At 38.1% G+C, this 232109-nt stretch overlaps 4 protein-coding genes across 4 annotated transcripts; 2 read left to right on the forward strand and 2 right to left on the reverse strand.

The window, feature by feature from the left end:
* Nucleotides 1-8905: 8905 nt before the first annotated feature.
* LOC306844455 (protein kinase C alpha type) lies at nucleotides 8906-163608 on the forward strand. The gene is made up of 17 exons (XM_079376606.1): nucleotides 8906-9284; nucleotides 10066-10097; nucleotides 61347-61429; nucleotides 120809-120920; nucleotides 121133-121261; nucleotides 135202-135358; nucleotides 137204-137338; nucleotides 137757-137850; nucleotides 142495-142635; nucleotides 143263-143436; nucleotides 144749-144840; nucleotides 144960-145022; nucleotides 145957-146095; nucleotides 149306-149386; nucleotides 149993-150100; nucleotides 157270-157410; nucleotides 160238-163608. The coding sequence occupies exons 1-17, from the start codon at nucleotides 9115-9117 to the stop codon at nucleotides 160400-160402; spliced, it is 2016 nt and encodes a 671-aa protein (XP_079232732.1). The 5' UTR covers nucleotides 8906-9114; the 3' UTR covers nucleotides 160403-163608.
* Nucleotides 163609-165643: 2035 nt separating this feature from the next.
* On the forward strand, nucleotides 165644-197826 carry LOC306844994 (voltage-dependent calcium channel gamma-5 subunit-like). Its single transcript, XM_079377473.1, has 7 exons — nucleotides 165644-165852; nucleotides 180443-180682; nucleotides 183452-183493; nucleotides 184686-184772; nucleotides 185519-185659; nucleotides 193589-193734; nucleotides 196501-197826. Exons 2-7 carry the CDS (start codon nucleotides 180487-180489, stop codon nucleotides 196756-196758), a joined length of 870 nt encoding a protein of 289 aa, XP_079233599.1. The 5' UTR covers nucleotides 165644-165852; nucleotides 180443-180486; the 3' UTR covers nucleotides 196759-197826.
* A 6560-nt stretch (nucleotides 197827-204386) lies between these two features.
* Nucleotides 204387-214226, reverse strand: LOC306845132 (voltage-dependent calcium channel gamma-1 subunit-like). The gene is made up of 4 exons (XM_079377733.1): nucleotides 213792-214226; nucleotides 206598-206672; nucleotides 206248-206385; nucleotides 204387-205988 (listed from the first exon to the last, which is right to left on the reverse strand). Exons 1-4 carry the CDS (start codon nucleotides 214024-214026, stop codon nucleotides 205759-205761), a joined length of 678 nt encoding a protein of 225 aa, XP_079233859.1. The 5' UTR covers nucleotides 214027-214226; the 3' UTR covers nucleotides 204387-205758.
* A 7789-nt stretch (nucleotides 214227-222015) lies between these two features.
* Nucleotides 222016-224839, reverse strand: cacng4a (calcium channel, voltage-dependent, gamma subunit 4a; the record flags this gene model as incomplete). The annotated part of the gene is made up of 4 exons (XM_079377826.1): nucleotides 222016-222548; nucleotides 223079-223219; nucleotides 223405-223488; nucleotides 224614-224839. The coding sequence occupies 4 exons, from the start codon at nucleotides 224837-224839 to the stop codon at nucleotides 222016-222018; spliced, it is 984 nt and encodes a 327-aa protein (XP_079233952.1).
* Nucleotides 224840-232109: the final 7270 nt, after the last annotated feature.

Here is a 232109-nt window from a genome sequence, read left to right on the forward strand (position 1 = left end):
GTTTAACATCTGGGCAGGATCAACAGAGGAGGAAGGGCCAGAGTTGGGACCAGAGAGTCCATCCAGCCTGAATGGCCGTGGCGGGCATTGACTCAACATGAATCCTAACAGAAAGTTGGCTATCCTCACCCTAATGCTTAAGGGTAGGTTTACATGACAACAATGTACTAAAAACTGAAATGTTTTTCCTTTACGTTTTTGAAATTTTTTGCATACAGACAACAACGTTGTATCATTTCCAAAACACTTTTTGCTTTTTCAGTCCCTCAAATCACCGTTGTCGCGTAAATAAATGACCAAAATACATAAACAGATTTCAAATTTAAGTTGAAAATATCATATAAATGCCCCCCTTACAACACTCTGAAGTTACTTCTGGAATACTTGATTTTTAGTGCTAGGTTTTGGCATTTGGCCATCAGATATTTGTTAATATTTGCTATCACCTACGGCAATGCTGTAAATCAGAGTGCCCTTCTGAGTAACTGAAACCAGCACTGCTTTCCTTTGTCTTGTTTCAGAGATGGTCTTGTTATGGGGAGATACCTACCTCCGTGGCTCTACTACTAGAGAAAACATACTGACCTTGGATCACATGTGCCTTGATGTGACTGACGTTTTAATTACACATTTTAAATAGCAAATAAACATATTAAACATATTAAAATATAACCCAGAGTGGATCTAGCGATTATCGTCAATTTGATTTCACAGATACTATTTAAACTAAACTGAGCTAGACAATGACATCACTGAATTCAATAATGAAATACCTTTAACTGAAAATTGAGTGTTTAATCTTATTATTAAACATTACTGACACTCTATCCTCCAATTTGATACTGTTAAGTGCTTTGACACAATCTGTATTGTTAAAAGCGCTATATAAATAAAGGTGACATCTTAACCCTTTTTGGGCCAGTGCCCCTCTACTCATTATCCAGGTTCCTTATTTCCCAAAAAACAAGAAAGCCGTGTGAACAGAAATTACATACAAATGTTGTTAGAAATATGACATTCAAACTTTAATTAGGTACCTTATTACAAACAGCAGCCAATCAGCAAACATAAGCATTTTTATTAATTATTTCAACAAGGAAAGAAAAACTGAAGTACTTATCTTAAATGTCTGGTTTGTTTAGCAATATCAGTTATTTCTGTGAAAACAGCTTCATATGTATCAGTATATTAAATCTGTGAAACATCTGCACGCTGAGTCGCTGTTAGTAAACACAAGTAATAAACGGTTCTATTTCTGATGTACTCCACATGCTGGTAACAGAACAAATGTTTTGGAAAGTTTGCTTTGACACGTCCAGTGTAGACATGGTATTACATTGTTGCAAACTATATTCTTCTGCAAGCAGTTACAAAGTTTCAGCTCATCGTCAATCTTTAGTGTGTAAACTCGCCCACTGACCTCTCGTTGGTGTAAAATGGATGGGCACATTCTGCAATCTACTAGTATGCCAGCATGAGCCATCACTTAACAGAAATGTGGCGGATCCTAGCTGACGGACCACTTGGTGAGGTTCAGACCAAAACGATGCTATTTTACTGCTATGGTGAGGTCTGCGGACTCGCACCCAGTCCAGTACCTTGATGTTAGTATGCCTGACCTCGTGTCTCTTATCGAAGTTATGCTTCATTTGTCCCTGGCTTGTAGTTACAGCCACTTTTACTTCTGCTTGGGGGCCAGTTACTACTGTTGCCGACAAGCCCCGTTCTCTGAGGCTCACTTCGCCAAGAAGCACAGTACATATCCTAAAAGCTGTTTGGCCTGCTGATACATGTCTGATTTTAGTGCAGTCATTAGAGGCTGATGGTTGTCGCTTCTGTGATACTTGTTGTGTAGCAGGTGATGATCGGCATACTTTAGCGAAGTGATTTTTTTAAGGCAGTTCCTGCATGTCTGTCCCCCCGTGCAGGACAATTTTGGGCCCTGCAGTACTGTGAGCTAGAGCCACAGTTGCTGCAGAAAAGTAAACCTCTACGACTTCCCTGCGGCTGTGTAAGCTGCACTGGAAAACATGCTTCTTTAGTGTCTATTTATCTGAAGGAAATGGACCCTAGTGCGTGAGACAGACAGATCGCATTTGCTGCATGGGCGCATCCACCAGGGGGCGCGCATCAATGAGAAACGTGGAGCATTCAGTGGCTGCCTCTCTATGCACGAACGCTGCTGACGTATTTCCGGTAGAATCTCAGTCAGCCTATTTACTTCCGCATAGCGCATTCTATAGCGAAGGATACCGGCAAAACTATTTCATAACATTCATTTGACAGCGATTTATAATTTAAGTATTAAATATAGTATTATATAGTTATATATTATAGTAATGGCTTGCAGAAAGTTTAAATATCAACGGCGGGAAGACAGTAGTTCGGCTGAACATTGTTGTGTCCCGTTATGTGAAGCCTCCTCAAAGTTCAACTCTGTACTGAGTTTCCACACTTTTCCCGTGGACGAAGAAACACGTAGAAAGTGGATTCACAACATTCGATGTGAGAGATTTAACATCACATCTCATACAAGGGTCTGCAGTCGCCACTTTATTTGTGATGATTTGATCGAGCCATTGACCCCTAAAGCGCGTCGCTTGCTGAGGAAAGGGGCAGTACCCACCTTATTCCAGTGGAACGGCTACTCCGTTGCTGAACCAAGGCGCACCGGGGTATGGCAAAAAAGGGAGGTTGACTCTCAAGTGGATGAGGATCCCGTGCCGATTGGTGCCCAGCATCTGGAACATGATTATTGTTCAGTTCCAGAACCCGCGGCAGTTGATAAGGCACTGGATCAGACTGAAGATCTCCGTAAGGAGGTGGAGCGACTAAGGAGACAGGTGGAGGAGTTGTCGGTCAGTCAAAGATTTTGTTTGGGACGATTTGCGGCTTCTGACGATGATATAAGGTTCTACACAAGGTACGATTTAAAACCCTTACGTACTGCATAAGATACTGTGTGTGTGTGTGTGTATGCTTAACGAATTTATTATAGACCACTTGTCATAATGAAGAGTAAACACAAATATTTTAGGAATCTGTCAAAAACGTGTTTTAAACTAAAAATGTTATTGTCTATTTTCATTTATTAGGCAAACTGAAACAACTAGTCTTGATTCACACATAGTAGCCAAAAAAAAAACAGATTTTATTTTTATTTTGTATGGTCTCCTTTCTCCTCGATAGCAGCTTGCATTCTTGCTGGCATTGTTTTTGAGTACTGATAATATATATATATATATATATATATATATAACACACACACACACACACACACACACACACACATATATATATATATATATATATATATATATATATATTATTTGATTATATTTTTAAATTTAATATTTAGAATTGTTGTAGGTAATTCATTTCAGTTTGTAATTTATGTACATTTATAACATGTCCTACATCTACTTTAGGTTCGGAACTTACAGCCATTTAATGGCTTTCTGGAAACTCATTGAACCTGCATCCCACAACATGATTCGTGTGTCCAGAGTAAGAGCAACTACAATGAGGCGTGACGTTGGAACAACAAGCAGTGGATGGGTAAATAAAGAAATAGAAGAACAAAACTTAATTCTATATTTTCAGTGGAAGCCTAGCCCGCACATTATATGCACATAATTGGAAACCTTGTTGTTTTTACAGGGTCAGTCCCTGCAGCCCATTGATGAGTTCTTCCTCTTCATGGTCCACCTCTCAGTTGGCCTAACACAGAGGGATCTTGCCCACAGATTCAACATCCATCAGTCCACAGTTAGCCGAATTATTACAACCTGGGCCAATTTTTTGTACACTGTTCTTGGGTCTGTCCGCATCTGGATGTCTGAGGAGGCAATCAAGGCTCATCTACCCAATGAGTTCCAGGACTACCCAGACACACAAGTGGTGATTGACTGCACAGAATTGCGTTGCCAAACTCCATCCTCACTTCTGCTTCAAAGTGAAGTCTTTTCCACTTACAAGTCCCACTGCACCTTCAAGGGATTAATCGGCATGGCACCACATGGCGCAGTCACCTTTGTCTCATCCCTGTATGCAGGTTCTGTCAGTGATAAGGAACTTTTTAAGCAGTCTGGGATTGTGTCTCTGTTGAAACCTGGTATGGCAATAATGGTTGACAAAGGGTTTCTTGTTGATGACTGTGTGCCATGCAAAGTCTATAGACCTGCTTACCTGTCGAAGAGGGAACAGATGTCGGCTGATGAGGTGAGGGAGACACAGTCCATTGCTCGGCTGAGGGTCCACGTTGAGCGTCTCATCCGCAGGGTGAAGCAACACAAGCTGTTTGACACAGTCATCCCTCTTTCTATTACAGGGAGCATCAACCAGCTATACACTGTTGCTTGCCTCCTTGTAAATTACCAGAATGGCCCATTAGTGAAAGCTTGGGCAAAGGATTAAAGACAAGAAAACATTTGTTGGAGATTGATTTTAGATTTATTTTTGTAATAAATAATATAAACATGTATATAAATTATTTTATACAATGTTGGCTGCACTGCAGTACTGTAAACATGTAAATATATATAACTTTATACATTTGCACTGCAGTAATGTAAACATGTAAATATATATAACTTTATACATTTGCACTGCATTAATGTAAACATGTAAATATATATAACTTTATACATTTGCACTGCAGTAATGTAAACATGTAAATATATAAATAACTTTAAACATTTGCACTGCAGTAATGTAAATATGTAAATATAAATAACTTTGATACAGTGTTAAACATTTCCTGTACAGTGATGTTGTGTAAATACAATATTAAATGATTATTTGTCTTGTGTTTTTTTTGTTTGTTTGTTTGTGTGTTTTCTATACCTGTAGGCATCTTGGCAGGTAAAAGTAAAAAAAGAAATGGTCAGCTTTCTCTCGAATGGTCTGAAATACTTTGATGTCTTTGTAGATGCGCTGGACCATCATGTCATCCTGTGCATAAATGACAATCACACCAGTCCAATCCTGAGATCAGCATTTGTCCCTGAACCTGCCAATAGTAGGCATGCTGTTCTTTCAGTTCTGGTGTGCCATTGTGAAATTTAAGGTAAGGACAGTCTACGTAACTTTGTACATTTGGACATTTGATCTCCAAAAGGCCAAAAACATGATGCTCTTTAGGGTCAAAAATAATCCCGTCAGGAGAAGCCCCCAGCCAAGGTGCATCGGGATGAATCATAAATCCACAAGGATAATAGTTTACTTCTTGCAGGAGACAGTATTCCTCAACTGCAGCAGATTCCATTTGCAGTCCTCTTTTCATGTGTGCTGTCTGGCGAGTTCCTTTGTACACTCTTTCAGCCAGGTGTTCAGCTGAGCTCTGGCCACGCACATGACAAACCTCCCTAAAACGAGATGATGTTACCCTTGGTTTTCTGACAGAATGCCAATCAAGGGATGCACTTTGGTCTTTGGTGGCTGTCTCGATATTGTGAGCCATTTCCAAAGTCACCTCCAATGACCTCATGTGTAATTGTTCATGTTTGCTGTGGACAAACAAGCAGACAGATGTGTCAAGGCTGTAACCATGAAGTGGCAAAGGTGGTGGTGCTGGGGCATCAGGATGTGTACTAATGTTGCGAGTTGTTGCTGGTGGCTGTTGGTATGATAGCACGCTTCCAGCTTGAACTTTGCCAAAGGCAGAATCCACCAAAGAATCCTCACTGGAAATCCCAATTGTGGTGATCAAAGGGGCTGTAGCACTGGCGAAGTCCTTGTAAACCTCTGCCACTTGCAGGACTGACAGGTCAGGCAGCTCACTGGTGACACCCTTGTAAAGGGTACTCCTAAAATGGAATAAAAATGTTCATCAAAAGGTAAATTCCTTAGTTCATAATCTGTTGTCTAATCGTTCATATTTTTTATTTCATACATATTCATCTTTTTTTGTTGTTGTTGTATGAATTTGAAAAAACTACAATGAAGAATTGAAGTGTCTCACCTTAATCCCTCAGCAAGTTTCCTTTCTTTGGGTCTTGCAGACAGAAGCACCATTTTATTGACAGGACCAGGCTTGATTCCCTAGGGATACACAAGAGACATGTTAATAATAAAAATAATAATAATAATAATAATAATATGATTATTACAAAAAATATTTTACAATAATAATATTCTTATATTCTTTCTATAGTAGGTCAATTCAGCAGTCAAATATTTCTGAATAATGGCCACTGTTCACAGAAATTACCAAGAAATTATCAAGAAAAATTATGTACCCTAAAGAGCAGTGTTTGTATTATCTTTTAATAATACTCTTTACAACTTAGTAAATACAATTTTAAATTCAAAACATGTTTATTGTATTTAATAATTAATTTACTGCATTATCCATAACTTACCTTTAAATATATCATTTTTATAAGCAATCGATTTAAACTCACCATTGTCCTTGGTTTGTGCCAGCTTTGCTCAGCTTCAGTGCAGCTGCGAACTGGAGGAACTGCACTAAGGCCAAGCTGTGAGTAGTGTGCTGCCTGGTAGAGTAGTGCAACAATGTGGTTGCACACTGCTGTGCCAGCAACACAGGAACAACTGCTTTGAGAGAGTATTACAGGACGAGAGTCCTTTAATACAATCTGTGAAGATAATTGAATTAAACAAGATGGCAAGAATTAGCAATTAATATTATTTATAAATAGACTTTAAATATAGCCATATACTGTAATTACTATCATCCATACATTCCATTACATTTTACCTATGCCTATCTTTTGACAGATGTAGAACCAACAATTAATATTATTATTATTATTTTAATTAGAGATGCACCGATTACAATTTTCTTCGGATTCTGTTTTTTTTTCTGAAATTGAGCTATGGAGCTGTTACCATTCAAATGAAATCAGTATCAACAAACTCCATCTTTCCACTGCAGCTGCAAAGCTGCATCTTAAGTGGCATTAAATGTATTTGCTCAAACTGCTTGATGAAGCTGAGGTGGCATAAATTAATTTACACTGCAAAATTTAAAATGCATAAATAATGTTATAAGATACATTTTATTTTACAAATATTTTATAGATAAAATATTTTTAAACATACAAATAGGAAATATTGAAAAAAAATGCAATGATAATTTTAAATGAAAATAAAATAAAGTGAAACCAAACCAGTAGGTGGCAGCAAATGGCTGTTTGAATACGTGAGTTCAACAGATTTGTTCAAACAGCTGATTCATTCAGAAACGAGGCAAGCAACTGTGTTTATGAATGGATTACTGAATCATTGACTCACTTGATTTGTTAAAAATCGTGGATTCATTCAGTAACTAAAAAAAACCCCTGTGTTGCTCGGAGACACAAAACAGTTCTGCTGTGGCAAGGCAGGCTGCACAAGCAATATCTGGCACAACACAGGTCGATCGGTGCATCTCTATTTAAAACGTTAACTTTGCTTAGCTAAAGTCTTGATCGTGTCCTCCTACTCTCAAACTATGCAGCTTCTCTGACTTCCTCATCGACCTGAAACATGTCGCCCTCACGCAGATCTCTCCTGTCACCTTATCCTTACTAGAAACTGAGATATTACTTACAGTTAGTAACGTTAATAAAGTAAAATCCAAAATGTATATTAATTAAAAAATATCACATAAGATGCAAACAATGTACATAAAATGTAACTAGATAGATATATAAACAAATAAACACAAATAATGCAAAGACATATATGAACTGTGAGAAACGGAGACAGCTAGAATCGATATTCGTATAACATTATAGCATGAGAATACTCACCCTCAAAATTGTCGATATAACTCGAAATATATAATTTGAAGCCCTTCTCTTTCTTACTGTTGGGTGTAACAGCTGATTGCCTCACAATACGATTAACATCATTAACCGTTATCCGGGGAAGCTCCTGTAAACAGCGAATGTAGTGTGTCATCCTCTCCTGCGCCATCTTCACACAGTTATCGCCAATAGGGAAAACGGCTTCCGGTGCTGCACCGGATGTAACTGAGCGGACTGAGACCAAACGCGGAAGTGTTCGTGCATAGAGTCTATTGCATGAGCGTGCCATGTCTCGCAGATTAGTTACACAGTTTAGCATGGACTCACCCGGACGCTGCAGCCGTTTGCGTAACTTGTATCGGTTAGTGAAAAGAGCTATTTGGCGGTTGTTGTTGTTGTTAATATTTGTTTGTGATTAACTAATAAACAAAAAGTTTGTATTGACTTTTAACCAGTAGGCTATAACAAAAATGTTTGAAAAACATTGTCTGTGTCCCTCAGAGCGATTATTGACAATAGCGGTCAATAAAACTGAATTTGAATCATAACATCTGAATTTTAATTACTTTTGAATTATAATTAGTAGGAAAACTTGCACAACAAATATTATTTATCTCACAGTCATTGATTTCTTCATGTTTATTCTCAACTTTTACCATAATCCTTATGGCAATGACATTAAGAAGCCATACCCAATATAAAAATACAGAAAAATAAAACTGAAAAAAAAAGTGTTTTCCCCTATTTCATAGATTACACAATAGCCCGATCTCTGTCAAATGCTCTGTCATTTAAAATAGTGGTGTTGTACCCTTTAGCTATAGCTTTGCTTTTTACTAAGCCTTTTACTTGTGGTGGTCTATCAGCATAGTCTTTCTGTATGAGGCAAGGATGTCTTGCGCAGGGAAATTAAGAATTGAGACGGGGGACATCGTGGCAAAGACCATTCTCCACAGTACAACATTATTGAGCAGAGGTATGGAATAGCTCGGAATCAACAGGTATGAAAAAAATGAAGATCTGAAAATCTTGTGGATTTCTCACAGAAACTTGCAGACAGGTTTCTTGACCGCCGGATGACGCTCACTGCACGAGACTCATGATCCAGTGGCGCGCGTTATTATCCACTCCCAGCAGAAGGACACTTCAGTGACGTCACCTCGAGCGAGAAGGAAGCGGAGCGCTCGCGCTGGAAGCTGTCACACAGTAGTTGTGGTGAAAGCAAGAGAAAGGCTTTCCGCACGCGCGCACACAACTGTTGCTCTACACGGACAAACGGCAAGGCAGAAAATCAACGTTCTACTTATCTGACAGCAACTTCCACATACTCTGCGGGGAATTAATCTCTCCTGTTTCTGCAATGGCTGATGTCATACAAAGCAACGAGCAATCCTCATCTGACATTGTCAATCGATTCGCCCGTAAAGGTGCTTTGAGGCAGAAAAACGTCCATGAAGTGAAAAACCACAAATTTATTGCGAGGTTTTTCAAGCAGCCGACTTTCTGCAGTCACTGCACTGACTTTATTTGGTGAGTAGATCATTTTACACACTAATTATTGCAATATCGGTATAAGTTTAAACATTATTACAGTGCTACTGTAGATCTGGCAGCTGGCCTGTTACCAGGGGTACACCTAGGAACAAACACTCATTTAAGCGTTTAAGAAACTCACTGTTTCCACTTTAGCTGTGTTCAGAACGCACATGAATAAACACGTTTAGAGTTTGCTGGACTGTCACACAGAACTGCTTTAACTTGCTTTCGTAATAGAAATGTCGTTTGTTTTTGGACAGAACTAAGTTTCAGACTACTGCCGTATTCTGCATGCCTCACGTTTACTGGGGTTGCTTGCCATGATTTGGGCGTGATCAGTTTGTCCAGGCTTACAGTGTGGCATTCAGCTGCTCAGTCAAGTCATTGCTTCACACTTGTTGGTAGTTTATTTAGTAACTTATAAAAGTTAAAATAGGAATTAGGGGCTCAGATGTGAAAAATAATTAACACAGCATTTTTGCATTCAGTATTAATAATATAATTTTAAATTTATTTACGAAAATGCATGTGTGGTCTGCTTTAATGATTAAATGTATAGCTCACTGAAAAAGTCACTGTGAAAGCACATGATCTTTTATCGTTTCCCTTTATGTGCATTGATACAAATCAAACATTAGATGCCATAGCTGTCCATGTACTTTTTAATTAAGGGATTGCTTTTTCAGTGGAAGACAATTGATAGCTAAAAGCCCATTAAAGGATTTAGAGAGGCAGATCTCTAATGCATTGTTTTTCTTTCTCTCCTCTTCATCAGGGGGTTTGGAAAGCAAGGATTTCAGTGTCAAGGTAAGCAGTCATAGATGGATTTGCATGTCCTGCTTATTCTCTGAACAGTCACTTGTATTGGTCCTAACTTAAGGAGATGATGCCGTGGTCCTCAACACAAGACATCATCTTGAAATATTTCCTTTCCACACATGATCAACTCAGTTGAATGCCCCAGAACAAGCAAATGTTGAAGATTGTAGTAGTCAGTAGTCACTGTTTTTGGTGATTGAGGCCTAAATTAGCAGGAAAAAATGTGAGAAATAATGTCTGTCATAAGCATCCCTTAGCTGTCCTTGAGTTAAATGACTCTTGTCTTAAAGACAGAAACCCAATATCTGTTTGGTACCTCAATGAAAAGCCTCTCACACAGAGGGGCGGTTCATCTACAGAAGCTACTTACAGGAATATGAACCATCCATTTGTGTAACATGCTCTTTTAAATTGAATAGAATTTTTTTTTTTTTAATTTGGAATTTTTTGCCCACATTTGCTGTTGCTTTGCAGAATTTTCACAATCAGTTTATATATATATATATATATATATATATATATATATATATATATATATACACACATATATTTTTATATTATATATATATATATATATATTTATTTTTATTTTTTTCACAGTGCTACTGGACACATGCAGTGTGGTCACACGCATTACGTTTCCAATGTTTGAATCACAAAACATTTACTTCATTTGTGAATAGACATATTCACTGTATACTCACTACCTAGCCTTCTGTTTGAATCAATATTAAGGCCAAAACATGAGGAAAAAATTCTGAAAGTCTATTGATTTTCATTCAATATACTTAAGTCAGAGTTTTACTCAACTGATAATGACCCATTTGTCATAAGATAAGATCTGATAATGCAAATTATTGATGCAAATGATAAGGATAAGAATGAGATTATTATGAGTGTATTACTCTTCTCTTGGGCCAGGTGCTGTCAGCAACCTAAGTTGCCAGTCCCTTGATAATTCTGGTGCTTTGGTTTTAGCTATCACTAGATGTGTGGAGTATTATCCTCAGGAGTCTACATTTCACCTGAAAGCTGAGCTTTTAACATGAGCTCATCAGCTGTGGTTCAGCTGCCAATACTTGCTTGGCAAAACAAATTTTGATTCCAGCACCCTGGCCCTGCAGGTCTCTTTTCACATTGTTTAAATTATCAGTGTGAGTATCACTGTCGGTATTAGTGCCAAAAATTTAGCACCAGAACTTAAAATGCATAGAATAACATGTGCATCCTTCTGCTACGGATACATTGCAAGAGACAGAAAAAACATGGGCTGCTCATTTAAGGCAATTTTTTGACTTAAACATACCAAAATAACAAATATATTTTCCGTTCTTGCAGGGCATCAGCCCCAGTTGTCCAGCATTAATAGTGGTTCTGCAGAATATGCAGATCCATATGAACTATATATCAGTCTTCATTTTTAAGTAAACTCAAGAGCTGTTCCTACACCCAGATGCAGCATAAAGCTTTCATACAAAAAAAGAAATGAAATCTGGTGTCAAAAACACATTTGCAACTAATATCCTTGGTAAAAAGATAAATTGGACAAAGACCTCTGAGTTCTGACGGTTTCTTCATATTGATTACAACATTGCACTAAAGAAGCTTTCATTGAAAAGCTGCTCTGCTTGTGGTGTTCTGCAGAGGTAAACTGAAAGCAAAGAAAGCTTCAAGATCAAGGTGGAAAACGTACCAGGTTACGTATGTAATCCAGGTTCCCTGAAGGGAACTTCGAGCTGCGTCAAAACGCATATGGACACTCTGAATATCGTCTACAACAAGTCCAATAGAAGGGCGAGGCGTCACGGGCGGGGTGACATCATGGCCAGGAAGTATATAAGCACGTGAGGCAGAGCCCGCGTCAGCTTCATGTCATGAAGCAAGCGCTGGCAGGGATGCTGGAAGTATGGCTTCGAGACGCAGCTCTCGTTCCCTTCAGGGAACCTGGGTTACATACGTAACTTGGTACGTTCCCTTCCAGGAATTTCGAGCTGCGTCAAAACGCATATGGGAACGCTATACCAACGCCGCCAGACTGACAAGTCCTTGCCTGATGTCAGGCCAAGAGGACAGAGGAGCCTGGAGTGGCTCGGATGTCGAGGTCGTAAAACCTGGAGAATGTCAGGGGCGTGGACCACCCAGCAGCGTCGCAGATGTCCTGTATCGGTACACCTGTCCAGAAAGGCCTTGGAGGCCGCCATTCCTCTGGTTGAGTGCACTCTGACTCCCACGGATGGGCAAGCCCAGAGGCCTCGTAAGCAAGATTGACAGCATCCACCATCACTTACTAAGAGTGGGCTACCTAGCCCTTACCCTCTTAGACGGACCAAGGCACTCGAGCAGTTGGTCCGACTTCCTCCACAGAGCAGCTCTGTGGATGTACGTGCCCAGTGCTCACACTGGACACATACGGTTGTGCTTCTCCTGGCCGAAGGGAGGAGGACAGAGGCCTGGAGTACGACCGGCTGTGGTATGACCGTTAGAGCCTTCGGTACGTACACCATTTTTCAGGGGAGGGGTAGAGAAAGACTTTCGCCGAACCGGGCGCACAGTCAACATCGAAGGGGCCGCAGACAGGGCCTGAAGGTGACCACCCTCCTCAGAGAATGATGGCTAACCAGAAGACGGTCTTGGAGGTGAGGAGTCTATCTGTTATCTCCTCGACATGCTCAAAGGTGCTCACACCGAGCCTCGGAACCGCAGCCAGGTCCCATGTGGGGACGTGATCGTACAGGAGGCCTCAGCCTCCGCGCACCGGAGGAAACATGTAACTAGGGGGTATCTGCCCACTGACTGGCCACCGATAAGGGCATGGTATGACTAATAGCTGCCACGTAGACCTTAGTAGTGGAGTGGGTTAACCCTGCGGAGAAACGGGCCTGCAGGAACTCCAGAACTGCACTAACTGGGCAGTTGACTGGGTCAAGGTGGCGGTCTCTGCACTTCAACGTACAGTTTCCTCGTGGAGGGAGCTCTGGATTGAAGGAGGGTCTCGACAACCTCAGTCGATAGACCGGAAGCTATGAGTTGCGCCTGCTCAGAGGCCAAACCCACAGCTTCCATAGCTCCGGGCGAGGGTGCACAATGGTGCCCCCGGCCTGTGAGAGGAGATCTCTCCTGATCGGTACCGGCCACGGGGTGCCGTCAAGGAGAGAAATCAGGTCCGAGAACCAAACTCGGCCCGGCCAGAACGGTGCTACTAACAGTAGACTGACCGCCTCCCAGCACACTCTCGCCAGAACTCCCGGGAGCAGAGAACGTCTGCTCCTACATTGAGATGCCCAGGAATGTGCACAGCTCTCAGAGATCGGAGCTGGCCCTGGGACCACACAAGGGTCTGGTGTACCAACTTCTACAAGGGGCGCGACCGCAGACCTCCTTGGTGGTTGATGTAAGAGACCACTGCCGTGCTGTTGGTGCGGACCAGCACGTGGTGATCTCTCAGGTCCGGGAAGAAGTGCTTGAGCGCACGGAACACAGCTAGGATTACTAGCTGGTTGACATGCCACGTCAAGTGGCAACCACTCCACAGACCGCGGACAGGGTGGCCACTCATGACCGCACCCCAACCGGTGAGGGAGACGTCCGTCGCTAAGGAAATACGGCGACAAGGAGCTCCCGGCACCAGGCACTAGGACAAGAACCAAGGTTTCCTCCACAAGTCTAAGGCACGGTTTCTCCATACAATGGCATGATCCTTGACAATGCGAAGACCCCCTTGGTCTTGAGCCACCACTGTAGGGGCCTCATGTACAGCAGGCCAGAAGGAATCACGCTGGACGCAGCTGCCATGAGCCCGAGCAGTCTCTGAAACTGCTTGTCAGTGAATGGCGCACTCTCTCGACTGCCGTGACGATTGACTGGATCTGAGCAGGGGATAACCGCGCCTGCGTCGTGGTCGAATCCCACACCACGCCTAGATAAGTGGTTCTCTGAACTGGAGAAAGCACACTCTTCTTGGCGTTTAGTCTTAATCCCAGATCTTTCATGTGGGCGAGAACGAAATCTCAATGCCGAACCGCCAACCGGTCTGATTGAGCGAGAATCAACCAATTGTCGATAAAATTGAGTATGCGGATGCCCTGCAGTCGCAACGGGACCAGTGCCGCATCCACACACTTGGTGAAAGTGCGGGGTGAGAGTGCTAGGCCGAAGGGAAGAACCCGATACTGACACGCTTTGCCCCCAAAAGCGAACCTCAGGAACTCACTGTGAGAGGGAAAGATGGGTACATGGGACAAACGTCCTAGAGGTCTGTCGTGACAAATCAGTCCTTGGTCCCGATTTGGAACACGATCTGTGAGCATCTTGAACTTCAGCTTTCTGGCTGAGAGGTTCCGAAACTCAAAACCAGTATGGGCCTCAGCCCCCCATCCTTCCTTGGAACAATGAATTACCGGCTATAGCAGCCGGAATGAGTCTCATGAGGAGGAACCACTCGATGGCTTCCTTCCTCAGCAAAATATCGACTTCCTGTTCCAGAACCAGAGCCTGCTCGGGGCGGACCGTAGTCACACAAACCCCGTTGAATAGCGGCGGTGGCCCATCGAACTGGATGGAATAACCACGCTCTACTGTCTGCAGGACAACTCCCGCACATTACCATAATAATGAGAGGCGGGAATGAGCGGGCGGGATGAAAAAGGTTAGCCCACGATCTCGACACCTCGATGTGGAGATCGGGGAAAACGAGAGGCTCCTACATAGAGGTGGCCGCGCGCGCAGAAAACGCTCATCGAGTAAACTATCGCATGGCACAGGAAGTTTGGCCACTGCCCGTGTAACCACCTCTAAAAACTGGGGCGGAGGCGGCGAACCCTCGTGAACGCTCGTCACATCAACCTCCTCGGAGGAAGAAAGACGCAGCGTCAAGCCCTCGTCTCGGGGGGAAGAGACCGCTTCCAAACGAGAGACGGGGCGCCAGATCTGGCGGATACCAGATCAGCCTGCGAGCCCCGCGAGCCCTTCGTGTGCGGAGTGTGCGCAGCGAGAGCCGCTCACAGCGCACCCAGACAGACCACGCACAGACTATGTGTGTCCTCCCCAGTAATAAAGCGAGGGCAAGGACTAGCACACAATCTGAAGCGCGATCCGAAATCGCCCCCTGTTTTAGTCTTGGCTTTGGCATGTCTAGACTCTTTCTCAGACAAACAACAGTAAATAAGACTCACAAAACAGATATGGACTGACAATACACAGAGCGCTTGCTGAATGACAAAAAGCTGACGCGGGCTTTGCCTCACGTGCTTATATACTTCCTGGCCGTGACGTCACCCCGCCCGTGACGCCTCGCCCTTCTATTGGACTTGTTGTAGACGATATTCAGAGCGTCGGTTACGCTGATGGCGTTCCCATATGCGTTTTGACGCAGCTCGAAGTTCCTGGAAGTGAACCGATTTGTTCCAACTCACTACTTACTAGTACTTGATATTGTTAGCAGGCATCTTTTTTTCAATCCCTCCATCTCTTTTTCTTTCTTTTTCGCTGTCATTTAACAGAACTTCACTGAAAAGGATTAACACACACACTGTAAATGTATGCAGTGTATGAGGTCTACGTTTTATGAATTCCATGAACAATGTAGATTCTGTTTTGTAGGTCTGGTTTGGGAATAGCTTTTGTCTGCATCTTGGAGGGAGACCTTGTTTGCGCTCTCATTTTATCACGTTCATGGCAGTTGCTGGTTAGGGTGAATGCCAAATAAGTGTCCAAGATAAAGAAAATAAAAATATCCTTGTAGAAATGTAGTTTAAAATGCATGTTCTAAGTTCCTATTTTTTTCCTATGTTAGTTTCATATGGTTTTGAAAACACTATTGTGTTATGAACATCAATTAAAAAGTTATTTTCCACACAACGGGATAACTTGTGTATCAAGTATACACCCTTTAAATATATATTTAAAAACTTTTTAAATATATTTTTGAGTATATGTACATTACATATGTCATGAATTATGTAAAGAATAATTGATGACGGGCCATTGAATTATTAGAAAATAATGCACACCCAAGGTGGTGCTGCTGTTACACCTCGGGTGTTATTTTCCGGTCAGGGTTCAGAAACTAATTTCAACTATACTTCCAAAACATAATTTTAGACCTAGTAATGGAGGATTGAGCAGTTGATAGCAGATCTAATGCAGTTATTAATTCAAATTCAGTTATTAGAGACAGAGACAGAGAATCACAAGTTATTGTGTGTTTTCATGTAATAACTTGTGTAATTCATCTGACTCACTGTGATTTCAAATATTATTTTTAGTAGTCGCCTTCTTTTCAGATAGTTAGTCATTAAATCCTTGGCTCCATAAACACTGCAGGTGTCACAATGGTCACAGATATGGAGGTGTACCTTCACCAAGCTGAGTGTTCACCAAAAAAAAAAAAAAAAATCTTGCTCACAGATAAATGAATGTGTGAGTGGGTGAGTTGTATAGTTTGTAATTAGTCCATCTATGTCCCCCAGCCTGACCTATTATAGGCCAATTTCCAGAATGTTCACAAAAATGGACAGCCAAATAAGACAGTTGCAGGAAAGTGGAGTCATTGCTTCCTCTCATGTGACTTTTCCCTAGTTATCCACAATTACCCCCATCAAACTCATGTCATGCCATGCTACTGGGGCACTTTTAGAACTTACAGAGTTGAAGGGAGATAAGAAAGATTCTTGCTTCCGTCTGAAACGTTACCCGCCTGTGTCACTGTTTGATTGAAAGTGTTACCTTAAACAAATGAGTGATTTATGTGATCTCATAATTTGAGCCAGCACTGGGACTGACACAGTTCTACTCTGCATGACTGCTGCAGTAACTGCTTTCCCTGTATCTATTTCATATCTGTTTTATGTTTTAAATGTGCATTGCATTCAGCACTGTACACTTGGATTTCTATTCTATAGTCATGTGCATGTGCTCTTTAAAACTTTCATTTTGGGAGCAGTTTTTATATATATATATATATATATATATATATATATATATATATATATATATATATATATATATATATATATATATATATATAATAAGGATGTTGCTTAAATTGTTGCCACTTTGGTGATCTTGCTCTGCGTAGCTGGGTTTCCATCTAAACATGAAGCCAATCTTTTTCAAAGTTCGCAAAGGAAAAAAAAAGCGTATTAGTTGCATTTCCATCAAGTTGTTTGAGTGGATGACAGTGGTATTAGTATCCTTGTACCCAACTGTAAATAAAAATGAATTAGTGGAAACAGCCAATATGTCACAAAGGTTTAATGTTCGCTTTGTCAGAGTTTATTCGTATTCGTATTAACTCTTTTCCATGCAAGTCAAAAGCCACTTAAAGCAAGCGTAAAAACTTTTTTCTTTGAAATTTGTCATTTCCATCACTCGTTTCTGATGTGATACTTAAAAATGTGCATAAAAACAGGGGGATGGAAACATAGCTAGTTACATTGAAAATAACGTTAGATTTGTTTGGTACTTGAATATGCTTTTCAGCCTAGCAGGTTAAACTGCTGAATTTAGTGATATAATTTAAATGATGTCCTTCAGAATTGACATGTGATGATTTTCCATGCAGTATGTCCAATCCCTGCAGTAAAATCGCTTACCATTTACCAAAGTAGTAGAATTGAACAGGAGTGTCATTACCAATTTTGGATTATATTTCCAAGACGTGCCACAAAGAGGGAAGTAATCAGCTGGAAAAATGTATAAAGTCTCAATGAGAGATAAAGAGAAGACCATTGTCATACAGTGCCGTGTGGACCCCCCCGAAAAAAACCCTAAGAGATACATTAAGTTTAAGTACAAAAATACATGTTGGAGTGTTTTAATAACCTCTGCAGATGTCCAGATCCTTGATCATTGTTAAGAGCACTTTAATGCAGCCATGCATGAGGTGAGCTGCCCTCAGGCTTTTCATTTTAAATCTATATTGTTTGTTCCCTTTAGCATAAGTACACTCTTTTTTTTTTTTGTTAGAAAATGTATTGTAAGATTGTGACAGCAATTATGTGGAAAATATCAGAGTACATTGTGGCAAAGCTTCGAGGAAATCCGGATTCTAAATTCTGGATTCTGGTTAGTTGTTTGTGCACACAATAGGGAAAGACATTTTATTAATATTGGCTGGAAGGGGGGGGGGGGGGGGGGGGGGGGGGGGAGTTTATAATGCACTCTTTTTTTTTTTAAGAGTGCATTATAAAGGTACCTTTTTACTCAATACTACATTTAGTAAAAAGGCATATCATGCACGATCAGTGCCTGAAGGTATTGCCAGTGTTGGCAAAGTGTCACGTGGAAGGGGGCCTGTGACGACATGGGTCTTTCATGCTGTTACATTTACATTCAATCCTAGAGGCATGTTTTTTTAGTCTAACAGTGTTCGGCAAACAGTAGTTCAGCAAAAATGTTAAATTCCATCATTTACTCAATGTTATATCATTCTAAACTGGCACAACTTTTTTCTGTAGAACAGACAAGGCACTATTTATCCAAGCCTTCAAAAATGAAGGTAAAAACTTGGTACTTTGTTTAATTTCAGTAGAGACAGAACTTGAACAAGCAAAAAGGGTACACAGGCAGTATATTTAAATTCTAATTCAAAAGCTGAGGGTAAATATCCATTTTATCTTTGCAACACGGAAGTAAGCTGTTTTCTGTGAATGTGTGAGACTTTTGATTCATTAGCTGCTACAAATAGCTGCAAGAATAACAAAGTGCAGTAAGGGTTGAGGTTAATCTCTAGACCAATATGGTTGAAGGAGGAAATAAGGTGTTACTTTGTCCCAAATTCTGTTTTCCAAATATTTTAGCTTTAAGGTTTAAATTTTATCATCAAAAAGAATGTCTAATCTATTTAATTTGAGTTAAATCAAAATATTTATTATATTTTAACTATTAGCAATTAACTATTTACTTTAAATTTCAACTTTGTATTTAATTAAATTAAATTAATATATTAATTTGCAACATAACATTGCATTATTTTAATCGAATAAAGTGCTTCAGTACAGAGCTTGGTGCATGACTAGATTTTTTCATGTGCATTGACAGCTTTGTCATCTGTTCATGCCTAGTTCATATCTTTAACCCAATCCTTTCTGAGAGCTTGTGCTTTTTGGATGATGGATGTATGTGGGATGATCCTGTCATCTGTACCACCCCTACACCTTCTGAAAAGCAGAGCACTAAATGAGAAATCACCAGGAGCGACAGACCATCACATTTTAGATTCTGATATGGACATTTCACTCTAATGGATACTCTCTTTGTGGGGGGATAAAAGGTATAAACTGTGCTTAAAAGATCAGTGGATTATGTGATTATCCCAAAAAGAGCTTTTGTCATGAAGTTCATAAGCTGTATATTATTTTGAAAGACCGTCATAAAAAAGTTATTATCATTAAACTGCACTCAGCACTAGATGTAATTTGCAATATTGCATTTTTCATTTGTAGCTAGTCAGATAGATTGAAAGAAACAGAAACATACTTGAAATCATCCACGCATTTTTGTATCTGTGAGAAAATGTTAGTGTCAATTCGTTAAAAAAGTCAATTCGTTTTTGAAAAAGTTTTATTCAAATGAATGATTTGGCTTGCCTAAAGCAGCAAATGTTGATCTTAAAGGTCAACATACATTTGATAATTATTAGCCAAAGGACTACAGAGGACTCCTGAACTGGTCTTGTGATAGGACAAAAACCCTAGGACTAGTACATAGAAGCAGCACAAAATCCAGTATGACAAAAGACTGGTGTAAATGACACATGGTTTTGTAGGGCCCTATCAGGTGAAATAAAAACTTGTCTCTGGGTAAAATTAGAGCTGTTCACAACAACGGAAGTCAGTACCACTTAAAATGAATCGACTCTCTTCAAGTCTTATATCAAACGCTGCTGAAAATAAAACAAAACTCAATGTAAATATAGCCTACCTAAACAGGACAGCAAATGAAATTCTGTGATTCTGTGTTGGGTCATTGGAGCGCTACAGCAACAGCATTATAGTGCACAATCTGTAGAAAAGCGTTGTAATATTCGCAGCGGCTGTACAGTCATTCATTCTTCACTTCTGCAGTGGGACTATCACGAAGAGCTAAGGATTAGCATTCCAGATATTTACATTGGTGCTATTGAGTTATCCAGTGAGGAAGTGATATTTAGATGCGAGTGTGAAAGGGGGGGTGGGCGGGTTTGGGTGTTTCAGGGAAAGCCGCATTATAAATGCACAGATCAAGCAAAGCTCTGCATTAGTGTATATTACTGGTGCGTTTGCCTGTGCAAACACATTAGCCGTGTAATGCTTCCGTAATTGTGTGTGTGTGTGTATGTGTGTGTGTGTGTGTATATGTATGTATGTATGTATGTGTATATATAATTGTTTTGGATAATATTATTTGATGGGGAAACGGATTCTTGTCTTTTGAAGGGGAGAGAGAGGTGGTTGGTGGGTTTTTGATGGGAGATAGATAACAACATGGTAGTAATTCAACAAATGGAGAGATGAAGGCTTTTGGCTTCCTATTAAAGCAGATCATGAAAGCAAATGTGCTCATGCACTTCTGCTGAACTGCAACATTATACTTCCACTGTTCATATTTCTTTGCACGATCAGTTACGAAACAGGCATCCCTTTTTCTCTCTGGCCCCTTTTACACCTGACATTAAGATGTGTTTGACTTGATCCAATCACAAGTGTTCAAGCAAAACACATTACATTATTGACATTAATTATTATGTTTGAGTGTTTAGATAAGAAATTTTTACTAGTCAACACTGGTGACATTAAAAGACAAAACAACTTATAATAGCCTTGAGCTATCCAGCGTTGTGTTTCCCATACAATGACGTAATTTGCAGCTTAATAGTACAATGCATTGTTGGAAAAAATTTACTAGCTAGTCACAACTGTTTCCTGAAATAGAAGTATTTTTTGTCGCACATTCGTTGTTGGAAACACTCTGGTTTAACAGTACAGAACTGTTGTTAATGACATCACACAGGTATTGGAGTAATAACTTCTGCTTATAATTGGTTTGATATTGAATTACTAGCAGGTTATTGCTGTAATTAAGGAGGACTACTTTGATGTTTTTGTTCTCTATTGTTTTGAATTATTTACAGTTGTTTGGTTTCACGACGGGTTTCCCCAGAGTCTTCTTCATTTACATGTGCTCACTCTTCTTTTCATTCTATTGAGAAACTTGAAGGTGTACAATTATATTGGTGTGTACATGGAAATATCTCTGGAATGAAAGATATAGATTGTTCTGCTTGTTAAAGTCCACTTCATGCTATCAAGAATCTGTGCTTCTAACTACAGGTCAAGAGCTGTTCCAACCACATTACTTTGTGATGCTATTTGCAAATGTTGGAAGTTGGAACTATGGTTTCAAAACTCGCAGCCATAGTTGGTCAACAGTGCTTTTGGGAAACACACCCCAAGTTGATTCTCATGTCCTGGCATGCACAGAGTTTATGTTTAATGATTTTGCAGATGATGGAGAGACAGCTGCTGTATGCTCAGAAAATTACAAGAGACATATTAGAAAAAGAGGTCTTTTTAAACAAGCGGCCTCGAGACAATGGAAATTTATTTTGTTCTGGGCTCATAATCATAAATTTGGTGTGTTAACAGGAGACAAAAGCTTAGGTTGCTATAGTGACTCTCAGGACAGTCTTTGTAAGCGTAGTCAGATGGGAGGTCCATTGAAACAAAGCTCTACTGCATAGCATAGCAGTACCAAATGTATACTATCTGAAACAGTGTGGTGCTAGAATGTTAAAGGGACTTAACACTGTTGGGTAAAACTTCAGGGCTCCAGAAAAGTAAATAAATAAATCCGTAAAGACTAGGGGGGCCATTAGCTCCTAAAAAATTAAGACTTTCTAGTAGACTAGTTCACTTAAACAGACTAGGGTTTTTGTAGTTGTATTTGGTATAAGTTTGTTCTAATTTGATTCATCCTACACTGAAAAAAAAAATGGTGCTGGATTTGCAAACCAAAGAGAACATAGACGGAGCTGAGGAATTGAAAAAAAAGAAAGTGACCATGCAAGTGGCTAGACGAGTAAATCTTGGTTTGGCTTTTACTTGATGGTGAGAGCTTTGTAAAATTATAGGCTGCAGTACAGATGCCAAGCTGGCCTTTGCTGCTGCTAGACTAGTAAATAATATCAGCTGAATGTATTGTGTTTTTGCATTTGAAGTTCTGCTGACTGTAAGTAACTTTGCAAGTTCAAGTTGAGCTTTATTGTCATTCCGCTACATACAGGGACATACAGTGGAACGAAATGTCGTGCCTCGCAGGACCACGGTGCTACATAAATACAGACATACAACAATGAAGTAAAAAAACACTTTAAACCTATAAACCTATAAAAAACACTATAAACCTATACACCTATACACTATAAACCTATACACAACTAACCTACTGACAGATTTGAACTATAAGTATAATATATATAAATATTTACCCTATACAAACTAAAAAAAAAAAAAAAAGATAAAAAATGCAAACTATACGAATGCTTCACATAAATAATGTACATGTGCAAAGAGAAACATTTTGAGTCAAGCGGCTGGGTGGGGAACAGTGCAGGATGATTTGTAGTGCATGAGCATGTAAACATACATATATTGCGGAGTCTTTTGTGGGATTGTGTACACGCAGCAGTGTGTGTAAAGTGTCTAGTGCACATAGAGGAGAGTTGCGGTCAGCAGCACTGCAGTTCCCGTACCAGACAGTGATGCAGCTGGTCAGCACACTCTCAATGGTGCCCCTGTAGAATGTGGTGAGGATGGGTGGAGGGAGACTTGCTCTTTTCAGCCGGCGGAGAAAGTGTAGGCGCTGTTGTGCCTTTTTGGAGAGTGACATGGTGTTGGTGGTCCAGGTGAGATCCTCTGTGATGTGCACCCCCAGGAATTTAGTGCTGCTGACTCTCCACAGTCGAGCTGTCGATGGTCAGTGGGGGTGGTCAACGGAGTTTGACTTGATGATGTGGCAAACTTGATGATGTGGTTGTAGCTGAACTTGGCAGTGCAGTCGTGGGTCAGCAGCGTGAAGAGCAGCGGGCTGAGCACACAGCCTTGTGGGGCACCTGTGCTCAGTGTGGTAGTGCTCGAGGTGTTGTGGCCGACACAGACTGACTGAGGTCTTCCGGTTAGAAAGTCCAGGATCCAATTACAAAGGGAATTGTTAAGGCCCAGCAGGTTTAGTTTATTTATGAGCTGTTGTGGGATTATTGTGTTGAATGCCGAGCTGAAGTCAATGAACAGCATTCTAACATAGGAGTCTTTATTTCCTAGGTGGGTAAGAGCCAGGTGGAAGGTGGAGGAAATTGCATTGTCTGTAGAGTGGTTTCGACGGTATGCAAACTGGAGCGGGTCGAGTGTGTTGGGGAGGCTGGTTTTGATGTTGTGCATGATTAACCTCTAAAAGCACTTCATCATGATTGGAGTCAGTGCTATGGGACGGTAGTCATTTAGATAGGACACATGTGATTTCTTTGTTACCGGTATGATTGTTGTGGATTTGAGATGTGGGGATGACTGCCTGGCTCAGCGAGGTGTTGAAGATATCTGTAAGCACTTCTGTCAGCTGTGCAGCACAGTCTCTCAGAACACAGCCAGGTATGTTGTCAGGACCCGCAGCCTTGCGTGGGTTAATCCTAGACAGGGTCTTCCTTACGTCGGCTGGAGACAGACAGAGCGCCCGGTCGTTGGGAGGTGTGGGCAGTTTTTGTGCAGGTGTGTCATTCTGCATTTCAAACCGTGAATAAAAGTGGTTGAGTGCATCGGGGAGGGATGTGTCATCATCACAGGCCTGTGGCGGGGGCTTGTAGTCAGTGATGGTCAGATGGAAGTATATGTCACCTTATTCTACTAAATCTAACCCTAACCAAACAGTCAACTTATATTCTAATACTCTAATGGGAGTTAGTTGACATGCAGTTTCAAAGTTACTTACATACACAGTAGTCAACAGAATGTCCTAAAGGGGACCATCAAAATAAAGTGTAACCACACAAGGTCATATGAAGTCATATCGAGTCATAGTAAACAGACTAATGAATGCGTTGCACTCAAGTACGGGTGGCATAAATTTCTTCATCATATGAAAGCATGCTTTGTGCACATTTACAAGTCTGAACTTGCAGTCTGTACATGTGCCTAGAACAGGGCTGTCCAAACTCGGTCCTGGAAGGCCGGTGTCCTGCAGAGTTTAGCTCCAACTTGCCTCAACACACCTGCATGGAAGTTTCTAGTATGCCTAGTAAGAGCTTGATTGGCTGCTTCAGGTGTGTTTAATTAGGGTTGGAGCTAAACTCTGCAGAACACCGGCGCTCCAGGACCGAGTTTGGACAGCCCTGGACTATACTATTTGGCAGGTTTCACAAACCTTAAGTACACATCACATTAAAATTTTCTAGTTTATATGGATTCGGACATGAAAAATGTCTTGCAGCTGGGAAAGGGTGTCAGTTGTCAGATATTCACTGAATGAGCCAGATTTAAACTGCTAACTTATAAGCAAGTATAAGCCTGTTTTGTCCATCTTTTTGACTGACTCACCTAAATGAACCAATTCATAAGAGCATTGTTGCATAAACATCTCACATTGTATTTTTGCGTGTGGTAAACATTGGTGCTAACTCTTAAAGGGGACCTATTATGCTCTTTTACAACGTCTTGATTTTGTTTTGGGGGTGTACTAGAACAAGCTTGGTGGTTTGAAAAACACATTATTTTTTACATAATTTACATTATTACAATAGCTTTCTCCCCAGCCTGGCACAAATGGCTCGATAAGTTCCGAGTTTGATGAAGGCCCGCCTTCGGAAAAACGAAATGTGTTGTGATTGGTTTGCTGTCTCAGTGCGCTGTGATTGGCGAACAGTTGCCAAAGCAGCAAGTTCCGTCTGATCCATTATAGTTAAGGATGGTTCCAGTATTGCCATATTAATTTGAGCCGGATTCAGACCCCGAGAGAATTGAACAAGAGGATCACGCAGAACCTTTGCATGCACGGATATTGCAAGACATATTAGAGTGGTATTGTTCTTTTGTTTTTCTTTGGCTAAATCACATTTTAGATAGGATGTCAACAACCGCTTAAAAAGAACTGCATTTACTATGTACAGATAAGTGCAATGGTAATATGTATTATGTTTATTGTTCTTGCCTATACCACAGTGTTTCCCACAGAAGTAGCCTTCACTATTTGTGGTGGCATATACATTCATATTCATTCTCTGCCAGCGGGAGGCGCTGTTGGAGTGGTAGAGATCAAGGTTTCTCTGGTAACTAGGGCTGGGTATCGTTCAAAAATTTTCGATATCGATACTGATACCTTGAGTTCGATACCGGTTCCTGAACGGTACTTTTTTCGATACCAGTTTTATAAAATCAGTTTTAATAAGATTACATTATCTCAAAAAAATATTTTTTTTAGCTTGTTGATATTTATACAGACTCAAAGCCTCATCTCCTGAGCCACTGCACAAAGGAACAAAATATATCCGACACAATAAATACATAATTTTAATAAAGTTCAAATAGTTTTCAGTTTACACATCTGTTAGGCTACGTTTACATTAGTGCATGTTCATTTTAAAACACATAGCTCAGACAGAATCATCATTTCTAGGTTGTTAAAGACTTCAAGAAATTTAAAATCTTCATCCACTTTCATAAGTGGGTGTTTTATTTTCTTTCACCATATGTTTTATTGTTATTAAATTCTGGTGTAGTATGTCTAATTATTTGAATGCATAAAAACAACTTAGTTTATTTCAATTTATTCTTAAAATAGCCTTATGAAATGTTTTATTTTTCCTCAGAAATTCTGTGTTCTGTATCTGGTTTTCAAATGAAGACATAAAACATTAATTTAATTTATCTTTAAATTATTGAAAATCAAAGTTTATTTATTTTGGCAAACAAAGGGGGGTTACTATTAAAATTAAAACATGGAATAACTGTTGTGATCATTACTAAAAAAAAAAAAAGTTTTAATAATTTTAATAGTAGCCTAGTAGTAGCAGTATGTACTGTCTGCTGAACAATATTAATACCGTTAATATTAAAACCAAACTTTTATTTTGACGGGTTGCCTGGAATACCTTTACAGTTCTGTGTGTATATGAGATGAGTTAGTTTTACTCGAATCAAAAGGTAAAATGCTCATGAAGTGACTTTCAGAGCAGGTCTGGAGATGTTGTTCATGTCCTCATTTAGTTAGGCGGCGGACACTGAAATGACCGCGAACGTCACGCGAGCTTCAGTCTGTGTATAATAAACAAACCGCGCGATTTAAAGAGCTGACTGCTCCGTGCGCTTTCGAAACGCTCTCGTGGAGGTCAAACACTGATCAATCTGCACGTCGCCGTTTCTAGTCAAACACATCTAGTGCTACAGGCTTATTGGCTCACTGATGGTGATGAGATTAACCCCTTAGGTATCGAAATTTGGTACCGAACGACAAGACGTTTTTCGATACTCGGTGGTATCGAGGCAATTCGGTCGGTGCCTAAAAAGTATCGAACTCGATACCCAGCCCTACTGGTAACGGCTGTACACAAAGCACAGGGATTAAAGATCTCCGTCGCTACGACGGATTTCCGTTAATTGCAACGAGTCTATGACGGATTTCCGTCAATTGCAGGGTTCCGCCTGTCCTTAATGTCTTAAATTCACTTTTCACCATTTTAAGTCCGTAAATAGGCTTACATTTCTCAAATAGTGTAATAAATGTCTTAATTTCAGTTCTTAAATTAAGGAAAGATGAGGTGTATTCAGCCTGCTGAGGGGGATGTGATCAAAGCCTGGAGTGGAGTGAAAGCATGTTCCTCTCGAAGCGTTCTGTAATCACTCCGCTCTGGATCCACTCCGGGTTTTCTTTTCCCGCTCATGGAAAAAGTGCTCCGTGTGTTCAATCCATTTTAAAAGTTATTCTAATGTGTTTATTTTTTGCATGTCAGGCTACAGCTGAGGTAGAACTGAGCAATTCCAGCGTTATGGACGTGACATTCGCAGTCAAAACCTGAAATATAAATTCTCATAAATTGTATTCTTTACCAATATATTGAACCATCTCTTTATATTTTTCTAAACCCCTTAAAATTTAGTCCAGATATCAGAAAAGTATCAGTCTATAAACCTGTTTTATATTTTAAATGAGGGAAATACACATGCGTTACAGACGTGACAAAAAAAGACACGAGTTTCTGGGAGACAACATATTTTAGACTTTCTGTGAATTACAATACACAAACCAGAAGCAACAATATCTGCAGAATGGAGAAGGGTTGGCCATTTATAAAACCTAAAATATCAATTTTGTTTAAGTTTTCGTTTTTGGATCAATTTTGTTTTCGTTTTTTCGTTTTTGTCAGAGGAAAAATCAATGTAACATTTTGCCGTCTCCATAGTTTCCATAGTCGAAAATAAATTAATTCCATAAATTAAGTCCGTAATGGAGAGATGTAACGGACGCGACATCTCTCCATTACGGACTTAATTTATGGAATTAATTTATTTCCGACTATGGAAACGCGTATAAAATGCTTTAAAAACTTTAACGGAAACTTCTAGAGGGTGTTTAGTAGGGCTGCCCCCCACTAAGGATTTTTCTAGTTAACTAGTCGTTCGTTTAAGTCATTATTTAACTAATCACACATTAATATTAAGTCAATAGACCTATAATCCATAGGCTATTCCGCTCAAGCACACGCGTACAGTTTTTAATTGATTCATTTAACAGTATACATTTCAAGCTATAGCTGTTTCTCTTGTAGCCTATGTGAGAGAGTTTTGTATTATTTTTTGAGACGCGCTTCAGTTCAGTGACAGACGGCAAAAAGCATATCCTGTTTGTTTTCATTATTTTACAAAATCAGGTTTTTTTTTTTTTTTTTTTTGTCATTATGAATTTACATAAAATCAGTTTCGAGCTGATTTTTATTTGTTTCATTATCAGGAAAAAGTGCAAGTGATTGCACGGGCGCCTGCCTCCCTGTCATGCATGCTCATTGATATTCCGCACAAACACTTAAATATGGGCCAAAAATGTAGCACATTTATATAGGTTAAAGCTAGAGTTTGGAATCACATTAACACTTTAACCTTCAACCCCATTTAGGGCCTCGCAGGTGAAAATAACCTACCTGAATTAAAATGGTAACAGTTTGTGACAAAGTGTGCTTACACAAACAAATTAGGTATCTTTGGAAAGAAGAGACTCTGGGCTTTACTATCTATCATCCAGAGTTGATAATGCTCAAAAAGATAAAAAGTTATAGACACTGACGTGCCTTGAAAAATATTTTTCCACACTGAATGTTTTTTTATTTCATATACAAATACATGAAATAAGTCCTGGAGCAATCCAGAAAAGTAATGGATCGAAAGCCATGTGTCTCATCAGTTCATATTTCAAATTTGAAGAAGATACCATGAAAAATGAGATTCCTGCAATATTTTTTCTGAAACTATTTATAGTCCCCCCACCCCCCTGTTTGAGGAAAAATAACCACCAAATGGATTGCAGAATTATACAAGCTATTTTAGTCATTATACATGTTCCTGCATAGTTTTTCAATTATAAAATAATAGACAGATTTATTTGAGCACTAAAAAATACAAAAATAATTATTTGAGTAATAAAAAAGGAAAAAAAATAGAAAAAAATGCTTTGTATATAGTATGTATACTGAAGTATTCTTCGTTATTCGTTATTACAATGATAAATATCACTGCCAGACGTGAAGTGATATTGCCAGACATGGTCATAGAGTCAGTAAACACACGCTGATGTGCTTCCATTCAGATTATAATCAAACAGATGGGCCATATAATCAATAATAGCTGATCAATGAATCACAATGATAGCCGTCATAGAGTCGCTAATAAACACGCTGATGTGCGTCCATACAGATTATAATCATGCAGACACGGCCACATTCCCCACACAATACACACACACACATATAAAAAATGTAGAAGAAAAAAAAAACAGTTTTTTATGGATAAAGCAGATCGCTAAGTTATGCCCCGCTCAGATGACAGCGTGCGTCACAGAAGCGTCACTGCCGGCAGGAGGGAGCGCCAAATTCAAATAATCTATATTCCGCTTTTCTGAGACTTTTTTTTCCGTAGACGGTCTCATTATGTTTGTAAGACCGTATTCTACAAAATCGTTTTGTTTTTTTACCACCAAGACGCTGTTTTTGAGCGTAATTTATTCCATAACGGACGCGAACAATAACTCTCTGAAGAAATGAAACGTAAACAAAGGAATATTCATCCTTATTACAACGTTATTGTTTCGCTGGACTAAAAGTGCTCGCTGGGATGTTTTTCTGTGGACCCTTACCTCTCTAACTAAACTGGGATTTCAGCAGTGGACGCGTTTGTGGCTCGTTATTACAATGATAAAGGTACGTACGGCTTTTTTACTCTGCGTGTTTGGATGTGTACTGCTTACACAAATGTAGCAAATTTGTGCCACTCATTCCTTATAAGCTTTCCATCGAAAAACAGCGATCTGTCGTCGATGCTTGAGGCTTAGACCCTCAGAATGATATAGAGTTTGACAAGATTAACTTTGTCCCGTTTCATTTATTCTATTAGAAAACAATGACACATGCAAACAAAGAGCGTTCAGTGCGAGGTCGCTCTGGTGCAGGCTAACAGGTTAAAATAAATCTTCGCCAATCTACATCTGAGACAGATGCAGTTCTAACCTGCAAAGAAGGCTATTTGACATTTTAAAATGATCTAACAGACCAACGCGGCTCCAATTCGTTGATCAGTTGTTGATCGATTAAAAGGATGCCGCTGAAAAAAAATGTTTTAATGACTTGCTTATGCATTAACCTGTTAGCCTGCACCAGAGCGACCTCGCACTGAACGCTCTTTGTTTGCATGTGTCATTGTTTTCTAATAGAATAAATGAAACGGGACAAAGTTAATCTTAACTAAGATAAAATACAGGTTAATTAAAATATGCTTAACATATAATAGGCCCGCCTGCTGTACAAATATTTATGAAATAGACTGAGAATAAAACTGCAGATTCACGTTTTGCATCTGCATAAAGTGAATTAATTTAATATGCAATGATATGACATTGAACCAAACAAGATATGTAATGAAAAAAAAATTATTTAGACAATAAAATAAAATAAATAATAATAAAAAAAAGATATAGGCCTAACCGCATGCTCACAGAACACACACAATCTTGCGCATGAATGCAGCGCAGCTAGCAAACAAGTGTTATTTGAAACACATAAAATGTTTAAATAAGATAATATTGACAATGAAAATTAGGCCTATATGATATTTAAAAAAATAATAGTTTTGGCGATTTGTCATCGGCTATACAGTCCGGCCTGTGCATATTTATATGCAAATGCTTAGGCTATCTTCGCGAAGTTCTCGCAGAGAATGCGATTTCTAAAAATGTTATTAAAATGGATTTCTTTATAAAATGTTATACGGTAAGCCTGAAACAGCAGTATAGCTTTATTAGTCATCAGCAACGAGGTAAACATGCGCGCCGGTATGCTATGAAGCATCCGTAGACTACAATAGATTTACAATGCACAAACCAAGCAACAATATCTGCCGAATGGAGAAGGGTTGGTCATTCACAAAGCATAAAATATCAATTTTTGTGTTCAAGCACACGCATAAAGTTTGCCACAAAGCACAGGCGATAGCCTAATGATTCTGAAAAAAATGAGACATTTTAATTATTTAATATACCGAACACGCAAAATCTTGCTCTCTGCATGAATGCAACGCAGATAGCGACACAAGTTTGTTTGAAACACATGAAAAGTTTAAATAAGATAATAATGTTAACAATGAACTTTATATGACATTTAAAATAGTTTTGGCGATTTTTCCTTCAGTCCGCCTGTGCATTCTGACCCAAACAGCAAAGCAGTCTAAATCTCTGCGATGTTCTCGTTAAATATGCCATTTCTGAAATATTACAATGAATGAATTTCTAAAAAGTTATGATATGAAAAGCCTGAAACCGTTCACAACAGTGTAGCCATGCACAGGCTTTCAGTCATGAGCAACGGTAAACATGCATGCCAGTATGCATCTGATTTAATATGCAGCGTCCGTAACGCATTATTATGTTTGATAAGAGCCAATAATGGAGATGAGCTTTTGATCATAATTAGCATGGCCATAAGTTGGCTTTGTACAGAAAGTTTCAAGTTAATTGCATTAATAATTACTATATGAAATAAACCTAATCTTTAAAACGTTACGGACGTGACACAGCGCTGAAGCGTCCTGACGTCATAAATCTAGCCCTTATAAATCCAAAAATCATTGTTGTTTAGACAAAGTGAGTGTATTTACTTTTCAGACAGGACTCCATCTTTCTACAAAATACTTACTGCTGACATACATTTAAAAATGGGCAGTCTTTGATATCTCATTTCAAAATATGAAATACAGTCGAATGAAAATGTATTTTTACTAGGCCTATAGGTCCACCCCTCATATGTGGTGGATACACATAGCGATTTCCTTCAAATTTCTATTAAAGCACGTCAATGCAGTAAAATACAGACCTAAACACACAACTTAAAGGTTTTGTTCTTTTGGTAAAAACTTAATTTTTTCATGGTAAGGTTGACATTTGCATGAAGTTAAAACATCTTCCACGCTATTGGTCTCGACTATTTAAATAAAGTGTTGGTTAAAGGAATATGACTTCTGCCTGAAAAAAAATTTCAGTCAGAAGAATTTTTTTCACTTTAATCCCTGAAAGCAGCGCTCCGCTCACAAATGCTGCTTTATCAGACATTACATGCAGCATGAAATTTTCTGACATCCAAAATTTTTATTCCTTCAGAAATACAGTTATATGAAAACTCCTGCACCGGGTTTCGATTTTGAAACGTGCAGTGCTCATGTTTATTCAATGAAGTGAAAGCCTTTTGGAAAATCTATTTGTAGCAGTCAGTTTTGATATTGTGGTGGGCCGCCACAAATAAATCAATGTTTGGGAAACACTGTAGTCTCATAATTGAAGTGTAAATTCTGCAGATTACATCATTGTCCAGTGAAGTGAAGTGAAGTGACATTCAGCCAAGTATGGTGACCCATACTCGGAATTCGTGCTCTGCATTTAACCCATCCAACGTGCACACACACAGCAGTGAACACACACACACCGTGAACATACACCCGGAGCAGTGGGCAGCCATTTTATGCTGCAGTGCCCGGGGAGCAGTTGCTCAAGGTGCCTTGCTCAAGGGCACCTCAGTCGTGGTATTGAGGGTGGAGAGAGCGCTGGACTTTCACTCCCCCCACCTACAATTCCTGCCGGCCGGAGACTCGAACCCGCAACCTTTGGATCACGAGTCCAACTCTCTAACCATTAGGCCACGACTTCCCCGGTATTCCCCAGTATTATATTGTCAGCAATTTATAAAAATGTTCTCATAATTGTAACATACATATTTACATAAATAATTATTCAGGTGCATGTGTAATAACTTGCTATAGCAGCTAAATGCTACAGCAGCACTTCGTCGTCATCGTCTTGTCTGATGCACTTAACCAAGCGTTCTAACCACCACCTCGCCCCTCCCCAACCATTTGAATTTCCGTAGGTGGGATTTATTTTAATGATATTCTAATGGGCCGCTTTGCGACATTACAAAACCCGGAAAACAACGCTGTAGTCCTAACGAGCCGTTCGTTTTAGTTCTTGAAAAGGTACGAAGTATCTTCCTTTGAAGTGGACTTCGAGATTTGTAAAGTTGTAGATCTTTTTTTTATGCCCAAAAATATGCACTACACGCTGACTAAAATTCAAAAAGTGAAAAAGTATAATAGGATATCTGATAATAGTTAACAATATCTGATATCTGTCCTGACTGTCACATAGTTATTTATGTATTATTATTAAATTTTTTTTTTATTTTTTTTTTTTTTGCCACAATTGCTAGCAGCACAGTCTGGAGCCCAAACCCCTTCTTTACAGATGGCAAGCCAAGTGTAATTTCCCTTACCAATCTGAAAATATGAAATATTATGAAACAGAACTATGCATTCCAGCCAGTAAAATACATGTTGAAAATCAAATGCATTTTAGGGGAGATTTTCATTAGGTGAATTCATTAGGTCATTAGTCTGGTATCTATTCCAGACTAATGAACTAATGAATCTCAGCATGCTGTACCTCTCTTTTGATCTCACTGCAGCCTTTTCCCAGAGGTGTGTCAGCTAATATGAGCTGAACTGGCCATATTCTCATGCTTTACCCGTTGACTGCAGTGTTAAATCTATGTTGCCTCTGCTGAATCTTCAGCAACATAGCAAAATAGATCATTTTTTACCTTGGTTGTGAAGCTGTTAGTGAATCAACATCTGACTGCATGTTTACGTTGTTTTTGTATTTTATGTATTTGTATTTTTTATTTTAATCTGTATTGAAATTATGTTTTCTTTCAGCATAATTTGTAATTTATTGCCATGGCATATTGTTAAAGATACACATTGGCCGCAATATATATTCTAATAAATGCTGGAATTTTCTTAATGTCTAATACTGTATATATACACAGTTGAGTGCATATGTTTGTATACTATTTTTAGAATCTGCAAGAAGTTTATAATTAAAAAAGAAAAGAGGTTATAAAAATTACATTTTGGTTTTTATTACTGCTCAGAATGACATCAGCATGAAACGGAAATGGCAGTTGTCTTTTCTTCTTTATTGTAACACAAATCTGGCTTCTCGGATGAGAAAAAAAAGTAAGATGAGTCTTTAATTTGTCCATTAGGAATTGATTGGATCATTGTTGTTTGCCAATTGCTGCAATCTCATGTAAGTGATGGGTTGCTGGAGGGGAGGGCTTATTGACCAGTCCTCGCGCCCGTGCACATGACATCACAGAAAAAAATGTCATTGTAAGGGGGAGGGGAAGTTAAAGTTTTTGATTACAGAGATGAAGTCACATGAATTAAATAAATTAATGAATAAATAAATAATAATAATCATGTGCCCAGATAAATAATTTATAATGAACTCAGCAATATTCCATAAAAATTGGAAGTGTCAATTTTGATTTCATGGTGACTTATCCAAGATAATGTAAACTTGCAAACAGAAGTGTCTCAGGTTGCTTCTGAAGGGCAGTACTAAACGAATAAAAATGTTATTGTTTATATTTGTATAAATGTTTCACTCTCATATATTCAGTATGAATTGCAGAAATTAATTTAAGTGACCATTTTTAGGGGGGAACCTAAATATTTTACTCCTCTTAACACTTCAACTGAGGGCCATAATGTGCTATGATGGGGAGTGTGGTATTTTATGGCTCATTCTTTATTAAGAGTAATCACAGCTCTGGTTGTCCAGACAGCACTGCAGCTCAAATGTGGCCCATGAGGTTGATGAAGGATAGGCAATCACTCTGCAGTCATCTAAATTACCATGGCTGAGGTGATTTATTTACCTTGAGATGAATTTAACTCCACTCTCCTGCGATACAAATAAACTAGCATTTGAATTTATTCTGTACTTTCTAAAGTCCCGCAAGTAAACTAGTAGAATGCACTTTCACAGCAGCTTCATAGCAGCACATAGGGCTGTGCAATTAATTGAATTTGATTATCATGTGCATCTAGTCAGTAAAACCATTTGAAAAGCAGGTGATGGCGATTTACTGCCAATCACTGAACTGGCTTTACTGACGAGATGTGCATGATAATCGAATTCACAGCCCTAGCAGCACATTCACTTCCGCTCAGCTTCATACCTTTGTTTCTCTTCATTTGACATATATGGTTTTGGTTTTGGCTTATCTGAAGGACATCACTGGACCCTCACTGGACCCCCTGCAGTTTGCCTACAGAGTAAACAGGTCTGTGGATGATGCAGTCAACATGGGACTGCACTTCATCCTGCAGCATCTGGACAGACCAGGGACTTATGTGAGGATCTTTTTTGTGGATTTCAGCTCTGCTTTTAACACCATCATCACGGACACCCTTCAGAATAAACTGTCACAGCTCTCCGTCCCCATCTCCGTCTGTCAGTGGATCAACAGCTTCCTGACAGACAGGCAGCAGTTAGTAAAGCTTGGTAAATTCACATCCAACACCCGCACCATCAGCACTGGAGCTCCTCAGGTATGGTGACGAGTCTACTTACAGACAGGAGGTCAAGGAGCTGGCTGTATGGTGCAGTCTTAACAACCTAGAGCTGAACACGCTCAAAACTGTGGAGATGATCGTGGACTTCAGGAGAAACCCCCCTGCTCGCCCCCCACTCACCATCATGAACAGCACTGTGACTGCAGTGGAGTCATTCAGATTCCTGGGCACCACAATTTCTCAGGACCTGAAGTGGGACATTCACATTGACTCTATTGTCAAAAAGGCCCAGCAGAGGTTGTACTTCCTTCGCCAGCTGAGGAAGTTCGATCTGCCACAGCTGCTGAAACAGTTCTACTCTGCCATCACTGAATCCATACTCTGCACTTCAATAACTGTCTGGTTCAGCTCAGCTACCAAATCTGACTTCAGAAGACTACGGAGGGTAGTCGGACTGCTGAGCGAATCATGTACTCATCCAGAGTGAGCAAAAGCCTGGTAAAATCACTCTGGACTCCTCACATCCAGCACACTCCGTCTTTGAACTGTTGCCATCTGGTCGACGCTACAGAGCTCTGAGCACCAGAACGACTAGACACAGAAACAGTTACTTCCCTCAGGCAATCCATCTCATTAACACTTGACAATAAACGCGGAACACACAGCTCTATTATTTATTCACCACACATTTTATTTTATTTTTTCATTTCAAATTGCACATATCAGACCTGTACACACTAGGGCTGGGCGATATGACAATATTATCGTATATCGACAATGTCTTGTAAGTATCGCGATGTCGATGTCAACAGTCAGGTAAAAGGCGATTATCGAGAAAAAAAAAGACGAATGATAAACCTAGTAAATTGCAAACACAAAAAATTATAATTTTACATGACCCCATAGTCACCATACAGGTCTTTTTGCATGCAAGAATTAAATAATTTAGTAGGAGGGTTGGGAATCGAAAAGCTATTCCAATTTATGAAATCAGATCAGATGGAAGGTCAGGAACCAAATTACCTGATATAAAATTAAATTTCGATTCTGCTTCTCGATTTCTGTATGCGCATTTATTGTGATTTCAAAGGATTCAACTACAAGAAGACAAAGAAATAGAACTGGCTTCTGCACTCGGGCGCTGTTTTCCGTGCTGCACGCACGCACGCGCACACACATACACACACACACACACACGCCGCCTCTTATATACACGAACACTGGACTCAGCTCTCTTTCGCACATTCTTACACATTTTAATGGACAAATACACACAGAATGATATCAAAATATCCCATAAATACAATCGGTTATGTCTTAAGTGAACTTAAAGAGTTGAGAAAGAATACAAGGGTGCATTGGATCCGTGCATTGACAGCAGCCGCAGCCGCCAGTCATTAATGTTAATCAAAGAACAAAAGAAAAGAAAATCCCTCACTGATCTTGACTGAATCACTTTTGTACCCTTGGTTTATATTTTATTTGTCGTTTTTCAGCGCTGCCTACCATAATGGCAACGTGCATCTGTGTATGCGATTTTGGAGATGCGTTCCAATCCTATTTATCCTTATTTAGGGTATAGACCTATTCTATTTTGATCTGCAGTTTAATAAAAGTTAAACAGAAAAAAGAAAAATAGTAGCACTGCATGTGTTTCTGAATATTTATTTAAACGATGTATAACGATGAAAAACCACAAACATGACGTTATAATTAAAATACGCAAATTCCTTCACAACGCACATTTTTACAGATTTTTTTTAAACGGTGTATACAGTATAATTAAGCTGAGATATAGCACTTTAAATTCTTAATTCACTTTATAGTTTTGTTGCAAACAGATTAAGGCATTATAGTTCTAGCCTAGGCCTATCTCAGCATGCATGCGTTCGGAGTTTCGGCAGCCCAACACTGAAAATTATATTGTGGGCATTGTATTTTGAATAATAAAACAAAAATTATAAAAATTAAAATACAAAAATGAAATTTAAAAATTACCCCGCTTCTAAATAAAAAGTAGTTATTTTTATTTCGTTAAAAACGGGCCAAAAGAGACCTCTGAACTAGGCTACCGGAAAAGAAAAAAAACCCTCAACGTTTTTGCTCAGAATTCGTTTTTAATCCCTGCATGATTTTAGTCATACATGATAAATATCAAACAGCCTACCTTATAGCTTGACTACAAGTTTTAAAACAACGCTACAATTGTTGTATTCAAGGACATTATACTTACCATCATGAAATATCTACACAGTGCCAAAAAGAAAGAGAGACATCGGAAAATAGGCATATTTTATTCAAGAGATTAAATTAATGAATGAATGGAGGCATTTATTAATGACATCAACATGCATTTATCATGTCCAACTTCACCACGATGAACTTAAAATTGGGTTCTATTATTTTTCCTCAACAGTTCTCCTCAAAAGACAAAATTCTTTTCAAACTTGATAAGAACAGAATGGAAATTATTAGCAACACCAATATAACAGTAAAGCTAATGTTTTCTGTTAGTTTAAACACAAACTATGAAAAAGTAAAAACGAAACTTTAATGTGGCAATAATTAAGACCAAACTGAACTGAACTGTGTTTATGGTGCATGTCGGCAATGTTGTCTCGGCTGGGGCGGGGCGTGGTGGAGGTGGAGCTTGGGTAGACGATATTATCGGATATCGCGATATTTTTTACGGCGATTATCGATAATATATTTTTGACATATCGCCCAGCCCTAGTACACACATAATTGTCTATATTATATATTGTGTTTTTGCTGTTTTGTACATTGCCTATTTGGATATTTGTGCATTATTCTTTTATTATCTGTGTCCTGTCCTGTTGCTGTCTTTCTGTTGCACTGTGGAGCTTCTGTCACTAAAGCTCATTCGGATTCTGATATATTCATATTGTAGACGCTTTTATCCAAAGCAGCTTACAAATGAAGTTTGTTTTTGTGGATGTGTGCACACATTTTGTGTTTGTGTGCTGTAGCAGTGTAGTAATGTTATTTCTGTCAGGACCACTATCCTCAATGACTGACAATTAGCATACAGTTTGGATTGGTGGTATGGTTCTGTTCTGGGCAAGAACTCTCTGCTCATCCATGCAGCCTAGCATGGATAAGAGCAGGGAGAGCAGCAATAACCCCCCAAGGTAAACAGAACAAAACCAACATAATTGTATTGCAGATATCATTCAAATTCAATAATTTAATGTAACATTTTAGAAATGGATTCAAATGAGAATCAGAAGGCTGAATCCTGACTGACAAGAGGAGGAGTAGGGGATGGAGGAGGGTCACTAGCTATTGAGCAACGAGAAAGCTGGTGATAATACTGAAGGACCTTATATATGAGTGCTGTTATAGGCGTTGTGTCCCTATAGGTAGACGTTAGGGCTGTGCAATTCATCGAAAAACAATTTCGATTTCGGCCTCCAACGATTATGAAAATACAAATAATTGAGATAAAATGATTACTGCACCTCATTCCCCCCCTTTCCAGCGATGCGCTTTCGCTCCTCCATAAAAGCCCAATTTCACATGCAAATCAGTAAAATCATGTTACGTGACTTTTGCAAAATGGGATGTGGTTGATTTACTGAAGTATATTTGATTCATTCATGTTTTTAAAAGCGCTAAATAGAACTTACTCTGTTCCTCAGGAGGATACGGAACACGGACATGTATATTCAACTTTAGGGCAAGCTAGGGGTGTGCGATATGACGATTTTTGATCGTGGACGATAAAAATGTCTCCACGATCTGCTTTTGAAGAAATATCGTAGTATCGCACTACCGCGCACATTGTCAAATACAGTTCTGGCGCCGCCGTCTCTATGTACTGTACAACACGACATACAGCAGTAGAGTTACTCAGACAGGACACTGCACTTATTCGCGATCGCAAAAGTACATTATTTGCATACAAGCCTTGCTGGTTAAATGTTTAATTCGCTTAATTCTGACGGGCTCCTTTTCTGAGCGCATACACCGGAAGCACGCGCACTAAAACGCCTGTCTAACAGCGCCTGATTACTCAACTAAGTTATATTTTGCGCTAATACTGTCAAAACACACAAGGTTTACATACAGACTGAGTTGGTTATCTCTAAAATGAAAGTAAATAGTTAAGAGAGAAACGGATGAGTGCCTGTACTGTATATTAGATGCGTGCAGCTCTTAAAGGGACAGGACACTAAACATGCTGTCGACTGTCATTAAAGGGATAGTTCACCCTAAAATTGAATTTCTGTCATTATTTACTCAGTGGAAAACCAAACAGTTGCTGGTCCACATTGACTTTGATAGCAGGAAAGAAAAATCCTATGGAAGTCACTGAGGACCAGCAACTGTTTGGTTTTCCACCTTCTTCAAAATAGCATTTATAAATGTTCAGCAGAAGAAAGAAACTCATTCCGGTTTAAAACAACTTTTGAGTAAATGATGATATAAAAATACAACATTATGACAGAATTGACAGACAGATGACAGAATATTAATTTGTGGGGGAACTATTCATTTAACGTTAACAAAACAACAAAAACGCAAAGAGAAAAATCACTCACTATTCTTGACTGAAAAACTTTAATACAGTTGCTTTAGGAATCAGTCTATCTAGTGTTTTATTTTTATATTTGTTCATTCAATTTCATTGAATGCTCTGCTAAATACACCTATTGTACCTGGAAATAAAGCACTGTTTGTTTTATTTGTATATTATGTGTATTTGTAATGTGTATCTTTGTTCTTATTTTTTAATAAGAAAAATAAAATAATGACAAAGATTTTTTATCTTCACCCACTTTGGCCTAAATATCTGCCATGCATCTTTGTCTTTCTAGTTTGGCTGTAATGCTCAGACAACTTGTAAAACCAAAATAGTAAAACTAACAAAGAATCGGGATAAAAATCGTGAATCGTGATATTTCTATAAAAAATCGTGATATGATATTTTTCCCATATCGCCCACCCCTAGGGCAAGCTATGCGCGTAAACGGTCAAATAAATGCAAACGTGTCAAAATGCTGCACTTAGTGATTATTCACGTAAATCTGTGTGCTTAAGATTAATCAAACAAAAATACAAATTCAAAATCACACACTGCTCTTGGGTGAAGGACTTTTGTAGTTTTAATAAGAAACAAAGAAAGTTTAATTCTTACAGTGAAGACTATGCTCTTTTATTTTACATTTGATTATTCATTTATGTTAACTGAATACTTGAGACTTGCATAAAAAAAACTTAAAGCACAGTTTGTTTCAATTGTATCTTTTTATTCTATTCCATTTGTCCTTTGCTTTTTTATTACTGATAGTTAATTTATTTTCAATAATTTTGAGGACGTTTGTGTTTGTTACTAATTTCAGTTACCCTAATACTCTGCTGTGGTATTGAGAATTGTGAAATTCGTTGGTCTCTAAAATGTAGATGTCATAGCAATCTTATTTACAGAAAATATATTTAATATATATCACTATCTTTAAATTAATAACTCACATAAAGTTTTGGTCATATGGCCCATTCATAATCGTGTTAAATAATCATGATTACAATATTGACCAAAATAATCGTGATTATGATTTTTGCCATAATCAAGCAGCCCTATTAGATGTGGATTAGCTGATGCGAGCTTGACTAATGTGACCTGCCAGAACTAACGCTATGCTTGATATCTGTCAGGACCACTATCGTCAATGACTGACAACAATTAGCATACAGTTTGGATTGGAAGTATGGTTCTGTTCTGGGCAAGAACTCCCTGCACATCCATGCAGCCTAGCATGGATAAGAGCAGGGAGAGCAGCAATAACCCCCCAAAACAAAACCAAATGCCATATCCCCCAACACAAAATAGCAGTAAAAATCTCAAAGCCTTAAAGGTGGGGTAAGCAATTTATGGAAGCCAATGTTGATATTTGTAATCGCCAAAACAAACACGCCCCTACCCCAAAAGGGTCTCACTCCTATTTTGATAGCTCCGCCCCATACATACATAGCCTACACAACCCAGGCAATGATTAGTTCTGTGAAACAAAGCAAAACCAATGTTACACCGTGTCTACACTGGATGCGAGCAGCGCGACAAAATACTATAGAAGTCATTATAATCAGTGATGCTCCTTGAGTTCTCTCCAGTGCTGGAAAACTGATCTGATATTTACACGGGTCCTACTTCTTGCCTTATCATTCCGCAATGATATTACGCAGTGCCTGAAACTAGTCCCCAGCTATATCATAACTAGTTACATAGCTGGGGACTACTTTCAGGCACTGAGTAATATCATTGTGCCTGCTGCACCAATGGTACGGCAGTAAAGTTCCTTGATTATTACGCCGGAATGAGAGTATAGTTCCTAGCAATATCGGCCTACAAAATCGCAGCTTTTCATTTTCCTTCAGTCTTAGAACACGATGTAACTATCAGAATCAGAATCAGGGGGCGTATTACAGAAAGATCCTAATTTTAAAATCTTATCTTATCTGTTTGGTAACCATGGTAATTTCAGTTAGGACCACATTTAGGGCAAAAGCTATTACAGAACAGCATTTCCTAAGTGCGTTATCTTATCTTAACTACAGATAGGAAAGGGTTATTACAGAAACCTCCTAACTTGACAAAAAATCCTAAAAACTGTCTTAACTTAGGACAACCCCAGAGCTGTCCTAACTTCAAAATTATTTGAAAGCTAACGGAAAAAACGCTTACAACTGTGCTGTTTGACAATGGTATTACATTTATTAATAGTTGAAAATGAAGAACGAAGATGTTTAATGGTAGAAAGTCTCTTGGAGGACCCTGAAGATGTGTTATATTTTGATGACAAAACACTTATTAGTAATTACAGACTGCCGCACAACATATTACAGTTAGCACAGGAACTGCAACCAGCATTATAGAGACCAACAAAAGTGTCACGGAGCATTACTGGTTGTAGTGCAAGTCACTAATGCCTTACGTTTTTTTTTTTTTTGCAAGTGAAGTAGCTTTTGTTTAGCTCATCAGCAGTGTTGGTTTCTTGGTAACAGACCTGAGAGTGGATTGTCGAGCTTGATTATGCCATTTAAGATTTCCTAACTAGAGATAAGATACTAGTTTGTAAGATAGGATAAGAATCCCAAATCAAGTTAAGATTTGCTTCTGTAATACGAATTTGCGAAAAATCCTAATTTAACATATCATATCTTAAGTTAAGACCTAAGATAAGAAACTTTCTGTAATACGCCCCCTGAATTAGCTTTATTGCCAGGTATGTTTGCACATATGAGGAATTTGTTTTACAGAAGAGCAGTGCTACCGCCAGACCCGGAGATCGGCTGAATGGATTCAAAAACGGTAAAACTCAACTGTTTAACTCTTTGGGAGTTGTAAAATGAGCCTATTTTTAAAAAAAGTGGAGTGTTCCTTTAATACACAATACAACAGTTTGTGCAGGGCAGTGCCTATTATATCAAGCGAAAAAAAAAATATTGAGAAACATTATCAGCTTTGCCCTTTGGCGGTAATACGGTTTTAGAATTTTTTTTAGGGCAAGTCGTTTTGGAGTTATTGCCGTTTATTGCTAAATGTGTGAGGAATATCAAACACAAACAAACTTAACCCTAACCCAAACTTAACCCTTAACCCCCACTACTTTACCCTACGAAAGCATGTGTTCAAGTCTTGCCAATTCCGAGCCGATCCTTTTATTGCCAGCGGCACAGGCAATGACGTCACAGCCGTAAACACGTCGTTTCGCGTGAGAATGATTCTAATTTCACTCGACATAGCAGTTGATTTAAAAGTCATAAGCAGAAATTACAAATTCCAAAATGCGCAAATTTACCATGAATGTTCAGACACTTCCTAGTTTAGTTTTCAGTTTTTGATCTCTCTCTCTCTCACACACACACACATACATACAAATAAATAAATAAACACAATAGGGATTTGATTTGAGTGGTTTGCTAATACTGTATTACACACCAGGCTCCAGCTTATTGTTTTCACTGTTTACTGTTCACTCATATTACAACTACTGCCCATTTACACTTTCAAAAACAGGATAACTACATATCTCTGAGCAAACATTATACCATATTACATGCTAGTTGAAGTAGCTGTTAATGTGGTCAGGATACCACTAATACAGGAATCCGTTCAATAAAGAAAAACAACAGTTAATTTGTTATATCATTCCATTACAGTCTAGATGTTTATTATATTCATTCATCCTCTCTCTGACAGCAGGTTAGGCTTACTGTGGAAAGCAGCCCTTCTCCCTCCCTCCCTATGTAATTCGCACAGCAGAGACAGACATGGCTCATTTTCTCTCTCTTGCACAGTAGCTATGAGCACAGTATGGTTGGTTACTTGTAGCTCATTGTAATTACTGTAGGTTTTCCAGGTTTTCCATGAGGTTGGCCATGATACCTTTATTGTCTTGGTCATGAGCATGCTCTCAAGGCTAAAGGGAATCATCCCACCTGCATGAACTGTTTAACCTTATAAACTCATAGGGACGCTTGCTGGGGCTTCTTTGGGAACAAATGACATAGTAGTCCTCTCCCTCAACTTAGCTGACATAAGTCTTTGCTGCAAATGTACAGGCTCAAGAGATTGAGGATCTGACAGCTAAAATGAACGCAAATGCTGGCCCCATGGCCCATGATCTCATCTGTGGAGTCTGATCTTGAGGGCCAGCTATCTTAAGCAAGGCCCTGCTAACTGAGAGCTGATCTGGCTGAGAGGTGGGAGGGGCAAGATCGGAACATGCCTTATCAGATGTACTGGATGTAAATAACCCATATGATTCCTATGAATGAAATACAAACACACAATCGACTACTGAAAAAAAAAACGGGGTGAGGGTGACTGAGCTTTCAGACCCCAGTTGTTTTTGAAAGGACTGTCAAATCTCTGAATATACTTCTGTGACAAAGCATGCAAGTACTCTCTCTAGCTTTGATAAAGCAGATACTGGAGCGCATAATTATTTTGTTGCTTCTCTCCTCTCTTCCCTCCTCTCCTTTGTTCATGGGCACATGCTCATCATAAACCACCATGGTATATCTCTAGAATTCAAGACCTTAATATCAATACAAGATTCTAACAGTGTAGGCTGTCATAGCTACGATATCTGTCTGCTCTCTGCTGTAGACCAGCCAATTACTGCATTAATAACACCCCCAATGTTCCTCTTAGAGAAATATGACTATCCAAGAAGTGCAGGATAGTGGATTACATGCTAGTAGAGATGGGCGATCTTCCCAAAATATCATATCATGATCTTATAACACAAAATCACGATCCACGATCTGAATTGCGATCTTCTCAATGCTGAAACAAGCCTAAATGGTGAGTTTAAAAACTTTAAAACACTGCATAGTCTTCACTGTATACATTAATCACACATTTATTCTTATTAAAGCTGCTGAAGTTATTCAGTCAAGAGAGTGATTTTCTGTCTTTTTGTTTGATTGACATTAATGACATAGAAAGCACACCTCTTTAAAAGAAAGGAACTGAATGCAACACAATGATCAATTATATCAAAATCAAAACTAAACTGAAACTTACATTTGATTCATCGCACAGCCCTACTGCTAACTTATGTTGAATTGTTTTTCAATTCACAGTTACACTTGATAGAGATGCCTGATATAATCTCCACTTGAGCTACTTAAAATAGTGGGCAATGGATTCTCATGAAAGCAAACACAAGAGGGACAGGAACTGAGAGGCTTCCTCCCTGTGCCTACTATGGGAACAGAAGGTCTAGCTACATTATAGTTCAGAAGACTTTTGACAAATGTAATGACCATAGTCCTGGTGACCTGACATACGGTAGCCTGATAGCAGACATTTCAGAGGCAAGCCAAATCTGACAGGCATGTGCAAAATTAATGTTTATGGCCTCAGTCAGACTATTTGTACTATTTGTATATTTACTATTTGTGGAGCCCAGACAATTTTCACTTTTCCTTAGCTCTCATTGCAGCCTGGAAAGTTTATCTACTGACCTATGGGTGATTTCAACCATGTGTCTGGGGTTTCGCTTTTAGTTTACAAGCAGACTTCATCTTTACAGGGAAATATTCAGAGACCTGCCAGACACAGTGGAAAATGTTGTAAAAAGTGATTCTGATGCTCCTCTCAGTGGAAACAATCTTCAAAGGTTCTGGACAACTGCTGATATGTGTACAGTTTGGACAGGACCCTTTTCTATTCTAACATGTCAATGTCTCTGTGTATAAGGCACAGTTAAAAAAGACATGATTGATTCAGTCAGCGTGGAAGAACTTGACTGGTCTGCAGAAAGCCAAGTCCTGATCCCAGCTGAACACCTCTGGTGTGACTTTAAATGCAGACCTTGAGCCAAAAACTCATCACCAAACACCAATGACTTGTACATAAGAGTACTGTAATTTTAGACACGTCCAAAACTGTTGCAACAGAGATGATAATACAATTTTTAAATACATGAATTATATTTCCATCTTTGTTGCCACAGTTTTGTTAGTTCCTTTTTCTGTTCTAAAGAAGGGGGTGTCCCAACACTTATAGTCCTTATAGTGTCTATACAAGTCATTGGTGTTTGGTGATGAGTTTTTGGCTCAAGGTCTGCATATAAAGTCACACCAGAGGTGTTCAGCTGGGATCAGGACTTGGCTTTCTGCATAGAAATTACTAAAGTAGTCAAACATGTTCATTAGAAGGGGTGACCCAATACCTTTGGCAATATAGTGTAGCTCTGGTGATAAAACACAATCAGTCACTAATAATTAAATAGTCAGTAGATCTACAGTAGAATTTTAGCAATCCCAAGCCAGGCAGGTTTTTGAAAATGAGACTCAACTCAATATAATTTATTGTGATATCACTTTCTCAGAACTTTTCTTTAGTTTAGTTTCAGACTTACATTTGCCTGTTTAAGCATGTTTACATGTGTGGTTGAGGATGCACCTTAGATTCTGCTTATGTCACCAAAATCTTCTTGCTGTAAAAGTGCCATATAGTGGAGGTGGAGGTGGAGACTTCACCTAGAGGTGGTCCAATTAATTTGTTATCATACTATATAGAACTTTAAACCTCAGAGAGATACCAACCTAGGAGTTGGAGAAGGTTCTGGACGCTCTGCTAGATGGACCTGCTTGAGTAGTTGGAAGTGACCCAAATAAACAGACAGAACTCAACTGAGTGCTGACCTCCAGTTAAGCCAGTCACAGTTTGAAAATAGCGGAGCGTAATTTGATGATTACGGTATGTCTTTATGGGAGCTAAGTGATACTCGTGAGCTGGGAATTGTGGGATTGATAGTGAAGCAAAGCAAGCGGTAAGAGTGTCAGAATGAAATTCTCTTCGTAATGCTCCAGCATATTCTGCGTTTGCACTTTTGGATGAGTCCCAGTTCATGGTCTGTTGTGATCTCACTCTCTCTCCCACTTTGATTCCTCGCTGTTCTCTGTGCTGTTCTGTATGAATAAAGGCAAAAAAATGACAAATTTTTTTTTAAAGATATTATCTAATCATTTTGCACCACTATTTTCATCCAAGCTGACATGACTGTGTAATTTGGAACCACGACTGACTTGATCAGAGTTGTTTTAGATTGCATGTTTAATATGCAGTCAAGTTAAAAATAGTCCTTTAAAAAATGTTTTTAACAGGTCTATGCTTTGATCAGATGGGTAAAGTTTAAATACAGATGAGAGGATGTGTCATAAGTAACTTTGGCCTGACCTCAAGGTCAATAAAGGTCGAGGAACACCGTTCGCTCTTTTTCAGAGAATCATGGATAATCACCAAAAATCCTTCTTAAACAAACCTGTCCCTTTCGTAAAGAGGAAACATTTTCAAATTGGAGTTATGATTAAACCGTGTCATTCATTGTTAATCCAGGAAGGATGAAATGTTTAGTCAGTGTAAGGGCAGTTAGCTTTTAACTGCTTCTACTGTCTAAATTAATGTGATTGAAAGTGTTTTGTATTAGTTTTGTAACTTTGTAACCTGTCTAACCTTCTCTCTGGTTATCAATATTTTTATACATATTTTGGTCTAATGATCTTAAAAACAAATAGCAGTTGCATTGCAGTTACTGCTGTTGCTGTAAGTAACATTCAGAAAATGAAAGTATGAATCTGATTGCTCTAGTCCTGAGAAGAGATATTTTATTGCTTCTGGAGACTTTAGCCCAGGGTGGAGGTGGCTAGTACCGATCCTCTGATAAGATACAGCTTTAGGACAGTAGGGGATGGATCGCAGTGACACCAATTGTTTATTTAGAGAAGACACTTTTTTCAACAGACTTTTTGTATATAATGTGACTGTTGTTTAGGCGTTCTAAGGCATTTCTTGTAGGCGTTCTGTTATTGTTAAACTTTGTGCTTTTACCAGTTTTTATACATTTTAGAATATCAGATTTGATTAGTAAACAAACAGCGGAACAGTTGAAATGTTTATCTTCAAAAACAAAAGTTTTTTTTTAAATATATGTGTTTGCGTTGGTCTGTTCTATCTTCCACAGAACAGTTTTTTGGAAAGATACATTTTGAAAAATATTGTCACTGCTCTTCTCTATAAAATATTTAATGTAGATTGAATGACAACAGTACAAGAAAAATCAGGCTATAAGTCTAATGCATTATATGCAAATCTTAATAGTTAGGAACTGAGCACACTACACCCCACCCCCACCATGAAAATAACAACTTTTTTTGTCTGTTTCTGACACAAGCGTCACAAGACTTGGAATATTGTGCACGAGGTATAAGGTCTACTTTAAAGGAGTTCAACAGCTTAATAGTTCATTTGTCGTTATAACCTTAATCATTCTCAAACACACCACATATGAGAACATTTCGTATTACAATACGACGTCATTTGATAACTTGCTGTGGATTTTGAATGTGTGATTCTGTATAACAGAATCAGAACAGTACATCTAAATCGCTTTGTGCAGGAAATTAAACGGATTACCATGATTTGATGGAAAATTGTTGTCGTCATTTCCATTTTTTTAATACAGACTATTATGTTAATACTAAGGTAATGATGATTCTGTATAATAAGATTTATTTTTGTATAAAAGGTTGCTCGGAAGCTTCTATTTGTGTCTGATAAAAGGATGGTTGTCTCATTTACAAGTGATTTAGAAATGTTTGTCAAAGGCTGGTCATCTGTGGAAATGACACTGTCACATGTGTTGTGTTTAGTTTGCAACACTAAGGCAGATATTGCGTTTTTCTTTTTTTCCCTCCACTGTTACTGGATAAAAATTGTAATTGAGTAATAAAATGGGTTTTCTCAGTGGAAACAGCTTTGCCATGTGTAATTTAGAGAGATACCAAAATAATTATGGTATAGGATATTGAAACTGTGATGTATATTAGTAAATCATTACACAGCACTGTCTGGTGGTAGGATTGTAAATAGCAAGAGTTCACTCAATAACATTTTTTCAATAACATCTTGAGCGGTGGTGGGCTGGAAGAAATATGGTGAAATGCCACTTCTCAATACTCCCTTCCATTCACACAATGAGTTAGTGTCTCCAATAACACTTAGTTGCTGATAGCAGTGCATTTTCTCAGAGTCAGAGCGTTGCAGTAAGCATAGTGTTTTCTACTCTTTCGGGTAAAATTGTAATGCCACCAGTTACAGTTCACAGCATCTTAATTTTGTTAGATTTTCACACACTTTCTAACCATACTCCAGCAGACACAAGTGACTGAAACCGTAGTAAAGAAAGGTCCAGAAAAAGACCTGACACACCAAATGTGAAGCAGCTCAAGACAGAAGAAACGAAAGTGGAAAAGATAACAATGTTTTCAGCCTGTGGGATTAGCTAAAGTGGCATTATTAAGCGCTTTATTCTAAACACAAATAATCTTAAACACACAGACATATGTTCTAAATTACTGTATGACACTTTTGAATGGTCTGCTTTATCTTTCTAGCTCCACAATGCAGCTATTGTAGTCAAGTTGAGTGGTTTTTATTGTCATTTTCCTCCTTGTGGGGGAGAAAATGAAACAATCTCTCCTGAGATGCAGTGCAGAAACATTAGCCCAGAAATTAATGTTTTGTCATCATTTACTCACCCTCAAGTTGTTTTAAACCCGGTTGAGTTTCTTTTTTCATCTGAACATAAAAATAAGATCTTTTGAGGAATGCGTATGAAGCGATGAAGAATAAACAATCCCTGTAATATATAGGGGCAATGACTTTTTTAAAATCCATTTAGGCTAAGTTTTTCATGTTTTCTTATAGATACTTTGGGTTTTCTGCCAAACACACACAGACGATCTTTAATGCCCCCGTGAAGTAGTTTGTTTAGCACAGTTTTTTCAGTGTGTGTGTTGATGTATTTCTAATTGAATTTTAGTTTATGCCAAAGCCACACCTGATACCTTGTGACAGCCACCAATTGTAAAAAAAGAAAAAAAAAGTCAGATAGTATGCGAAACTTTAACATTTGTGTACAAGTAACTGTTTCCACAGTAAAACAGAGATAATGTTTAAAATGGTGGTGAAGTGTAGTTTGAAATGCTTGTAATTTATGTTGGTGCATGGCTCCAGTGTTCTCCTCAGTGCCATTTATAACACTGAGGTTGTCAACCTGTTTGCGATATTTGACCTCCTCCATAGCGATCCTTTGTAAAATTCAAAAGGGTCTTATACGTTTTTAAAATCCTTTTATTTTTTGAATGTTTATTTGTACATTATTGTGATGCATTGCATTATATGTTTTGCCCCCCACAATGAAAAGTACAGAGCTTTAATCATAAATCTAAATATTTATCTTCCATAGACATTTTTTGGGAGATATACAGTGACAATTTAGGCTATGTATGCATTCTATGTTAGTAGTCTGCAGTTATAAAGATCTCTTTGATTTACATTACAAGCTATTAAACTTTCGTCTGACGTTTTGGTCATATAAATATAAGCTACTGAATCAAATTGAATGTTTTTGCTGTCAACTGTTACTTGTTTTTCTCTTTAGAGTAGGAGCTCTATTCTCCTATATCGTACTATATGAGCCATACAAATCAATATCAAATGTGATATTCAACAAAATACATGTATGCATTTTTTTTTCACATTTCAAGAACATAGGATCATATTGACGTGTTAATAATTTGTCTCCTCTTTGTTAATTTTAGCCCCTCTGTGGCCCCTCCTTTTGAACATTTCCACTATTGCCACTGCTTGAATGGAGTATTGGTGTGTGTCTGTGTGTGTGTGTGTGTGTGTGTGTGTGTGTTTCTGTGTGCATGTTTATGTGGTTTATGAGGACACAAATTTGTATAATGACATGGGTATGACAGAGGTATTACAATATGAAGGTGGTTTATGAGGACACTGCCTATGTCCCCGTAATTCAAAAGGCTTAAAAAAACATACTAAATGGTGTATTTTTGAAAATCTAAAAATGCACAAAGTCTCCTGTGAGGGCTAAGTTTAGGTGTAGGGTTGGTGTAGGGCAATAGCACACACAGTTTGTTCAGTATAAAAACCATTACGCCTATGGAGAGTCCCCATAAACCACAAAAACCAACATGTGTGTGTGTGTGTGAGTGAGAGTGAGAGAGAGAGAGAGAGAGAGAGAGAGGGGTTCATTGAATGCGTGTTGATAAATGGTGTCAGGCGTGTTAATCTCTCCTGTTAAGCTTATACAGCTGAATGGATTTGAGGAGTGCCAGAGCTCACAGTCCAGCTTTACACTGCAGTTATAGGAGCACTGGAGAGACTATGCAAGTCCAAGAACAATCATGCACTTACTCTTTAATTATCCTCCAACTTTGTTTGAATAGTGCTAACACTAAAAACTGCTGAGCCCTAAAAAATGCATGAAATTTGAAAACAATCTGTACATTGAAAACAATGGCATAAAGACTTCCGATATGCTATATCTAAAACTTTGTGCTAGTGTTAGCGATATGGATTATGCAGAAGTTATTAGTTCCCTGTGAAAATTGTAACAAGCAGTCTATGTAGTAACACTTTATATAGTAATAAAGTACTTTTAAACCATTTGCAAATTTTTAGTCTGTAGGTAATTCATAGTTTATAAATTGTAGTCCTTACATTGTTAATACAATAATAGGCTATGAACAAATAGTGAGTTCTTCATTAATTATCACTGTAATTTACAAATTATCATTGATTTAATTAGCTTATATGTAAAGAATTAGATAAGTGTTTTTATACTTTGTTTTTTACTCATTGTATCCTAACCCTAACTGGTGTATTTAAACATGTTGTCATAAGCATTTGTTTGTATTAGATAATGTACGTTTACTTACATTTGCAGAGACATGAAAACATACAATATTTATGTTTTTAATTACTGTGTCACTGTACACTGTAAATACACTATATAAAATGTATAAATAGCAGGGCTCGCAAAATTTTTAAATCCCTGGTAGCCCTTCGGGCAGGTACTCTTCAGATTTTGGTAGCCCGAAAATTAATTTAACTGGCCCAAATAAAATAAAGACCATAAATGTCAATCAAAAACATTTTCAATACACAAATATCAATGAATACTAAGGAAAGAGTTTTATTTTACTATTTACAAGGTATCTGCAGAATTCTTAAAAATCTATTTAAGGCAATTTGAAAAATTATTTCTTATACCATTTAACGTATTTAAAACTGTTTAAGCTTAAAAATTCTTCAGTTTAGTTGTATCAAATTTAAGGACCCGTGGGAGCAATGTTCCCTCAAATTTTTTTTCTTGCTGAGCAAAACTTTTCTCTATCGGGCGGACATTTCGGGCACCTAAGCAAAAGCATTCTTTATACCAGACCTGTACAGCACGCACACAAAAAAGTGTGTAACTTTTAACTTTAATGTGCTATTTATATTTGATTTGACCCTTGATGTAACTAAATGATGTACATTTTAGGTTACCTGAGAAAATATTTTTACTGTACAATACACTGCAGTTCAAAAGTTTGGATCAATAAAGTTTTTTAAAGAAGTTTCTTATGCTCATCAAGGCTGTATCTATTTGATAAAAAAATACTGAATATTATTTCACAAAATTTAAAATAAATGTTTTCTATTTTAATATACTTTCAAATGTAATTAATTCCTGTGAAGCAAAGTGTCACATGATCCTTTAGAAATCATTCTAATATGCAGATTTTTAATCAATGTTGGAAACAGTTGTACTGCTTTTTTATTTTATTTTATTTTTTATACTGTATTTTTTGGGACCTGTGATATTTTAAAAAAATAAAAAGTTAAAAAGAACAGTGTTTAGTCAAAATAGAGATTTTTTGTTACAATATAAACTATTCAAAAGTTTGGGGTCAGAATTTTTTTTTTTCTTTTTTAAAGATACTTCAATAAACTTTCAATAAAGTTCAATAAACTTTATTCAGCAAGGATGTGTTAAATGGATAAAATTTAGGGATGCACGATATTTATCGGACCGATAAATTATCAACCGATATGAGAGAAAATGACGTAATTTTTATTGCTCCGATAAATAAATGAAATCCGATAACTAGATCTGATAAAGTATGCTTGCTGGTAAATCAATCAATTAGTCTGATTTATCTGAGATTCATCTTCTTTCCGAGTGCAAGTGATTGCAAAATGAAATCTGATTGCAGAATGAAATCTGATCTGTGATGCGCGACTGTCGTTCGTTCACAAAAATGAACCGAAATACATGCCTCACAGACATGATAAATATATCTAAAGAAAGCTTTAAATTGCTACTTAACGAAATAAACAAAAACGAAAACAAAAACTATTTAATACAATCGTTATCCGTGAAGATGCACTTCTCTCTAAAGGCGTGTCTAACGAGGAAATGGCGAATCCTTACTATTTTCCCCCAGACACATTCATGGTAATTACTTTTGCTGGGGCTTTTTCTTTATTGCGTGTATTTGAAGCAGAACTCTTCATCTGCGCTGACGGCTCACTGCTGCTGCAGAACACTAAACACCGTCGAGTCGCTCTTGACAGTCGCGGCAACACGGACTCATGTTGTATCCACCAGCGTGGCAATTTTTTTTCATCAATAATTGATGGATGTCTAAAATATAAAGATAAGGAGAAGCCTAAAACAGGCCCGAGGCCCGGCTCGCGTCTGAACTATGACGTGAATATTGGCCCGAAGCCCGGCCCTAGGGACATAAAAAAGTAGGAGCCCGACTTTAAATTAAATTTAAAATAATAATAATAATAATTGGTTGCTAAAAGTGTGTTGTAATGCAAGCGTTACTGAACATGTACCGAGTAAAATATTACTGAAAATTTATTAGTAATGCCTTACACTACTGCATTACAGCAAAAAGTAATACATTACTGTAATGCATTACTTTTGTAACGCCTTACTCCCAACACTGCTTAAAGACTATATAACTTTCTCATCCTTGTGCACTAAAAACGTTGAATAGATGCATTTCTTTATGCATGAAATATTTGAATATAAACTTGTTGTTAATTGCAGATAAACCATAGTTCTGTCATAATTCTGTTAAACCATTTCTGTTACAAAGTATTGTGGTGGCTTACACAAAAAATAAAAAACATTTGAAGATTCAGGACTGATGTTTGCTATAGTTAGGCCAGAGCTACTAAAATATCAGTTTAATCAGTGAATCTTAGATTTTGTATTCTCGTGGGTGCACAAACTGCAGATTATATGAAAATTATAATATAAAAATATGAACTTATCGGTATCGGTACCGGCCATGAGAAGGACTTATTTATCGGTTATCGGTATCGGTTACATTTTTCCATATCGTGCATCCCTAATAAAATTGATTTTAAAGACTTCTATTGTTGGAAAATATTTATATTTTGAATAAATGCTGTTCTTTTAAACTTTTTATTAATCAAACAATCAAAGAAAAAAGTAACACAGGTTCCAAAAAAATATTAAGCAGTTTTCAACACTGATAATAAATCAGCATATTAGAATGATTTCTGAAGGATCATGGGACACTGCTGGCGTAATGATGCTGAAAATACAGCTTTGATCACAGGAATAAACACTATTTTAAAGTATAGGTATTCAAATAGGAAACCAATATTAGAAATCGCAATAATATTTCACTATATCACTGTTTTTTCTGTATTTTTGAAATGAATACAGCCTTAATGAGCAAGAGACTCAAAGTCAAAGACTCAAAAACAAGGTCAATTATTTATCAGGTTTATAATATAGCCCTAACATAATATATTATCAAAACAAGCTATTTAAACTGATAGAATAGAATAGAATAGAATACAAACTGAAGCAAAACTTAAGCTGAGCTCTGTAAGTTAAATATTAAAAAAGTAAACATATGGATTCTTCTATAGCTGTCTAAACATCATGAAGTACAGTTTGTACAATACACTTGTGTGACTGTACATGTTTCAGAGTTTTGTTACTGTTCTTTGCCCATCCTCCGCTATTTCCAGCACTTAATCAAGCCACTCTTCTTTAATACATGAGGACCTTTTATTTCACATGTCATTGCGTTTGCGTTGGCTCTCGTGTTGAGCGCACCGCAAACATTGAAGTATTCAGTTTCTACAGCGACTCATTTGGTGCATATCGTTCTGTTTCTATGAAACCTGTAAAGCGCATTCAACCGGTTCTAACTCTGTCGTGACTGCAGCTCTACAGCGGTTTGCCCGAGCATTGCTATTCTTTCCCTTTTACTGGCGGCATTCAATCAAATGGCTTCCCAACTCATTTTTGTGTGCACGAGGCACACTATTTCTTAGGGAACACTGCGTGGAAGCCCTGTATTTAAGGTAGCCCGTCGGGCAGGGATACATTTTGGTAACCCGACTGGAAAACACAATAGCCCCGGGACATCGGGCTAGCGATTTTGCGAGCCCTGAATTGTTAATAAAAATATTAGGCCTAATTAATAGTAAAGAAATGTAGTTTGTGAAGTGAAATAATGGATGTTTAATTTGCTTAATCTATGTGTAAACATTTTAGGAATACTCACTAGCAATGCAAATCATAAAGGTAGGTTACTGCCTTTTATTTAGTATTTTCCATTACCAGCTCTAAAGTAAAAACTATTTACTTCTAATAAACCATTAACAACTACAGTTTAAAAACTGTACATACCGGAGTTTGGTTAAAAAAAAAGTTAAAAAAAAAGTTGTTACCAAAGGATAATAAAACATTATCTAATGCTTTACATATAAGCTAATTAAACAATGATTTGTTAACTGAAGCAAATATGAATAAAGAATAATTCTGAAGGGGGCTTGAAGTAAAGATTGTTAAATGTGCACTCAGAACTAATACCTGTAAATATATCACAAGCATTTTTTATGCACATTATTCCATTTCTGGATTTATCACCTACGTCTGATCGTTTTGGCACATAGACACATCTATGCAGATTCCATTTGTACAGTGGTTCAGGGCCACTGTGACAGAGCCAGAGAGCAGCCCACACAACAGGAAACAGAAAATGCGTTAAAGTGTTATTATTCCATTATTGCTTTCATGATGTGTGTTACACGATGCTGATGTAGGAAGGCAGGAAGATGAGGGATTCTGAATAATCAGGTTCTTTAATGGAGTAAACGTATTTAACAACAGGTTAAACAGCATAAACATAACTTGAAGACACGACGAAGACGACTACTGAACTCAAGGCTTATAAAGAACACAAACTAATGAGGAAACAAGATGATTAATACAAGACAGGTGAATGGAATAAACGATGATTAACTAATGACAGGAAACCGGCCAAATAAGGACAAACAGGAACTAAACAGAAACCAAACCGTGACAATGTGGAGGGGAGCAGGACATTTATTTTTATGTTCTGATGTGAATGTGTTTGAGATCAGCTGTGACTTCAAATATGACTATTTGTGTTGTTATTCCCTCAGCTTTTTGACTGCCATAACAGTCATATCAGACAGAGACATCACAGTTATTGTGACACTGATGTCTAATTCGCTGATAGCAATTTTGTAATGCTTAATTTTTTAGATATTCTTATGCAACACCAACTGTAGGGCCTATACTTTCCTCTCTGTGTTGGTGTGCAGCCAATATCTGACATCCATCCATCCATTCTTCAAAATGCTTGTCCTCTGATGCTGGAGTCTGCACAGCGTCTCGGACCATTGGCAGGGAAACACCCTGGACAGATGGCCAGTCTATCACAGGGCTAACACAGACATACACACTTTCACACTCACACCCACGGGCAATTTCAGTGTCTCATTTCACTTGACCTGCATGTCTTTGAATTATGGGGAAACCGTACTGAGGTGACAGTGCTACCCACTGAGCTGCCAGATATCTGCCAGTGTATGTGTCCCTTACATTTCCCTTTTAATGTCTTTTTCACATTTATTTTCTCTTTCAGCTAGGGATGGACGATATTGCAATATATATGCACATTTGCTAATTAATGTTATATATTTATATATATGTTGTCATGTCACTGTTTCTTAAAAAAAAAACAAGAAAAAAAAAACATTTAACAAGTCAACTTAAGTGATTCAAATGAAAACTTTAAACGATTAAAGTTCACCACATGAAAGTAGCCAGCATGGTGTAAATGTAAAACAAATGAACTTGTTAAATATCTTTGCAGATACGAAGGTAAATAAATACAAAAATAAAAACGGGTCTTAAACATATGCCATGTTCAGAATAATATTTTAAATATATTTATATATTAAAAATATATTACAAATATTTCTTAGCCAAAATGTAGATATTCCATTTTAGAGGTCAACTCAAAAAGTCAAGGCAATTCAAATTCAGAATGACTCAATGTATAACATCAGTATTAGGCTATAAGTCAATGTTTTGTAAAATATGAAATGCTTCAAATGCTGTGCATCATCCTGAAACAAGAGCAAGCAGATCATGTATCAATAGCCTAATCATATTTCACAAATCTCGTTTACGTTGTATGCACTTTGTTGTTTATAGGCCAGTTCACACTGCACCAACAGACAAAGACAAATGGAAACAGGCCTGTTCATCAGATCAGAGTGTTAATAAATAGTTTAATTGTACCTGGGCATTTTTTTGTATATTTGATCATGTTGGTGGCATTTTTGCCTCGAGCCCTGGTCTCTACTAATATAGAACCTGTAAGTTTAACTACTTAAAAAAGTGACATTACCAACTCGCTACTGAGAAATGTTGTTTTAATTGTTAAACAATTTTATTGATAAGTCAAAGGTCAGCACTGATAACAAATTTCTGTGTATGTGCGTGCCCCTCCATGTGTGTGTGTGTGTGAGTGAGTGTCTGTATGTGTATGCAGAGACAGAAGAGCAGACAGATCTTTACATAATACAGAGCAGACAGGCTTTACATAATACAATTTAGTAAGAAAACACTCAAATTGTTATTTTTATCCTATTGTTTGTCTTATTTGTTAGCTATTTTTTTAAGTGGCCTTTGAAATAACTGAAATGATTTCATTAAGTGGTATGGAAGTATAATGCGGTCAAAAGATCTGGAACTACTTCATAGCTGTATGTTTACTGAATGATAATTGCACACCCTTAAAATAGCTATCAGCTAATCAAAATCAAACATTCAATTGCCCTGTTGTCATTAAACAATACATTAAATAGAAAGAAGGAGTCTTAAAATATTAAGAACTTACAGTAGTTTTCTGCCCAGTAGATCCAGGGACAGCTTGAATTTTAATGGTTCAAACCCAATAAGGGCATCCAAGTGCAGCTCCTGTCTCTTTGAATGGGGAATCATCAAATTCTACAAAACTGTTCGCAAAGCTTACGATTAAATTTCATATGAAATCACCAATGAAACCTGACAACAACTGTATCATAAGTGTTGTTTATTTTGCTCAAATAGCGTTATAAAAAGCTTATTTTTCAGGCTAGATCAGGCAGTGCGCATGCGCAGTCCCAGGCGCACGTCTCAGAGCGTTGACTGTTTCTATATCAACCGGGATTCTAACGGCAGCTGGAGCTTTACCATTAGTGATTGGCTCTTAGAAGGCGGGGCTTTCGTTCAATCGAGCTGCCACAGGGCTCGCAAAATTTCTAAATCTATGGTAGCCCTTCGGTCAGGTACTCTTCAGATTTTGGTAGCCCGAAAATTAACTTAACTAGCCCAAATAAAAAAGACAATATTTAAATATAAGTCAAATATGCACAAATATCAACCTATACCTATGAAAGAATTTTATTTCACTATTTACAAGGTCTCTGCTGAATTTTTAAAAATCAATTTAAGGCAATTCATGAACCTTTTTGAGAGCTGCACAAGTAAAATGAACACTGTATGAGTGGGGTTGGACAATGTCTATGGTAACATTTTAAGCCATAAATTGACATGAAGTTTTCACTTACAAAAAAAACTGTTTACTACAACTATGTTTGCTGCATAAAAACATGGGTCGATATTCGCATTGATCTAAACATAAGATAGACAAACTGTAAATGCAAATTCACTTTCTGCCACGAGGTGGCGCTTTAGGAGCAAATAGCGGCTTCTCCGGTACGTTAACAGCTGTACACAAAGCAGCACCGCGCTCATATAAGCTGCTTTAAAAGGCATTATAGGCAAGACAGACAATTCCCTTCAGAGACACATTTACATAAAAACATTTGCAAAAAAATTTTGACTTTGAAATGTGCAGCACTCATTTATTCAATGACATCATTGCCTTTTGAAGTTTAATCCAGCTGTATCGCGATTCTTGTCTTTCCGTCACCAACTGTAAAACCTCTTGAAATTAGAATTAAGACTTTTCTTATGCCATTTAATGTATTTAAACCTTTTTATGGCCTTAAATTTTATACAACTAAATTGAGAGTTTTAAGGACCTGCAGAAGCCCTGTATTTAAGGTAGCCTGTCGGGTAGGGCAGTGGTACATTTTGGTAGCCCATATTGAGCGTTGCATTTTTCTCCATTCAAAACTATACAAGTGACACGTCTTGGGTATTCTATAGTCTATAAACCAACCCGATAAGCATAAAGCACTGATTATTTTATTTGTATCTTTGATGTATTGTAGCCTACAGTATTTATTCATTGTATTGCTTATAATTAGCAGAGGTGTCAAGTAACGAAGTACAAATACTTCGTTACCTTACTTAAGTAGAAATTTTGGGTATCTATACTTTACTGGAGTAATTATTTTTCAGCCGACTTTTTACTTCTACTCCTTACATTTTCACGCAATTATCTGTACTTTCTACTCCTTACATTTTAAAAATAGCCTCGTTACTCCTATTTCATTTCGGCTCGTTTTCATTCCGGCTTGTCATCGTCATGGGCGTTGCTAGATCATTTTTAGGGGGGCTTTAGCACCCCTAAATTTCCCCCTAAAAATCTTGCGATTCTTCCCCTTTAAATTTGAAACGGCAGCAGACTTCGGCTCCTCCCCATCTTTCTGCGCGTTCTTCAATCCACAGACTGCGGTGGCGCAGAGGAGAGGACAAGGTGTGTGTTTATCGATAGATTGTTATAATATCTACATCTGTGCAGTTCTTTGTCTTAAATACAGTTTACAAAAAGTCATGGGAGAGCAATCGGTTTCCAATCTTCTGTAAAGTTTTCGCTGCATTCACCACTCATCACACTACAGCTGTTTCCTTCAGCGAAAGCCCTTAACACATTATACGCTTACTTTATAAAACGATCACGTTATTGCTATTTTCATTTGAAAATTTAGCTTTCAATATAGAACTTAATATTACAGTGCATGTGGCATTAACTACCATACAGTTATGCATAGAAGTGATTAAAGACAGTGACAGACAGCACTCAGTCAGTGCACTCATTTTAATTGCATATCAGAGTGATTGACAGAGATTGAAACATTGTGTGTCCTTCTCACAGACTGCTTCAGTTTTGCTGTTTTTTTTTTTATTTTTTATTAACATTTATTCATTTAGCTGACGCTTTTATCCAAAGCGACTTACAATTGCTATATATGTCAGAGGTCGCACGCCTCTGGAGCAACTAGGGGTTAAGTGTCTTGCTCAGGGACACATTGGTGTCTCACAGTGGATTCGAACCCGGGTCTCTCACACCAAAGGCATGTGTCTTATCCACTGCGCCATCACCACCCCCATTGTACTAAAATGCGTTCATTTTCAGTGGGCACATATCCGGCTGAAACAAGTAGCCTAGTGCATCCCACATTTTTCAACATTAACATTTTAATATAACATTATAGTCATTATGGCCTTTAGAAAAATGTTTTTTTTGAGGAGGTGGGGTAGTGCACAATAGGCCCCTGTGCCGCGGCCTAAGCTTTAGTCCTTAATGGCATTTTTTTTCCCCTTCCATTACTTTTACTTTTATACTTCAAGTAGTTTTGAAACCAGTACTTTTACACTTTTACTTGAGTAAAAATCTTGAGTTGATACTTCAACTTCTACAGAAGTCTTTTTAAACCCTAGTATCTATACTTCTACTTGAGTAATGAATGTGAATACTTTTGACACCACTGTATAAATAGTCATTAAGACTGTCTGTCTTCAATAAGCTTGAGACCTTCCTGTTACTTAGTATTTAAATCAGTTAGGCTGTTTGTTTTTGCTGTGAATTAGTATCAAGAATTGTGAAATTTAACAAATTGGTATTATATCTACCCTTTATTCCAGAATCATTATCATTATCAAATATAGTAAATGACTCATATCATGATGTAAGCTTTTAGTCATATTTCCAACATGGGAAACAAACATGAATACAAAGAATACATTTCTAAAGACTTAATAAATAAATATAAGATTTATTTTTTCCATTCATGTATGTCCAGTGGTATTTCTGTGATGTCTTTCTCTCTACAATGGATATAATAGAGCCTTCCAGAATATGTAATCTGTTTATATATAATGCAAACATTTCTCTCTTAGAAATATGATACTGGTATTGATTTCACACTGAGTCAGTCCACTAATTTACACTTGTACATTATTAAATTACTGATTTATTAGCATTATCTTCCTCAGCTCTGCTGCAGTATAAAATACACATATACACACAGAGCAGGAAGAGCAGAACAGAGTTTGTTAATATTTTTTAGGACACTTGGTTTGAACTGTTTGCTCATATTTTTTTTTTATTTACCAGTGTTTTACAGTTATGTAACACATCTCTCTCTTTCTCTCTCTGTCAGTGTGCTGTTTTGTGGTCCATAAACGTTGCCATGAACTTGTCACATTCTCATGCCCTGGAGCTGATAAAGGGCCAGACACAGACGTGAGTATGCAAATACACACACAAACAGTGGATCAATTCAATCTGTTCTTACATCAAACACTTTATTTTAAAAGAATATTAAAGGTTGAAACAACTTTAAGTATGTGACTTTTTTGGTGTTCAGATGCGTTCTCCTATCCCAGTTTGTTGTGCAGGGAAAGGTATAAGTAAACCATTCATAGGTGAGCCGAGAGTGGGCCTGTTTTGTTTTTTTCATCAATCAATGACTGACTGGAGGCTTATTCAGAAAGCTGTGTTTGTTTTTACCGTTCTGCGCAGTGGTGCAGAAATTACGTACTTTAGCTCTCAGTCAACATCTATGACATGCTTTCAGTTAGGGCTGGACAATATGGGCAAAATTTATATCACGATATATTTGTTCATTTCGGTCGATACGATATCATTCCGATATCGATATGAACTCTATTTTAAAAAAGCCTCATAAAAACTGCCAAGAATGGCTGCAACAGATGTCTGTACCTACAAACTTGTGAAAAATAAATTTGCCAAGTCTACGAAACCTCCTCTTATAAAACTATATATTTTATTTTTAAAAATTTAAAAAACCCCGCACAAATAATGTTCACATTTTATTTGTATTTACAAACAAGAAATGTGAAATCACTGTCAAATAAACATCTCAGACTCACCTTAGTAATGTTAATATCTTTAACTTCAAACTATAGGCTAACATACATTACCGGTCAAAAGTTTTTGAACAGTATGATTTTTTTATGTTTTTTTAAAGAATTGTCTTCTGCTCACCAAGCCTGCATTTATTTGATCCAAAATACAGCAAAAACAGTAACATTTTGAAATATTTTTGCCATTTAAAATAACTGTTTTCTATTTTAAAATATTTTCAAATGTACTTTATTCCTGTGATTTCAAAGTTGAATTAGCATAATTACTCCAGTCACATGAGATATCATTCTAATATTCTGATATACTGCTCAAAAAACATTTATTATAATGTTGAAAACAGCTAAGTAGAATTTTTTTAGGTTGATGAATAGAAAGTTCAGAAAAATAGCATTTATCTGAGATCTTTTGTAACATTATAAATGTCTTTATCAATCACTTTTGATAAATTTAAAGCATGCTTGCTAAATAAAAGTATTAATTTCTATCATGTCTTTCCAAAAAAATAAAAATTATACTGACTCCAAGGTTTTGAATGGAATAGTGTATAAATGTAACAAAAGCGTTTTTATTTCAGATAAATGCGGATCTTTGGGGCTTTATATTCAAAGAATCCTGAAAAATATGTACTTAAGTGTTTTAAATATTGCTCATCAGCAAATCAGCATATTAGAGTGATTTCTGAAGGATCATGTGAAACTGAAGACTGGAGTAATGATGCTGAAAATTTAGCTTTGATAACAGGAATAAATTACATTTTAAAATATATTCAAACAGAAAACAGTTATTTTAAATGGCAAAAATCAGGGAGCTGTTATTAATATGTGGGGAGATTTGAGATTACACATACTCTGTGTATACTACAGAGCAGCAATACATTTTACAAGATTAGATATTTGTCAGTGTTACTCAGGATCTGCAAATCATCCATCATCCTATCGGTCATCTCTCCTTACTCTGTTTATGTGGTAAGTGAAGTTTTATGTACTGTAATATAACAGGCAACCGCTAGCAAGTGTCTAACCTTGTCCCTTTAGTGGCTCTGTAGAATGTGTTATTCGTTTTCCGTGCCTTTCCAAATACGGATTCACTATTCAGGCACGTCCCTAATAATAATAGTAATAAGAACATGACGTTGTCAGAACAAAACAGCAACAACAATGGAGGAGGAAAACCAATTACATTTGCCCCATTTTCAGCGAGGACAAGTGTTTGAAAAAATATTCTATTAATTATTGATCTTTTGTTATTATGTGGAAGTTTAAAATATGAAATCTGATTCATTAGGTTAATAGTTAATAGGAAGCACTGATTTCATGAGTCAGGACTACCCGTACTGTAGACTGGTGTGTTTGATGTCCAGTGTGCACAAAAAATGTGATGAAAATTGAATCGTGAATCAATTGATTAAAAACTGAAAAACCGTGAAGCGGTTTTTAATTGAATTGTGACCCCAATAATCGATATGAATCGTGAGGTACCGAAAGATTCCCACCCCTTCTTTTTATTTGTCACGTTTATAAATTCACTGTAAATATTTTTTTTAGTCAAGCAATAATTTAGTGTATTATTCCACCTGCCACAGCACTACTAAGTTCTATTATATGCACTTGGAAACACATAATGTTTCTCTTACATGCAATTCACACTCAAATTATCACTCTAAGTAAACATGCTCTATAATACATGACCATAAACATGCGTACTGGTAAGTGGTGTGTGTGTGAACTCTCTTGACAAGTGGTGTAGTGGTGGAGTAACCAGAGATAATGTCAGAATGTCATTCAAGCTTCTGAGATGCTCCTTTTTATAGAGCACAGCATGGACGAATGTCATACTCTAGCTGAGGAATAAATTCTCAGTGAGAACTGTTTACAAAATCTGCGCATAGATTGGGGTTTGTGTGTAAACAATTTAATCGCATGCTCAATTTCCCAGTGTTTAAACTGTGAACACAGGTTTTGAAGGGCAAAACATGTCCACACGCTCACAGCCTGCTTCTTTGTGATTAGTTGAAACTGTAGGAGTAAAAGTATTGCAAATATCCTTGTATTACTGACCTTGAGAGGTCTCTGCATTTCATCTGTAAATGAATACCCAGCAACACATCTGTCTTGAGTAAAGAGCTGTAATTGGCTGAGGATTTCCTGTTATTACATATACACACATGTTTATACACAGAACAAGCCTGAGGCTTATTCTGACTGGCAAATAATCAAAGCTAAATGCTGTCTTTGTTAGATTAATGCCACTCATTGAAGAAAACTTTTATGAACACAGTCAGTTCATATAAACCCCCACCCCTGATTGTATTGTGATTTGTTTAACATCTCAACAGACTTAAATCGTCACATATTATCATTGATTTTTAACTGGCTCAGGGCGCATCATTACATTCCTAATATTGCAGTACATTATATTGTTTCTACAGATATAATTAACAACTTTAAATGAATATTTTTATATTTCACCAGTTTTAATCAAATGTCATTTGCAATGCTAGTATTGTTGTGGTTGGCTGGACTCATGGCTTATTAAGACTTTTTGCCAAACCATTTACTGTACCACTTGTCATTCAAATAATGTTCTTTTCAACTTTTCAGGCAAATATTCTTTTCACACCTACTGTGGATAGACCATTCACATTCAGTTTCTTGCATTTGGTGTGAATAGGCCTGTAAGTTTTTTGTTTGTTTGTTTTGTTTTATACATGGGTGTTTGTCTACCTGCTTTTAATAAACATATTTTCTTTGTTTGGTTTTTAATTGTATTTATTTATTGTCAGGTTAAATCTGCATTAGACTGTTTTGAGGATGTAATTCATTTAGTAGTTTATTTGCACTTGGAAAGGTTCATATGTCAAGGTTGACAGTTGTTCATTATCATTTCCCTCAGCATTGAGAAATTATCCACAGGCAGTGGAATGGAAATTAAAATCAGATGAAAGTTTCATTGTTTCAGTTGTTGTTTCAGAGTGGAGACAGTTGAAATAAGAAATTATAAATAATAATTATAAGAAATGAAACTATAATTTTCAATTAAAAGTTTCTCTAAATGAGCCAAAAAGGCTATATGCACAGTTGCACACTGAGATCATTCATTCATTCATTCATTCATTCAGGCTGGTTATGCAAGCAGGGCCTCCCAAGTGTTGAAACCTTGTAATGAAACCTCTGCACCCTATAGAGTTATTTTTAACAATAACTTATAAACTTGATGACATACCTGTTGAGCCTCAGGGTTGTTAATTGATAGTAGTTGTTGAAGCCTTCTGTTCACATTATTTAAACGTATTTTTTAAATAATTGTGTTTAACCGCAAAATATGTGCACAAATTGCACACAGGCACTGCGATACGTTTCATGATTTTCTCACTCAACAAAATGAGATTCAATACATTATTAGTGAAAAAGTATCCTTTTATTATTTCTCAGACAAAATGTTAAACATTTCTTTGTGAAACTGAAATATATTTTATGTCAAATAACACACACATGCCTATATATATATATATATATTAGTGCTGTCAAACGATTAATCGTGATTAATCGCATCCAAAATAAAAGTGTATATTTGTTATGTACTATATTTATATATACATAATGAATATACACAGCACACATATATTATGTAAACAAAAACTTTTATTTTGGACGATTAATCACGATTAATCATTCAGTTTGACAGCACTAATATATGTGTATATATATATATATATATATATATATATATATATATATATATATATATATATATATATATATATATATATATATATATATATATATATATATATATATTGTGTGTGTGTGTGTGTGTGTGTGTGTGTGTGTGTGTGTGTGTGTGTGTGTGTGTGTGTATAGATGTGTACAGTTTCTGTGTAATGTAGGTCTACTAATGACTTCTGTGAGGAATTCTCTTCCATCAAGTTGTTTTGTGGTGTTTTTGTGGTTACGTTCTTCCGGCAGCTGCTTCTGCATCCATGGCGCTGTGGATCATTGTTGATTATAAGAATGCTCTCTTTCTCTGTTTTTGTTGTGTGTGTTGCAGGCTTTTCTAATAGAAAATCTCCATGCTTCATTGATTCCATTACAAATCCATTAGCTAGCTCGCTCAGCCCACTGGAGGCCTGATCTTTGGGATGTCCTTAATGCTGAGCATCACTGAGCTAACAGCATACTATCATCTCAAAAACATTGCAAGAAGTAGAGTTTTACAGTTTTATCTGTAACAAATTCTGTTTTCCATTATTTTCTGGATTCCATTTTAATGGTTCCGTTAAATTTCAATAATCAAAAGCATCTCCAATTAATTTATTTTAATTGAAAGTATTTTTCTTTTTTTTTTTCAGTAATAGTGCACATTTACGTTTTTCACCCAAATTAATTCTGGTAAATACTCCTTTAAAAAGTGTTTTTTGATTATAATTTTATTATTAGACTAGAACACGTGGATATGTTGTCATTCTTGCACTGTAATACTGAACTTTGATTTCAGTGATTTGCACTATGAGATTGTACTCTGTTACACTTTACTTTTGCTTTAAAAAAGGATTTCATAGAAATTTGGATTTCATTCGGTTTAATAAAATATCCTTAAGTAAAATTGTTGATTTTTGTGGGAAATTAATTGTTTAGATTAATCGATAAATTAGTCGATAGATTAATCGAAATAAAAATAGTCGTTAGTAGCAGCCCTAGAGTGCGGGAGGGGGAGAGCGATGGACTCACTTTAATCACTTTACCAACTCTAAATTCCTACCATTACAGACAGGGGCACGCCCCGAGTTTTAGCGAATAGGCCAGATATGATGGTCAAAGTAAGTAGGGGGTGAAGTAGTGGAATAGTTAGGTGTTTTGGAAGGTTTTCTTTTTCGCCGCACACTTAGTGCGGAAGAGATTGAGCAAAGCTTGAGAATATTTGTTTTTAAGTTTCTTGTCTTTATTATTATTATTACAATTGTATTTCTTCTTTTTTTTCAACTCCTTATTTTTATTGCTGTGATCAATATTATTATTTTTATGACTATTTTACTTTCTTTCATGTAAAGCACTTTGAATTACCATTGTGTATGAAATGTGCTATATAAATAAACTTGCCTTGCCTAACAGCACAGGCACAAACAGCCTGTCTACTCACAGGCTACTCACAAATAAATTAATTGATTAAGCTACATAAACCTTTGCATTGATGCCCTAAATTTGGGCTTTATTTATCAGAATTTAAGTCTCACAATTGTGACATTTATGCTTTTATTATTATACTTGCATCTCTTTACGTCACTTTTTAATTCATGAGCGCCTGCTCGTCTGGAGACAACATCACTCTTTCCACAGTTAACTTTACAGTGCTTTGAAAACCATTGTTGTAAAAATAAGGAAACACACGGAGTATGCGCATTTCACCAGAGATTTTTACATACACAATACTGAAAATTACAGAGAAATTTCCATATACGCTAAATAAATAAATAAAGATACTCCACTGTAACAGTGCTGTCTCTTCTAGGCCTTCTGAAGTTAATGTTTGCTTGTGCTTGGCTGGCAGATTTGTGGACTTTAGTTTGTTATGTTTGATAAAATCCAAAATGGCGGCGCACACAGTTGCTGCGGCTTAGTGAGGTGGAGCGGCTCTCATGGTGGTGTAAGGAGAATAATCTGCTCCTCAACACCGTAAAGACCAAGGAGCTGATCATTGACTACAGGAGGAAGAAAACGGACATTACTCCACTTTTCATCAGTGGGGACTGTGTAGAGAGGGTAGCTGACTTCCGGTTTCTGGGAGTCCAGTTAGAGGAGGGCCTTACTTGGAGCACAAACACCTCTGAGCTGCTGAAAAAGCCCCAGCAGAGACTGTACTTCCTTAGGGTGCTGAGGAAGAACAACGTTACTCAGAGACTACTGGTGTCCTTCTATCGGTACTCTATAGAGAGCATCCTAACCTACTGCATTGGCGTATGGTTCACCAGCTGTACAGTGGCTCAGAGGAAAGTGCTCCAGAGGGTCATAAACATGGCACAGAAGATCGTAGGCTGCCCTCTCCCAACACTGGAAGATCTACACACTTCACACTGTATTAAGAAAGCCCAAAGCATCCTCAAAGACACATCACACCCTGGACATGATCTGTTTGAACTGTTACCATCAGGGAGACGATACAGGACAATTAGAGCCAGGACAAACAGACTAAAAAACTGTTTTTATCCAACAGCTATAACCACTCTCAATAATCAAAAACACTGTTTTCATGAGATGTGAAAAAAATAGACAGATGGTGAATGTGACTGTGTACAATTTTCTGTACCTTTTTATTTAATTTTTATCTTATGAATGTATGTATGACTACAGTACTCTGACTGGCTGGTACTTTTAAATTTCGTTGTACATGCAAATGGTACAATGACAATAAACTTCTATTCTTCTTCTTCTTTACTGTTAACATGGCAGAAACATGTTCATGATTCAGTTAAAATTTTTCTGACCTGTGTTTTGCATGTGTTAGATTATGATTGCATAAATCCTTTTATTACAGTATCATATTACTGTAACACTTTATAGTTCAAATGCAATAGTTCAAAAACTATTTTACAAATCTATTCAACCCCTCATTATTAAGGGGTTAATTTACTTCAATGAACCCCTTAATAACCATACTTAAATCAGCTCATTGAATTGAGTAATATTTAAATAATGTACACATGAATGAATTCTAATGATTCATGTGAATAAAAAAAAAAATGAATGAGGAGTGTAAACTTTCAAAACGGTATTTATTTATTTAAAAAATATGGTCATGTAATCATTTATAGGCCTAAAAAGGCTGATTCAAACCAAATCAATCAAATTATAAAATGATTCAATTTTATTCAACTCAATGTTATGAGTTTGTCTGTCCTTCTCCCTCTCCAATCACAACTCACGCCCTCACCTGGCTTCACTTAATCATTGATTGATCACACCTGCACGTCACTGGATCCTGATCACCATCCACTACAAAGGCACACACCTCACAACACCTAATTTTCCGGTCTCGTTTCTACGAAGTGGACTGCTCTTGATATCTCAGCAACTTATCTACTACAAACCCGATTCCAAAAAAGTTGGGACACTGTACAAATTGTGAATAAAAACAGAATGCAATGATGTGGAAGTTTCAAATTTCAATATTTTATTCAGAATACAACATAGATGACATATCAAATGTTTAAACTGAGAAAATGTATAATTTTAAGGGAAAAATAAGTTTATTTTAAATTTCATGGCATCAACACATCTCAAAAAAGTTGGGACAAGGCCATGTTTACCACTGTGTGGCATCCCCTCTTCTTTTTATAACAGTCTGCAAACGTCTGGGGACTGAGGAGACAAGTTGCTCAAGTTTAGGAATAGGAATGTTGTCCCATTCTTGTCTAATACAGGCTTCTAGTTGCTCAACTGTCTTAGGTCTTCTTTGTCGCATCTTCCTCTTTATGATGCGCCAAATGTTTTCTATGGGTGAAAGATCTGGACTGCAGGCTGGCCATTTCAGTACCCGGATCCTCCTCCTACGCAGCCATGATGTTGTAATTGATGCAGTATGTGGTCTGGCATTGTCATGTTGGAAAATGCAAGGTCTTCCCTGAAAGAGACAACGTCTGGATGGGAGCATATGTTGTTCTAGAACTTGGATATACCTTTCAGCATTGATGGTGCCTTTCCAGATGTGTAAGCTGCCCATGCCACACGCAGTCATGCAACCCCATACCATCAGAGATGCAGGCTTCTGAACTGAGCGCTGATAACAACTTGGGTTGTCCTTGTCCTCTTTAGTCCGGATGACATGGCGTCCCAATTTTCCAAAAAGAACTTCAAATTTTGATTCGTCTGACCACAGAACAGTTTTCCACTTTGCCACAGTCCATTTTAAATAAGCCTTGGCCCAGAGAAAACGCCTGCGCTTCTGGATCATGTTTAGATATGGCTTCTTTTTTGACCTATAGAGTTTTAGCCGGCAACGGCGAATGGCACGGTGGATTGTGTTCACCGACAATGTTTTCTGGAAGTATTCCTGAGCCCATGTTGTGATTTCAATTACAGTACAGGGCTTGACGCTTACCTTTTCCCCAAGGAGCACATGTGCTCCTAAGTCAAAAAATTTAGGAGCGCGTTAAAAAAATTTAGGGGCGCAATGCAAATTTTTCAAATTAGGTGTTTTAGCTTAATAAGGGGATACAAAGAGACATTTACAAGCACAATTATTTAATTTATCAGAATACAGAAAGTACACAAGGTTTGTAAATAATTTTACTATTAATGCTATTTTGTAATTAGTTATAATCCTATTAAACTGTGTCGGTATAAAATTTTCACAATAATCATTGAAGCTTTTGTCACGGTATATGTTTTTGTTTTTAAATCACAATATATAATTTCTAAGTGAAAAAAAGTGTTGTCCTCCTAACAGGTTAAATAACTTTATTAAAGATAATTTACTAAAATACTTTTATAAAAATACATAAAATATAAAGTAAACAAGTGTTTCAAGATTAGAGTGCAAAAGATTGTTCAAATGAACGAAAGAACAATAGGTAAGTAAGTCCCATTTGTTAACATTAATTAAAGCAGGTTAACATTAACTAAAAATGTGCAATAGCTAATTGTTGCAGTAGTTAATATTCTTTGTTAATGTTGATTAATAAAAAATACAACTATGTTAGTTAATGTTAGCTCCATTGAATTATATTAAGACAACTTTTGATTTTATAATGTATTATTAAAAGTTGAAATTAAGATAGCATTATTAATAAATGCAGGCATTGTTTTTTTCATGTTAACTAATGGAACTTGTGCTACTGAACAATAATAACGAATCAGTCGTTGATATATAGATAGGCCCACTCTATTATAGATCAGTGGATGGGCCATGTTTTAGGTTAGAAAAAATGTTTGAAAATAAATAGCTCATTAAGTCTTTAAGTAAGAATTATTTGATGCTATTGTGAAGACTAAAGCGAATATAAATATCTAAATGACTGTGAGTGTGAAACATTATTTACACAGTTTTAGGAAAGTAGCGCAGCTGATTTGTTTACTGGGTTACCGGGGTAACGCCAGCGGCAGCGCCCTCTAGTGGCGAATGTGCGTCATTCAGCGCGTCTTCACTTTAACTCGCTCCGCTTTTCTTCTCATCTGTGCTCATTTAAATTAAACCGTTGCCTTTTTAAAGTTCTAAAGTAATCATATGAGGCTGCATCGCAATGTTTCCATAAATAAACAGAATAAATTAATACGTTTGTTATAGGCTACTGTATAAGTTAGGCTGTTTTGTATTTTGTTTTGTATTCGCACTTGTGCTCCTAAATACATTTTCCAGTTCGCACACATCTATTTTTAGTTGCAAATGCGAGCGAAATGCTCGCACTGTCGAGCCCTGCAGTAGCATTCCTGTATGTGATGCAGTGCCGTCTAAGGGCCCGAAGATCACGGGCATCCAGTATGGTTTTCCGGCCTTGACCCTTACGCACAGAGATTGTTCCAGATTCTCTGAATCTTTGGATGATATTATGCACTGTAGATGATGATAACTTCAAACTCTTTGCAATTTTTCTCTGAGAAACTCCTTTCTGATATTGCTCCACTATTTTTCGCCGCAGCATTGGGGGAATTGGTGATCCTCTTGCCATCTTGACTTCTGAGAGACACTGCCACTCTGAGAGGCTCTTTTTATACCCAATCATGTTGCCAATTGACCTAATAAGTTGCAAATTGGTCCTCCAGCTGTTCCTTATATGTACATTTAACTTTTCCGGCCTTTTATTGCTACCTGTCCCAACTTTTTTGGAATGTGTAGCTCTCATGAAATCCAAAATGAGCCAATATTTGGCATGACATTTCAAAATGTCTCACTTTCAACATTTGATATGTTATCTATATTCTATTGTGAACAAAATATAAGTTTATGAGATTTTGTAAATTATTGCATTCCTTTTTTATTCGTAATTTGTACAGTGTCCCAACTTTTTTGGAATCGAGTTTGTACTTACCTCCTTGTATACTTACCTCCTGTGTTCTCTCCAGCGTTGTCTCCTGTGTTCCACAGTCTGTCTGCTCCAGTGATCTGTTCCAGAAGTCTGCTACTCAGCCTGTGTGAGGTGTGTGTTCTCATCCTCGTTCCAAGTCATCCTGTCAAGACAAAATCTCATATCATAATCTCATCAACGTCAACTGGATATCATACTCACCTTTTTCAGTCACCATTGCTCAGCTGCTCCTAAAATAAATACCTGTTGTTAATCTGATTCTCTGTCTGAGTCTGCTTCTGTAACAGAATACCGGACCCTAACCGAACACACCAGCATGGACACCATCTCCTCACATCCAGAAAACGCAATTCTCTCCATAACCCAAGGTGGCTGCCCCATAGAGAGTTATGTTGAAGAGTTCCTCCAGCTCACCCACCAGGTGTATTGGAATGATTATTCATTGAAGATTATCTTCTGGAGTGGTCTAAATAATTGCCTGTTTCTCCTCGCACCACCTGCTACAATCCCAGGCTCTCTGGCGCAATACATAGACTAAGTGCTGATCCTCGCGGGTTCATCATTTACTATGGAGGATGTTCCTGCAAGCCTGCCGCCGCCCGCGGCGAAGTCGATGTCCCCGCTGTCCGTGACGAAGCCTATGCCGCCACCGCCCACGGGGAAGCTAAGCCTGCCGTTCGCGGGTGAATCAAAGCCGCCGTTCGCAGCCCCCGCAAGTCAGCCGCCCGTGGTCAACCCAAGCCTGCCGGCAGAGAGTATGGCAAGCCCGCCGGTTCCTGCCATAGAGCTCATCAACATGGCGATACCCGCTGAGTTTTCAGCTCCGGTCCTCTCCAAACCAGTGCCTGTTCCTCGCAAGTGCCCTCCTATCAATCCGCTGGTCCCGTCCAGCCCTCCTTTGTCTCCTGTGTCTCCTCTGGTCCTGTCCAGCTCTCTAGTGCCTGTTCCTAGTCAGAGGTCTCCTGTGCCTGTTCCTAGTCAAAGGTCTCCTGTGCCTGTTCCTAGTCAGAGGTCTCCTGTGCCTGCTCCCTGTCAGTTCCTTCCCGAGCGCCCCCAAGAACCCGCGCTTCCCGAGCGCCCCCAAGTGCTCGCTCCTCCAGAACGCCCCATAGAGCTCGCTCCTCCTGAGCAGCTCCCAGAGGGGAACTTCCCCAAGACTTTTTTTGGGGGGGGGGGCTATATACCCCTGGCCTGGATAACCATAGTGGCCATGGGGAAGGCTGAAATAAATAGTCCCGCCAGGGCTTCCCGAACCTCCAGACTCGCCATGGCCTCCCGAGTCGCCTATTCCGCCATGGCCTCCCGAGTCGCCTATTCCGCCATGGCCTCCCGAGTCTCCTATTCCGCCATGGCTCCCCGAGTCTCCAGTCCCGCCATGGCCGCCGGAGTCCCCTGACCCACTCTGGAGGCTTCCCCAGTGTCCCTGCCCTGCACCAGCCTCCAGGGCGCCCACCCCCCCTCCCCGGTGTTACTATTATGACACGGGACGCGCCTTCCGGGAGGGGGAGGTAATGTTACGAGTTTGTCTGTCCTTCTCCCTCTCCAATCACAACGCACGCCCTCACCTGGCTCCACCTAATCATTGATTAAACACACCTGCACGTCATTGGATCCTCATCACCATCCACTACAAAGGCACACACCTCACAACACCTTGTTGTCTGGTCTCGTTTCTACGAAGTGGACTGCTCTTGATATCTCAGCGACTTATCTACTACTTTGCTCCTTGTATACTTGCCTCCTGTGTTCTCTCCAGCTTTGTGTCTCCTGTGTTCCACAGTCTGTCTGCTTCAGTGATCTGTTCCAGAAGTCTGCTACTCAGCCTGTGTGAGGTGTGTGTTCTCATCCTCGTTCCAAGTCATCCTGTCAAGACAAAGATCTCATATCATAATCTCATCAACGTCAACTGGATATCATACTCCCCTTTTTCAGTCACCATTGCTCAGCTGCTCCTAAAATAAATACCTGTTGTTAATCTCATTCTCTGTGTGAGTCTGCTTCTGTAACAGTTGTCAATTAGTCCTCATGCAAATAATGGGAGGGAAAATTGTTTTGGAATAAAAGTGTTTTGGGGTAGTAGGGTGCATTTCCAGTCGCAGTCCTGAAAGCCAATGTCAAAGCCTTAAATTTGATGTTGGCAGCTACAACCAGTTGAGTAAGACTAATAAGGGGGTGCGACATTGGCTGCCCTGGGTGCAAGGCTGGCCAATAGAGCATTGCAGTATTCCAGTCCTGCAGTTGCTGTGAAACATGCTCACACAAGATTGGTCTGATATTCCTGATGATCAACATCAGGAATATCAGACCAATCTTGTGTGAGCATGTTTCACAGCAACTGTAGATGTGGGTAGTAAAGCTCAGCTGAAATATATTGTGAAATACCGTGCCCGAATTGATATACTGTTAATTACATAAAACTTTGTTGTTCCTTGATCAGTATATTTGTGTGATAGTTTTGTGTAGTTATATGCTCTCACTCTTCTCGTATGATAAAGTACGTTAAACAAAAATCAGAATTTAAATTTATAAAACAGCATTATAAAAACCAGTGTCTTGGTTTATTTTATGATTAATGACAGGTTGACTATACGTGATCCCTGTATATATATATATATATATATATATATATATATATATATATATATATATATATATATATATAGGGCTGGGTATCAAGTTTTATACTTTTAAGCACGAACAAATTGCCTTGATACTATTGAGTGTTGAAAAATGTTGTTCAGTACCACATTTCTGTAAAAACGTCAACAAGCAAATTTTTTTAAGGTACAATAATTGAAGTCAAGGTATTGGTATCAGTAACAATCAAAATATTTTGTACAGTACCCTATATGTGTCATGTTTCTGTACACCTCCAAGTTCCAGTCTCACAATATTTTTATTATGAGATGTATTTCAGTCTCATCCCTCAAAAGTACATTTACAACCCCCCACCCCCGTCATTATTTTTTATAATGAAATAAACCTTGACTTAAACCGTGACTTGAAATTACTCTTTGCCATTTTTTTACATTTACTTTGCTCCTATATAAGCAAAAAAAAAGTCAGTTGAGATATAAGCATTCCAAAACAGGCTTCCTGTTTCTGTCTGCTAGCATACAAATTACAGTACTTGAAATTTGACACCACATCTCAGTCTTTATAAAAGGAGAGTTTTTCTAATTTTTGACTAGAGATTTCATGTGATAGTTTTGTTCAGAGGCATTTTTGAATTCCCAGGTGACAGTAAATGCCTGGGGCAGCAAAAGCAGTTTTTGGATGACTTATGCAGTTAAATATAGAACACCTTTGACATGCTTTTATAAATTTTACATCTGATAAGATGGTGTCACATTATATTTATCTGTATTTATTCACAAGAAAAAGACGCCTCCAAAAGTCTGACATTAGTCTACTCTCTCATTTGCCGCTTGTTGTCATTTGGTCATATGTACCTTGTTAAATCCTGTCAGACCTTGCACCAGTGTTTTGCACTGGAGGGGATTGTGCAAAGTTGCTAATGAGGCCTTAGCAATCTTTGCATATTCTCAAGTCTTGCCAGGTAGAGAGAGAAAGTGGTTACCAGAACAGATCCTTTGAGCAGGCACCCAATGGTAAGTCGTTTTGACTTTTATTCATTCTCAGGATATGAATTATTGATATCAACAATTAAATTTTTACTAGTTAAAATGTTCATTCTTGATATAAGGAATTACATTTCTACTAGTAACAATGGCTATTTTTGATATCAGCAATTACATTTCCACTAGTGACAATGTTAATTCTTCATATCAACAATTAAATTTTCACTAGTTAAAATGCTAATTCTTGATATCAAAAATTAAATTGTTGATATCTGTAATTGTATTTTCACTAGTTAAATGTCACCATAGGCTACCATTCAAAATCAATTGTTGATATCAAGAATTAATTTCTTACTAGTTGAAATTCCAATTTAACATATCTTACTAGTAAAAATGTCTATTCTTGATATCAACAATTAAATTCTTGATATCAAAAATGTAATTATTGATATCAACAATTTAATTGTCACTAGTGACAATGTTCATTTCTGATATCTGAAAATGTATTTCTGATATCAACAATTGGGAGGGTAATTTCTGATATCAACAATTTAATTCTTGATATCAACAATTTAATTCTTGATATCAACAATTTAATTCTTGATATCAGAAATTAACATTGTCACTAGTGACAATTAAGTTGTTGATATCAACAATTTAGTTCTTGATATCAAGAATAGACATTTTTACTAGTAAGAATTGTATTTCTGATATGTGAAATTGGAATTTCAACTAGTAAGAAATTAATTCTTGATATCAACAATTGATTTTGAATGGTAGCCTATGGTGACATTTAACTAGTGAAAATACAATTTAATTATTGATATAAACAATTTAATTCTTGATATCAAGAATTAGCATTTTAACTAGTGAAAATTGAATTGTTGATATGAAGAATTAACATTGTTACTAGTGGAAATGTATTGCCTGATATCAAAAATAGCCATTGTTACTAGTAGAAATATAATTCCTGATATCAAGAATTAACATTTTAACTAGTAAAAATTGAATTGTTGATATCAAGAATTCATATCCTGAGAATGAATAAAAGTCAAAACGGCTTGCCATAGGCACCCTGCTCTGATTACCACAGAAGTGACCAGAGGAGCTGTCCTGACAAAGATTTTAATCAGTAAATCTGCTTTCCAGTTTGTGGTGAAGCCATAAATTTCCCTACTAAATCCCATGCCTTTTTTGTTTACTGGAACAAATTTAAATGCAGGTCAACTCTGACTGGGTGAATTTGAAATTGTGTGGAACTATAGCTTTAGCATAGTTCAAAGTTCACTGTAGAGTTGTTTTGGTGTGGCTATGAATGTGAGCTTTGGAAATGGGCCAGGCAATTATAGCGTGTTTGGGTGGCACCCCCTAGTTAGCTTGACACTCCATGTGAAAGAGATGTTAATTGGGCCTATAAATAAAACATAGAAATGACAAGCCTGGTACCCACCTGCTCAAAAGAGCACCAGAAACACCTGGTCAGTCAAAGATAAGGAATAACGGTGGAAGAAGCCGAAGACAGAAAAATTATGTTAGGAGGAGGGAAGGATGAAGCAATGAGAGGGAGTGTAAAGCATGAGTTATGAATGTTGTATGAATAAACATAGCTAGAGTTATTTAATACCACCTGCTATGAGTTGACTTTTAAAAGGTCAGGCTGAGCCAAGCCAAATTCCACACTCACATTTACATCTGCTCACCTGATGACAAGCTTATGACAATGAGTGTCTTATGCAGCAGTGGACAATAATAATAATTTACATTTTACTCTGAAGAAATTAACACCCGGTAAGAGATACAATAGTGAAGTCTTATTTCTGAAAGAGACCATTGTTGTCAATCGCAAAATTGCACTGAATGATTCTAAATCTGCTGTAATAGGGCAAGCTGTTTACATCCGTTTTTATCCACCAGGGGATCTCAACAAAATTCAAAGGAGGCACAGAATTATTGTTAAAATGATTCATGTGAATGTTATTAATAATGTGTTAAAACACTCAAACTTAATTAAAATGCTAAAAAAAGACATGAAATCATTTTTCCCTGAATAACTATTGTTTTTACTGATGAACATAGTTCTTGAAACTTGTGAAATCACGAAATGAATTGTGGTTAATTAATTTACCTACATCGATACGCCCATGGTTTGTTAATAATAATGTACTGTATAGGGGATTCAGAAAGATTAAGACTCACTGGTTGAAATTGGAGATATGTCTCCATTTGTGCATCTCCAAGTCTATAGATAGATATTATCTATATTGATATTGTGGCGGGAGGAGCCAATGACAGACACAGTGGGTGTGGCGTCAAGCCTCGGAGAGGTTTTTATTAAACAATAAAAAGGAAAATAAAGTGTCCAAGGGGAAAAGTGTCCAAATAAACGGGGAATCTGGTGTCCTCGTTGTGCCGCGGGGCTAGTGAAGGAGGGTAGTGTTCGTCAGGGAAGGGGCGGAGTCCGGTGGCCGCACGCGCTCCCCTCTCGGGGCCGGGAGCGAGTGGCGGCGGCGTCTCTTGCGCGGCTTCGTCCATCTCCTGGGTTCCCGGCGCTTCTGGGGGATTCGGCGGCCCGGCATCCTGGCCCGTCAGCCGCCTAACGGGTGCGGCAGTCCTCCTCGACGCTCCCTTCCCGGACCCACGAGGACACCAGCGTGCATGCACGGGGAAGAGACCGGTCTCCCGAGGAGAGGCGCTTGGCGTTTAAACGGCGGCGGTGATGAGGCTCTATTCACATCAGGTGCGCCTCATCACACGCCGCCAGCCCTAGGTGTTCAGCGCCCCTCCTCTCTCACACACCCACTCCCGTCGGGAGCCCGGTGAAGGGCGGCGAATACGGGACGGGGTGGTGATGATTGACAGGGGGGAGGCAGCCGACTCGTCACAATATGTATGGAGTACTTTTACTGAAGTAAATTTCATTAGGTTGTATACGTACTTTAACTTATTTGTACTCTGTCCAACACTTGTCTGAGACAGAAGAATTTGTCTTAAACTCTTAATTAAATCCTATTCTTTCAAGTTCTTCCTTAAATAGATTTAAATGTTTGTGGTAAGATATTTACATTTTGAAATTTGTATGTCATTGCATCTGTTGCTTTTCAGTAAAACCATCGGCAATCGGTCATTTAGATTTTTTTCTGTCTGAAGTTGTTTTTTTCTGTAATGTCTGGGATTCTGAAAAGGGTTTTTGAGACCAAGAGATCTTCAAGCTATAATCGCTTCTTTCAGGATGTGGCCTTATTGGAGTGAGATTTGATTGGCTGTTGCCGTGGGAGCTGGGAGACTCATTGCGGTGGGTTACTAGCAGCAGGAAGTGATTGGTTGGTAGGCGCGGTTGTAGGAGGTGAATGGTTTCCATCTACCAAATGTCAGTATTTAGAAGAAGAGACTGAGTGTTGACAACTGGGAGTCTCCGTTGCGCACTTTATAACACCAGAGTGATTCTAGCACTGAAGACTGATATAATGTATCCATTACCCCCAAGCTATGATTCTAAGAAACTTGCAAATGCACTAAGATGTTGTAAAATCAAATATAATGAGTAATTTTCCAAAACTGGTATTACAACATCTCTCCTTGTGCTCTCTCCTTTTCTTTCTCACAAACAGGCAGAAGGACATACTGACAGTGGCATTCTCTGCTATCATCATATCTTCCGTCTTCATTACATGCTATGTTACATTTACTGTAAACTGGGTGATCTGAATGTGTTATTGCCTCACTATCCTCTTACCCATAATTGTTTCTCCCTAATTACTCAGTTTACTCATTGTAAGGCTCTTATGCCCTTATTGCACAGAATGTACATTCTGCATTATCTCTGCCGATCCATTTTTTTTTTTTGTGCATTTGCACATAATAATATCTGTATAATAATATAATAGCACATAATAATATCCTTAAGATTGTTTGCATATAAATAAAGCTTTGCACTCTTAACAGGGTAGTTATAGTTAAGTGACTTTTGTGTGATGGAGTTGACGTAGATGATGAGGTGATGATTATCAATGAAGACTACAGTGGCTAATGTATACAAAGGGATGTGGCCTTTTTGTATTGGATTGCCAGTACAGTTTTCCTCCACTAAAAAAAACCCCAAAAACAATTAACAAAGCAATAAAAAACGGAATAAATAGACACATCACTTAGGTGTATGAATAAATGGGAATGTTCACTGAGGTGTGTGAATAAATGATATTTTACTGAATTGTTTAATATGAAAATAGATGTTAGGGTAATATGCATGATTAAACATGCTCCAAAAGTATCCTTTAGCATCTTTTTACTGTTATTAAGATTAGGGGTCGTCATTTTTCAAATACTGGCATTGGCCGATAAGTTATTCTGTTTGGCCAATGTATTTGAGGCAGGACTTTTATTTTGACGGCATTTCCCTCTTATTCGCTGTTGTTGTTTAACAGTTCTGTCTATTAAGTCTTGCAGTGTAAGTGCAAGTGACTTGCTTTTGTTATGTTACCTGTAATTAGGGCCCAAGCCAGTAAGGCGCAGGGCCCTATTGTTCTTCTAAGGATTATTAGGGCCCAAGCCAGTAAGGCGCAGGGCCCTATTGTTCTTCTAAGGATTATTATTTTTAGGGCCCAAGCCAGTAAGGCGCAGGGCCCTATTGTTCTTCTAAGGATTATTAGGGCCCAAGCCAGTAAGGCGCAGGGCCCTATTGTTCTTCTAAGGATTATTATTTTTTTTTTTTTTTTTTTTTTTTTATTTCAATCATCCGGGCACTTTTGGGGGCCTTAACGTGCCCGAAAACTCTTGAAAATTGGCACGCACATTGGAACCTGCGGCCATTAGGACGCCGCTGAGGCTGGGACCCGGGCGTGGCACAGGGGCTCTACGGCGCCCCCTGGAAAATTGTCAGAAAACTTGATGTATAGCTCACACATACTTGCACGTATTCATATGAAACTCGGTACACATATAGAACTCATTGAGCCGAACAACTTCCGTGCAGCATGTCTTAGGCTCCGCCCAACAGGAAGTCGGCTATTCAGGGCTGTTTAAAAAGCACATGCTCTGGAATTTGATATACTCCTCTGAGGATTTCCATACGATTGCCACCAAACTCGGTGAACATGATCTCAAGACATTGGGGACGCTAAATTGCGAAGATATTTTTGATATGTCGAACGGTTTGCCCGTGGCGAGGCGATGAAGTTATGGCGAAAAATGAGACCCAGGAAATGCCTAATAACGTCCACATACATTGTATGATGTAGATCAAACTTCAGTGATTTGTTCGTTGTATGATGCCGATCGGATAGATGTGACTATTATGACTGAAAGTTATAGCGCCACCAACTGGCTGCAGGAAGTGTGTCGTTTTCAAAATGCTTTGAATTCAGCATCTTATTTTTACTCGATTTGCTTCAAACTTCACCAGAATAATGTCAAAACACGGCCGATGTAAAACTGTGAAGGGAATATTGATATCTAAAATTGTGTTGCCATGGCAACGTGTCAAAGTTGAAAATTCGTTTCTGGTGATTTTGAGGCAGATAACATGTTTAGAATGTCATGAAACTCAACACACATATCCATTTTAATGATAGTTAGAAACTGGAAAAAGCTCATAAACGGGCGTGGAAGAGACACTCTATAGCGCCACCTTTTGTCAAAAATGGGGGGGTTAGTTTTAGCTACAGACACCAAACTCGGTACATAAATTGTTCTTATTAATCCGGACAACTTTCTAATTTACAGTCATTAGCTACGACCAACAGGACGTCGGCTATATTTATTTTAATGTGGGTTTTTTTTTTAAACGGGCTGTAAACAAATTCATACTCCTCCAAACAGAAACACGGAAATCACACCAAACATTTTTTCTCATGATGCCAAAATACTGATGATGCTAAATTGCGGACGGATTTAGGATATCTTGAACGATGATTTAATGGAAATTTATTAAAGTTACAGAAAAAAGAGAACTTTTTTTTTTTTATCTTTTAAGAGCAGCTTCCAAACACTTCATAAAAAATTACATACACAGAACAATACAGTCTGAGGATATGTGATTAATTTCATGAATTTACAATACACTATGGAGAGGAGAAAATTTAAAAACTATCAGAGATCTCCTGTCACTGCTTCTAATGTGTGCGGTGGGTGACTGGGTGGGTGACTGACTGTGTGAGTTCAGTGAGTGTGGAGGGGGAGAGAGAGAGAGAGAGAGAAAGAGAGAGAGAGAGAGAGAGAGAGAGAGGGTCTGTTTAAACTTCTCAATAAAATCCTTAAAAAATGCTTATAAAGCATTAAAGGTTTTGATAACACTTTATAATTAAGTCTCAATTGTTAACAGTAGGGAATGCATTAATTAACATGAACTAACAATGAAAAATATATATTTTACAGCATGTTAATTCTTCATTGATAGTATGAACTTACAACGAACTAACAATGAACAAAATATTTTTAATATTAGAAAAATAGTCATGTTCAAAAGATAAAACTTTAAAATTTAATAATATATTAACACATTTTGGAATTGATTTTGATCAACATTAAATGGTATATATTTATTAATGATGTAAATTAACAACAGTTAAATAATGTTGTTTTTTAACATTGGTTAATTCACAAATAACATTAAATATTAACAATATATTTTTTACTTTATTCATTTGTGTTAGAAAAAATTATTCATGTTAGTTAATGGAAAAATAAATCATTAAAAAATGCTTATAAATCATTAAAACCTTTGGTAACTATAATAATTTCTCATTTGTTAGCATTAGTAAATGCATTAACTAACATGAACTACCAATGAAAAATATATTTTCACAGAATTTAAAGATTTATATGTTGTTCTGTATGTGTTTCACAGAGTTGATGGTTTGGATTAACCCTTTAATTGCCGTATCCCTTAAAACCAAACTGCCAGAGGGTTACTGTGATGCTTGTGCTCGCTGGGCACCGTTTTATCGATGCCACCGGGGTGGCGTATGCTGACGGCTTGGGCCCGTCATCGCTGCTCGCAGCTATATTTTTTTTTTTTTTTTTTTTTTTTTTTTTTTTTATTTCAATCATCCGGGCACTTTTGGGGGCCTTAACGTGCCCGAAAACTCTCGAAAATTGGCACGCACATTGGAACCTGCGGCCATTAGGACGCCGCTGAGGCTGGGACCCGGGCGTGGCACAGGGGCTCTACGGCGCCCCCTGGAAAATTGTCAGAAAACTTGATGTATAGCTCACACATACTTGCACGTATTCATATGAAACTCGGTACACATATAGAACTCATTGAGCTGAACAACTTTCACGCAGCATGTCTTAGGCTCCGCCCAACAGGAAGTCGGCTATTCAGGGCTGTTTAAAAAGCGCATGCTCTGGAATTTGATATACTCCTCTGAGGATTTCCATACGATTGCCACCAAACTCGGTGAACATGATCTCAGGACATTGGGGACGCTAAATTGCGAAGATATTTTTGATATGTCGAACAGTTTGCCCGTGGCGAGGCGATGAAGTTATGGCGAAAAATGAGACCCAGGAAATGCCTAATAACGTCCACATACATTGTATGATGTAGATCAAACTTCAGTGATTTGTTCTTTGTATGATGCCGATCGGATAGATGTGACTATTATGACTGAAAGTTATAGCGCCACCAACTGGCTGCAGGAAGTGTGTCGTTTTCAAAATGCTTTGAATTCAGCATCTTATTTTTACTCGATTTGCTTCAAACTTCACCAGAATAATGTCAAAACACGGCCGATGTAAAACTGTGAAGGGAAGATTGATATCTAAAATTATGTTGCCATGGCAACGTGTCAAAGTTGAAAATTCGTTTCTGGTGATTTTGAGGCAGATAACATGTTTAGAATGTCATGAAACTCAACACACATATGAGTATTAATGATAGTTAGACACTGGAAAAAGCTCATATACGGGCGTGGAAGAGGCACTCTATAGCGCCACCTTTTGTCAAAAATGAGGGGGTTAGTTTTAGCTACAGACCCCAAACTCGGTACATAAATTGTTCTAATTAATCCGGACAACTTTCTAATTTACAGTCATTAGCTACGACCAACAGGAAGTCGGCTATATTTATTTTAATGTGGGTTTTTTTTAAAAACGGGCTGTAAACAAATTAATACTCCTCCAAGCAGAAACACGGAAATCACACCAAACATTTTTTATCATGATGCCAAAATACTGAAGATGCTAAATTGCGGACGGATTTAGGATATCTTGAACGATGATTTAATGGCAATTTATTAAAGTTACAGTAAAAAAGATCATTTCTTTTTTTTTTTAATCTTTTTAAGAGCAGCTTCCAAACACTTCATAAAAAATTACATACACAGAACAATACAGTCTGAGGATATGTGATTAATTTTATGAATTTACAATACACTATGCAGAGGAGAAAATTTGAAAACTATCAGAGAGTTAGACTTAGACTGCTTCTGAGTGAGAGATCCCTGTCAGCCTGCAGCTGAGTGAGGGGTGGGGGTGGGGTGGGGTGTGAGTGACTGTGTGAGTGACTGTGTGGATTGAGCCAGTGGGTGAGAGAGAGAAAGAGAGAGAGAGGGTCTGTTTTTTTAAATCTTTAAAAAATGCTTATAAATCATTAAAGATTTTGATAACACTTTATAATAAGGTCTCAATTCTTAACATTAGGAAATGCATTAATTAACGTGAACTAACAATGAAAAATATATTTTTACAGCATGTTAATTCTTCCATGATAGTATGAACTAACAAAGAACAATTTTTTTAAAGCATTTATTAATCTTTTTAATGTTAGAAAATTAGTCATGTTCAAAAGATAAACTTTAAAATGTAATAATATATAAACACATTTTGGAATTAATATTGATCAACATTAAATGGTATATAATTATTAATGATTATATATATATATATATATATATATATATATATAATGATAGCTACAGACACCAAACTCGGTACATAAATTGTTCTTATTAATCCGGACAACTTTCTAATTTACAGTCATTAGCTACGACCAACAGGAAATCGGCTATTTTTTTTTTTTATGTGTTTTTTTTTTTTTTAAACGGGCTGTAAACAAATTCATACTCCTTCAAGCAGAAACCAAAAATTCACACCAAACATTTTTTCACATGCTTCCAAGATACTGAAGATGCTACATTGCGGACTGATTTAGGATATCTTGAACGGTGATTTAATGGCAATTTATTAAAGTTACAGTAAAAAAGAACACTTTTTTTTTTATCTTTAAAGAGCAGCTTCCAAACACTTCATAAAAAATTACATACACAGAACAAGACAGTCTGAGATATGTGATTAATTTCATGAATTTACAATACACTATGGAGAGCAGAAAATTAAAACTATCAGAGTTCTCCTGTCTCTGTGCTTCTAATGTGTGCGGTGGGTGACTGACTGTGTGAGTTCAGTGAGTGTGGAGGGGGAGAGAGAGAGAGAGAGAAGAGAGAGAGAGGGTCTGTTTAAACTTCTCAATAAAATCCTTAAAAAATGCTTATAAAGCATTAAAGGTTTTGATAACACTTTATAATTAAGTCTCTTTTGTTAACAGTAGGGAATGCATTAATTAACATGAACTAACAATGAAAAATATATTTTTTACAGCATGTTAATTCTTCATTGATAGTATGAACTTACAATGAACTTACAATGAACAAAATATTTTTAATATTAGAAAAATAGTCATGTTCAAAAGATAAAACTTTAAAATGTAATAATATATTAACACATTTTGGAATTGATTTTGATAAACATTAAATGGTATATATTTATTAATGATGTAAATTAACAACAGTTAAATAATGTTGTTTTTAACATTGGTTAATTCACAAATAACATTAAATATTAACAATATATGTTTTACTTTATTCATTTGTGTTAGAATAAATTATTCATGTTAGTTAATGGAAAAATAAATCATTAAAAAATGCTTATAAATCATTAAAACCTTTGGTAACTATAATAATTTCTCATTTGTTAGCATTAGTAAATGCATTAACTAACATCAACTACCAATGAAAAATATATTTTCACAGAATTTAAAGTTTTATATGTTGTTCTGTGTGTGTGTGTTTCACAGAGTTGATGGTTTGGAATAACCCTTTAATTGCCGTATCCCTTAAAACCAAACTGCCAGAGGGTTACTGTGATGCTTGTGCTCGCTGGGCACCGTTTTATCGATGCCACCGGGATGGCGTATGCTGACGGCTTGGGCCCGTCATCGCTGCTCGCAGCTATATTTAGGGCCCAAGCCAGTAAGGCGCAGGGCCCTATTGTTCCCCTAAGGATTATTATTTTTTTTTATTTTTTTTTTTTATTTTTTTTTTTTTTATTTCAATCATCCGGGCACTTTTGGGGGCCTTAACGTGCCCGAAAACTCTCGAAAATTGGCACGCACGTTGGAACCTGCGGCCATTAGGACGCCGCTGAGGCTGGGACCCGGGCGTGGCACAGGGGCTCTACGGCGCCCCCTGGAAAATTGTCAGAAAACTTGATGTATAGCTCACACATACTTGCACGTATTCATATGAAACTCGGTACACATATAGAACTCATTGAGCTGAACAACTTTCACGCAGCATGTCTTAGGCTCCGCCCAACAGGAAGTCGGCTATTCAGGGCTGTTTAAAAAGCGCATGCTCTGGAATTTGATATACTCCTCTGAGGATTTCCATACGATTGCCACCAAACTCGGTGAACATGATCTCAGGACATTGGGGACGCTAAATTGCGAAGATATTTTTGATATGTCGAACGGTTTGCCCGTGGCGAGGCGATGAAGTTATGGCGAAAAATGAGACCCAGGAAATGCCTAATAACGTCCACATACATTGTATGATGTAGATCAAACTTCAGTGATTTGTTCTTTGTATGATGCCGATCGGATAGATGTGACTATTATGACTGAAAGTTATAGCGCCACCAACTGGCTGCAGGAAGTGTGTCGTTTTCAAAATGCTTTGAATTCAGCATCTTATTTTTACTCGATTTGCTTCAAACTTCACCAGAATAATGTCAAAACACGGCCGATGTAAAACTGTGAAAGGAATATTGATATCTAAAATTATGTTACCATGGCAACGTGTCAAAGTTGAAAATTCGTTTCTGGTGATTTTGAGGCAGATAACATGTTTAGAATGTCATGAAACTCAACACACATATCAGTATTAATGATAGTTAGACACTGGAAAAAGCTCATAAACGGGCGTGGAAGAGGCACTCTATAGCGCCACCTTTTGTCAAAAATGGGGGGGTTAGTTTTAGCTACAGACCCCAAACTCGGTACATAAATTGTTCTTATTAATCCGGACAACTTTCTAATTTACAGTCATTAGCTACGACCAACAGGAAGTCGGCTATATTTATTTTAATGTGGGTTTTTTAAAAAAACGGGCTGTAAACAAATTAATACTCCTCCAAGCAGAAACACGGAAATCACACCAAACATTTTTTATCATGATGCCAAAATACTGAAGATGCTAAATTGCGGACGGATTTAGGATATCTTGAACGATGATTTAATGGCAATTTATTAAAGTTACAGTAAAAAATAGATTTTTTTTTTTTTTTATCTTTTAAGAGCAGCTTCCAAACACTTCATAAAAAATTACATACACAGAACAATACAGTGTGAGGATATGTGATTAATTTCATGAATTTACAATACACTATGCAGAGGAGAAAATTAAAAAACTATCAGAGAGTTGATATACTGCTTCTGAGTGAGAGCTCCTGTCACTGCAGCTGAGTGAGGGGTGGGGGTGGGGTGGGGTGTGAGTGACTGTGTGAGTGACTGTGTGGATTGAGCCAGTGGGTGAGAGAGAGAAAGAGAGAGAGAGAGGGTCTGTTTTTTTAAATCTTTAAAAAATGCTTATAAATCATTAAAGATTTTGATAACACTTTATAATAAGGTCTCAATTCTTAACATTAGGAAATGCATTAATTAACGTGAACTAACAATGAAAAATATATTTTTACAGCATGTTAATTCTTCCATGATAGTATGAACTAACAAAGAAAAAATTTTTTAAAAGCATTTATTAATCTTTTTAATGTTAGAAAAATAATCATGTTCAAAAGATAAACTTTAAAATGTAATAATATATTAACACATTTTGGAATTAATATTGATCAACATTAAATGGTATATAATTATTAATGATTATATATATAATGATAGCTACAGACACCAAACTCGGTACATAAATTGTTCATATTAAGCCGGACAACTTTCTAATTTACAGTCATTAGCTACGACCAACAGGAAATCGGCTATTTTTTTTTTAATGTTTTTTTTTTTTTTTTTTTTTTAAAGGGCTGTAAACAAATTCATACTCCTCAAAGCAAAAACACGGAAATCACACCAAACATTTTTTCTCATGATGCCAAAATACTGAAGATGCTAAATTGCGGACGGATTTAGGATATCTTGAACGATGATTTAATGGCAATTTATTAAAGTTACAGTAAAAAAGAGAAAACTTTTTTTTTTTTTTTTATCTTTTAAGAACAGCTTCCAACCACTTTATAAAAAATTACATATACAGAACAATACAGTCTGAGGATATGTGATTAATTTCATGAATTTGCAATACACTATGCAGAGGAGAAAATTTAAAAACTATCAGAGAGCTGTTTCAATGCATCTGAGTGAGAGCTCCTGTCACTGCATCTGAGTGAGGGGTGGGGTGGGGTGGGCTGTGAGTGACTGTGTGAGTGACTGTGTGGATTGAGGAGCTGGGTGAGAGAGAGAAAGAGAGAGAGAGGGTCTGTTTTTTAAAATCTTAAAAAAATGCTTATAAATCATTAAAGATTTTGATAACACTTTATAATAAGGTCTCATTTCTTAACATTAGGAAATGCATTAATTAACGTGAACTAACAATGAAAAATATATTTTTTACAGCATGTTAATTCTTCATTGATAGTATGAACTTACAATGAACTAGCAATGAACAAAATATTTTTAATATTAGAAAAATAGTCATGTTCAAAAAATAAAACTTTAAAATTTAAAAATATATTAACACATTTTGGAATTGATTTTGATCAACATTAAATGGTATATATTTATTAATGATGTTAACTAACAACAGTTAAATAATGTTTTTTAACATTGGTTAATTCACAAATAACATTAAATATTAACAATATATTTTTTACTTTATTCATTTGTGTTAGAAAAAATTATTCATGTTAGTTAATGGAAAAATAAATCATTAAAAAATTCTTATAAATCATTAAAACCTTTTGGTAACTATAATAATTTCTCATTTGTTAGCATTAGTAAATGCATTAACTAACATGAACTACCAATGAAAAATATATTTTCACAGAATTTAAAGTTTTATATGTTGTTCTGTGTGTGTGTGTGTTTCACAGAGTTGATGGTTTGGATTAACTCTTTAATTGCCGTATCCCTTAAAACCAAACTGCCAGAGGGTTACTGTGATGTGTGTGCTCGCTGGGCACCGTTTTATCGATGCCACCGGGGTGGCGTATGCTGACGGCTTGGGCCCGTCATCGCTGCTTGCAGCTATATTTATTTATTTATTTATTTTTTTTTTTTTTTTTTTTTTTTTTTATTTCAATCATCCGGGCACTTTTGGGGGCCTTAACGTGCCCGAAAACTCTCGAAAATTGGCACGCACATTGGAACCTGCGGCCATTAGGACGCCGCTGAGGCTGGGACCCGGGCGTGGCACAGGGGCTCTACGGCGCCCCCTGGAAAATTGTCAGAAAACTTGATGTATAGCTCACACATACTTGCACGTATTCATATGAAACTCGGTACACATATAGAACTCATTGAGCCGAACAACTTCCGCGCAGCATGTCTTAGGCTCCGCCCAACAGGAAGTCGGCTATTCAGGGCTGTTTAAAAAGCGCATGCTCTGGAATTTGATATACTCCTCTGAGGATTTCCATACGATTGCCACCAAACTCGGTGAACATGATCTCAAGACATTGGGGACGCTAAATTGCGAAGATATTTTTGATATGTCGAACGGTTTGCCCGTGGCGAGGCGATGAAGTTATGGCGAAAAATGAGACCCAGGAAATGCCTAATAACGTCCACATACATTGTATGATGTAGATCAAACTCCAGTGGTTTGTTCGTTGTATGATGCCGATCGGATAGATGTGACTATTATGACTGAAAGTTATAGCGCCACCAACTGGCTGCAGGAAGTGTGTCATTTTCAAAATGCTTTGAATTCAGCATCTTATTTTTACTCGATTTGCTTCAAACTTCACCAGAATAATGTCAAAACACGGCCGATGTAAAACTGTGAAGGGAATATTGATATCTAAAAGTATGTTGCCATGGCAACGTGTCAAAGTTGAAAATTCGTTTCTGGTGATTTTGAGGCAGATAACATGTTTAGAATGTCATGAAACTCAACACACATATGAGTAATAATGATAGTTAGACACTGGAAAAAGCTCATAAACGGGCGTGGAAGAGGCACTCTATAGCGCCACCTTTTGTCAAAAATGGGGGGGTTAGTTTTAGCTACAGACACCAAACTCGGTACATAAATTGTTCTTATTAATCCGGACAACTTTCTAATTTACAGTCATTAGCTACGACCAACAGGAAGTCGGCTATATTTATTTTAATGTGGGTTTTTTTTAAAAACAGGCTGTAAACAAATTAATACTCCTCCAAGCAGAAACACGGAAATCACACCAAACATTTTTTCTCATGATGCCAAAATACTGAAGATGCTAAATTGCGGACGGATTTAGGATATCTTGAAAGATGATTTAATGGCAATTTATTAAAGTTACAGTAAAAAAGAGAATTATTATTATTTTTTTTTCTTTTAAGAGCAGCTTCCAAACACTTCATAAAAAATTACATACACAGAACAATACAGTCTGAGGATATGTGATTAATTTCATGAATTTACAATGCACTATGCTTAGGAGAAAATTAAAAAACTATCAGAAAGCTGTTAAGACTGCTTCTGAGTGAGAGATCCCTGCCAGCCTGCATCTGAGTGAGGGGTGGGGGTGGGGTGGGGTGGGCTGTGAGTGACTGTGTGGATTGAGGCAGTGGGTGAGAGAGAGAAAGAGAGAGAGGGTCTGTTTTTTAAAATCTTAAAAAAAATGCTTATAAATCATTAAAGATTTTGATGACACTTTATAATAAGGTTTCATTTCTTAACATTAGGAAATGCATTATTTAACGTGAACTAACAATGAAAAATATATTTTTACAGCATGTTAATTCTTCCATGATAGTATGAACTAACAAAGAACATTTTTTTTAAAAGCATTTATTAATCTTTTTAATGTTAGAAAAATAGTCATGTTTAAAAGATAAACTTTAAAATTTAATAATATATTAACACATTTTGGAATTAATATTGAACAACATTAAATGGTATATAATTATTAATGATTATATATATATATATAATGATAGCTACAGACACCAAACTCGGTACATAAATTGTTCTTATTAATCCGGACAACTTTCTAATTTACAGTCATTAGCTACGACCAACAGGAAGTCGGCTATATTTATTTTAATGTGGGTTTTTTGTTTTTTTAAACGGGCTGTAAACAAATTCATACTCCTCCAAACAGAAACACGGAAATCACACCAAACATTTTTTATCATGATGCCAAAATACTGAAGATGCTAAATTGCGGACGGATTTAGGATATCTTGAACGGTGTTTTAATGGCAATTTATTAAAGTTACAGAAAAAAGAGAAAACTTTTTTTTTTTATCTTTTAAGAGCAGCTTCCAAACACTTCATAAAAAATTACATACACAGAACAATACAGTCTGAGGATATGTGATTAATTTCATGAATTTACAATACACTATGCTTAGGAGAAAATTTTAAAACTATCAGAAAGCTGTTAGACTGCTGAGTGAGAGCTCTTGCCAGCCTGCATCTGAGTGAGGGGTGGGGTGTGAGTGACTGTGTGAGTGACTGTGTGGATTGAGGCAGTGGGTGAGAGAGAGAAAGAGAGAGAGAGGGTCTGTTTTTTAAAATCTTAAAAAAATGCTTATAAATCATTAAAGATTTTTTATAACACTTTATAATAAGGTCTCATTTCTTAACATTAGGAAATGCATTAATTAACTGAACTAACAATGAAAAATATATTTTTACAGCATGTTAATTCTTCCATGATAGTATGAACTAACAAAGAACTATTTTTTTTAAAGCATTTATTAATCTTTTTAATGTTAGAAAAATAGTCATGTTCAAAAGATAAACTTTAAAATTTAATAATATATTAACACATTTTGGAATTAATATTGATCAACATTAAATGGTATATAATTATTAATGTTTATATATATATATATACTGATAGCTACAGACACCAAACTCGGTACATAAATTGTTCTTATTAAGCCGGACAACTTTCTAATTTACAGTCATTAGCTACGACCAACAGGAAGTCGGCTATATTTATTTTAATGTGGTTTTTTTTTTAAACAGGCTGTAAACAAATTCATACTCCTTCAAGCAGAAACACAGAAATCACACCAAACATTTTTTCTCATGATGCCAAAATACTGAAGATGCTAAATTGTGGATGGATTTAGGATATCTTGAACAGTGTTTTAATGGCAACTTATTAAAGTTACAGTAAAAAAGAGAAAACTTTTTTTCTTTTTCTTTTAAGAGCAGCTTCCAAACACTTCATAAAAAATTACATACACAGAACAAGACAGTCTGAGATATGTGATTAATTTCATGAATTTACAATACACTATGGAGAGGAGAAAATTTAAAACTTATCAGAGATATCCTGTCACTGTGCTTCTAATGTGTGCGGTAGGTGACTGGGTGGGTGACTGACTGTGTGAGTTCAGTGAGTGTGGAGGGGGAGAGAGAGAGAGAGAGAGAGAGAGAGGGTCTGTTTAAACTTCTCAATAAAATCCTTAAAAAATGCTTATAAAGCATTAAAGGTTTTGATAACACTTTATAATTAAGTCTCATTTGTTAACAGTAGGGAATGCATTAATTAACATGAACTAACAATGAAAAATATATTTTTTACAGCATGTTAATTCTTCATTGATAGTATGAACTTACAATGAACTAACAATGAACAAAATATTTGTAATATTAGAAAAATAGTCATGTTCAAAAGATAAAACATTAAAATGTAATAATATATTAACACATTTTGGAATTGATTTTGATAAACATTAAATGGTATATATTTATTAATGATGTAAATTAACAACAGTTAAATAATGTTGTTTTTTAACATTGGTTAATTCACAAATAACATTAAATATTAACAATATATTTTTTACTTTATTCATTTGTGTTAGAAAAAATTATTAATGTTAGTTAATGGAAAAATAAATCATTAAAAAAATGCTTATAAATCATTAAAACCTTTGGTAACTATAATAATTTCTCATTTGTTAGCATTAGTAAATGCATTGACTAACATGAACTACCAATGAAAAATATATTTTCACAGAATTTAAAGTTTTATATGTTGTTCTGTGTGTGTGTGTGTTTCACAGAGTTGATGGTTTGGATTAACCCTTTAATTGCCGTATCCCTTAAAACCAAACTGCCAGAGGGTTACTGTGATGCGTTTGCTCGCTGGGCACTGTTTTATCGATGCCACCGGGGTGGCGTATGCTGACGGCTTGGGCCCGTCATCGCTGCTTGCAGCTATATTTAGGGCCCAAGCCAGTAAGGCGCAGGGCCCTATTGTTCTTCTAAGGATTATTATTTTTTTTTTATTTTTTTTTTTTTTTTTTTTTTTTATTTTTTTTTATTTCAATCATCCGGGCACTTTTGGGGGCCTTAACGTGCCCGAAAACTCTCGAAAATTGGCACGCACATTGGAACCTGCGGCCATTAGGACGCCGCTGAGGCTGGGACCCGGGCGTGGCACAGGGGCTCTACGGCGCCCCCTGGAAAATTGTCAGAAAACTTGATGTATAGCTCACACATACTTGCACGTATTCATATGAAACTCGGTACACATATAGAACTCATTGAGCTGAACAACTTTCACGCAGCATGTCTTAGGCTCCGCCCAACAGGAAGTCGGCTATTCAGGGCTGTTTAAAAAGCGCATGCTCTGGAATTTGATATACTCCTCTGAGGATTTCCATACGATTGCCACCAAACTCGGTGAACATGATCTCAGGACATTGGGGACGCTAAATTGCGAAGATATTTTTGATATGTCGAACGGTTTGCCCGTGGCGAGGCGATGAAGTTATGGCGAAAAATGAGACCCAGGAAATGCCTAATAACGTCCACATACATTGTATGATGTAGATCAAACTTCAGTGATTTGTTCTTTGTATGATGCCGATCGGATAGATGTGACTATTATGACTGAAAGTTATAGCGCCACCAACTGGCTGCAGGAAGTGTGTCGTTTTCAAAATGCTTTGAATTCAGCATCTTATTTTTACTCGATTTGCTTCAAACTTCACCAGAATAATGTCAAAACACGGCCGATGTAAAACTGTGAAGGGAAGATTGATATCTAAAATTATGTTGCCATGGCAACGTGTCAAAGTTGAAAATTCGTTTCTGGTGATTTTGAGGCAGATAACATGTTTAGAATGTCATGAAACTCAACACACATATGAGTATTAATGATAGTTAGACACTGGAAAAAGCTCATATACGGGCGTGGAAGAGCCACTCTATAGCGCCACCTTTTGTCAAAAATGAGGGGGTTAGTTTTAGCTACAGACCCCAAACTCGGTACATAAATTGTTCTAATTAATCCGGACAACTTTCTAATTTACAGTCATTAGCTACGACCAACAGGAAGTCGGCTATATTTATTTTAATGTGGGTTTTTTTTAAAAACGGGCTGTAAACAAATTAATACTCCTCCAAGCAGAAACACGGAAATCACACCAAACATTTTTTATCATGATGCCAAAATACTGAAGATGCTAAATTGCGGACGGATTTAGGATATCTTGAACGATGATTTAATGGCAATTTATTAAAGTTACAGTAAAAAAGATCATTTCTTTTTTTTTTTTAATCTTTTAAGAGCAGCTTCCAAACACTTCATAAAAAATTACATACACAGAACAATACAGTCTGAGGATATGTGATTAATTTTATGAATTTACAATACACTATGCAGAGGAGAAAATTTGAAAACTATCAGAGAGTTAGACTTAGACTGCTTCTGAGTGAGAGATCCCTGTCAGCCTGCAGCTGAGTGAGGGGTGGGGGTGGGGTGGGGTGTGAGTGACTGTGTGAGTGACTGTGTGGATTGAGCCAGTGGGTGAGAGAGAGAAAGAGAGAGAGAGGGTCTGTTTTTTTAAATCTTTAAAAAATGCTTATAAATCATTAAAGATTTTGATAACACTTTATAATAAGGTCTCAATTCTTAACATTAGGAAATGCATTAATTAACGTGAACTAACAATGAAAAATATATTTTTACAGCATGTTAATTCTTCCATGATAGTATGAACTAACAAAGAACAATTTTTTTAAAGCATTTATTAATCTTTTTAATGTTAGAAAATTAGTCATGTTCAAAAGATAAACTTTAAAATGTAATAATATATAAACACATTTTGGAATTAATATTGATCAACATTAAATGGTATATAATTATTAATGATTATATATATATATATATATATATATAATGATAGCTACAGACACCAAACTCGGTACATAAATTGTTCTTATTAATCCGGACAACTTTCTAATTTACAGTCATTAGCTACGACCAACAGGAAATCGGCTATTTTTTTTTTTTATGTGTTTTTTTTTTTTTTAAACGGGCTGTAAACAAATTCATACTCCTTCAAGCAGAAACCAAAAATTCACACCAAACATTTTTTCACATGCTTCCAAGATACTGAAGATGCTACATTGCGGACTGATTTAGGATATCTTGAACGGTGATTTAATGGCAATTTATTAAAGTTACAGTAAAAAAGAACACTTTTTTTTTTTATCTTTAAAGAGCAGCTTCCAAACACTTCATAAAAAATTACATACACAGAACAAGACAGTCTGAGATATGTGATTAATTTCATGAATTTACAATACACTATGGAGAGCAGAAAATTAAAACTATCAGAGTTCTCCTGTCTCTGTGCTTCTAATGTGTGCGGTGGGTGACTGGGTGGGTGACTGACTGTGTGAGTTCAGTGAGTGTGGAGGGGGAGAGAGAGAGAGAGAGAGAGAGAGAGAGAGAGAGGGTCTGTTTAAACTTCTCAATAAAATCCTTAAAAAATGCTTATAAAGCATTAAAGGTTTTGATAACACTTTATAATTAAGTCTCTTTTGTTAACAGTAGGGAATGCATTAATTAACATGAACTAACAATGAAAAATATATTTTTTACAGCATGTTAATTCTTCATTGATAGTATGAACTTACAATGAACTTACAATGAACAAAATATTTTTAATATTAGAAAAATAGTCATGTTCAAAAGATAAAACTTTAAAATGTAATAATATATTAACACATTTTGGAATTGATTTTGATAAACATTAAATGGTATATATTTATTAATGATGTAAATTAACAACAGTTAAATAATGTTGTTTTTAACATTGGTTAATTCACAAATAACATTAAATATTAACAATATATGTTTTACTTTATTCATTTGTGTTAGAATAAATTATTCATGTTAGTTAATGGAAAAATAAATCATTAAAAAATGCTTATAAATCATTAAAACCTTTGGTAACTATAATAATTTCTCATTTGTTAGCATTAGTAAATGCATTAACTAACATCAACTACCAATGAAAAATATATTTTCACAGAATTTAAAGTTTTATATGTTGTTCTGTGTGTGTGTGTTTCACAGAGTTGATGGTTTGGAATAACCCTTTAATTGCCGTATCCCTTAAAACCAAACTGCCAGAGGGTTACTGTGATGCTTGTGCTCGCTGGGCACCGTTTTATCGATGCCACCGGGATGGCGTATGCTGACGGCTTGGGCCCGTCATCGCTGCTCGCAGCTATATTTTTTTTTATTTTTTATTTTATTTTTTTTTATTTCAATCATCCGGGCACTTTTGGGGGCCTTAACGTGCCCGAAAACTCTCGAAAATTGGCACGCACATTGGAACCTGCGGCCATTAGGACGCCGCTGAGGCTGGGACCCGGGCGTGGCACAGGGGCTCTACGGCGCCCCCTGGAAAATTGTCAGAAAACACGATGTATAGCTCACACATACTTGCACGTATTCATATGAAACTCGGTACACATATAGAACTCATTGAGCCGAACAACTTCCGCGCAGCATGTCTTAGGCTCCGCCCAACAGGAAGTCGGCTATTCAGGGCTGTTTAAAAAGCGCATGCTCTGGAATTTGATATACTCCTCTGAGGATTTCCATACGATTGCCACCAAACTCGGTGAACATGATCTCAGGACATTGGGGACGCTAAATTGCGAAGATATTTTTGATATGTCGAACGGTTTGCCCGTGGCGAGGCGATGAAGTTATGGCGAAAAATGAGACCCAGGAAATGCCTAATAACGTCCACATACATTGTATGATGTAGATCAAACTTCAGTGATTTGTTCTTTGTATGATGCCGATCGGATAGATGTGACTATTATGACTGAAAGTTATAGCGCCACCAACTGGCTGCAGGAAGTGTGTCGTTTTCAAAATGCTTTGAATTCAGCATCTTATTTTTACTCGATTTGCTTCAAACTTCACCAGAATAATGTCAAAACACGGCCGATGTAAAACTGTGAAGGGAAGATTGATATCTAAAATTATGTTGCCATGGCAACGTGTCAAAGTTGAAAATTCGTTTCTGGTGATTTTGAGGCAGATAACATGTTTAGAATGTCATGAAACTCAACACACATATGAGTATTAATGATAGTTAGACACTGGAAAAAGCTCATATACGGGCGTGGAAGAGGCACTCTATAGCGCCACCTTTTGTCAAAAATGAGGGGGTTAGTTTTAGCTACAGACCCCAAACTCGGTACATAAATTGTTCTAATTAATCCGGACAACTTTCTAATTTACAGTCATTAGCTACGACCAACAGGAAGTCGGCTATATTTATTTTAATGTGGGTTTTTTTTAAAAACGGGCTGTAAACAAATTAATACTCCTCCAAGCAGAAACACGGAAATCACACCAAACATTTTTTATCATGATGCCAAAATACTGAAGATGCTAAATTGCGGACGGATTTAGGATATCTTGAACGATGATTTAATGGCAATTTATTAAAGTTACAGTAAAAAAGATCATTTCTTTTTTTTTTTTATCTTTTAAGAGCAGCTTCCAAACACTTCATAAAAAATTACATACACAGAACAATACAGTCTGAGGATATGTGATTAATTTTATGAATTTACAATACACTATGCAGAGGAGAAAATTTGAAAACTATCAGAGAGTTAGACTTAGACTGCTTCTGAGTGAGAGATCCCTGTCAGCCTGCAGCTGAGTGAGGGGTGGGGGTGGGGTGGGGTGTGAGTGACTGTGTGAGTGACTGTGTGGATTGAGCCAGTGGGTGAGAGAGAGAAAGAGAGAGAGAGGGTCTGTTTTTTTAAATCTTTAAAAAATGCTTATAAATCATTAAAGATTTTGATAACACTTTATAATAAGGTCTCAATTCTTAACATTAGGAAATGCATTAATTAACGTGAACTAACAATGAAAAATATATTTTTACAGCATGTTAATTCTTCCATGATAGTATGAACTAACAAAGAACAATTTTTTTAAAGCATTTATTAATCTTTTTAATGTTAGAAAATTAGTCATGTTCAAAAGATAAACTTTAAAATGTAATAATATATAAACACATTTTGGAATTAATATTGATCAACATTAAATGGTATATAATTATTAATGATTATATATATATATATATATATATATATAATGATAGCTACAGACACCAAACTCGGTACATAAATTGTTCTTATTAATCCGGACAACTTTCTAATTTACAGTCATTAGCTACGACCAACAGGAAATCGGCTATTTTTTTTTTTTATGTGTTTTTTTTTTTTTTAAACGGGCTGTAAACAAATTCATACTCCTTCAAGCAGAAACCAAAAATTCACACCAAACATTTTTTCACATGCTTCCAAGATACTGAAGATGCTACATTGCGGACTGATTTAGGATATCTTGAACGGTGATTTAATGGCAATTTATTAAAGTTACAGTAAAAAAGAACACTTTTTTTTTTTATCTTTAAAGAGCAGCTTCCAAACACTTCATAAAAAATTACATACACAGAACAAGACAGTCTGAGATATGTGATTAATTTCATGAATTTACAATACACTATGGAGAGCAGAAAATTAAAACTATCAGAGTTCTCCTGTCTCTGTGCTTCTAATGTGTGCGGTGGGTGACTGGGTGGGTGACTGACTGTGTGAGTTCAGTGAGTGTGGAGGGGGAGAGAGAGAGAGAGAGAGAGAGAGAGAGGGTCTGTTTAAACTTCTCAATAAAATCCTTAAAAAATGCTTATAAAGCATTAAAGGTTTTGATAACACTTTATAATTAAGTCTCTTTTGTTAACAGTAGGGAATGCATTAATTAACATGAACTAACAATGAAAAATATATTTTTTACAGCATGTTAATTCTTCATTGATAGTATGAACTTACAATGAACTAACAATGAACAAAATATTTTTAATATTAGAAAAATAGTCATGTTCAAAAGATAAAACTTTAAAATGTAATAATATATTAACACATTTTGGAATTGATTTTGATCAACATTAAATGGTATATATTTATTAATGATGTTAACTAACAACAGTTAAATAATGTTGTTTTTTAACATTGGTGAATGCACAAATAACATTAAATATTAACAATATATTTTTTACTTTATTCATTTGTGTTAGAAAAAATTATTCATGTTAGTTAATGGAAAAATAAATCATTAAAACCTTTGGTAACTATAATAATTTCTCATTTGTTAGTATTAGTAAATGCATTAACTAACATCAACTACCAATGAAAAATATATTTTCACAGAATTTAAAGTTTTATATGTTGTTCTGTGTGTGTGTGTTTCACAGAGTTGATGGTTTGGATTAACCCTTTAATTGCCGTATCCCTTAAAACCAAACTGCCAGAGGGTTACTGTGATGCTTGTGCTCGCTGGGCACCGTTTTATCGATGCCACCGGGGTGGTGTATGCTGACGGCTTGGGCCCGTCATCGCTGCTTGCAGCTATATTTAGGGCCCAAGCCAGTAAGGCGCAGGGCCCTATTGTTCTTCTAAGGATTATTATTTTTTTAGGGCCCAAGCCAGTAAGGCGCAGGGCCCTATTGTTCCCCTAAGGATTATTATTTTTTTTTTTTTTTTTTTTTTTTTTTTTTTTTTTATTATTTTTTATTTCGACTATCCGGGTACTTTTGGGGGCCTTAACGTGCCCGAAAACTCTTGAAAATTGGCACACACATTGGAACCTGCGGCCATTAGGACGCCGCTGAGGCTGGGACCCGGGCGTGGCACAGGGGCTCTACGGCGCCCCCTGCAAAATTGTCAGAAAGCTTGATGTATAGCTCACACATACTTGCACGTATTCATATGAAACTCGGTACACATATAGAACTCATTGAGCTGAACAACTTTCACGCAGCATGTCTTAGGCTCCGCCCAACAGGAAGTCGGCTATTCAGGGCTGTTTAAAAAGCGCATGCTCTGGAATTTGATATACTCCTCTGAGGATTTCCATACGATTGCCACCAAACTCGGTGAACATGATCTCAAGACATTGGGGACGCTAAATTGCGAAGATATTTTTGATATGTCGAACGGTTTGCCCGTGGCGAGGCGATGAAGTTATGGCGAAAAATGAGACCCAGGAAATGCGTAATAACGTCCACATACATTGTATGATGCAGATCAAACTTCAGTGATTTGTTCGTTGTATGATGCCGATCGGATAGATGTGACTATTATGACTGAAAGTTATAGCGCCACCAACTGGCTGCAGGAAGTGTGTCGTTTTCAAAATGCTTTGAATTCAGCATCTTCTTTTTACTCGATTTGCTTCAAACTTCACCAGAATAATGTCAAAACACGGCCGATGTAAAACTGTGAAGGGAATATTGATATCTAAAATTATGTTACCATGGCAACGTGTCAAAGTTGAAAATTCGTTTCTGGTGATTTTGAGGCAGATAACATGTTTAGAATGTCATGAAACTCAACACACATATGAGTATTAATGATAGTTAGACACTGGAAAAAGCTCATAAACAGGCGTGGAAGAGGCACTCTATAGCGCCACCTTTTGTCAAAAATGGGGGGGTTAGTTTTAGCTACAGACACCAAACTCGGTACATAAATTGTTCTTATTAATCCGGACAACTTTCTAATTTACAGTCATTAGCTACGACCAACAGGACGTCGGCTATATTTATTTTAATGTGGGGTTTTTTTTAAAACGGGCTGTAAACAAATTCATACTCCTCAAAGCAGAAACACGTAAATCACACCAAACATTTTTTCTCATGATGCCAAAATACTGAAGATGCTAAATTGCGGACGGATTTAGGATATCTTGAACGATGATTTAATGGCAATTTATTAAAGTTACAGTAAAAAAGAGATTTTTTTTTTTTTTTTTATCTTTTAAGAGCAGCTTCCAAACACTTCATAAAAAATTACATACACAGAACAATACAGTCTGACGATATGTGATTAATTTCATGAATTTACAATACACTATGCAGAGGAGAAAATTTAAAAACTATCAGACAGTTGTTACAATGCTTCTATGAGTGAGAGTTCCCTGTCAGCCTGCAGCTGAGTGAGGGGGTGGGGGTGGGGTGGGGTGTGAGTGACTGTGTGGATTGAGGAGCTGGGTGAGAGAGAGAAAGAGAGAGAGGGTCTGTTTTTTTTAAATCTTTAAAAAATGCTTATAAAGCATTAAAGGTTTTCATAACACTTTATAATTAAGTCTCATTTGTTAACAGTAGGGAATGCATTAATTAACATGAACTAACAATGAAAAATATAATTTTTTACAGCATGTTAATTCTTCATTGATAGTATGAACTTACAATGAACTAACAATGAACAAAATATTTTTAATGTTAGAAAAATAGTCATGTTCAAAAGAGAAACTTTAAAATTTAATAATATATTAACACATTTTGGAATTAATATTGATCAACATTAAATGGAATATAATTATTAATGATTATATATATATAATGATAGCTACAGACACCAAACTCGGTACATAAATTGTTCACATTAAGCCGGACAACTTTCTAATTTACAGACATTAGCTACGACCAACAGGAAGTCGGCTTTTTTTTTTTTATGTGTTTTTTTTTTTTCAAAACGGGCTGTAAACAAATTCATACACCTCCAAGCAGAAACCACAAATTCACACCAAACACAGAACAAGACAGTCTGAGGATATGTGATTAATTCCATGAATTTACAGTACACTATGGCGAGAAGAAAATTTTTAAACTTATCAGAGATATCCTGTCACTGTGCTTCTAATGTGTGCGGTAGGTGACTGGGTTAGTGACTGACTGTGAGTTCAGTGAGTGTGGAGGGGGAGAGAGAGAGAGAGAGTCTGTTTAAACTTCTCAATAAAATCCTTAAAAAATGCTTAAAGCATTAAAGGTTTTGATAACACTTTATAATTGAGTCTCATTTGTTAACAGTAGGGAATGCATTAATTAACATGAACTAACAATGAAAAATATATTTTTTAAAGCATGTTAATTCTTCATTGATAGTATGAACTTACAATGAACTAACAATGAACAAAATATTTTTAATATTAGAAAAATAGTCATGTTCAAAAGATAAAACTTTAAAATTTAATATATTAACACATTTTGGAATTGATTTTAAACATTAAAACATTGATTTCAACATTAAATGGTATATATTTATTAATGATGTAAATTAACAACAGTTAAATAATGTTGTTTTTTAACATTGGTTAATTCACAAATAACATTAAATATTAACAATATATTTTTTACTTTATTCATTTGTGTTAGAAAAAATTATTCATTTTAGTTAATGGAAAAATAAATCATTAAAAAATGCTTATAAATCATTGAAACCTTTGGTAACTATAATAATTTCTCATGTGTTAGCATTAGTAAATGCATTAACTAACATCAACTACCAATGAAAAATATATTTTCATAGAATTTAAAGTTTTATATGTTGTTCTGTGTGTGTGTGTTTCACAGAGTTGATGGTTTGGATTAACCCTTTAATTGCCGTATCCCTTAAAACCAAACTGCCAGAGGGTTACTGTGATGCTTGTGCTCGCTGGGCACCGTTTTATCGATGCCACCGGGGTGGCGTATGCTGACGGCTTGGGCCCGTCATCGCTGCTCGCAGCTATATTTTATTTTTATTTTTTTTATTTTTTTCAATCATCCGGGCACTTTTGGGGGCCTTAACGTGCCCGAAAACTCTCGAAAATCGGCACGCACATTGGAACCTGCGGCCATTAGGACGCCGCTGAGGCTGGGACCCGGGCGTGGCACAGGGGCTCTACTGCGCCCCCTGGAAAATTGTCAGAAAACTTGATGTATAGCTCACACATACTTGCACGTATTCATATGAAACTCGGTACACATATAGAACTCATTGAGCTGAACAACTTTCACGCTGCATGTCTTAGGCTCCGCCCAACAGGAAGTCGGCTATTCAGGGCTGTTTAAAAAGCGCATGCTCTGGAATTTGATATACTCCTCTGAGGATTTCCATACGATTGCCACCAAACTAGGTGAACATGATCTCAAGACATTGGGGACGCTAAATTGCGAAGATATTTTTGATATGTCGAACGGTTTGCCCGTGGCGAGGCGATGAAGTTATGGCGAAAAATGAGACCCAGGAAATGCCTAATAACGTCCACATACATTGTATGATGTAGATCAAACTTCAGTGATTTGTTCGTTGTATGATGCCGATCGGATAGATGTGACTATTATGACTGAAAGTTATAGCGCCACCAACTGGCTGCAGGAAGTGTGTCGTTTTCAAAATGCTTTGAATTCAGCATCTTATTTTTACTCGATTTGCTTCAAACTTCACCAGAATAATGTCAAAACACGGCCGATGTAAAACTGTGAAGGGAATATTGATATCTAAAATTATGTTGCCATGGCAACGTGTCAAAGTTGAAAATTCGTTTCTGGTGATTTTGAGGCAGATAACATGTTTAGAATGTCATGAAACTCAACACACATATCAGTATTAATGATAGTTAGACACTGGAAAAAGCTCATAAACGGGCGTGGAAGAGGCACTCTATAGCGCCACCTTTTGTCAAAAATGAGGGGGTTAGTTTTAGCTACAGACCCCAAACTCGGTACATAAATTGTTCTAATTAATCCGGACAACTTTCTAATTTACAGTCATTAGCTACGACCAACAGGAAGTCGGCTATATTTATTTTAATGTGGGTTTTTTTTAAAAACGGGCTGTAAACAAATTAATACTCCTCCAAGCAGAAACACGGAAATCACACCAAACATTTTTTATCATGATGCCAAAATACTGAAGATGCTAAATTGCGGACGGATTTAGGATATCTCGAACGATGATTTAATGGCAATTTATTAAAGTTACAGTAAAAAAGATAATTTATTTATTTTTTTATCTTTTAAGAGCAGCTTCCAAACACTTCATAAAAAATTACATACACAGAACAATACAGTCTGAGGATATGTGATTAATTTCATGAATTTACAATACACTATGCAGAGGAGAAAATTAAAAAACTATCAGAGCTGCTTTTGAGTTAGAGCTCCCTGCCAGCCAGCATCTGAGTGAGAGGTCCTGTCAGCCTGCAGCTGAGTGAGGGGTGGGGAGGGGTGGGGTGTGAGTGACTGTGTGAGTGACTGTGTGGATTGAGGCAGTGGGTGAGAGAGAGAAAGAGAGAGAGGGTCTGTTTTTTAAAATCTTTAAAAAATGCTTATAAATCATTAAAGATTTTGATAACACTTTATAATAAGGTCTCAATTCTTAACATTAGGAAATGCATTAATTAACGTGAACTAACAATGAAAAATATATTTTTACAGCATGTTAATTCTTCCATGATAGTATGAACTAACAAAGAACAATTTTTTTAAAGCATTTATTAATCTTTTTAATGTTAGAAAAATAGTCATGTTCAAAAGATAAACTTTAAAATTTAATAATATATAAACACATTTTGGATTAATATTGATCAACATTAAATGGTATATAATTATAAATGATTATGTATATAATGATAGCTACAGACACCAAACTCGGTACATAAATTGTTCTTATTAATCTGGACAACTTTCTAATTTACAGACATTAGCTACGACCAACAGGAAATCGGCTATTTTTTTTTTTATGTGTTTTTTTTTTTTAAACGGGCTGTAAACAAATTCATACTCCTTCAAGCAGAAACCAAAAATTCACACCAAACATTTTTTCACATGCTTCCAAGATACTGAAGATGCTTCATTGCGGACCGATTTAGGATATCTTGAACGGTGTTTTAATGGCAATTTATTAAAGTTACAGTAAAAAATAACACTTTTTTTTTTTTTATCTTTTAAGAGCAGCTTCCAAACACTTCATAAAAAATTACATACACAGAACAAGACCGTCTGAGGATATGTGATTAATTTCATGAATTTACAATACACTATGGAGAGCAGAAAATTAAAACTATCAGAGATCTCCTGTCACTGCGCTCCTAATGTGTGCGGTGGGTGACTGGGTGGGTGACTGACTGTGTGAGTTCAGTGAGTGTGGAGGGGGAGAGAGAGAGAGAGAGGGGGTCTGTTTAAACTTCTCAATAAAATCCTTAAAAAATGCTTATAAAGCATTAAAGGTTTTGATAACACTTTATAATTAAGTCTCATTTGTTAACAGTAGGGAATGCATTAATTAACATGAACTAACAATGAAAAATATATTTTTTACAGCATGTTAATTCTTCATTGATAGTATGAACTTACAATGAACTAACAATGAACAAAATATTTTTAATATTAGAAAAATAGTCATGTTCAAAAGATAAAACTTTAAAATGTAATAATATATTAACACATTTTGGAATTGATTTTGATCAACATTAAATCGTATATATTTATTAATGATGTTAACTAACAACAGTTAAATAATGTTGTTTTTTAACATTGGTTAATGCACAAATAACATTAAATATTAACAATATATTTTTTACTTTATTCATTTGTGTTAGAAAAAATTATTCATGTTAGTTAATGGAAAAATAAATCATTAAAACCTTTGGTAACTATAATAATTTCTCATTTGTTAGCATTAGTAAATGCATTAACTAACATGAACTACCAATGAAAAATATATTTTCACAGAATTGAAAGTTTTATATGTTGTTCTGTGTGTGTGTGTGTTTCACAGAGTTGATGGTTTGGATTAACCCTTTAATTGCCGTATCCCTTAAAACCAAACTGCCAGAGGGTTACTGTGATGCTTGTGCTCGCTGGGCACCGTTTTATCGATGCCACCGGGGTGGCGTATGCTGACGGCTTGGGCCCGTCATCGCTGCTTGCAGCTATATTATGTTTACTTGTTTTTCGTTTTGTTGCTAACTTTTCATTTGATAGAGTTTACTTAACTGAACAATATTTAAAGGCTACATAATGTTTTAATGTATTACTTATAAGTATTAATAGGATTAATAATTAACACATTTAATTTGTTTAATATTTTTATTTTCCAGTGGGAAAAAAATATTTTAAAATTAAACTGTTAAAATTGATTTTGGTATGGTACTGAAATTGGCACCATGAAATTTTACTGGTATTTACTGACTACTGAAATGTTGGTACTGTGACAACATTAGTCTCTATCGCCCCAGGCTGAAATCTCTGTGGGCCTCCCATGGCTGTAGATCACGGAAATCATTACCACCTTTCCCCGCTTTTCCCCACTTAATGACAGCCCTGAGTATAAGGATGCAGCATAGCAAAGTCTGAATAGCTTTGAAATGCACTCTGTTTTCTTGCAACACACGGCATAGGCCCTTTATCCTCTCACACACACTGGGGCTCTGAATAATGAAATAGCCGCTATACGATGTAAAGGCTATTCAGTGAGGAAGTGGCATCAGTCTAAACGTAGCCATGTGTCACAGTTTGGCTGAACCCAGAGAACGTTCTACCTTATATCACAGGCTACAGCTGCAGCAGGGACTATATTTAGATGCCTTTTCCACACTCACACACACATCTTCCTTGGCTTGCAACGTCTCTGCCTGTACCACCTACAGTGCATCAAGCAGTGTCTGTCACACCCCCCCCCCCCCCCCCTCCCCTCTGTCTGTTGCTAATGTATATGTACTTGTTTGTGTGCACACATGGTAGTGAATGGTTGAAATGAATGACCAAGGTATCAAACACACTGTTTTTCCTTTTTTTCATAAGAGTCAAGTTGATTTTTTTTGGTGTGTATATAATACAGCAGCTTTACATTGATAAAACAGTAAAATTACAGTGTTAATGTTGGAAGATTATGAAACCAATTCAATTTTAAAATGTAAAGTAGCTCTACAGAAGATAATAGTGCCATTATCCAGCTCAAATTAAGTTTAGTAACTGTGTTGCAAAGTTAATACATTATTAAATGAGTTCAGTTCAGCTGTAAGCAGCCCTGCAGAAGGTAGAATACTTATTCGTTTTAGTTCAATAATAGTGTTAATAAATTGGTGTCATTATGCAGTTCAAATTTTGTTCTCAAGAAGAAGAGCACAGACCTTTTTACTCCAAAGTATTACGTCATCAGCTTCTGTAGCATTTGTCCTTGTGATCTAATATTAATCGGGAAAGTGCAATCAACTAATTTACTGTCAGAATATTTGATTCATTGTTTTCAAGAATATTATTTGTTGTCATGAGATTGTACAATGAAGCCATATGCTGCAGGCTTTGTGTTCCTCCTAATTATGTGAAACGCCTCCCAAACTCTTGAAATGTTTTAGTTCACAAAGATATTATAAGCATTTTAACTGCCACACACACCCAAACATACATAATTACAACACACACACACACACACACACACACAATCTTGTACCGGTTGTAAGGGAATAAATCCAGTTTATCCACTGCAATATAGGAACTGAAGTCAGGTTTATAGCTGCCACACCTTGAGTGATGCATTAATAATAAACTACAGAGGATGGAGGGATTGGCTAATTAACACAAGCCTCAAAAGAAATACAGCCCACCCACTCCCCTCCCTTTACCGCTTTGATCTAAAATATATTCAACTGTCACATTATACTCCGTGCTAGCGTCACATCTCAGTTATTGTACCCACACAACTAACAGTCCCTAATAGAGCATTTTGATATTGGCTGACAGGCATTACTAGAGATTCTGGGCTTCTTGTACAGGTCTTTGTTTCAGGCACTCCTTGGAATCCACGTGCAAGTTTTGCAAACACCTGCAAAGTGGGAAAATATAGAACTTATATTTCCAACATATTAATTTGCTTTTTTGCCTTAAAAAGGAACTCATTGTCTTATTGTGTTCACTCCAAAAGCAAATTGCAACTGACAGTTGTATTTCTGCTGCTTCACACATATCAATCATTTTTATGGAGTTGGCCGAGCTGATAATCTGGTCATCATGACAGTGGTTTGTGATGAAGTTAGATTACTTTGTGTCAATTTTGTGAGTTTGTTGGAAAATCATTAAATGACAGGTATGATCACAACAGTGTACAGCCTGCAGCTTGTGATCACATCAGGGTGATTTAAAAATTCAAATCTAAATTTGTGCAATTGTTCATGCTTTTGCTGACCGAGAGAGAGAATTTCCATCCACTGTTTAATCAAAGAGGTACAGGGATGAAAGCTGGTCTTTATTCGGATCTGAACACTGATGCTAATAGTAGCAATCAGTAAAAGTAATTTAATGCACTGAATAAAGATGATTTAGGTAACTAGTCTTTTCTCAGTTCGACAGTCACTCATTCTCATCTCTTCTGGGACAACAAGTGACTGTGGATTAAAACTAAATATTTGCATGAAAAACTGGCACTTCAGTAATGCTTCCATTGCCTTTCCCCCAGTGAGTAGTTTCTAGCCCTCATTCTGATGGTTTTAGGTCTGTTTATTCTGGAGCATTTAGTAAATGACATTGTTTCTTCCCTTGCCGCCTTTGTAGCATGTTCATGTTTTGTAAATTACTAGAAAAAAAACTGTTTTGTACACAAAGATGTCTCTTAACGATCTTAAAGATCTGTCTTAACACAAAGAAAATAATTGGTTATGATTTAAATTATTAATTCATTCATTCTTTCTTTCTGAATGCCACAAACTACTTCATATTTGTCAGCCATTATGTTTTTGATCAATTGCTTCACATGACATTTTACAACCTGAACTAACCTCGCTGAAAAGATCAAATTATCTGATATTTTAATAGACTTGTTGACCTTGTCAAGCAGGGTTAGGGTCTGCAGGTCTGCTTTATAAGATTATCTCTTGCTTTATTTGCATTTCCTGAATTTGTATAATATTAATAAGCAGTAAAGCAGATTTAGGCCTGTGATAGACTGGCCTTCTGTCCAGGATGTTTTCCCCAGCTGTAGTCCAAGACTACAGGGATAGGCTCCAGCATCCTCACCCAGAAAAGTGGTTCTGAGAATTGGTAGATGAATGACTGAACTTTTTTTTCTTTTCTCCACTATCACTATCCACATTTCTCCACATTTCTTGAAAGGATTCCTTTTCAAGAAGTGTATTCTTTAAATTAGTTTTTTCTTCATTTTGATACTTGGAAAACTGTTTCACCCTGACATTTTTAATTTTGAAAATACATTTTAATTCAAGCATAAAAACATGCTAATCATAGAAGAGGTGTATTCAAGTTCGACTATATCAAAGATTAATTACATGGCATAAATATAATGCCAATGTTAAGTGCGCTGTTCATTTTTATTTATATTTTTATAAATTATAATGTATCTATTTTTACCTACCTCACAACTGTCAGCACACCCAAAAAGAGGTGCAAAAAAGGTGTCCCTTTGCGCCCCCTGGCGGATATTTTGTGAATAAGTCTTATTTAGTGAAGTGAAGTGAAGGCAAGTTTGGGACAAAGTTACTTGCAAAGTTTCTCATAGTCAGTATGTTGTATGTTGTAACCCATCAAAATAAAGTGCTAGAAGATATAAAGCAGACAGTCTACTAATACTCTAATGACTGCTAGTTGACATGGAGTTGCAAAGTTACTTACTGTTAGTAGAATGTCTAAAGTGGACTATCAAAATAAAGTGTTACCCAAATGTTTAAATAAAGTAAACCTAGTGCACATTGCACATTCCCAAATGCTTGTTAAATTTGTTGTATTGTTTTGATAATCATACTATATCCTGATTATCATATAGCCCTCTTTATTTATTTATTTACTTTACATTCAATATAATTTAATATTATAGCTTTTCTTCAACTTTTCAACCTCCATTTGAGAAACCTGGATCTAGGCCATTACTGATGACAGAACTTGTACTTTGTATTTTGTCCTCCTGTCTGCAACTTAGATGATGTGGAGAAAGCACATTAGTTTCAGAAGGCATGAGGCTTTCATACTATTAGATTTTAATGGCCATTTTGATTTTAGTGGGATTTTAATGGCCTTATTGGGTCATTTTAATGATTTCCGGAGCAACAAAGATGCAAGTGTTAAATGTTGTAGTAAGCCATTATAGCTAATTATATTTAACCGTCCATGAATTATTCATGCATTTTTAATAATGGATGCTTTTCTGAAGGGAGGGAGTGTCTTTAATGTTTGACTATGGCCAGGCCTCTGAAATAAAACTCATCTTACATTATGTTGGATTAGACCTTGGATTGTCCTTTCATCTTCATAATGTGTTGGGAACAGTGTAAGCAATTATATTAAAACTGATCATTGCTGAGGATTTAAGGCAAACCAAACATTCACTTATTTATCCTCTGTAGAATACATTTTCTGCCTTTGTAAAATATCTGGAAAAAAATCATAGCACTGGGATATTAAAGCAAATGCGTTTGTTTTTGATGAATTCTAAAAGTGAGCCACAATCTTTAATGTGCCACAACTTTTTTCAAGACATTTTACAAAGGTAGACATAATGACAATATGACATATAATTAGTGCTGTCAAACGATTAATCGCGATTAATTGCATCCAAAATAAAGGTTTTTGTTTACACAATATATGAGGGTTTACTGTGTTTATTTAATATGTATATATAAATACAAACACATGCATGTATATATTTAAGAAAAATATGTCATGTTTATATATTAAATATATTTATATATAATATCAAATATAATGATATCAATTTATAAAAATATTAACATGTAAATATTTTCAAAATATATACTGTATGTGTTTGTATTTATATGTCCATAATAAATAAACACAGTACGCATACATATATTATGTAAACAAAAACTTTTATTTTGGATGCGATTAATTGCGATTAATCATTTGACAGCACTACATATAATGCATCATAATTTATGTCCCATTATATAATATGCCATATGGTGTCATTATTTTGTCCTGATTCCCAGATTTCAGTCACTATTATCCTTATTATTGCCAAAGTTATGTAGTCTAACTATGACTAAACTGACTAAATGACATGAATTTCAAGCTGATTTGATTGTTGCATAGTCCCAATTTAATTACTTTCATCTGTTGTATTGTATCTCAAAAGTACAAAAAAGAAAGTAATCCTTAGTCAATAGAAGATTACAAAAACATATGCACACTCCATTTTTTATAGTAAAAAAACTGTATTAATAATAATTTTAGATTAGATTCAACTTTATTGTCATTGCACATGTAAGGTACAGGGCAACGAAATGCAGTTAGCATCTAACCAGAAGTGCAATAAGCAGAGGTACAGGATATACAGTGCCTACAATATGTTACATATGTACAGAATATACAGATAAGGCAGTAGTATTATGGACATAATTTACAATTTTTAAATACTATCAGTATGATATACAGATGGGTGATATGAACATACTATACAGATGGATTGTGCAGTAAATGTATGTACACTATGAGAAAAACTATGAATATAATTACAAATGGATATGAATAAGCTATACATTAAGATATATAAACACTAGTGCAATGAACATTAAAAGTGCATAGAAATAAACATTTCCAGTGCATAGTACTCAGTGTGTGGATGTTTTTTTGTTTTGTTTTTTAACCGATTTAATGATGGGGAGGGGTGAAGAGTTTGTAGTGGTGTGTGAGGGGGGTATAATTGGGCAGAGTTTAGTAGGGAATCAGCTGTAGGGAAAAAGCTGTTCCTGAGTCTGCTTGTCCTTGTTCGGAGGCTCCTGAAGCGCCTCCCAGAGGGCAGTAAGTTAAACAGTCTATGGTCAGGGTGAGATGAGTCCTTAAGAATGCCGCGAGCGCGACGTAAACAGCGTTTTCTCTGGACGTCCTCAATGGCAGGAAGTGGTGTCCCTGTGATGCGTTGGGCGGTTTTCACCACCCTCTGCAGTGCCTTGCGGTCAGCAACTGTGCAGTTCCCATACCAGACTGTGATGCAGTTGGTCAGGATGCTTTCAATCGCACACCGGTAGAAGTTAACCAGGATGGCCGGAGACAGGTGGTTTTTCTTCAGTGTCCTAAGGAAGACGAGGCGTTGGTGAGCCTTCTTGATTAGGCTTGATGTGTTGGTGGTCCAGGTCAGGTCCTCCGAGATGTGGGTTCCCAGGAACTTGAAGCTGGAGACACGTTCAACAACCATCCCGTTAATGTGGATGGGGTCATGCGTTCCACTTTTCTTCTTCCTGAAGTCCACAATAAGTTCCTTTGTCTTGCTGGTGTTGAGGAGCAGGTTATTGTTAGCGCACCATGCAGCCAGGTGCTGTACCTCCTCCCTGTAGGCAGTCTCATCGTTGTCTCTGATGAGGCCAATCACTGTGGTGTCGTCAGCAAACTTGATGATGGAGTTGGATCCATGCATAGGCCTGATAATAATAATGATCGGTTATATCATTATTAATGATATAACATTTTATATCATATTTATATCATTACCTAATAATGATCGGTTACACATTATTTTAAGGTTTCCTTGTTACAGTGCAATTACATTATACAGTACATTTAAATACTGAGTAATATTAATTAACTACATCTACTTACTGGTTAGGGTTAGGATTAGGTTTGGTTTAGGGTTACTTGTAATTAATGTAATTATGCATAATTAATTGTTATTATAATAGTAAGTACATGTAACGTGTAACAAGGACACCTTAAAATAAAGTGTTTCCTAATTTACTCACCTTCATCACTTTCTAAACCTGTATGATTTACATTTAAGTTTACTTACAAATTATTTACAAATTGTAGTCCATTACTGATTCCAAATTATTAAAATGAATGAATGAATGAATGAATTTGGCATTTTATATGGTGCTTTATTGTGTATTGCTGTACACCCAAAGCAAACATGATCTTGTACCAAATTGAGATAAATATGCAAAGAAAAAGAAAATATTCAATTTTTTTGTTACTGACAACATGAGTTACCTCAAACATTACGTCAAGATTTCCCAAACTGGGGTTTATGAAGGAACTGCAGGGGGTATTTGAGTTGTGAAAATAACATCAAACTAAATAAAAGATTTGTTATTTGTTTACCTGCATATCATGTGACAACCAACCAAAGCCAGAGAACGTCTTGGTTACGTATGTAACCCTCGTTCCCTGAAGGAGGGAACGGAGACGTCACGTCGGATGACCAACGAAATTGGGATCTCGCCAGAGAGACCAATCCACTTCGAGTGTAACTAAACGAGCCAATGGACATTGGCATGCGATCATTGCATCTAGCTGCCGCTGATCACCGCGTGAGCATAAGAGGCAGCGGGTGCACCGCATTAATTCATGCTTTCGCTGAGGAGCCGAGCCGGTGATCCGGCAGCTCAGCGGTGGTACAGCGACTGTGGCGACGGGACGTGACGTGACGTCTCCGTTCCCTCCTTCAGGGAACGAGGGTTACATACGTAACCGAGACGTTCCCCTTTCAGTCGGTTCACTTCGAGTCACGTCGGATGACCGACGAAATTGGGATCCCTACCAAAGCGCCACAGAAGCTGCCCCTTCCAGTGCTCTGTGTAGGCCTCCTGATCCTTCCTATAAGGCAGACGATAGGACCGGGCTCTACACAGAGAAGGTCAACTACTGTTGTTCCTTGAGCAACCCACCAGTAGGACTTCGATAACTGGGAAGCGTGCCCTTCCGCTTGGAAGAGGCACACTGCGGAGTCACCTCCTCCCAGAGGGGGTTAAGTGACATTTAGACATGTGAAGTAACCCCATAGGGCCCTATAGCACATGGAAGTCTCTGAGATGGCTTAGGCTGCATCATTAGAGATGGCAGAGCGTGGTCTGCCAGGGGAAACACGGCTCTAATAAGCATACCGTGGGATACACATATGGGATCCCGACAGGGTGTCTCATATGGGCACTAGCCTCACACCAGATTTCAAGAATTCATTGGCTGAAAGGCATGGTGCCGGACGCTCCGCCACGTCCGGACGCCGGAGTGCTGGAGGACTCGACAGGGTTTGCCTGGTTAAGGAACTCTCTGGAGAATTAGGCGTAAGGACGCCGCAAGCCGACTCTGAGCCGGGCCTCTCAGTGCCACTACCCGTTTGAGGTGAGAACACAGGAGGAAACCGGTTCGACACGTAGGCTATAAAACCTAGCGAACGTGTTGGGAGTCGCCCAACCCGCAGCTCTACAGATGTCTGCTAGTGAGGCACCACGAGTCAGCGCCTAGGACGATGCGACACCCCTAGTGGAGTGAGCACGCAACCTGAGCGGGCAGGGCACACCTTGTGCTTCATAGGCCAAGGTGATGGCATCCACTATCCAGTGGGCCATCCTCTGCTTGGAGACAGCCTTCCCCTTCTGCTGTCCTCCGTAACAGACAAAGAGCTGTTCTGAGGTCCTGAAGCTCTGAGTTCTATCCACGTACTGTCGCAGCACGCGTACAGGACAGAGCAAAGCTAGGGCTGGGTCTGCCTCCTCCAGGGGCAGCGCTTGCAAGTTCACTACTTGTACCCTGAAGGGAGTGGTAGGAACCTTAGGCACATAGCCGGGCCGGGGCCTCAGTGTTGCACTGGAGTCAGCTAGCCCAAACTCAAGGCACGATTCGTCAACCAAAAATGCCTGCAGGTCCCCCACCCTCTTGATCAAGCCCAATGCAGTCAGGAGTAGGGTTTTCATAGAGAGAAACTTCAACTCAACTGACTGTAAAGGTTCAAAGGGGACAATTTGTAGGGCTCTTAGCACCAATGCCAAATCCCAAGAGGGTAGGGAGGGAGACCTATGAGGATTTAGCCTCCTGGCCCCCCTAAGAAACCTGCCAACCAGATCGTGCTTCCCCACCGACTTCCCCTCTACGGGGTCGTGGTGAGCGGAAATGGCAGCAACATAAACCTTAAGGGTGGAGGGGGGCAGCCTACGCTCCAACCCTTGTTGCAAAAAGGAAAGCACAGCTCTGATCGAACATTTCCGGTGGTCCTCACGGTGAGAGGAACACCAATCGACGAACAGGTTCCACTTCAGAGCATAGGCCCGTCTTGTGGACGGTGCACGTGCTGAAGCGATAGTGAGTGCTACCTCCTGGGGTAGGTCACCTAGAACCTCCGCGTCCCATCCAGGGACCATACGTGGAGTTTCCACAGGTCCGGACGCGGGTGCCAGAGGGTGCCCCGTCTCTGAGAAAGCAGATCCTTCCTCAGAGGAATCGGCCAGGGAGGGGCTTTTGCGAGGAGCATAAGTTCCGGGAACCAGGTCCTGTTGGGCCAATATGGAGCCACTAACAAGACCTGCTCCTCGTCCTCCCTGATCTTGCACAGTGTCTGTGCTAGTAGGCTCACTGGGGGGAAGGCATATTTGCGCAGGCCCAGGGGCCAGCTGTGTGCCAGTGCATCCGTGCCGAGCGTTGCCTCGGTTAGGGAGTAGAACCACTGGCAGTGGGTGGTTTCCGGAGATGCAAACAGGTCTACCTGAGCAACTCCGAACCGACTCCAAATCAGCTGGACCACCTGGGGATGGAGTCTCCACTCCCCTGGAAGTGCAGCTCGAGACAGCTCGTCGGCTGCCCGATTGAACACTCCTGGGATGTGGATGGCACGAAGGGACCTCAGATGCTTCTGACTCCAGAGGAGGAGGTGGCGGGCGAGTTGTGACATGCGACGGGAGCGTTAACCGCCTTGCCGGTTGATATACGCAACGGTCGCAGTGTTGTCCGTACGGACCAGAACGTCCTTGCCCTGGAGGCGCCCTCTGAGGCGGCCCAAGGCAAGGCGTACTGCCAGCAGCTCGAGGCAATTGATGTGCCAACGCAGTTGGGGACCCGTCCAAACCCCTGACACTGCGTGCCCGTTGTACGTGGCTCCCCAGCCGGTGGCCGAGGCATCTGTGAATACCACAGCATGCCTGGATACCTGCTCCAGGGGCACTCCTGCCCGAAGGAACGAGGGATCTGACCACGGGCTGAAGTTTTTGCGGCAGGCCGGTGTAATCTGAACCCGGTGAGTACCACATTTCCACGCCCACCTCGGGATTCGGCCATGGAGCTAGTGCTGAAGCGGTCTCATATGGAGCAGACCGAGCGGAACTATGGCCGCAGCTGCAGCCATATGCCCCAGGAGCCTCTGAAAGAGTTTCAGTGGGACCGCTGTCCTGCCTGATAAAGTCTTGAGACAGTTCAGCACCGACTGAGCACGTTCCTGGGTGAGGCGTGCTGTCTGATTGACAGAATCCAACTCCATGCCGAGAAAAGAGATCCTCTGCGTTGGCACGAGTTTGCTCTTTTCCCAATTGACCCAAAGGCCCAACTGGCTGAGGTGCCTGAGCACCAGGTCCCTGTGTGCGCACAACTGCTGTCGAGACTGTGCAAGTATGAGCCAGTCGTCGAGATAGTTGAGGATGCGCACACCCCGTTCTCTCAGGGGAACAAGGGCCGCCTCTGCGACTTTGGTGAAGACGCGAGGCGAAAGGGACAGCCCGAAGGGCAGGACCTTGTACTGATATGCCTGACCCTCGAAAGCGAACCGCAGGAATGGCCTGTGTCGCGGAAGAATCGAGACATGAAAGTACGCGTCCTTCAGGTCGATCGCTGCAAACCAATCTAGGGGACGGACGCACCCGAAAATGCGTTTCTGCGTCAACATCTTGAACGGCATCTTGTGAAGTGCACGGTTCAAAACTCGCAGATCCAAGATCGGTCGTAACCCACCGCTTTTCTTGGGCACAATGAAGTAAGGGCTGTAAAACCCCGACCTCATATCGGCTGGAGGGACCGGCTCTATCGCGTCCTTCGCCAGCAGGACTGCGATTTATGCCCACAAGACAGGGGCATCGACGGCCTTGACTGAAGTGAACCGCATGCCCCTGAACTTGGGGGGATGCCGGGCGAACTGAATCGCGTAGCCGAGTCTGATGGTCCGCAGGAGCCACCGAGACGGACTGGGGAGCGCTAGCCAGGCTCCGAGAGACCGTGCCAGAGGGGCCACCGACGTACCCGCGGCGGGGCAGCAAGGTGGAACACAGGGACCCGCCCTGGGGCCTGTGACAGCCGGGGGTGGGGTCTGGGTGTGTAGTGTAACACTCACCTGATTCCTCCTCGTGCGGGAGGAAACTCAGGAACCTGGCTTGAGGCTTGTGACAGCCTGGCGTTTGACGACTTGAAGCGGGGACTCGAGTGCTACCACCCTTACCTGGTTCCACGAATGGGCAGGCGGGGTGCTCTTGGGCAACCACCCGCTGCCTGGCGAGAGAGGAGGAGGGAAGCGATCCCGTGATGCACGGTTCACCACTCTCCTCCTCTTGAGACCCAGAGATTGAGGAAATCGCTCTTTTATTGATGTTTTGGGTACCGCTGGCTGCTGGGCCAGTGGCGGAACACAAACAAAACGAAACAAAAGATTCTCCACCCGGCCCTCCTCCGGGGGAGGGAGTGGTGCGGTCACCATCTCCCGACGAGCAGTCTCCTCCATCTCTGGGTCGCCCATCTCAGGGCCTCTTGCACTTGCGCTTACCGCCAGGTTTGGCGGGGGCCTGGACAGGCTGAGCGTCCTGCCTGCGACCGGCTCCACGACGCTGCCTGGTGGAAGGCTGCTGCGCGGGAGCGGGGGCAGCCGCAGGGGGGCGCCCACAGCGACGAGCAGGCTGAGGGGCTGCAGCCGGGGTGGGAGCAGCAGGTTTCCTCCGGCGCATGATGTGTTTGATCGCCTCAGTCTGCTTCTGTGCTGCCGAGAACTGCTGGGCAAAGCTCTCGACAGCATCGCCGAAGAGGCCGGTCTGTGACACGGGAGCATTCAGGAACTGTACCTTCTCCTGCTCCTTCATGTCAGCGAGACACAGCCAGAGATGGCGCTCCTGGACCACTAGCGTGGACATCGCACGACCCAGAGACTGTGCGGTCACCTTCGTCGCTCGAAGCGCAAGGTCCGTCGCAGCACGCAGCTCATGTAGAACCGCCAGGTCGTGACCACCCTCGTGCAGGTCTTTCAGGGCTTTGGCCCGGTGGACCTGCAGTAACGCCATGTGTGGAGGGCAGAAGCCGCCTCCCCACAGGCTCTATAAGCACTGCCAGTAAACCTGACGAATACTTACAGGCCCGTGAGGGTAGACACGGGTCACCCCGCAGGGTGGTAGCGGCTGTTGAACACAGTTGCATGGCCACAGACCGCTCCACCGAGGGGATGCCCGCGTACCCCAAAGCGGCCCCACCATCGAGGGTGGTAAGGGAGGAGGAGCCACCAGATTTGTTTCGGGCAGTAAAAGGTGCCTTCCACGATCTTGTAAGCTCCTCATGCACTTCCGGAAAGAATGGCACTGGAGGGGGGCGCTGAGAACCAGTGTGACCCCCCCCCAAGAAACCACTCGTCCAACCTCGAAGGATCGGGACGCGGTGGAGGATTCCACACGAGCCCGACATTCTCGGCGGCCCGGGAAAGCATAGCCGGTGCCTGGTGCACCCAGTCCAGCACGCTCCTTCGGCAGCTCCACCGGCTGCGGAGTGTTTGAGGGGTGAGGAGCTCCACTTGGGGATGCCCTCACTGTGATCCTCTAATTACCTCTGACTCCACCCGACGCAGCGTCACCCCGGGTGCGAGGACGAACGCTGGATCAGAGGCAGAGGCAGAGGGACTCCGCCATGTTTGACATAACGGAGTCTATTACGCAACTCCGAGATGGTCATGTCCCCACAAGAAGAACATGAACCATCCACGAAAGCTTCCTCAGCGTGCTGAATGCCCAGGCACGTGAGGCAGCAATCGTGACCATCCTGAGGCGCCAGGAAACGACCACACCCAGAAACGCACGGGTGATAGGACATCTTTAAAAAGACGCGATCACCAGTGTTACTCTTTTAGAGAAATTTGCTCTTTCAGTGCTGAAGCACGCAGGGGAGCTGGCCACCGCACACTCCTAGTGTGACCGTCCTCATGGAAAACGTGACCACCGCTGCTGCGCTGTAACGCCAACTCGCGCTCGCTGTTTCTCACTCGTAGGAAAGATAGCAGCAGTGATGCACCGCCGCTCGGCTCCGAATTAATGCGGTGCACCCGCTGCCTCTTATGCTCACGCGGTGATTAGCGGCAGCTGGATGCAATGATCGCATGCCAATGTCCATTGGCTCGTTTAGTTACACTCGAAGTGGATTGGTCTCTCTGGCGAGATCCCAATTTCGTCGGTCATCCGACGTGACTCGGAGTGACTGACTGAAAGGGGAACTGTGAACATGAAATGTAATACTTAATTATTAACTTAATCTCAGGGGTACTTCAAATATGTATAGTTCAGTCATGAAACTCTAGATGGTGCTGGCTGACAGGTGGTTAACGTAACTGATGATATTCAGAGAGTTAAACGACTTGGCACAAGCTCATTGGTTCATGTTGCATATGCAGCCAATGAGCTTACTGCCTTGTATTTATATACCTGGCTAGTATTCACTTGTGATTTTTGCAGCGTGTTTTCAAAGTTTCTCTGAAACCCTCCACCTTACATAAGAAATAATGTGAATTTGTGCATTTTTATGTATCTGAAAGACAAAAGCCTTCAAAAGACATGCATGGTTAAATAACCTACTGAGTGATAACTCAAATAAATAAGAATGTGTTCATCAGTAGTTGATGCAGTGGTGAAATGCTGAGAAAACACTTTTTGTAATTTCAATGGTCAAATGCCATGTAGCCTCTCAATTTTCTATGTAATTATAGCCTCCTGACTAGTGACTAATCTTTGTGTGAATGCCCACAAAACTGGAAGACTTTCTGAATGTGTATAAAGGGTGGGCTATAATAGAAAATAAAATGTAAAAGATGTAAAAGAAAAATTAGGGCGAATCAACAAATTATGAATAATTTATTGTTATTGTATGACTTATATGTAATCAGTAACAAAATAACTGTCATCTGATTCAGAGTATTTTAAATTGTAATTTAATTTAATTACAAGCACTTTATTTTGGGGTAACACTTTTTTTCAAGGTGTCATTGTTACACATAACGTACTTACTATTATAATAACAATAAATTATGCTTAATTACATGCAAGTAACCCTAAGCCATGCTTATGTGATGCCCCTCTCCAACTTGAGTCTGTTCAACACTGAACATGTCACATTCCAACCTTCCAGCAGATGTTCCAAATCCATTTGTCATGTTGTCAGAAGCAGTGTAGTACATCAAAAATAGAATGGTTTATCTAATTGCGGTTGGTGACTCTGCAGGTATATTTGCTTTTAATACACCACTTAACTCATGTTTGGTGTAGACAGGGTGCAATTCACACATGTATAGAGGCCAGTGTCACAGCATGACACCACAACTTGATGAACTTGGCATCACATGGCATAATGAAGTTAATCACCATGGAATCTATGCGATTTTGACCCAGATTAATTGAATTTTTAACATTATGAATTTTAAAATCTCATGAATCCTTTAAAGAAAAAATATTTAATGTTAAAGAGGCATAGAGAACATTTAGTTGTGCTTTAGTCTGCTGTTCCTGCCTTTTAGTTTTCCTCAGACTCAATCTCCTGACCTGTTCCCTCTCTCTTTCTTTTGAATCATTTCATCTGTGTAGGACCCTAGAAGCAAGCACAAGTTTAAGATCCATACCTATGGCAGTCCCACATTCTGTGACCACTGTGGATCACTTCTGTATGGACTCATACACCAAGGGATGAAATGTGACTGTAAGTACCATACTAAACTATTTTTTGACGAGGGGTGGTTCTAGGATCAGTGGTTATTTGGGATACTTCTATATCAATGTAAAGTATATGGAGTAATCATTTGATTAACTATTGTAATATATGTTAATATTATGTTAAAATATTATGTTTTTCAATAAGTCAAACTGAAATCAGGGATCTCCTGCTTCATGCAAATTTGTGTGCGTTCACAGCCTGTGATATGAACGTCCATAAGCAGTGTGTGATGAATGTGCCAAGCCTTTGTGGAATGGATCACACAGAGAGACGAGGACGTGTTTACTTGAAGATCGAGGTGATAGGAGACAAAATGAATGTCACAGGTGAGTTGACATGTTTTTCGTGACCAATGCTGCAACATTGCAAAACATGTAAATGCTGTTCCATATCTGTTTCCCAAGGTGTCCTTCAGGGTTCTGTATTTGATCCACTGCTCTTTATTTACTGTGTGCATCCACTTAGTCACATCTTTTACCAGCACACCCTCAACTTTCAGGGCTATGCTGATTACAAACAAACGTCAACTTTTTTTAATGTCAACTGGACATTAGTTCCGAACTCTCTGGCCCATTCCTTTCACAATGTTAAGATTTGAAGGACCAGCAAATTCCTCAATGCAGATAAAATATATTGTTAGCCAAATATTTTGTAATGTCTTGAAAATGTCAAATGTACCATGAACTGTCTAATAATGCTGATGGTGTTCAAGTTGACATCTTTGGAATTCTCTCACACAATCTCTCCATGACCTCTTTACCTTTTAAATTCAAAACTCAACTTGAAAATGCATCTCTTTACATTGTGTTACTATGGTTTCTAAATCCAGTTGTACCTGTTCTGTCCCAATACACTTGTATTCTTTTGTTTGTGCATGCTTTGCTTTCTTTATACTTTGTGCTGTTTAGGAATGCACCATAATTTGGTACATCATAAAGATAGCATATAGAAAAGCAAAAATAGAAACCAAATGAGCTGTAACAGTAAAAGATAAAAGAATCATTGACATGGAAAATAATCATATATAATGTAAACATTAATTGTGCACACTATATTACAGTTAAAATAATATATTGCATATTCTCAGTACATTTGCCACAAATGTGCTTGTACTTTATAAAAATCAGTTGAGCGGTTTTTTCAGCATATCATAATTATGTCAAAACATAAAGATCATTACAGAATAATAATTAATAATTTCCTTTTTCCTATTTATAATCAATCTACAATAGTTTATTAAATTTTTAGCTTGAGCCTTATTGTGAAGTCACACCACTTGGAGCAATGTGATGTAATTCATTTAAAATGATTTAAAATTAAAATTCATTCACATATAAATACAACACATTATTAGAGGTTGTGAAAAATTCTACAGGTTGCAACAATGGCCATGCATGGTCATTACATGTATCATAATTACATATAAGCAACATCCACGGCACATATATTAGGGTGACCATATGTGCCATTTTTCCCGGAAGCATCCTGGCCAGGATTTCTATATTGTGTAAAATATCTAGATTTTGGCTTTGTTTGCATGTGCAGACCAATGATGTCGGTGTATGACATCAAAGTACCATGCAGACGGTTCCTTATGCTTTCAAAATGCTCTAGAGGTACTTTGATGTCAAACACTGATCATCTGAGCCGCGCCACTTTAAGTCAAACACACCTAATATGTATGCGTATTTACATTGCTTTGACCGTAGATCCCATCTTCTCATACACCATGATTGGTCCATTATGTACAATGTCTGCATGTTATTGGTCAAACTTCTGTTCGATCATTACCTTCAGCAAGTATGAAAACACGAAAGCCAAAACAAATTCTGGCAAGGATGTGTTGGGGAAAAATCAGAGGCGGACAAAGTACACAACTCAATTACTTGAGTGAAAGTACAGATCCTGCTGGTCAAATATTACTCCATTAAAAAAAACTGTCATAAAAATTGGAAGCTTGGGAGCACAGACTTAAGTTTGGTCTCATTTTAAAGAAAGCCCATGGCAGATTATCATTGAAGTAAAAAAAATAAAAATTAAACCAAAAAATGTTATAGAAGTTTAAGTTTATGAAAATTCTTTATGAACAATATTTTATATAAAATATATATTTTATGTTACGTATTGAACTCTAAGCATGCTAGAAAATCTGTTGTGAAAATTTGTTGTGTTCCAAATTTGAGGTTGATATCTCAAAAAATTAGCTTTCAGTAGAATTCTGTTTGGGTGCAGTACCAAATTTTCCCCATTAGATGCCAGCAAAACTCTGCTGGTGCACACAGTGCTTGGATTTGTGATTTACAATAGAGTTTGTTTAGTTCTCAAATATTACAAGCACACACACACAATTTTTTTTTTATGACACACATACAAACCACAATCTGACATCTATACCAACACACCCACACAATTATAGCTGCATTATTTATCCATTTGGCTCTATAATATGCAGAAGCAAAAAACAGGAATAAAGCAAGTATTTGCTTTATAGACCCTTAATAGACCAAACCTGAAAAAATGGCAACATCTGGTAAAAAATTTTTAAAAAAATTATTTCGAAGCCTTGCTAACAGAATGAAAGCCTGTTAACAAAAATTGCATCATTTTACAGTTATTTACTAATAAACTGAAAATAAAAGAAAGTCACATTTTAGAGAAGGGAAAAAAATCACCCACTGATTTTCAAAGCTGCTAACGACTTTCTACTTTACTCAAGTAAATATACTTAGTTACTGTCCGCCTTTGTAGTCCAGGTGATGTGTGAAAATAATGTTTACTTTTTCATAAAAGCATGAAACTTGGTACACTTGTATAGTCTGTGGACCTAAACATTTTCAGAAATGGAGTCATCGCAAAAACACCTTGTTGGCGACCATTTCACTTTTCGCCATAACCAAATTATGTGTTCCCTGTCGATACTTCACTCGTACTGCGTCGCTAGACGCTATGGGGAAAACTCCTTTCTCTCTGAGGACTGAAGACTTTTTCAATCACGCAGTGTGACTGCACGGCCATTGGTTCGTGCAGTACCACTGACGAGGCATTGGTTCGTTTTTTATTACTGCACGAACCAATGGCCGTGCAGTCACACTGCGTGATTGAAAAAGTCTTCAGCCTATGGCGGCAAAGCCCGCCAGAGCCCGCCAAAAGGGGTCATCTGGCTATATAAGCGGACGCTTCGCCATAGCAAGACAGATCAATTCTCCTTCAGCGATGACTTCTTCGCTGATCCAGGACTCCAAACGCTCGCCGTTGAAATGCCTTGCTGCGGATTGGAAGGCTGCCTTGTTTCCTGATCTTCGCTGATCCAGCCCGCTTCATCGAGCCGCTTCAGCGATCAAAGCAGATGCCAGCTCGTCCCCTGCTGCCATCCGGCGAGCCTTCAAGAAGAGCAAATTTCTTCTAAAAGAGCAATCGCGGCGTTGTTGCAAATGCCGGGCCGTCAGTGCGTCTCGTGCAGACTTTATCTGCACGAAGCCGACGGCCACTCAGAGTGTGTTTCCTGCTTGGGTAACGCCGGCTCAGACCCCGCGTGCCTCGCCCCCGCTATGCAGAGAGGATTCCCCCGTCCTCTTCGAGCATGCGGATCAGCGTCCCTCGGTTGGTGCAAGTGACGTGATCTCGTTCGGTGCTGTTGAGGACGAGCTATTAGATGACAGCATGTCTCTAATAGCGTCTGACGCGGAGGATATATCGGGCTCTACCATCGACCCCGCCCCCTCCTCTTCTGCCGAACCCAGCGAAGCAAAGCCAGGGATGGATGCCGAGCTCTTCCGCATCATCTCTAAGGGCGTTGACGAGCTGGGTAGAAGGAAGTTATACACTTTAATTCGCTCGATGACCCCCGCGGTACAGCGGCAGGGTCTCCACTTTAGTGCCGAGCAATCTACCTCGGCTCACGTTCTGCGAGCCGAGGTAGAGAATTTTCTGGTGAAAGGAGCTATAGAAATAGTTTCCCCAGCTCAGAGCGAGTCAGGCTTCTACAGCCGTTATTTCCTCATCCCCAAAAAGGATGGCGGCCTCCGGCCCATCCTCGATCTCAGATGTCTGAACGGCGCCCTCATGAGACGGCCGTTCAGAATGACTACATTGAAAGAGATCCTCTCGCAAATTCGCCCAGAGGACTGGTTCTTTTCGCTGGATCTGAAAGATGCTTACTTTCACATCCAGATAGCCCCCCATCACAGACGATTCTTGAGATTCGCCTTCGAGGGAGTGGCTTATCAATACACGGTCCTACCCTTTGGGCTGGCTCTAGCTCCCCGCACTTTTACGAAGTGCATAGACACGGCTGTCTCCCCTCTGAGACAGATGGGAATCCGTGTCCTGAATTACCTCGACGACTGGCTCGTTCTGGTGCAGTCGGAGGCAGAGCTGGTAGCCCATAGGTCCCTCCTCCTCAGTCACTTGGAGAACTTGGGACTCAGGATCAATTTAGCCAAGAGCTCCCTGTCCCCCAGCCAACGAACCGCGTTCCTGGGGACGGTTTTCGACTCCGCCCGCATGACGGCAAAAGTCGCGCCAGATCGCACTCCGGCCATATGGCAGCTCACAGCGTCCTTCAAGATTGGAGCCTCCTACCCACTCAAATCGTTTCAAAGGATGCAAGAGGTGTTAGTGAGGCCATCAGGGGGTGCTCACCCTATGGTCTGTGTGGGTCCTAACACCCCAGTATAGTGACAGGGACACTATACTGTAAAAAGCACCGTCTTTCGGATGAGACGTTAAACCGAGGTCCTGACTCTCTGTGGTCACTAAAAATCCCATGGCACTTCTCGTAAAGAGTAGGGGTGTAACCCCGGTGTCCTGGCCAAATTCCCTCCACTGGCCCTTATCAATCATGGCCTCCTAGTAATCCCCATCCACATGATTGGCTCTATCACTCTCTCCTCTCCACCTGTAGCTGGTGTGTGGTGAGCGCACTGGCGCCGTTGTACTGTGGCTGCCGTCGCATCATCCAAGTGGATGCTGCACACAGGTGGTTGTTGAGGAGAGACCCCCACATGATTGTAAAGCGCTTTGGGTGTACGGCAATACACAATAAATGCGCTATATAAATGCATCATTCATTCATTCATTCATTCATTCATGCTGGGCCTCATGGCCTCTGCATCGCCAGTTCTTCGGTTGGGCCTTCTCAAGATTAGACCCCTTCAGTACTGGCTGAAACCTCTAATTTCCGCCTCATGCGTGGCGTCATGGACGCATTCGCGTCAAGGTGAACCGGGCCTGCGTGTCAGCCATGTCCCATGGCTATGTCCCTAAGGCGCTCTACACTCCATTTAGAGCCCAGGTTATTACGCTGTCTGCGCTCCCCTCTTCTGAGGAGGACCGAGAGTTCAACCTTCTTTGCCCGGTCAGGGCATTGAGAATGTACATCGAGTGTTCCGCGCCCCTTAGGCAGACGGAACAACACTTTGTCTGCTTTGGTGGCTGCACCAAGGGGTCTCCGGTCACAAAGCACAGAATATCTCGATGGTTAGTTGACGCTATCGCACTAGCATACATTTCATTGGAGTGAAAGCCCATTCCACTAGAGGCGTGGCCTTTTCTTGGGCATGGTCTAGTGGTGTGTCCATGGCAGACATTTGTGCGGCGGCCGGCTGGGCCTCACCGTCCACATTTGCCAGGTTCTATAACTTGGATGTCCCAGCCCTACAGGCTCGGGTTCTCTCTGCGTAAAGAGCAGGCCACCTCTCTTGGGTTTTCCTATGGCGAAGCGCCCGCTTATATAGCCAGATGACCCGCCCCTTTTGGCGGGCTCTGGCGGACTTTGCCGCCATAGGCTCATGCAATACAACTGACGAGCCATTGGTTCGTTTTTTATTACTGCACGAACCAATGGCCGTGCAGTCACACTGCGTGATTGCATTCCTCAGGAACGTCTTGTAGATTGCAGGATCTCCATTGGGAAGGTCCTATCAGTACCTTTTGTTTCTAGCCCTTTTTGTCTTCAGGTATAAAATTCTATCCCACAGACAGAACATTGGGAGAAGCTAGAATACGTACAAGGGTTAAGATTGTTTGAAGGAATACATACTAACATCGCTATTGAAGAACTGCTACACTACCATCTTCAGTAAATTCTTCTCCCCACAAAAATTTTGGTCAAGCCTATTTAATTTTTTTGTATTAGAGACATCTAGTACGTTGGTGAGCTACCCAAAAGACTGCTCAGCAAAAATCCAGTAAAGATGATGAGACATAGGGCAACTTTCTAGGTTAGAAGGAGTAGTATGCACTGGCCTGTCTAGACAGATATTGTCTTGACTAGGGCTGGGTATCGAGTTCGATACTTTTTAGGCACCGACCGAATTGCCTCGATACCACCGAGTATCGAAAAACGTCTTGTCGTTCGGTACCAAATTTCGATACCTAAGGGGTTAATCTCATTAACGTCAGTGAGCCAATAAGCCTGCAGCACTAGGTGTGTTTGACTAGAAGTGACGAGGTGCTGATTGATCAGTGTTTGACATCCGCGAGAGCAATTCGAAAGCGTACGGAGCAGTCTGCTCTCTATATCGTGCAGTTTCGCTTACTTGACACAGACTGAAGCTCGCGTGACATTTCAGTGTCTGCCGTCTCACTAAATGAGGACATAAACACATGAACAACAGCTCTAGAACTGCTCTGAGAGTCACTTCATGAGCATTTTACCTTTGATTTGAGTAAAACTTGCGTCATATCATATACACACAGAACTGTAAAGGTATTCCTGGAAACCCATCAAAATAAAAGTTCGGATTAACTTGGAAGACACTGCGGCAGAAATAAATTAATATTGTTCAGCAGAGTGTACATACTGCTACTACTAGGCTACTATTAAAATTATTAAAACTCTTATTTTTTAATTAATGATCACACAACATTTCTTCCATGTTTTAATTTTAATAGTAAAATTTTGTTTGCCAAAATAAATAAATAAAGTTTTATTTTCAATAATTTAAAAGAAAAATGAAATTAATGTTTTATGCCTTCATTTGAAAACCAGATACAGAACACAGAAGTTCTGAGGAAAAAGAAAACATTTCATAAGGCTGTTTTAAGAATAAATTTGAATTAAGTAGTTTTTATGCATTCAAATAATTAGACATACTACAAAATAGAATTTAATAACAATAAAACATATTGTGAAAGAAAATAAAACATCCACTTATGAAAGTGGATAAAGATTTTAAATTTCTTGAAGTCTTTAACAACCTAGAATGAATGAAAAGAAATTATGATTCTGTCTGAGCTATGCGTTTTAAAACGAGCACGCACTAGTGTAAACTGAAAACTATTTGAGCTTTATTAAAATTATTTGTACTGATTTATTGTGTTGGCTATATTTTGTTCCTTTGTGCAGTGGCTCAGGAGATGAGTCTTTGAGTCTGTATACATGTCAACAAGCTGAAAAAAATACAACCAAAGTTTTTTGAGATATTGTAAACTGTTTTCATAAAATTGGTATCGAAAAAAGTATCGTTCAGGAACCGGTATCGAACTCAAGGTATCGGTATCGATATCGAACATTTTTGAACGATACCCAGCCCTAGTCTTGACAAGAAGTTAAAGTGGATCATAAAGTGTCAGTTGCTGTATTTACATCCAGAGATGAGAAATGAGTGGGTGAGGGAAGAGAGAATGAGGGGGAAACGTGATTTCTACCGAGGGGAACGCTAGAGCCCTGCATTTCAGCCTGGCCCGACTTTTTTTACACCTCTAGGGCCAGGCTTTGGGCCAATTTTTACGTCATAGTTCAGCCTCGGGCCTGTTTTTAGGCTTCTCCTTATTTTTATATTTTAGACATCCATCAATTAGTGATGAAAAAAATTGCCATGCTGGTGGAAACAACACGAGACCGTGCTACCTTGACTGTCAAGAGCGGCTCGACGGTGTTTAGAGTACCGCAGCAGCATAGAGCATACCTCAGCGCAGATGAAGAGTTCTGCGTTCAAAGGCACGCAAAGCCCCAGCAAAAGTAATTACCATGAATGTGTTGGGGGGAAATAGTAAGGAGATATTTGAATTATTTACTAATAAACTAGTGTCTGTGTCAGTGTCGCCAAAGATGAAGATGTTGATCTTGACTACATCTCCTCATTAGATGCGCCTTTAGAGAGAAGTGCATCTTCACGCATTATAATGAAAGAGTTTTTGTTTTCGATTTGATTTATTTCGTTAAGTAGTAATTTAAAGCTTTCTATAGATATATTTATCATGTCTGTGAGGCATGTATTCGCTGACCTTCGGTTCATTTTTGTGAAGCACTCTTGTTCAAGACGAGACAGCAGAAAGCGCATCATTGTTTTCAGAGACCCAGAGAAAATGACAGAGGTGCAGCAGAAGGTGCAGATAGGACGCAGTTTAGCAAGATTGCGTTGCCGTCTGCGTGTGATGTTAGAGCATTGTTGAGAAAGAACAAGAATGTATTGGAAACATACTACTGCCAGCCTGACTATTACCTCTGAGAGGTAAGGAAAAATACACTTACTATAGGAGGGCCCAAGTGAATATGCTGTCCAGGGGGCCCAGAATCCGTAGCGGTGCCCCTGGTGCTTGTTGTGGTAAGCCATTTGAGATCGAATGAAGCTAGGAGTGAAAGTGGAAGTCTGCAGTATAAGGCTTCTCCAGATGGATTTTGAAGTCACCAAAGACTATAAGTGGACTGCCATCCACAGAGAATGAGGACAGCAGCCCATACAGCTCCTCTAGGTGTCCAGTTAACCAGGAAGGCGATATATTATTACAATATGGAGTTTAACAGGAGCTGTAGCCATAATAGAATGAAAGTCAAAAGAATTTATATTGCATAGGGAAGAGTGGGTTGAGTATTTCCAATCATTAGAAATGAGAAGACCAGAACCCTTCCAACCTGATGGGGGGTTAGAGAAAGGGAAGTTGTTAGAGAGAACAGCAGGGGTTGCGGAGTCTTCTGGACGAATTCAGGTCTCAGTCAAGCCCAAGATATTGAGCGTAGACTGAGAAGCAATGGCCAGAATGAAGTTTGTTGACAGCTGACTGACAATTCCAGAGACCCAGAGAAAATGACAGAGGTGCAGCAGAAGGTGCAGATAGGACGCAGTTTAGCAAGATTGCGTTGCCGTCTGCGTGTGATGTTAGAGCATTGTTGAGAAAGAACAAGAATGTATTGGAAACATACTACTGCCAGCCTGACTATTACCTCTGAGAGGTAAGGAAAAATACACTTACTTTAGATTTTTTTATATCTCTGAAATATTTGATTGTATTCTTGAAAACAGTCATTTATTGTACTATTGAATAAAATGTTAGTTAAGCTGGTGTGTGGTGGGTGTTCTGGTGCAATATGGCTGCGGTCGCATCGTCCAGGTGGATGCTGCACATTGGTGGTGGTTGAGGAGTTTCCCTCTTCCATGTAAAGTTCTTTGAGTACCCAGAAAAGCTTTATATAAATGTAACAAATTAACAATTTATTAATTAAAACAATATTTTATTGTACTATTGAATAAAATATTAGTTAATTATCAAAGAAAGAATAAATTAATAGCATAATATGGACTTTTGTAAATGCTGTAATACTGTGATGCGCAGATACTATGATTTCCTTCTCACATTCTTGATTTCACCATTAACTCTTCACCTGAACAGTTTATGTTGCTGTATATGGTATCGCTGAAATCCTTGACCATCAAAACATAGGGGTAGACATCACCTTTTCTGTGTTATGTTTGATTAAAAAATATGACACAAAATACATAATTAGGTTATGGCGGAAAGTTAAATGGTCGCCATGGCAACCACGAGGTGCTTTTGCGATGGTTCCATTTCTGAAAATGTTTAGGGCCCTAACCTGTACAACTGTACCAAGTTTCATGCTTTTATGAAAAAGTGAACATTTCACCTCAAATTTTGCACAAATCACCTGGACTACTGTGAAAAATTGCACGTATGGTCACAAACGCTGCTACCCTGATACTCTGTGTTGTGTTGTCACCAGTATATTAGCCTTAAAACATTACATTTTGTATGTATAGCATTTGTACAGCTGAGCTGATCCCCTGTATTATAGCATTGCTTTTAGAAGAGCCTGAAGGCCCCAGTCTTCAGATCCACACATTCAGAGTCTGGAGTGCTGGAACTGCACCTGCACAATCAGCCTGATTACAACGTGCCAGCTAACTGCACACACACAGCTGCAGTGTGATTTAGTCTGTGTGACGTTCAATGGTTGAGGAAAAAAATGCCATTAGCAGAATGTCAGACTGATGAGTTCAAGAATAGATCACAGACTGCATTCATACTCATTGTGTGAGTGTGCATGCGTGCACGAGTGCACTAATAGAGGGCTTTGTTTGCTTGTTGGCATACACATATGCTTATGAGTATGTACATGTACATGCATATGTATATGTTTATGTTAATGTAATGATGATGTGGTGAGTTATATCTGTAACAATTTTGTATGCTAAACGTCACATAATTAAACATCTGCTCTATTATATACCATGTAAAGCTTTAGGAGAGGTGAGAAGGAGTGCCCAGATACAGAAACATATTTATACAAGCAGGCCTTGTTGCTGCTTTGACACAGTCTGTATTGTATAAAGCACTATAGAAATAAAGGTGATATGTTTTGCTAGAAATATGTGTGCGTGTGGGTGCTAACTCTTTCTTTGCTTAAGTTTTAATTTTAAGTGTTCACAAGGTCACAAATCACAGTGAAAACATGTATAGTCACCAGTCAAAAAAAATTGAGAATTTATGGATTCATTTTAGAAAAACTGAGGAAATATCTGATTGGGTCAAATGTGGTAACACTTTTCAGTTTTCATTTGCTAGCATTAGTTAAAATGAAATACAAATTAGCAATACTACTTCAGAATTTATTTATCTTAGTTAATGTTAATCTCAACATGTAATAATATATTTTTTAAGATCAAAAGTTGTATCTGTTGAACCTACACCTAAACCTAACCCTACCTCATGTAGTTCCCTTATATTACCTGTAGTTTCTTAGATAGGTACACTGTAAGTACATGTAAGTACACATACTGTAAATTAAAGTGCAACCTTTAACATTAGTTAATGCACTGTGAACTAACCTGAACATCAGCTAATTAACTAACATTAATAAAGATTAATGCTGTAAAAAATATATTGTTCATTGTTAGTTCATGTTAATTAATGCATTACCAGTGTTACCATTAATATTATCAATTCTATTCCAGTATGGCAATGCCACTATACACAGATCAGCCATAATATTAAAACCACTGGCACCACTGATGAAGAGAATAACATTGATTATATTGAATATATCAGATATATTAGGCAGCAAGTGAACAATTCTTGAATTTCATGTGTTGGAAGCAGAAAAATGCAAAAGCAAGACGATCTGAGTGACAAGATAGTGATGGCTAGACGACTGGGTCAAAGCATCTCCAAAATTTCAAATCTTATTGGGTGTTTCCAGTATGTAGTGGTTAGGACCTACCAAAAGTGGTGCAAGGAAGGACAACAGTTAATCTGGCGTCAGGGTAATGGTGTGCCAAAGCTCACTGAGGTCCATATACCGTAGAAATGCTTTAATGATTCTGGTGTGGAAGGAATTGAAATGCCTGAACAAATCCCAGACCTGAAGCCCACTGAACATCTTCTGCATAAATTGGAATGGCAAATGTGAACATCAATGCTTGACCTCACTGATGCTCTTGTTTCTTAATGGCGGCACATCCTTGTTCAACATTTAGCAGAAAGGCTTTCAAGAAGACTGGAAGTTGTTATGAAAGCATGATTGTTTCAATGTTTTTGAAATTAGATTGTGAACAAGACACAAGGTTACAGGGGGGTCAGACACTCTCATTGAGGGATGAGGCCTGGCTCGTTGTTCCAATTTATCTCAAAGGTGCTCAGTAGGGCTTCAGACTAGGGCCAATTAAGTTCGTCCACACTTGACACAGTAATTTTATTTCTACATGAACATTGTTTTAGACACTGGCATTGTCATTTTGTAAAAAGACCCTCCTCAAACTGTTGCATCAAAGTTGGAAGCACAAAATTCTATAAAATGTCATTGTGTGATCTAGCATTAAGATTTGACATCAGTGGAATTACTGAAATAGACTATTATTCAGAAGGGGATGTCCACATACTTTTGGCCATGTTGTGGACTGTACTTTCATGTTCAAGATATCTAATCCATCATGCATCACGCCTCTGAGGGGAAGACCTTAGTGTGCAGTTCTCTTAAGAGAGCTATGAAGTATTTAGTCTTAGAGGAGGACAAATATGCCAGCAATGTTTATTTTGCAGTGGTGGCCCAAGGGAAGAACACAAAGCTTTTTCCCCCTTTTCCTTGATTATCTGTTTGTAGTTTATCATCTTGACCCACCATTTTCAATGTATGTAGAAAAGTCTTTTATGAAGTGAACTCACTTAAAGAGTTATTTAGTATAATTTTGCCAGATAAAGTTTTAGAATTTTTTATCATATGTTAATGTAAAAAATCTTGTGTAATATAACTTGTGTTTGTTTATTTGCTGGTTTTTATTGTATTTGTTATACTTGTATTTTTTTATTGTTTTTGCCATGAAAATAGCCTAAGATGCTAACATGGCATTAAATAAATATATACTACTACTACTACTGACCCTCCATTTTCATACCGTAGTTTCCCCCGAGAGTCTCAGCAGAAGAAAAAAATCTTGATGATAGTTTCAGCTGAAGCATAATATGGACTGAACGTTCTAATTTTGTTTAAACGTCTGACTGAAACTCAATTACTTTTCATGCATCTGCATACTCAGTAACAGTATGTGAATAATTAGTAACTAATAACTAAATTAAATATCACTTTATAAGAACTAATGATGATTTAAGGCATGTACTAATCAAGAACTAACCTTAAGTATGACACAAAAATTAATCTATGAATAATGACTACCTTGACTACAAATTTGTTAATTAATGTTTTAATTCTTTATTCTAAGTTTTCACATAAGAATTCATAGGTATCGTGTTGTAGTTATAGTTCTCGAGTCTACATTGACTTTCACACACCTATGTTTGAGCTGTGCTAGACAAAATATTTCCTGGTCAGATGAAGTTTGTGTTGTGGTTATGGTTTTAGAATGCCACATCCTTGAGGACCATATCTTTACATCCTGTCAGAAGCATATATTGTTGTCAATAGCTATCTTGCTGTTTGTTTTGTTTTTAACTGATTTATTGTTGCTATTATATTTTATTGTTATATTTCCACTCTATTTAGTGTTCCTGGATTTTGAATTTATGGTTTGTGGTATTGTATGTGTAATGTCATAGCAATAAAGTGCTTTTAAATTGAATGAATGAATTTAAAGAGAGAGAGAATCAAACACAGAGACATGTTGGGTCATTAATGTGTAGGGTGCCTCCTATCTGTCAAACAAAAGCAGTTCGGGGACTGAGGTAGTCAGTGTTAATATTTGCATTTTCAGGCAGTGTGTTATCTATGTGAGTTGTAGTCTGGTGATGTCTACTTCACAGACTAAAGTCCTTACACAGATCCTCCATTATTTATTTATTTATTCTTTATATGCATTTTTTTATTTTGTTTTCCATGTTTTCATTGTATTCAGTGATATAAATGTTAGTGACACACCACATGTTTGCATTAGCCTTGTTGGTTGTGACATATTTAGATATTCAAAGTCTAACCTTTCTGTGGGTTTGAGTAAAGGAAATGTGTAGCAGGTCTTTCCGTGTTGTCTTGTGCATTGTGTGTGTGTGTGTGTGTGTGTGTGTGTGTGCGCGCGTTTTTGTGACAAATGACAGTATAAATACAGTTTGTACAGTATAAAAACCATTACGCCTATGTGATGTCCCCACTTTTCACAAAAACAAACGTGTGTGTGTGTGTTTGGTCATGTGTGATTATATAAAGTAGCACTCTAAACCAGACAAACAGTTTTGGAATGCCTTCATATAAGATCAGTTCAACAAAAAGCATTAAAGACCTACATGTGCATTTCTGCTCTTACAGCATGACCCTGATCTGGAGTGTTCTGTACCCTGATTATGATACTTAATCCAGTTGCTAACATTCATAGTCAATTCATATTGCATAGTAATTATCATTTAAAGCCACTTCTTTATTATTATGTCACAGTTCATAGTTTATGTGGAGTTACGTTTCCCTGAGACTTCAGCCTCGTTACCTGCCCTCTATTATTTATCTATGTTTTATTTTATTTTATAAATATATATATTTTTTTATTTTAATGTTCTGATGTCATCTTTTATTTGGCATATTGTGTTGCAGTTGGGGAAGGCAAGAACTTGATTCCAATGGACCCAAATGGATTGTCTGATCCATATGTAAAACTCAAGTTGATTCCAGACCCTAAACATGAGACGAAGCAGAAAACGAAAACCGTCCGTTCTTCCCTGAATCCGACTTGGAACGAGTCATTTACATTGTGAGTCGCAACATTTTAATTTTTTTATTACAGCCTAATATTTAGGATTAAAGTGTCATTTTTGTTAGTTTTACTGTATGTGCATAAGCATTGTATTATTTATTGATTTTTACACAACATGGTACTACTTGCTCTATAAAATATACACTTCCATGCAGGTATACTGTATCATCAGTTTTAATGTATGGCTATTAGATAATGGATTTTCAACTGATGGCACAAACATTTAATACATTTCATTCCAAGGTGGACAAAGCAATTCACACCTTAAAAAGATACCAAACATTCAAAATAAAAATTATTTATATCTTCCTAAAAATCAGACATCAGCTAAAAATGAAGAACATACAGATAAATACGAAAGATTTTTAAAGATGTCACATGGCTATTCATTGGTATAGTGGAGTGAACCTTTCTACAGAGTGACTTCCATAGAGAAGGTCTATGTTCAAATTGATATAAGGTCCTAAATTTAAATCACTGAATATATAATTCTGTGATATGATCTGTACTATATGATGCTATTATAATCCATCCCTCATCCCTACCTTATTAGGTAAAGAATTGGGCTGAATGCTGAGGCTATTTCTATGGTGGGGAAGCAGTCAAAGTGATAGGTGGTGGCAAAGAAAAGCACAGGGACCAGCACCGTTTAGGTGCATACATTCAATCACATCAATTATGCACATCATAAGTGACTGTGAACAGATAATCATAAACACAGCAATTGATACAGTGATGCATCTGTACCGGTGGATGATGACATCGTAAATAAAAATGAAATAATTAAAGGTACACTATCTAACTGTTAGGGCTCTATCGGTTCATAAATAAAACTGCATGCTTCATGCGGAAAAAAACCCCATTGTAGCTGGAGCTCATTCAACCTGTTTATGGATGCGAAGGTCATGCAGGTACTAGGCTTCTCCGGCAGGGATCGTCCCAACAGGTCTACATTTATATTTATATTTATTCATTTGGCAGACGCTTTTAACTAAAGCAACTTACAATTGAGGAATACAACAATCGATTTACCGTAAGATGGAAATAAACATGAGAAGGTTTCAGTCATCGTTCAAATTAGTAAAAGCTAGGTCAGGAAGGGATAAGGATAGTAAGAGAACAGAAAAAGTGAAGGAATAGATATTTTTATGAGGAGGCAGTTATATGCTCACAGAAAAGATGAGTTTTCAGTAGTTTCTTGAAGATTGTGAGGGATTTGGCTGTCCAGATGGAGGTCTAAAATAGTCTGAATATAAACACTTATTAGAGGCTCACCATAGTGATTTAGGATAAGACAAATACACAGTTTGAATTCATAATGTACTCATAATGTATTAATTTTGAAGAAAAAAAAAGTTACCTTTAAAATTCAATAATGAGGAATTATTAATATTTGTGGAAATGTTTGCTTATATTCTATGCTTTAAATGTTTAACCAATGTGTGTCATCGTATGTTCATAATGTGGGCCTAAATCTGCATACATGAAGACAGTTTGAAATCTCGCCCTCTTTTTCTAAAGATGAGACTCATTTAGATGGGAGATCAAGTTCATCTTTTTGAAGTAATTTTTTAGCGAACCTTAAACTTTATTGTAATACCCTTACTATTTTGATGTCTGTAAATAGCTGCTTAGGCTACTCGGTTTATGTTTTCATGTTAATATTTACAATGAAAATTATATATTTAATTTACTGTAAAAAAACATTCTTAGCCTCTCTTGAGTTTTCATCTGAATAATCTGGCCCCTGAGTAGCTGAAAAGCCTTTAGAATATGATGAGGAGAGCACTAATGCAATGCTTCATTCGGGTCCGTGTGTGTGTGTCTGTCTGTATGTTCCAGTAAACTGAGGCCAGCAGATAAGGACCGTCGGCTGTCTGTGGAGGTGTGGGACTGGGACAGAACCACCCGTAATGATTTCATGGGCTCAATGTCGTTTGGTGTGTCTGAGCTCATGAAATCCCCAGTGTGTGGATGGTAAGGATTTGTCTCTTTCTCACTGACCCATGTAAGTATCTGACAGGAAAAAGGTTTGGTCACTTGTTAATTAGTCATTTCCTACTGTTATTAGATACATCTCATTAGTTAAAAACCAACATCAAAGCCATGTAGTGCACTCTATTATAAGCCTTCTGAAGCTAGCTTGTGTGACAGAAAAAGACTAATTTGATGTTGTTGTTCACATAATATTTCCCAAAATTGTACACCACTGTAGCCAATTAAGCAGACATGCTATGGAATATCATTTATTTAATGAAATTATTTGGAGAAAAAATAAATATTGTTTTACAGATTCTGAACAGAATGAATCTTTGGTAAATAAACAGACCTGTAGGGACTTTGCTTTGATGAATACGCAGTCATAAATTGTGCCATCTCTTTACCTGTGATGCAGGTATAAAATGTTAAACCTGGAGGAGGGGGAGTACTACAATGTGCCCATTCCAGATGAAGATGATGAGAATACCGAGTTCCGACAGAAGTTTGAGGTGAGCTATTATCCTTATGTGCAAACCTCACAAACTTCTCTTGTTTTTGTTTAGAAAAGCTATTTTTGACACAAATCAAAAAAGAATTGTGTTTGTGTCAAGAATTCAACCTGAGGCTGAACCAATAATAAATTAGTCCAGGGGCGGTTCTAGGATTTCATCTTTAGGGGGGGTTAGCCCTCAGAGAGACCATTAGATAAAATTATACATATTACCTAAATAAACAGTATTTTACTGTGCTTATGAAAACTAAGTAATTAGACACAATTACCTATTAAAGTTACAGAAGTTACTTAGTGAATGAGTCTCATGTTTTCTTTTGTTTGATTAACATTATTAGCCTAATATAAGAAATGCATGGATCTGTTATACTGACACACATCCGACATTTATATTTATTTAACCGACTGCGTTTACTTGGATACTCGTCAAGACAGCCATAATATTTTGTGTATTTGTTTATTTGCTCGAGAAGACATGAAAGGGAATGACCTGATCTCATGAAAGTGCATTTCAATGGGACGATTTTCTGTTTCTATTTGGTATGCTATTTATATTCAAAAACTGACTTTGGTGTGCATAAGAGACGCAATGGTTAGGTTTAGAGGTGTGGGGAAGGTGAGTATCAAGCACACCATATAGAAACAGAAAATCGTGCCGTGCCATTGAAACGCACTTTCATGAAACCTAGCGTGCAGTGCCTCTCAGTGCGTGTGCGCTTCATTCAAATGTGTGCACGCACATTAACAATCTATCATTTGATCGATAAACGAGTGAGAATGATAAACTTTCTTGAGGAAGCAGCACTGGCCTGATCGTTCAGATAGCTGATTATAGTTTTAGGGGGGCTGAGATGACAAAAAGGGTCTAGAACCGCCCCTGGATTAGTCTGTGGCTATTAGTCTTATTGTGAATTAATCATAAATAATGAGAATCAAATCATTATTTTAAAACAATTATTTTGTCTTTATTGACTAGGTAGAATGAGTAGATTGGCAAATACCGTCAATAAATTATTAGAGTGACCCTCAGGCCTATAGACCCCCAAGAGTGTGAAATACATTGTTATGTCAACAATAACATTACGTAACTCAGTTTGTATATCTGTTTAGCATGTTAGCTGGAGCAGATCTGTCAGTATATTAGCTGTTGTTTTTGTGTACATGTCAGATATATTGTTGCATTGGAAGCATGATTAGGAGATATAAATTTTTCATCTGCTTGTAGCTTTCCTGAGAAACACACTGTAGATGCTAGTACACATAGAAATACATTATAGCTGCCTTGGAGCTGTTTATGTCTACGTGACTCATAAAACATTTAAAGCTAGTTGCGCACTAGATGAGAAATGTCAGTCACCATCAGCTTTGAGAATCAGTTAGTTTGTTTACCTTCTGCAGGACCGCATCGTTTAAAGCAATACAAGTGCTTGTAGCTTCATTGGTTGCTGTGTGTTGAATATACCCATAGCCTTTTAAGCAAACAAAGGAATGGAATGGAATATATAGTAAAATTATCGGGGGGGGGGACTATTGAAAAAAAAAAACTATTTGATATAGGATTTAAATTGCCAGCGTCTCACTAGCTGATTTTTTCCAAATCTAATTATTTTTCTGTGCGTGGACATTCTTTCTATGACAAATTAATATCTCATAGATTTAAGATTTAAGTCAGTATTACAACACTTCATGTTCGTGCAGTGCTCCTGTTGTTTTTCTTTCACAAGCTTCACTTATTTGTAAATCAGAAAATTCAGAGGCATTGTCTGTCAATTTTAATCAGTGTGTGTGTGACAGACCTCCGACTGAAGAGGGCGAGATTTAATCAAAAACAGTCGGCAGGTGAGAAAAACCCTACCGAAAGTTAGTTCATACAAGTTGGCTAGTGAGACGCCTCATTTACCCAGACTTTCTCAACTGCATCCACATACTAAGTAGTCAGACTTTGCCAGAGATAAGTGTCTATAACTGTGGTTTGGAAGATTAGATAAATATTGTCTTTTCCTTTTCACGCCTGTTACACCTGTCTGCATGTATATCTCTGCTTACTCCTCCCATGTGGTTTCAGGATCAGACTTTAGTGGACCTTGAGCAGGTGCGTGTCAGCAGCAGCGTTCAAATATGTGTGTGTTGATTGGCTGGCTGGTTATATGCCCATTTTATCTGCTTCACTTTTTTATTAAATGGTCGCTACATTAATCAAGCTTCATCTTGTGTGAAGACCTTTTGCAGAGAATACTTGTTGTGTGTGCCTGCTCATGGGGCAGTGATAGGTTTCTGATATACAGGTATGCATAGACGTGGGAATGAATTTTGCTGCAGGGAGACATCACATTTTTGATGCAAAATACACTTGCACTTTGACCTAACAGCTCAGTAAACAAAGGTAATTATTTAAAAAAAACTATGTCCAATGTCTTTAACCTTCTGGTATTCTTCACTAAAACACAGGCTGAGACAATAAGTGTAATATTTTTTTTCAATATTTATTTTTGAATATTTAGTATTTTGAGACAATTTCATGGTACTACACAAAATTCACTTCTAAATTTGTCTATTTTATATAAAATATTTATATAAAATAGTATTTCATATTATTTTCATTTAATACAATGTGTAAGTTAAAATATAGCAAAAGTAATAAATATCCAGTGCATGGAAGGGAGATTGGCGCCATCTGGTGGGAGAAATGAAGAACAATACGAAAATATATATTTTTTAAAAAGTATCTTTTATTTTTTGGTCTTAAAGAAAACCACCAAAGGGTTGAAGCAGCCCCCTTCTCTCACAGTTAGCACAAATGAAGTCCCTTTATTATGGCATCGGTGTCTTCATCACCGAGTATTTTCTGACACATTGTAGAGTGTAGCCATGTCTTAAATGGCATAGCATGGGGGAAAAAAGTTCTCCCAGATGAAGTAGCTAAAATTTGAAGAATGTGAGATTTAAAAACACATGCTTTATGTGTCTTTCAGCTTTTTTCTTATTAATGACATCTCAAAGAGCTTTCAGCTGGAGATTAGGTCAGCCTCCATCACATTGTTGTTGTCAGGAAATTTGATCTTTTTTGGCAACCTTAATAAGCACCTTTCCCCTGAGAACAGCTACCTTCAGTCCATCTTGATCCAGTCAAATCTGCTGCATCACTAAACTTGCATCGTCATGAGTATCGCCACTTTGGCTCTGATGGCTCTGCTAACAGATTGAGGTCTTACTCGCCTGGTCTGTCCCACTGTAGAGACTCTGTGTAATATGTGTTCCACCACAGCATAATCTTTAAGTGCTTCTCACCGAAGAATTTACATTTAGTCATTTAGCAGACGCTCTTATCCAAAGCAACTTGAGGACAATAGAAGCAATCAAAACCAACACAAGAGCAAATCATTACACTCCAAGGAACCCAGTGAACTGGTTTTTATATTCTTTAATCTTCAATTCCAACCACCAACTTGGAAGGCTCAAAAGCTGTTTAACAACACAGAAGGCTAAAGAAGGTTCTTCTTTCAGCGATTCCTTATAGAGGCCTTCAGTCTTTGCTCTGGTGTTTCTCGTCACTGTCATTCTATAGCTAATTCAGAGTTCAAAGGGTTTCGCTGTAGCTGTTACAAACTTGCTTGACAGATATTTTCCATATCGGACATGTCGCTATTATGGCAACAACTTCATCATAATCAAACTCTGACTTGTAGAGCTTCTTGTTTGGATGACTTCCCTATCAACCCAAGTTATGCCCTAAACAGGACCTCTGAAGTGGTTGGCACAATGTGCAAAAAGAACTTTTGAAAATTGTCCCAATATATTATTGGCTCCATAAATTCAGTAGGAAGGTAGGTTATGCAAAATCAGATATTCTTCAATGAAAACTATATTGTGCGCTGCTGTTGTAGTTTGAGCTCAAGACCACCCAGTCTAGCTTGGTTGAGAATCTTGGCTTGCTGACTGACTTCTGCATGCTGTGATGGAAAGGATTTCATCTGCCTTGGGTAACTGCATGGGTACTACCCAGAATTCTCCAAGAAGGCAGATTTAGAATGAGCCTTGTTGTGTATGGACTGTGTTAAAGGACATTGGTAGGAAATGCAGATGATGCTGCAAAGAGTGGATTATGCTTTATTGGGCTGCATCTCTAAAAGGTTAATGGACCTTAGTCAGAGTAGATACGATATTATTTATATTATTTTATTTTTATTTTTATTTTTTCACAAATGTTAGCCATAAAGTTCAAGAGGTTGTAATGTTTTTTTTTTGTTTGTTTGTTTTTGGGGGGGTTTTGTTGTTGTTTTTTTTCGACTTTGCTGTCAGTTGTTGAGCTGGCGCAACATTGAAAATATGTTTTACCAAAACAATTTCTGGTGGGCAACTTTGACAAACATTATGTGAAATTTAGACTTACTGTAATATTATTAAGATTGTACAACCTGTCGAATGGACTGTGCATTTATCTCCATCACAGCAACATTTTCATTTGCAAAAAAAAAAAAAAAAGTACAAATTATGTGGAATCTACCCAGACTGAGGTCTATTCACATGACAGAATTTTTTTTCCAGATCCATCTTAACTGCTTATGGGATTCCAAGAGCATTATCGGAAAAGCTTGCCTTTAGTTCTGGCTTGTTTTTACAGCTATTGTATGTCTGTGTGCAGAAAGCCAAGTTGGGTCCATCCCAAAAAAACATCACCACTTTGGATGACAGTAGGTCCACTTTACCCTCAAGCAGTATCGACAGTGTCAAGCTCACAGACTTTAATTTCTTGGCAGTATTGGGAAAAGGCAGTTTTGGAAAGGTGAGTTTCCAATCACTTCCCCATAATTAGGTGTTTTAATAATTGCACAGCAGTTTTTACTCACAATTGTACGATTGGCCCTCCCTTTCATATGAAGTGTGTATGGTAGTGCTTATTGACTGCATATGATAGTAAAATATCCCAGTTTACAGTCCCAGGATATTGTGCTCATGACTTTTCCTAACATTCTGTTTAATTTTCCTCTCAATTTATTTATTCATTTATTTAATTTAATTTAATTTCACTTTTTTGGAACAATTTGCATTATCTACATTTTAAAAGGCACTCTTACTCTTACTTAATTTAAATTGGTTGTTAAATTGTAATCTGAATTGTAATCTTTTAATCATAAGTGTTGTAAATGATTATTTGTTTTTTATTATATATATATATATATATATAGAAATTTTATATTGTGATTTTGGGTGCTGCCTTTCTTGGCTTGGTTTTTCTTAAAAATGGGGCCTACCTAGTATAATAAAAAATAAAATAAAAAAATAATGATGTGTTTTCAAAACAGCGTATGTAAGAGGAAATAATGCTTTTTCTTTCTCAGTGAAATTTGGTATATTTTAGGTTTGCTAATGGCCCTCACTGGCAGTTTGAGCATTTGCTATTCTCCATCAGGTGATACTGGCTGAGATGAAGTCTTCTGATGAACTATATGCTATAAAGATCCTGAAGAAGGATGTGGTCATCCAGGATGACGATGTTGAATGCACCATGGTGGAGAAGCGGGTTCTGGCTCAGCAGGACAAACCTCCATTCCTCACCCAGCTCCACTCCTGCTTTCAGACTGTGGTGAGCAACTCTCTCCTAAAATTAACATTTATGCATTTGGTAGACATTTTACTCAAATAATTTACTTTACATTATCTGGTAATCAAACCCATGATGATCTACTGTTTGTGCAAGACTTTTATCTTCATCAGTCAAATATTCTAAAACTAGACACAGTTGGACTGGCAGGCAGATATTACACAATTTACAAGGGTGTGTATCAACCATTATTAGTAAAGAAAAATCCATGTCTAGGAAGATAAACCTTTTGAAGACAAATTTAATAATTCCGTAAATTAAAGGCAGCAAGTAAAAAAAAAAGAGGAACCGGTCACACATAACTGGCAACTTTGAGAGCAAACAGAAGCCTCTGTTAACCAGTCGCTATGACTGTGGGCTAAATGGTAATCCCACTAATGGCACTCACAAACCAAACATGCGCCTTTCAGCAAATCAATGTCCCTTAGAAGGATTGAATATTCACAAAAACCCTTGGTTGGTTTTCCCAATGCAAATGTATTTGCATTATTATAAATATGTAAAGACATAAAGGGAGCAAAATAAATCATACAATAAAGCAGCATGCAGCTAAATAAATAAATAGGACAATTACATAGACGTGAATTTTTTTAGTGTGTACATGCACAGAGCATGTAAATTGGCAGGTAAATGATCCATTTACAGAAGACACCAATATTATGTTCAACAAGTGAAAAGCATAAAAAATAAAAATCCCTAGGTAACAGTCCAAAAGAAGACAAACAAAAACTACTTTGGCAATAGTGACCTCTGATGGTGAGGTGGCAGTACCATGGTTTTATGACAGAGAAAGAAAAATGAGAGAGGCGCCATATGCAGATCTACTCTAGAGATGCTTTGCATCCACATCCAACCATAATAGAGTAGTAAAGTCATTAATAACATTCACAGACAAAACATATATGTATGTATGTATGCATATATATGCATTATATATATATGTTTTTTTTTTTTTGTTAAAGCTTATGATAATCCACCAAATGAAAGTTTCTGAGTTAACAATAATGCTACCTCAGTGAATAAATCAAGAAAGATAAATCTCTAGAGATTAGATTAGATTAGATTAGATTAGATTAGATTAGATTAGATTTTTCCCCCGACGTTCATCTGGAAAAGTAAGCAGTAGTTACTGAAAGTAATCCAGTATGAAGATTTTGGTCAGTAAAAGTTGTCAGATTTCACAGAAAAGCGTTAATTGAATTTTACATTTTTAGGCATAGCCTTTCAGACAAGACCAGAATTAAAGTTTGTCTAAACTGTGTTCTATATTGTTTTTTATATGTTTTTATCATAGGACCGTCTGTATTTTGTGATGGAGTATGTTAATGGTGGTGATCTGATGTACCACATCCAGCAAGTGGGCAAATTTAAGGAGCCACAAGCAGTGTAAGCCACTCTTTCATTGTGTTTATCTGTATTTCTGGGTTTGGACTTTAAAGCATGGATCACCTTGTGTTTGTTTGTAGATTACGGTGAATTTATGTCAAATAATCTGCTTGTTGCAGGTTCTACGCTGCAGAGATTGCTGTAGGGCTTTTTTTCATGCACAAGAAAGGAGTCATATACAGGTGAATACACATAAGATCCAATTCAGACCTTTCTGTCAATAGTTTAATGTAATAATCAGCAGATTAACATTAAAGCAATAAAAATAAATAAATACATTTACATTTACATTTAGTCATTTGGCAGACGCTTTTATCCAAAGCGACTTACAATTGGGGAATAAATAAACAAACAAACTGAGTAACAAATAACAGGGTTGCAGATTTTGCCTAAATTAATTAGTCAGTAAGGGATAGCTAGTGTGAGACCAAATGTTGATTTTGTATATTATTTGTATTATATATTACTTTTTACACTTACTTCTCTTTCCACTAAAGGGTGCAAATAGTGTTATTTCTTGAAGGTCACATCTTAAGGAAAATGCTATGTGAATTCTATGATTTAAAGTGCACATCTGGCTAGATAATAATTGAATTCTATTATTTTACTTTATTAGACACAGCTGTAAAGATCATTTGTGTCTCTAATGCATTAAAGAATATCATGGTAACCTATTTGTAAAATGTGTTAAATATTGCCATGACTCATTTCAAATAACATTAATAAAATACCAAATCGCTATTTAGCCCAACCTTCAACCAGGAATTCACTTAAGTCTGTCTCTCTTTAGGAGCTAAACCTAGTTATTTGGCTTGTTTTTCTTTGAGCGACTAAATTGGCCTAGGGAAATAGAGCAAACAGATGAACTGACGTCAGCAGGAATGAAAGAGACAGAGTCCTTGTTTCAGAAAAAAAGAAAAACACTGCACTTGCTTTAACATGAACTAAAATAAACTTAATTTTTGTTGTGCTTATGTGCGGAAAAAAAAGCAAGATGAGTTTGTTTAGATAATAAAAATATTTAAACAGGAAGACAAACATCTTTTTTTATGTAACCTCATCCTCTAATTTTCGTCTATAGTGATGTACTGTTGTGTTATTTTTTATCACTTTCAGGGATCTGAAATTAGACAATGTCATGCTGGATGCAGAGGGTCATATTAAGATTGCAGACTTTGGTATGTGCAAGGAGAACATTGTGGAGGGTGTGACCACCCGTACATTTTGTGGAACGCCAGACTACATTGCTCCAGAGGTGAGTGTGTGACGGAGTGTGTTTCCTGCGGGCAGTAGCAGTCCTCCCAGACTGACAGCTAATGCTGAATGTAAATGTGAGTAGCAGCAGTGCTTAGAAGACCCTGAACCTGTGGTGTATTCTCAGAGGAGGCAGTACCTCCTCAAAATATTTTTGAATGTGAAAATAATCCATAGGATGAAAATGTTTGGGGTTTTTTCACAGTGACACAGTCCAACAGCCATATTAGCCGTTTAAAAAGCAGACAGCGTCTCTTTTGCCTTCCTTGAGCCCAATGAATTCCAAATGACTCCCTATGGGTTGCAGCAAGTGGTTGATTTTTGACTGAAACTGTATGAAATATACACTAAGTAAAATTTTGCCTCCTTATTTCAAATGCTAATGCTACATGCTACAGATTTTAACAATTATAATTCTAAAATTGTAATTCTAAAACAAAGTTTCAGGAGCAGCGACTTCATTTAATTATTTTAATCATTATTCAAGAATATATAAACAGCTGCTTACCTCCTGACTATGACATTTCTTCTGGCATTTGGCCCCACTAATTTAATCATATTTCTCTATAGACATTTCATATTTTAGAGGTGCCCTCAAGCGGAAGTTGTCATAGTTGCTAAAACTTCAATAGAGGTGAACAGAAACCACAACAAATATAATTTTTTGTGTTCCTCGTTGCTCCAATAGCAACAGAATATATCCACAATGGCATTTCTATCACTTTACCAAAAAAGGGAAAAGGGAAAATTTAGAGAGAATGAATATTTTAGTCAGAAGAGAGAAAGATGTCAAATTTACCATCAGTCCTTCAACAGCTGTATTAGAAACTAGTTTTCTGTACATTTAAAAATATATATATATATTTTTTAAAAAACTATTTTTGCTACATGTTTATAATTGTGGAAATGCGTCATCACAGTAAATGGTCCATTGCAATTAATGATGCACTAAAATAGAGCCATTTGAATAATTCTGCAGTAATGGAAACTTTTCAGTGCTTTCTTTCTTCGCTTTTTTCTTCATACAGATCTTTTCATATTCAGAGCAGATCCTATTGTGAAGCTGTCCTTATTTCTCTGTACCGAAGCTCCTCTTCTCTTAACTTTACTTCCGAGAGCAGGCCTTAGCATGAGGATGCCTCCACAATGACACATAATCACTTACAATGCAGGTTACCTGTGGCACATCAACAATTCATATTGATGACTTTTATCTGCTCTGACATCTTCAGACGCACACTCTTCATATCTTTCTCTCTCTGTCCCTCTCTATGTTTTTAACATGACATGACAGTGGGTGGCAGAGTTGTCTCCTACAGCAAGTCTTTAAAAGTAATTGCTGTAAAAGCAGCCACAATGGTCTTTCAGACTTCTTCACACACAAAAAAGCAGACACTCTGTATCTATATTTTACTAAACAAACCCTGACACATAACCAGACTTAGAATGCTGTTGAATTTTTGAGGTAGAAACCAAATCAGTCAGTGTAGGAGTGGCTGTCAAAGTTTGTATAGTAATGTCCTTGTCATCCTCATAATATTCTTACTAGCTCTATGACTAGTAGCTAGTCTATGACAGCATTATTTACTAGAATTACTAGAAATCATTGCAATAAGAGAATAAAGTCAAAATAATGAGAATAAAGCCATAGTATTCGCCATATATTAGTATTAGTATAATGTTGTAGCTTTTTTGTTGTTGTTGTTATTGAAGTTACCAGTGTGATATTTACTTTTTTGTCATGGTTTTTTTTTTCTTATGTGGCATTAAAATGACTAAATAAAATACCATCACATGTGTCTGTATGTTCACACAGACATAGCACACAAACATTAGTGCAAAATGAAAAAAAAGAGTATGTGTATATAGTGTATGTATTAGTGGACATTTGTCCTCCATCCTTTTTTGAAGCATTACTCTCTCTCTCTCTTTCTGTCTCTTCTGCTGACCTACATATTATGCAGGGGTAATGCGTGTTATCTGGGAACACATTGCTGCATGTTAACTTGAGTGTAAAGTGTGTCAAAGGTAGAGCAGCAGTAACACACATGGGTAACCATACATTTGTAACATATTTGTTTTCATATCTTAGTGAGGACCTCCCATTGAGTTCATAAAATAAGCTAATCACAATTTGGCCTGTTTCTCGTGTTGCCAAATGTGATCTCTTTAAATTCAAGAGGAATAAAGGTGAGGAGTTTAAATCCAGTCTCTGACCTGAGCCTTTTTTCTATCGGTTAAATCTGTTTACTTTTATCACTCACTGGGGTTAGATGTGATTACATGATTAGTACATGTAGATTTCTTAAGTATTATAGAAATTACGAGTGTGAAAATATCTTTCCATCCATTATTCTGTCACTTGCTTTCCTTAGTTTGGTTAATAATTAAGTTGAGAGATGATATCAGTGGTTGTTTATTTTGTTTTCTCCTCAGTAATTGTCTGAATTTGATATTTGCTCTTCGCAACTCAATTAGCCTGTGGGTATATCAACATCTAGAGCCACGAACGAAACCTAGAGCGGCTACAGCCATGATCTAGAACTGTCACATAGTGTTAGTGTGATGTCACATAGAAACACACACACATTAATGTGATGTGAACTGCATCAGCCAAGAAAGCTGACTGCAAGCTGTATAAGCTGTGTGAAATTCTGAAATATACGGTACAAAAAAACAAAAGGTGTGTGTTTTCATTATTGACATTTTAAAGGCACACAATCATGCTTTCTTATTCCCCACCCACCCAAGTTCAGTTGCAATCTTGCTTGGTTTGTTAAATAAAAGAACATTTTAGGTTTTGTTTTATATCTGGGTCTCTTTCATGCAAAAACAAATTGCTGTACAGATTGCAGACAGTCTTTCCCGTGTATAAAAAATTTCTACGTTCAGTGCTGTGAAAAAGTAAGTACACCCTATGGTGATATACCAAGATCATTATAATTTAACAAATACCACTTTTAAAATAAACAAGAATATGTCTTATCTTACAGTGATTTGTGAATCAGTTTTGTTTTGGGGGGTGTTTAGATATTTTGACTAGAACACAAAATAATATAATACAGTATACTTTTATAGTTTATTTGTAGTGGAGATGTGTGCTTCTAGATGGGAAGGGGATGATGGGAAAACTTCTGTAACTGTAGTGATGTTGCTAGTATGCTGATCTTCAGTAGTAATCTGTAGGGCTTTTTGTGCTGTCTCTTTTCAGATAATAGCATATCAACCATATGGCTGTTCTGTGGACTGGTGGGCTTATGGAGTCCTGCTATACGAGATGCTGGCGGGACAGGTGAGTACACGTGTATAACCATCAGATCCTACATTGGCAACTGTTACCTTCTGCCAAACTTATAATGCAGTTGTAGCTTTGTTGTAATATAGTTTGTAGTGGTCATCTGTGTTTGTATAGAAACTATCCACATATAATATTGACACCAGCTGCTGTACTCAGAGAGGATCTCTGGGTAAAAATGCACCTCTTCACATCCACAACCTGTTTTTAGAGAATTCATATAATAAATTTAAAACATACATCTTATCTTAATAAATAAAAAAGCCCTCTGGTGGTACCAGTTGTCATTAATGTGTCAAGATGGTAATACCATGGTACTTCATTATATACTAAGATACTCTTTTATGGTATTTAAATGGTACTATAAGATCCTTCAATTAATACCAAGGTATTATCACTTTGTCCAAGCATAATGATCTGTTTTTACCATGGTATATTTTATGCTTACGTAATTGTACTTTTTGTAAGAGTGAGTTTAAGGTAAAATCTATAATGCCACATTTGAAGAGTGCAAGAGTTTAAGAACCTATATATCAGGATAAAAACTGAATAATATTATATTAATTTTAATATTGATTTTGAATGTTCTTTTTTTCTACACAGCCTCCATTTGATGGTGAGGATGAAGATGAACTTTTTCAGTCCATTATGGAGCACAACGTCTCCTACCCTAAATCATTGTCCAAAGAAGCAGTTTCCATCTGCAAAGGGGTAAGTTTTGTCACATAAAAACAGAATGTTCCAGGTTCTAAAGCCCAGCTGAACCAGTACGACTTCTCTTCTTGACTCAAAATTTCCTCATTAGAGAGAGAAAATCTGGGGGGAAAAGGAGGATTATTGCTCTCTAGTTGGTTAATAACAAGGAACCAAAATTCACCAGCACATTATTCTTCTATTTTAATCTTTCATCTTTGCCTCTGAAAATAGTTGTAGACTTCTCGACTTAATAGTTACAAACTTTGCATTCTCCAGCTCAATGAATGTATGTGGCTGAGACCAGAAAGCAAAAGTTTAGGAGCTCATTTAATAACTGACAAATGAGAAGAGAGCTGAGTCATTCCAAAAATCAGGTTATCAGGTTCCCATGAATCCAAGATAATTCTGACTGAAATGCACTGACATTTTATATCAGTGTATCTTAAATTGTGTTCAGGGAAAGTTACTGAAATGTATATAACAAAAAAAAGTATTTTGTATCTTTATCACTTCTTTTAATCCTCATATAACATGAATCTGCTGAGAAATTCACTGCAGGAGCTGATCCAATTTAGATAAAAACACATGAACCCCTGGTTTCATTTTTAATAAAAGTCTTATCAGTGTTCAGGTTTCATTTGCAATGAGTACAGTGTGTTGTTATTAGATTCACCTTCAGTCTGACAAAAAAAAAAAAAAAACTTTTACTATTTTAGAGTGAGAGTGAAACAAGTAAATTTGGTAAATCAAAAATGTATATTATTTTCATTGTTTTAATTAACTAACATCAACAAAGACATGATTAGATTTCATATTTTCTCATTAATATAGGATTTTAGCAATTGCTGTTTCCAGAACATCTTAACATTTTGTTTTCAATGAGATACCTGTAATCTACATCCCTGAAAAAAAAACTGTTAGAATTATGTTATTTATGTATAGAGCTTAACAGTTGGAAAGATTACAGTATGAAAAAAAATTACTAATGGAACATCTTGATTGTCTGGCATTCACTGCTCATTACACTGTTGCAAAATCTTTTGTTCATTACAAGACAACAATTTCTACATGTACGGTAACAGACAAATTAAATTTCCAAAACAATATAAAAATACATTCAATTCATATATCCCTTTGTTCTTTTAAGAATTACAAACCAACACACTTTTTAGCAGAAATAAAGCAGTTATATGACATATCTCAACACTCACATTACATTCTCTCAGCTAAATCACTCTTAAATTACTATACCCTCTAAGTTTAAGTGCAATTTAGTAGAGCCTGAATCTATTTAGTATATAGTTTTTTGTTTGTTTGTTTTTTTGCATTGACCTGTAACATTTCATTGTTCTTGATCAAAAAAACAAAAATTAAAGAATCAGAATCAGAATTAGCTTTATTGCCAGGTATGTTTGCACATACGAGGAATTTGTTTTAGTGACAGTAGCTCCACAGTGCGACAGAATGACAGCAACAGGACAGGACACAGATAGTAAAAAAAATTAAAAATTAAAAATAAAATAAATAATGTACAAATATACAAAAATGGACAATATACAAAATATATAATATACACAATATACAAAATACATGAAATAAATCCTGGAGCAATCCAGAAAAGTAATGGATAGAGTCGGTAATAAATCGCCAAGTTATGCCCCGCTCAGATGACAGCTGCGCCACAGCGTGCGTCACGCTTTCAGGAGAGAGCGCCAAATTCAAATAATCTATATTCCGCTTATCTGAGACTTTTTTTTCCGTGGACGGTCTCATTCTGTTTGTAAAACTGTATGCTACAACACCGTGTTGTTTTTTTACCACCAAGACGCTGTTTTTGAGCGTAATTTATTCCATAACGGACGCGAACAATAACTCTCCTGAAGAAATGAAATGTAAACAACGGAATATTCATCCTTATTACAACGTTATTGTTTAGCTGGACTAAAAGTGCTCGCTGGGATGTTGTTCTGTGGGCCGTTACCTGTCTAACTAAACTGGGATTTCAGCAGTGGACGCGTTTGTGACTCGTTATTACAATGAATCTGGTACGCACTGCTTTTTTATTCTGCATGTTTTGATGTGTACTGCTTACGCAAATGTAGCAAATACATTCCTTATAAGCTTTCCATCGAAAAACAGCGATCTGTCGTCGATGCTTGAGGCTTAGACCTTCAGAATGATATATAGTTTGCCAAGATTAATGATATTCTTTCATGTTAAATTCATTCATAAACATTAAACTACTGGGGAAAAAAACACGTCAGTGTGCCGTCGCTCTGGCAAATGTTAACAGGTTAAGAGTTCAAGTGTTCATGAGATGGATTGCCTGAGGGAAGAAACTGTTCCTATGTCTGGTCGTTCTGGTGCTCAGAGCTCTGTAGCGTCGACCAGACGGCAACAGTTCAAAGAGGGAGTGTGCTGGATGTGAGGGGTCCAGAGTGATTTTACCAGCCCTTTTGCTCACTCTGGATAAGTACAGTTCTTGGAGAGTGGGGAGGGTTGTACCAATGATTCGCTCAGCAGTCCGGACTACCCTCCGTAGTCTTCTGAGGTCAGATTTTGTAGCTGAGCTGAACCAGACAGTTATTGAAGTGCAGAGGATGGATTCAATGATGGCAGAGTAGAACGGTTTCAGCAAGTCCTGTGGCAGGTTGAACTTCCTCAGCTGGCGAAGGAAGTACAACCTCTGCTGGGCCTTTTTCACAATAGAGTCAATGCGAATGTCCCACTTCAGGTCCTGAGAAAGTTTGGTGGCCAGGAACCTGAATGACTCCACTGCAGTCGCAGTGCTGTTCATGATGGTGAGTGGGGGGAGAGCAGGGGGGTTTCTCCTGAAGTCCACGATCATCTCCACAGTTTTGAACGTGTTCAGCTCCAGGTTGTTAAGACTGCACCAGACAGCCAGGTCCTTAACCTCCTGTCTGTAAGCAGACTCGTCACTGTCCTGAATGAGGCTGATCAGTGTGGTGTCGTCTGCAAACTTCAGGAGCTTGACAGAGGGGTCTTTAGATGTGCAGTCATTGGTGTAGAGGGAGAAGAGCAGTGGGGAGAGAACGCAGCCCTGAGGAGCTCCAGTGCTGATGGTGCGGGTGCTGGATGAGAATTTTCCCAGTCTCACTAGCTGCTGCCTGTCTGTCAGGAAGCTGTTGATCCACTGACAGATGGAGGTGGGGACAGAGAGCTGAGTTAGTTTGGGCAGGAGGAGGTCTGGAATGATAGTGTTAAAGGCCGAGCTGAAGTCCACAAACAGGATCCTCACATAAGTCCCTGGTCTGTCTAGGTGTTGCAGTGTGTAATGCAGTCCCATGTTGACTGCATCATCCACAGACCTGCTTGCTCTGCAGGCAAACTGCAGGGAGTCCAGTAAGGGTCCAGTGATGTCCTTCAGATAAGCCAAAACCAGGTTTTCAGACGACTTCATGACCACAGATGTTAGAGCCACACGTCTGTAATCGTTAAGTCCTGTAATCTTGGGTGTCTTTGGGATGGGGATTTGAAGCATGAGGGGACTTTGCACAGCTCCAGTGATCTGTTGAAGATCTGTGTGAAGATGGGGGCCAGCTGGTCAGCACAAGATTTCAGACAGGCTGGTGTCACACCATCTGGGCCTGGTGCCTTCCTTCTCTTGTTCTTTTTCAAGACCTGGCGCACGTCATCTGCTCTTATCTGCAGTTCAGGTGTGGGGGAGAGGGGGGTTGCAGGAGGTGTGAATGGTGTTTTTTCAAACCTGCAATAGAACTCATTAAGATCGTCTACCAGTTGTTGATTCTCCACAGTGCTGGGGGATGGTGTCTTGTAATTGGCGATGTCTTTCAGACCTTTCCACACTGAAGCCGTGTCACTGGAAGAGAATTGGATCTTTAACTTATCGGAATAATTCCTCTTTGCCACTCTGATCTCCTTTTCCAGTGTGTATTTGGCCTGTTTATACAAGACTCTGTCCCCATTCCTGTAAGCATCTTCTTTGGCCTGACGGAGCTGTCTGAGTTTTGCAGTGAACCACGGTTTGTCGTTGTTATAAGTTAGATGAGTCCTGGTAGGAATGCACATATCCTCACAGAAACTGATATATGATGTTACAGTCTCTGTGAGCTCGTCCAGATCATCAGCAGCTTCAAAAACACTCCAGTCAATAAGGTCGAGACAGGCTTGTAACAAGCATGCAGATCAATTAAATGTAATTAATTACTGTCTCTGGTGGGACATGTAACATGCTGTCTGTATTTTGGCAGTTCGCGGAGAGATTTGCTTTATTAAAGTCCCCGAGAATGATTAAAACAGAGTCCGGGTATTGTTGTTCTGTGTCTGTGATCAGATCAGCGAGTTTCTGTAAAGCTGTGCTCACGTGCGCTTGCGGTGGAATGTAGACACTCACGAGAATGAACGAGCAGAACTCCCGCGGCAAATAGAAAGGTTTACAGTTGATTAAAAGCATTTCTAGATCTGAACAGCACATCTTCTTTAACACAGTTATATCTGTACACCACCTCTCATTGATGTAAAAGCATGTCCCGCTGCCGCGCAATTTCCCACTTGATTCCGTGTCACGATCTGTTCTGATCAGCGTGAAATTAGGCAGATGTAACGCCTAAAGTATCTTGTTCTGAATCAAAAGACAGGGTAAAATGACTGGGGTACATTAGCCATTTCTGAAGACATTGGCATCATTTTAAGAAATAAACTTGTGTTCACATATTGAATTTTTCAGTATACTTTGAGGTACTTTTAGGAAAACTATGGTAATACCATAATACTTTTTGCTAGTTTTATTGCAAGAAAATCCTGTTAGGTAGAGAAAGATATAATTGTACAAGCAGGACACAACACAGGTGATGATTTGCGTCATCACACACTGTCTCACTTTTATAATGTTTTCTATCACCTTCTGTCTTTCTGTCAGTGGTAGAGGTGTAAGTTCATCTGTTTTCATTTCTGTGTGTTTTGAGATTTGTGTGTGTCTTATAAACTGTGCCACCTACTAATGAATACATAGTGGCTGTCAGAAGCTGACCCAGAAAAGCCTGGGACTATAGAGGTATAATGAATTAGAAATTTACCTGAAATCAATTTTCCTGGCAAATTTAAGTCACCATTTGATAATTAAAATGAAAAGAAAAGAAAAAGAAAAGAAAACTTTTTTCTTTAGTTAGCAGGCTGTTAGAATGAGTGCTACTTAAAACTGAATAGCTATTGGAATTGACAAAGTTTGTAAACTTCTTTGCATGTGAAATATTCGGTAAAACACTTTAGTTTAAGGACCAATTTCCACAGTTAATATAGAATATTGTTTATTAGTGTTGTTTATTTATTGTTTTACTGTTTATTAGTACTTATAAAGCACATATTCTCAATGACCATATTTTAGATTCCTTAATCCTACCCAATACCTAAACTTAACAACTACCTTACTAACTATTAATAAGCAGTTGGAGTTTATTGAGGCAAAGTTACAGTTAATAGTGAGAATTGGACCTTAAAAGAAAGTGTGACCACTTAAACTTAACAACTACCTTAACTATTAATAAACTGCAAAGGTCGTAGTTAATAGTTAAAAGTGAGAATTGGTCCCAAAACTAAAGTGTGATTAGCCTTTTTCACAAGAATCAGAAATTACGTCAGCGCAGGGTAAAATCAGTTCCGTTACAGGTCTGTGCATATTATATCAGTGTGCCTTTTTGTCAAATAATGCTTCTTACCTTTTCTGTTTTGTCTTTTTTCCAAGTTGTTGTTATATAAGCTATAAAGAAATAACATTTTACTTGTTTGTAACTTATATGGCCACTCAGACCGCTGACTCGTGAGATAATGTGCTTAACATAGCGCTGGATGGTTTCTATTCTCCGTCTCCGGCATAGTCCCTTTGTTAAATAGTCTTTGATCTCCGGTACATTTGAGCGTATTATCTCAATTTACTCAGTCATTTCCCTCAAATCACCACATCATGATAAATTACTTCAATATGACAACATTTATGACCAGGTGCACATTTTTCCAAGAATATTAAACAATCTCAGTCCGATTGAAGCATATTAAACTCAACACAAAAACATAATCCTGATAGAATAGGAACAAAGCCATGAATACGAGTCATCTCTTGTTTAATATGTATTTCCCAGGGCACATTACAACGTTCATTTACTCCATCACATTAATGCAAAGGAGAGCAAGTAGAAAATACAAGTCTTACTTGTACTTATACTTTAATAATAATAGTAATAGCGAGAGAAAAAAATCATGTGGAGAGTTATAATGCACAGCCAGTACCAAACGGACAGAATGGCAAAGCTAACGTTAACTGAATTATAACTGCCACCATTTAGAATTAAACAAACTTGTATTTGTGATGACCCGAGCTGACCAAACAGTTAATTGTGAAATGTTTGCGCTTTGTAGAGTACAGTACCGGCAGTTCAAGCATTTTCATAGGATCTAATTTGTAAAAAAAAGACTTGGATTCTCGAATTCATTCTTGCTCAGTACGGCCGCTGTTTTTTACCCTGCAAGCACCGATCCGGAAGCCAGAAACTTGCCTTTGGCAAGCACCACTAATAAGTTTAAATAGGATTTCAGTAAGTTGGCTTTCTCAAGCCAACTTAATTAATTGCACTATAATATCACACCCATGGACTGGATTTTCAGTAACACTTTTATGTAGTTTTCAGCACACATTTGCTATTGTCTGGAATTTCTGTTCAGAGAGAAAAAAACTCCACACTTTTTCCCTATTATGACTGCAGAGATTTATGCGTTCAGCTTACAGGCTGAGACTTCCTGATGAATGTGTAACTGTTGTTCCTTCTGGCCTTTATCTGCAGTACAGATCTACTATTACCATGGAGAATGAACATTAATTTGAGGATGTCTTGAAGGTGGTTAGCTGTTAGGGTTATCTTTTTATGACTTCATATTAAGAAACTACACTGAATAAACAGAAAAAGAACAGCCTATGAACATTTACACTTTCATAATAGATATCCATGTGCAATTGAACCTAGAATAATTGTTGACAAAACGCTCATGTCAATGCATTTTGTCTACCCCTATTTGAAATTGTGTTATCGTGAAATTGAATAATGAGCCTATGCATGTAAACGGAAAACTGAATATATTATATGCCAATTTTTATGATTGCCACATTAAGCTTTTTCCTGTTTATATGATAATAATTTTATCTTGTGTCTAAGCTGATGACAAAACACCCTTCAAAGCGTCTGGGCTGCACCCCAGAGGGGGAGAGAGATATTCGGGAACATGCTTTCTTCCGTCGGATTGACTGGGAACGTCTGGAAAATAGAGAAGTACAGCCTCCATTCAAACCCAAAGTGGTAAGAAAATCCATGCAGGTCTATTCATTTTCAACATATGTGTGTATTTATCATATACTGATGGAAAAACTAAGAATGCTATTCAACTGAAAGTTTTTATGGGGAAGTGGCTCTGAAAAGGCATGTATTAAATTATTTATGGTGATTCAGATTATAAGATACAGGAGAGTAAATGTTATTGTATTTATTTTAGCCAGAAATTCACTTTTTTTTAAAAATGGAATATTAGCACCTGTATATTTTATTTTTAAAGGGGTCATATGATGCGATTTCATGCTTTCCTTTGTCTTTGGAGTGTTACAAGCAATGTGTGCATATATACGATCTTTATAGTTGCAAAGATTAAAGTCTCAAACCAAAAGAGATATTCTTTATAAAAGTTAAGACTGCCACGCCTTCCTAAACGGCTCATTGAAACACGCCCCCACATGTCTACCTCACGGTGTAGGAAGATTTGAATAACCCAAACGTATACGCAATGAAAGAAGCTGTAACTTTTATTCGTGCTATAGTATTGTAGTTGCCGCTATGTATAATATAATAATTGCCGTATTATATTGCTATGTATAATTTCTGTGCCTTCTGATATTTGTTGTAATAATTCTAGTTTTCACTGTTTTTTGGTGAAACGTGTTATGAATTGGTATTGCTTTTCTGAGAGAGCGCCTGTGGAGAAAGTGAGAATATTTTGCCAAGATACTAAAAGGATAGAGAGAGAGCCATTTGTCATATTAAATAGCGTAGATTGTCCTTGGTATGGTTGTGTGTGTGTGTGTGTGTGTGTGTGTGTGTTGTATGTTTGGGAGAGAGAGAGAGAGAGAGAGAGAGAGAGCTGCAAAAGCAGTCTGCATATATATATATATATATATGACTTCTAAAGTGGGTCATACTGTAGTTGTTTCCCCTTCACAAGCACACATGCTCTCCCACACATATATCATTGAATAGGGCATTCTGTCACATCACTGGGGACAAAACAGAAAAGAAGAGAGGGGTTAGTTTGTCTCGAGTATTTGTGTGTTTCTTATGATGTCCTATTTTTTTAGTGAGAGTGTGTTATGAACATCACCTGTCAGTTTTAATATTTTTTTGTTTGTTTGTTTTTTCAACAATTATGTAATGTCCCCTGAGGACATCCTGAAGCTGAACTGCAACTTCATTTCATGGTCAAAACTAGGCCAGATACAGACCCTGTGTCCCTTTCACACTAATGGTGGGGGTTAAACAGGCTTAGTTCAGCACAGCTACCATTTTAAACATTTAGCCAATCATTAGTTCCACTGCTGACGTATGAAGTGCCCTACATGGACCTCTGTGTCCGAAAAATGGCTTTTTATGATCTCTGTGTTTGTGTGTGATGATGACAGTTGCAGCTTTAATTGATCTGCATGCTTGTTAGAACACAACCATTCCCTCTCAGTTTCTCATCATTCACATATGATGGGAAAATCTGCCTCATAAGAGAGCATGACACAGAAATTTACATTTGACCATCTCTCTCAGTGCTTGAGTCACCATTCATCTCTCCTTTCAAATATCATACAATGAGAAGGGGGGAGGGAAATCTTCTATTTTAAGGCACATCTTGAGCTGCATGTCTTATGGAATCTGGCAGCTTTACAAAAGGAAACTCCATCTTCTTTCTTTCTTGTTTTCTTGCAACTGTTTTTGTTTGTGTACATTAAATTTGGGAAGTCGGTCGATTAAAGATACTACTTAATTACATGATATGCCAATTAATTGATCAGATTAATGGCAAATCATCACTTAGATCAGTCTACTCTATTTTTTTAGTTGTTGGTCTATGTGCACATGCATGAAATGGTGGCTGTGTAACTTTTCGCTGTTCTTAAACTGCTTCAATAGAAGGAAATATCCTTTACATACAGGGACATGATTAAATTTATTATTTTTGTTAACACATAAATTGACAGCCTTCTTTTAAACATTGAGTGAAGTAATAACAGGAAATGTTGTTGGTTGTTTTTTTTTGTGTTAAAACAATTTTATGAAAGCCCTAACAAGAAGGGTCTGAATCCTGCACACTGTATAACCCACACATGATTGATAAGGAGCTTTGAATCATTTATTCGTCATGATAATAGGGTTATTATAAATGTGCTTCTGGTACTTTTTCATACACATGGTATGGAGGTTAAAGAAAGGTATTAATGTTCCTTCTGCTTACAGTAGTTGAGTTAATTTGTCAAGATGCTTATGAGGTGTAGAACTACTCACGAGCCTGTCATGAAGAATAGAACATGAGAATAGCTAGTAGCCTATAGTGATTACCATGTTTTTTAGTCAAGCAGAAGATTCTAACAAATAAATACTTTGTTTCACATTTAATTTTATGCTTTACGCTTATTTTAACATTAATTCAAAGTACTCATGTCAGTTGCCAGTGTGTTTGGCTTCCACATCGGTGTTCTTTGCCAAAGCCAAGTGCTTTGTCATCCAGATGGAGAGGAACTAGGGCATATAATCTGAAATCTGAGGAGTGTTAACCTGTGTGTTGGACATGAGGGAATTGGGAACTAAAGTACAACACAGGCATAAAAATCTCATATTTCCAACAAAGAATGTGAAAAAATTAAACATTAAAAATCCATAAATCCACTTTATTTGGAGTTCAACCCATGTGCAGATAAAACAGTGTAACTTTAAACCATGCTTGTTGTCTGCATTACAATGTATATTTAACAAACCTTTGACTTCCATTTGTGTCTGTATGCGATGCAGGGATTAACACTACGGTAAATTGTGTCAAAAGAATCTTTTCTTTCCTGTAATCTCTCTCTCTTGCTACCTGTTTTTTGTTTTATAGTGTGGAAAGGGGGCAGAGAACTTTGACAAGTTCTTCACACGCACACAGCCACAGCTGACCCCTCCTGATGAGCTAGTTATCGCCAACATCGACCAGGCTGAATTCGATGGATTTTCCTTCATCAACCCTCAATTTGTCCATCCTTCCTTCATCAACAGTGAATAAAACAGGAAAAAGAGGGAATGAATGTGAATCTACCTACTACCCCAAAACTCTGTCCTTGCCTTTACCCTTTTATCTTACAAATGTTCAACCAAAACCACAGTATCTCGAATTGTCATTTTTGTTTAAAAATCTAGCAGTTATTTTTCACATTTTTCACATCATTTCAATGGAGGCCAGTCGAAGCGTTTATCTTAATGATTGGAAATAGATTGAGAGATTTTTTTTAACTGAGTAACACTTAAACTCTGGTTAGGAAGGGCTGTTTACATTACAAACTGACTTAGTGCGGACCAGTTTTTAAAAGTCTAGGAGGCCATCTTATCTCAAGCCGCTGGTGGCTGACACAGCATGATTTCACCACATCTACCCAAAGCCCCATAACAGATACAGAGTTGTGTGCTTCCTAAGACAGTCTTCCCATTCAGGATTTCTAAAGGTAATCGCCAAAGCCAATGGGGTTTCTGTCTTCCCCTTAGCACTATACCAATTTATCTATTTACAGAATTACGTCTGGCGTCAGTTTCAGTACTCACTTTTTGGAGTCTCCAGTGTTTTTTCATTGTAAGTGTTGTTAAATGTTTTAAATAAAATACTAAACATCTCTCAGTCTAATATTTGCACATATTTCAGGTATGACATGACAACTTGGCACACCAGTTTAACAACTTGTTTGTATTTTCTGTTTGATCTATTGTAAAAAAAAGTGTGCCAAGAATTTCTGCAGTTCACAAGCTGACAGAGCTGTGGATTTGTGAGATGTTATGAAAGGTTTCATGTTTCAAGGTAGTGTTTTTTTATATATATACTATGTTGTTGTTGCATATAAAATGGTTTTACTTCACAGTAAACAGATACACACTTTTACCCATAAAAAAATGACTAAATGATTTTTTAACTAAAATGACTATTATAAAGAATAAGAAAGGTATTACCTCGTTATCCCTTTAATTCACCAAGAGTTTTTAAAATATCCTCTTTTCTGCCATAGTAGAAAATATCCTGGGAACATTTGAATATTTTGTGCGTGTGTGTGTGTGTGTGTGTGTGTGTGTGCGTGTTTTGTTTCGGTAATGAGAGATAATATGAGAGGGAGAAATATTTAATTGTTGGAATTTGTCAAGCTCTAATTATGTTGTTCTTATACTCATTGTCTGCATATAAGTAAAAACTGTATAGTTAATGCTAATCTCTGCTATACCTGCCGAATTACCTTTACATCATTATGTTTGGATTTAACATAACTGATTGTAAAATGTAACACCGTTATGCCATATTTCTCCTCTTGCTGCTTCAACATTTTGGTTATACTTAATAATACATGCTATTTAAACAGTATAAGAACCTTTTAATACCAACTAAATGTGACCATTATATTACAATGGTGAAATTTCTGTGACATTAGGGCAAATTTACAACAGAGGGAAAAGTATTTTTTACTCACCCTCAAATTGTTCGTAGCCTGTATGAGTTTTTTCTTCTGTTGAACACAAAAGAGGATATTTTGAAGAATGTTGGCAGCTAAACCGTTGCCAGTTGCCATTGACTTCCACTGTATTTTTCCCATACGATGGAAGTCAGTGGCTACCAGCTACTGTTTGGTTACCAGCATGAGTAAATGGTGAGTAAATAATGACAGAATTTTGATTTTTGTTTGAACTCTCCCTTTACCATAAAACCGAGGTTGAATTATTAGCTGGTTTAAATGTTTTTAGTAACTTTCATAGTCCAATTTTATGATTATTGTCCCTTTTAAATGTGTAATTTTGTATTAACCACATCACAGTCAGCTACTATAATGCTATTATTCAGGTAGATATTTATGTGATTGCTGTTATCATTGGTGTGTACTGTTGTAAACACTGTAACATGAAAATGACATTGTACTTTGCATAATGAAATCATTTACAAATGTGCTTTCGCCATTCGATTTTCCAATTGTACTTTGTCAAAACACCTTTGCTTTTGGCTGTTATGTGTGACCTAAACTGATTCCATGGTTTTAAAATGTGAGCTGATTGGCTGCTGTCATCCTATGGTCTGATAACTTGCCTTTGCCTGCATGTTTTGGTATGAAAATCCACTTGAAAAGATTTGTGTGCATTTATGAAGAATGTTTTGTTATTAATGGAATATAAAATTGAGATTATAAGCTTATTACAGCATGGAGTATGAACAAGGCAGATATATATGAAATATTTTTCTCCTTTCACTTATTTAATAACTCTGAATTTAAATTATTTTAATGTCTTGATATTGTAGTTTGTGATTCTTTATCTTCTTCCCATCTTTTGCTGCTGTTAGAAGTAATGCAAAGTATGTAGTAAATTAGAATTAGATGAAAATCACACCTGGGATAATCGGCTTGGTTAGATTTTAGATCACAGGTGTTAGTTTTCTTCTAGCACTAATATACTTGCCAGTTTAATGTTTTTCCCCTCTTTTTATAACAGGACAGCAAATATATGGAAATGTGACACCATGCCTGTTGATTAGATTAGCTCACTTCTGTCTTCTATTTTCTGTGATTTATTGATGTTGATCCTGCCGTAAAATCCCTTCAGTGATAAACACACCTTTGTTGAAATTGTATGCAAATCCCATCTTTCTTTTCTTAGGTCTTTCCAAAAACCTGCTTTGTGTCAGTGCCATGCTGAACCCAGCAGGACCAGCGTTGCACTAACTGCGTAGCCACAATTATGTTTGCCAGTATTGAATCCAGTATTTTGTGCACTAGTCTCATGTAGCCATACACTGCCCTCCAAAAGTTTGGAAACACCCTAGAAAAGTGGGGTTTTGGACAATATTGGCATGAATCCTTTTTAATTTGTGATAATTTTGCACTGATAAGGGCCAACACAAACTACGAAAACTTATTTGATTACATAAACAGTTTATACAGAGAAAAAAATTAAATTTTCGATTCATCAAAATATCCACCATTAGCAGCTATTACAGCTCTGCATAATCTGGGCATCCGAGCTGTCAGTTTATTCAAACATTGACTTTGAATTGGCAATCAATTGTTGAAGCTATTAAGGTGTGCTGACCCAAAAATCTTTTAAAAACCTGGGCCAAGTTTAAACCAGTAACCAGGCATCACAGCTGGCAAAGGGGCATGTCTGACTTTGACATGTATAAATTGCCATTATTATGTTTTTTTGCTGGTCTTCAATGAAAATGTCAAGTTACTTTAATGTATTTGCACCAAAAAATGATAAGGATTTATGCTGATATTGTCCAAAACCCCACTTTGCCAGGGGTGTTTCCAAACTTTTGGAGGGCAGTGTACTTTTAACTGAATGCTGTTACTGCTCTTAAGATTGCAGTAGAGCATCTTTTGCACTGTGTATCTGCCATTCAGTCATGTGCACTACCTTGGCTTTTGTAAAAAAAAAAGTTGCATAGCCATTTAAAAACAAAACAGGTTTAACATGGCATGCTTTGAGTTTCCTCTGCTGTAAGATGATCCATCTGCCTTACCCAATTCTTATTCCTGTGCTGCTGAATTAATGATTGAATGCATGAACAAATGGATGAATGAACTGCTAATATTAGTCTTTGTTTTTCCCCTAAGTTGTTTAGCTTTCCCTTGAAGGAAAGGTTCACCCAAAAATGGAAATTCTGTCATCATTTACTCACCCTCATGACCTTCAAAAACTACACGTTTGGAAAGACATGAGAGTGAGTGAATGACGAAATGGGGTGAACTAATCTTTTAATGTGCCGTATCTGCTTCTGTAGTCATCTATTGTAATCCATTATAATTAATTCTTTATTATTTACCAAAACAAGGTGGAATTACCTTTTCCTAATTACTCAGCAGTTCATGTTTGTTCCGGTACTAATACGTTTTGTGTTTGTTGAAGAGAAGAGCAAGAACTTTGCTCCTCGTTTTATCTTTTTTTTTCATTACTTTGTGTTCTTAAAGTGTAGATTGGTTAGTACGTTACTCTGTTGTCCTTTTGCTTTGTGTGACTCAGTCCACCTGTTTTATTTTCATCTGTTGAGTTTTTCATTTAGAGGACAAACTCAACAGAATGCCTTACTTTACTCTCTTCATGTCTCTCAAATAGCAAGGTCCTGAATTAAACCCAAAGCACTATCTGTTCTTACATACTAATATTGATCCATAACGTATAAATAAACCAAGTAAAATGTTGTATTTTGTAGCAGTGTATGTTAGCCCTGCCTTTATTGTCTTAACAGGTTATATGCTTTTTCCATGCAATCCTTGTTGCCATTTATACCTAATGTATGATATTGCTAATAAAGAAGGGAAAATGAAACTCTGTAGATGTCCCTTCTTGAAGATGAAGATGACACTGACTGTGGTGATCTGTTATGGTCTCATGCACCAGAGCAGGGTACAGATCAAATTTTAATGCTAAGAGAGTCAAAAGAAGCATAAAATGGTCATTCTGAATATTTTATCCAGAAGCTCAGGACATTGTCAGTCATCTTACCAGAACATTTCCAACGGGAGTTTTTCCCTTGACGCATCACAGAAGAATATTTTAATTTGCTGTTAACACTCAAGCAAAATTCCACATTGCTATGGATTAAAACTGCAAACAAGTTTTTTTTTATGCGTGTCTGCTTATCCACTGTCAGAAGCATTGGGTCTTTTACTTTTCAGCAATCCAATTATTCCTAGTAAAGCAGGACACTCATCTCCCCACAGACTATCTAAATCTCAACATCCATAATAAAGTCTCATGTGGTGCAACCATGGACCATTTACGTCCATGCTGGTGCATTCATCCATTTACGCGAAAGAAAACGAGGCTGTGAGGGATACATTCTTTACAAAGACATGCACTGCCTATAAAGGTCCAAGATTCTGTCATTTTCACAACTCTCAACTTTAAACTAAACAGTTGGCATGTTGTAACAACAACACAATCCACTAAACGCAATGTAGTTCTATTCCTGCAGACTCAGGCTCGTTTTCATTCCTGACTGAAGTATAAACTGAAGGTTTCAGATTTACCCGACCTTAAACATCCAGATAAAAAAAAAAAAAAAATTATGTCGGTTAAATTTGTTTTATATGTCGGTCTGACAGCCCAATGGAACTTGGCCAGAATGCCGCGAAGCGTCCCGAACTTTATGGCATTATTTAGCCTTTGCAACGATAACATTACCCCAAATTCAACATCCATAGCAGTAATGACACAGCAACCAATAGGCGACATCATCTATCTAAAACCAATAAAACAAGAGCAATGGCACAGTACAGTCGCATACAAACAGTCGTTGTCGGTCCGTGACGTGCGGAGAGAGGGAGAGAGATGTTAGAGCATCACCAACACTAAGCCCAGCATGATGAGAGACGCTTCTCACCTAAACATGTGTGACGGGTTTTAGAGGTTCGACTTTAGCAAACCTCTCTGCGATGAGATAAACGCTGTTCAACAAGAACTGAAGAAGGCACGTACATCTCAGCGCAGGTAGGCTATGTGGAACTACTCTGTTGTGTGCTTTTATAGCACTGGTTAATGTGCAGCTAGTTCATGTGCAGATTTAAAGTGATGTAACATTTCATAAGACTTGTTCAGATACCACTAATCATCATTGTTATCCACATTGTTAAAATTCTCCCTGTATCAGAAACTTTTTCCATGGATGTTAGCCTATTTGCTGCATGATTTTGGCAATGCTGTTTTTGTTAATGAAGTTGGATTATTGACGTTCTGTGCGTCTCTTGAAGCCATAGGACAAAACAGGTCCTTGAAGACAAACAACACCTTGTCGAGCAGGCAGACTAATATAAATAACAAATAAACGTTAGATTACTGTCAATAAATGGAGAATTTGATTATTTAAAATGATTATTTATTATTATATGTGTATACATTTTTAATTAAAATATGTAGTCTATATGTTAATGGGAAAAATATACGTTCAGTACACTGAAGAGAGAATTAATGATGGCTGCCACAGCCCACGGTGAATGCTGTCATTGAAATCGGGTTCACAGCTTCAGTACCAAGGACAGTTTCCCTCTCTCTGGGAGCCTCTGAAGTGGGCTAATAGTTTGCAGTCATTTACGCTCCAGTGTCATATATAGCCTAGTCTACCGCGACATGCTGTCTCATATAATTATACGTTACTCTTAATTACAACTACTAACATTGTTTGTGTAGCCTACAATATCCCAAAGATGTTTTGTATCGTATAGCCAGAACAATATTGGGTGCCAGTTTACCAGTAGCCTGTGTTTATCCAACATACCTCTGCTGATTGTAATGAGATTGTTCTGTAAAGTGGACTTTTGTTGCTTTGTTGTGGTGCATTTTGTATGTACATTCTATAGGCATTTATGGTTTCTATATCAAAATTACATTTTACATTCAGAGTATGTATATAAATGTTTACATAATTCGTAGAGCACATCTAATGTCACCAGAGTTTTCTGCTTATTCGCCATATTTATGACCATATGGCAGCAAGAACGCATTGAACAGAAATACCAAGGAAAAAGGAAAAAAAAAATCATTAATATAAATTCCAGGTGTCAGAAAACAAACACAGGCGTTACCAAATTTAACATTCACAGACATACAGTACATGTGAGCAATATCACATCCCAGGCCCTGTCCCAAATGGCACCCTAAACCATCGCGTTCTTCCTCTGAATCCACACTTTCGTGACGTAAAGCTGCTCTGACTGTCAGGTAGAAGTTTGCTGAGGACCTCGCTTCAGCATTCTTCTGAAAGCTGATGAATTGGACATCCTATGTTCTCGTGGACTAAACAGACACATGAATGCGGTGGCCATTGTAAGTCCGCAAGTCAAGACAAGTGAACATAAATTGTGAAATTTGGGATAGGGCTGGAGGTTATGCAGTGGTATCCCTTTCCCAGTGTTTTCGCAGCATTCAAGCTGATTATTAACAGTGTGTCCAAGCTGCCATACTTGCAACAACTACAAAGCATCCAATATATAAAAAATATGATTTACACACTAAATCCCAGCACAATATGATTTTTAATTGCTCACTGCTATTTGTTGAATCCTGGCACTTTCGGCTCATCATTTGCATAAAGTTGTAAATGCACCACGCCACTGCCACTGAGTAGGTGTAACCAAATCCACTTTAAGGTAAGCCTCCCAGAAAGAAAGAAAGACAAAAGTGTAACACTGCAGTACGCAGGAAATGCTTATCAGTGGCTTCACTACACTGAATAAACTGCTTTTGTGGGAAACCAGCTTATCATTTAGTGAATCAACCGATTATTGGCTAATCTTCAACATGCTTGCCATTAAACACTGGCTGAGTCTGAAAGCTGTAAAAAAGGCTGCCTTTGAAAGACGCATTAAAAGGCAGGAGGGTATCAGAATTCATTGTTACTGTTGCTTCACATCCTTTCTCTAAGAGACCTTCATCTGATCAATTTTTGAAGCCAGCGTTTATGTTTTTTTCACTGCCTTTGATATACCACAAATCTATGCATTCAATTTCACGACAGTTGAGCTAAAAAAAATTAAATATGGCATCTAAAAATTGATAGGTCAATACGTGTGTAAATGTAGTTTTTGACTAACCTTTTTCACTTTTCATGTAATTTCTAACAGGACATTTGTATTGTAGTAACTAATTATTTGCTTAACGAAAGCTCTCTCCATTTTGCTGTAGATCATTAAACCATTATACTGCTTCAGAAGTCTGTCTGAAATCAATTTTGTGAGGTAGCCTCATGCACAAATTCTGCCTGTAAAGTCTTTGCCTGATAGTTAGCAAGGCATCTTCCAAGCTGCCTAAGCTTTCAGGAGCAGCATTCATTTTTGATTGATCTATTTTTAGAGTTTACACTGTTTTATAAGAGTAGTAACAGGCAAGTTTGCTACAGATAAGATTCCGTTTATGGCACTCATTCATTTCAATTGTATTTGCTTATAGTGATTGACTGTTATATAATGTCAAGGCAATGGTGTAATTGGTGAGTAATTGGTTATCAAGTCACATGTGATCCATGTTGACCATTTCTCCAATGGTAGAACAACCGACCTTCTCTGGTGTAACCACAATCACCTCCACCTGCTATGACATCATGTGCATACCATCTATATCATCACAGCTTTAATTCAGCCGTAGACACAACAAAGACCACAGGTAATCACAGCCATGCAGAGCCATATCGCATGACTCTAAAAGTGATATTGCTTTTATAAAAAGCCAGATGGAACATGTATATAAACAAATATGAAAAACCACACAGAGTTCCAAAAACCTCTTTTGTGTGTGTAACTACTTTTTTCTGCCATAGATTTGACATAACAGATGTTCTCTAAGCTCACTTACAAATTTAAAAATCCCACCTTAGAACTAGCAACGATGACCTGGGCTGCTTCAAATAAGTTATTAGTATAGACCATTTCAAGGATGTAAACAATAACAAATGCGTAGGAACGCTACTGCGCATGTCTGGTCCTGAAGCATTTCCGGTAGCGCCATTTTTAAATCTCAGATCTATCAACACCTACAGCGCATCCTTTTTAAGTCTAGTGAAAACGCAAGTTAGGGATTTAAAAAAAAAAAATAGAATTACCCTTTAAATAGGACTGATGTGCAAACTTACAAAGAACATTAAAAGTAGTGTTCCGGACGGCTCTGATTGATACTGCGTACATGTACAGGAGAGATGGTGGTAAACACGCATCGCAGTCTGGATGCTTACAATTAACTCCTCAGCAGAAAAGTTGGAATCATTTGTTTGTACAATAGAGGACATCGGTCTTATGTTCGGTTAAACTGAAGCAAGACAAACAGTGTTACTTACGATCTTATCATGGTTTGTGCTAAGATGTCCGGGGAGGTTTTTGGTGGACATTTCACTTGCATTGCTGGCTGTATGTCTACGCATTCACTTTTATTTGTACAGCACTTTTCACAATACATAACATTTCACTGCAGCTTTACAGAACATGCATGTTTATTACAACGCTAAATTAATGCTAGTAAGCTAATCACTTCCTGCCATTATTACTGATTTCATTCGTTTTATAATGTGTGCTTAGTTTGGTCAAGTTTGTTGCTGTGGAACAGTGCTAGAAAGCATTTGAATGCTCTATCTGAACCATCATGTGGTCACAAATAAACAAGTTGAATGCAATTCAATGCTGCCTACAGTGTTTTGCATTAATATTTTTTTAAGATAAAAGTATAGCCTAAATGTAGATTAATAAATGCACACACACACACTATATACAGTATATATGTGGGTATGTATGTTTTTATGCACATTTACTGTAAATACACATACAGGTAAAAAGTGTGACCACTATTAATGTTTTTTTAAATAAGTCTCCAATGCTCATCAAGCCTGCATTTAATTGATCAAAAATATAGACAACAGTAATATTTTGAAATATTACAATTTAAAATAATGGTTTTCTATTTTAATATGCTTTAAAATATTATTTATTTCTGTGATCAAATCTGAATTTTCAACATAATTACTCCAGTCTTCAGTGTCACATGATCCTTCAGAAATCATTCTAATATGCTGATTTATTATCAGTGATGGAAAAAGTCGAGCTGCTTAATATTTCTGTATAAACTGAGATAATTTTAGTATTCTTTGAATAAAACAGCATTTATTTATAATAGAAGTGTTTTGTAACAATATGCACTACTGTTCAAAGGTTTGGGCTCAGTATTTACATTTTTGTTTTTTTTAAGAATATGAATACATTTATTAAGCAATTTTTAAAACTGATTTAAAAAAGTGATACATGTGTGACATACTGTTAGGGAATATTTCTATAATTTTGAAAATCCCTGCCAGGATTCAATCAATCAATCCTGTATTAAGTATTACAGGTTCTAGAAAAAATATTAAGCAGCACAATTGTTACCAAAATATCAAATCAGCACATTAGAATGATCTCTGAAGGATCATGTGACACTTAAGACAGGAGTAATGGCTGATCAAAATCCAGCTTTGCATCACAGAAATAAATATAAAGAATATTAAAACAAAAAAAACATTATTTTAAATTGTAATATTTGACTATACTGATTTTGTCTGTATTTTTGATCAAATAAATGGAGGCTTGATGAGCATAAGAGACTTCATTCAAAAACATAAAAAATAGTAATGCATCCAGACATTTGTCCAGTACTGCATATAAACAAAAGCCAGAGACTGTTTCCAGCAAATTTATTAACATGTGATCAATATCAAAAGCAGCAGGCTGGCCATGAGCAGCTTTGAGTACTACATTGCATTTCATCCTCAAGTTCTCAAACACATCTGGGTGTTCATATGGTCACGTGTGGTTTGGCACTGTCCTGTCTCCATGTAGCACTCACTGTCTTAGGTGTCTTACATTACAGATGATGGCTTTCCTAAAGACAAAAGTAGAAAAACAATTATTTTATTTAATGCACAATATTTACAAATAATACTATTATTGTTTAATACATCAGTACATATTGGAATTAACATTAGACAAGTATAACTGATAAAATGTTTACCGTTAACTTTTGTAAACTACTGCAGTTAATGGTTTCACTAGTCAACATTCAAGTTTAGAGAATATATTTCTATAATGTGTTACTCACTGCATTTATCTGCTGACAAGACAGCTAGACAACTAATGAGAATGTCTCGGGTTACGTATGTAACCCTGGTTCCCTCAAGGGAACGAGACGCTGCGTCGAAAGCGCTAGGGGAACTCCTCCAGCGTGACCACGCTCTGACCTGAGTGTAATCTGTCCAATGGATGGGCGAGACGTCATAGGCGGGTGACGTCACCGACCAGGAAGCATAAAAGCACATGCGGTGGAGCCAGCGTTTGCTTCTAGGAATGAAGCAACCGCTCGCAGGGATACAGAAAGTATGGCCTCAAGACGCAGCATCTCGTTCCCTTCAGGGAACCAGGGTTACATACGTAACCCGAGACGTTCCCTTCCAGGAACTCGAGCTGCGTCAAAAGCGCTAGGGGAACGAGATGCCCATGCCACCAGATTTCCAAGTACCTGCCCTGTGTGTATCACTAGAAGCACAGCGAGGCCGAAAGAACAGAAGAGCCCGGAGTGGCCCTGTAAATAACCATAAGTATATTTTTGTTACAGAAAGGGTAGTCGTCTTTTATTTTGAAATTTATATAGTGAAATGGTTGACTTCTGGTTTTAAGCTACGCGCTTTTTCTGAGTTCCTGTGGGAGGCGCGTGCGCTGGCTAGCGCAGTGGACAGTGTATAGCTTGTTAGTCCGAATGCGGCAGTAACTTCGACACGGAGCAATGATCAACATTGAATTCATATTTGCAGCCCCTCCTAAGAGGCAAAAGGTATTTACATAAGCTGATATATGATCTTTTTGTTTGAGGCAAGAACGAACACTTTATCAATGTAAGACAGTAGTATGTGAACTATGTTAGTTAATCGGTTATATGTTTTTGTATGCATTTCAGCTCTTACGTTGGTGATATGGTGTATGGATTAAGGTTCAAAGGCAAGGATTAAACATCATAAAACCATCAGTAAAAGTCTCATCCTTGTACGGGGGGGGCCTGTCATAGGCCCTAAGATCAAGGACATAGAACCGAACAAAGGTGAGGGGCGTGGATCAACCCGTAGCATTGCAGATATCCTGCATCGAAACCCCTGCCAGAAGGGCCTTGGAGGCCGCCATACTCCTGAGGATTCATAAGCAGAGAAATAGTATCCACAATCGCCGACGAGCCTCAGGGATGCGGTAGGGCCGTTGCTTCACCACAAGTCCTGGTGGCATCCTGATGTCATGTTGCAGGAGGTTGGTATGTCCTGGCACCGGGGAGAACACATCTGAGAACTGACCGACCAGGTGCCGCAGCTCAGCCTTCTGCGGTGCCGAGAGTTCCGGGTTGATGTCCACGGTTACTGGTTCCACGGTGGCCAGGGCAACGGTTTGCGCCGGGGCCTCCACCCATTTCTTCAGGAGGTTGACGTGATATAATTGCTCGGGGCTGCGTCTTCCGGGCTGACGCACCTTATATGTGACGGGCCCCACACGTTCCACCACCGTGTAGGGCCCCTGCCAAGTAGCCAGGAACTTGCAGGCGGACGTGGGAACAAGCAACATCACCCGGTCGCCTGCTTGGAACTCTCGGGGCTGACCTGGTCGGTTGTAATGTCGTTGTTGGGCCTGCTGGGCTTTGGCCATATGCTCCCGGACTAATGGCATGACCTGGTCTATGCGTTGTCGCATTTCGGTGACGTGCTCAACGAGGGACCGATGTGGTGTGGGCTGTTGGTGTTCCCAAGATTCCTTGGCCACGTCCAACAGGCCTCGGGGCTGTCTTCCGAAAAGGAGCTCAAAGGGGTTAAAGCCGGTGGAAGCCTGCGGAACTTCGCGTATACCGAAGAGGACATATGGCAGCAGTAGATCCCAGTCTCGCCGGTCCTCGGCCGCTACTCTCCGCAACATCTGCTTTAGGGTCTGATTAAAGCGCTCAACGAGGCCGTCCGTCTGAGGGAAGTCCGCAGCTGCTTTACCCGGAGCAGGCGGCAGAGGTCAGCCATTAGCCGGGACATGAATGGAGTCCCCTGGTCGGTCAGGATTTCAGCTGGTAGGCCAACCCGGCTAAAGAGGAGGAAGAGCTCCTGCGCGATGTTCTTCGCTGTAGCCTTTCTCAGGGGGACAGCCTCCGGGTAGCGGGTGGCATAATCGACGATTACCAAGATGTGCTCATGGCCCCGGGCTGATTTTGGCAACGGCCCCACTAGATCCATCCCGATGCGCTCGAAGGGCACCTCTATGACGGGAAGCGGAATAAGGGGCGAAGGGCGGGGGGGTGTCTTGGGTGACGTCTTTTGGCAGACGGTGCATGCCTGGCAGAAGCGCTTGACTTCGGCCTCCAGGCCAGGCCAGTGAAAACGATCCCGCAGGCGCTGTGTGGTGTTGTGAGCCCCCCCCAGACTTGGCCCCACCAATGTTTTAGTCGCTCATAGTCACGTTGGGCCTGTCCGAATGAGCCCCCTCCTACAACCTGTTGACACACGTCAAAGAATAGGTTAGTATTACGGGAGGGGGACTCACCTCCTCTCCCACTATCGGTGGCCAGGAGAACGGGGCGGCGGCGAGGTCCAGGACGCCGACCGCAGCGACTCCTCTTTGGGCTGGCAGCCTGTGTCGTCATCGCCAATAAAGCATTGAAGCCCAGCCAGTCTCTAACGTAGTGGTGGGGTTCCGCATTCAAACCACCTGGCGGAACGCGCGGGGCAAAGCCCGTAGGAGGCGATCAATGATGACTCGTTCCGTTACCTGGGCCGCCGTTGGGGCTCCTCCCATGAGCCAGTGGTGGACGAGACGCGTGAGCTCGGCGGCTTGGGTCCGCGCCGCTCGTCGAGGCTGGTAAACCCACTCGTGAAAGTGCTGGGCGGCGCACACCGGTGAAAGTCCCACGCGGGCCAGGATTTCCCGCTTAACTTCCTCGTAGTTCCCAGCTGCCTCGGTGGGAAGGCTGAAGTAGGCACGCTGGGCTTCCCCCGTGAGGAGAGGGGCCAACGCGCTCGCCCATTCCTTTGGATCCCATAGTTCAGTCTCGGCCGTATTTTCAAACAGCTGCAGGAAGGACTCCACGTCATCCTGGGCCGTCATTTTTGGGATGAGTTGGGTGGCTTGTCTCCGTGGATCAGGTAACGGAACGCGCTGGCGGGCGGCCGCACGCAGACCGGCGAGTTCCTGGTCAACCTGGCCCTGCCGGCTGGCGAGATGTTCCACGATCTGTTGCTGGCGCAGGCTGACCTCCGTAAGCTGACGGAGAAGATCCTCCATGGTCTGGGGAGGCGCGGCTGCCTAATAACACAAACAGAAAAAAAAGGTGCGGTGATTACGGAGATCACTTGTCGGTGAAAACTTCCACTAATCTGCCCGCATTCTCCACCAGTGTGGCAGGGTGGAAGAATCACGCGACAAGGAGAGCTCAGATAAATACCCCAGAGGGTGGATTTATTAAGAAAACAGGCGGTGATCGGTGAAGGTGCGTGCTGAGGTGCTCGGGGTGCTCTCCGTGCGTTTCCTTGGCGCAGTGGACCGGTGCAGTGCAAAGTGCAGGCTGGGTCGCTTAGACGCTCGTTTCTGTGAAAGAGAATGGAGAGAATGCCCATTAGTTCTCAGTCCCGTTGGAGAAGTTTCTCCCTGTCTCCAGGCCTCACGCGGCTTATCTGGCCGCAGGCTGATGGGGATCAGGTGCGTCCGCTTTAGCCTTGATGAGCGGGGACAGGTGTTCCTGGTGCGTTTCCAGGGCAACGCTGATGAGAGATCGGGACGCTCGTCACAATATGTAAACAATGATGAAAACACAATGATGCATCATACTTGAAGAGTTAACGTAAATAAATACAAAGAATCAAATGGAAAAAAACAAGAACTTGTCCTTACCTGAATCGAAATGTGCGCTGTATATCCTAGAGCTGCTAGTGTCTATTCTGCTTCTCGCTTCACTGCTGCAATCCAGGTGCGTTTCTCGGACATCTAACCCTTTAATTTCGGATTATTTATAAATTAATGTTAGTTCCAGCCCAGAGGGATCACCCAACCACCGAGCAACAATGATTTAATTTTAATTTCGACATTTTAAACAGCAGGATTAAATAAATTAATCGCAATCCCACTGTGCATCAAGCACCTGCCGCCATTGTTTTGAGTGTGCTCAAACACTAACCGGAAACAGCCGAGGAACAAAGACGTCACTTCATTATACCGCCAAAAATCCGTTGAAATTGTCTATTAGAGCTGTAGACATAGGTGTGTTTGTCTACATGCAGTGCTCCACAGACCAATTAGTGTATAACTAGAAATAGTGAATGCGATTGATTCAAATGTAGTCACTGGCTAATTATGCACAATTTCTACAAAGAGGCTGCACAAGTTCTAATGATGTATACAGCCGTTTCACGATTGGCAACTTCATTTCCGCTAAGGTGTTTTTTAACAGTAGAAATCTCTTGTCATACTGTTTTTTTTAATTAACTTCAAAAACCTGAATAGCTTAGGCTTATGTTTAACTTTATTATTTTATAGGCGCTGTATTAAGTATTGAATGAAATTGTTTCTTTTGCTACATGAAAACATCTGAAACATTCATGCATTTTACAAACGTTGCACAAATTTTGGCTTACTATCCATTGGCCCACTGATGACTCAATCACTGTCAAAAACCCCACATTTCAAAAACTGCTCCCTCCGTCACATTTGTCTGTTGCATACCTCATCAAGGCTTATTTCAGAAAACCAATCATTATAACATTTTCGGTTATTCTTCATGAGGCTGTACTATATATAATTCATTATTTTCTTGTTTTCCAATGTCAAGTTTGCTTTTGTGAAATGAGACAGCCTCAGTGGCATATGCGACTGACAAATGTGACCTCTGGAGGGCACAGCCTTCGAAATGAGACAGTAAATATTCAGCATCATGACAATATATTAAAATTCAATTCAAATTTATTTGTATAACTTTTCACAATACATATTGCTCAAACAGCTACACAGAAAATGCACATTTCAATGTTACAGTCGGGAAGTTTTTGGTTTCTGGTCAGAGATGAGTATGTCAAAGTAATTTCTATATGGCAGTAAACTACATCTATAACGTTAAGATAAGACAGGTTATGTGGTTAGTAAACATCATGTATTTAATTAAGCAGACATAATGAACATATTAGACAATGATTACTTTACTAATGATCACTTTACAATAAGATTCCATTATCTAACAATGAGCATCACATTTTCTATAATATTTATTCATCTTTTTTAACATTAGTTACTAAAAATTCCAAGAGTGCTGACATTTCATCAATATCAGCACTAGGACGCTGCTTCTCTCTGTGAGTTCTAGACAAGCTGTCAGTCTGTGTGTTAAAAGTTTAGGATTTTTCAGTGACTTCATTGCAGGTTATGGTGATAACAAGTGAGTGTCTGTATAAGTGAGTCAGTAGATAATTCGGTAACATTATTTTAAGGTGTCCTTGCTACACGTTACATTACTATTATAATAGCAATAAATTATGCATAATTACATGCAAGTAACCCTAAGCTAAACCCTAACCATACAATAAGTACATGTAGTTAATTAATAATTACTCAGATTTTAAATATATAATTACACTGCAACAAGGACACCTTACAATAAAGTAACCAATCATTCATTACTCATCACTAATTGACTCAAAAATGCTGATTCACGTCGGCGTCAATAGCCTCATGCATAGGCAGCGCCCCGGCATATAGAGCCATTGTGCTTCGGGCGTCCCGTGTTCGAGTCGTGGCTCACGGACCTTTTCAGGACCACAACATGAAATTATTCAAACTTACAAGCTTACAATGATTTCTCAGCTGAGAAGCAATGTATCCAGGATAATTTATTAATTATTTGTTTGTGTGTGTGTGTGTGTGTGTCTTAGTATTACAGACATTTTAGGTAAACATCCATGCTTTTGTCAGTTTTTGTTTCAGGCCGAAAAATATTTTATATCACACATTTTCAGGAATACAGTATCTGATAGTAATACATCTCGTCAAATTTCTTAATGTCTTCTCCTGGTTTTCCAAAGTAACAAACACTTGCAAAAGGGCAGAACTGCAAATTTTATATTCTGCATGTGCAATACTTTAAGACTATATTTAATATTGCGCTGCCAGAGAAAACTAAATTTAACAGCACATGTGAAATGCACTATATGAATCAACTTGACATGCCTTACCAAAGTCTAACAAACAGAAAAGGGTGGAAAATGGGGTGACCACATTGCAAAAAGATGACAAAGCTGGCATGTGGCTTAAATTTAGGGTCTCATGTACTTCCCTCTCATTCGGCATGAATCCAAATGTTTCTATGGTTGCAATGTAACGTTTAATTGCTATTATTTGTTTTGTAAGCAAAGCTTTGTACCAAACATCTTTCACAATATTCACCTAAATCAGCAATCACATACAAAAAAAAAAACTAATCGTCACACTAACACTTGGCCAGGAGCGGTTGTCAAATTGACTAGCACAGCTCTTCTACAGGATACATTATATGAAAATGAATAAACAGCCCATTTGTGAAAGGTCTGTCCATCACATACTCTGTGACTTTGTTACTTCTTTGAGTGTTATTTCTTTATTTTATTTTTTTTATTTTTTATTTTTTTTGCTTGTGACCAACCCAACTAATTAAAATTTGGTTGACTAAGCCTCTTCTCATCAACTAGGTCTGCCCTTAACTGTATTAAAGGGCAGCCCTAAAGAAAATATTAAGATTTGCGTTTGTTTGTGTTATGCTGGGTATGAAAACGAGATGAGATGGATCCAAATGCAAGCAGACTTTAATAACAAGATGTAGAAACAAACACGGGTAAATCACAGAATCAGGCAAAAACAGGGGTTTATATGCACAGGGTAACAAGGAGCTAATGAATTTATATGACAAAAAATGAGGAAAGCTATGGCAACACACAAGGTAGCACAGGCAACTGAAATAGGAAGAAAGCAAAGAACAATAGGAATACAATGCAAAATAAGAGGCCTTAAACACAGAGACCAAGACAAGAACACAGACAGGGATCAAGAAATAGTCCCCCCTCAAAGGAGTGGCTTCCAGGCGTTCCAAAATGACGAGTCCAGGAGGGAGGTGGAGTCGAGGTGGACCAGGGGGAGGGATGGGGTGTCAGGCCCTTGTAGTGGAGGACGGCATAGAGACAGAGGTGGAACAGGGAGCCAGGGTGGAGCCGGTGACCAAGGCGAAGCTGGAGACCAGGGTTAGCTGGGGGAGCAGGGATCCAGGGTGGAGATGACGGGACTTAAGACCCCCACAGTGGAGCAGAAGAACACCAGAGCAGACGGGACCGAAGATCCCCACCACGGAGCAGAAGAGCACCCCAGCTGATTGGACAGGATCGAAAATCTTCAGACGACCACCAGGGTAGAGCTGATGGAACTGGAGACCCCCAAGGCGGAGCTGATAGAACTAAGGAGCACCAAAGTGGAGTAGACAAAACTGAAGCACCCTTCAGCAGAACAGACTGAGCAGAGGACCACCAGAGGATCCACATTGGATCAGCCGTGACAAGGCAGACTGAGAGTTCAGAGACAGCCTCTTGGCCATGACAGGACTTGGCAGAGTGTTCAGGGACAGGCGTGGCTTCCTCGGAAGAATCTGGAGTGGACACTGCCAATTCGGGAGGATCTGGGTTTTCATTTATAAAATATTGCGCAGAAACCATCTTAAATTTGATCTTACGGTCATCTCTCAAATATACATACGTGTGATCCATAGAATGAATGTACGCACAGAAAATGCAGGTACGCATCTCTTTCAGATGTAAAATCTATGAACCGCAAATGATCTTGAACTTGCGAGCAACTGAATGGTTTCAACTCAGCCTTGTAAACGACTCCTAATTAATATCAATAACATAAACGATCACCAGTCATGGTCCAAATCCTTTAATTTACAACAACAATTTTTAATTTAATTTCCAAAAACCTGCAGTACCCCAACAAGAAAAAGTGTGTATCTGGCTCAGACCCAGATGTGACGTAAGCACTTTTCCACGTCAAAGGCAGTGGAAAGGATTCTCTTGAAATGCCACAAGTAGTTGGTCATTGTGATCACACTGCTAATTTGAGGTAACCACTGCATTTTTGGCCAAATGAGGAGGCTCTTGGAACAGCCATCATTTAGAAATGTATCTATGAACACAACTTAATTTGTTTTTGAAGTGGAATATGGGAGTGGACATCTAATGGACATCTGGTCATACACAACAAAACTGTTTCAAATGAAATAATAATAATAATAATATAAAAACAGAAATCATTCTAACTCAGTGTTCAACAATGGTTACATCAGAAAAACTTACACTGATAACTAGTACGAGTCTATCATCACTGCCTTCAACATGCTGATGTCGGTGTTTAATAAAAGGCTATTTGGTGGAGGGGTGGCGATACTGACTGCCTGTGGATGGGGGCTGGAGGCTGTTTTGACATTTTGCACCACAGCATGCATATCATGGAAACAGTCCATTTGATTTGTGTTATATGTGTATTCAAAAAAGAAATTGTATCAACTTATGTGATTTTATGAATCCCCTTGATCCCTCAACCATTAGATGAAAGTCTTTGCCTGTTGCGTGAGTGCTATGTTTAAGACATGGTGTAAAACTAAATGAACTTCATCAATTGTGGCCACGATTTCACTAAAACTAAAATTAAGGAATACCTCAATCAAAGGTGGCCACAAATTAACAAGTCGTTGAAATTAATTTCACTGTATGTCGTGTGGGGCTACATAGTTGGCAACACGTCAGAGGAGGCACTTAGTGTCATGTGTCGGTTTCCTTTTAGTTCTGTTTTGCCCTTATTTGGTATTTCCTGTTCTTGTTTACAGTCATTAGTTAATCATCGTTTAGTCCTTTCACCTGTTTTGTGTTAATCATCTCGTTTGCTCATTAGCTTGGCTTCTTTATAAGCCTTCAGTTCTGTTGTTACCTTTGTCGTGTCTTAAAGTAACATTTGGTTTATGCTGTATTATGTGCCATTGACTTCATTTATGTTATTAAATAACCTACTTGTCCTGAATCCTTCGTCTTCCTGAGTTGGCATTACCAATTCTGGAACAGTAGCTTTCAATTCAAGGTTTATAAACGTTCTTGTTGTGGTGTAAACAGAAAAAACCTTTACAAACAAATTCAAAATTTATCATGAATGCTACTTGCAAGCGACAGTCATATCTGGAGGTGTGTGATATACCAACAAAAGAGTGAAATTTTAGCAGTCAATAGATGAACCACCCCTGACCATAATCAGGTGTCGAGGATGTAATTACAGCACATTGAGCTAATTTTTCTTTGAAGCTTTACACCCTAACATATCTAGAAACACTTAATGCAAAGAACAATTCCTGTGTTGTTAGTATTAGACTTGTTGTTAGACTTCTTTTATAGGCTCTTTTAAGATTTAAGAACTATTTTCATTACATTTTAAAGTGTATTAAAAAACTATTTGGATGTTAAATTGCAGTTTAAGGTAAGCTTTTTTCTTCTCTCTCATTACAGCTCCTGTTTTCTACAGCTTGTGCCCTTTGCTGCTGATGTGAAAGATGAGTTTGTGTGGCAGAAAGGCACTGACACTCCTTAGCAGTGTGTTTGCTGTGTGTAGTCTGGGGCTGCTGGGTATTGCTGTCAGCACTGACTACTGGCTCTACCTGGAGGAGGGAGTCATCCTGCCTCTCAATCAGAGCACTGAAATCCGTATGTCTCTCCATTCAGGGCTCTGGAGGGTCTGTTTTCTTGCAGGTGAGTGTGTCTGCGTGTCAATATATCGAGGGGTGAGAACCAGAAAGGCATAAGTGACATTTCACCAACTTTACAGGAGAGCCTAAACTAAAATTTTACCATAGTTTGATCTGACTTTGTGTCCTGATTTCAATTGTTTATAATAAAAAAATTTACACTCATGGATGACAGTACTTTTGCCAGTAGAAAGAGTTCATTAATAGCTTTCATTTGATAAAAAGGGCCTATATCTCCATTTCACCAAAAATGTCACTTACGCCCTTCTGGTTCTCACCCCTCGATATGCACTTTCTGTGAGACACTGCCAATTGTTAGTCCTTGAGGTGTACATATAACATCGTTGCTGGTGTTATGGGAACACCCCCAGGTATGACAATTGTCTGAAGACTGTATAAAACATGCCAATTTATTAGGTGTGGTGCTGACGCCAGGAAGAATGCATTAACCAAGTAGCATGGCCAGCTATGCAGCATCTCGTTCACTACTCAGTGAACCACTATGACATACAATATGTAACCAAGACATTCCTGAAAACCCTACAAATCCTACTTCACCAATACATTAGAGAGTGGCCACAACAGAACCACTGTAAGAGTCAGAAACCTCTCTGGGGCTGACTCCAAAGGTTAAAACAGAACCAATGAGCCCTTCTAAGACCACAGATAGGTAGTGTTTCTATAATGATTGGAAACATGATGAAAACGCCTCATTCAGCTTGCCTCCCTGGTAGGTTGGGGAATGGTCTATTGAGACATTTATTATAATAATCTAAAGTGAGAATGGCTTGGGGAGATATTTGGGGTGATACTGAAAAGGGTTACACACAAACAAATTGGAAGTTAGTGGAAGTGCACAAGCTGAGATATGTCTTAAAGGCAATGTCCCGCTAGCAACATTTATACAACATGACTGGGGCCAGGGTTTCTCATCTGCACACAGTTGTTGATGGAATCTCTTGATTTTGAGAGTAACATTTGCCAGACTGAACATTGTTAGACAACTTATACTGCACAGACTATCATAAATGATACAATGGATATAATACATCCCTGTGTATCAGCCTGTACTTTGTGTTATCCGACCTTTCAATTCTGTTTTTGAAAAGGATTTCTCTATACTATCGTTGGTCTATAATCCAGTCCTTTTCACTAACTAATCTTTCAACACTGTAGAGTCTTTCATAGCAGATTCTGTACCTCTTCCTGTTTCACCCTGTACTGCCCTTACCTCACAAATAGCATACTGGAATTCAGAGGTGTAAAATTTTACTTGATTACTGTACTTAAGTATTATTTTGGGGGATTTATACGTTTTTCAAGTACAACTTATACTGACTACCTGTACTTTTACTTAATTACATTTCTGAAGAAAAAAAACAGTACTTTTTACTCCTTACAATTTTATTTCAACTTAAAAAGTACATTACATTTTTATTTGAACTTATACACATTAAATATGGGAAAAGTTACATTTCCCCCCAAACCCCAAAAAAGTTTATTCATTATTCTTTGTTTTGATGCTCTAACTTTTTTTAGCTGTGTAATATATTGGCTGAATGCACAAGATTGAGTGCAAATAAAATCAGTGATAAAAATATAAATATAATTTATATTTTTGTGGGAATTATTTTTTTTTAATTAAATGTTACAAATATCCAAAAAAGTGTTTAAATGAACATTGTATGTTTATTTAATTGTAATTCATGTTTAGTGACGTTCTTGCAGGTAGTGGATAAGTTGTATTTATAATTATGTCATTATATGACACATTGAGTAGGAATTTGGACTCTCAATGAATATTTTTTTAATCATAATAATTACATGATTTGTTCAATAACTCATATAATTAGTCTTTTGCATTCTGTCTGGAATATGTTTCTAACCTCTGCATCACATTGTTATTAAAAGTGATAGCTCACCCAAAAATTAAGATTCTCATGTCGTCCCAGGTGTTTATGACTTTCTTTCTTCAGATGAACACAAGCAAAGATTTTTAGTCCGTATAATGTAAGGGGACAGGACCACTTCAGAAACCACACAAAGTGAACACGATGGTCAAATTTTAAATATTAATATTTGTAATTTTCATTGCTTCACTTAAGACCCTAAATCATTAACAGGGGTCGTATTCACTTTGTGTAGTTTCTGAAGTGTAATTTTTAGACATCCCATTCATGTTATACGAAAAATATATATAATTTAACTAACTGCGTGATATTTACTGTACCACCAGTAAACCACTCCTAAATATAATGTAGAAGCTGAAATTTTCTGTAAAGCTGCTTTGCAATGATTTGTATCGGTAAAAGCGCTATACAAATAAATTTGAATTGAAAAACCTGTATGGGATGGCATGAGGGTGGAAAGGATGGAGTTTCCTGTTAATCCCTTTCCCTGCAATTGTGTGTGTGTGTGTGTGTGTGTTCCGCTGTGCTGCATTTTAATTGTTATCGCTGCACTAGATATGTGTTAGACATGTGTCATTGCATTTTTTTTTTTCTCCATTTAACTTTAACATTAAATTTAATTTTAACAGAAAAAAAGTACTTCTACTTTTTTAATACTTGAATTAAATTTAAAGTTGTACTTTTTTACTTTTACTCAAGTATGTTTTTGGCCAGATACTTGTACTTTTAATTAGTATCTTTACTTTCACTTGAGTAAAAAATTTTGAGTACTTTTGCACCTCTGCTGGAATGTTTTATAACTTAAATATTGGGACTTTGTAGATATACAGGTAACAAATGATTTATATTCCTCTTCCATTTAGAGTCACCAGCTCCAGCGTCAGTGTTACCAACTGGTAAATCAGGTATCTTCCCTTCTCTCACCTCTCTTTCTCTCTTTCCTAAGACTCCTTTGATTTTTTTTTTTTTTTTAAGATATTTATACTTTTATTCCGTAATAAATTAATAACAATTGTCAGTAAAGACATTTAAAATGTTACAGAACATTTATATTTTAAATAAGTGCTTGCTTGATGTTTTGAAAAAAAGTGTATCATGGTTTCCAAAAAAAAAAAAGCCAGCGCAAATGTTTTAATCACTGATAATAATGATGTTTCTTCAGCACCAAGTCAGCATATTAGGATGGTTTTTGAAGGTGCATGTGACACCGAAGACTGGAGTGATGAAAATTCAGCTTTACAATTTCACCCTCAGCTAAATTAGATTTAAAAATATCTTAAAATACAAAAACAGCTATTTTACATTTTAACAATATTTCACAATATTAATGTTTTTTACTGCATTTTTTTTAATCAATCTAAATGCAGTCTTGGTGAGAATTAGATACTCATTCCAGATATATAGTTAAAATTTACAGATCCCAAACTTTCAAACAGTAAAATATTTAACAGATATAATTATTATTGCAGACACAGTGAATATTATGTTTGTCATTTTTAAAATAGTTTAATTCTGTTCATTAGATCTTGCAAAACATACGTTGTGAGAGTTATTCTTAATGGATTATATAACAGCATTTTGCACTGGGGTCACATCCATATAGGTCCAAATGGTTCTGGACAAGTATACGTTATTGAGTGGCCTTGTTGCTAAAAGTAAAACGTTTGACCTACAAACCTTTGTACTCAGCAATGTAGCTGACATACTGATTGCTGTAAACACTGTGCGTAAATTTAGTCTAAAGCATATAAAAAAATGAAATTGAAGGTGTCAGGTAAACTATGACAAATCTCGCAGCATAGTTGAGTCAGTTAAGTACAAGCTCATTCTTCTTAGCAGTAGCAGCAGTAGTAGTATTGATAATAATAACATGCTTTTATGTTTTAATGTAGGAAAGCATATTGTATAACTTTTATAATTTATACTGTTCTGTTCTATTCTATTCAATTCTTTTCATCTGTCAATATTTGGAAGTGTGTAATCTGATTACATAAATTTATCTTTATTTAAAATAAATATGATCATTGTATCTTGTATTTTATTGTATTTTATACTGTCATGGTAGCATTTTGCAGGTTTTTATTTTTATTTTTCAAGGAGAGGAGAAGGGACGCTGCTTTACAATAGAGTATGTGATGCCCATGAATGTTCAAATGACATCAGAATCTACAGCCAGCGTTCTCAGTGAGTGAAAGTCTCTTAAATTTGATGTAAAAATGGCTCTTTTGAAATAAAAATGCATCTTTCTAAATGTTGTTTAGTCACTGGCCACTACAGCACTAACAAAAATAATTGATTCTACAGTAGTTGATTTTTAAAAAAAATCTTGGAACAACCTTAGAAACTAATTACCTTAACAACTGAGAACAAGTTTAAAGGGCAATGGAGTGGCTACAATATTAATTTAATTAAATTTAGACAGACATAGACATTTAGACAGACATATAATCATTTAATGTATTTATTTTGTTTGTTAGTTTGTTTATTTGTTGTTTATTTTTTATTTCAGTGTACCGATTATGCAGTGTATTATGTAATGTAGTTCTTGATTTGCATATGTATGTCATTGCCATTGTGTCAGAGTTCTCTAAATGGTTTAAATGATTTCCAGTTTGTCTGAGTAAGAATTGATATCCAATAATACCTCATGTTTGTCTAGTCAACTAATCAGTGGCATTTAAAACCTCACATGACCCTCACATGAACACCAAACCTCACATGTACACTATGATTTTGTTCTGTTTGTGCCCTTTAGGGTCCACAAGAGGGCATTAGAGAACATTACAGATGATAATAATAATAATAATAATAATGTATTTCATTTTAATTTCTTCTGCTACATTAATGGTGAGAGGTTGTAATAATGGTGAGAGGTTGTAACTTCATCAGGTATCCATCATAAGTAATTATTTATTTTGGTTTGTTCACAGAAATGATTCGCTCTGCTACTCCTTTCCCGCTGGTCAGTCTATTCTTCATGTTCATTGGCTTTGTGCTGAGTAATATTGGACACATCCGCCCTCAATGCACTATTCTGGCTTTCATCTCTGGAATCTTTTTTATCCTGTCAGGTGGGTATTTGTTTAAAGCAGTGTTCAGTATACATATAGCCAGTGAGAATGAATCATGTCATGTTGCTGAACAAAAGTATACTTCTTTATAATAAGTTTCAGAGAAGAAATTTTTTCTAACTGATAATAATAAAACTGTTCATGTTTGGAAGACCAAGTGTCTACAAGAAATTGGTGAGAAATACTGTTTTTAGCTCTTAAAATGACAGTTCTCTGAAAGGCCAAAAATCTTTTTCAGGTCAGTATGTATGGAGCGAGATTAGTTTCAATAATAATTTACGCAAAAGACACAGTACACACATGCATAGCCCAATTTACATGCATGAAACCTAATTTACATGCATGAAAAAAAAAATTGTGCATGTGAATTGGTTTGTGAATATATATGTATATATGTATACATATATGAAGAGTTCAGATGCAAAACCCTCTAAATCTATCAGACTTCTTTTCTTTTAAATTAGCATTTTTTATCAGGCTCTTATGATCCGGTTCAGTAGTTTCATTTTAAAGGTAATGATAAGGTAATTAGTTAGTGAATAACATAACTTTTTTTCAAAAATATCACTTTAGACAAACCATTGGTTTTTAACAAGTTCGATTTTCTTTTGCGTCAAAACCAGCTAAATACACTTGTGCTTTTTTTGCAAAAACCTCTAAATCCACCTCTTTGGGACAAGTTGAAAAATAGTTGAAAAATCACTAAAGATGCAACTAGAAACCCTTTCTGAATACAGGACAAAATCCCCCAAAAATATAAAAAACAAAAAGAAAAGATTCACACTCTATAACCACAATGGCACAAAATGTTACACGATGCTGATGTAGGAAGGCAGGAAGACGAGGGATTCTGAATAATCAGGTTCTTTAATGGAGTAAACGTATTCAACAACAGGAATAACCGCGTAAACATAATTTTAAGACACGACGAAGAAGATTACTGAACTCAAGGCTTATAAAGAACACAAACTAATGAGGAAACAAGATGATTAATACAAGACAGGTGAATGGAATAAACAATGATTAACTAATGACAGGAAACCGACCAAATAAGGAGAAACAGTAACTAAACTGAAAGCAAACCTTGACAGATATCGCCCCCCTCCCGGAAGGTGCGTCCTGCGCCGTAACAGTCACATCGGGGAAGGAGGGTGGAGGCTGGAGCAGGGCCAGGACAGGGAGGAGACAAGGGAAGCCTCCAGGGTGGATCAGGAGACTCGGGAGGCTATGGCGGGACAGGAGACTCGGAAGACCAGGGCGGATCCGGGGACTCGGGAGGCCATGGCCGTGGCGGAACAGGAGACTCGGGGAGCCATGGCCATATTATTTTTCCAGAAGGCCATGGCGTATCAGGGAGCTCCGTGGCCTTGGCCCTTGGCCTGGCCACACAGGCCGTGACTATATGGCCCCCCAAAAAAAATTTATTGGGGAGGTTCCCCTCTGGGAACAATTTAGGAGAAACGGGCTCTTGGGGGCGCTCTGGAAGTGCAGAGCTGGACGGGACCAGCAGAGACATAGGAGGGCCCTCTGGAAGCGCGGACACTTGGGGGCGCTCAGGCAGCACGGAGCTGGACGGGACCAGCTGAGACATAGGGGACGCAGGAGGGCTGGACGGGACCAGAGGAGACGAAGGAGAGCTGGACAGGACCAGGGGGAGACGCAGGAGGGCTGGACGGGACCAGGGGGAGACGCAGGAGGGCTGGACGGGACCAGTGGAGACGCAGGAGGGTTGGACGGGACCAGCAGAGACGCAGGAGGGCACTTGCGAGGCGCAGGCACTGGAGGGAACTTGCGAGGTGCAGGCACTGGAGGGCACTTGAGAGGAGCAGGCTCCTGGGGCTGCTCGGGCAGCGTGGATTCCTGGGGGTGTTCTGTCAGCACTTTCACAGGAGGGACTGGCCCTGGAGAAGCGGGCTCTGGAGAGACTGGCCCTGGAGAAGCAGGCACTGGAGGGACTGGCCCTGGAGAAGGGCGCGGGCGGCGGCAAAATCATCTCTGTGGGCGGCGGCATAAACTTTGTCCTGGGCGGAGGTACAAACATCGCCACGGACGGCAGCATAGATATTACTGCGGGCGGTATTTTACCGATGTTCCCCGGGCCAACCTTGCGGGGAACTAAACGCAGCCTCCTAATCTTGTCGGTAAGGTTGTGTCTTCTGTTACGCGATGCTGAAGTAGGAAGATGAGGGATTCTGAATAATCAGGTTCTTTAATGGAGTAAACGTATTCAGCAACAGGAATAACAGCGTAAACATAACTTTAAGACACAACGAAGAAGATTACTGAACTCAAGGCTTATAAAGAACACAAACTAATGAGGAAACAAGATGATTAATACTGTCACAAACTCTGCCTCTGTGGCCCTCCCTGAACACCACCGGAGGGCACCATCACCGGAATATTAACCAAACTGCATTTCCCACAATGCCCTGTACCTGAGACTAATTGCGGCACAGGTGTTTCCCAGCACTGTTACCCCATATAAGCTGCAATCTCCAACAACACACCGCGAAGTCTTGTATTGCCCCGGCTACACTACTGAGCGTTTATCCCATGTATATTGATCTCCCGTTTACGACCTTGGACTACCTGCCTTTGTGACCTCTCTGGACTGTTGTTTACTTCCCCTGTTTGCCGCCTGCCTCGACTCTAGCCTGGATATCGTTTATGGATTCTGATTTATCTCTGACACCCCTGTCGCTGTTGACTGATCTCTGCCTGTTTGACCCTGTCTATCAATAAAGCTGCAAATGGATCCCTCTGCCTCAGACCCCTCATTACAGAAGACTTCGCCAACTCAGGATCCAGCAGCCGGTTCTCAGCTCGCTACCGAGGTATCTTCTCAAGCCTTTATGCTAGCAGCTCATCATCAGCAACTGCAGCATCTCACTACCCTCACGGAGCAGCTGAGCAAAACACTCCAGGATTTGTGCACCATTGCAACACCAGCTACACCGACACCACCACTGGCCGTTCGAAGCCCCAGCCAGCACCCGCGACCAGTCCACGCCTGGCGTTTCCCGAGAAATACGACGGCGTTCCCAACAGATGTAAGGGTTTTCTTCTCCAGTGCACAGTATTTATGGACCAACAAACCCTTCTCTACCCCACTGATGACAGTCGTGTCTCTTTTGTATGTTCATTACTGATGGGGAGAGTGCTAGACTGGGCCACGGCGGTGTGGAATGGCGGTAATATGACTTTCCCTTCCTTCAGAAGTTTTATGCAGCAGTTTCGTGATGAGTTTGAACATTCTGTTGATGGAAAGGAGGTTGGTGAGCAACTATTAGCCCTACGTCAGGGAAGCAGCACGGCGGCTGATTACGCACTCACCTTCCGAACTCTCGCTGCACAGACTGGTTGGGAGAAGGATCCTCTTAAGCTTTTGTTCCGCAAGGGCCTTTCAACTGAACTCCAATCTGAATTGGCTTGCCGTGATGAGGGTAGAACACTTGAGCAGTTTATCGAACTCGCCATTCACATTGACAACCTGATGCGCTCAAGACGCCCCTCACGTCGCTCCTCCACATTGCCCTCTGCTGTCACGTTGCGAGCTACACCCAAGCCCGAGCCCATGCAGGTGGGCGTGACCCATCTCACGTCAGAGGAGAGAGAACGCCGACACCGGGAGAATCTATGTCTTTATTGCGGTCTGCCAGGTCATATGAGAATCTCCTGTCCCACAAGACCAGCCTTCCCGGGGCTCATCCTTGGTGAGTTCTAATCCATCCAATTTATCCACACTCGAGGTGCCCGTAACTATAATGTTTGAGAACTCCCAGGTAGATTCCCTGGCTTTGATCGACTCAGGGGCAGCAGGTAATTTCATTGACGTTACCTTTGCTAAGACAAATTCTCGTCCTCTCATTCCATGTGAATCCGCTGTGGCAGTGGCAGCGTTAGATGGTCGGCCCCTGGGCACGGGGCACGTTAAATTCATCACCAAGGACATCACTTTGAGGACAGGCTCTCTTCACACGGAAAGCATACGCTTGTTCGCCATCGACTCACCCCAGAAACCCGTAATCCTCGGCTTGCCTTAGCTGGAGAGACACAACCCCAGCATATCATGGTCCACACGTCAGATCGTTCAGTGGTCAGAGACATGTCGCAAGCACTGCCTTTTGCCTCAGCTTCACTCACCTGTTTCTTTGGAATCCCTTCCTAAGGAAGATCCCACCATTCAGGGATTACCAGTCGAATACCAGGATTTATGTGAAGCCTTCAGCAAATCCAAGGCCACTCAACTTCCTCCTCATCGTTCCAGCGATTGCGCCATCGAACTTCTCCCTGGGGCAATACCCACTAAAGGCTGAATTTTCCCTTTAACACAACAAGAGTCTGAGGCCATGAAGGATTACATTGAAGAGGAGTTATCTAAGGGTTTCATCAGACCATCCACCTCACCAGCGTCAGCAGGTTTCTTCTTTGTAAAAAAGAAGGATGGAGGATTACGCCCTTGGATCGACTACCGTCACCTAAATGAGATCACAGTCAAGTTCTGCTACCCTCTGCCACTGGTTCCAGCCACCCTAGAAATGCTCCGTTCTGCTAAATACTTTACCAAGCTTGACCTTCGCAATGCCTACAACCTTATCCGCATCAGAGAAGGGGATGAGTGGAAAACCGCCTTCTCTACCACCACTGGGCACTATGAATATCGGGTTATGCCGTTCGGGCTTGTCAAGAGTCCGTCAGTCTTTCAGGCCTTCATCAACGATGTGTTCCGGGACATGTTGGGTCAGTGGCTGATTGTCTACATTGACGACATCTTAATCTATTCTGACACATTTGAATCGCATGTGCAACATGTAAGGGCAGTTCTAGGACGCCTTATCGACCATCAGTTGTATGCCAAGATGGAGAAATGCGAGTTTCATCAGACATTAATATCTTTTCTGGGGTACATCATCAGTGCTGACGGAGTGGCGATGGATGAGAAGAAAATCAACTCGGTGTTAAACTGGCCCACACCCAAGACCACAAAGGATCTGCAGCGTTTCCTGGGGTTTGCCAACTTCTACAGACGTTTCATACGCAACGTCAGCACGATAGCCGCTCCGTTAACGTCATTGCTTAAGGAAGGCAAGCGCTACCTCGCCTGGTCCACAGCAGCATCAGAGGCTTTTCAGCAACTCAAGGAACGTTTCACCTCCTCACCGATTCTTCATCACCCCGATCCAGAGCTCGAGTTCACGGTTGAGGTGGATGCCTCTAACACAGGCATTGGAGCCATCTTGTATCAACGTCAAGGTAACCCCGCTAAGCTCTATCCATGTGCTTATTACTCCAGGAAACTCAACGCTGCAGAGAGGAACTATGATGTTGGGGATCGAGAACTACTATCCATGAAAGGGGCTTTCGAGGAGTGGGGGCATTGGCTAGAGGGCACCAAATGACCTTTCATTGTACTCCCTGATCACAGAAATCTGTAATACATCAGGTCAGCCAAACCGATGATCCCACGCCACCTGAATGACCACCTAACTTAACTTATGTTCCAGTAGATCTTCGACAACGCATCCTACGGATGATTCACGAATCTCCCATTTCCGGTCATCCCGGCATCACAGCTACTGTTCACCTTATTAACAGCCGTTTCTGGTGGCCATCGGTACAGAAGACGTTGCCATGTTCATCCAGCACTGTGCCACCTGCAACATTACCAAGTCATCTCATCAATTCCCAGCTGGCTTACTTCAACCTCTACCCATACCTCAACGACCCTGGTCCCATATAGCCATAGACTTTGTCACTGACCTCCCTCTTTCCAGAAATCACACCACCATACTTACAGTTATCGACCGCTTCTCCAAAGCATGCCGACTCATTCCTCTCCCCAAGCTCCCCACAGCCTTCGAAACAGCAGAGGCTTTGCTGGAACATGTGTTCCGATTCTACGGACTACCCGAGGACATTGTCTCTGACCGTGGACCACAATTCACCTCCAGAGTCTGGTCTGCCTTCTGTCAGCAGCTCAACATAAACATCAGTCTAACCTCTGGCTATCACCCCGAGTCCAACGGCCAAGTGGAACGGCTCAATCAAGAACTAATTCGGTTTCTAAGATCTTACTGCCACAACAATCAGAACGACTGGAGTTGATATCTGCTTTGGGCGGAATATGCTCAGAATTCGCTACGCAAGCCTTCGACTGGTCTAACACCGTTCCAGTGTGTGCTGGGGTTTCAGCCTCCCCTATTTCCCTGGTCAGGGGAACCCTCTGATCTGCCCGCTGTCAATGACTGGCTACAACGCAGTGAGGAGACCTGGAATTCTGCTCATGTTCATCTGCAACGTGCTGTACGCCGGGTCAGAGAACAGGCCAATCGTCGTCGGAGACCTGGTCCACCATATGCTCCGGGTCAGTGGGTGTGGTTATCCACCAAGGACCTTCGCCTTCGTCTCCCGTGCAAGAAGCTCAGTCCCAGGTACGTGGGTCCCTTCAAAATAATTTGTCAAATCACACCAGTTTTATATCGTTTAGCACTTCCTGCCAGTTATCGTATCTCACCCACTTTCCATATGTCTTTGCTCAAGCCCGCCGGTGGGACGAGAGGGGAGGGGAACCAGGAGGAGGCCACAGAGGAGCGCACCCCTCATATCGTGGTAAACGGCGAGGAGGCGTATCGAGTCAGGGAGATCTTGGATTCCCGACGCCGAGGCAGAGTGTTACATCATCGACTGGGAGGGATACGGTCCCAAGGAGAGGTCCTGGGTCACGGTCACGGATGATTTCCATCGTCTGCATCCCAACAGACCCGCTCCTCGCACCCATGGAAGGCCTCGGCGGAGAACCGCCCCTCGCTTCAGGAGCCGCTCGCAGGAGAGGGGCTCTGTCACAAATTCGGCCTCTGCGGCCCTCTCTGAACACCACCGGAGGGCACCATCACCGGAATATTAACCGAACTGCATTTCCCACAATGCTCTGTACCTGAGACTGATTGCGGCACAGGTGTTTCCCATCACTGTTACCCCATATAAGCTGCAATCTCCAACAACACACCGCAAAGTCTTGTATTGCCCCAGCTACACTACTGAGCGTTTATCCCATGTTTATTGATCTCCTGTTTAATACCTTGGACTGTTTATCTGAGTCTGTGATTCTCTGCTACCTGCCTTTGTGACCTGATCTCTGGACTGTTGTTTACGTCCCCTGTCTGCCGCCTGCCTCGACTCTAGCCTGGATAGCGTTTATGGATTCTGACTTATCTCTGACACCCCTGTCGCTGTTGACTGATCTCTGCCTGTTTGACCCTGTCTTATCAATAAAGCTGCAAATGGATCCCTCTGCCTCAGACCCCTCATTACAAATACAAGACAGGTGAATGGAATAAACGATGATTAGCTAATGACAGGAAACCGACCAAATAAGGACAAACAGGAACTACACAGAAACCAGACTGTGACACAAAATAGCAGCATGTTTATTTTAACAGCAAAAAACAGACTTTACACAAACAACCCAACATTAAAAATGCATTACAAATACATCTGGCATTGAAGCAAAAATATTTGTTGAACGTGTGTTATGTGCCGTAAGCATTCGCTTAATGCCATTATCTCATCCCACAACATCCCACCCCTCCATGGTTTGTCTGTGTATTCAGAGCCAGTGAGCAATGGACTGTCATAAAAATAAAAAACTGCGTTAATGCGTGATAAAGTAATTGTTGGCATTAATCAATTAATGCATTAACGTGATAATAACGTGTTAACTTGCCCAGCCCTAATAATGTATATATAGGCAGAGGTTGACCCAAACTCTATATAGAGTTTGTGAGTTTCATGCATGTGAATTGGGCTTCGCATGTGTGCATTGTGTCTTTTGCGTGAATTATTATTGAGACCCTCCATAAATATGTGTCACTACAACTCATTCCCTCTTTATTTTTATTTTGGCTCATTTTCTCTTTATTTCTGATGCAGGTCTGTCCCTGGTGGTGGGTCTGGTCTTGTATATATCCAGTATTAACGATGAGATGCTAAACAGAACAAAAACAAATGAAGCTTATTTCAGTTATAAATATGGCTGGTCTTTTGCTTTTGCTGCAGTCTCCTTCCTGCTTACTGAGGTAACACTTCCACTTATCTTTGTGTATTTGTGTAAATATTAAAGACAGTGGGTCTCATTCACTAGCTGTGTGGAAAATCTGTGTGCATACATTTTATAATGCTAAATTTACCAATAAGTTTGAACTAAAAATTATTCTAAATTAAGTTCAAGAACCAACTGTGCGCAGTTTGCTCCTTCAGAATCCAGACATTCTCCATAGCATTTCTGTTCAAGCCTTTTTATGGAATCAGGACCACATGCATTTATGTACTATTGTTTCTCCAGTATCTCCTGTTGCCCAACAGGTCAATCCTGGTATTTGGTGCCTTTTGTGTCCCCAGTGAAGATCATAATTGTACGTGATTTAAAAAAAAAAAAAGTTTACTGCATTTTAAATCGCCAAATATCACAAAGTTATGTATAACATTTTCATGATAAATACCATTTTTGATTTCATAAAAAACATGAAAAAGCAAACTGCAAACTGCACTCCAACCACTGTTTTGCTATGTTCACGCTGTCAGACAAAATCTGATTATTTGTGTATTTCATTGGAATCTGATTTAAATGATTGACTTGTCCATACTGTGTATCGTAAATGTTCAGATCTGATTTGTGTGTCCTGTGGCCAGTGTTAGTACAGTTACTTTGGAAAATTGATTACAATATTACAAGTTATCCTATTTAAAATGTAATAAGGAGTGTAACTATTTCAATTACTTTACTAAAGTAATGTAACTGATTACATTTGATGACCTTTTTGATTACTTTTCTAAATTTCTAATGTTTTCAACTGCAAGTTTGTTTTAATCAAACATGTAAACCGACATTCATCATTCATCATCACTTGAATTAAAGGTGGGGTATGTAATTTTTCAAAAACGCTTTAGAAAACTGAGTCGGGCCGAGTACCAAAACAAACTTGTAGCCAATCAGCAGTAAGGGGCGTGTCTACTCGTGATGTGGAGGAGAGAGTTTTCAGTGAACAACCGAGCCGAGTGACAGAAAGATAGAGATGGCGGATAAAAAACAAAAGAGGAAAACGCCTGCGGAACGATAAGGCAAAGAAGTAGGACCCGTGTAAATATCAGATCAGTTTTCCAGCACTGGAGAGAACTCAAGGAGTGGAAGTCCTGCAATCGGACACCGAGGTTGCTTTGGTTCTTCTCGATAGGTGAGTTTTACACCATGTCTACACTGGACACGCCGCACCGTAACAGCTAAAGTCTGCCAACACTGGATGTGATAAAGCGACTGTTGACAGCAAATCATTTGAAATTTGTGTCAGCACGTCATAAATACAATGCGGCAGCAGTTTTCTGTCAGAGATTTGTCGCTCCGCACAGCATCCAGTGTAGACAGCATCACTGATTATGATGACTTCTGTAGTATTTTTTCACGATGCTCACATCCGGTGTAGACACGGTGTAACATTGGTTTTGCTTTGTTTCACAGAACTAATCGTTGCCTGGGTTGCATAGGCTACGTATGTGTGGGGCGGAGCTTTCAAAATAGGGGCGAGACCCTTTTGGGGTAAGGTTGTGTTTGTTTTGGTGATTTCAAATATCAACATTGGCTTCCAGAAATTGCTTACCCCACCTTTAAGATTATAATATTTAAATTTTAAAGCAAAGCCACCACAAAATCAGACTTATTTTCAAATCATTCTAAGGTTAAATAAAGATTTAAAATCTTAAGATACAGTTTAATAGCTATGATACTGTTTTTGAAATCAAAAGTAGACAGTCATATAGTATATTGATTATATTATCATCTGTTCACTGTCCTTTACTCAGCACTTGCTTGATCTATAACCTGTTTTTATATTATCATCTGTTCACTGTACTTTACTCAGCACTTGCTTGATCTCCAAGCTGTTTTATATAACATGCGGGCTTAACATTTAAATTCTGGAACGTAAATTCTGCCTTCAAGAAGTAACAATCTTGAGACATGTCATCAATGATAAAAGTATTTTGGCTGTTTCTAGTAAAGTGGAAGCCATTTGTGCTGAAAAATCACAAAGAAGTCTAGCATTTCCTTGGATTAGCCGTGCAATACCACCAGTTTCTTCCCTGTTTTTCTAGGTTCACTGATACGTCCAAGCGTTTTAGTGCATGCCCCATTGCCAACAGGCATTTAAGCAACTGAAAATGTACTTAATGATTTCACCCATCCCGGGACATCCAAATTTAGAACATTCCTTAATTGTGTGTACAAATGCCAGTGGGGCTGGTGTATAAAAGGAGGACTGAGGAGGCAATAGCTTATGCAAGTACAATCTTAATTAATCAGAGTCAAACTACTTTGAAATGGGGAGGAATTTTTAGCAACAACTTTTTTTAACCTCTGCAACTGTACTGGTGAAACTACATTTGTTAGCCTACCTTATGCTTTATTTATAATATATATATATATATATATATATATATATATTCACTCTTTTGCTTCAACTTTCTCTGCACATGTGCTGAGGTGCGGAAAGCCCTAGCATGGAGATAGTTTGGGTGTGCTTAATGCAAATTATTAACCATTATAACATTCTGTCGATTAACATAAATTAATGTATACTGTAACCAGGTGGTTTGGGTGCTAATTCATATGTGTATGCACCTGCTGTGAATATGGTGGAATTTTTTTCTTGCTAAATTTTCCTGTGTATAAGTTTGAAAAATTCACACAGTTAATAGTGAATTAGACCCAGTATCCTAAACACCCAAATGAAAAGAAATATTCATTCATTTCATATGCTCTTCATATCTCTCTCTATTTGTGCCACCACCAGGCAGCAGGAGTAATGTCTGTGTACCTGTTTATGAAGCGGTACACTGCAGAGGAGATGTACAGGCCACATCCAGGTTTCTACCGACCTCGCCTCAGCAACTGTTCTGACTACTCTGGTCAGTTCCTGCATCCAGATGCCTGGGCTCGTGGACGCAGTCCCTCAGACATCTCCAGTGTTGCATCCCTTCAGATGAATTCAAACTACCCTGCGCTCCTCAAGTGTCCTGACTATGATCAGATGTCCTCATCACCCTGTTGAGATTGCAAATACACAATAGTGAAATCTGAGAATAAGAGAGCTCTAGCTAGTTCTTAAAGATGCTGTACTGGCATTGCTTTGGCACCTGAGATCGTGTTGTGTTTGGATAGAAGATCAAATTTATTTCCTTGTCTTCGAGAGCCTTCAGTACTAATGCAGTGATTCTGAGTTTAATACATCAGTTGATGGTATCATTCTCTCTGTTATTTGTAGTTTACCACACTGATGTGTAGCTAATAGTACCTCTGCCTTTTTCTCAAAAGTCAGATTTTTTAAATTTTATTCAAGCAGTCAGTTGGTTTTTAACCAAAACTGCAGCTTTAATTGAAAACAGATATATGTTTTATAGAAAAATAGAGAACTAGAAATTATGGTATAAAATAAGTATTTAAATGATTATATTTACTGATTCATCATGCTTATTAAAGCACATACTCAATGAGAAGACACATGCTAATGTGACTCAACAATAATCTGGTTTCTGCCCTTATGCACTTTAAAAAAGTAACCATAACACAGAATTTAAAAATACATTGATATTTTATATAATTATGTGTTGTGTCACTGGTTGAGACTAGCTGTGGTCTTTTGATTAAAAGGCATTTTGTGTTTGATATGAATGTTAACATTATTTTTATTAAATAATTTTATTAATTGTGTTTTTTTGTTTGTTTGTTTTTTGCTAGTGCTTTACATTCTGATCTAATCAGATCAACACATCAGTGATGCAGTGATTTTTACAAGAAAAACATTCTGTTATTATTGATTGTTTCTCTGTTTATATATTGTAGAAAAAAATAAACATGTAAGGAAATTTCTATGTATGTTTTATAACCAATTTCTCCACTGTATGTATATAATCCATAATGTTTATGTTTTGATGCAAATTGTGTAGAGCAATTACAATTTCCCCGCTTGATAAAATGTTAAAGCAGCAGCATTTTTTATTTTTTTTGTCTTATACAGTAATTGACCTAATTGTACTCTTACAGGTTTCAACATAAATTGTCATCTTGCAAATACCATCAATTGCTAGTTGGATTTTTTTGATAATAAAAAGGCAGTCATAAATAAATCTGAAAATAAGAACATAATTTTCTACTCATGCACAATGTTAAATTTCTTATAACTCTTATATTTGGTTAGAAATATGTTAAATATGCATATATGTTAAAGACAAAAAATTGATGTCACACTATACGACTGTGTAGCGGTAGCCACTGCATTGAAAGTGTGTATAATGAAAAATATATTACATGATTTTTCACTTTTTGGTGAGCTTCTAGGCATGCTTTATATCAAACACAGACATGAATATGGATGCCAGTTTCAACTGTGTTTGTTTAAATTTATTTCAATACAATATCTTCTTTTAATTGTTATGAGAATATTATCGTTTGAAGCCATAAAATGTTTCACTAATGTTATGTAAGGGGTCTGCGAGTTTATCAACTGACAAAATAAAATTATAAATTATAAATGGTGATTATAATAAATATAATATAATAAATATATATAATATAATATAAATATATAATAAAATAACTTTTGATTTATGAATGGTATCATTGATTTAACAACATTGAAAACACTGAATTATCTGACAATCAACTACAATAAATTAACTACATTTACATTTATCTGACGCTTTTATCCAAAGCGACTTACAATTGCTATATATGTCAGAGGTCGCACGCCTCTGGAGCAACTAGGGGTTAAGTGTCTTGCTCAGGGACACATTGGTGTCTCACAGTGGATTCGAACCCGGGTCTCTCACACCAAAGGCACGTGTCTTATCCACTGCGCCATCACCACCCCACATAACTAAAGTATTATAGTATTTTATGCTGTATAACTTTAATAACATAACTTATTTTGTATTCGTGGATGTAAGTTACCAACATGCTATTTGTAAACTACATTATTTGACTATATATAGTCTAGTATGTCCACTATGAAAACATTTTTACACCAATTACCACACTGCTGGTGTCAGTGGGTTCCCCAGATGTGGGGTGTTAAGAAGTCAGCATATTTTACTGCTGAAGTGTTCTGCCATCTAAAAAAAGATATGAGACTGCTCTAGATATCTGAGCTGGTAATATGGAGAATGAGGACTCAAGTGCAGAAATAATTATGGGCTTTGTGTAATTCAAGCTGTATTTATTATCATTATACTTTTTTATACTTTATACTAAAACTGAATGTACAGACAAAAAATGTAAATGCTATAAATTTAAAATCGAGACCAAAAGAAAATAGGTCCAAAACATTGACTGCTAAGATAAAAAAGGTAGAAACTGGACGTGTTATAGATAAAAATAAATAAATAAAAAAAATAGAATGTAATGTTTTTTATTTCATATATCATGTGTCAGAAAATCATATCTTCAGATTACTTGGCTCATGTTAAGTAATCTGAAGATATGCATAACCTAATTTCTTTATTTAAAAAAAAAAAAAAAAAAATTATAAAATCTACCTGTACATTTTTTTCACAGTTCATGCTACAATCTATAACCAATATGGACTTCAATGGTGAATACAATTTTATGCCACTAGGTGGGAGTAAAGGATGATTTAGTCCATGAATCAGGAGCTTGTTTGTCTTTCCTTTATGCTTTATCTTTTTTAGTTTTTTAAGGAAATATACAACATAATAGTGGCAGAGTTGGCTATGCTTGCGCTATCTACAACTCTTTTGTGTAAGCTCCAGGTAAGCCCATGTATTTTTCACAAGCCTGGCTTTATATGTTTTGGGAGTTGTGTGTTGGCCCTTATGGACACCAAGCTTCTGCCACAGTGTTATGTGGATAAAACCTCAGAAGGTTGAAGACTGTTCTGCAATATACCTGATGCCTGGTACTGAATGTTTCACATGAAAATGCTGATGCCCATGCTGATTTTCACATAATGTCTACAGATATGCCTTGTGGATCTTGTGGCTGGACTGAAATGATAGATTATTAGTTAACAGTAGTTAACAGTAATTAGCTTGTTCAACAGAAATTACGTTGACTGGCATTTGCCATCTGTGATGTTATTTCAGAGGAACTCCATTACACTCCTCCACTTCCACACATGAAAATATATATACAGGTCCTTTTCAAAAAATTAGCATATTGTGATAAAGTTCATTATTTTCTGTAATGTACTGATAAACATTAGACTTTCATATATTTTAGATTCATTACAACACAACTGAAGTAGTTCAAGCCTTTTATTGTTTTAATATTGATGATTTTGGCATACAGCTCATGAAAACCCAAAATTCCTATCTCAAAAAATTAGCATATTTCATCCGACCAATAAAAGAAAAGTGTTTTTAATACAAAAAAAGTCAACCTTCAAATAATTATGTTCAGTTATGCACTCAATACTTGGTCGGGAATCCTTTTGCAGAAATGACTGCTTCAATGCGGCGTGGCATGGAGGCAATCAGCCTGTGGCACTGCTGAGGTGTTATGGAGGCCCAGGATGCTTCGATAGCGGCCTTAAGCTCATCCAGAGTGTTGGGTCTTGCGTCTCTCAACTTTCTCTTCACAATATCCCACAGATTCTCTATGGGGTTCAGGTCAGGAGAGTTGGCAGGCCAATTGAGCACAGTAATACCATGGTCAGTAAACCATTTACCAGTGGTTTTGGCACTGTGAGCAGGTGCCAGGTCGTGCTGAAAAATGAAATCTTCATCTCCATAAAGCTTTTCAGCAGATGGAAGCATGAAGTGCTCCAAAATCTCCTGATAGCTAGCTGCATTGACCCTGCCCTTGATAAAACACAGTGGACCAACACCAGCAGCTGACATGGCACCCCAGACCATCACTGACTGTGGGTACTTGACACTGGACTTCAGGCATTTTGGCATTTCCCTCTCCCCAGTCTTCCTCCAGACTCTGGCACCTTGATTTCCGAATGACATGCAAAATTTGCTTTCATCCGAAAAAAGTACTTTGGACCACTGAGCAACAGTCCAGTGCTGCTTCTCTGTTCAAAAGTGGCTTGACCTGGGGAATGCGGCACCTGTAGCCCATTTCCTGCACACGCCTGTACACGGTGGCTCTGGATGTTTCTACTCCAGACTCAGTCCACTGCTTCCGCAGGTCCCCCAAGGTCTGGAATCGGTCCTTCTCCACAATCTTCCTCAGGGTCCGGTCACCTCTTCTCGTTGTGCTGCGTTTTCTGCCAGACTTTTTCCTTCCCACAGACTTCCCACTGAGGTGCCTTGATACAGCACTCTGGGAACAGCCTATTCGTTCAGAAATTTCTTTCTGTGTCTTACCCTCTTGCTTGAGGGTGTCAATGATGGCCTTCTGGACAGCAGTCAGGTCGGCAGTCTTACCCATGATTGCGGTTTTGAGTAATGAACCAGGCTGGGAGTTTTTAAAAGCCTCAGGAATCTTTTGCAGGTGTTTAGAGTTAATTAGTTGATTCAGATGATTAGGTTAATAGCTCGTTTAGAGAACCTTTTCATGATATGCTAATTTTTTGAGATAGGAATTTTGGGTTTTCATGCGCTGTATGCCAAAATCATCAATATTAAAACAATAAAAGGCTTGAACTACTTCAGTTGTGTTGTAATGAATCTAAAATATATTAAAGTCTAATGTTTATCAGTACATTACAGAAAATAATGAACTTTATCACAATATGCTAATTTTTTGAAAAGGACCTGTATATATATTTTTTTTAATGTACTAAAGGGGGCCAGGAAATTGTCTGCCATAGACCTAAACAACCCATTAGGGACACTTGCAGGGGGGACAGCTGATGCTCATGAGGGCATACCTTCATAATGTGCATCACATTATGTAGGTATGCCTGGATCACAGCACATGATTGTGAATCACTTAATTTGCATGTGCAGATCAGCTTTCTGGATTTTTCAGCTTAGTGTCATGGCACACAATTTGGACTCCAGATGACAATCACATTGCACTGACCAATCATAGCAAGTTCAAACTTTAATTTTTGTATTATTTTTTCAACCCCAAATTTCATCTCCCTTGCACCCGCTATCGCCCCATAATTGAAAGAATGTTACTGGCATAGTTGTTAGTTTCTTGTTGTGCACATGAATGCTAAGAACATGAGTGTTGATTTTCCTTGTTGTACTCACAACCTGAATCATCCATCTGTGTTGTAAACATGAGAGAGATCTCAATGTTGTGCATGTTGAGAATCAGCCAATATGAGATATACAGTAAAGATGTTCTTATATTGTAGCCTAACAATAAGCTCATGAGAAATCAGTGATAATTGCCAGTAGAATTTTATAATTTTAATTTTAACTGAAATTAAATTATGACTGTGTGTAGACTATTATGACAATGATGATATAAGTTCTGTCAATACAAATCATCTTCAAGTTCTAGAGGAAAAAAATCTGCTTAAATAGGACTCCTCTCTTCCTACCTCAGCCCAGCTGGCGTCCCCCAAGTCTAAAAGGACCACAGAGCTCCCTAGAGCCTTGATTCCAGTGAATTCTCTGAGTGCTGCCTAAAAAATAACAGCAATACCCTTGTAAAGATATGTCTACAGCTGGGACAACTGATGTGGTGCATTGTGCATCTCTCTTGGGAATGACATCTCACATTTGTAAAATGGCTTAATGTGCCATATTTGAAAATAAAACAAACATTATAATAGAAATAACTATATCAATTATGAAATTATTTTCTAAGGAGTTTTGCAGCCTTTCAGGAGAAACACAGCATTTGCAGTCAAATGCTGATATATAAGAATAGTTCATTTTTAAAAAATCTATTTATCTAAAAGTGTTATTATATGTAGTTTTTTCTTCATTTGCCACAAAAGGCTAATTACTATATCTGCCCACAAACAATTGTCCAATATTAAGGTAATTATGCAAGAGTAATGCAGAACATGAGTAAATTTTAAATTCTTTCTGCAAACACATGCGATGCAGCCCCATAAATCAAAACCGTGTTTGCTCTTTTGGCCAGAGTAGAGCTGGTCTCCTGGCTGAGCCTGGTTTCTCCCAAGGTTTTTGCCTCCATTTCTGTCATCTGATGGCACTGACACTATCAGATGAGAACAAAACTATTGACACTGTTGTCTTCTGTAAAGCTGCTTTATAGCTAAATCAAACACTGCTTGACACTTAAGAACAATAAGAACTGAAATTTCTCTTTTACGTTCATAATTGATAATGCTGATGTTCCTCCATCCTCCCCACCACCACCACTGTCCATCCACCTGGGGCAGGCTCCGACCCTGCCCTTATCTTCAGCCAGGAACAGCCAATCTGCATCCCCAGGATTTGAAAAAGGACGGGGCATATGCCAAATAACTTTTCTATACAATTAGACATGAATCCTTGTAGCTTGCTACCATCTGTTAATTCTTTATGGAATAAATAGCATGTAACAGTCACCTGCCCTCTGAGTCGTTCTGGTAGAACTGAATTGAATCAACAATGAACTGATTCGATCTGAATAATTACACTACAGTCTTCAATTGAGCTGCTTATTGCTGAATTGAACTTGTTTGATAGCTGATGAATTATACACAGATATTGACCTGAACTGAATCAACACTGAACTGAATGGAGCTGAATAATGGTACTATTGTCTATTTATACCTGCTTTATAGCAGAATCTGAATTAGTCTTATATTAGATGTTGGCTTCACTGATTCTGTAACATCCCTGTTTATTACTGTGAAGCAGCTCTGAAACAAACTATGACTAAAGGTGACTTGAGTTGACAGTGACCAGGACCACTAACCTTTCCTTACCAAAACTCTACTGACTCTAAAATGTGCCAGGAAAATGCCATAAAATGGCATTAAAAGAAGATTAAGTCTCAGCAGAGTAAAATACATTTGAGACACTTACAGTATACACTATATCACATACTATTATCTTGGATTCTATGAAAAGATATTGCATTTGTAAGTAATCACTGGTTAATTTTGCTTTAGTATACTGTACCTACAGTATGTATGACTGGTTGACAAATGTTTTTCTTTTTTAACTATGGCATCAAATTTGTACAGTAGTAAAATGAATGGTAATCATAATTAGTGGTTCATACAGTTCTTAAAGAAAGAGAATAATTAGCATGCAGATCAGACAGCTGTCTTATAGCTATCTTACAGCTGTTGTTCATAAAATGGAAACCTAAACTGTGACCATTAAACTATGCCTAGATAATATTATGTAGTAAAACTATATAAACAGCTACATAAATACAGTAAATGCAATTCAATCTAAATACATCAAAACCTCTGGTGCATGGTGTACATTAAAGTCAATCTTTTTTATGCCACTTTCGAATAAATCACAGTAAATGAGACAGAATGAACATCGATATGAACATGGGAGTTAGCTTATTTGTTTTATTAGAAATTCATGACATAGGGTGAGAATACCAGAAATACATTTATTCTGTTGGGCAGCATAACACGATCCAAACATCCAGGCCTCTTGTTCTGCATGCGAACAACATCAAAATAAATAATTACAACGTTTTATCTGTCAAATTAATTATTTTTTGCCTCAGCATATGGTAAAATGACGATTCTAATTGCCATTACAAACTCAAAATTTGTTGTCAGTATGCTCACCCAGCATTTATTTTTATTTTTGTATTATTTATGTATTTTTTAGCAATGGCAATGACAGTAACTGATAGGAGAGAAAATAAAAAAAGGGACGGACCACAAGCAGGCTCTCAAACTTTGGTTTTCCAATCGCTGCTCACAACATCCTATTGGTTCTTACACCATGTTGGTGTTTGTCAGTGATAGTGATTCCCACATTCTAAATCCAACTGCCAACTTTATAAAAGAGTTTGTTGAGGAATCAGATCTAATAAGACTTTTTAAGCCCACTGAGCTTTAAGTTTAAAAGGTTCTATAGTATTTAATTTAATATCAAAAACCCTGGCGAATTTAATAGGCAATAAATTTGATGTTAAGGTCTTTTTTTATATATACATACAGGGCAGTTTGGGTGAATCGCCACCCAAAAATCTTTTTTTTTTTTTTATCTATACAGGTTACAGCTGGATACATAAACCGGGTTTGTGCAGACCCAAAAATGACCACAGTTCCTGAGAGGGTCATAAATTATAAATCACAGAAGCACATTCTTCTCAAAAATATACTGAGCACACCAATCCATTTCAAGCTTGTAAACACAGTTTGTGGGTGTATTTCAGTCTCAGAATAATTTTACTTTTACACATAAGAGTGAGATTGATGCCATTTTCTTTGCACCTGCAAGATCTGAAATTATTCCAAAATGTCTGGCCAAGCATTCAGCAACCACAGCAGACCAAACATTTGCATTCTGCTCAGGGCAGTTGAGAGCATCACTGTGCCCAGCCAAAAGAGAATTATTGTTAAAATGGCTATCATTAAAATGAGATTTATTAAGCACAAAACCAAAGTAGCATTCACACATCTTAAAAAATAAAATAAAATAAATCCACTTACAGGATATAAATTATGCTTTCTGGAGCAAAATCTTCAAATCTGCAAATTAGTGCAGATTAACTTTTCCAGTTACATCAGCGTCTGAACATATGCTAGTCAGATGTAAATTATTTTTCAATCCTTCACACTAACAATCACAATTTCTTCGCAACACTTCTTAATTTAAACCATCCCAATGTCATAAACTTCCCGTGTATGTCTGTTAATGTACAGCATTATTACACAAAAGTTCCAGCTACATAATGCCAGCTGCACTTTTCATATTACATCTCAAAGATTTTATACAATATGATGTTAAATGTTACATATATGTAAATAACAATAATATAAAGATTGAAAAGCTTGGCTTCTTGCCGGCATGGTTGGATGTAAAAGGTTGTGTTACACACCCATATTTTTCAGTGCCATTTCACAAGGGGGAAAAAGGAAGTTACTGAGCTAATTTTATGACCTCTGCTTGTCAAGCTCTGACATTGTATCAAAGAGGTCTAGATATATTTTGAGACAGTGGTTTACCTGCTGGAATCTGGAATTCCTGCTCTATATCTGTTCAGGCTCAGCGTCCATGCAGGTTTCCCAGGGATTTCTAGGCATCTGTGGCATGGAGACCAGCAGCAGACCAATTCCACTGAGGAGGAGCAGGACAAAACCCGTGCATGCACACGCAAAAGACCAGGAATAGTAATACTCGATCCAGATAGTCTCCTCACTTTCTATCATCCTCTTGACTGACTGACGCATTACCTCTACTGAGATGATGGCACACAGACCTGAGGACAGAAAAGATATAAAAATCAATGTACAGTGGCCACAAAAATCTATTTTTTTCTTTTTTGAAATGTTTTAATTGCAAAGTGTATTTGTATTATCTTACATTAGAATAAATGTTGATTGTTATCTAATGTTCAATGCTCATTTAAACAAGAGTCTAAATACCTTTTTTGGACAACATTTTGGTAATGTCATTTTCTAAAATGCAGTGTGTCGTATTAATTATTTATAAGAGAATGATTAGATGTTCCTTCCTACCTGCAAAAGCAAAGAACATGCCGGCAGGCTTGTACAGATAGTCCTTTCCCTTTCTTAGAGAACCCAACACACACAATGTGCCCAGAATCATGAAGACAATACTGAAGATGGCTATGGCAGCTGCTGAGATGTTGTATTCTGAGTAGAGAAATCAGCAAGAACTATTGTTGTCAATGGCACTGATTTTCAAATACAATGATATATCATGCTTCAGAGCTCCTAGAAGTTTCTATAAACATAAGAATTCAGTTTGTAGAAAACTGTCCACTATACCTGTGATTCTCTCATTTCATCACCCTTTACAGTACATATAGAAGAAGTAATGGTGCACAGTGCAGGTTTGAACTCACCTCTCTGAGTTTTAACTTCAAAGATCTCAGAATCTTCCCCTGGTGTGAAGTGTCTGAAGTAAGAGCAGTTGACTTCTGCAGAAAAAAATTAATAAATAAGTAAAATTAAAAAAGTAAAAATATAAATTATTAATGAATTAATTAAAATAATATTATTTATTATACCTTTTAAAGAACCTGATATAAGAATGTTTGAGTGAATATATGTTTTATATTCTGAAATGAAAAATGAAGAAGAAAAAAAAAAAAGACTGAGAAAAAACAAAACAAAAAAAATACTTTTGCTGATCTGTGTCTTATTATTAGTCAGGGCTTATTCAGCCCCTCACAATAATTCTTGTGTGAGTCACCTGTTGCCTTAAAGAGTCAACTGCAGAGTTGTTGTTTTTTTATGTCCCATGTAATTTCACGAGCAGCTAAATATAAATGCTGAGTTATTTGACAACTGTTGAAGAGTTGGCTCCATGAGACTGCCAATGTGACAAAACTGAACACATGAGGCCGAAGGCAAAGGTTGGAATGCTTTGATGAGACTATCACTGTTCAAAAAAGGGGAGAACGGGTTTTTGACAAAATCTTCCAATCTGCTGTTGTTCACCTTCAACGGTGTTGCTTTATTTAGAGAAATGACTGATAGATTGCTGTAGTGTAGCATGGCATGTTGAGCTAGTCTTTCATGTTGTTCCAAATAATAAACAAATGGTAGAATAATGTTTGTATTGATGCAATCATTGGCAAGGACTGCTAAAACATATCACATGTCTAAGATCATTTATGATTATAGTTTTTTTAATATGACACAGAGCAAAGCTGATTGCAGTCCTATTCCTAATACTCATTACGCACTCCCTGAATATGGATCCTCTCATATGGATCTATATTAAAAGTAATGACTGTAATAATGCCATGTCTTATGCCAGATATTAATGTACATGTTTCCAAAGGTTTGTCACCCTGTAATTTAAAATCTACCTGCCAGTTCCACCACCTCCTCTCATGTTCAAACAGAATCAATGCCTCTTTTTGCAACTGCTTTGCAATGCAGCATCAGTTGGGAGAATAGGGAGAGGAAGAAGCATTTAAGTCAAGTAATTTATTTTATATTTAATACTACAAACTCGAGATGCACCGATACTGAATTTCTCTGCCGATAGCCGATTATTCAGAATGCTATCGGCCGATACCGATAGTTATGTGGGAGTGAAAAATTTGACGTGGTCGCATTTGGTCTATGCTGCTCCAAAACGTATGCTCTGCTCCATGTATAAAGTGCACGCTGCAGAGCCACACAGTGCGGCGGGAGTAGGATTTCTGATCATGTGAAGAGAGTGAGAGAGGCGCTTTCAATGAGTACTCTTTGGGAGCAGAGCCTGGTTTATACTTACCGCGTCAGCACAAGCGGAAAAAAATGATGCAAATACTGAGGAAACGATGGAGGCGGAATGGAGGATTTGGTTTTCAAGTGAAAGTAAAATAAAAGACTGCTTCTTAAACCAGAGAAGGTGAACATGTTGGTTTTGTTTTTGCTGTTTATCTCGCGTTACGCTCTGGAGGCTTTCTTTAAATGTTCTTTATTTGATTCCTCAGTGTTTGCTAAACGTTCTGGTGTAGCCTATGCCATGCCTCGTCTTGTTTATTTGTTAATTACATTATATAAGTTAGTTTGTAGTGTACTGTTTTATTATTGTTGTACTTTTTAGGCTTGCTGTGATAGACGGTGTTGGTGGTGATACTGGTGTTAAGCCGCAACACTGGTCACTTTCCCACCGCGGCACTATACCCCACCGTCGTTTGGATTTTTTTATAGTAATAAAATTCATTTAGTTCAGTTAGAGGACACCACAATTAAAACTGAAAGCGGCTGCTCAGTGTAGTGCACCGAACGAACAACAGTCGTGCATGACAGATCAGATTTAATTTATCACCTGAGGGGAGTTGTAACGGAGACGAGAGACGTGCGGATCCATGTGCAAGCTTTTATTAGTAAACAGTCAAATAACAGGCAGGACTATCAACCAACAGCGAACAGGTATGGCACGGACAAGACACAAGAGTATTCCTAGAACAAGCGTGGGTCTTTGATCGGCGAACAATATCCAACAGGGCAAGGCAGAGAGATAATCCAGGTAAACGAGCAGTGGTCCAAGAGAGGTGCAAATAGAGTCCGAACGGCAAGGCAAAGATTTAATCCAGGAAACATGGGCAAGAATCAAAACACTAGAAAACACACAAGGCAAGGCAAGACTAAGACAACAAAGAGGGTTCCGTATCGCAGCTAAAACTAGGAGATTTCTAAACAGAACAATACTGGAACTAAACAGAAAAACACAGAATGGCACGGTAAGGCAGCTAACACTAGGGGAGTGCTATACGCAGAACAATACTCGGCAAAGACAGAGAGGAAGTTCAAGGCTTATAAAGAGTGTGAGATAGTGTGTGATCATTTTCAGGTGTGAGCATGATTAGTGGAATCAGCTGTGTGTGTCGTCAGTGCAATGGATGATGGGAAATGCAGTCCAGTGTGATGTGAGGTGTGAGAGTCAATATGAAGGAGAGGCGACCTCAGTCAGATGGAAGGCCACGAACCTGGATTCGTGACAAGAGTGAGTTGAGCTAACTGACAAGAAGAGTGAGGCAAGACCTGGATTCGTGACAAGAGTGAGTTGAGCTAACTGACAAGAAGAGTGAGGCAAGACAAGACAATGGCGGAAGAGTTTCAAAACGAGATGTAAAAGCGCCTATTTTAAAAATATTTTGGATTTTGAAAAGCCTGTTGACTTCTGCCATTAATCTACGTGATGATGGAAGTTTTTTTAAATATTTGTTTCCCATTTATTTGGTTCCACAGTATTTGCTGAATTTTATTTTATTTAAACTGTGTATTTTTTTTCAATTATTTTGCATCAAGGTGTATGTTGTCTGTGCCTCCAAACATTCTTATTCGTTTTGCTAATAAATGTTCAACGTTTCATAATTATGTTGCTCATTCTTTACTGAGTTTTAGTTTTGTATACCTATTTAAACTTTGTGTAAGTTATTTGTTATTTTATATTAGGCAAAGGTGTATTTTTATTGATTTTGTTAATATAAGTTCTATGTTCTACATTGTATTTTGTTGTTGATTGATGCTGAATTGCTGCTAATTTTAAAAGTGAAAGTAAAATGCGCACGATGCGTTTATACCTATTTAAGCAAAGGAGAGTGAGGGGAAAGAGGGAAAACTCAAACAAACTAAAAACAAACAACTGCTTGATATGGAACTGCCGTAAATTTAAAAGTGAAAGTAAAATGTGCATGGTGCTTTTTCAAACTAGGCTATTTAAAAGTGAAGGAAAGTGAGGGAAAGAGGGAAAACTCGAACTAAAAGCAAAAAACTGCTTAAACTGGAAGAGACTTTAACTTGAACTGAGGTGCAATAGCGATCTGTCATGTCACATTTAAAAGCGCCAAAACGGCATTCATTGTTTGCATTTCATGATAGAATGTACAGGATTTGAAAGCTGAGAGTTTGTTTCTTATCAGAAGAAAGCAAGCACAGAACTCTTTGTGATTATTGGGTGCGAGGCGTGGTACAAATGTTTGGTGTGGAGAAAAACTTTGGATATTGCAATGCTGGCTTGAACTATGGGTGACTCATCTGGTCAAATAGAGCCTGCTTTAATGTAGCCTTTTTTTAACTGTTAATGCCTTGTCACGTTAATTTTGGACAGCCCTAAATTCAGTATGAGATGTAGTCTGACACGTTTTTTCCGCCACCTTTTGATTGACGGGATGTAATCTGGCCCTTATCATCGGCTGATTTTGAACAATCGGCCAATGGCCGATAGTGAAATAAATAGCTTTTATCGGCCGATACCGATTGTTGGCCGATACATCGGTGCATCTCTACTACAAACACAGATCAGCAAAATCTTGATATTCTCAAAATAATATAAGTTATAATTTTAGACTCCTGATGATTTGGCCACAGTTAAAGTGATATTATTTGAGGGCCAATAGGAATGTCTGTGTTGAGAAAAAGATGACAGGCATCTAATACTGTTCTCTCAGATGTGACCATGAGTCACAGTAATAGAATCATACCACTCTTAAATTCAGAGTGTCTCCCCTCTTGGGACAGCTGACTATTTACACAGCCTAATTATAGATTTTACTGACTACATTTACAAGGGCAGTCACACACGTACTCACACAGCTGCTATGTTTTAACATGTTGAAAACCGTAAATTAAACTTAAGTATAAGCTTGAATTCAGGATTTAAAAAATTACACTTCCACTGATCAGCGTGTTTAACATGATTATAGGTGTCGGGGCTTTAGGAACATGATCCCAAAAAGGCAGCATGAATTTATGATTTTAATAATTAATTTAAATTTAGTTAATTTGTTTAATTATAAAAATAACAATCTGTATAGTAGCAATATAATTAGTGCAAGGAAAATACTGCCATTTCTAATTAGTGTAAACTGTTTCTGTCGACATATGTGACCCTGGACCACAAAACCAGTCTTAAATCGCTGGGGTAAATTTATAGCAATAGCCAAAAATACATTTTATGGGTCAAAATGATTGATTTTTCTTTTATGTCAAAAATCATTAAGTAAAGATAATGTTCCATGAAGATATTTTGTACATTTCCTACCGTAAATATATCAAAACTTAATTTTTGATTTGTAATAGGCTATGCATTGCTAAGAACTTCTTTTGGACAACTTTAAAGGCAATTTTCTCAGTATTTAGATTTTTTTTGCACCATATTGTCCTATCATCATAAACTATACATCAATGGAAAGCTTATTTATTCAGCTTTCAGATGATGCATAAATCTCAATTTCGAAAAAATTACCCTTATGACTGGTTTTGTGGTCCAAGGTCACATATATATTCTATACTTTTAACCCAGGGGTGTCCAAACTGCGGCCCGCTAACACTCCTGTGGCGGCCCGCGAGGGATTTAAAAAAAAATGATAAGAATCTGCAGAGGTGGGCAAACTACGGGCGTTTTCATCCAGTCCGTGATGCAGTTGTTCCAATATGCAGTATCAGTAAAATCCAATAGATGGCGCTGTAGCCTGTAGTGCAGTATATAACCCCTGATTTACACCATCCCGCCGCTCCAGTCGATCCGTGGCACGTTTCAGAAGCGGCTCTCGGCGCGGCCTCACTAAAGACAGGCGCTGCGTCTATTTTTGACGGACGCCGCGTTCAAGCCGCACAGCGAATACAAAATAAAAAGTCAAAATAGCTATATACACTACAAAACTGGCACAATAGTAAATAAGTTACATGTTTTAAAAATGTGAAAGTGTTCATTTGTTTTGAAAAATGCCTTGTATTGGAACTGTTTTAAAAATGCTTAAAAGACTTTCCAGTATCAGAACAAATGCCAGTGTTATCCTCCTGCTCATGGGTGCTGTCATTTGGGGAAAACATGGAAATAATTTGTCATTTTATCTTGCAAAGATATGATTTCTTCTTCTGTTTTCCACACACATTTTTATGAAAATTGATATAGTACAGTTTTTTCTGGATTACAAATCGCGTTTTTTTTTTTCTGAAACGTGCTGTAATTTCCCAGGTGACTTATATAAAGCAATCAAGGTCAAGCGCAAAGCGTGCACATCAGGATTGGTGATGAATGAGAAAAGGCAAGCGAGTTTAAATTGTGCATATTCCAGCAACCACGCCGCTAGTTTCAGTTTCGCTTTAAATATTTAAGGCTGGGCGTTTATAATATATGTTTATAGTGAATCTCACTATAATTTGTGTTTGTTTTTACTTACGTTTTCGTTCTTTTTTCTATTCTGAACACTGTTAAATTTACAGAACTTATGGTGGGGTGTAGGGAAGATAAAAACATGTTTCTATGTTTGTAAACGTTTCGTTTATTTTACATTATTTCTGAATGAAATGATAAAATGTGTCTTATACATAGACTTGTACACCAATGCAACTTATCTGTGTGTCATAAAGTGCTCATAAAAATAGGTAGAGATGGTACAAGAAAAGAACTGCCATGTATGTACAAGTATACATAGTACAGTAGTAAGTGAGTGTCAATTTAAAAAAATCAAAGCTTCATTTGTCATAAACATATTATGCGGTCCCTCACATAATGTGGAAAATTTGATGTGGCCCTTTGTCACTTCCTGTCTGTCAGGTTCAGAGTTACTAACAGTCCACACCTGTTAAGTACTTCCTGTCATTCTGCTTACAGCTTTCCCACTTTAACAGTGATCTCCACGCTGGAGTTGTCATAGCACCTAAACAAGTCCCACAGACAGGGAAATCCCAGTAGATCTTCGGCCTGACTGAGGGCTAGAATAATATGAATTAAAGGAAGGCTAAAAGATTATGGAACTCTCTGCATGAAGACACTCTGAAAACCTCTGATTAAATATAAATAATTTGGATATGTGTTTTTGGAAGGAGGAAAGGGCTAAATTTAGACAAAATTTGGGGGTGGCGGGAATGTTTTGCTTTAAAAATTTAACTTTTGGTTAAAATGATTAGTAGGCTAGTTTAAATCATAGAAAATACATCCTCGTGCTCCTCTTATTTGTACTACAACTGCTTTTTTGTGAGCAATACAAACACTACAAGTCAAAGGTTTGGACAGATCTACTTATTCTTTATCCACTATTTTCTACTAATAGTAAAGTCATTAAAACTATGAAACAAAAATAGAAATGAGTGTGTGGGAATGATGTATAGACTAAAATTGTTAAATAAAACTTCTTATATAATTGTATATAAGCTGATATACTCATAAAAAAAACAAAAAAAACAATTAGATTTTGGCATCTTCAAAGTAGCACCCTTGGCCTAAATTACAGCTCTGCGCATTTATTCTCTCAACAAACTAATTATTAATTATACAATTATAAGTGTTAGCCAAGAATTATACAGGATTTAGACAGAATAGTATAGGATTAGGGTTGACACTAGTACTATCATTTTTCTTTTACTTAAAACCTATCGATCTAAAGGTCTGTGTTTTAAATGGTTGAAATTAGTTTTGTTGCCAAACATAAATTGTGCTTATGTATGATGATGATGATGATTATATTTGTACAAAATTAACATCAAAAATAAAAATAATGGATAAAAAGGCATGCATAACATGCCTGCATCCTTCGGTCATTAAAAAAAAAAAAAAAACACCTTAGATAATTAGATAATCTGTCACTTACCCCCCGGTAAACTGATAGGTCCACAACCTTTACCAATTAATTCCTCATCCTCAATATAGATGTGTTTCTTACAAAGTCTCCAAAGGCCAAAGTGGGCTGCCTCACATGTTGTGTTTACGTTCTCCACTCGAGGACTCAACACGGCCCAGTGATCGGTCACCACCGCTGTTAACATGCACACTGAGCCCACCGTGATCACAAAAAACAAGATTTTTGTCTTGGTTTCCTTCTGCATTTTGTCCAGAATCCACTGCTAATGGACAAATAAAGTTAAAAAACGATAATGAAGTGAAACAGTGAAAGAATCACTGAATATCTGGATAGTATAGTCCAGAGACCTGGTCCAGATCGTTCTTGATTCTTAAGGTCTCTGTGCAGCACTGTGTTTGTGCATGGATAAAGGGAGCCAAATGACAGTCTCCTAGTATTTATGCTGAGAGACCAGACTCAAACTGCAGCTGTTGGGGCTTGTCAGGAAAGTTGATGACCAAACGGACTTGCCTCACATGAGGTCTGTGGGGGGGTGAGTTGGGCTTCTATAAATGTGAGTCTTATGTCTAACTGTTGACAGATCAGGTTCCATCCACCATTACTAGGGCGTGACAATTCCATGACAAGAACTACTCATTAGGTTGATGTGTGTTCAGATGTGCTAAAACATTAGCCACATTTAAATCCAGACTCAAAACTCATCTGTTTAGGTGTGCATTTGTTGAATGAACACCGTGCTACGTCCGAACTAATTGCACTGTATTTTATGTATATTTTTATGTATGTTTTTATTGTTGTGATTATTTTTTAATTACTATTTCACTTCCTTTTATGTAAAGCACTTTGAATTACCACTGTGTTTGAAATGTGCTATATAAATAAACTTGCCTTGCCTTGCCTTAAGTGGGATTTAATATAATGTGAGGCAAACTGGACTGACAAAATAGTCTCAATACCGATACACTGAAATAAAAGTTTTTGTCCAGAATATAAAATTCAGCTGTTGTTGTTGTTTTTTCCAAAAACAGCCAAATCTGCTGGATTTTCCTCTTCATATTCTTCATAATGTATGGGTGTTGCGTAACTTTGGTTCTGTCAGCCATGATAAACCATGCCTCCAGCAACAACTTCAGTCTAAACGTTCTCAAGGAAGAATGATGTTGTATTTTTTTATGTATTTGTTGTGTGTAGATACTACTACTTGCATAGTTTTCATGAGTTAGACATTTTGTAACTGAGATATATTCTTGTAAAATGTTGTAATTACTGTAATGAAGTAATGCAATATTAGTTTCTTGAAAAAGGTAATCTGATTACAGAACACATATTACTTGTAGTCTGTTACCCCCAACGCTGATTACTTTTTTTCTGTGTTATTTTTATCCCTGCCTTCATCCTGAAATATTCAGCGATATGCTCAAGCATTCCCATATGACCTATGTAGGATAAGCGGATATACAAAGTGAATGGATGGATGAATAGAAAGATGAATGGGTGGACTGGTAGCATGGACTGTGGGTCAGTATAAGGATAAGTTTTATACTGTATATTATTGCAAAACTGACAGACATGATTTCAGTAATAATTTTCCTGCTATTTTTGTCCAGTTTTCACCTTAATTGAGTCAGGTGCAACTTCAGACTGCTAAACATGTGTTGGCAAATATTATCATAAAGATGTTTTATATGCAAACTAGTTTACCCAACAGCAGTATTTCAACAATATTGCTGTACTTACTTCAAGTATTGTATTTAACTTGGTATGCCAAGTTGGGAATATTCATAGAGTAATAAATCAACCTCAGCTGGTCACTTATAAATTGCAGGATTGGACCACACAGAGGGCATTACACTATAAAATCATAATAAAAGTAGCTGATATGAATAACCCTTGATTATGTGTGATGCCTGGCTTCAGAATATCTGGAATATAGTGCAGAAGTACTAACTGCTTTTATTGCATTTTCGAACATTTTAATAAAATGCTAATGAACAGAATGTTGTCTTTAGGTTTGGAAAATGAGTTATTAAATCTCTGATGAAATCTGATGTTGATGAGCTTGTGCCAAAATCTTTGATGTTTTTGATGCCACAAATTTGATATGTATTCCTATTCCTTTGCTTTACTTTCGATAAAGCAAAGTATTTGGTTGAATGATGCCATTGTGTTGATTTTTGACAAGTCAGTTGAACCTGTTAGGAATCGGTTGAACCTTATTCTTACTTCCTAACCTAAGAAAAATGTAATGAATGTTTTTATTCTTCTAAAGATTGTTCTTAAGACAAAACTTACTTGTTTCATATTGAATGAACTTGCATGGGTGCGTGACGTGATCGGGTGCAGGACCTCGGGGCGTGCAGGTGAGTATTCGCAGGTAGGGTGGCATGCTAATCTTCTTCAGTCACTGGTGTCTGTAGAGAACAAGAAATACAGGACGTTAGAGACCGCAAGTGGAGTCGAAGCTCACCCTGTTCTCCATCTCCTCCGTTTAAATCAGAGGTGTCAAACTCAATTCCTGGAGGGCCAGAGCCCTGCAGAGTTTAGATGCAACCCTATTAAAGGAAAGGGGAAAGGGAAGTGGTGTGTGGCCAAGTATGGTGACCCATACTCGGAATTTGTGCTCTGCATTTAACCCATCCAAGTGTACACACAGTAGTGAACATACACCTTGAGCAGTGGGCAGCCATTGCTGCAGCGCCCGGGGAGCAGTTGGGGGTTCGGTGCCTTGCTCAAGGATCTCACCTCAGTCATGGTATTGAGGGTGGAGAGAGGAGAGCAGGGCTGCGGCCCTCCAGGAACTGAGTTTGACACCCCTGGTTTAAATGCAGTCCAGGTGAGTAGCTTCAGGTGCCGACGATCAGCACACGTCCTGGAGTAATCATCGTGAGCGCGCTGTATCCATGTTTCCACACTGACTCGCCACACTATTTAAGTCAAATTTGGGAAATTAGTAATTATAGTCCACACCTATACCAAATGCAGTAATGTTTCACACAGGCTTTGATTTGATTTGATTTGATTTGATTAGATAAAATAAAATAAAATAAAATAAAATAAAATAAAATAAAATAAAATAAAAATGGTCCTTCTAACAGTGTAATTATACAATTATGTACTGTGTAACATTGATTAACAACGTTCTTAGTACAAAATTAGGATTAGGATTATATTTTGTCTTTTGGTTGATTGCATACAATTTTACATAATTTACTGTTATTAAAATAGTAAGCAAGTGTAACAAGAAATAAGAGCACAGTAAAATAAAATAAGCAGTAAGAGTAAAGGTTCAGTCATAATCCTTTAAAAAAGTGGTTCTCATTTAATTATTTGATTGATTGATTGATTGATTGATTGATTGATTGATTGATTGATTGATTGATTGATTGATTGATAAGTGCAAAACCATTTGTGCCCTCTATTCTGATCGTCTTCAACATCATCATTATCCCCATTTATTTTCTGATTAAAAAAAACAAGAGCAAAATAATAATATGACAACTGAATGAACATTTTGTAAGTAGGCCTATGCTGTTGTTATTTTCTCTATACATCTTTAATAAGTCATTTTAGTCATGAAAAATTTACTAAAAAAATAAATCTCACCATGTTGACATTGTGAGATGAAAACCTATTGGAACTAATCACCACAGTGTTTATTGCATCCCAAATGTGGGAAATCCATGCCTGTATTATTACTCTTCCATCCTAACATATATTTTTGTTTTTTAAAAGATCACCAGACTGACATCTCCAAACATTCAGTGGATTCTGTCCTTGGCTTTAGGAATGCTGCAGCTGACTGGCTGCATATCCTGTGAATGGTGTAATGTGAGTGCATGACAGTAAAGTTTTGCTTCATTAGATAAATGCTTACAACAGTGAACTGTTCTGCAGCTAGGATCCTTGTGCAAGTCATCCATGACAGATTAGGAACCAGATGAACAAGTTAATCATATGTGATAAAATCATTTCCCTTAGGGTTTTTTATTCTCCATGATGCCAGATGTTTAATTGCGGCATGGAAAGTGATGGACAGAGGGAGTGAACAGTAGTTTTAGACAACATTTTTCTACTTAGAAAAACACCAATTGTTTGGGTAGTATGTTCAAGCTTTTATACCATCTGACAATGGTAATAAAGTTTCAATTCAATTTCCCATATTTTATTTATATTTTTAGGTCATCAACAAACTTTTAATTCATTTTAATTTTAATGGCAAAAAGCAAACAACTATTTCTTGTGGCAGTGTTTCATTGTAACTGAGATGTCTTCTTTTAATGAAGTAACGCAAAACTAAATTGTCATCTATAGTCAAAACACTCACTGAAACCACTTAATTCACATGGTTGGAACTAAACTCCGCAGGAAGGTAGGACTCCAGGAGCAAGGTTGGCTACCCCTGCCAGAAAGAATATGGCACAAACAAACAAACACATACATACATGCATACATAAATGAATAAATAGTAATCCATTACAGCAGTATGGTTACTGTTTCTCTGAGCTTTTTTAATTAATAGATGCAAATAAAGTAAAGGATTTGTTGAAAATGTAATAATAATCTATAATAATAAAAACAATAATATTCTTAAACAGTCTCATTTACACTTCATTTTAAATTTCAGTATCACTTTAGTGTAATTACACAAATAGGTAGTATGTAATTACCTCCAAGTACTTACTATATGGTTAAATTTAGAGTTTAGGATTAGTTGCTTGTGATAATACATAATTTACTGTTATTACTAATACTATATGTAAAGTGTAACTATATCACCTTAAAATAAAGTGTTACCACAGTCTTAATATTCTCTAAGCTCTGAACAAAGTGCAGTTGTCAAATCTGTTTTATGGGACATTATAACATTATTGTATGTCTGCTAAATGTAGTAACTTGTCATCACATGACCTGTACTGGTCAAAATGTTTATATGCTTTCTCAACATCAACCATGGAAATGTTTGTTACATACAAATTTCCTTTTTGTCCTTTTTTTTTGACGGTCTTTTGTGTAGCTGAATGATATTGTGTATTACACTGATCTGAGATACAGATTTCAACAGCAGATAAAAGTTTGCTGAGAATATACAGGTCAATACTTTAGTACGCAGAAAAAAAAACAAGCACAGTTGTATTTATACACTATTTTTATTTTTGTATCAATGTGTTTCATATAAACAAAAAACATTCCATGTCATGGATTTTAATGGAAGATACATGTATGTCTGACAATATTTGAATTGTCAGACATTAATCATTTTACATGTGATAGTGAAAAGAATGTTTAGAAGTTGTGAAGAGTGTGACAGTTTCACCATGTGCATTTAGTCATTGTATAAACTGTAGACAATTGTCTTGCCCACTTTGTACATGTGTCAAAACACACAATTTGCTTGAATTAGAAATTCAAATCTGGTGTCAACAAAAAATGTCTCAGTTACGTATGTCACCCTCGTTCCCTGAAGGAAGGAACGGAGACATCACGTTGATGACCAACGAATTGGGGATCTCACTAGAGAGACCAATCGAGTGTACACTATGAGCCAATGCATATTGGCATGCAATGATTGCATCCAGCTGCCGTTGATCGCAGCGCTAGTATAAATAGGCAGCAGGTGCAACGCATTCTCAGGTTTTCTCTGAGGAGCCGAGCCGGTGACCCGGCCACTCAGTGGTGGTGCAGCTGTGGTGAAGGGACGTGACGTCTCCATTCCCTCCTTCAAGGAACGAGGGTTACATACGTAATCAGACATTCCTTTTCATTCTGTCAATTTCGATGTCACGTCGATAACCGACGAATTGAGGATCCCTACTAAAGCGGCATGGATGCTGCCCCTTCCAGTGTCCTGTGCAAGCCTTCTGCACCCCTTTGGGTGTAAGCTAGGGCTCGCAGTAGGAAGACCGGTCACTGTTGTTTTAGCACTACCCACTCAATGAGATTGGATAACACTAGGAAAACGTACCCATTCCACTTGAAACAGGACCGTTGCGGAAGCCCCATCCAAGCACTTACACATATGGGTAACTATTTAGATACATATGGAAGATTAAGAGGTGGTTGTAACCCTCTTGAGAAATGGCAGCGAAATCTGCCTGAGAAAAACAGGCTTCAAGCTATACCATGGTGAATACACTTATGGGATCCACTAGGTAATATGGCACCCAGCCCTCTACCGGTTCTCACAGATTCATCGAGGATGCGACACTTCTGGTAGAGTGAGCGCGCAACCTGAGCGGGCAGGGCACACACTGAGCCTGAAAAGCCAGGGTGATGGCATCCACTATCCAGTGGGCCATCCTCTCCTTGTAGACGGCATTCCCATTCTGCAGGCCTTCGTAACAGACAAAGAACTGTTCTGTGGTCCTGAAGCTTTGTGTCTGGTCCACGTACCATCTTAAGGCGCAGACAGGACAGAGCAAAGCTAGGGGCTGGGTCTGCCTCCTCCGGGGGCAGTGTTTGCAGGTTCACTACATGATCCCTGAAGGGGGTAGTAGGAACCTTGGGAACATAGCCAGGCCGGGCTGCAGAAAAGAAAGCACTCTGAGAGGGCACCTGACAGCTTGAAGAAGGTCCGCACACCCTCAAACATCAAAAAGAGTCAGAAGCGAGATGATAGCATTTAGAGCAATTTACTGGATAAAAATAAGGTTTTGTTTTTATTTACTGTTTGAGAGTGTGCGGACCTTCGTCAAGCTCTTACTTTTTGGGAAACTTTTTTGGTCTATGCACCTCAGTTGGATTATTTTGAAGGCGCTGTGAGTCTCTGGCTGCTTTCCTGTCCTCTCAGTGAGAAAAAAAACACTCAATGAACAGGTTCCACTTCAAGGTAAGCGTGTGCTGAAGTGACGGTGTCCTCTATCTTTTGGGGTAGGTCACCTAGAACCTCCGCACCAGGTCCCTGTGCTTGCACAACTGATCCCGAGACTGTGGTAGTATGAGCCAGTCATCGAGATGAGGAATGTGAACACCTTGCTCTCTCAGGGGAACAAGAGCCCCCTCCTCAACTTCCGAGAAAACACAAGGAGACAGGGACAGCCTGAAGGGCAGGGCTTCACCAGGTCATCGGCTGTCTTTACTGATGTGAAGTGGATGCCCCTGAGCTTAGGGAGATGCTGGGTGAACTGAATCACATAGCCAATTCTGATGGTCCAAAGGAGCCAGCAAGACATGCTGGGCAGTACTAGCCAGGCTCCCAAAAACCATGCAAGTGGGACCAGGGGAACCACCGACTTAGCCGCATTGGGGCAGCGAGGTGGAATGCAGGGATCCGACTTGGGCAGCTCGTGGGCAGTCCAAGGTGGGGTCTGAGTGTGCAGTGCAACACTTAACAGGTTCCACGTTTGGGCAGAGGGTGTGTGAGTAGGGCCTTTGATAGTACTCTTGAACTGCCCACTGCTGCCCGCTGTGGCCGGTGGACGTGTGGAGGAAGCAGTTGCCTACCGGGGCAGGGGTAGCCATCACTGTGATCCTCAGACAACCCGAGCTACTGCCTGAAGTAGTCCCCCCCTGACTTCAACCAGGAAGAGAACAAGATCGAGGCAAAGGCACCGCAACTCTGAGATGGTAACATGGCAACCCGCAATGAGAACATGACTCATCCACAAGTGCAACCTCAGCATCCTTAATGTCCAGGAACGTGAGACAGCGATCTTGACTATCACCCAGCATCAGGTAATAATGCATTCAGAAATGTCAATGTGAAGGCTCTTTTAGGGAAAAAGGCTCTTTTAGGGAAAAAGGCTCTTTTAGCATGCTGAAGCACACAGGGGAGATGGCCGCCTGCAACACAAACAGGGGTTAGTGCAGCCTTACGTGGGCAATCCACTCGACACGGGAAAACAACCACCGCTGTAGCGTTGTTCCAACAACAAATAGAAGTTCCCTTGGAGTGAGCTGAACTCATCTCGTTCACAGAAAAGGCTTGGTAAGAGCAGAATGATTGATACTGCTCGGCTCCAAAGTGAAAAGCGGCAGCTGGATGCAATCATTGCATGCCAATATGCATTGGATTGTTTAGTTTACACTCGAAGTAAATTGGCCTATCTAGCGAGATCCCCAATTCGTTGGACATTGACGTGACGTCAAAAATGACCAACTGAAAGGAAACTAATTGTTCTGAGAGCTGTTGTTTTGAACAAAAAAAATCAATACTTCTCATTTGATAATTGAACCAAAGTGATTGAGTAAAACAGTAAATAATTACAAATGCATCATGTAACTGCAAACTGCATTTTTACACAGGAGTGATCCTGCGATTCAGACTGTCCTGCACATCTTTAAAAACATGGCTGTGGACTTGCAGAAAGTTGGGATGTTCAAGATCAGTGTTATAGGAGGCCAGAGCACCTGCCTTTAGTGGATGTTCTCTCCCCACCGTATACATTAAAATGTCCCCCAAAGGCAGTGAGGAGCCAGTGACGCTAAGTGTGGCAAAGGAAATGTTTTTAGATGGCTCACTGGAATGAGAACAGGACTGGGACCGTTGTTGTCTGTAATGGTAACTTGGAATGCTTGTGTAGGGAGAGGATGAAGGGGAAGGGACAGTTTTAATGAACTCAAAGTGTTTGAAATGAGCCTCTTTGTTCTTTTCAATGTAGATGTTGACGGCCAACACACCAATGACCTCCGCCACAATGAAGGAGAGTACACCTGAGTAGAAGGACCATCCATAGCTGTACAGGTTTTTCTTATCTTCTCCTTTCTTATCACTAGGGTCTCCAGCATTACTGGAGATGTAAACAATGATGCCGATGATATTGCTAAGACCTGATGAAAAGTAACAAATATATATATAAGCTTCTAATTGGATTACTCACATAATTAGCCATAATCTTGTCAAATCATGACTAAATGTTTTCTTAATTCCAAGCTGAGAATCATGACAGTTCTTATAGAATGCACTTTCAGTCTTGCAATGATTCTTTTATTGAAAATCTAGCGTTGTAAAATTCTAAATTTATGTGAATTAATGTCATATGTAATGGGTTTTTAAGTTGATTGAGCGCATCATTAATAAATTAATTGAGTTAAAAATGCATGTTATATATATGCATTATTTCAAAGATATTTTTGCAGAAAACATGCCAAAAATTAAATTAGTAAAATAAAATTAAATGAAAAATTTATCTTAAAAATGTATCATATATTTATGTCTTGTTTCTTTACCTCCATGCATGTATGGCAATCCTGCTTTTTCAATTAAAAATACACTGATATGCTATAATTACTAAACTTGTGATTTGCGATTAGAGACTCCTCCTGAAAGTTAAGGTTACTGTTAATGGCAAGTGCTGTACCTGCAGATACAAATAGGATTCCTGCACTCAAGAGAATGTTATTCCTGCTGCTATAAATCTGGCCCAGCCCGACACAAAATCCCCCCAAGAGAAGCAGGATGGTACTCAGGATGGGGAAGAGACTGGATGCTCGCACTAATCCTGCAATATACAAAGGCATATTAGGCAACCATTATACACATATACTAGCTAACATTATTACACAGCATACTGAAACAAATTGCCTATACAAATAAAATAAATTAAATTCTTCTTTAATTTTTCATACAGACCAGTGGTGGAATACTACTTTGATTCATTCTTTATGATAAAGAAAATGAACTCACGGAGGAGATACTCTGAGCTGTCTGTGTCATAGTCATTATCCACAGAAAAATGATTGATCCAATAGCAGCTCCCATTGTTGATCCCTGTGTCAAACATAGGTGTTGCTGAATTTTATGTAATGAAACTATGATGTTTCAAATGAATGCTTTTCACTCTTCTATGTATTCATATATATTTATTATTAAAAGAAAATCTGTCACAGTATGAAACCCTGATGCATTTGTCCCAAAAGCAGTACAATTTGTTTAATGCAACAATCATGTCCCTATAGAACTGTTCCACACCACTGATCTATATATAATGAATTCTCTATTATAGATCAGTGCTCCACACCAATTTATTTCATTTAAGAATTGCACTACCTTATACCAAAAAAACATAATTGTTTAGACCTGCTTTTTAGAAGGAATATTCAGATAGCTTAGCTTATATATTTCTCCTATTTACATTTCTTTTGTATGATCTTACTCTAAAAGGTGTCTTAATTTATTATTAAACTTTTATTTAGTCTTAATTAATATTAATATTACTTTATGCTAATTTTGTGGCAAATGTCTACTCCCCAGTTATTTTCTTGTTTCCATTTTCATCATCTTTTATCATCTGCTCTCTCAGTAACTGTCTTTTAAATTTATATCTAAGGACAGAATTAATTATTATTATTATTAACTATCTCAAATAAACAGCCAATATTGTGTGTGTCAAAACTGTTCTTCGTATTTCTACCTGAAAATGCATTGGTCAATGTTTTAAAAGGATTATTCAAAAGACAAATAAAAGAGTCTCTTGAATCTAGGCTCATTAATGCACGAGAGAAGAAAGAATAGTTTTGCAGGTATTTTTGACTGATTTGTTTTGAAAAGTAAAAGGACTGATTTAAAACTGTATTTTTAATTGGGCATTTTCAACACTAATAAATACATTTTAGCATATTAAATGAATATGAATTTATAGCTATAAAGTTTACACATTACCAACATTACCAGGGCTTTGTGGCTGAGATTAAATCCGTGTAGGCTGTAAAAGTTTTCATTCATGTCATATGATGTCTGCCAGAATGTATTAATTCAAGACATTCTTCCCTCTTCCTTAACTGTGTCTCTTAAATTCATTAAGCATTTTAAATGCATTTAATAAGACCACTCCACTATTATAGAAATTACCACTTTTAACTAGTCTACATATTAATATTCAGCCCATCCATTTACCTTCGATACAGCAGATCCTCCAAAGTCCAGAATGCGTGAGATCTCCTCGCGTTTTCTTTGGCTGCTGCAAGCTGTGGGTTTCATGTGTTGCGTTGGTCGTGTTACAGATGTGAGCTCTAGAGTAGAGCCAGAAGTCGGTTCCGATCGCGACAGTCATCAGGCTGATCGCTGCGAACGCGCCCAGGCTCGTCAAAACAATCTGAACGCCACGATCACACCAAGCCATGACAGCGCAGCCTAGACTGAACTGAGCGCATCAAGACAACTTCACAGTACATTTCACATACCTCTTATGCGTGTCTATAATCAGCCACGCATGATGAGCACATAAGTCAAACTTTTCTGTTGTTTTTTTCCATTTCATCCGGTCAAAATGAACGCAGGTTTTATCGGGAAACTAAATTGTGAAAGTAAAAATAAATAAATAAATGAATAGAATAGAATAGAATAGAATAGAATAGAATAGAATAGAATAGAATAGAATAGAATAGAATAGAATAGAATAGAATAGAATAGAATAGTTGTTTTTTGTATTTTATATTAACGACACTTTTTTAACTAAAAGTCATATACACTTTTAGATATTACAGTTGAAGACAAATTTATTAGCCACTCTATGAAATTTCAGTTCTTTTTCAGATATTTTCCAAGTGATGTTTAACAGAGCAGGGGAATTTTAACACTGTATTTCTTATTATATATTCCATCTGGAGAAAGCCTTATTTCAATTTGCCTATTTTTAATTTGCCTATTTTCAATTTCTGGAATAAAAGATTAAAAAAAAATAGCTAAGGTCAATATTATTAGCCCTCTTAAATTATCTGTTTGATTGGCTATGGAACAAACCACTGTTGTCCAATGACTTGCCCGATTAACCAGCTCTAAACCTTTATATTGCTCTGTAAACTGAGGATTAGTATCTTGCAAAACAACTAGTAAAATAATATGTGACCCTGGACCACAAAACCAGTCATAGGCAAGGCAAGGCAAGGCAAGTTTATTTATATAGCACATTTCATACACAGTGGTAATTCAAAGTGCTTTTACATAAAAGAAAGTGAAATAGACATTAAAATCAATAAAAACATGGAAATAAAAATAATAAAAACAAGGAATTTTAAAATGATATAGAAAATGATTTAAAATAAATTTAAAGAAAATGATTAAACCTAAAATTTATTGCAGTCAGTTCGGACATATAGCACAGTGCTCATTCAACAAATGCACAGTTAAACAGATGAGTTTTGAGTCTTGATTTAAATGTGTAATGTTTTAGTACATCTGATCTCTTCTGGAAGCTGGTTCCAACTGTGGGCGGCATAATAGCTAAAAGCAGACTCCCCTTGTTTTGTGTGAACCCTTGGTATTTCTAACAGACTCGATCCTAATGATCTGAGTGGTCTGTTCGGTTTATATTCAGTGAGCATATCAGCAATATATTTAGGTCCTAGGCCATTGAGTGACTTATAAACGAGTAAAAGTACTTTAAAATCAATCCTAAATGTAACTGGAAGCCAGTGTAAGGACCTGAGGACTGGTGTGATATGCTCAGATTTTCTGGTTCTAGTCAGAATCCTGGCAGCAGTGTTCTGGATGAGCTGCAGTTGTCTAATGGTCTTCTTGGGAAGGCCGGTGAGGAGACCATTACAGTAATCCACCCTGCTGGTGATAAAGGCATGAACAAGTTTCTCCAAGTCTTGATTGGAAACAAAACATCTAATTCTTGCAATGTTTTTGAGATGATAGTATGCTGATTTAGTTACTGCTTTGACATGACTGCTGAAACTAAGGTCTGTCTCCAGAATCACCCCAAGATTTCTGACTTGATTTTTAGTTGTTTGACCCCTAGAGTCAAGGTATGCATTCACCTTGAGAACTTCATCTTTCTTTCCAAATGCAATGATTTCAGTTTTCTCCTTGTTTAACTGAAGAAAGTTCTGGCACATCCAACTGTTAATTTCATCAATGCATTGGCAGAGGGAGTCAATAGGGCTGTAGTCATTTGGAGATAAGGCTAGGTAAATCTGGGTATCATCAGCATAGCTGTGATAGGCAATTTGGTTCTTCCTCATTATCTGACTTAGTGGGAGCATATACAGGTTAAACAAGAGCGGTGCAAGAATTGAGCCTTGTGGGACTCCACATGTCATGGCCGTCCACTTAGACTTATGCTCTGCTATACTCACATAATAACCTCTCCCTTCTAAGTATGACCTGAACCATTTGAGTGCCATCCCAGAAAGCCCGACCCAGTTTTCCAGTCTCTCTAGAAGTATGTTATGATCGACAGTGTCAAACGCAGCACTAAGATCTAGTAGTACCAGCACTGATATTTTGCCAGAATCAGAATTGACGCGAATATCATTTATTATCTTAATGAGTGCTGTCTCTGTGCTGTGATGTGCTCGGAAACCAGATTGAAAATTGTCCAGGTATCCATTTGAGTTTAAGTAGTTGTTCAGCTGATTAAAAACTACCTTTTCAATAATCTTACCTATGAAAGGAAGATTTGATATGGGTCTATAGTTGCTCAACATGGTGTTATCAAGATTGCGCTTTTTCAGAAGGGGCTTAACAACTGCAGTTTTAAGGGAGTTTGGAAAAGTCCCAGAAAGAAGTGAGGCGTTCACTACTTCTAAGAGATCAGCTTCTAAACAGTTAAGCACATTTTTGAAAAAGGATGTGGGAAGTGTGTCAAGATAGCAGGTTGAAGATTTAAGGTGCTGTACTATTTCTTCCAAAATTTTGTTGTCAATTTCTTTAAAAACACACATAGTCACTTCTTTTATAAATTGCGGTCGAATCTGTGTGACCTCTGCATAACTTGAGGATGTGTCAATCTCCTTTCTGATATTATTGATCTTCTCAGAAAAGAAGGAAGCAAACTCATTGCATTTGCTGTCGGAGAGCATTTCACTGGGAATCTGACTTGGGGGGTTTGTCAGTCTCTCAACAGTCGCAAAAAGAGTGCGAGTGTTGTTTAAGTTACTGTTTATAAGGTTTGAAAAGAAAGTCTGTCTAGCTGTGGCTAGTTCCACATTGAAAGCATGAAGGCTGTCTTTATAGATGCTATAGTGGATTTCGAGTTTCGTCTTCCGCCACATCCGCTCAGCTTTTCTGCATTGTCTTTTCATGCTCTAAACTGCTGTTGATTTTCTCCAAATTGATTTCTGTTTCCCCGTCTTCTTGCTGACCTTTATCGGGGCAATATCATCAATAACATTCTTAACTTTTGAGTTAAATGACTCAAGGAGAAGATCAACAGAGTCTGCAGAAATGCTTGGTGTTAATGATATTGCCTCCATAAATAGCGCACCAGTGTTCTCGGTAATGCATCTCTTTCTGATAGAGACAGATCTAGATTCAGTGGTGACTGAGATCAATATATCAAAGAAAATACAGAAGTGATCAGATAGTGCTACATCCTTGATTACAATGGATGAGATGTTTAGACCTCTACTGATGAGTAAATCTAAGGTGTGTCCACGATTGTGTGTGGGTCCGTGCACATGCTGACTCAGGTCAAAAGTGTTTAAAACAGTTATAATTTCTTTTGTAGTTTTGATTTCTGCATTATCTATGTGAATATTAAAATCCCCTGCAATAGCAAAACAGTCAAACTCTGAGGAAATCATTGATAACAGTTCAGTGAAATCATCAACAAAGGCTGGAGAATATTTTGGAGGCCTGTAAATAATGATAAACAGGGTGCGTGGAGCACCTTTCAGCACAATACCTAGGTATTCAAAAGATGACTACTGACCAAATGACATTTGCTTGCACCGATAAACATCTTTAAACAGAGCAGCTACACCTCCACCTCTCCTAACAATCCTGCAGACACTTATAAAATTAAAGTTAGGAGGGGCTGTTTCAGTGAGGACTGTTGAACTGCAGCTGTCTTCTAACCATGTTTCATTTAGAAACATAAAATCCAGGTTGTTTGTGGTTATTAAATCGTTGATCAGAAAAGTGTCATAAGTGTCAGTTTTTCGAAATTGAGAATTGAGCTGAATAAATAAGCTTTCCATTGATATACGGTTTGATAGGATTGGACAATATTTGACTGAAATACAACTATTTGAAAATCTGGAATTTGAGGGTGCAAAAAAATCTAAATACTGAGAAAATTGACTTTAAAGTTGTCCAAATGAAGTTCTTAGCAATGCATATTACTAATCAAAAATTAAGTTTTGATATATTTACAGTAGGAAATTTACTAAATATCTTCATGGAACATGATATTTACTTAATATCCTAATGATTTTTGGCATAAAAGAAAAGTCAATCATTTTGACCCATGCCTTGTATTTTTGGCTATTGCTATAAATGTACCCCAGCGACTTAAGACTGGTTTTGTGGTCCAGGGTTACATATGTACCGTCATAATGGCAAAGACAAAAAAAATTTGTTTAGACTTGAGAAAAAGAACTGTCAATGCTCACAAAGGAGGAGAAGCAAATACACGTTTATCAAAGTGTTTTCAAGTGTCAAGAACACCCGTGAGAAGTATTATCAAGAAGTTTGAAGAGACCCACACAGTGGAGAACAGAGGCGGGAAGTGAAAGATTTCAAAAACTTTATAAAGAAAACTAGTGAGAGAGGTTTCTAAAGACCCAAGAACAACTGCCAAGACACTAGTGAATGATTTAGCCAAGTCTGGGATTGATATCTCAAAGAAGATGGTCAGTAGAGGCCTGCACAGGAATAGACTGCGAGGTTGCAGACCAAGAAAAAATCCACTTCTGAAGAAGAGACTCCTCCAAGCTAGACTGAAGTTTGAAGGACAACCTGGAGAAAAAACTATGCAAACTAGAAACGTGTCCTTTGGTCAGATGAGACAAAAATAGAGCTCTTTGGCCATAGAGATGTTGCCTATGTTTGGAGAAAGAAGGGACAAGTGCTCTACCCAAAGAACAGTTTCCAGAGTGAAACATGGCAGTGGGAGTATAATACTGTGGGTATGTTTAAGTGCATTTGGAACTGGGAATCTCGTCAGGAATCATGAAAACAGAAGACTATGGAGAAGATTTTGAAAGACAACCTCAGGAAATCTGCAACAAAACATGGTTTGGGTCAACGCTTTGTCTTCCAGCATGATAGCAACTCAAAGCATACCTAATTTCTGGTGTAGAACTACCTCAAAATAAGCAAAGTGAACATCCTTGACGGGCCTGCACAAAGCCCAGACTTGAAACCAATAGAAAATCTGTGGCACAACCTGAAGACCAGATTCCATGCTTGGAGACCAACAAATCTGGAGGGGCTTGAGAGATTTGCTAAGGAAGACTCCTCAGGAGACATGCCTGAAACTTGCTGAGAACTACAACAAATGACTAAAGAGTAATTATTAAGCAAAAGGGATACACCATTGACTATAAACATCAGAGGGCTAATAATTTTGACCTGAAGACTTTTTTATTCTTGGTTATAATTTTGTTTCTATTTGTATAACTAACATTCCACGCTTCCTAAATAAACTATTATGTTTAGAAATGCTGTGTTGAAAAAAATCTTCTCTGTTAAATAGCACATGGGAATTATTTAAAAAAAATAATGAAATATCTTATAGGGGGCTAATAATTTTGTCTTCAACTGTATATAAATGTTTATCCAGAAGGGTTTCTTACCCCGGTAGGAATCATTTAAGCCCTTATCACCGACCTCTACAGAGCTTATGCTTAAATTAATAATAAACATTAATAACTTAAACTACATTTCATGAAACTACACAATTAACATGGTCACGTGGTCTGGCTAGACGTGCAGAACCGGAAAATGCATTCAGTGATTACAACGGTATATATATATATATAGGAAAGACTTATATATAAGTGTACTAGGAATTATACAGGTGCTGGTCATAAAATTAGAATATCATGAAAAAGTTTATTTATTTCAGTAATACCATTCAAAAAGTAAAACTTGTATATTAGATTCATTCATTACACACAGACTGATATATTTCAAATGTTTACTTCCTTTAATTTTGATGATTATAACTGACAACAAATGAAAGTCCCAATTTCAGTATCTCAGAAAATTAGAATATCAATTAAGACCAATGCAAAAAAAAAAAAAGATTTTTAGAAATGTTGTCCAACTGAAAAGTATGAACATGAAAAGTATGAGCATGTACAGCACTCAATATTTAGTTGGGGCTCCTTTGGCCTGGATTACTGCAGCAATGCGGCGTGGCATGGAGTCGATCAGTCTGTGGCACTGCTCAGGTGTTATGAGAGCCCATGTTGCTCTGATAGTGGCCTTCAGCTCTTCTGAATTGTTGGGTCTGGCGTATTGCATCTTCCTCTTCACAATACCCCATAGGTTTTCTATGGGGTTAAGGTCAGGCGAGTTTGCTGGCCAATCAAGAACAGGGATACCATGGTCCTTAAACCAGGTACTGGTAGCTTTGGCAGTGTGTGCAGGTGCCAAGTCCTGTTGGAAAATTAAATCCGCATCTCCATAAAGTTGGTCAGCAGTAGGAAGCATGAAGTGCTCTAAAACTTCCTGGTAGACGGCTGCGTTGACCTTGGACCTCAGAAAACACAATGGACCAACACCAGCAGATGACATGGCACCCCAAACCATCAATGACTGTGAAAACTTTACACTCGACCTCAAGCAACGTGGATTATGTGCCTCTCCTCTCTTCCTCCAGACTCTTGATTTCCAAAGGAAATGCAAAATTTACTTTCATCAGAGATCATAACTTTGGACCACTCAGCAGCAGTCCAGTCCTTTTTGTCTTTAGCCCAGGCAAGACGCTTCTGGCGCTGTCTCTTGTTCAAGAGTGGCTTGACACAAGGAATGTGACAGCTGAAACCCATGTCTTGCATACGTCTGTGCGTGGTGGTTCTTGAAGCACTGTCTCCAGCTGCAGTCCACTCTTTGTGAATCTCCTCCACATTTTTGAATGGGTTTTGTTTCACAATCCTCTCCAGGGTGTGGTTATCCCTATTGCTTGTACACTTTTTTCTACCACATCTTGTCCTTCCCTTCGCCTCTCTATTAATGTGCTTGGACACCGAGCTCTGTGAACAGCCAGCCTTTTTAGCAATGACCTTTTGTGTCTTGCCCTCCTTGTGCAAGGTGTAAATGGTCGTCTTTTGGACAACTGTCAAGTCAGCAGTCTTCCCCATGATTGTGTAGCCTACAGAACTAGACTGAGAGACCATTTAAAGGCTTTTGCAGGTGTTTTGAGTTAATTAGCTGATTAGAGTGTGGCACCAGGGGTCTTCAATATTGAACATTTTCACAATATTCTAATTTTCTGAGATACTGAATTTGGGACTTTCATTTGTTGTCAGTTATAATCATCAAAATGAAAGGAAATAAACATTTGAAATATATCAGTCTGTGTGTAATGAATGAATCTAATATACAAGTTTCACTTTTTGAATGGTATTACTGAAATAAATAAACTTTTTCATGATATTCTAATTTTATGACCAGCACCTGTATATTGGAAAGACTTTTTGGACTACTGGAAAGAG

This window comes from Barbus barbus, assembly GCF_936440315.1.
Source record: "Barbus barbus genome assembly, chromosome: 25".
In the NCBI taxonomy this organism is placed as follows: Eukaryota; Metazoa; Chordata; class Actinopteri; order Cypriniformes; family Cyprinidae; genus Barbus; species Barbus barbus.

Coding starts and splice junctions, on each gene's coding strand:
- LOC306844994 (XM_079377473.1), top strand. CDS start 180,487: ATGAGTTTGTGTGGCAGAAAGGCACTGACACTCCTTAGCAGTGTGTTT. Junction 183,494..184,685: donor GTTACCAACTGGTAAATCAG/GTATCTTCCCTT, acceptor TTATTTTTCAAG/GAGAGGAGAAGGGACGCTGC. Junction 185,660..193,588: donor AATCTTTTTTATCCTGTCAG/GTGGGTATTTGT, acceptor TTTCTGATGCAG/GTCTGTCCCTGGTGGTGGGT.
- LOC306844455 (XM_079376606.1), top strand. CDS start 9,115: ATGGCTGATGTCATACAAAGCAACGAGCAATCCTCATCTGACATTGTC. Junction 61,430..120,808: donor ATAAAGGGCCAGACACAGAC/GTGAGTATGCAA, acceptor TCATCTGTGTAG/GACCCTAGAAGCAAGCACAA. Junction 137,339..137,756: donor AAATCCCCAGTGTGTGGATG/GTAAGGATTTGT, acceptor CCTGTGATGCAG/GTATAAAATGTTAAACCTGG.
- LOC306845132 (XM_079377733.1), bottom strand. CDS start 214,026: ATGCAGAAGGAAACCAAGACAAAAATCTTGTTTTTTGTGATCACGGTG. Junction 206,673..213,791: donor ACCTATCAGTTTACCGGGGG/GTAAGTGACAGA, acceptor TTTTTTCTGCAG/AAGTCAACTGCTCTTACTTC. Junction 206,386..206,597: donor TGAAGTTAAAACTCAGAGAG/GTGAGTTCAAAC, acceptor TTCTCTACTCAG/AATACAACATCTCAGCAGCT.